Source organism: Emydura macquarii, unplaced genomic scaffold (genome assembly GCF_026122565.2).
Source record: "Emydura macquarii macquarii isolate MOO-44397 ecotype Brisbane River unplaced genomic scaffold, CSIRO-AGI_Emac_v2 contig_3517, whole genome shotgun sequence".
NCBI classification, from domain to species: domain Eukaryota; kingdom Metazoa; phylum Chordata; order Testudines; family Chelidae; genus Emydura; species Emydura macquarii.
In genome coordinates, this window is record NW_027133654.1 from 8,485,118 (window position 1) to 8,773,475 (window position 288,358).

The 288,358-nt window shown below is 41.3% G+C and overlaps 2 protein-coding genes and 1 long non-coding RNA gene across 7 annotated transcripts; 2 read left to right on the forward strand and 1 right to left on the reverse strand.

The window, feature by feature from the left end:
• Window positions 1-9,937: 9,937 nt before the first annotated feature.
• Window positions 9,938-94,488, reverse strand: FAM120B (family with sequence similarity 120 member B). 4 transcript variants are annotated; one of them, XM_067535866.1, is made up of 11 exons: window positions 94,442-94,488; window positions 88,605-89,657; window positions 85,480-85,660; window positions 77,073-77,174; window positions 69,885-70,057; window positions 60,312-60,404; window positions 29,760-29,966; window positions 26,873-26,981; window positions 25,376-25,516; window positions 20,643-20,700; window positions 9,938-11,763 (listed from the first exon to the last, which is right to left on the reverse strand). In XM_067535866.1, the coding sequence occupies exons 2-11, from the start codon at window positions 89,619-89,621 to the stop codon at window positions 11,748-11,750; spliced, it is 2,097 nt and encodes a 698-aa protein (XP_067391967.1). In that variant the 5' UTR covers window positions 89,622-89,657; window positions 94,442-94,488; the 3' UTR covers window positions 9,938-11,747. The 4 variants fall into 4 exon arrangements, with proteins under 4 accessions (XP_067391967.1, XP_067391969.1, XP_067391968.1 ...); XM_067535868.1 differs by lacking the exon at window positions 94,442-94,488 and adding an exon at window positions 91,986-92,552 and having other exon boundaries at window positions 89,562-89,657; XM_067535867.1 differs by lacking the exon at window positions 94,442-94,488 and adding an exon at window positions 91,986-92,552 and having other exon boundaries at window positions 9,938-11,747.
• A 9,281-nt stretch (window positions 94,489-103,769) lies between these two features.
• Window positions 103,770-113,449, forward strand: DLL1 (delta like canonical Notch ligand 1). Of its 2 annotated transcripts, XM_067535779.1 has the most exons (11): window positions 103,770-104,493; window positions 104,913-105,218; window positions 106,017-106,077; window positions 106,359-106,616; window positions 109,123-109,183; window positions 109,670-109,800; window positions 109,940-110,109; window positions 110,241-110,457; window positions 111,278-112,070; window positions 112,195-112,309; window positions 112,749-113,449. In XM_067535779.1, exons 1-11 carry the CDS (start codon window positions 104,434-104,436, stop codon window positions 112,752-112,754), a joined length of 2,178 nt encoding a protein of 725 aa, XP_067391880.1. In that variant the 5' UTR covers window positions 103,770-104,433; the 3' UTR covers window positions 112,755-113,449. The 2 variants fall into 2 exon arrangements, with proteins under 2 accessions (XP_067391880.1, XP_067391879.1); XM_067535778.1 differs by lacking the exon at window positions 112,749-113,449 and having other exon boundaries at window positions 112,195-112,470.
• A 55,627-nt stretch (window positions 113,450-169,076) lies between these two features.
• On the forward strand, window positions 169,077-171,650 carry LOC137145242 (uncharacterized). Its single transcript, XR_010917611.1, has 2 exons — window positions 169,077-169,213; window positions 171,389-171,650. It is a non-coding gene; the product is annotated as an uncharacterized lncRNA (long non-coding RNA).
• The last annotated feature ends 116,708 nt before the right edge of the window (window positions 171,651-288,358 follow it).

The window sequence follows — 288,358 nt, forward strand, 5'->3', positions numbered from 1 at the left end:
CACTGGCCAACTGGCAAACCGTGACAAACACCAAACCTAAATAGTCAGTTTAGGTTCTAACTTTACTATCCAATATACTCAAGCCTGTACAAGGGAACACACTATCTCCCCATTTGCAGCATGCTGAGATAAATGAAGCATAAAACAGAAGTTGAGATTACTACAGTTGAGGTCCTGTCCACACTATAATTGCAATCACGTTATAATACCTAGTTATAACACTGTTGTTGTGCCCTAACCATGTTATAACATAGACCTGCTCTTGCAGTCAGTTCTTTGCAGGCAGATCCCTGCACTCATGTGTAGCTCATTGCAGAATCAGAGCCAGTGTTTGGTTTTGCCTGTGTAAACTAGACAAAGATATATTTATTACTCATTAATTTATTTTGATGTATACACATTTCATAAAAAGGAACCACCTGTCCTTTACTCTGGGTATTTCTTCACTCATTAAAAAACACAGTTACAAAAACAAACTACACCAGGAACAGCACTTTGCTCAATTATTTACATACAGCAAAATCCAGAAGCTGAATGCATATTAAAGATCTTTATGACCTCTCACCAGAGTACTCCAAATCCCACACAGCCAGGGGAAACAAACAGGCCTTGCAATATGCCCTGAAAGTCACTAAGGCAGCACTATTTCACACCAGCATGGAGCAAGTTCCATAGCTCACAGAGAATGCCCTGCCAGCTGCCCCTCTCTCTCTTACACAACTGGGGCTCCAGCCCACCTCCCCCTGCTGATCACAGTTGTGGCAGTTTGGTCCAGGAAGAGAGGTGGACTTCCAGATAAATAGGTTCCAGAGTATTTAGGGCTTTATAGGTCAAAACCAATACCTTATGTTCTAGCTGGGGCCTGGTCTATACTACAAAGTTAGGTCAACGTAAGCTGCCTTGCACTGACCTAGTTGTGCATGTGTCTACATTTAAATTTGTCTCCCACTGATATAAGCTCTCCATTACACTGACATAGTAACACCACTTTCCAGTGAAGCGTTGAGCCATGGTTGATGTACGGAGGTCAACATGGTGCGAATGTAGACACTGCATTATCTATGTTGACCTCTATGAAGTGCCACCTCATAGAGATGATGGAAGAGAAGATTTGAGGGTTGGCGATGCAGGTGGAAACTCTAGTTGAGTTTAGAAGGGGGTTTGAGCAGATGATGGAGCAAAGGAATGAGCTGAAGGGAAAAACCCAGACCTGCAAATGGAAGCGGGACCAACAAACTCTGAGGGGAGAATGATGGGTGAGGAAAGTGGCCAGTGGAAATGTGACTGCGAGAACCCGGCAGAGGAAAAGACAGGTTAGTGAAGGAGAAACAGAATTGAGAAACAGGTTTGCGGAGTTGGAAAATGAAGAAGGGGCACAGCAGGTGGTTACTGAAGGTGAGAGGGCAAGGAAGAAGAGAAGAGCAGCTAGTCCTATAAAAAGAGTGGATGAGCCAATGGAGATACCACCAAATAAGAGTCCCAGGAGAATACAGGGACGGTTGCAGAGGATTGCAAAGGAAAATAGTAGACGAGACGACTTGCAGCCAGAAAGAACAGGGGATAGGCTGGAGAATCACACCGTCACCAGGAAAAGGCAGGTCTACGTGATTGGGAACTCCATCCTGAGAAGAACAGACAAGCCTGGAACCAGAGTTCATCTGGAGAACAGAAGGGTGTGCTGTCTGCCGGGTGCTAAGATACGGGATGTGGACCTGAGAGTGAAGAGGATCCTAACGGGAGCAGGAAAGAATCCACTGACTGTCCTTTATGTGGGTACAAATGATATAGCTAGATTCTCGCTGGAACGTATCAAAGGAGACTATGCCAGGCTGGGGAAGACTCTTAAGGAAGTCAAGGCCCAGGTGATCTTCAGTGGGATTCTGCTTGTCCCTAGAGGAGGACAACAAGATTCTGATAATCAACAGATGGCTCAGGCAGTGGTGCTATAAGGAGGGCTTTGGGATGTATGGTCACTGAGAGGCATTCATGAACAGAGGACTGTTCTCTTGGGATGGACTTCACCTGAGGAGGGAGGGAAATTAACTTCTAGGATGGAGACTAGCACAACTAATTGAGAGCTTTAAACTAGGGAGTTGGGAGAGATGGTTGGGAGATGCCCAAGTAATCTCCATGCCTGATTTTAGCATTGAGAGGGAGGAAAATGAAGTAAGAAAGGACACAGCAGTGGGGAGCAGAACAGACATTAAGAGGAAGGGTAGTGTAGATATCAGTCTAATAGGTGATATTGGCAATAGAATGACTGTGCCAAACCAGGTAAGGAATGTGAGCAAAGCCAAACAGCAAAAATTAAGATGTTTGTATACCAGTGCGAGGAGCCTGGGTAACAAAAAGGAGGAACTAGAGTTACTCGTAAGAGGAAGTGAAACCAGATATTATAGGAATAACAGAAACATGGTGGAATAGTAGTCACGACTGGTGTACAAGTATTGAAGCATGTGTGCTGTTTAGGAAAGACAGATATAAAGGGAAAGGTGGTGGAGAATCATTGTATATCAATGATGGAGAAGTAATGGAATTGATAAGACAGAGTCTGTGTGGGTAAAAATCGCATTGGGGAAGAAAACTACTAGAGTTTCCCCTGGGATTAGTGCTTTGGATGTGCTACAGACCACCGGGATCTGATCTGGACATGGATAGAGACCTCTTTAAGGCTTTTAATGAAGTAAATACTACTGGGAACCGTGTGATTATGGGACACTTTAACTTCCCAGATATAGACTGGAGGACAAGTGCTAGTAGAAATAATAGAGCCCAGATTTTCCTGGATGTGCTAGCTGATGGATTCCTTCACGAAATAGTTAGTGAACCAACAAGAGGGGATGCCATTTTAGATTTGGTATTGGTGAGTAGTGAGGACCTCATAAAAGAACTGGTTGTAGGGGACAACCTTGGTTTGAGAGACCATGAGCTAATTCAGTTCAAGTAAATGGAAGGATAAACAAAAACAGATCTGTGACTAGGGTCATTGACTTCAAAAGGGATAACTTAAAAAAATTAAGGGAATTAGTTGGGGAAGTGGACTGGACTGAAAAACACATGGATCTAAAAGTGAAGGAGACTTGGACTTACTTAAAGTCAAAGTTGCAGGAACTATCTGAAACCTACATCCCAAGGAATGGGAAAAAAATCATAGGCAAGAGTTGTAGACCAAGCTGGATGAGTAAGCATCTCAGACAGGTGATTAAGAAAAAGCAAAAACCTACAAGGAGTGGAAGATGGGAGGAATCAGCAAGGAAATCTACCTCTTGGAGGTCAGAACATGTAGCGATAAAGTGAGAAAGGCCAAAAGCCAAGTAGAGTTGGATCTTGCAAAAGGAATTAAAACCAACCATAAAAGGTTCTATAGCCATATAAATAGAAAGAAAACCAAGAAAGAAGAAGTGGGACTGCTAAGCAGTGAAGATGGGGTGGAGGTTAAGGATAATCTAGGCATGGCCGAATATCTAAACAAATATTTTGCATCTGTTTTAATGAGGCTAATGATGATCTTGGGGATAATGGTAGGGTGGCTAATGGGAATGAGGATATGGAGGTAGAAATTACCACATCTGAGATAGAAGCCAAACTTGAACAGATTAATGGGACTAAATCAGGGGGAGCTGGATAATCTCCATCCATATTCAAGGAACTAGCACATGAAATTGCAAGCCCATTAGCAAGAATTTTTAATGAATCTGTAAACTCAGGGACTGTACCATATGACTGGAGAATTATATACCAATGCGAGGAGCCTGGGCAACAGAGTGGAGAAGGGCTACTAAAATGATCCATGGAATGGAAAACCTGCCTTATGAGAGGAGACTCAAAGAGCTTGACTTGTTTCGCTTAACCAAAAGAAGGTTGAGGGGAGATATGATTGCTCTCTATAAATATATCAGTGGGATAAATACCAGGGAGGGAGAAGAATTATTTAAGTTCAGTGCCAATGTGGACATAAGAACTAATGGATATAAACTGGCCATCAGGAAGTTTAGACTTGAAATTAGATGCAGGTTTCTAACCATCAGAGGAGTGAAGTTCTGGAACAGCCTTCCAAGGGGAGCAGTGGGGGCAAAAAACCTAACTGGCTTCAAAACTGATCTTGATAAATTTCTGGAGGGGATGGTATGATGGGACAGCCTAGTCTGGCAGTTGACAGATCTTTGACTACGGGTGGCAGATATGCCAATGGCCTGTGATGGGATGTTAGATGGGGTGGGTTCTGAGGTCTTACAGAGAATTCTTTTTTGGGTGTCTGGCTGGTGAGTCTTGCCCATATGCTCAGGGTTTAACTGATTGCCATATTTGGGGTCGGGAAGGAATTTTCCCCCAGGGGAGATTGGCAAAGGCTCTGGGAGGTTTTCGCCCTCCTCTGTAGCATGGGGCACGGCTCACTTGCTGGTGGATTCTCTTTACCTTAAAGTCTTTAAACCAGGATTTGAGGACTTTAATAACTCAGTCATAGGTTAGAGGTTTATTACAGGAGTGGGTGGGTGAGGTTCCGTGGCCTGCATTTTACAGGAGGTCAGACTAGATGATCATATTGGTCCCTTCTGACCTTATGAGTCCTCCAGCAGCTGTTCCACAATGCCCGACACTGACCGCTCTGGTCACAATTGTGAACACTAGTGCCCAGGGATCATAGAGACAGGAAGCCCATCCCCACTTTAAAACGCTGTGAATTTTTGAAATGCCTTTTCCTGATTGTCCATGTTGGGGAGCACACCTAGCAGCTCTCCACTGTTACGTGCAACTCCCCAGCTCCCATGCTGGCTACATGTTCTAGACACACTCCAGCCTGGACAGGAGATATTGGATCTCCTGGGCCTGTGAGAAGAGGCTGTGCAAACACAGCTATGGACTGGCATTAGAAGCATAGACATCTATGCACAGATTGCACAGCGGATGCAGGAGAAGAGGTATGACAGAGCTCAGTAGCAGTGCCATGTAAAAGCAAAGGCGGCCAGGGAGGCCAACAGTCAATCCGTATTGAGCTGCAGACCTGCCACAGCTACAAAGAGTTGCATGCCATCCTTGGCAGAGATCCACCACCCCACAGACCACCATCGATACTACCGAAGATCCTGAGTCACAGGCCCCTTGTGTGAACAGCAACGAGGAAGAGGAGGAGGATGGGGGACATGCAACTGCAGACTGCAGCTATGCCATGCGCCAGGGCCTGTTTGAGACTCCGTCTCAATCCAATACCAGTCTGCACATACCAGAGGATCCTGTGTCCTGTGCTTGCAAGGTTCATGGTAACAGTGCACTCTTCAGCTTTAGATTGCAACTCATTTGTGTGTATATGTCTGCTTGCTTTAACCTATAAATAACTCATTTCTTTTTCCTAGTTAATAAACCTTCAGAAAGTTTATTACAGGATTGGCTACAGGCATTGTCTTTGGTGTAAGAACTAAGGTACCAATTGATCTGGAGTAAGTAACTGGTCTCTTGGGGCTCGAAGCAACCTGAATATTTTGTGATTTTTGGTGTAAGTGACCATTTATTACGTAGGCCTGATCTATACTAGCACTTATGCCGGTAAAACTTTTGTCGCTCAGGCGTGTGAAAAAAACCCCACGAGCGACATAAATTTTGCCAGCATAAGCACCAGTATGGACAGCGCTATGTCAGCGGGAGACGCTCTCCAGTCAACATAGCTACTGCTGCTTGCTTAGGTGGTTTCACTGTTGGTGGGAGAGCTCTCTCCCGTTGACATAACGCGGCTACATGAGCGCTGTTACAGTGGCACAGCTGTACCGATACAGCTGTCCCGCTGTAAGTTTTAAGTGTAGACTAGACCTAAGACCAGTTTGCCTGGATGGCAAGATAGACTGAATAGCCTAAGAGGACTGCCTGTGACTCCATGATAAGACTGTTACAGTAATCTAGGAGTTCACATTTGTTACTAGTTTGGTGAAATCTCATTACAGAACATACCACAAGTTTGGGGTATATGCCCTGTTTTCGACAGTCTGTCCCAAGGTAGGCTCTCACTGTCGTAAACCACTCCAGACAGCATGAGAACTGGTGCAGTCTTGGCAGGATTCACGTGCCTCAAGTTAGTTGGGTTTTTATAGTTCATAATCCCAGCATTGCTAAAAGTAGAGATTGAGAGTTTTTAAGGGTTAAAGATTAGTCACAATGAGTGAATCGCAATCATATGAGTGTCTTAGGACAAAAGACCCAGAGCATTTGTACTTGCTCAGGGAATTATGCTTTAAAAGGCAAACCCAAATCAGGAACTGAGAGCTTTGCTCATAAACTTTGACCAAGCATCCAAGGGCCCTGCAGCCCCAGACACTGCAAGGGAACTGGCCAGATTGCAACACCTGGAAGCCCAGAAAAAAAATGTGAACATGAAATCATGGTGGAGTTGCGGATCCAGGAACTGAGGCTGAGGAGAGAGCCTACCAAGGATACATGGAACATATGGCAGCAGTCAAAGCCAGCACTGAAATAGAGGAGAAAGTCCACCAAAGATGCATGGAACAACTAATGTCTGAGGAGAGAACTCATGCATTGTGGCTCAAAGTACTGGAGCAGCAAAAGCAGCAGTTTTAACAAGTGAGTAGACCCCCCCTCCACAGCACCAGGGAGTGGGAGGAAGCCTGCTCCATTTATCAAGAGATTGATTATATTTAAGAGTTCCTGTCCACCTTTGAGACTGTGTGGGATCCACAAAGGTCCAGAGGATAAAAGGATGTCAATCCTTCTTACCAGATTAACTGGGAAGGAAATACAAGTTTTTAATGATATGGAGGAGGGTGAGGCTAGGGTGTATAAGAAATGTAAAGGAAATGTACTGAAAAGGTCTAAGATTATCCCTTAGTCCCATTGACTGAAGTATAGAAATCTAAAGATGTTTGACAATATCACTAATGTTGAATATGTGCATAAGATGTATAATTTTATGAGTAAATGGATAATAAGGGCAGGGGCTGAAGGTAACTATGAAAAACTATTTGATCTGACGGTGCAAGAACAATTGCTGTGAAAGGTCACTGATGAGATAGAAGTGGCCATCTGTGACAAAAAACCTTCCATGGTTTTGGAGGCAGCAGAAATTGCTGATAAATGTACTGAGACAGCATGACAGTAGTATCTATCTCTTCTATAGTATTTTCATCCATCAGTATTAAAGTACTTTACAAAGGTGGCCAGGTTCATTATCTCCATTTTACTGATGGGAAAACAGGCACCAGGAAGAAAGTGACTTACCCAAGGTCATCCTACAAAGCAGTGGCAGAGCCAGGAATTGAATCCATGTCTCCTGAGTCACAGTCTGGTGTCCTATCCCCTAGGCAACATTGCATTAAAGGTGATGAACCTACCTAGTGAAACAAACCAGTGCTTTTTATTGTGCAACTGATATAACCCTGATGCAGCAGTCCATCCACATGCTATCAATTGCAGGATTGGGTTCCAAGTGCCTACTCCCCTTATATATAATGAACCCAATTCACACTGTGTTAGACCATTTTTATGCTGGTGTAACTCCTCTAAACCGGCATAAAGTGGAGAAAAGCTGTGGTGAATCAGGCCCAATCTCATTTGCTACACAGAGTACGATGCCTGAGAGATCACACAATCTTCATTGTGATGACAAAAAATTCTTAAACTGCTTGAAATCAAGATGAAAAAATTTATAAAAATGGCCCCTTCTCAATAACATGTAATTTAATCAACATAAATAAATTGGGTGCCTTCTCCTGGTGCTTTAGTGTGTTCAAATGCCACCTAGTTTAGGATGGGCCACCAACAAACTAAAGCTTTTCAAATGTTTGTATTATGAGTGAAGGTAAATTCAGTTATTTTCCTGCTTAGCAGCAGCAATGTTAATAAGTTGAGCGACTTCAAGTTAAAATGGATTTGGTGCTGAACTGTGGGACTGGGAATCAGATCTGGGTCTATTCTTAGCTCTTCTCCAGTATGACCATAGGCAAGGTGCTTAACATCTCCCACTGGCAGTTTCACATTTAATAAAATGGAAATAATACACGCCTATCAGACAGTGGTGGTCTGAGAGCTAACAGTGTTTTACAGCATACAGATTCCTACTCTGAAGGTGCAATACACATGCAAAGTAATGTAATAAAATAGAAATCACCTAGGTGAAGTGAGCGATGGCCATTGAATTCATGCCGACCTGTGTGTCTGTCACTATCAATGATAAGATCTCTCAGTGAAAGGCTCATTGGCTGACTCAATCACTCATGATCAGTGGTATATTCTTCTCTTATTTACCACTAAAAGGACAGTAGTCATATAAGCAAACAATATCAGTGAATGATGTGTTTATTTCTTAAAAAGCAGCTGCATATTTCACTCCTTGAAATAGCAATTTAACAGTTTGTGGAATACTTTTTTCATTTTCTCCTTCTCCAGAATTAGGCCTCATCAATTCCAATTCCAAATTGCTCTGTCAGGGATGGTCTCAATAATACTTGGTCCTGCCTCAGTGCAGGGGGTCCCTATTGAGGTCCCTTCCAGTGCTATGCTTCTATGTCCCTTTCACCTGTGGTATAATCCTTTCTTCCTCCCATGGCTCATGGTATGCCAGGTGAGGCGGCAATGTCAGATTAGGAAATCTGTTGTCCAGGCATTGAGGAGGGGCAGAGTCAAATCTGCATCTTCATAAAGGCTATTTTTTTCTTGGGTGATTTCATTTTCTTATCCACAGGCCTCATGTAGCTATGACTAGCCTTGGCTACGAGGGCAGAACCAAAGCACGCTGACACAAGCTAAACCTCCTTGGACAGGAGCACAGCATCTGCATGGAACTCCTGGTCCAAACAAATTTTTCTATTTCTCAGAACCAGATGCTACAAAACCAATCCACCCACCCAACCAAAGGCTCAACTCACCATAAAGAGAAAAGGGAGGCTGAAGGGGAGCATCCTTCTCTTGCTCCAGCCAGCCGTGGCTCTGAGGCAGAGAGTTCATAGGGAGCAATGGGGGCAGGAAGTGAGGTGGTTTCTGCAGTTGGGGGAGATTCCCAGAGATGGGTCTGACCCAGCCCTGGGAGCAGCCCGTGCAGAGGAAGAGGAAGTGTCCCTCCCCAGCCCAGCCAGGACTACCAGCTGGGGCGCCTCCAGCAATGCCTCACCCCAGCTCTGGGGCCAGAGCTCAAGGACGAAAGGGGCCTTGGGCTGACTGGGGGAACACAATGGAACTGTGGTAACCAAACTTTTGGTGTCCGGTCAATACTTCTGGTCCCCTTAAAATCAGACTTTCCAGGTGAAAATCAGACACCTGGCAACCATCCAAACCCATGATTTCTAAGGGGGAAATGATCTTTTGCTTAGAAGTCTGGATAATTAGCAGCTTCTGACTATGGTTGAGCATAAGGAGAAAAATGTCAAGAGAGAATGCATTTAAATCTCACTGGCAAATCTTAAAGTGCCCAATCCTTGCACTGCAAAAAATCCCACTAAATTCCTATTTAATTTTAGTTTACTACCCACTTCATTTATTGAGGCCATTAGAAGTCTTGGAAGATCCCGATGTAAGAATAGTTGCAAAATGCTGGAGCACAATTAGATTTTTTTTAAAAGCACCATTGCACATAATGAGGTTCCTGAAACTCTTGAAATAAAAATTCAAATCTGCATTTCTACATTCTCCCAAAACGTTTGAATAAATAGCAGGTAGTACATTGAAAAGTAAAGTGAATAGCTGGTAGGAAAATGTGGCAGGACTGCCCCACCCTAATCATATGATCCTTAGAAAACAAATCACACAAAACCCGTTATATTTAAACAAAGTGAAATCAGCACCAGGGTTTGTTTTTTCTCAATAGAATTAGAAATACTGGGCTATTGTTGATTATTTATTTAGCTGTGTTGTAGCTTTGAATTTATGTCACAGTACATTTATTGTATTTTAGACAATAAAAATACACGAGAAAATCATAATACCACATTTTGTACAAATGACAGCACGGTTTATGTTTACAGAACTCAGAAATAAGATGGGAAAAACTCAACGGATAGTTGGCTCAAAAGCAGACATCTGCCCAAGACCTAAGGAGTGACTCCAACAGAGCTAACTATCACTAGAATGAACTAAAACTAGCAACTATTAATCTGTGATCACTGTACCATGAGGATAAATCAAACTTCAACAGTGGATATTCTCTGAGATACAAGAAGAATGGTATTATTTTCTTCATGCTAAATATTTGTGTACACAGTTTTCATCTATAATATATACCCCACTATTCTATAAACACTACTTCACATGTAATGGAGAAATCCATGTGACAATTGTAGGCCTGTGAGAAATTAATTTATGGTACATGACTGGTTGCCTCACCTGTGATCTGTTCATTAGATCTGTAGGGACCATTTTGAGCATTTTAAACACATGGTGAAATCCTGTCTATATGAAGTCAATGGGAGTTTTGCCATTTACTTCAGTCAAGACAGGATTTCAACCACTGTGCTTCATACAGCTGACAAAAGAATCAATGAGAGAGAAATATTTGTTTAGTTTCCCCTCACCCCTCATTTGGAATGTCAAAATTACAGCGGCCCAAAGCCCAGGATGAGCAATGTTTTATCCTCGATGAATGAAAGGTTTAAGATCTGATACATAATACTTCAAAGGGACAGAAATGGGACCATTATACAACTGAAAAGGGCATTACTAGTTTCCCAGAGTGGGTGGAGAGGACACAGCTCTCACTTTTTCTCGGGAAGATCTAAAAATAACAAGACTTTAAAACTGTGATAAGTTTTGTGTCTAAAAAAGCTATATTTAGAGGTTTCTAAAATGTAACTATTAGATATAATTTTCCTTTTTCTTTAAACCTTGCATAGATGGTCTCATATAACTAAGCCACCTGGCTTTACAGGCAGAGATACAAAAAAAGTGTTTAAAATATTTAAAACTATCTGAAAGACTTCTAAAATACTTTTTCTGAAAAAGATGTGGCATACATAGAATTTGTGTATATGGGGCATAAAGGTTTGTTGGCACTTGGTTGGGATGACTTCTTATGGTATGTCTACACTGAAATTAGACACCTGTGGCTGGCCTGTGCTAGGTGACTTGGGCTCACAGGGCTTTTTAACTGAGGTGTAGATGTTCGGGTTCAGACTGGAGCCAGGGCTTTAGGACCCCTTGAGGTGGGAGGGTCCCAGAGCCTGGGCTGAAGCCTGAGCCCACACATCTACACTGCAGTTAAACAGCCCCTTAGCCCAAACCCCACAAGCCTTAGTTAACTGGCACAGGCCAGTCACAGGTGTCTAATTGCAGTGTACACAAACCCTTAAGCTTACTCATGGCTTCACCACTTTAGATTTCCTCTATCTCCCTCACCACATAAAGGTAGCCTCCATTTCTATACACATTTCCTTTACTAACAAACTTCATAACTGTCTGCCTTAGGCTTTTGTAAAGTACTCATCACTGTGGTATCTGGGAATCAAATCATTCAAAATTTTCCTCAGAACACAGAACATACTCTTAAAAACATTAAATTAGCAATGAAAGGATCAGAGATGCAAAATTAAATGGGATTGGAAATACCAAGTGAAGTCAGGGTAATGTACTGGTAATCAAACCCTTCTCACCACCAATTTTAAAATATATATTCAATTTGACCTCTTTTTCTTGATGGTACAATAGAAATACTGAAATTATTTTTATTATATTCAATTTATAGTACTTTATAAAAACATATCTTGTCTTCTTATCACTTTTCATTCAGTTCCAGTCAAGGACAAAGTCATCTGGGCCATCTAAAATACAAACAGCCTGTGATGGGCGAAGCAATACATACAAGCATCAACATGTAAACAATTTCAAATAATAAAACTGCTCCTGTGGCCATACAAAATGAATAAAAGCATGTTTAAAATTCCAGAGTATTTAGGATAAATTTTTCAAAAATACTTAAGAGTTTAAGGCCTGGTCTATACAAGAAAATTAAGTCAATTTAACTACATTGCTCAGGCATATGAAAAATCCACCCCACTGAGCGGCGTTGTTAAGCCAACCTAAATCCCAGTGTAGACAGTGCTAGGTTTACGGAAGAATTCTTTCATTGACCTAGCTACCACCTCTCGGAGAGGTGAATTACCTCTGTTAATGGGAGAACCTCTCCGGTTGGTGTAGGTAGTGTCTACATTGAAGCGCTACAGTGGCACAGCTGTACCACTGTAGCCTTTTAAGTGTAGACAAGCCCTTAGTCTCTTTTTCAAGTAGGTTTTGGGACCAGATTTTCAAAGGTATTTAGGTGCTTAAAAAAGCAGATAGTGGAATTTTAAAATCCCACTAGGTACCTAACTGCATTTTTAGATACCTAAAGACCTTTGACAATCTGGCCCTTAGATACTTTAGAGTCTCACTGACTTTCACTGAGACTTGGGCTCTTAGGGCCAGATTTTGAAAGTATTTAGGTGCCTAAAGATGCAAATAGGACCCTAATGGGACTTTCAGAAGTACCTAGGTGTCTAATTCCCACTGAAATAAAATATGATCCTATATCCCTTTTAAAAATTGAACTTACATGCTTTTGAAAATTTTACCCCCTCCCCTCTAACCTAATTTTCTGATGAATACTTCTGCCTCTCCTACCCGAGGGTTTCCTTGAAATACCATCTGCAGTATTTACAGACAGGAGTGATGAATGTAAGAGTCCTTATGGCAATTTTTTTTACTGACATCTATGGTAGAATCATCAGTTTAATCAGGAGTTTAATATTTTCACTCATCCTTCAATGACATTATATAAAGAGATTTTCATAAAAGAAGATGACCAGGCCACATGAAATCAGAAAAGCATCTCATGGCTGATTAGCATTTACCTTGATTCCCTCAATCTGTTTTAAATAAACTATGGTATGTTTGGGGAAAGGAAAAGAGACACGTATGTCTCTTCAATACAAAGAAGCATTATATGACTAATGTACGTACAAGTCATGTTAGGTAATCAGTTTTATGAGCTTATTGCCAGGTTTTTATTGACAGACTATGGGACTTAGAATATAAATATTATTATTATTAACAACAACAACAACAATAATAAACAGCAACAAAGGATTCAGGATGTTTTATAACTTCTCAAAGATTTTTCAAACATCCATATAGGAAAATGTTGCTCTCAATGATATAGCATTTGCTGGATATTATAATTTTTTTTTTTGCTTTAAAACAGACCAGTTGAAAGTCTCTGGGTCAAGATAAAAGGGGGAAAAACATTGGTGAGGTCTATGGTAGATCCCTACCATGACAATCAAACCAGGAGGAGGTAGACGAGGCATTTTTAGAACAAATAACAAAATCATCCAAAATACAAGACCTGGTAGCAATGGGGGATTTTAACTAAACAGACAGTTCTGTTGGAAAACTAATACAGCAAAACACAATTTTCTTGGAATGTGCTGAGGACTTCATGTTTCAGAAAAGAGAGGAAGTAACTGGAGGACAGCCATTTTAGACTTGATCCTGACTAACAGAGAGGAATTGGTTGAGAATCTGATGTTTGAAGGCCATTTAGGTGCAAGTGATCATGAAATTTTATGATTTTATGATTCTAAAGAAAGGAAGGAGTGAAAGCAGCAGAATAAGGCAATGAACTTCAAAAAAGCAGTCTAACAAATTCAGAGAACTGGTAGATAAGGTCCCCTGGGAAGAAAATCTAAGGGGAAAAGTTGTTCAGGCAGCTTCTCAAAGAGACATTATTAAAGGCACAACAGCAAACTATCCTGAAGCAAAGGAAAGATGGGAAAAATAGTAAGAGGCAAATATACCTCTAACAGGAGCTCTTTAATGACCTGAAAATGAAAAAGAAATCCTATAAAAATGGGAGAAATGGACAAATTACTAAAGATGATTACAAAAGAACAGTGCAAGCATGTACGGACAAAATCAGAAAGGCTAAGGTACAAAATGAGTTGCACCTGGCAAGGGACATAAAAGGCAATATAAAGAGGTTCTATAAATACGTTAGGAGCAACAAAAAGACAAAGGAAAGCAAAGTACCACAATTTAGTGGAAGGAGAGCTGATAACAGACAAATTCAAGGAGGTTGAAGTGTTTAATACCTATTTGTCTTCAGTATTTACTGAAAGATTAATTGAGATCAAACACCTAATGCAATTAACAAAAACAAGGGGGAAAGAACACAAGCCAGAACAGAGAAAGAACAGGTTAAAGAAAATACATTGGCATAGCTATGCCGTCATAATCCTGTAGTAAAAAGACAGCCTACAGCGACAGAAAGGATTTTTCTGTCCCTGTAGGTACACCAACCTCCCCAAGTGATGGTAGCTAGGTCTATGGAAGCACTCTTCCATTTACCTTGCTGCATCTTCAGTGGGGATTAGGTCAGCATAGCTGCAATGCTCAGGGTGATTTTTCACATATCCCAAGTGCTTTAGGTATGTCGACCCAATTTTAAGTGCAGACCAGGCCTAAGCCTAACTTCCATATGTGGGACGATACTGGGACAAATTATCAATCAATCAATTTGTAGCACCTAGAGGATAATTGGGTAAAAAGCTATAGCCAACATGATTTGTCAAGAGGAAATCATGCCAAACCAACTTAATCTCCTTCTTTAACAGAGTTACTGGCCTAATGGAGGGTGGAGGAACAGGAGATGTGATTTATCTTGAATTTAGTAAGGCTTTTGACACAGTGCTACATGATGTTCTCATAAGCAAACTACGGAAATGTGATCTAGATGAAATTACTGTACGAGTGCACAACTGGTTGAAAAACTCAAAGAGTACTATCAATGGTTCGCTGTCAAACTGGGAGGAGTTATCCACTGTATCTTTCCTGGGTTTGATACTATTCAATACTTTCTTTGAAAATAACTTGGATAATGCAGTGGAGATTGTGCTTTTAAAATCTGTGGATGACTCCAAGCTGGGTGGGCTACTAGCATTTGGATGACAGGACTAGAATTTAAATCAACTGTGATAAATTGGAGAATTGGTCTGAAATCCACAAGAAGAAATTCAGTAAAACAAGAGCAAAGTACTAACACTTAGGAAGGAACAACATCAAATGCACAAATACAAAATGGGGAATAACTGGATAGGTGGTAGCACTGCTGAACAAGATCTGGGGGTCACAGTGGAACACAAATTGAACAGGAGACAACAATGTGATGTGGTGTGAAAAAGGTTAGTGTAATTCGGGGATGCACTAACAGGAGTGTCATATGTAAGACACTGGACGAAACTCTGCTCTCCTTGGCACAAATGAGGCCTTAGCTGGAGTTCTGTGTCCAATTTTAGGTGCCACACTCAAACATGAGGGAGTCCAGAGGAGAGCAACACAATGATAAAAGGTTTAGAAAACCTGGCCTATGAGGAAAGGTTAAAAAAACTGTGAATGTTTAATCGTGAGAAAAGACGACAGAGTGAAGACCTGATAAAAGTTTTCAAATATGTTAAGGGCTGTTATAAAGCATAGTTTCTCAACCAGTGCTACGTGTACCTCTGGGGGTACGCGAGACACAGGCAGGGGTACCTGGGGAAAAACAGAGTGAAGGGGAGGCAGGCGGCAGCTGCCAACTTCTGGGGAAGCGGGAGGCAGCCCCCCCCCGCTTCCGACCCAGTCACAGCTCCCAGCTGGGAGGCGGGCGGTAGCCGCTAGCTTCTGGGGGAGGCAGGCAGCAGCCTCCTGCTTCCTGCCAAATCCCAGCTCCCAGCACAGCGGCAGCCTCCTGTGTCTCATGAGCTGGGCTCGCAGCTGGGTGGTAGCTACCCAGGCCCCGGCTCCGAGCGAGGGACAGCCTCCAGCACCCCGGCTTGAAGACAGGCAGCAGCCGCCTGTCCACATCCCTGGGTCCCAGCCGGCATGGAAGCCTTCTCTGCCCCAGGTCAGTCTAGGTATACTTGATCCTGCCTCAGTGTCAGGGGATGGACTAGATGACCTTTTGAGGTTCCTTCCACACCTATATTTCCATGATTCTATGACTATATCATATATATTCTATGACTATATGCTGCATAAGGGAGAAATTGTATTCCCTTAGGGATTAGATGAATAAAGGTATGATGATATTAAGAGTATCAACAGACTCATTAGCTTTATTTAGTTTAGCAAAAAGATTGAGGTGACTTGATCACAGTTTATAAGTAAATATATGGAGAGAAGATTACTCATAGTAGAGGTCTCTTTATTCTAGCAGGAAAAGGTTTAACAAATTGTAGCAGAACCTAGACAAATTCAGACTGGAAAAAAAAGCACACATTTTTAACCATGAGGATAATTAACCAGTGGAACAATTTATCCGTAGCTTGGTGGATTCTTCATCTCTTGAAGTCTTCAAATCAAGATTGGATTTTTTTTAATGCCCTAGTTAGCTAGAAATGTATGGTTTTGATGCAGTATGAAATGTTTTAGTCTATGTTACGCAGGGAGGTTAGACTAAATGATCATAAAGGTCCTTTCTGGTCTTAAAAATCTATGTCGTCTTATTCCAGTTAACTATCTTGTCATCCAATCCTTACCCAGGCAAAACTTCTATTAGCTTCAGTGCCAGAGTAAGTACTATAGAATCCAGTTCCTGCTTTGTGAGCATAGGTTAACTAAACATTAACTTTTATCATCAACTGCAAAATAGATCCTGAATATACCAACTATCTGGCAATACTATACTTAAAAGAAACACACATCAGAGATACAGTGGCTTTGCTCGTAAAATCAATGTTGATGATGATGGTAAGAAAATACTGGCATCAAAGGAGATCAGAACAAGATACTTAAAAAGCTAATAAAAATTAAAGAGAAAATAATCTTGGTCCAGAGCTTTCCTTTGCCTGAGAGGTGGAAAATTGATCAACAAGATTTGTGATATGTCATATCAAGTAATATTCAAGTAACTGCAACAGCCTCTTTATTAAGGAAAAGGGATATTACTATATATATTAATGTACTGAAAAGGTTCTAATACAAAAATAAAGACATGGTGGCTCCAAACTATATACATGGAAAAGAGTGATTTTCAGTTTCATAAACATTCTCTTGAGCCAATTCAATCCAAATATCAAGCAGTTGAAGTTAACATGGATTAAGGCAATTTTCAGTTAGGTTGTTGAGATACTGACCAGCAATGAGAACCACTTTTTAATTCTTCACCCACTTTCTATGTGACCCCAGTGTTGTTGACACTTAAGGCATTTTTGCTTCTGAATACAATTTGTATGCTTCATTTTTAAATGAAGAATTTTTATGGTTACTGCCTAATGTTTTTGCTTGAAGGCAGCAATTAGGTAAAGTACCTCTGATTGTTTTATCCTGAATGGGTATGCAAGTGGAAAATGTAAGAAAATATGTTTATGTGTACTCTGAAACAAACATTTTCTTCCATAAATAACAAAAAAAGCTTCAGGACAGCGCATGTAATATCAGTTAACCAGTATACAACTTTATGGTGTTGGTAACACTGTGTGCTCCATCATTATATATTTATTTAGTAATGACTGTAACTGCTCTGTCCCAAATTAATTCATTTGGTTGTTAAAAGAAATATTTATATAACACTGATGCCCATGGGTGGGCCTCTGGATCTTAATGCATTAGCCTCACTGCATGAGCTAAAAGACCCAACTCTCTTAACCAAAGCTGGCCCTAGGTATTTTGTCATCTAGGATGGAAAATATTTTTGGTGTTTTCTCCCTGCCCCAAAAGGCACAAGCAAAAATCAAAACAAAAACAAACAAATTTTCAAGCAATAAAACAAAACAATAGGGATTTGGTGCTGTCTAATGCAGTGGTTCTCAACCCGTAGCCCAAAAAGCACACAGCTGCGGCCCATGTGACATCCTCAGAGTAGTGATCAATGGCTCCTTGTCTAGCTGGCAACCGGTCACAAGCGGAGTGCCCCAGGGGTCGGTCCTGGGGCCGGTTTTGTTCAACATCTTCATTAATGATCTGGAGGATGGGGTAGGGATTGCACCCTCAGCAAGTTTGCAGATGACACTAAGCTGGGAGGAGTGGTAGATACCCTGGAAGGTAGGGATAGGATACAGAAGGACCTAAACAAACTGGAGGATTGGGCCAAAAGAAATCTAATGAGGTTCAACAAAGAAAAGTGCAGAGTCCTCCACTTAGGAAGGAAGAATCCCATGCACAGCTATAGACTGGGGACCAACGAGCTGGGCAGCAGTTCTGCAGAAAAGGACCTGGGGGTAACAGTGGATAAAAAGCTGGATATGAGTCAGCAGTGTGCCCTGGTTGTCAAGAAGGCTAATAGCAGATTGGGCTGCATTAAGAGGGGCATTGCCAGCAGGTCGCGGGAAGTGATTATTCCCCTCTATTCGGCACTGGTGAGGCCGCATTTAGAATATTGTGTCCAGTTTTGGGCCCCCCACTACAAAAAGGATGTGGACAAGTTGGAGAGAGTACAGCAGAGGGCAACAAAAATGATTAGGGGGCTGGAGCACAGGACTTATGAGGAGAGGCTGAGGGAACTGGGCTTGTTTAGTCTGCAAAAGAGAAGAATGAGGGGGGATTTGATAGCGGCCTTTAACTACCTGAAAGGGGGTTCCAGGGAGGATGGGGCTAGGCTGTTCTCGGTGGTGGCAGATGACAGAACAAGGAGCAACGGTCTCAAGTTGCAGGGCGGGAGGTCTAGGTTGGACATTAGGAAAAAGTTTTTCACTAGGAGGGTGGTGAAGCACTGGAATGGGTTACCTAGGGAGGTGGTGGAATCTCCATCTTTAGAGGTTTTTAAGCTGAGGCTTGACAAAGCCCTGGCTGGGATGATATAGCTGAGGTTAGTCCTGCTTTGAGCAGGGGGTTGGACTAGATGACCTCCTGAGGTCCCTTCCAACTCTAATGTTCTACGATTCGATACAGTTAGTATATATATTTTGTGTGGATGCAGCCCACATAACACATGGAGAGCAGCACATGTGGTCCACAATGGTAAACAGGTTGAGAACCACTGGTCCAATGTGATGATTTGGCACGCTGAGTGTAGTTGTGCTTGGCCACCACCAAAGGAGAACAGGGTGCCACACTGAGTGTGCATGATTTACATTTCCTAAATCACAATGAAATAAATCAGTATTTGCAGAGACGAAGTTTCTACCCTTCTTGGGTATGGCTGGGAAATGATCGGCAGATACTGCACCTTGTCACGATGTGGGATTCCCGAAGGCTGCAGAGGCAGCACTGGTGGTGGTTGCTTACCGAGAAGAATCATGGGCAGGAAGTGCAGAATTTGAAGCCCGAACTCCTGGACATGGTCTCTTACCCAAATGAGGTCTGAGGGGGTTGGGGGATTTAGGAGAGACTAAATCTAAACACTAAGAGATCTATAAAATACTAAACTGTAAATTGTAAAAACTATTAAAACTACTTACAAAGCTAAATCGAATTCTAATTTGTAGGCTGAAGCTATGGACACTGGAAGTTCTGACCAGGACCATGTGGTTGTGAGGAGGAACTGGAAAGACAGTTGGTCCACCCTCACCCTTTATACCCTCAGACGGAGGCAAGAGGGGAACCAGGTGCATGCCCAGATCAAGACAGTTCTTTCAAATTCTTCAGCTCTGGGCGCATAGTGCACGCGTGAATCCCCACAGTAGAATACAATAGGTACCATCACTCAAAGAAGAATTCTAACTGTAAAGATAATGAGGGCCTGGCTAAAGTTTTGGTTATCTAGACAGAAAGAAAGGGATGACCTCAAATACTTAGGAGGAAAACATAAGATTTAGAAACAGCCTGGATGTGCAGAGTTGTTCCCCTCCAAAACTGCAATGAAGTGTGGTTGGCACTTATAAATCAGCACTGCGTTCCAGCAGGGAAGTACCTGTGTTTCATTGGTAGGTGAAGTTTAAAAAAGTGATGTTATGTTCCAACTTTTTCAGCAGGCTACAGTAAGAAGAGTATGGCATAACCAACAATAGCCTCCTAATTTATGCATCGACACAGCATACGTACTGTATACTGTTTTGATGGGAGAACCAAGTTCTCATCTGCAATGTAAAACTAGATTGAGAAGATCTAGTTACATTATATAAGTGCTCTAACACAGATAAAGCTTGGTTTAGAATTTCCTGTATTAATGGGAATATGTGTTTTAACCATATTTGAACAGCGCCAAGCAGTAACCAGATCCCCCAACTCTGGTTTTAGAGTAGTTAGTGAAACCATTCTCCAAATAAAGTTAGCTCAGTCTTAGGCTTAGTACACACTTATCGGGAAATTCGGCAGCAGTCGACTAGAGTTATATAAACTACACAGAGTAGCTTGTGTAACTCCCGTCGACTTCCTAACTTTCCTTTAGCACGCTGTCGACACAGCGCTGCGCCAACGGGAAACGCATTCCCGTCGACACAGCGCTGCGCCTTTGGATTAAGTGGTTTAATTTAATTGACTTCCGGATCGATTTAGCGGGTCTTCACTGCCGCTCAATCGATCCAGATAGATCAATCTGATGATGGTGAATTTGCTGCCATCAGCGTGTACATACCCTTAGTGTGGAAAGGACATGATGGGCTTAGCACCCACAGCTTTGGGTGAAATCACTGGAAGCTGCAAGTGTTCAGCTTGTCTAGTCCTGGCTTTTGTAGGTAAAGATGCAATCTCTGGGAGGAATATGATCCTCCCATTCAAACTCATTATAGACCTTCTCCTGCAGTCTCTGTAGTTCTATTATTTACCGGGGAGCAAGCTTGAACCTTCTCCTCTGGTCTCGATGTCCCGATCTGTATCCTCTACCTGGAGTGCGAGAGGGGAAATAAAATATTTTTTAACATTTTAAAATATTCTTAACATTCAAGCAGGAAAATAACTTACTGATGACAGTATTTAAGAAACAACCCACTGAGGTGTATTTTGAAAAAAGAACATTTTTCTCTCTTACTAGCACAACCCTTCACCTTCTTATTCTACATCCATTTCAAAATAATTCAGTTGGTATTCAATTAAGGCCAACATTTTTTAAATTTAGGTGGTTGAAGTTAATAGTGGAGTTGCTCTTCCGAAAGACACTATGCCAGCTATCTGCATAACATCAGCATTTTTAATGCTAGAGTCCACCCAATTGAAATTGTAGATGGACATACAGTATAGTTGGCAGACCAGGTTGTAGCAGTTAGGGAAAGGACAATGTGATTCTTAGGACTTATCTACACTGTTTTTGTATTGCTTTACACTACGTCTTAATTTCATCCTAAATTTAAGTGATACTAACATAAGCACCTTTATATCAATACAATTGCATCCACTCTGCTGTACTGTACTGCTTTAAATATGTAGGTAAATATAGGTTTCTATATAGGCAAGGCGGCATGACAACTGTGTGTAGACCAGCCCTTACACTTCAGTAGTGAAGAACAATCAGATCTGGTCTTCACTACAGTTCAAACTGTGTTAGCCAGAACCATGTTTAAACATTGTTCTTGTGAGCAAGACACTATCATGGCAGTAGCCTTGACTAGTGTTGACAAGATCTAACTATTTCATAAAACATTTTACAAAATCATGCTAAAAACTAAAGCCCTGCAGTACAGCTGTTTTATGGTCTGGAATGTGATTTATTGAATTTGTATAGGCTAAAGGTGAATGTCTTGACTACCAGGCTATAGAATCATTTTCACTCCTCTTCCCTTGCCCAATGACTATCCACTGTTGTTCATAGTGGCAATTCAATCATTCATCTAAGTTGTGGCAGACCCGAGTTCAAGTCCCTGATCCAAAGACTATTTAATTATTTATAAAAAGCAGAGCAGCTTCAAGAGGAGAGACTGAGAAAGATTCATGCCAGACTATCCCACAGACCAGTGGCTAGAACACTCTTTTACAATGGGGAAAGACGCAGGTTCAAATTCCTTCTCCACATCAGGCAGAGGGGGAAACTGTACCTGGTCTCCCATATCCAAGTGAGTGCTGGTTAATAACCATTGGACTAAAGCTTATGAGGGAGGTGGGACTTCCTCATTTTGTGAATCTTTTGTCAAAACGTCTGATAGTCAAAGCAAAATTTTTCAATATTACCAAAATGTTTTGATATATTTGGTTAGGTCAAAGCTATTTGATGAACTTGACACAAATTTGCGAAGAATTCTTTAGGTTGACCTGAAACTGTGTTTTTCAATGAATAAACTATTGAGCTGAAAAATGTTGCCCAGCTCTACTCTCTACTCCCTTTTCCACATCTTTAGCTCACATCTTTCTATTTCTTCAGACAAGCTTTCCAATTCCAATGCAAGAGTCATCATACATAATAAAATTGTATAGTCAGGACCAGACACAAATAGCATGGAAAACTGTTCTGGATGCATAAAAGGTCAGATCGTCTATAACCTTTGTATGAATAAAAGGAAGCTATTGAAGATTTTATATGCTGTTATAAAAGAGTTGGGTAATGGAAAGATAAGGTTTTTTTTTTCTTTTAGTTGTATTTTGCACAGAGATAGAACTAAAATTGTTTGAGTAGTGGTTTGCATACCGATCAATGAGAATTCTTCTGTTAGTGTGAGTACTGGGGTTAGTAACAGAATTGTTTATGTATCCTTTGCTTGTGATATCTATAGTTCTCAATGTTTTGTTTATTTTTAGTGATGTGTGGAAAGGCATGGTGTGTCCTGTTTTGAATCACGTTTGCAATCTTAACAATTAATAAATTTTTGTCTGAAATACACCATGTGGTTCTGTCTACAGTAAGCTAGAAACTGTGTTACCCAAACTGGTTTTATACATAGTTTAAAACTGGTTTAGACTAAGTTGAACGGGGTCAAACTATCTTTAAAGCAAATTTAGCAACAGCTTCAGTTTTAAACTCTGTGTGTTTTTTAAACAGTAAACTCAACAACAACAAAACAATACAGGTAGCACAATTCCCAGCCCAGAGCAGATGAAGCTAATAGAGGGTATTGTGAGATTAAAGACCATACGGCACTCTGATGCTATGTTTAATGACTTTATCGACTCACGGTAGGCAGAAATAGGTCTTCAGGAGGGTTTGAATGAAGATAAGATAATAGTGTATTAGTTAAAAACAGGTGTTGCATGCCCAAGAGCTGTATGGAAAAAGCTACTCTCTCCATCTCTAATTTCTAATGTGATCATGTAATTAAAGACTGTATCATAATGCATACACACAAGGGATCTGAATTAAGGCTGACCAGACTCCGCATGCGACATCCCCACAGAGCAACCAAGCTTGCTTCCTTCAGCCTATGGGTACAAGGGCAAAGCTGGACTTTCTCTGTAATGGCTGCCCTACGTCAGGGGAAAGGGGTGCACTAGAACTGAGAACAGGGAGCCTGTATCTCCAGTGCTAACAGTGACTCCCCTGTTGGCACAAAGACAGCATGGAGAGGGAACGCAGATGATTATTCAAACACGGAGAGGACAAATGCTGGACAGGAGGGAGGGACAGGACTAGACTGGGACAAGAAGTCTGGTGAGCCTGGGACTCGGGGGCGGGAAAGGATGAGAACTGTGACTGGCTTGGCTGGGACTGGGATCCAGGGTAGGAGGAAAGGCTAGGAATGGCAGGGGAAGGGAGACTGCTCTGGGTGTGGAGAGGAGGAAAGACTGGAAGTTAGGGGAAGATTTGGACTCAGATAGTGAGTTGTTAGGCAAAGAGTTGGGGAAAAGAAGCCTGAGGACTGGGACTGGATAGGTAAGGGGAATGGGACTGGGACAAGAAGCCGGGATGGGGAAGAGACAAGAGCATTTGCCCCTCCAGAGCCTGAAATGGAACCCAACATTGTTGAATCTTACCATTCCTCTACAGTCAGCAAGTATCTGTGAAACCCACTGGCAAAATGTATGTCTCATTCCCCTAGTGCTGTTCCACACAGAGGATGACAACCTGCTATTGCTATCAGATATGTCATTAGCTCAAGTAGTAGAGCTGTGAATGGTGAAATTAAAGGTTCCAACTCTGCTGATGACCCAGGAGGGTGTCAATATGACGTCACATGATAGAAGTTTTGTCGTTTTTAGGGGGTTTTTTTAAACTAGGAAATTACAAACACACACTATGTTAAAAGAACATCATCAAGTTGCAAAGTCAAGCACTCAAAAGTTAGGAAATATGGAACTTTAATTCTGCCTCCCCGCCACTTCTGCAGATGCATTTTGAGTGTTTAATTACATGATCTCATACTGTTTTTTCACAGGCCCCCTCACTGATTTCTCTTGTAAACCTATTTTACAGATACATAGGAAATATGACCACATTGGAGAATTTGTTATAATAGTCCCCTCAGAGTGTTATAACATGGTTTGTTTTCACCTCTGTAGAAAAGGCCAAACTGGGTTATAACAACGCTGCTTGCCTTTAGATTTTAACATTGAGCATGTGCTCAAGTACTGTTCTCAATCGTGGCATGATTTAGGATCTGAAACTACAGGCATTAGCTAGACACATGTTTTTACATGATCCTATGCTGTTATTGTAGAATACATTTTGCAATAAGATCCCTGTGTAGCTGGACCCTGAATTACATGCTTCCTGGAATAGAATCATCATGACAGATGGTCAGTTTTGATTCTGTTTATAGCCAAGTTACTCAGCAAGGTCGTATGTTTTAGCCACATCCATACAGGCCATGCCAAACCATTTATTTGTGGGTTTATCTACCCTGTGCCCACAGAAAAGCAATTGAATTTATTTTTTAATTTTTTTAACCAATCACTTCACCAAACTTCTTCAGAAAGCAAAATTAAAAATGTACAAGAAACTCAGGGTTACACTACTATACTGCAGCCCCAAGAAAATATTTAGTCTGTTTTGGATGATTCTCCTTCTTCCTATGTTTGGTTCCTCCAAACTCCACACAGATGGCTTCTGGCTCTAACAACATTTTCCCTCCGTGTAATGTCACCACAACCTGTTTCCCACCAGGGGCACTGATCTTTGCTTCTTTTAAATGTCTCTTCTGTTAAATCAACGGGTGTTGTTGGTGAGTGATTTACGGTCAACTCTTACTAAGAAAGAGCACAGCTTTCTTTAGATCTTAACATTAAGCATGTGCTCAAGTGCTTTTCTCGATTGTGGCATTGGTTAGGACCCAAAACTAAAGGCATTAGCTAGACACTTCTATGCTACTGTGATGGGTTACTGAAAATAACGAAAACTTTCTAAAACAATTCAACTGAGACCAAACATGAGAAGTTTCAGCCCAAAGAAGAATTTTTCAAAAAGTTACAAGAAAATGAAAACACCAGGTCATAATGGAACTCTATGTAACTTGTAGGTTTAGCTTCTTCTAATACTAACACACAAATCTCATTGATACAATGGAGTTTTGCCATTGATTACTATGGGTGTATGATCATGCCCATAATGTACAAATTACATGGTGTATGTTTAGGGAAAAAACATTCATATACCTTTGGCAGTGCCCATTCCAGTTCTTTTATATACTGATTTTTTTACCTGATGGTTGGGCCTCAGATCCATAAAAGTAAGGCTGAGGGGCTCGCCACTGGAATCCCCTGTTCTGACTATGACATGGCGGAACAAAAGAAGTTCTGTTTTCTTGCTGGAAGCTACGTCCTCTTCCTCCTCCTCGTAATTCTAAGGAACAATATTTACTGTTTTATACTGATTTATATACACAATTTTATGAACAAAAGATACATCATATTCAGCATTTTTGGTGATAACATTATATAAGAGACATAACACAATATTAATGTGCAAAAACTAATTAGCACGCTTCCTCTCATAGTTAGCAAAATTAACTATGGTTCTGTGCATGTACTCATAGCTCAATTTCTATCCACATTCATCCTGGTTACAAGGCTGTGCAAGACTGTTTACAAACCATGCTGAAACTTTATTATGGTGGTATTCAACAGCACAGTTTGGGTTAGCACAGCTATTTAAAAAAATTCCTTGTCCATATTGGATCCTTAAATCATATTGGAAACATTTAAAAATGATTCCTCAAGCCATGGTAGATGCTAACATGGTTTGATGATACATTGATGAGAGGTTTTTGTAGGGACTCCTTAATGCAGTTTCATGCATCCTTTGTCTTGTATCTCCAGGATGAGGTCTTAGAAAAGCATGTACCCACAAATGCCAAACAATGTGGCAATGGAACAAAGAGATATACTGATAAAAAAACCCAAAGCAGTCAATATAGAGGCCATGACATAAATCTTAAGACTCCATCCACTTAAAGGTTATCAAGAAGCTTCCATCCACTTACATAAACAAAACAAAGGGTGGGGATGGAAAGTAAGGATTCTTCTTCCATTTGTGTGTAAATACGATGAAAAGCTTGAGACTGGATTAAATCTTTCCTCTTGTTGTGTGAACAACAAATAAAACCAAGAGAACCAAGCCCATTTCTATTATCTGCACTTCATCAACAGATAGGCACAAAAACTAAGTAATTGTTCGGTAACAGTATTTTAAAATACATCAATTGCCATTGAAACTGATGCCAACTCGTAAACTTTAATCTGAGAATAATTACAGAGCATTTTTGAAGCATCAGCATTCACAGACTGAATTGTGAAAAAATACAAATGTGTGCTAAAAACTCTTCAATGTTGCTACCCTGAAGAACACTTCCTGAAAGCAGAATGGGAAATCCTGAGTCATCTAATTGTTACAGAACAAAAATAGGTTTGGTCACTAAGTACAAGAATAGAGATTATTCTGACAGTAATCATTATTATATTTATTGTATACATATATTTTATTAGCTGTGTAACTGGATGGAAATATTATTTCACTTACGTCTGGGAAATCATGAAATTTTCTTAAATAAGGATGCTTTAACTGAAATTCTTCCTTCATTTAGTGTCAGTAAGTTCTCCCAGGATTCACTTAATTGATAAATTGCCTGAGAAAATTGTTGAAAAGTAATAGATATCATCAATATAGTGGCTTTACTGGTAAAATTAACATGATGCCAACCTGCGATATATCCTTTCCCTCGTTGTCTACTTTGAATTGTTCTGTTCCTCCCCATGCAAGCCTTGCAAATGAGTGATTTCAGATTCTGGAACTGTGTGCGCAAAGATCCCTGCAGACAATAGGCTGAAATCAATGATTGTGGTAGATTCTTTTTTTCTTTTCAAGAATAACACCACTATAACATCTAAACAGCAATCAAAAGAATTTGGCTTGTCCTTCCTCGTAGTATCTTTTGGTTTGTCTTTTTCAAGAACCAAAGCTAAAAATATTCCACAATGAAAGAGGATTCTTGGGGGGCAGGAAAGGTGTGTTTGTTTTCCCCTTTTCTTAGTAAAGTTTACTTTTCTTGCTCCACTCATTTCTGTAAATCACTTTGCATCCCTTTCTATTACACTGTCTTGCCTCTGCAGACAGACCTAACAGAGGCCTAATTTAAATTTAATTTATAAAAAATCCGTAAGCTTTGTTTTTCATCTGTAACAGAAGCCCAAGTCTTAGCCTTCCATTGCTATCCATAATGGCTGTAGACACCACATAGGGCTTGTCTACACAAAATTGCAACAAAATAACTCAATTGGTTTTAATTTCCACCTTTTGCTATTCTGGTGTAAGTCTCTGTGTGGACTGACCCTTAGAATGTTCAGAAAGTTGTTAAACAGTGCTATGACTGGATCAGATCAAGTATCTCTAGTATAGTGTACTCAAAGCTGCTTCTTGTACTTAATTACATCTTTATGATCAAAACAACTCTGACATTGCATCTTCTAACTCACTGAAGTTACATGGTTCCACTCCAAAGCACCAGTGAAGAAGTGATACCTAGGAGTTAGAGGTAGAGAGCAACAGTGAAAGGAACAACTTTTGCATCTTTTCAATATCAAAACATCATCTCTAGACTAACTTTTCTGACTACAATGCTGTAGCTCTCAGTAGTTCAGATTTATGATGCTCATGGGAAGATTACTAAGACATAAGTACTGAAAGATCTTGGCTCTCAGCACTACATCAAGCTGTGCCAGAAAACAAGTACCAATTGTATCTATAAAGCTAACTTTATAATAGCAACAACAACCAATCCCATAAGTTTGTTCTGTTGCCAATTTCCACAGCTAAACTGGCATCTCTAGGGAATGGTTTCAAAAACAGATCCTTGCCTTTCAAACTGAAAAGTTAGAAAACTATTTTATTAGTCTGGGAGCTCTCTCTGCCATATATGTAGCATAAAATCCTAACTAAAAAAAGAAATAGATATTCAAACTACTCTAAAAATTCCAGAGTCTAGACTGACTTTTTCCACAACAGAACTGTTCACTTGGGGAATGTTTAGACTAGGATAAAAAGTTGTTTTTTTAAAACCCTCTGTAGACATGTTAGTTGGTCAAGATGAATCTTCAGCTCTCTTCTAGGGTTCACCTCAAACAGCTAACGTGTTGAAATACAACTGCTGGGGGGTTAAAATGTTAGTTAAAACATAATAGTTAACGTGTTTTAAAAAATCTAACCTTCTATCCTGCTCTAGATATTCTTTGCAAGAGTCATCATCAACTTGGTATCTACTCAGTTTCTCAAAAGAAAAACGTTAGTTAACAAGTTGTTTCAGATCCTCCACCTGTCTGACTTTCTGCCAACTTTTTGTGGTTTTACATTTACATTTCCCTATTTAATTAATTTATTTATTTACTTATTTTTGTAATTCCCCATTGCTGTGGGAAAGGTCCACACAAACAACAGAAGAAACTATTGGAATAATCCAAAATAAATCCATTGAAATAAAAAGATAGATTCTTATTGACTTCAATGACATTTAGATAAGGCTGGGCAGATCCAACCCTGCAACTGACTCAGCTTGGGCAAATCCCTATGCCTGCACTGGACCATGCTTAAAACAGGTGGGGTCCACCCAGGGAATCAGTTCCACCACTGGGGCCTAATCAGCTACAAAGGAAAAACAGTGAAACTGACTACACACAAATGCTGTCAAATGTACTAAGTAAGCAAACTGAAAAACAGTAAAACAATTTCTCTCTATAATATCTTACAGTTATTGTCATTTTACAAGATACTTGTAATAACATTAGGTAAAACATTTCAAAGAGAAGTGTGATTTTTAAGTGCATGTTGGATAAAATTTTCAAAAGCACCTAAATGCTTTAGGAGTTGAAGTCCCATACTCAAAAGTGACAGGCACTTAGGAGTCAAAGTTAACTAACTTTCAGTATTGAGATTTATCCTCACAAGTGCGTAAATCACTTCTGAAAATGGGATTTGGGCTCTTAAATAACTTTGTAAATCTGACCCTAAATAATTTAAGTGCCTAAAGATGCAGATCAGCAAATACTAGGCTTTTCAAAAGCACCTACTGTCTAACTCCCATGGATTCCAATAAGAGTTAGGTGCCTCAATGCTTTTGGAAATCCTACTAGGTGCCTGTCGGCAATCTTTAGGCACCAATACACCTTTGAAAATCTGGCCCTGAGGCACTTTTTAAAATTTTATCCACTAAGTTCCTTTAAGGAACCTTTATGAATTCCTCTGAAATGTTTATGATAGAAGTTCTCAGAAACATTTTAGTATCAGAAACTGCAACACGTTTTGTAATTCTCGTTATTTTAAACAGATGACCAATTTTGTATGTTATTATTGTTTTTGAAGCAGCAAAAAACTGTAATAAAAGTAAAATTGTAACCTCTCCAAATAGCCTCAACATTAATTTTACTTTTAATGGGGGCCATAGGTAGGAGAGGTGGGCTGAGGAGGGTTGAGGAGGGGAAAAGGATGAAATGAGACCAATGAAACCTCCATTTTAAAATAAAAAAATGTTTGTAGTTGATGGGTACGATTTTTCAAGTAAGAATGTATGACTTTCAAAAGGGATGTAGGTACTTACGTTGTCCTCCAAAAGCTCCTCCAAAGAACACCCTCTGTGTGACTGCTGATATTTCTCTTGAAAAAGTTTTCCATCAAACACCTTCCAGGGCATCAAATCATCCATACTCAATGGAAAGCCACAAGCACTATTGGCCATAATCAAAGTTGTAAGCCCACGAATGAAGAGAGAACCAAGCTGTGCAGCTCTGGGATCAACCTGGGTAAGCTGTTCAAATTAAAAACACAGACACCAGGGGATCTAAGTGAACTGCTGAGTGATGATTCCACCATAACACAAACAATTCCCAGCACAGGCTACTTCTGCACCAAACAATAAGAATGATTCTTGATGCTGGCTCTACGGGAACTCTGACATTGCTGTCACCTACCCCCACAGGGGCTAACGAGCTTTGTAACATTCTTCATGTTTATTTGCATATTGAGGTTTTTACTGATTGAAGTAAAAGAATTTGTGAAATTTGTTTACAAGAAATTAGCAGCTCAATACCACACTCAAGTTTTAAAAAATTGATACACTTAAAACAAAAATTGTTTCAATGAAAGACCAAAGAAATGAGTGAAGTTAATTATAATCTCTATAATACTCCTTCAACATTAGCGGTTCCTCCCAGGAATTCTTTTAGGGTAATTTAAAACATTAACTGAAATGATGGATCGATTTATAAACTTTCCATAATTCGGTCAAATGGAAATGTTATCACACTTGATGGAGACCGTACAAGCTATAAGATTTGAAGGAACAGGGTTAATTGTGTTCAAACTGTAGAAATATTTTAAACACTATAAGACTTCCTCTGCCAGCAGTCCAAAGGTCAAATAATTTCTCTTCAATGTGGATTTCTTCAGAAGAAATACTGGAATGGTAGAGACATCATCTAAGAAATACAAAATAGACCTAAAACTTTGCAGCCAGGATAAACTTGTGGTGAGCGATTTAACCTCCTGCCGTGCCAGAGTACAAAAGTCATACAAGCTCCGGAGCCTGCAAGGGGAGAATTCCCCCAATATAGGCATTGCATAGGCAAGTTTGAGGCTGTCTTCTGAGCAATGCCACTCCCACAGACCCTGGTACAGGAGTCTGACAGGGGCAGGAGGGCTTCATTCTTGGCAATGCCACCACTGATAGAACAGCCCATGGTGGTTGCCATAACTTAAAGCAAATTGTCCGGGCTGCATAAGTTACACCAGGGTCTGCACTGGTTCCCAGAGCAGCCAAGAATAGGGAGGGCAGAAAGGTGGCTTAAAGCCACGTTTGTCTGCTCTCCCTTCCACAGGGCCAAGAGCTCTCTGTTTACGGTGCAACACAAAATCTCACCCATTATCACTAGCAATAAGAACATCTTACATCTTGAAGAATCCCAAAGAGATTCAGAAACTATGTACACACAGTTCCTCTGAAAGGAACACACCTACAGAGTGAAGAGTGGTAGCTAACAGCATAGACACTGCACCGCATTAGATTTTGGCCCAGAGACAGCAAAGCAAAACCAAAAAGGCATGGTGAACTCTTTACTGGTCACTTGGAGCAAACCAGACCTCAGTTTTTAAGGTCTCATCCAAAGGATCAACACACAGTAAAGTATAAGGAACATCATGTATCTAGTTCCCTAGGGTGAAGAATTTCTAATTCATCTATATTATTATTCACTAAACTGAAGGATGTTGTGTAATTCAATTAGATGAAATAGGAGTTTATCCCACTCTAATACCATACTCAAGAGGGAGAAAAAAAACCAAACCCGGATCATTTAGAACTTAAGTTGTCTCAGTGATATGTCAACGAGACAAATGTAGTATTTTTGAATTATATATAATTGTGTCATCTTCAAAATGAAACCTGCTCAGTTTGTGATTATGAAATAAGACTTACTAAAAGGGAATACAAACAAAGGGAAAACATTGACAGGGATCTTCAGAACTCCCTCTGGGTTCAACATAATTCCAGCTGGGGGAACCTCTCAAAATCCCACTATCCTTCAACAAGCTTTAAATACAATTATTTTGAATTACAGTATGTTAAGTGTGAGCATAAATCAAGTTCCTAGGACCCTAGTTATAAACAGAATGGGAATATTGAACCAAATGAGCAGAATCCCAAAGGCTGACATTGTACATTATGCTCCAACCAACTTCAATAGCATTACCAACATTTATAATTACACATGCCTTTCACTATTGTTGTTTATTAATTATAGATTAATGCAAACAAGAAAGATACAGTATATTTCAGACTGAGAATTCTGAAATGCTACCTTTCTCTAGCGGACTTCTGAGTACTTATGTTCAGGAATTTAGTTGTAGAAAACAAAAACTTTCACAAAGCACAATGAAAATAGCCTTCAATAAACTAAATAGATTAAAGAAGAAAACTTCCTGTTTAGACCCAAACAGGACAGTTTTAACTTGCTGAACTCAAAACAGTAGTAAATGCTGTCTTATGTTAGGGACAATTTGGCATCTTCTTACTCAACAGATCTGCTCCTGTGTGGATTCTGGTTCATATCTGCTTAATTTACTTATCAAAATATGTTGTTACTAATTTTTACTCCTATTAGTATTGAAGAGCTAAAACAGCTATTAGGGAATACTATTAGTACAGTGTGTGAGCTGGATTCCATTTTGGCTCATGTCTCATCGACAGAATAGATATTTAAGGCCTTGATCCTGCAAAGTGTTATGCATGTGTTGACTTTAGGCATGTGAGCAGTTCCATTGTCTTCAATGTGACTACCCATGTGAGTAAAAGTTAAGCATGTGCACAAATGTTTACAGGATTGGGGCATAAATTTAAATTGGATATTCTTTATGACTGTTGATACACAAGTCAGAAAGAGCACAGAATGACTGAGGTTCCAGGCTGAGTTTTCAGCACTCACTGTTAGAATAAAAATCTTCACCTCACAATTCTATGTATATGTATGTTCATTTTCCAGAGTATAACCACACTTTTGTAAACAAAGGTTTGAGGATATGTCCCCACCATCACTGGTATACAAATTTTGCCATGATACCAAAAGCATTATTGATCAACTACAATTTTCCCATTGTTCTCACTCTAAACCAGCAGTTTACAGTCTTAGTAATAAGAAAGTATCGTATATTAAAGTAAAGGAGATCTTTATTGTATGAGGATTTTATGTCTGAGATTTTTTTAAAAATAAAGTTTCTGAACTAAAATGGGGTACCTGCAGCAGATTTATTGTTTTTCTAGTGTGGTTCATTCAAATTCATTGCTCTCAAAGAACTAATCTTTTCCTTCCCTTAATCCAACTCCTTTTTTGTCTGTTTTATAGACATGGAGAAGAGAATAAAATGAGACATTCACTAATGTGAAGACTATGAGCAAATGTACATAACAATGTATTGCACCAGCAGCAGTGAATCATTATTTATTATTAATTATTATTATTTGTGTTACCATAGTGCCTAAGAGTCTCATGGACCAGGACCCTATTGTACTGAACAAAAAGACAGTCCCTGCCCCTCAAAGCTTACAAGCTAAATCCAGTGATTAGGGTAGAGAGACTCAGACTTTAAGGCCAGAAGGGACCATCATGTTCATATAGTTTGACTTCCTGCATATTGCAGGCCACAGTACATCACCCACCCACTCCTGTAGTAGACCTAACACCTCTGGCTGAGTTACTGAAGTCCTCACATCTTGATTTTAAGACTGTGTTATATAGAATCCACCATTTACTCAAGTTCAAACCAGCAAGTGATCCATGCCTTATGCTGCAGAGGAAGGCGAAAACCCCCCAGGATCTCTGCCAATCTGACATGGGGAAAAATTCCTTTTTGACCCCAAATATGGCCATCAGTTAGACCCTGAGCATGTTGGCAAGACTGGGAAAGAATTCTCTGTAGTAACTCAGAGTCCAGTCATGTCATCCCCTCCATAAACTTATCAAGCTCAATCTTGAAGCCAGTTAGATTTTTTGCTCTGACTGCTCCCTGTAGAAGACTGTTCCAGAACTTCACCACTCTAATGGTTAGAAACCTTCATCTAATTTCAAGCCTAAACTTGTTTATGGACAGTTTATAGTCATTTGTTCTTGTGTCCACATTGGCACTAAACTTAAATAACTCCTCTCCCTTCCTTGTATTTATCCCTCTGATGTATTTATAGAGTGCAATCATATTTCCCCCTCAGCCTTCTTTTGGTTAGGCTAAACAACTCAAACTCTTTGAATCTCCTCTCATAAGGTAGGTTTTTCTTTCCTTGGATCATCCTAGTAGCCCTTCTCTGCACCTGTTCCAGTTTTAATTAACCTTTCCTAAACATGGGAGACCAGAACTGTACACAGTATTCCAGATAAGGTCTCACAGTGGCTTGTATAATGGTATTAAAACTTCTGTATCCCTACTGGAAATACCTCACCTGATGCATCCTAGGATTACATTATCCTTTTACATGGCCCCATCACATTGGCAGCTCACAGACATCCTGTGATTGACCATTACACCCAGGTCTTTCTCCTCCTCTGTCACTTCCAATTGATACGTTCCCCGTTTTAACAAAAATTGTTGTTGTTAGTCCCTAAATATATGACTTTGCACTATTAAATTTCATCCCATTTCTATAACTCCAGTTTTCAAGACTGCTCAAATCTTCTTGTATGATATTCCGGTCCTTCTCCATAGTAGCAATACCTCTCAACATTATGCCATCCACAAATTTTATTAGCACATTCCCACTGGCTGTGCCAAGATCAGTAATGAAAATGTTAAACAACACTGGTCACAAGACTGATCCTTGAGGAACTCCACTAATAATCTCCCTCCAGCCTGACAGTTCACCTCTCAGCATGACTCATTGTAGTCTCCCCTTTAACCAGTTCCTTACTACCCTTTGAGCCACATATTAATCCCCATCTTCTCCAATTTAACTAATAATTTCCCATCTAGAACTGTATCAAATGCTTTACTGAAATCTAGGTAGATTAGACCTACTGCATTTCCTTTTTCTAGAAAATCAGTTATCTTCTCAAAGAAAGATCAGGTGGCACTACCTACCTTTTGCAAAACCATGTTGTATTTTATCCTAATTATTGTTTACCTCTATGTCCTTAACTACTCTCTCTTTCAAAACTTGCTTTAAGACCTTGAATACAGCTGAGGTCAAACTAAAGGGCCTGTAGTTTCCTGGTTCATTCCTCCCCTCCCCCGTTCCTAAATATAGGCACTATTTGCAATTCTCCAGTTCATAGGATACAATCCCTGAGTTTATGGATTCATTACAAATTCTTGCTATTGGGCTTGCAATTTCATGTGCCAGTTCCTTTAAGATTCTTAGATGAAGATTATCCAGGCCTGCTGATTTGGTCCCATTAAGCTGTTTGAGTTTGGCTTCCACCTTGGATGTGGTCATTTCTACTTCCATATCCTTCTCCTCATTAGCCATCCTGCCAATGCTTCCAAGCACCTCATTACCCTTCTTAACAAGTAAGGCAAAGCACTCGCTGAGACGCTGAGACATACCTAGATTATCTTTAATCTTCATCCATCCTCAATGCTTCGCAGTCCCACTTGTTCTTTCCTTGTTTTCTTTTTATTTATATGGCTGAAGAACCTTTTACTATTAAGTTTTAATTTCCTTTGCAAGATCCAACTCTGCTTGGCTTTTGGCAGTTCTCACTTTTCCCCTATACCTTCTGACCTCAAAGAGGTAGCAGTCCTTGGTGATCCATCCCTCTTCCATTCCTTGTAGGCTTTCAGCTTTCTCTTAATAACCAGTTTGAGATGACTGTTCATTCAGTATAGTCAGCAATCTTTCAGTACAATTTTTCCCTCTTCTTTGAGATGCAGGCTTCAGACTGTTCTGCAACTTTGACTCAAAGTAATTTACAAGCTTCCTTCACATTCAGATCCTTGAGTTCTTCAGTTCAGTCAACTTCCCTAATAAATTCCCTTAATTTCTTAAAGTGTGCCCTTTTGAAATCAAGGATCTTAGCTGCAGACCTATTTTTGTTTATCCTTTGATTTAATTTAAACTGAATTAGCTCATGATCACTAAAAGCCAAGGGTGTCCTCTACAACCAGTTATTACATGAAGTCCTTGCTGCTTACCAATCTTCTTGGTTTGGTGACTATTTGGCAAAAAAAAAGAAGTGCCTGCTATCACCTCCAGAAATATCTGGGCTCTATCATTATTAGTTGTCTTCCAATCTATATCTGGGAAACTAAAGTCTCCCACAATCACACAATTCCCAATAGTAATTACTTCATTAAAATATTAAAGAAGTCTCTATCCATATGCAAATTGGATCCTGGGGGTCTGTAGCAGGTCCCAAGCACTATCCTAGTGAAACCAGTATTACCTTTCTTCCCTGAAGTGATTTTGACCAAAACAGATGTCCTTTTATCCATTCCATCACTTCTAATTTCTTTGCCATCTACCTTGTCACAAATATCCAGTGCTACTCTACCACCTTTACCTTTATTTCTGCCTTTCCTGAACAGCACATACCTTTCAATACCTATATTTCAGTTATGGGTACTATTCCATTATGTTTCTGTTATCCCTATAATACCTGGTTTCACTTCCTGCACCAGTAGCACTAGTTCCTCCATTTTGTTCCTCAGGTGCCTTACTTTGGTATACAGACATCTTAGTTGGTTCTATTCAACTTCGCTCAGATTCCTCGCCCACTTAGGTACTGTCATTTTACTGCCAGTATCATCTACTTGACTGTCTCATTGGTATTGGCATTACCTTTCCTCTTGATATCCATTTTCCTACATTCTGTTTCTTTTTCCATTGCTGTATCCTCTCTTATTTGATTTTCCTCCCACACAATATTAGAATCAGTCATAGAGATTACATGAGCATCTCCCAATCATCTCCCCTGAATTCCTAGTTTAAAGCCCTTTCAATCAGTTGTGCCAACCGTCATCACAGAAGTCTATTTTCCTCCCTACTCCGGTGGGTCCAGCCCATGACAACAGTGCTCTGTTCATGAATGCCTCCCAGTGGTCGAACATTCCAAAACCCTACTTATAGCACCACTGCCTGACCCATCTGTTGATCATCATAATCTTGTCTCACCTTCATTCTCCTCCTCGAGGGACAGGCAGAATCCCACTGAAGATCACCTGGGCCTCCATTTCTTTAAGTGTCTTCCCCAGCCTGGCATAGTCTTCCTTAAGGCATCCCAGCAAGAATCTAGCAGTATCATTTGTTCCCACGTGAAGGACAATAAGTGGATTCTTTCCTGCTCCCATTAGTATCCTCTTCAGTCTCAGGTCCACATCCCGGATCTCAGTTCCCAGCAGACAGCACACCCTTCTGTTCATTGGATCAGCCCTGGTGACAGGCTTGGCTACTTTTCTTAATAAGGAGTCTCCAATCATGTAGTCCTGCCTCTTCCTAGTGTTGGTGTGATTCTTTGGCTTTCCTCTTCTGCTCTTTCTGGCTTCAAGTCTTCTTGTCTTCTGTTCTCATTTGCAATCTTCTGAGAGTCATCCTGTATTGTCTTGGGGCTCTGAACTCTGGCTGTCTACACTGTCTCTTTCCCTTTTCTTGTATGACTAGCCACTCTTCTCTTCTCCCTTGCTCTACCATCTTCTGTTACTGCCTGTCTCTCCCCTTCATTCTCCAACTCAATGAACCTGTTCCTTAACTCTATTTTTCCTTCACTAGCTAGTGTTTTCCTCTGCCTTGTTCTCATAGCAACATGCTTCCACTGGCCACTTTCTTCATTAAGCAGTCTACTCTCACAGTTCTCTGGTCCAGAATGATTCTGCAAGTCTTGAGGTTTCCCTTCAGCCTCTTCTCTCCTCCTGCCCATCATCTGCTCAAATCCCCTTCAAAACTCAACTGTAGTTTGTAGCTGCATCTCCAAACCATCGATCTTCTCTTCCATAAGATCTATCAGGTAACACTTCAGACAAATGAAACACCTGACAGGCATCCTCTCCAGAATAACATACATCCTGCAGCTTCCACTTCCAGTCATCTTCATGGTCTCTTCCATGCCTCGGGTCACTACCACTGCTGCCTCTGCAGTTGTCATAGCCTTCCCATCTAAGCGCTTGTTCACTGGAACAGGGGCTTGCTCTCTTCTCCTCCAACAGATCTCCACTCAAACTCCCCTGTTTTCAGCTCTGTTTGTTGGCTTCTGTGCCATTGCTCCTGATATTTGGCTCTCCAGACGTCCAAATTCTATTTCCAGTTCTGCAACTGTGACATTTGGCAAGTCACACAGTGCTTCAGTTAACCCATGCCCAAATGTATACAACTAATACCCATCCTTCTCAGAAGGATGTTGTGAGAATCAGCATCTGTAAAATGCTTTGAGACCCCTGAATTAATGGTGCTGCAATATTACCTACTTGATAAAACTAGAGATTGATTTTTCAATATTTAAAAGATTAATAACTAATAACTAAGATTTTGGATTTCATAGTCAAAGTTGAAAGCAGACTCAGAGATTACATCAGGAAAAACCCTCCAGTTTTAAATTTATTTTTCAATATTATAAATCTTGCATGTCACTGTATGTAGAGGACAACAACTAAAGGAACTTTGTGTCAGCAGTTTGGGAATGAAGAACCATCATCACTACTGATAGCAGTGTTGACAGTCTCAGCAGAGGCACCAAGAATTGCACAGTTATCAAGTTTGCAGATGACACAAAAATCAGAGGAGTGATAAAATTTGCATATGACAAAATTGGAGGAGTTGAAAACTATGTGGAGGACCGATCACTGATACAAAGCAATCTGAATTGCTTCATAAGATGTGCTCAAGCAAACACCACATGTTTTAATATGGATACATTTATGTACCTAGGAACAAAGAATGTAGGCCATAATCACACAGTGGAGGACTCTATCCTGGGAAGTATTGACTGAAAAAAATGTGGGGGTCATGGTTAAAGATGTAAATAATGTTTTTAAAAGTATCCATTTAAACTATTGAAATTATATTGATTAATCATTTAACCGATATAATTTTAATAGTTAATAGTTGGGCATAACTAATAGTTGAACGGCAGCAGCTGCTGGAATCTGGAGAGAGGTCCCTATTCCCCACATTTACAAACATGCTCTAGGAATTATTTTGGGGAAGTTCTATGGCCTACATTATAAAGGACATCAGACTAGATCATCACAATGGTCCCTTCTGGACTTGGACTCTATGAATGACAGAACTACCTTGCAACCCTAGCTAAACTCCTCCTCACCATGGCTCAGACACACTCTTGGAAAAGTTAAAGGAAGTTCATGCTGCTGTTGATGCTGGTGGACCTATTTTGAAGATAGAGGACTTCACTCTCAAAGGATGTCAATCCAGCACCTTTCTTGGATGTTAAAAATAATTGTTTGGGGGTTTTTTTTTTTTTAATTACAAATAGAAATCAATATTGACAGATTGAGGACTACAGTTAGCACAGTGAGTTCCTAGTTTTAGCACGCAGGAAATGCAGTCACTCAAGAGTAGTCTTCTCCCCATGTCTGGAAACTGACAAAGAAAATGAAAGCACAGTTGAGCCTGCAACTATGCATCAATACAAATGGCAAACCACAGACTGCCTTTGCCATGGGAATGCTCACAATTGCTTGGTGTCAGCAATGCAAATATGTCACAATGAAGATAAGTGGAAAATTCCAAAAGAAAAGACAGGCTTGCCTTCGAGGGCATTACAACCCTACTTCTTACTGGAAATAGCATTTGTCCTTTTCATTATTTTTATGAACACAGGATTCCCATGCATGATGTGAGGTAGAGTGATGTGAGAAAGAGGACTAGGGTTCTGCTGCTGCACCTACCACAAACTGATTACATTTGTATGAAGAAGAGGGGGAATATATGAGAACTGCTCCTGCACCAGCTGCTTGTGCTGTGCTCCTGCTGCTGCTCTTACCAACAGCAGCTTCCCACCCCACAACATTTTTGGAAAAGATTATTTTTCCCATTTGCCAACATTAATTGAAGATTTAAAAGTGAACTTAGAGTTCATTCACTTTTATTATCACTGTCATTGAGGTTGTTGACACTGTTCTTAGAGGGCTCTCAACTATATAATCTAATTTCTTTTAAAAAGATACAATACGAATTATGTACCCAGAATCAGTAAGATGGAACACTCACTAGGACAAGTTAAGAAATCTGATCTCTGTAACCATCTCAGGTCTTTTTCTGCTCTACAGACACAGGCCTTGATCCTGCAAACTGTTGGTGTGGGAATAATCTGTGTCCATGTGAAGCATCACTGACTTCAGAATAGGGATCTGCATGGGAGCTCACATTGAGCAGTTTGTGGGATGAGAGCCATAAATTGTAGATCTTTCTGAAGTTATTCTAAAGATGTTTTGGCTGTTGGGGGAGGGGGGAGTGGAGAAGAGAAAAGGGGGAGTCTTGAATTTGGACTATAGACTTCCAATTCAAACTGTATCAGCCTACTGAATTCCTGAACTGCTAGTGTCACAGGGGTAACTACTGATAATGAGAATGTTTGGGGGAGGGGACAAAAATCTGTTCATCAATGTGGAACACATTACTTTTCGAGTTTTAGCTCAGAAAAAATAGTCACACCTGCATGTATAATCACACAACTGGAGGCTGGAAAGAGGTCTGGCTGAAAACCTGACCAACAATCCCCATCTGTCTGAAACCAAGAAGATATAACAGGAATATTTAATGATGATTTTACACTTATTTACCTGAGTTAATTAACTGTTTAACAGAACTTCATTGCAGACATATTAATATTATGCAATTATGTATGTGGATTGGTTAGTTTAATGGGGTTTTAACATTTTATTCTTTTAAGGTTTATACTGTATCCATCACGGGGGTATAAAAATAAATTAGGGTTTATTTTCTACATCGAACCAAGCAGAGGTCTAGAATTTAATCTTCTGCATTTATCTTTTTTTATCTTGCGTTTTCTGCCTCTTGGCTTGATAGAACATAGGCCACATGAGTATGGCTAAATACACTACTTTAAAAATTTAAGATACACTTAAATAAACAAGAGATTACAAAATTACTTGAATAGTCTGCAGGTTTTATTCACATTTTTAAAGACATGAAAGCTTTGCCCCAAAAGCAGCAAGTTTCTGTCTATATAGAAAAGAAAATTCAACAAACAGACATCATGCAAACAGATTCCAGGACAGGTTGATACTTGTTAATTTCTGATTATATTCATCAATGCTAGAGCAGTAATTAAAACAAATGAAATCTGATCCAAGTAAACTTAATGGCTGAAACTCAAATCAAATGATGGTGGTCAGAATCTGAAGCTATCTGAACACTTCCCTAAACCTCGACAAGGATTCTATTAGAGCAGTGGTCTTCAACCTGTGTTCTGCAGACTCCTGGGGGTCCACAGACTAGGTCTAAGTTTTCCAAAGGAGTCCGAATCGCCATTCAAAATTTTTTAGGGGTCCACAAATGAAAAAAGGTTGAATACCACTGTACAAGAGTTTCCATTCTAACTATTTTGCCACTTAGGAAAGATCACCTCATACCCTACGTCTCCAGCCCATCTCTAACATGTCATTTTACATTTGACTGTACTCAAAATATGTATGGGCAACAAATACCATGAAGTAGATCATATCTTAAGAACTTGCCATTAAGGAAAAAAAAGCAAAGCTTAGCTTTGCTCTTCATGGAAATTGTTGGGAGGGGTAAACACAAATTGTGTTCAAAGTACAGATACACAAACTCTACCAATACCAAAGAAAGAGACAACCCTTACTACTGATAAATTCTCAACACTGGAAAACACAACAGAGAACAAATTGTACAAGAGTCAATATGAAGTTAATCTTCCTCTGACAGATGCTTTATTTGCACTTGGAATTCATTCTAATTTCCATCAGCGCAAATCCTTAGTGTAGACTGGCAAAGCTGAAATAACTGTCACCTGTGTTGGGGCAACTTACCTAGTTTTCAAGCAGAGATAAACTACAATGGTGCATATGGCAGTTTGCCTTGTCTACACTACGGGTTTGCTGTTTCACTGGTGTCTGGCCACCCATGGCTGTAATTCCATGTATACAGGTATGAGAGAGTCAAGTAGCCATCCTCAACATGAAAAAATTCTACTGCAAACTGCAAATCACCTGGTAATGGAGATAAAGATGGCACAAGGGAACTTCAGATCTGAGTATCCAAAGCCTTATCTACACAGGGTTGTCTATTTTATTTATTTATTTTGGTTAAGATATCTTACTGCTCTTTCCACTGGCTCAGCTCCACAGTAGAAGCACTTGATGCAGACATGACTCTGATGGCCACCAGAACTGGTGTAAACCTGGTCTGAGCAGCATCTGGGTGACCAGGTCTTCCGCTGATGAAAACTGATGCAACTCCATTGAAGTCAATGGAACCATGCCAATTTATACACCATCTGAGGATCTGGCCCATGACACTTAAAACAACAATGGCTGCCTGGAGCCTTGTCTATACCAGGGGGACAGCTGATAAAAGCTGAACTGGGAGTAGCAATGGTGGGAAATTTTAGTGTAGACTGCCTAGTAAAGGTGGTAACTTTAGTTGGCATCAATCAGCTTTATGCAATAAATTGTTGAAAGGGTTATATGTCACCTGCTTTCTTAACCTGTCAGAGTGAAAAAAGCCAGTATTTTGAAAACACGCTTTTGATGTTTTCTGATAAAAGACTACAGCTTAAGCTAAGCTCTTCCTGCTTAGGCAAGGTGGGTGCAAAGGCAGTGTGACTGAAAAGAGAAGGTGGTCCTTGTGCAGGCATCTGCTGGGACAGAAAACTAGAAAAACCAGTTCTTAAATGTTCCTAATGCTTCCCAGTAAATATTTAACAGTAAACAGCCCAACTGTTTGGTGTTTATATGCTAAGGAAGGTTTATTTACTGGGTTTTACTGGCAGGCTGGTGTAAATGGATACTTCTGTTGAACAAAACTGCTATTTACATTAAGCCAGAAAACACTGAAGTGAATGTAAACGGAGCTTCAAATATTGCTTTAGCTTTGAGTGTTCTATAAAAAATGAAAATCAAAACAAAGCAAAAAACACACTACAAACATGGTACTGTTTAATAAACAATAACCAGTTAAAATTACTTTGAGTTCATAAAAGGTTGGCTTTCAGTTTCTGATTTCATGCTCAAAAATACATCTTCCTTAGAGAGCTCCCTCTCAGATATACAATAAGTACTTATTATAAATAGGATTTATTGCAACTGAAAAAGCCAGATGTTTGTTAGTACAGAGTTCAGCTCTTGAAACTCAAAGTAACTATATAATTATGTAATGGACAGTACCAGGATTTGAAGAAAATAAGTATGGGTTCTTTTCCTTTTCCATTTGTATCATAATTGTAAAATCAAATCTTGCTCATCTCTGATCCAGAATTCGTATTGGGTTAGTGACAGTACAAAACACATCCTTATAAAATTTGCATACACTTTGACAGATAACTTAAATAGGCAAACCATCTGTTTCACTGTCAAACCCCCAGCAGCCATACCCAGCCCATAAAAAAAGAGCAGGTTCACTCTGTATTTAATGATTTTTACTCTCGCTTTCTCTCTCAAAGGGCACTCTTCTCTTATCTTCTAACACACCCACTACACACACACACCTTATTGCATCTGCTTGCTAACAAAAACTGCAGTTAATGTTTCACTGTGGCTTTCATTATAACCTCCCTTGCTCATGTTCTTATATGTTATGACTTTTTTCCTGTTTCCATGCTTGGTCTCAGCCCAAAGTTTGGTTGTTTTTTGTTTTAACTACAAAAAAATTAACTTGTCCCTTTCTGAATGACAAAAACATGGGAGAAAAAAAAACACACCCCTTTTCCCAATATAAAAACATCGGGTGTCTCCTTTTTTTTTCCAGCTCCAATAACTTCCTACTATATACTTCAAAGACTAACATTCTCCCCTCAAAGTAAAGTATTCTCTTTGCTATATCTTCCCAACATGGGTATCCTTAATTCAAACCATAACTTTCCATCATAAGGCCTTGGATACCCTGCAGTCATCTTTTATATGGAAAATTATGTTTCCTTCAGCATTTCCCTTGTATTCAAGTCTGTATCTCATCATCTTTAAAACTAGAGGCTGCATTTGCCAGTATGTATCTTGACCCTTCCTCCCCTGCTGAAATTCTTTTCATGCCTTATTTTAACATTTCTGTGTTGGTTAATCAGAGGCCTTGTCTACACTACATTTTACCAGCAGAAGTTCTACTGGCATAGCTATTTGGATGTTCACATTTGGCTGTTTTTAATGGTACAGTATGTCCTTACAGCATCAAGTTGTATTGGCAAAAGGCGTGGCCCTGTGGGTATGCATCCCAGTGCCACTATCTGGTGCACTAAGTTGTCAGAAATTTTTGCAGTACATTGTTGGGCTGCTGCCATGGATTGTGGTATACCATCACTGCTCTCAAGGAATTGTGGGAGTTTGTGATTTGCTGATAAAAACTTTCCAGTGTAGATCAGGTGATAATATGCAACCAAGATTAGAACCTAGCAAGCTATGCTTTCTCTCATGACTAGCCTTATGATTTACTTATGTGTCTCAACAAACCACAATTCTTTTAAAGATCTACCTTCTAAGCTTCCAGCTCCTCATGACTTCAGTGGGAGCTGGATCAAACACAAACTGGGCATCCAGGAAGCTATGCAGCTCCAGGAAATTGAACCATATTGTTTTGGCAACTGGTGCTAATGTCATGTATGTTTTGAATGGCTGATGTATAAGCTCTCACCATGAAACTGTCTTTGCATCCAAGCAGTGTTTAAGGGGATTACATGAGGAAAAGCACTGGGGTGTTAAAGTTTGTTGTACTGTAAAGCTACATACAAGTAGCTACACACGAGGAGGGCTGACACCAGGCTCACCTTTCTAGGCTATGTGGTCCAAAGTGAGCAGCTCTGGGCTAGCTCTGGGATTTCACAGAAGACATGCCCATAAGCTGAGGGAGGAAAAGGATACTGCGTTCAGGCTGTTAGATTTCAAGACAGCTGCTCTTTGGAACAGGGCAGTGGTGTCTTAGATGAGGTATCTGCAAAAGGGAGTTGCCTGTGTGCAGATTTTGACCACCTCTGTTCAAGGAATTTAGACTTTTATTTACAAAATGTACACATTACAACAGAACACACCAGACTCCATGCCACCAATTTCTCCTCCAACAGCAAACCTACTTGCAAGGCTCCAAAATCTCCTACTTCTTGGCAAAGAAGCGACATCACCTCTATGCTCTGAACTCCTGTCTCTGAATTCAATTTATAACTGCATCTTAGTTTTTTTATTTCGCCACAGTCTTGCTTCCGCCTACATTGCTGACCTCATATACCACTCTCTCTTCTACTACCCCACTTCTTCAACCTTGGTCTCTACTACATCTCCTCCTCCAGTGTCTCCTCCTCACATGTTTTCTATAGCTGGAAGTTGTTGCCTCACTTTGTGTTGCTCTATGAGGCACTCTCTGCTACCTCATGAATCTCTCCCCCTATGCAAATCTAGAAGTAGATACTTACTGCTTCCATTCATTCTTTTCTTCCTGGAACTAGCATGTACTAATGTTTACTTATAATACTGACATTTTAAAATGTCTTTTCTTTTTCTATCTCTGTACTTATTGACCTTTTGTGCATGTATATATTGCTGTACCCTACTCAATAAAGAGTTCACTCTCTAGTTTACCCTTAGTGTAAAATGTTTCATATTCACCTTCTATAAATAAATTATATTGAATATATGATACATATGCTATACAAACAGATATTGAATGGAAAAGTGGCAAATTTAGGAATGAATATTGGTCTGGGTGTTTAGGTATATATTTCAATTAAACATTTAAAACAATCATGTTGGAGAACCCTCTTCTGTTTGGGGCAAGGAACTGGAGGAAAAAACTCCGCATACCAGTTGAATCAAGTAAGGAAGACCACATCAGCTATCAGAGGAGTGACCATAAACAGAAAATGCAAGAAAATTAATGCTGTGATTTAAATATGACTTTCTTTTTATGTTCTTCAGTGTCACTAGTATGTTAGTACGAGTTGAACAAGTGCAAATAGGAAAAAGGTTAACACAGACTTCTTGCTCATTCACAGTTTTAAAGGCTTACTTTAACATGGACTGGGATGGCTCTTCAAAGGAAAACCATACTGGAATGGATGGAACTTTGAGGTTTCAGAACATCAGCCAGTATTTGGATCCATAGGAACTTTGCTGATGAAATAAGGCTATGTCCACACTACTAATACTAGTCTTAGTACACCGCAGCACTGTAGTGTAGACACTTGCTATATCAACCAAAGGAGTTTTCTATCACTGTAGTAAATCTACCCCCTCAAGAGGCAGTAGCCAGGTTGATGGAAGAATTTTGTCATTTAAAAACAAAAGGTACCTAAATCCTTCTTAGCTCTCTTAAGAAACTGTGCCAAAACAAACTTCCTGCAAGACAGCTATAGGTTCAGCTGCTTATGTTACCGAGATAGTCTGCCATTGTGGCTAGGCCCAGTATAGTTTCATATTGTATTGTATTGTAAGGCCAGATGTCTTTATTACCATGATTCCAAATGCACACAACTCAGAGAGAGCCATGAAAAACCAGTCTCTAAAACCACCTAAAATAGTTTTCTGTATCAAAATACATCCCAGCTTTAAAGTCCATTATCTCAGCCCTTGCAGGACCAGAATCAAGTGCTGAGTTGCACTCAGTTTTCAGTAGTTGTCTTCACAGAGCATCATGTTGCTTACTGTAAGTAAGTATAACTGGTGATATAAATATAGTTTCAGCCTGAATTGAGTTTCCTGGCATTTATTAAATATAAGACCATTTTTTTCAAAACTCTATGTCTAATCTGCATTTCCAAAATTTGCACAAGCGCCTGTTGTATATACAAAATCACATATATGCATATATGTTTTGGGTTTACTCATAAATAGGTAAGTTTTAGCTATATAGTGGTTACATGTGAAAATCTGACAGGCAGAATCAAGGTGCCCATGTTTGAAAATTTGTTCCTTAATATTATTTTAACATGGCTTTTTGTGTGACTTTTTTTTGTTTTTATTTTAATATTAGATTTAAAAAAAACTGATGGAAGAATTAATCCATTCTTAGGAGAATCAAGCTCTTGGCACCACAATCATGAAGCTCTAGTTTTGTTTATCCCATATTACTGGACTACTACTGAAGACAACAGGAGTACTCACATGAGGAAAGCTGAGTACATGCTTCTGTTCTTTAGTGAATTGGGGACAGAGTGCTCAGCACCTTCCAGGATTGAGCCCATGGTTCCCAACTGTGTGATGTACCATGTTTCAACTCTGTTTGCGAGCAGGTCTGTAAAATGACCATCAACCTGTAACTAGAATCTAACAGAAATTCTGTTGTGCACACAAATCCATCCCACCAAATCTGTGTGACCAGATTAGCCCCTCCTACCTTCCAGCTGTCTCGTGTGAGAGAACATCCCAAGCGCATTGCATCACGTGAAAAGTGCTCACAATTCTATGCCACTGATCCCAGCCTCAAAGGGAGGATGGAGAAGCTGTCCAGATCTTCACTAAATGCACTGGCACAAAAATGGTTATGTAGCATGTGACAAGTCAATACTGATTATACACAGATGTCCTGGGGAAATTGATACATATTTGTACAAACGCTAAAAAGAATGGGTATTCATACATTAGGTCCCCTTGCTATAATTTAAAACTGGATCATTATGTGGAGGTGCTGAATTGCGTTCACTATAATGATGTTAGGTAACAGCTTAATTGAGCTTGACCTTTTTAAAAACTGTAATATAGATGTGGCTATGGATTGTGGGACAAAATGATGCCAAATAAGGGCACTAGCCTAAGACTTGGGAGATCTAGGTTTGAATCCCTTCTCTGCCAGAGTTTTCTCGTGTGACCCGTAGTCTCTCTGTGCCTCATAACACCATTTCAGTACTTCACAGGAGTGTTGTGAGGATAAACACATTAAAAATTGTCAGGGATTCAGATCCTATAGCAATGAAGGCCATCTAAGTAATTAAGATAGACAGACAATTTCAGTTTTTACTCTCATGCACCCCTACCTGTTTTACTCTGCTTGCAAAACTAAAGTGCCATAGTACAGGCAAACATCAAATAAAATGATCACACAAAAAAAGGGGGAAAATTGCAATGTAAAAAAAAATCCCTTTTAATTATATCAATTTGATATTAATACTTTGCATGTATATGGGATTTTTCAAGTCTAAAATAATGTTATTAATTAAGCCCACCAACTACATAAGGGTTACCAATAAATATTATAACCATTTCAAATGGGCAAATGGGAAAAGAGAAGTTAAATGACTTCCCCAAAGTCACAAATCAAGTCAGAGACAGGAACAGAACACAAAAGTTTTGTCTTCCAGCTCTGTATTCTTACCTACTAAACAATACTCCCAACTAGCAACATATTTCAAATAGAAAAGGTGAGCAAAGATGTTCGTGGTTATCCTGGCTGTCTTTGACATCTTTAAGGTAACAATTGACCTGGAATACCATGAAACACATTCCAGAACATCCTAGAAAGCACTGCAACTGTATGCCTGAAGGTTTATTTTATCTTTGTCTTCCATCCACCTACAAATGACTTGTTAAAATGTATGCAAAAAAATTTGGTTCTCCAAGCTTCACCTAACCATCTGTTTTTGCAATGAAATCCTGGGCAGATGTGAAACTAGCATTCCTGTTCATGGAAAACAATGGACATGCTGACAGATGCAGGGTGCCAAAAGCAGATGACAGGCAGGTGCGTGTGCCACTGCTTACTTAATACAGGCTCCCTTCTCCTTCAGAGGCCCCACCCTCTGGGCAACAGCTGCCACTTAAAGGACACAGGTCGCCTCTTAAACATGATGGAGTGCAGCCACGCCTGAGCCAAGCAAACACTATCTCCAACCTTCATATATTTCTCCTCCCTTTTAACAATCACCTTTCAAGAGAACAAAAAGAAAGGAGAACTCTTTCTTATTATGGGCAAATGTAGACTATGATCAATATAAAACTGTCTGGATCATGTCAGTCCATACCAAAAATTACTCTTTCCCTTCCCTGTTAAGAGCCACCCCAGATTCTTTCATAGTTGTATGCAATGGTGTTGTAGCCATGTTGGTCCAGGATATTAGACATACAAGATGGGTAAAATAATATTTTTTATTGGACCAACTTTTGTTGGTGAAAGAGACAAGTTTTTGAGCTGACATAGAGCTCTTCTCCTAAGACCTGAAGAAGATCTCTATGTAAACTTGTAAGCAGTCTCTCTCATTAACAGAAGTTGGTCCAATAAAAGATATTACTTCGCCCACCTTGTTACTTTTATAGTTGTCAGTTTCAGTTAATCAACCTTTTGGGAGAAGTTTATTTTCCTCTCTCTGGTGTTTTGCCAGCAAGAATCAGGAAAGCTTTTCCTATATTTAACCTTCCATACTGTTACAGAGTGTGGCTTGCATCCACATGAAAGTAGCAATAATTATTCTATATAACGTTTCCGTAACTGTCCTTTATCCTGAAAGAACCTAAAAAGCATTTCTCAAATTATACACAGAGTGGAAATACTTCACAACTGAAATGCGGCTAATGTTAGCCAGGTGAACAACCAGTAAACAAGCAGCTACACAGTAGTAGAAGAAGAAAATATTTTGACCCACGATTGCAGAGAAAACTCATTCCCCTATGAAAAATACAAAAATATCTTTAACCTTCACAAAGAGAAGAAAAATTCTCAATTTTAAGGACTTGTTCCAAAAAATTCCCACAACAGTACACTGCACAGACCTAAATGCATCTACCTCAGAATGATGAAGGGCTGAGTCGACCTTGCTGAGATTTGTACCTGTGCTTTCAAGAGTATAAATATTTCCATGCTCACATCAGGACCTATGACAAACTGGATCCTGTCCACCAAGAAATTATATTTTTATATCCATAAATAAATGATATAAGAATGTGTGGGGATGACATACTCTGATTACACTAACAATTAAATCAGAAGATGCAAAGACATCTAACAGAAGGCAACAAGGTGGAGAGAGAGTGGTAATCTATTTTAAAGATTAATGTATCAGATTAGGATAAGGAATAATTCACATGTTAATGGGCCATTGTCAGCCCAGGAAGGTGCTGTATAGGGAAGGCAGGTGATTACCTATACAATAGGATGAAAGGAGATTTTGAAATACTGGGGGGCAAAAAGATAAAATCAGAAAAATGGCTACAGTTCTATAAGGGGGTTCATTACATATAGTAAACAATGGGTAATTTCAGCTCCTAAACTATGGCACCTGTGCAAACATCATTTTATCTATGTGAGTACAACACAGCCATGGTTAATAATGACAAAGGGGCACCATACCTGAACACTTAAAAGTCCCCCAGAGAATGTAAACAAACAAGCCTGCAGTACAAGGGAGACACATGGAAAGTGGGCATGCTGGCTTGATAGGCTGAAATACAGCTTGTCAGAGAAAGAGAAATGGTCAGAATATATATTAGATCTATCAGGATACCTAAAGAGAAGCCTTTTATTCTCTGGTTTTCTGTAGTATAACTCAAAAGGTTTCTATCTATTTGGCAGGGCCAAGTGCTCTCAGAACTAAATGTGTTTGAGGTAATTTATTCTTGATAAATAATTTATCCTTGGTTTAATTTGACTCCATTTTTTATTCTTACTTTTGATCTGTTAGGACATGGACTATTTGGAGGAATAATTCATTTTGGGTCATCTCAAGAAAAGGTAAAAGACAGCTAAGCTTCTGAGGACATGGAGGGCTTGAAACTCTCTCACCCCATAAGGTGTTATCACCACTTTTGCTCCAGGTAGCCCAAAGCATTGAGAAAGACTAAAGACCACAGATGAAAGAACAGGCTGAGGTGCAAGGATGACAAGACCACTAAATCCTTCCTACTCCCTCATAATCACAGTCTTGTCCACAGATTTTAGAAGACTTTTGGCAGAACCAAAGCTAGCTAGAGTATAAAACATATGCTTAAGTCCCATCGCAGTGAATGCTTAAGTGCTTTACTGAAGCAGCTCCTAAACGAGCAATAAAAGCTTCTCCAGGAAATCTTACTTTTTTATCTCGATTTTATATTTTTTCTTATTTTGTTCAGGCTTCAGGCAAAATTTTATTAGTAACAAGAAAAGTCACATAGGCACAATCAACAAACAAAGCTTTGTTTATTTTCCATGAGTGGGGGGTGAATTTTTGAGCAGTAATTAATTTTATTTTGAATAATGTAGCTAGTTCACAGAGGCTGCTTGGAATCTGTCAGAAAAACATTACGTCTAAGAGTGTTGACAGTGAAGTTTTGATTTGCCAAATGGGTCAAAGGACTCTGCAGTTATGGTATGTTCAGAATTAGCTATTTTCCCCATTCTTTTCTTGTTGAATGTAGGGGGAAAAAATCTAGTGCAGCTCAAAAGGACAAAGTATTCTGTATTTTTCCTTGCCTGATATTTGAAGTCAATCACCTAACTCAGGTCACTTTTCCTATCTACAAACACACACTACAAGCTATTTTAAGACATTTTTATGTGGATATTGGTAGGATCAACAAGGCATATCCTTGAAATATATTCACAGAAAGAACGCTCTGTATTATGTTTATTTCATGGTATTACCAACCTATCACAAGGACACACATTCATTTAACTGCATCCATGCTCTGTATGGCATGGATTTCTGGGAACACCCAGATAAATTGCAACTTTTGTTGCAATTACATTTTCTCACATGGTAAGAAAATATTCACTTTCAAAAGGTGATAAAGCAATATTTGCTTAAGAGTTTTTATGTAAATACCTGTGGAGTTGATCTGAAAGCAGCTTTTATAATTCTGTTGTTTTTATTTTTAAAAACCTTTTAGCATAAAATTCTAAAATAATTGTACCAAATTGAATTATTTCATGTCAGTATGTAATTGTTTTCAACAAGAGCACTTATGAAAAAAGTACTTTCAAATAAGTACATTTCGGTGTTTGATTTTCTTCTACCTTCTAAATAGCCAAACTGATCCTTTTAACATTGGTCAAAAAGGTATATTGTTCCAAAGCAGATAATTTGATGGGACTTTTTTTTTTTTTTTTAAACAGTTATAAAGCTCTGAAAAACAGAGTTAATGCTGGAAATGGTGCCACTGTGTATTTCAACATATGCCATCTGCTCCTGTTATAAACCTTAAATTCATCCCAATTGTCGTATACTTCTGCATGAAGTCAGAGGCATTGTACTAAACCAAACCTGCTCTAAAAGCCAGAAAAAAACAGAACAGAGAGTGCTGAGAGTCTGTCAAATCTGATTCACACTTGCTCGCATACAGGTCACTTTAAAACACATGCTGCATATCGCACAGGACCCAAATGTCAGCCCAGGTATATTTACTTTGAACGCAGTATGGAATTTCCTTTACTGATTTTTAACCCCAACTTTAAGAAACGTGATTCATAGCTTTTGTCTCCAGTGTGAATCTTTCCCATCCTTTACCTTAAACTAGAGAAATCTTATAAGAACTGTCTTTCAGCTTGAAGGGACAGTATTAAAGGGTGCCTCTTTTTACATCTTATTACAGCCACCACTGTTTGGATAGCATTCTACATACATTGTGTGAAAGATAAATTATGGCTGCACATACTGCAAAACAACTGTAAATGGCATGGCATTAGAAAGGACACTGAAAACATACATGACTGCTGGTGCCTCTATTTCTCTGCAATGACTGCAAATTTGGAATGTTGGGTCTCTGGGCTCTTTGTCAAAACCACACACCAGTTTGAAAAAGAAAGAAGAGAAATAGGCAACCTAGGGTCCAAAATCTTAATTCTGACCTTATGTACAGCTCCATGGGAGCTTGTGCAAAAATTGTTATATACCATATAAGGGGAAAGGGAAAAGTTGGAACAATCCTATGGAGAAAGAATGTATTAAAAAGTCCTGCATACGAAGTGCACTTTTTAGTATTCTGAAACCACCAATCATGAAAAATAAGAAAATCAGCACTTATAAATACTCCATTAGTTCTAAGAAAATAACAATTTAATGTGTGTTTTAGTTCCATGTTCACAGCCTGGCTTCTCTCAACTTCAAACAAACTATATTTTGACTGGATTTAACTTATTTTATTCAAACCATGGATGTGTTACATAAACTTAGAGAGTTCCAGATCTAATTAAATATTAAATATAGATGACCTACTAACACAGTAAGCAAATTCGGGTTGGGAGTTGAGAACATCTCTCTACCATATCAGAAAGACGTAGCCTGCTTACTTACTCCTGTGCTTAACAAAGGATTTTCTTCTACTAAAAATAATGGACTGAGACTGTTGCATGGCCTTCAGAATTGGGCCAAATGATTATTTCAGTCCAGCGAATACAGACTGCTCATAAACTAATCCCCAAGTAAATGATTTTAATAAATTAAATATATATGATTAGTCACAAGATTTTATCTTTAAAATATTGGTATTATAGATATAAATCTTTGACATACTAAATGATTCTATAGCATTCTCATAAAATTTCCTATGAGCTGAAGGAAGGAAGTTTGGCTTCACTTCTTTGAAGGCTCTTCATTGTGTTCTTGAGTACATATTTAACTTTTGCTTTTCAATTGAAGTTATTTCACTATGATAAACCATTTGAGTTCTGCTCCTGTGGTGTACCCTGTTACCAAAACTTTAAATTTAAATTACTTCCATGTTTGACAGTGTGGGATATTCATTGCTTTTGCAGCCACCACCTGATTTTAATTTATAAGATATTTTAAATTAACATATTTATTAGTACAAGAGCTACATTAAAATGTATTGAAACTATTAAATTAATATACTAGAAAAGCAATTGCAATTACTCTCAGAGTAAAGTGCTTTAACATGAAGGACGCTTGAACTACAATTCCCAGAATGCTTATGTTATTGACAATTATGAAAACTCTAAAAGTAACTATAAATTATTCTATCTACCTAGGTTCTAACTTGGCCCCCATCATCACAGTATTTGAGCAACTCACAAACATTAATGAGTTTATCTTCACACCTTTGTGGCCTCATTTTACAGACAAAGAATTGAGGCACAGGAAGTGATATTCCCAAGCGCATACAGGAAATTTGTGGCAGCCAGGAACCGAATCCACATCTTCTGAGTCCCAATTCAGTGCCTTAATCACAAGACCACATTTCCTCTCTGACATGTCAATCCATAGATTATAATTTTATGTCATAAGTACCACTTTTATCAATTACGGTGTACAGTGGCATTACTGCTCTCCTTAATATACTTTATACAATTTAGTACCTATGGTTGCGATCCACCTGAATGAAAAAGAATATTATCTCATGAGCATTTTAAGTGGAAGATTTACAGAAGCAAGGCTAAGTAGTCCTGGCATCTAAAGACCAAGACCATATTCATCCATTAAAATGCAACACACCATACATAACATGAGGGATTTTTCTGGCAAAGGTTTGTGATTGAGTTATGTATGAGGGAGGATGGTATTAAAGGAAAAAGGATGGCAGGATTATCAAGGAAGGAACAGAGAGAGTGACTGAAAAATGGCAGTAGAGTGAATGCTGGTGGAAAGCACCAATGTATGTGCCTGGAAAGAAAATGATGCAATGGAGTGAGAGCAGGAGAAAGACGGAATGCAGGTGAGAGAGGAATGAGATGGAATGAGGAGAAAGTGTGAATGAGAAGAATGAGAAAGAGGTGAAGGAGTTAGAGTGGATGAAAGAATAAGTGAGGTGAAAGGGGAGTAGTGAGTGAAGAGGAAGAATGAATGCAGAAAACAGGAACGGATGAAGAATCACAAATGGGAGTGAGGGACTGAAAGAAGAGAATCAGTATTAAGTATTTATTACTTACCTATTTAGCTTCTCCTTTATTTAGCAAAGTGTGTGGTGATTGTGGGTGGGTCCATTACTTGACATGTGCAAGTCCAGTATCAGCTATGCCCTCTGGCATGGAAGTGGTGGCTCTGGTAGCAACCAGCATGGAACTTGTAGGGAGGAACATAGGTTGCAGGACAAAAGAGCTTGTTCTGAAAGAGGCACCAGGAAGTCAGTCTGTATGCACATGGCTAGAATGCTAACTCCAGTTGCAGCATCTCTCTGAGTGGTTCTCTTAATAAAGATCCAATATGGTGGCAGCGGTCAATCTAGTGCAGGGGTGGGCAAAATATGGCGCACAGGCCGAATCCAGCCCATCTAACATTTCTGTCTGGCCTGCCATGCAGGGGTGTAGCTACGGGTGGGCATGGGTGGGAAAGCAGACCCACCCAATTCATTGTTTCTGCTGCTGACGCTCTGCTTAAGCTACTCTGGAGCATCAGGCAGCTTTCAGCCGGTTGCCACCTGAACTTCTGGCTTCCGGTCATGTGACCAGAAGCGGCCCAGGCCCGCAACGACTTACCAAAATTCATAGAGTGGCCCCTCTGCGAAAATTATTGCCCGCCCCTGGTCTAATGAGACCCACAACAAGGAAGAGAGTGATTAACAGGCAAACAAAACAGCACATAGAAACAGAGCAAACAGGCAGCACGGACAGACTCAGACCACTGTGAATGCTGGATTTCCAAACAAAAAACCTTGCATAAGCATGGAAGCAGTGGAGGCAAGAATTGAGTCTGTATACAAAGCTGCCCATGGTGTAGAAAGATGAGAAAATGAGGATAAAGCTTTTTTACTATCCCACAGGGGAAGAAAGGGCGAGAAATGAGCAATAAACTGCTGCCATGCATAATGCCTAAAACACTGGAACAGTTGATAAAGGTGTTTGATAAATAAAGTGACCCCAGATAGAAAGAGACTGTAAAGAGATACTGAGGGTGTTTTTTATACTCGAAACCCAGAAGCAGGAGAGGAAATAGACACTTATATACAGAGCTGAGAACTCTGGCATCCATGTGTAACTTCGGAGACATTAAAGATTCCTTAAAGACAGGGGGACAGACACATGATTCCAGCTTACAGGAGAGACTGTTGAGAGAAACCGATCTACCCGAGAGAAATGCTTCCAAACAGCAAGGGCAGATGAACTCTCCAGGGAAAGGATCAAAACAATAACAGCCACTAGTGCAGAAGAAGTATACAGGATCAAGCTAAAGAAACAGAGATAGCAGAACAGACACAGACCAAATGAGTGTGCAGTCATCATGTTCCAGTGTATATACTGTGGAAAGCCACAAGTAAGGTAAAACGAAAAATGCCTAACCTATGAACAATGGTGCAAGGGATGTAGGAAACAGAACCATTTTATGTTCCAGTGCTGCAGCCATCCCAAGATGAAAAAGCAGCAGTACATGCAGTAATTAAGAACATGCAGAAGAAGGCTGTCAGGCATTCAAATGCTATGTTTGCAGCCGTGCTATTAGATAAATGACTAGCTCTATTCCTGCTGAATGGTGGAGGCAGCTGCAATGTAATGCTAACGATACTGATAAACTGCAATAGCAGACTGGAGAAACAGGACCAAAAGCTGATGATGTATCATAAAACCATTCTGAAGCTAGTAGGTAACTACAGATTGTCAATAAGAAGCCTACAAAACGAGATGTCATCGCTTGAAGCTCATATTAATTAAACACACAGGAGTACTGCCCACTGCAACAAAGCAATGCAAACCATGGATCTGATCACAGTACACTACCAGAATATCCTCAATATGAGAGAGAAAAGAGAACAGTCACCGTGGGCTTTGTCCAGTATTTAACAGAATATAAGGACATCTTTAAAGAAGATGGACACCTAGAGGGCACACTGAAGGTAGAAACAGACCCCCACGTGCAGTCCATCAGACGACTGAAACTCAGATTACAATTAGCCGTGGTGGAGCCACTGAAGAGAAAACTAACCAGCCTGAAAAGAAGATGGTTTTTCTCAAGCTCAAAGCTATCGGCTCCCCACACCGCCCCTTAGGTCGGTGGAAGTGTTCCTGGTGAGGATGCACTCCACCAACCCAAGGAGGGCAGTGTGGAGTGGTGGCTGTAAATCGACTTACTTTTTAAGTGTAAACAAGACCTTGAGAGCAGTAGACAAGTAACTTGAGAGCAGTTTACAAAAGTACATACATGTACTCCTAAGCACAGCTGTAAACACAAAAAACCCCAACACTACATGTTCATGTTCTATTTGCTTTATGTTTTATTGAATGACTGCAATAATCTTAGTCTTCAGAGCACATCAAAATTCCAATGTTAAGTACTATACTATATGTAACAGGATTTCTACATGGGAGTAAATGCTTTATTTTTGCTATGGGCCACAATGCCTTCAGCTCAATGTATGCTTTCTTTCTTATGTTATGCAGATTTAATGTTTCCTCCACAATACAATTCCTCGATGAATTCAGCAGAAATGAATTTTTAAAAGTTTAGATTTGAGCTGTTAGGACAAGACAGGTAATGACAGGATACAGGGCAAACAGAGCATTTTTAGAATTCCAACTCAAATGCACCAGTGAACAATGAGCCATGACACAAGGCACACTATATACAAGTGGCTCGTTTACTTTGTTATCAAGAGAAGTTTTCAAAAGTGAGCCATGGCCTGTTCAAAGTAACAAAGCATTCCACAGGTGTGTGAACAGATTGTCAGGATCTGGAATAAGGCTCCACCCACTTCCACACCTCCTCCCCTTGCATTTTATCTGTATTCAAACCTCTTAAATAGACAGACCCAAGACACACCCTGTTTACCTCTAAATAAAACTCAAACTCCAGAGTGATTAGTAAATAACTAAGACACATACTCTGTCTGTGCCACAGGGCATGTTACAACATCAAGTCCCTTTAAAATGCGTTGTAATTAGCTTTAAAGAAAGTTTGTACATTATCACATATGAAAGAGACCTGAAAAAGAGCTCTGCTTAGCTTGAAAGCATGTCTTTCACAAACAGACGGGTGGTCCAATAAAAGATATTATCTTATTCACCTTGTATCTCACATATGAAAGAGGCATAATTCATGTTACTCCATGACAATATATCAAAGGTTAACTTCTGGTAAATTGGGTTTTTTTGTTTTTTTTTTTAAATAAATGTTTGATTCAAAAATATGAGAAAGGGAAAAAAGTTACCTATTCGCTTTGACAAAGAATGTCATAGGGAATCCAAGTTACAGGTTTCGTGATTGTTATTGATTTGATTCTTAACAGCTCACCTATCACTAGAGTCACTAAAACTCAGTTACTTAGTATGTTCTTTTGCCATAAATATACAATAAGTATTAGTAATGCTTTGCACTTTTATACGCCTTTTACCCAAGGATTTCAAAGCACTTCACAAACATTTACGAATTAAACCTAACACCGGTGTGAGTTAAAGACATATTGTGACAATCATCTTGCAAATGGGGAAGCTGAGGCATGGAGAGATTAAATGACTTGTGCAAAATTATTATTTACTATTTGTATGACCATAGGGCCTGCGACTCCCAGTCATGGACCCCATTGTGCAAGGCGCAGTACAAACACAGAACAAAAGGATGGTCCCTGCACCAAAAAGCTCACAATTTAAGTACAGTATGAGAGAACAGATGGATAGACAGAGGAGTACAAGGAAACAATGAGATAATATTGGTCAGCAAAATAAGCTGTGGTCTTAATACACGAGCAGTCTAATTGCTGTCAAATTTTTGTAGGCATCACCGCAAAGAGGAGTTTAAAGGAGGGATGTGAAGGAGAACAATGAAGTGGTTTTGCAAAGCATGAGGGCACCGGGGCAGCATGGGAGACAGCACAAAGGTCTATATTTGAAAATTTAACAAGAGGGAGATGGAGGCTAGCATCACAACTGGAAGCAGGAGTTGACCTTTTAATATTAAATGAGAGATGCCAGAGTGGGGACAGACTATGAAGGGCTTTGAAAGTGAAGACAAGCATCTTATGTTGATATGATACAAAAATGGAACAGGTAATCACTGGCAAAGGTGGGAAAGGAACCTGAGAATTCATATACATATACTTACCACCCTGTTCTTTGCAATGTATACTGTATTTAACTGTGTTTTTCCTATGTGATCACCCTACCACAGGATATCAAACCAGTATTTCAACACACAGTTCTAGACTATAATCCATACTTCATCTATATTTGCCTAGCATAACAGAGTTCCGATCCTGACTGTCACCTCTGTAAAAAATATTAGGCAATCTTAACTACAGGAATTGCTATCACCCTGCCAATAACAACAACATACCACAACTTGACATCTAATTTGTTAACCATTCCATACACACACACTCCACATCTCAGGCTTATTCCATAAAATATCCATCATTGCAGAATATATTTTCAGTGTTACTTATTTCATACTTTCATACTCTCTTCCAAATTTTAATTAAGTCAAACAAGTACTGTAAACTACTTTTGTTGCTCTTTCTGATTATAGTAAAGGCTTTGTCCACAAATCACAAAACAAAACTTATGTCTAAAGGATTCCACAACACCTTGGACACTGTCCTTTTGGTCCTAGATACTGCAGTACTGGATCCCAAATGAGGGTCTTCACAACACTAGAAAATGTAAAACATGTAATTCTTTACAAGTAGGCTAGCACTTTAGTACGAATGGTGTAACAAAGCTTTATTTTGTACTGTGTCTTTCATACAATTTGTATTCTCAAATGTGTTGTAGTCCTCTGAAAAACAGACTCTTGTTAGGCAGGAGTATGCATTCAAATATTTCCTTTAGATATTTTAAAAAAAATTCTTTAACATGACATATGGGATGAAACAAGTTTGCCTCACATGCTCTGAAATAGCCAAGACGTTTCCATCCAGAATTTAAGGTATACAAAGCAAACTTACCTATTTCTGATTGGAACATATGGGAAGAGTGATTTTATTTTTCATCTCAAGTATCTCATAAAAGCTCAGCCGATTTTTTTTCAAAATTCCATACAAAGGCCCCCAACCCTGCAACTGACTGCATGTGTTCACCCCTGCTCCTGAACTAGTCAACAGGAGAATAAGGGCCAAATTCATCTTTATACTGAGACCAAGCATGCAAAATTTCTCCTAAAAGGAACTTTTTTGAGAAAGCAAAGAGGAACTGGAAAAGTAGGACTATTATGGAAACAATTCAATCTTAACTGCAGCACTGGCTATGATGATACTTGGATGAATGGTACTCGATAAGTACCAACAATCTCAAACTGTTTTACCCATGTTATTTAATTGCAGTACCCTTGCAACATCCATGTGAAACAGATATGTATAGCACTATGTTTTAGATGAGTAAACTAAAAGAGGTTCAGTCACTTCCCTAAGGTCACATGGCAAATCAGTGGCAAAGCCAAGAACAAAATCTAGATCTTCAGATGCCCACTCCTGGTTTCTAGTCACTAGAAAACACCCCCTTTTACATTTAACACTGTATGTCATTAACGACCAAAAGTGAACCAGATAAATTATAGAAAATAAAATGCTTGTAAATGTTGCACTGACACTCAATTCCCAATCTTTGAATAATTGTAATACAGAGAAGAATGCTCAAAAAGAAAGCCACACTTTGTTTACCCTAGTTATCAGTGTTATGTTAACTGATCAGTCTCGTCTGTACCTGCAGACCTGCTAGCTGAGCAGCTGACTTCCCCTGAAGGCACAGAGTGTGAGCCACAAAAGCATTCAAGTCCTCCAAAGAGAGACTGTCCACCTGAAACAGATAAAAAAAAAATCTGAGCTGTGAGCTACAGAAGAAAAACCTTTCTGCAAATTGATCTTTATCACTGTATAAACACAGACGTAGGGGCAGTGGTGAAGGAGTGACATTCCAGCAACTAAGGATTTAGATAAAGAAAGAGAATACAGTACTTACTTTCACAACTCCATATGTGTGGCTTTGTATTGTTTCCACTTTCACCAACTCTACTCAAAAGATAACATTCACATTCTCCCTCTTCTTTTAGGGCAGGGGTGGGCAAACTACATGGCCTTCCAGCGGAAACATTGCGGAACAAGCTGTGCGGCGCCCTCAGAGCCTCGCATCTCCCCCCCGGCCCCTCTCCCACCACGTGGGCTCAGTGGCACCCTGGCTGGAGCGTGGCAGCTGCTCCCCCCTCCCAGCCACACCCCTTCCCCCCTCCCCTCTCTCACCACGTGGGCCGAGCTGCGCCCTGACTAGAGTCACTCCCAGCCCCAAGCAGTGCCGCATGGTGGCCACTCCCCCTGCACAGCCCTGTCCCTTCCCCCCCACCCCTCTGTATGGCCCGCCATACAATTTCTATACACAGATGTGGCCCTCAGGCCAAAAAGTTTGCCCACCCGTTTTAGGGCCTTTATAACTAGTACCAACAGGACAACTACCAGTAACTACAATACCAAGAGCATTCCAATAATGATGCTACTTCGGAGATATAACATATCTTGACAGTACAAAATCACTCTACAACTAGGATCCCAAAATGAAGACTAATTGAATTAGCCACAGTTGATGGCTATTATGATTTATGTTCAGTACAAATGCTCCACTAACCATCAACAGAAGATATGCAAAATTAGCTACATTATTAAAAATGGGTGTGTCAGTAAAAATGACAAGATGTTTTAGGAAAAAAAAGGCTTTCTTCACAAGTAAATTTCCAGATTATATTAATTCTCCGTTGGTTGGAGTGTGTGTGGGGAAGAGGGGGGAAGGCTGGATTTTTTTTGATAGGAGGAATTTGAAAACTGGGGGGAAAAAATCACCCTCTTATGAAGAGCATCCCAAACAACACTAGGGGAGGAAAACTCATCTAGTTGTTTTCTTCAGATACTTCTATTGGGGAAGAAGAGGTGGGGTCTGCTTCTGTGGAAGAAGCAAGGGTTCCATTTCTTCGCTTTCTGGGATATGACAGAGGCAAAGGGTCTTCTATGTGGAAGCCCTAAGGCTCTGCACCAGCAACTGGCCCCTATACCCGTTGAGTTCTTTCTGCAGCACAGGTCCAACCAAGTTATGATCTCCTACTTCTCCCCCAAAAAGATTGTCCACTTAACCTGTTCATATATGTCAATGCTGAGTACTTGCTAATATTGCTGATGTTGTAATAAGGTTTTGAGTTATACTGTGAAAGAGATCATTGTGATATGTACAGCGTGTTTCCGTATCAGTTGGAAACAGGAAAATGTTTTATGTGAAGATACGGAATTTGCATTGTCAGTGCAAACATAATGTGTAGGGCTCAACTACAATTAAGAGGTATTCCATAATTTGGCATTCCCTTGCTTTTAAGGTTTTTCTTTGGGGGGGGAGGGAGATGTTACATTTATCCAACCATGGTCCCTTTTAAACTAAGTTTGTTTATGGAATTAATACTGTTTTATTAAATTTCAGAGAGAAGTAGAGGAGGGGAATGAGGGCAGGTAGGTCAATGGGGAAAAAAACGGGAACAGGAGAAACCCAGAGAGAAACCATCAACTGTAACTTCATTTATTCTTCCTAAATAATAAAAAAAAGTTTAATCCACCCACCCTAGATAAAAATGACACCACCATAAATCTGGAAGACTTTGCATTATGGACTTCTGCTGAACCATTTGAAAAACCTCTCTCTTTGGAAGGTCTGTTAAACCTTCCACAAAGCAGGGTTGGGTAACAGATATCAGAACAGTGTAACATTGCAAAGTACTCCTGCCATTCATTAACTCCACACAAGTGTAAATTGATTGGCTGCTAAAATCTGATAATATTCTTACCAACTCCAAATTTCACCCTCCCCTATTTTATTTTCAAGGCAGGTGTTATCTTTATGTAAATGGCAACCAGGGAAAATTACTAAACTTGAAAACCCTAGTATGCATAGCCAACAAAAGTGTGATTTGTAACTACAGAACATTTATTAATTCTCCCAGAATTTTGTTCTAAAAGAGGGAGCCCCCAACAAATGTCTATATTTTGCTTTTTGGAGTGTGTATTTCTTATTGTGCTACACACAATCAGCCAGATAACTTAAAAGCTAATTAAAATGTCAAAATACTCATTTCTGAGAAATGCTTTATTTAGCATTTCCTCCTGATTTGATCAAGCATTTGTCACACATCCAGTATCAGAGCTCTTATAATTTCTTAAATAGCCTCAAAAGATAAATCTGGCTTCACCTTCCCCAAGACCATTCATGACTTGATCTTTGATCTCATCTGTCCTATTCAGATTTTTAAGAATAGATTTACTACTTGGCCTTTATTTTTAACATTTTATTCTTAATTCAGACATATTTAATTGGTGCACTTTATTTCTAAATTGGTATGGTTGATTTAGAGAGATAGAGAGAGACAAGCTTTCGAGTTTACACAACAGTCTTTTTCAGTGTTGGGAAAGGTAAGCGCAACAGCAAAATACAAGGTGGAACAGATTGTTTAGCATACATGTTGCAAAAGATCATTCAAGGTGAAGTGGGCGGTTAACACCTCTGCAGTCCTAGGACAAAGGAGGGTTAGTGGATTACAGATTGTTGTAATGAGCCTTAAATCCAATGTCTTTACTGAGTCTGTGATTTTTAGTGTCTAGCAAAATTATGAATTTAAGCTCCCAGAGTACTTGTCTTTTGAAGATGTTTTGCAGGTTTTCTTTGAGGATGAGATCTGAGAAGTCAGATATGGAGTGAATGTTTTGAGAAAAGTAAAAACAACGAGAGTCCTACACGTGATTTGGTGTTTTTATCTTTTATCATTTTTCTCTGTGACTTCATTTGACAGCATAATAATTGTCTCAATTCACTAACACAGTTGTTATTGGGGCATGAAGTGCACTGGATTAGGTATACCATATGTTGTGACAGGCATGGGTAGGACCCATGGATCTTGAAAGGTGTCTCATGGGAGGTACTGATCATCATAGCAGTGGAAATACAACAACTGCCTGCAGGTTTTATCTCTGGCAAGGTCTGGTGCCACTTTTGGTGTGTCCTATTCTGTTTTGTGGTGAACTTGTTTCTGATGATGAACTTGGCAAAGTTGGGGGGTTGTTTGAAGGTCAGAAAATGGGCTTTGGGAAAGATTTCTTTCAAGATATGATCCCCATAGAACATGAGTTGTAATTGTTTGAATAATACCCTGTATGGATTCCATTGTGGGATGATAGGTACAACTAGAGGTGTGCAGTTGCAGGGTTTTTTTCACCCCCATATTCAAACAGGTTCTCTCAGGTTATTTGGATGCACTGTTATTCTGTTGATTTATGTAGTGAATCTTCAGTCTTTGAGAAATTTTTTTATGCTCCTTCTCAAAACATCCTTCTTAAAGTTTTCATTAAATACATGAAAAATAAATATTGAGAAAGCCAGATGTTGATTCTTACAAAAGTTAAAGTAAGTTACAAGCATGAACAAAGGCACAAGTGACAGCAATTTCCTTCTTTTGCCTTTCTTGCTGTAGACATTGGGGAGATACAGTTGGGAAACTGGCATAATTTTTTGTCTCTTTGAAATTAACTTTCAAATATAACCAAAAAACAACTTCTAACCAGTACATGCCTTAAAACACATAGATCAGGGTGTTTTGCTGCACCCTCATGGGTGCAGATCCATCTGATCCCCAGTGGGAGCAGAAAGTGATAGTTAAGGGTGAAACATTCACTGGATGGAGAGATACTGGGACTGCTAAAACTGTAAAACTCCACATCGTGAAACTCCTTCAAATGCTCACAGAGAGCTAAATATGGGCAAAGGCTGGAAGCTGGAAGACAGGAAGATGATCAGGAACAGTCAGCATGGATTTACCAAGGGCAAGTCAGGTCTGACCCACCTGATTATCTTCTATGATGAGTTGACTGGCTCTGTGGATGTGGGGAAAGTGGTGGACGTGATATACCTTGATTTTAGCAAAGCTTTTGATAAGTCTCCCACAGTATTCTTATCAGCAAGTTAAAGAAGTATGGGTTGGATGAATGGACTATAAGGTGGATAGAAAGCTGGCTAGATCATCGGGCTCAATGGGAAGTGATCAACAGCTCAATGTCTAGTTGGCAGCCAGTAACAAGCGGAGTGTCCCAGGGGTCAGTCCTGGGGCTGGTTTTGTTCAACATCTTTATTAATGATCTTGAGGATGGGGTGGATTGCACCCTCAGCAAGTTTGCAGATGACACTAAGCTTGAGGGAGTAGTAGATACGCTGGAGGGCAGGGACAGGATACAGAGTGACCTAGACAAATTAGAGGATTGAGCCAAAAGAAATCTGATGAGGTTCAACAAGGACAAGTGCAGAGTCCTGCACTTAGGACGGAAGAATCCCATGCACTGCTACAGACTGGGGACCGACGGGCTAAGCAGCAGTTCTGCAGAAAAGGACCTGGGGGTTACAGTGGACAAGGAGCTGGATATGAATCAGCAGTGTGCCCTGGTTGCCAAGAAGGCTAATAGCATATTGGGCTGCATTAGTAGGAGCATTACCAGCAGATCAAGGGAAGTGATTATTCCCCACTCTTCGGCATTGGTGAGGCCTCTTTTGGAGTACTGTGTCCAGTTTTGGGCCCCACACTACACAAAGGATGTAGACAAATTGGAAATAGTCCAGCAGAGGGTAACAAAAATGATTAGGGGGCTGAAGCACGTGACTTATGAGGAGAGGCTGAGAGAACTAGGCTTGTTTAGCCTGCAGAAGAGAAGAATGAGGGGGGATTTGATAGCAGCCTTTAACTACCTGAAAGGGAGTTTCAGGGAGGATGGAACTAGGCTGTTTTCAATGGTAGTAGATGGCAGAACTAGGAGCAATGGTCTCAAGTTGCAGTGGGGGAGGTCTAGGTTGGAAATTAGGAAAAACTTTTTCACTAGGAGGGTGGTGAAGCACTGCAATGGGTTACCTAGGGAGGTGGTGGAATCTCCATCTTTAGAGGTTTTTAAGCTGCGGCTTGACAAAGCCCTGGCTGGGATGATTTAGCTGGGGTTGGTCCTAGTTTGAGCAGGGGGTTGGACTAGATGACCTCCCGAGGTCTCTTCCAACCCTAATCTTCTATGATTCTATGAAAAGTTCCCAGTGTAAAAGCCTTCACTCTACCTACAGCTCAGATTTCTATAGAAACCAGAAGCGTCTTTAGCAGACGTGTCTTTAACAGAAGTCTTTAGCAGTCTTTAACGCGTCTTTAGCAGAAGTGTCTTTAGCAGACATTCCATTTCTTTGTTTCTAGGGAATGATATTTTGGATATAAAAGCAGAAAGGATAAATCAGACCCACTCAGTTAGCTCGAAACAGGCAAGGCACTGTGTTAGCCAAAATGCAAATGGAATAACTGACAGGGAGAAGGGGGTTTGTATCCCCCCTGCCAGTATCAGGGAGGAAACACTGTGAAGATTAAGGCCTGGTCTACACTAGACTGTTTTGTTGACCAAAGCGCACGCACGCATGTGCACATACCTGCCAAAAAAAATGCCATGTTTTTTCAACAAAATAAAACCATCTTGATGAGAGGTGTAGGGCTTATGTCAGCTTATTTAAGGTGACCAGTGTCAGTGTAGACACAGTGTCTTCCTTACATTGGGTGTGGGGCTGTCATTCTTGTTAATTTTACCACTCTGCTGGAGTGTTGACATTGACAAGAAAGCCCCCCTGAGAGCTGAGCAGCAGGACCCCGCTCCCAGCTGCGAGCAGCCCGGGTGGCTGGACCCCACTCCTGGCTGGGAGCAGGCCAGAAGCTTGGGCACTTCTCCACCAGCTCCCTGGCAGCCTTGTCAATTTCACACTGAGCCGTGAAATTGACATGGCTGCCTAGTTCCCACAGAGAGCAGGGAACAGAGAAGCCCAGGTGGCTTCCCCCAGCTCCCAGCAAGGAACAGACAGGGGAGAAGCCCTGTTCTGCTTTTCCGCCTGTTCCCTGCTGGAGCCGGGGCAGCCTTGTCAATTTCACGGCTGACTTATGTTAGATAGTCTTATTTTTCTGGTGTAGACAAGGCCTAAGATACCTCCCCAGCCTATGCAACCAAATACCTGGGGCTGAAGGAAGGGAGGGAGGGTGAGACAACCTCTTGCTTCAGGGTAGCAAGGAGTCCTAGCACCCTGAAGGGAAACTCTCTAGTCATAATGTCCAGGCCAGGGAAATATGCTCTCTCCTCACTCTTATCAGCAAACCAGAGGTAGCACACAGCATGGGCAGTGTCTCCAGCCAAAAGTGAGAACATTGAGGCAGCTGCAGTGCATGGTCAAATCTATGGCAACCACTCAGCAGTGGGAAATGCGCAAGTAAAGTGCGCTTGGGAGATGATGGAAGTAACTACAGCAAGGAAATAATAGATTTAAAAGTGGTATTCACAAGCAGGTTAATATGATACTGATAAAATAACATCTGCACAACCACTGCACAGCACGTTACACAATAGTCACTTGTTACTTCTATTTACAGATGGTTTATGAAAATGTAAAGGACTCTGAGCCCAGTGGGGGGGAAGGAAGGGGAAGGGGAAGAACTGCTGTTCACCTTGACTCAGTTTGAGGGGATCAAAAGGCCAACCCAGCTGGATGGAGCATTAATACTCTTTCCCCTCTCTTCAGAGAAGCTGAGGTCAGGCCCAAGAGGTCCCCAGGTCCTGACCTCCAAGGAGGTGGGGAAGGGAATGGAATTTGGCTACAGGGAAAATTTGAAAAATCTCCCTTGTCTGTGACCCCTCTGCTGTTAAAAGCAGTGCATAGTTGAGAGCTGTTTCACAGGGAGCCAGGCCTGCTTTATTTCTCCCTTTTGTCCAAAGAGTTGCTTCCTGGAATACTCCAAAGGGGGGTTGGGAACATCCACCCACCACCAGGGCAACTGGCACCTTGAGGGACAAATGGACACCAAACACACTTCCTAGAAGCCAGAGGGGAGGTGGCAGTGGGAGGACCAGGTCTCAAGTTCACACCCAAAGGTTTTGGGATGACAGACGTAAGAAGGTGCGTGTGAGAGTTCCACCTACAGAACTGCCCCATACGCTCCAAAGAAAAAAAATATATGGCATGGTTGTCAAATGACTCGGTACAGATTTATGAACTTGTTAGCAGAATGTTTATTATATGAATTGTTGAAATGTGAAATGAGGCAAGGTAATTGCAGAAACGCCATCCAGGGAATAAGTCATGCGTTCCCCTAGGATGGTAGTCAAACAGCCCAGTTACACTTTCCTCATGGGAGAGATGTGACAGATACTGCAAACCCAGAGGGACTATATTATATTCAGTTTATGTATCACTGGGAGTTAGGGATTGTATGCAACTACAGGGGGAGGGTTACCACAATATCTCCAGAAACCAAAAACAGTGGGAGGTGATTAAGACAAATCACTCAGGTTGTAAGATCTCCAGAGAAGATCTGCTTGGGGAGGTTCACATATACCGGTTCAAACTGAGCTGTCCAGAAACCATCAGGCAAAAAAAAAAAAAAAAAAAAGACTTTTCGATAAAAAGCTGGATTAATACTGACTCAGGGCGTCTTTCTGATCCAGCAAACAGACAGCACATCCTGTCCAGGAATCCCAACCCTTAGGGAAGGACTGGATAGACTTTGGTCTTGTAGGGCCTCATAAGACTGACAGATGACATCTGGCAAACTTTTAGCTTTTGCATAGGAACCTTTTTTTTTTTTTTTTTTTAAGTGTTTTCTCTGCAATGCTTTAATCCCTAAGAATAAATATGCTTGCTTCATGAAGGCTGTTTGATAAACTGTATATATTGTTATAGCCCTGGACAGAGGTTAACCACAAGTGCCAGACCCCAGTTAGACCTGCTGGGGAAACCACACTGAGGTACAGAGGGACTATAAGCCTAAAACTTCCATCTGGAGGGAGAAAGACACAGATCTCTGACCAAAAGAGGTGAGCAGCTGGGAGCTGGAAACCTAAAGAAGGTGCCCTCAAGGAAAATCAGGAAGTGGTGGGAGGATCAAAGGTGCAGTTAACTCTGAAATTGTGACACGAGTTGCTGTTTTTTAATTTGTATTTGCTGACCAAGCAGGAGGGGAGCCCAAGTTTCTTCACAGATTATTTTGCTAGTCTTTCCCTTAGTCCTACCCAATCCCCCCAAAGAGATATTAGTGTCCAAGGTATCCAGGATAGAGTGATTCATAGTTAACACAGTCAAAATTATGTCAGCTCCAATTCAGCAAAGCACTTAAGCATTTGCTCATGTACTTTCTCATTAATAACCTGTGCTGTAAAATACATGCAATCACTGAAAGGGGAAAAAGTGGTTTCGGAGCACATTTGTACAATTCCCATATGTTCTTTCTAAGTGCAGAAATCTTAGTTTGGGTGAATTCATGTGGCTGAGGAGAGTAACAGAAAATTAAGACCACCCCACTTTCACATACAAATAAAAACCTATTATTGAGAAAACAAAAGTCGGAGAGAACAAATTATATTTTAATCAAAAAAGAGTTCAGTGTAAAAGGAAATACAAAAAGCTGATCATATTAAATTACGGTAATATCATCTTGTTGCACTAATAAAGCAAGATATATTTGTGAGTTTACTATTCTAAAATATGACTAAAACTGTAAAGAATGTGTTAAAAATCTCTTAGAAATGGAAACAATGAATTAATATCATATTCAGTCCTAAAATGCTTTTGATTTTCATTGTTTTAGGTAGCCCATAGGCAGCAAATATTTTAGAGTAATAGAAGAATTACATGACTTCTTATTAAAGTCAGATAAGAATTTGTATTTGCAAGTGAGTATTTGAATGTGAGAACTGCTATGGCCACTCATCATGGCTTTGAACCGGGAGAACTGACAAAAGGTGGTGAGAAGAAGTCATGGGAGCTGATGAGAAGGCCGAGAGTGGCCATAGGAACAGACAGCCTCCGTTAGCAGAGATTTTCTTTTTTCATTTTCTTTTTAAAAAAATCATGACATGCAAGAAACAAAAAACAGCCACAATTACAAGGAGAGCCAGGTACAAGGGGAAAATCCTAAGATTACATTTTAAGTTAGTTATTTTTTGTTAAGATGCCCAAAGGTCTTTGCCAGGGGCATTCAAAAATTAAGATGTATTATTTAGGAAATATAGTATTTTCTCATGCAGGATGACGTAAGTAAACTGGAGTAATTTAAAATACTGTAATACAGTACTATTAATTTCATCAGCTATGCTTGGGCTAAAGATCAAGAGAGAAACTGGCATTGATTTTTAGTAAAGAGCAGCTGAAAAGTCAATTTCAAGTGTGAGCTGCAAGAACTGGTTACAAAGTAACCATTCACTTTACCTGCAGAATGAGGTAAATCAGCAGGCAGCAGACAGCCGCAATAGGTGCATCCAGCAACTGGAGTTCCTTCACCATGTCCTGAAGGTGAAAGCACGCCAGAAATATGCTATATCGTAGTGTTTCAACCTCGGATCCTTTAGTGAGCCACAGGGTTCTCAAACTAGGTGTTCCATCTACAAAAGAAATCCATTATTTTATCTTTGCAGTAGCAAGGTAAGACATGCTTTGCCTATTAAATTAATCTCTAAAAGGAAACACTTGTTCTGCTCTTTAAATCTACAAGGACCAAATTGTGAAAATTAACTGAATTTACATTTGTAACAAACTTTGGTTTTGAAAAAAATAAATAAAGGGCTGCAACCTAAACAAGTTCCACTGAAGACAGTCATACCTATACCTGGGCAAAGTGTGGGTAACTCTGAGCCAAAGGGGATTCATCCCTTGGGACAGCAGGCTTTGTTTGCACTACTGCTCTTCTCCAAGGAGTTCCAGTGTGCAAGGAGAGGTCAGCTTTACCTTGAAACAAGGGTTTGATAGGAATCAGCACATCCCCCAGGTGGTTAATCAGTGCATCCTCAGGAACCCTGATCATGCTCCTCTCTGGGCCAGCACCTACTTTTAGGAATGGCAGAACGCTGATTACAGGAATTTCTGCCACTCCCCTTGAGCACTCCATTACTGTCAGCCCTCTACATAAGGTCAAGTGGCATAGTCCAGAGTTAAATCAAATCCTTAAGGTTTATTTATTCCCTAAAGTATAATATGATGTCACTACTCATAACTACTAACAACACATACATGCATTATGAGACCAATTATGTCATCATTTTATATCAATCTAGGCATATTTAGTGGCTGCTTCAGTATGGTAACTAGGGCTCAAATCCACAAAAGTACTTAGGCTCCTAATTCCCATTGCTTTCAATGGAAGTTAGGAGCCTAACTAAACACCTCTGAGAATCTGGGCCTAAGTGCCTGATGTTTACATCACTTTGACACCTCCCAATCTGTGACCAACTTGGAAAATGCACAATTTGTTTTCCACTTATATTATATTTAAACCACTGTCAAAATAAATAATATTATGAGTGAAATGCCAGGAGGTGAAATATCTAGTCAGCTGTGCCGAAGAACCCCAATTAAAGATACATACCTACTGTAAAGCAATGTTGCTTTTGTTGTTGAATAAACAGAAAGGTGCTAGTTTTAAGACTGGACCGACAAAGCTACATTTGGTAACACATCTTCCTTTATGATGAGCAGCAACTGCACTCCACAATTAGAGCCACTTGGCCACAATAAATGATTAAAGTGTCAAAGTACTGAGATCTAGATGGTTGACGTGTTTATTTAGCAAAGAACGCCATTAACCAAATGGTACTGTGCCTAGAGAGAGACTAAAAAGCAAATCCTTAAATATTTTTCTCCCTCACCTCCAGAATGTTTACTTTAGATTCTTAAGACTATGGTTCCTTCCCAACAACAGATGTCAATCATATAAACAAGAATGGTTCATGCAACCCTGACAAAGTTCTTTGCACTTTACGATACCAAATAAATGGTGATTTTTCAGTCTGCAATGAGTTTGTAGGAAAAATATGTATATTCTTCAGTAAAACACTGATATTATAATATTAATTAGCAAGACTGATTTGCACTAAAATACAGACTAAAAATACCACACACTGAAGTGACAGTGTCTCTTTATACAGTATTGATGAGACCTAGAAAATTGAGTCCAATTCTGGGAATCACTGCATCAGAAAAAAGTTGACAAACTGGAAAGAGTTCAGAAAAGCAACCAGAGAGTGACTTTCAAGGAAAAAAATAAAAATGAAATTATTATGCAGCTCTCCTCTGGATATGCAGAGACACTAAACTCCAAGAGCCAGTTAATAGAAAGTAATCTCTCTCCTTTATTTCTAATTTCAAAGATTTTATAAGTGAATTTTATTTCAAGAGTGTAGATAATAATTGTACTATCCTCAAAAACAGCAATGCTTAACAACTGCAGTGATAATGGAAATCATGTTATGTGAGACAGAAATGAAGATCCAAAGACTGGCTCTTCCACAATACACCCTTTTGAGAAGTACAATGTACATGCATGCAAGTATGCTGAAAAATCTCAGCAAAAAAATGAATATATCTCCTCTGTAAAAATTACTGATTCCACCACCAATTAAATCCATTTGTGCCGTGAGAAGAGGGACTTGGGTGTTACAAGTTATTTGCACCTGTAAAGAAAACATAACTCTAACAGAACCTGCCAACCAACAATAACATTTCCAGACAAGGATCTCCAAGCATTTTACAAGTAATTAAATTCTAGGAGTTAGCTATTATATATCTCATTTGACAGACAGGTAAATTGAAATGCAACAAAGTTGAATGACTTGCCTAAGGTCTCACCCAGAGTCTGTAGCAAAGCCAAGATTAGTACATAGAAGTCCTGATTGCCAGTTCTTTGTTCTAACCACTAGACTACACTGCCTCTCTGCTAGATTTAACAATAACTAATACATTCATGAGGAAAGAGAGTGGTTTATTTGGATATGGAAGAAAAATAAATTCTTTTTCTAATAGTGCTGGATATTCTTATTTAAGGCTTGTGTACACAATGCCACAGTTTGTACTTTTCTAACCATAAAGAGACATTTTAGTCAACATGTGAAAAGATCATTAATCAAATTAATTTTTCCTTTTAATTCATATGCTAGAATACATGTTATATTTAAATGTGATTATGCATGAAATATTCATAAAAAACAAGAAAACCTCACATGCATAGTAAGTCTTTATTTTGGTTGGCTGAGCTTCAGTAATTGATTTATGATACGCAAGTAATGCATTCAGATACAAACTGGTGGAATGCATTAACACCTCAGTGTCATTAAACTCTAGGTTTATATGAAGGTACTGTATAAATTTATATCAACCTAGAGTCGCGTCACCACATGGTATATGCACTGCATGTGTAATATATAAGCAGCACAGTTTAAAATAAAAAATACAGCTTCTCAACCTGAAGCAATAAATAATTAGAGTTGAAGTGTGGCTTTATAGTAAAGAATGAGCCTATATAATAAAACAAAAATTTTAGCTATTTTACCCATATAAGAAAAACAAATATAAAAAGGGTTTTAGAAGACTCTGCTTGTCAGGAATGCTTAACATTAACCTGTCAATCATCTTGGCCACTTTTAAAGGTTTACTGCTGTAAGGCAGAATACTTGTTTAACCTAACTATTTAAAATAAATCTTTGAATTATTCTCTTCTGAAACTAAATATATGCCTGTAGTAAACAATGATTGGAACAATGAAAGTACATCCAGACTCCTCCCATATGAAGTGAGTTATATTTAAATTCACCTAGGGTATCTTAGATACTTTTGGTAACAAAATGAAAAGCAGAATCAGAACAGGTTTGACAGCTGAGGCTGCCAAGTATCTTTTTAATCACTAGTAAACTACAGACCCTGAACACATCAAACAGATCAGCTATCTTCAGGAGATAAGGATGTTTTCAAACTCATTAAATGGTACATTCCTAATACACTTCACCTGTCTGCTATCAAATCTAATCTCCTTTAGAAATCTTTTATCAGCTTCTTGTTTTCTAGATTACTTCTGGAAGCTAGAACATATAGGTTAAATATACATGCATTTTCCTAAAACAGATTTGAATATCCCCAACAATAACATGGGGGGTGGACAAGATGGCCTAATAGGTCTTTTTAATTTTTATGTCCATCTTTGCTCAACCACTAAATTAAAGAAAACAAAAGTCATCTAAGATGTAAATTTAATCTTGGTCTGTTAAGATGTGTGAGGGAGAGTGAGGGAAAATTCATGACCTAGTCATTCAAATGGAAGGGCAAACTCCAAAATTTCAGATGGGACTCTTTCAGAGGACTGGGTATACCAAGGATGTGTTTGTATATACATGCACACACACTACATCTTAAATTATTGTTCTTGCATCCTTAACACCAGTTATAAAACAACCTAATATTCCATCTTCTATCAGCTGTAAAATTTTCAGATTTAAGGCATTCTGGTTATTTTATGTCCTGTAACAAAAAATATATTTTAGTAGTGGTTTTTTCGTTTTGTTTTGTTTTTAAAGATTTCTGATATCTATAATGATCCAGAATAAAGTTTTAAACAAATTAAGAAACCTGAAAGGATATAGGTGAAAATTTAGCCCCATTGAAGTCAATAGAAAACTCGCAATGATTTCAATAGGGCCAGGATTTCATCCATAATCTCTTAGTATTCTTCTTTGAGAGACAGAGAAAGAGGTGAAATGTTTATATAATATAAACTTTTCCAAAAAGATACATATTTTTATCAGAATTTGCAGCAGAAAACCAAAACACAAACAAAACCCATCACACATATTACGAATGCCTGTGGTTCAAATAATAGCTTCTATCAAGATTTCCTCTTTTTTGTTCGTCTGACTTTGATTGACAGATTTGAATTCTAAATTTATCTCCAAATAAGATTTCCATTTGAAAACTGTGATGTGCTGCTGACATCCTTATTTGGTGAATTAGAGTCATGCAGTGGAAAATAAAAGCTGCATGAGAGAATTTAAGTCATACAAATATGGACTGCAAAAAATACAGAAAAACATTTGATCTCTGAAGGAATGAAAACAGAGCACTAAAAATAAACAGCAGAAGTTCTCCTCCCTTTCTGTAACAGTTTGTTCTGTAAGTAGATCAGCTTTTTATTACTGAGTTAGTAGTTATTAGGGCTGAAGGGCACTTTTATTTTAAACTCCCATTCTTAGGTTGCACATACTTGTAAAACTATATTTTGGACTTAAAATTCTTCATGTTTATTCTCAACATGAAGATGAATTTTTCTGGCAAGTTTGGAGAATGGTGGAGCCAGAGGATCTGCCATTTTATGTAGGTCATTCCCCCGCAAAAGGGGAGGCCTCTCTACCATTTGGAAGGGAAGACTTCACCATAGTACTCAGACTGAGTGTTCTGGACAGATGTGAGGATAAAACTTTACTCCCCATTTTATTTTATTTTTTTTAACAACACATGAAGGTGAGGTGCTCTGTAAATGCATACTCCTATATACCTGAAGCATTGTACATTGAAATAAAGTGAAAGCTGTAAGACAGACTAACTGGGTTTTACACCATGGTTTCATATTATTCTGGGTATCTCCAGACATCTCACATCCCAGCCAGCTGCCCTTCTCCTGAATTCTCCTATCATCTTTATCTGAATGTAAAATCATTACATCACTGAATTCCTACAGCAGGAAGGACAATCTCTTGGACAGAACACTGGATTTGGATGCAGGAGACCTGAGTTCACGTACTAGCTCAGCTACAAACTCCCTTTGTGATCCTGAGCAAGTCATACAATATTGTTTGCCTCAATTCCCCATCTGTAAAATAGGGATAATTTACTACTTCACAGGTGTGTTGTAAGAATAAAATCCATTCATGATTTTGAGGAGCCCAGATACTGTGAAGGAGGTCATATAATTAGCACATGCTTTTCAAATTCTGCATGCTTAGGAGTACACTGACAGGCAAAATGTGAATTTGGGACTAGGGGTGCTGGAACAAGTAGAAAGGCCACCAGATTTCATGGGCATCTTTTGATATCGTCTTAAAAGGACTTGCGTGGTCAGAGAAGAAGGAAGGTCTTACCAGTTATTTCCTTTACTGAACTATGTGATAGTCAAGTAAACTCAAAGGCACATTTCTATATCCTATTTATTTTTAAAAGAACCAAAATAGAAAAATAAACACAGCCAATTATATAAATGCAATAGGAAAAGTAACTGCAGTAATCAGGGCCAAACAGTTTATGGGAGCACAGGATAGCTATTATAAATATTATGTGCTTTAAAATAGTGACACAAATAGATAAAAAATGGCAGGTTAGTCAATAACTAATAATCCACCTTTAACTCATGATGGCTGTGCATCTTTCCTTCCAATATAATGTGAATTAAGAATTAAGGACCAAATGTATCTCTGAGGTAAGCAGGCATAACGCCCACTAAAGTCAATGGAAATTGCACCTGCTCATTCCAGGTCTGAAATTGGACCAAAGGGCCAACTTACTGGCATTTGGTCTTTTTTGCCACAGCTTTACATGATTGGAGCCTATGTTGTAACAGTAATGAGCACTGCAGGGGTCCCTTTGTGCATAGCTCATTGCCAAAGGATCAGGAGTTGGGACCAAAGTTTTGTATTTTATTAGGTGGCTCCATGCTAATGGAGATGCCACATTTTGAGTAACAGATAAAACTGAGCTCCTGAAATACTTGTTATTTAAAAATGCCGGTAGCACTTTTTGTAAGGGTAAAAATGTTACACTCAAAATATTTTGGACAAATTTCAGCTAAGTAAATGATTTTGGCCTATCTGAATTCTCTCAGAGTGCAACTGGATATGGTATTTTTCACTTCCTGTCCTAAACTATTACAGTGCAGCAGTGTGTTATTAAAAAGATGCCACATTCAATCCCAGGAGTGACTGCAATTGCAGTGGTAGACAGGAGATTCATATATAGTGTGCCCAATCGTGTAGTTAATACTGTGTAAAACCTTAGAATGAAAACTGTTTTATAAATGTAAAACAGTCCTCTTAATATTAGAATCACAGAGAAGTAGCTGAAATGCTGGTGGTGCATGTGTCCTTTTTCTTAAAGCAAAATAAAGACAGAAGAAACAAAGCAGTGCAAACATTGAAAGCAGACAGTGCATGGGCCACAAATAATAAAAGAGAATTTACAGGCACTATATAGGAAGTCCAATTACATTTTTTTTGAAAATGGGACTATTTTTAGATTCACATATGGTTTGCTATAACAGCCACTTTTGGCTTCCTTGTCCTCAAATACAATATACCTTTCTTTAAAGAATTGTTCACATCTGCTTCAAACATCAATTTCTCAAGTACTGTGAGAGATTTTAATTTAATACAGTATTAATATGAAGTTCTGAGATTAAAACCATTAAACGCATTGTGCAATTCCAAGCGGTTATGGAGATACAGAGCTAATATTTTAACAATTGGTCTCTCACAGTCCTCTTTGACTGCACAACCAAATATCTGATGAAATATTTTCTAAACATATTTGTAACCAAATATCATCATTAATCAGTTCAGAGTTAAATATAAAGATGAGATTTTATTCTACCTGGGATGTCAAGCTGTATAGGTTGTACCAGGTCTGGTTGCTGCATTTGATTCCCAAAGTACACAAACCACTCCTTTACTATAGGATAGGCTCCAGAGGTGTCTAAAGAACAGAAAAATTGATCAATAAGCCAAGAAAAAGTACTGATGTTCCCTTAAGGGTTGGGAAGAGCTTGCTAAAGCATTAATAAGCACCACATCTCAGCTGGTTGCTCAGATCCTTTAAAAAAAAAAAAAAAAAAAAAACGAAATAGTTTAGAGCATCTTTTCACAAGTGATCTGAACAAATGGATATAGGTTTCATTATACATTATGACACGAGTTCAGAGTCATACAACTGAAAATTCAGGGCAAGATTCTGAGCTATGCCTGTGGCACAGCACAGAACTCCCAGACAAGGAAGAGGGGCTAAATTGGCTTAAACCAATTTTGGGCCCTTCTCATCCTGGACCCTTTGGTATAACTTAGTCAGCCTTGGGAACCTGTCTATGTTATGTCAGCCTCCCAAGGCTGCCTGATAGACCACAGCGCTGCCCAGAATCTCCACAGTGTTGCATACTCAAGCCCTGCCTGCTCCTAGCCCTGACCCTGGCACACATCCCATGTCAGGACTTGCAAGAGTCAGTCATTAGACAGCAGCCTATACAGCTATCTTCTCTAGTGCCTGCACCAGGGGAATCCTCCTATGGCTAGAACCAGGACTTTTAGGGCCCCTTTACACCACTCCAGTCCTCTCACCTGGTGTAAAGGGACCAATATGGGGGCTGAGGATCTCATTGCAAAGTACATTTTAAAAAAAACGCTTGATGTAAAGATTGAAGTAGCTAGTAATTTAGACTGGGATTTTCAAAAAGGGCCTAAGGACATTAGGTCCCCGTTTCCCATTGAGTTTCATACCCAGCTCCCCGTGAAATCTGATGTACCTAATTCTCACAGGCTTCTTTGAAAATCCCAATTTAAAGGCAAACAGTTCGTGAGGAGAGGATGGAAATGGTCATTTGTCTTTTTTGAATTATGTTGTATAAAGAAGGCCTGAACATTCTCCTGATCCCCCCCCCCCCCCCCCAATAAAATGAAGGTTTTTTTCTTGCTTATTTTTTTACTATAGGAGTACTGGACATGTCCATGCTTTCCTGATGTTGCTGGAGTTCCCAGAAACCTTGTTGCCCAGCACATATTCCTACATATTTAACTAGATTTATTATCTGTTATCTGGCAGACTTGCCTTTTTTTCTGATATGGAAATAGTTATAACTCTTTTTTCCCTAAATGTAATTAAATGTTACAGTTGCTATTTTCATTCTCTAACTATCTGAAGCTTTTTCAAAAACAACAATGAAGTATTTTGAAATGTATCCTAATTCTATTTGGAGTATTCAGCACATCATCTTCATGTTGTAATTTGATTTATAGAAACTTTTGCAGATCACCTCAATCACTGTGCAAAAATACTATAATTACTATTTTTCCCCTAATACATGGTGCTCTCCCTTTTGGTCCAGATTTTGCTTGCATCACAACCGTCTCTCACAGCTCAGTGAAGCGTGCCCTGAATTTTCACTTCTGTGTTCCAATATGCAATGTGAAGAAAACAGATTTGTCAATAGACAGGCAGATGCCAGAGGATAAAAAAAAAAATCCTATACTGAAAACATATCTTGGAATTATATAGCAATTGAATTGCTGAACTGTCTAACATCTCATTTTGGAATAATAATGTTTTGGAGTGACAATCTTCTTCCATTAACTGGAATGGCCAACTTAGTATCCCAGTGTCACTTTTGGAAAAGAGTTCTGAAGTTTGTATTGCCCCCCCCCCTTTTTTTTTTTTTTTTTTTTTTTTTTTTTTTTTTAAAAGACTTATGAGCAAGTCAGGATACGCTAATGAAAATTCAGATGCAGGGTTATAAAAATGTTATAATTGAGATTATAAAGTTTCATTGGGTTCTAAGTTTGGGTGAAATAAACTATTTTTACACTGAGTATTTTTCTGATACTCACGCTGCTCATATATTAACATACCAAAAAGGAGAGAGTAGTCATAGTAAACCTTTCTTATTATATTTTATATATATTTACAGAACTTACCACGACAATATCTTGGTGCCGACAATCCATCAATTACATAAATACACGACTATTCAGGTGAGGTAGTCAAACAAACAAGGACTGTTAAAAGCATGATTCTGCACAAGTGACAGCACATAAATGCAACAAGAACAGGGCAGGGATGTGAACTCCAAATTCAGTCTCTCCCCCATAATGGAAACAAGGGTCCATCCTGGCTACAGCTCAGGTGGCATAATAAAACCTTCTGCACGAATTGCACTGAAATTCCTTAAGTGCCACAAGTTGTAAAGCTTTTTGCCCACCAACAAGATATTTGTATTTACCTTTATTCACACCCACTGGCAAAAGACTGATGACAATCTTTTTAAACAGCATGGCTCCCAGTGTGCCAGGAAGTGAGCAATTCAAAGGAATATATTTTAAAGTTGTTACCATTCAAAGATCAAAATGTAACATATGAGTGACATTAGAAGAAAAAAAAAACCCAGCTGATTTCTCTTACTTTGGTCAAATAAAACATCCACTGAAATTGTGCAACAGCACTTCTCTTTTGGATATGGTTCCAAAATACACCAAGAATTAATAGATATTTTCATGGAAAAACTCCATGTGAGTATTGGGTGACCTCATATTCATCTCAAATCTTACACCATAATCTTAAATGACAGCACCTTCAATCCTGAGGGATACCATTAAATTCTTAACTCCCTTAGAAATTTTTGATAACCCCAGGCTAAATTTTCAAGGTGCTTCTGTACTAAATGTACAGAAATCTCCACTGAAATCCACCCACATCTGGGGTGAAAAATGGGAGCTATTTTTAAAAAAACAGATTTTTTGAATGACTGTTGCCTACTAGTATAAACAAAATTTCAAATTGGATATGATCCCTGTGCGCAACATGAATAACTTTAGACTTTTGGAAATTATGTTATGTTATACATACTCCTCCACATCTGTAAATGCTTCAGACCTACCGAGTGCATGTTGGTGACAACTAGCACAGAATCCTGAGCACAGGATGTCCTTTGGAAGTGTCAAAGTGAGGGTCAGTTTGGCAGGCTAAGCTCAGAACAGGGAGTAATTTTATGATCTCTAGGAGTCAGCTAAGTGTTCATGCTCCACCTTTTAATCACAATACAGGTGCAGACAATTCCATGTAATGAGTGAATTCTAAAACATAACCACCAGTTTTGTTTAGAATTGTTACAAAAAATAACCCCCTTGATAATCCACACAGGTTAACAGAAGCATTATCCACTAACAACTTTTTCTTTCTAAAATAATTTTTGCACTAGTATTATTAAAAGAAAGACATTAAAAGCTCAGAGCAGTTTAGGTACTATGTCTGTTAAATTGTATTTAAGGAACTAATGTAGTCAAACTAAATATTTTTATTTAAAAACTTTAGCCAATACCTGCTGTCATATGCCAGAGCACAATCAACTCCCTACTTTTTAATAGGTCTCAAAATAAGGCCCTTATCTTTGCAAACACTTCAGGACTTGTGTGATTTTCCTCATAAGCAGTCACATTAGTAAAGATGCACACATGCTTAAGTGTTAACAGGATCAGAGCCTAAGGGGAAAACATCATGGTTTGAGGTGGGAATTAAAGCATCTAAAGGTATCTATGTCCCCATTCCCACTGAATTCCCAATTCTCTTTGGCACCTTTGGAAAAAACAGCCTAAATTCTCAATCCTGAAGAGCTTTTTTGGGGGGGAGTGAGGCAGCAGTTTGTGTGACCTTTTCATCTATTCTGAGCCGTTTTTCCAAAAATACCTAGAGACTATTGAAAATGAGAGATATTAGGAAAACATACTATTACAGGACAGATCATCTGATGACATTGTTTGAGGGAGAAATTGGTAAGAGATGAACACCAACAATCCTTCCTTAAAGCTCTAAGAATCATTTCTGGAAAAACAATGCAGCATTTTAATTATGAATTGTCACACCACATTTGATCAGGGGTCCATCTTGTCTAGTATGCCATCTCCAACAACAGCTAGAACCAGATGGTAATTGTAAGATGCAAGAAAACCCTTAAGAAACATGGATAACCTGCCCAAAGTAGTTGGCAGTAGGAATATGTTTAAAAGTGTAAGATACATACCCATTTAAAATGTTTATTTTGGTTTAACAGGACATTATTTACTGCAATTTCCCCCTCATATTTGTAACCATAAGTAAAAATAATATATGATGGGATGAAACCACAGATAGCATCACTTTCTTAAAAGAACAATTCTTTAGCTCCAAAATTTATCTTCCTAAAACTGTTCTCCAGATTCTAAAAACATGCTTTTGAATTTCAATTCTTACTTTTTTGTTTAAGGGCTACAATCTTGGCTTGACACACACACAAAAATCTGTATGATCACACTCTGCCATTTTGCAGCTGCAACTGTTAACTAAAAGACACTAGTTTAGGGGTGCATTCCTGCAGACATCACTTAAGTCCTGCTGCTCAGAGGAATAAACAAAAGCGGACCAGGCTGTAATGGTCCCTAAAAACTGAGACACAGTGGGCTGAAAAATGACTTGCACATTATTTTTTCTGAAACCTACGTTGTTCTCTCCACATGGCTTTTTAAACTCTGATTCACTTTTTCCTATTTTTTCCCTTTTACTGTGAGACTTCAATCTTTAGTAGCCAAAGGAAATCAGGTGCCCCATTACATGATTTCTCAATGTGTAATTAAAACATTAGTTTAACTGATGTCGAACTTTCATGGTTAACCATACAAAGTAAACAACATGAGAAAACATACTATAAAACATAATAAAAGTGCAACAACAGTTTTTCATTTTCAGTCCATTCTCTATAAACCTTTGGAAGCATGAAGGAAAAGACACATAAAAATGCAAGTTATGAAACAGAAGACTAAGTACATGAATTTTCCACTCAGATCTGTGCAAGTAGACCCTTGCACTCATGCACAGTCTCACTGACTTCAAGGGGACACCACATATCAAGGGGACTCTTCTATATCAGATCCAGATATAAAATTGGGGACTAAATCAGTGGGGAAAGAAATGGTTATTTTCTCACTCACAACCTGATAAAACATACAATTCTCAAAAGTGCCTCTATTTATTTTTATTTATAGTTAGCTCAATAACAATAATTGCCTAAAACTTCCTTTTATTTGCAAACTCCAAAAAAATCAGATTAAAATTATTATATAACTATTTTTTTTCAAAAGTATCATAAGTGATAGTTACTTTAACCTCTGAAGAAGCCTTGTATTAAGGCTTAAACAGTCATGAAAGGAAAAGAATGTTCCCATATTTCTTAACCTATTAAAACATTCTAAACATAAATGGTTTTGCTCAACCTTTGATCATTAATAACTTTCACATGTATTCTTTTAACAACAAACGAAAACACACAGTTTTTAAACAAACTTAAAAGGTACTAAAATTTAACAGAATTACAGTCTAATTGTCATAATTTCTGATTGACTCCTTACTAATTACATGTAGATTGCCAACAGTATTTATCCTAAATGTGATGCAGATGTGAGCCTCTGAAACTCAGAATTAAAGGTTTTAGACGTCAAATATATAGTTTAAAATTTCCTTAAAATTAAGTGTAGTTGTTGTAATGTCGATCCCAGGACATTAGAGAGACAAGGTGGGTGAGGTAACATCTTTTATTGGACCAACTTCTGTTGCTGAAAGAGACAAGCATTCAAGCCACACAGAGCTTTTCTTTAGGTCTCAGAAAGGTACTCATAAGAACATAACATAAGAATGGCCATTATGGGTCAGACCAGTGCTCCATCATCTAGCCCAGTATCCTGTCTTCCGACAGTGGCCAATGCCAGGTGCTTCTGAGAAACTGAACAGAATAGGCAATCATCAAGTGACCCATCCCGTTGTCCACTCCCCGCTTCTGGCAATCTGAGGTTAGGGACACTCACAGCATGGGACTGCATCCCTGTTCATCTTGGTTAATAGTCACTGATGGACCTATCCTCCATGAACTTATCTAGTTCTTTTTTAAACCAATTATAGTTTTGGCCTTTACAACATTCCCTGGCAATGAGTTCCACTGATTGACTGTGTTTTGTGAAGAATACTTTCTTTATTTTTTCTTTTAAACTTGCTGCCTATTAATTTTAATTTATCAATTGGCTCCCCAATATGCCAACCTCTTCATGGGCCACCTTGAAGAAGAATTTCTGGACAAATGCACCACAAAACCAATGATATACCTCAGACACATGAATGATATTTTCATCCTCTGGACAGACAGCTTAAACTCCTTTACAGTTTTCCACCACAACTTCAACCGACACAACTTGTCCATTAAACTCTTTCTGAAACACTTCCACACTAACATCAACTTCTTGGACACCACATCAACTTCAACACTGGAACCCTACTGAGAACTATATCAAACCCATCCATCACCACATCTATCTTCATAGATCCAGTAACCCGCACAAACACATCAAGACATCTAAAACAACGAGGGTCCTGTAGCACCTTAAACACTAACACATTTCTGTGGGCATAAGCTTTCAGGGGCTGCAACCCACTTTGTCAGAGGCCTACCCCTCTGGAACTTTTCATCAAGACATCTGTTATCTACAGCCAGGCACTCAGATACCACATAATATGCTCCAAGGTGAAAGTCCAGGATATACACCTTAGCACACTCAAAACTGCTTTAACAAAACAAGGACCCTCCACAGAGAAGTAGATTGCATCATGGAATGGGCCACCCAAATACGCCAAGAGAACCTCCTTCAGTACAGAAATAAAACACCCTTTGACCACAATGCCCTAGTTGTTACATACCACCCCACACTGGAACCCATACAGAGTATCATTAATAAGGTTAAGATTCTGTCATGGATATTTTTAGTAAAAGTCAAGGAGAGGTCAAGGGCAATAAACAAAAATTCACACAAATCATAACCTCTTCCTGATTTTTACTAAAAATAACTATTATAAACAAAATGGGGCTGATGGGGGGGGGGTGGAGGAGGATGATGACAGCAGCCAGGCAGGGTCCCTCTCCAACCCCAGCTGCCTGCAGAGGCAGGGAGCTGGGGGCCAGTGCTGGGAGCTATGGACCTACGGGCCCTCAGGACTTGGAGCTTCAGGGCCCACCCCCCTCACCAGCCAGGGCGGTAGCTTGGAGTTCTAGGGCCCACCCCCATCACCGTCCAGGAGCTGCAGGGGCCACAGGCAGCGGCAGGGAGCTTCAGGGGCCCCCCACTGCTCACTGCGGTTCGGAGCTCTGGGTCACCCTTTCTCCTCACCCATGGGTGTAGGGTGGCTCCCCGCTGGCTGACAGCTCTTCCCCTCCCCGACCCCCAACTGAAGCAGAAAATGTCACAGAGATTGCAGGAAGTCATGAATTCTGTGACCTCTGTAACATAATCCTATCCTTAATCATTAAATAACTACAACCAATACTCAATGGGGTCCCCATCAGGAAAGCAATCTTTCCTGAACCCCCACTTCTGGCCTTCAAACAACCCCCCAAATTCTCCAAGCTCATCATCAGAAGCAAGCTCCCCACAGATTAAGATACACCCACCCAAAGTGGCACCAGACCCTGCCAAATTAAAGAGACAAAACCTTCAGACAAATCTACACTGCTGCAATGATCAACAACGCCCACAACACATCTTTAAAGATCCATGGATCCTATACATGCTTATCACATGTGGTATACCTCATCCAGTGCACTAAATGCACCAATAACAACCATCACTATGCTCTCGCATGAACTCACACAGGAAAATGATAAAAGACAAAAACACTATCACCCATGGGTTAAGACTTCTCACAAAGTGATCACTCTATATCTGACCTAACAGTTCTCATCCTCAAAGGAAATCTGCACAATACTTTCAAAAGATGCCTGGGAGCTTAAATTCATCACTCTGCTAGACACTAAAAATCATGGACTGAACAGAGACACTGAATTTATAGCTTATTACAACAATCTGTAACTCACTAACCCCCCTCTTTTGTCCTATTACTGGCATAGATGTTAATGGGCCACTCTACCTTAAATGGTCCCTTACAAAATGTGCTTACTACTTATGCTAAACAATCTATTCCACCTTGCATTTTGCTGTAAGTCTGGGACAGGAGCACCTTTCTCAGACCTGAAGAGCAGCTCTGTGCGGCTGGAAAGCTTGTCACTGTCACTAACAGAAGTTGGTTCAGTAAAAGATATTATCTCACCCACCTTGTCTCTGAATAATTAAATGTGATCCAATTAAATTAAATTAAATGTGATCCAATCAGTATGCCCTAAGACTTCTTGTCTTTGACACTGCACAGTGAATACAGGGACAGCCCTTACCTTTTCCAGACTCCAGAAGAACAGAATAAATATGTTGTCTAACAGGACGGTAGACAAGTGCTTGTCCAGGAAGTTCTGTATCAAGTTCATCTTCCAATGTATTGCTGCATTCAACCTCTCCTGTACTGAGGACATTGTATACCATATAATTTTCAGCTCTGACGTGTTGTTCTTTAGCTAGCTGTTCAAATGTGGAAGAAGCCATTATTTTCTACTTTAAAATTAAGATAGCAAAAATTAGCAAAATTAACTCATTTTTAAAAGAAATATTTCTTCCAGTCTCGGTGAAATGATGTCCAGGAAGGTAATAACTGATATTTCAAAATATCAGAATCCTAGATTTTGCTTTAAGGACTAGGGAGATAATATAATCTCACTGACCTGTCATTTTTTGTGGAGATGAAGAGCCTACAGGAATCCTGTCATTCTCTTCCTATTCTCCCCCACCCTCCATTCCCAGTGGCAGTTAGTGGCAATGTCTTTGCTACCAGTAACTCCCATCAGAGAAAATCAGTGCTTCTCTTTCCATCAGCTGAAGCCTTGTCTTCCAGTGGCGGACAGGGCATGCCCTCGGGCGTCAGCCTGGGGAGGGGTGCTGGCCAGGCCCCCCTCTGAGGAACCGCCCCGCCCCCCGTCACAGGAAGTCAGAGCATCCTCCCGGCTTCTTTGCCCCTGCACTGGGCACAAGGAGGAAGATGCGGGGACCAGAGCCTGTCACGCCCTCCCAACGCCCTGCTGAGCAGCCCCTGCCGCCTCCACAGCGGGGAGAGAGCGGGAAACGAGCCCACAAACACACACCCCCACAGGGCGCTGCCACTACTGCTGCCACCAACGGGGGAGGGAGTGGGGGACAGTGGGACATGGGCCCGCAGACACCCCTCCACGGGACGCTGCCGATGAGGAGCAGGTGCCAATGTAAATATGGTCCCCAGGCACTGGAGGACCATGGTACGCCACTCTTGTCTTCACTGCTAAAAAAGCGTGTATTTTTAAATTTGGGGTAACTAATATGCATGAACTATCCCAAGGTAAAAACACAGTGAAGACAAAGCACTTTAGTTTTACTGCACCATAAACAGGGTGAGGTCAACCCCAGTAAGAGGTAAAGTGCTGACCTCACTTTTTTAACAGAGAAGACAAGGCCTAAAGACGGTCACTGGAAAACAACATACCCAATCCCAGGGCCAAGCTCATTATTTCTGCAACATTATTTCTGCAATCTTTAAAAGCCTAGAAGCTCAGGGGCCCACATTTGGAAGCAAGCTTTGCTGATGCTATACCAGAGGACAAGCATAGCTTGTTTCACAGAAATAATTTCAGGCTTTCATGATTTTTCCCTGATACGTACACTCAGAAAACAGCTATGTAAATTTCACAGATGCCATAGTGAAATCTATTAGTAGCAAAAATTCACATTTATATAGCATCATTCATCCCAAAGGATCCATGTACCACCGCTGAAATGCAGCTATCTAAAGGGCACACACCGGCAACCAATCAGGGCACACTGCACAACAGTGGGGAGCAGGGGAGGGAAATTTTTAGATAAGCACAAAAGGACATCAACATTTTTACCGTCCAAACAAAATAAACTGGGCTTCCATTTACAAAATCAATTCTATATTAAATTAACTAATGATGGACTAACCACTATTCAACTGAAAGAAAGCATACATTCAGAAAAATTTTCAGATAAACATGGGATAAATGAAGGATTTACATCTTAGGTTTTCTACAGCACTCATTGCTCTAGGAGTTATCTATAGCACCCATTGGTTTAGTACTGATTGCTACTCCAGAAAAGGTGTTTATACCTATTTTACCAAATTTACACCCTCAATGAAGTAATAAGTTTTATTCCAACAGCTCAGTTTTAGTTGCCACAAATTTAGATTAGGACTTGGCTCAAAATATGCCACATTAAAAATATACTTCATTTCATTTCAGGCATATAGCTTTCATATGTGTGGAGTTGTTTTCATTTCAGATAATGTATAATTAGTTACAGCAGAGTTGTGTAATCCTTCCAAAATGTGAGCTGTTGTATTTGCTTTGTCAATGTTTAAGCATGAAAAATAAACTATACATCTACAAATTAGATTGTAAGTTCTTTAGGGCAGAGACTTCTTTACTTAGGGTTTATAAAGAAATAAGCACAACAGGGCCACAATCTTGCGTGGAGCTTCCACATGTTATCATTTATTAATTTTATTACACTAATACCTCATCATTTTAGGAAACTGCATCCTCTCAGATTAAAGATCAAACCAAGGTAATGACCACAATGACATCCTGCGGTCCCTTCCAGCCTCACATTTCTATGATTGCATGGTACATTCCATAAGAGAAGAAGTGTTAACACTGATGTCCTGGCCATATTCCAACCTACATAATTACATTTTATCTACCTAAATTTCCCTCAGACTTTCACTCAGAAACAATATCATTCTTCATTTTGGTCTTGCCACTGTAACAGGAGTCATTACAATCAATGTCATGTGGATGTGTACTTTTAAACAATTGTTATATTTTACCTCAGTGATGGCTGCATTTTAGAGGTGGAGTAAGTGAACATTGTTCTGATTTAAGTTTGTAAGTGCTCTGAAATATTTTAGGATGGAAATCAATGTAAATATAAAATATACTTTCCAATTACACTCAGTACAGAGTTTATTTTAAAAAAATAATCAAGATAACTAAGAGAGGTAGACAGAGTAATCCTACATTCAAAGCCTCTGGGCACCTAACAAAATATGGCTCAAATTAGGTCCCACAGACAATTTCTATAAGGGCATTTCTTGAAGTCTCAAAGTTTTCTTGTAATAAACTGTCATGGATTTAATACTGTCATATAAACTAGACATCTCACAACATATATTAGAGAATTAACAAATCTCTGTGTTTCTGGTTATCAAAACAAAGACTTGGTTCATTCAAGAAAAGTAACTATTCTTAGCTTGATCTGAAGTACCATTGCCTATAAAACTCCCAACCATTTCAGGATCGGCCTTAAAAGAGTATTTTGCTCAGAAAAAAAAAGGCATTTAACAGAGTCCATTCATTATTAATTGTCAGTAAACATTTACAACAATAAGGTGATGGCAAGGCTTTAAGAGACGAGATACCTGAAAGATCTCCTGATCCGGACACATGGATGTTTCTTGCTTGACCAGGTGTGTTTGAGAATTTGATATATTGGGAGGAAGCCATGGAGACTGTTGGCCAAGCAAGAGATAGGACTCCACTCCCCTGTAAAGTAATTTGTCTGATGCCAAAGATAGCAATTTTTCCAAGTCTTTCAGGCTATCATATGAGCATGGAACTCTTGATATGTAGCTAGCTACAGCTAGAATTATGTTAGCCCTTTTGTCATAGCTCTGTCTCTTTGGAGAATATGAAGCTATACATTTATGCCAGAAACCCTCCAAAGTGTCTTCTGGAACTATATCATTCCCAAGAAGGCAAGCAAAAAGGGGGAGGTCTGTTATGTTGAGGCCCAGCACATTGCAGAGGTTCTCTCTAGAGTACATAACAGTGACCAGCCTGTCCAAGCAGAGATTATTAATGGAAAAGTAGGGAGAGGTGTTATAGATGAGGTAGTCAGTATCTTGTCCAAGAATTCCCATGCAATTATTTCGCAGCCCGTAAGAGGCCACTTCATAATCTGCCTCTTGCAATGAACATATTGTTTCTTGACCAAGTGACTTTAAGGCAAAGCGGGTAAAAGTAGCCAACCCTGAAGGAATAAAGAACATTCCTCTTCCTGGCTGTCGTCTATTGGACCTGAGGAACTGAAAGATTCTGGCTATTTCTTTGTTGTTCTTCAATCTTCGTTTGACCCATTCTTCTCTTTTTTTCTGCTCTACCACACCATCAAAGTAGAATACCAGCTTGATACCAGCTGCCATAAAAGGTTTAATAAAATCTTCTAAATTAGTAAGGTACTCTTGCCACTGGCCACCACAGACCCAGGATTCTGGTCTGTACCAGTGTCGAACACAACCCATGGCATCTACCACAATTACAGGAGGGGAGTCAGGATGATTCATATGATGTTTTTCTGCCATTTCCTTCAGATTTACCATTGTACATGCATCAGGACAAGCATTTGCCACAAACGACTGCAAACCTTTAATGCCCATAGTTGATTTCTTTGTAAGCCGAATTCTCTCAGCAATCTGAAAAAGGAAAAATAAAAACTAGTTTCCTAAACCACAATATTAAGAGAGAAGCTATGTTCAATGGTTAGAGAAGTGAACGGGGAGTCCAAAGAATGGGGTTCTGTTTCTATTTTTGCTACTGATTCCCTGTGTTATCTTGGGCCTTAACTCTGTAAACCTGTATTTCCATCTCTAAACTGCAGATAAAAATTACCCACCTTCGTAATGCACTTTGCCTTCCATCTTTAGTTCTGACTAGATCAGTGCAAAATATTATAATCTATGCTAAAAAGTATTACTTAAAAAAACCAAGATGAATAAAGCTCAAACAAACAGATTTATTTTTAATACAAAACCACAAAGTATACTTTAAAAATTCAGTTTGTTTATAGGAACTCAAACAAACACTGTAAAAATGGTGTAACTTTTCCTCTGCCTAGGTGGTTTACAACATAAGAGACTACTAGCTTGACCTTCAGAGGCCCTAAGCACTCTCAACTCTAATTGAAGCTGATCAGGGGAAACAGGTGCTCAACAACTATGAAAATCAGCTCACAACCTTGATCCTGCAATTGGATCCACGCAGGCAGACCTCCATGCCTACTTGAAGCATCAGTATAGTCAATGATCCATCCTCAAATCCAACTGCATGACTGAGATCCATATTTCTGCACGCCGTTTCTAGTTGCTTCAGTTGTATTTTCATTTTAAAATCTTATGCATTTTTTTATAATGTAGTTTAAAGACTCAAAAGCTAAATTTCGGAACATATTTAAATAATTATGCCCCTATTTATATGCAGTGAGTTTATGATAAATCCTTTTAACAGTCAAACTAACACTTTAAGGTGGTAACTATAATGCAAGTTCATTTTGAATCAACTAATCTAAATGAAAAAATGATACATACTTACTACAATCTTAATAAATATAAGGAAGGGATGAAATCAGATTTTTCTGTTTTAAAAACTGCCAATCAATAATAGAAATATGGATTCCCCCATAGTTTTCTTTATTCAAAAATATGCAAAGGAAGCCAGTTTATATATTGTGAAAATAAGTATGGGGGAAGGGTTAAAATTAGAACCTTCACCCACCTCCATTTTAGTTTACAAAAATCCCTGCTCATATTAGAGGATTTACATAACTTTCATGATAGATGGCTTTTTCTACTAATACAAAGACGTTTTATTTCAAAGGATTGTCTACCAAAATCTGTTGGTGACAATACTGATTTTTTTATGCAGCAAGACAAGCTTGTTTTTCTTTTTTGTCCCCTCCTTTCTCACACAAACAGTGAAGAAATTCACTACATGTTTTAATTAAGCAGGTACAAGTATTCCTGTCTTTCACACTGCTGATTTCTCACATTTTCAATTACAAACTACCGCAGGAATGTTTTTAAAAAAGGAATTGAATAAGAAAAGTATCATGAATTTCTATGAGCCTTTCTTCCTCCTCAGAGTTTTAACACCTTTCACATGCAGTTTTCAAACACCTCTTCGGTGTGAAGTGAGATGAAATGTTTAAAGCAATCTAGAACTACACTGTGGATACTGCTTTTTGTAAAAACAGAAACATTTATCCCCATCACTACTGCACAGGTGTATGAAGTACAGTGTTGCTTACCCAAACACTATTTTTAGTGCCATGTGGGTGTCCTTCAAATTCAAGCTGTTTGTGTCATCATAATACAGACATTTTCACCAACAGTTGCACCTGTGATCCTGAGAGGAGTTGCACATCCCTCTAGTTTGAGTACTGGTGTATGCAACTGCATCATAAAGAGTTCCTTAAAAGGAAGTTATCACATTTCCATGGAAACCCAGAAATGCTTGGACTAGTGAACTGAGGGAACCTCTCCATCCAGGTACTGTTGTGTGCAATCACACCAAGTGATGTGGTGAGGTCTTTACTCATATTGTATACTGCCACTGGGCTTTTGAAAGGAACCCACATTGTTTCTGCAAAAATGCACTGGGTCCAAGCAACAGTTTTAGCTGTGATGGTCCAGGAAAAGGAGACACTCTGTCTTCCCTCCAGATGCTGAAGGATGAAACTGCACTAAATAATTCAGAAGCAACACTATCTAAAGGTGATGCAAATGCTCCGCAGCCTTCATGGCTACGTCAACATCTGAAACTTTTTCTCACCTAATAACTAAGGCAATCTACACTATGGAAATTTTCAGAAAACTTCCCACTATTGCCAGTACTAGTTCAATAACATCAATAACAGCAATGCTGTGGAACATAGCATAAGCAGACTGCTGTCTGCCATCAGCATTTTCAACAGTCATGTAACCATACTCAAAACAGATGTAATCAGCCCAATGCTAAAAACTTACTTTTTGTGCATTAATTTTAGTGCTGGTGAAAGATAAACGGTACTGGAGGTTTAAGTCTTCTTTTTAACCACAGAACAGCTACAGTCTGAGCAATAGCAGCAGTGCAAGCTTCCTGCATTGCTCCACCTCTCCAATGTGCCTTAACCATGACCTGACAGACCACTTCTAGGAGATAAGAAGACAGTTCAGTTTCCAAGCCCATTCAGTCCTCAAACTCCCTGCTGAGCCTGACAAGGGTGCCTCTGCAATTGGGGGGCTATGGGTTGTCTATGTCACAAAATTTGACCATGTTTGAACATAGCTATGAACAATAAAATAAGATTACATGCTTATGACCATGACTTAGTAATCAGTGTAGACCAAGACAGATCATGTTCAGTTTCATGTCAACTAACAAGATACTGAACATGTTTTGTCCTCGGCTACGCTAAACACTAAATTATACTTAAAGTCTAACTCAATCATTTACAGTCATGTTTAAACATAACATTTTGTAATGCAGACAAAAACAGTACCAAATATGATGTTTTTTCTGCTGATTGTGGGATTGTGCATTGGGCTGAGACAATAAATGATTTTATGTAGTTAAGACAGCACTCACTTTTAAATAATTTTCATCATTAGTGACCTAAGCTAACCTGAATTTGCTTTAAGAGATTAATGATTCTATATTCTATTGTCAACCATGTGAGCCAACCAGTCCCCCTAAAAAACAGTTAGATCCTGAATCTGCCAGTTATTCAGGCTCAATAGAAGATTACTACACAAGCAGGCCCATTAGATTTCAAGACTACTTAACCTGAATAAATGTAGCAGAACTGAGACATAAGTGCTTTGTTCTAAAATTCTGGGTATATTTCTAACAACCTTTCCATCTTTAACAACAAAAAATACAAACAAATATTATTGGTTTACATCAAACACAAAATAAGACTAAACATTTATTTTTAACATTATTTCCTCAGGTAACTAACAAATTAGCTGCTAACAAAAATAGTTGTTTTCAGCATATTATAGTGTCCTCATTACCAAAGTATCCAGCGTATGTACCTGCATGGAAGCTCTCATTTTCTACAAGCAGCTATACAGTGAGAACTATTTTTTGCTCCAAGAATTGTATATAGATACAGACATGTGTGGCCCACCCTTATTTTGGCATAGTGGCAAATCAGTAGTGAGATACAACCTACATGTATATCAGCAGCAAACAATCACTCTATCATTATGCAAATTTTATTAGACTCATAGCTAAAGCAAAGAGCTGTCAGTAGCTGAGAAAAGCCTGCCATTCACACCTAGACACTAAGCTGCTAGGTGGCAAAAATATTTAAAATAAATATTTCCATCTCCCAACAGACTCTTCCATCCAAGACACACACAATGAGGGCTTATCTACACTATGGGCACTACAGTGGCAAAGCTACCACACCATAGCTATGCCTCTATAGCGTCAGACTTAAGACGCTTCTTACAGTGACGGAAGAGGATTTTCCATTGCTGTAGGTAATCCCCATCCCTGAGCAGCAGCAGCTAGGTCGAGGGAAGCAGTCTATGGGGTAGGTTGGCATAGCTACAGCACTCAGGCATGAATTTTTCACACTCTGGAGTGACACATTAGTGTCAATCTAAATTGTAAGTGCAGACCAGGGCTGAGGGAAGAGGCAGCCAGATTCTCTACTGTCCTGCACCTTGTGTGGTCATTTACACTGGTGAAAAATAGGTGTAAACCACAAGCACGGCAGACTGGTAATCACTTTCATGCATCTTGCACACATTTTGTGCTTTGTTAATGACTACGCAGGCCCAGCAAAACAGAGGCTCAGGCCCTGGCTGTTCCCTGAACTCTGCAGGATCGGCAGTGCTCACACTGGCTGGCACCGGTTTCCTGGTTTTCCATACCAGCCTAGCCGAGCTGGTGCGAGTCTGCAGGCAGACCGTCCTGTTCCAGGTCAAGCCGAGCCAGGAGGAACCCCTGAAATGAGAAGCGTGTCTGTCTCGCACGCCGACCTGCTTCTCTTGAGCTCAACACAGCTGTGGCGAAGCCCGCCCGGCACGGGGCGGACCAGGCCTGTTCCGGGGGGGCCGGCCCCGGGGCACCGCTGCCGGGAGAGACACACACACGGTGGCGAGCGTTTCTCTGCCCCGCTCTCGGGGCTGCTCCCCGCGGCGGGGGAAGGGGGGGCGGCGGCAGCGAGGAGCGGCTGGGACTCAGGCCGTACGTATGGGCGGGGGGCAAGGGGGGGCCCTGGGCCTGGCTCTGGGAAACCGCCAGGGCGGCTGCCCGCCCGCCCGCCCGCGCGAGAGTGGGGGGGGGGGGCGGAGGGGGGCGGGGCGAACTGTCCCCCTCGGCTGCGCAGAGGGAGGAGCCCCGCCCGCTGTGCCCGGGCCGGCTGGGAGGGGGGGCAACACCTGCGCCGGGAGTCAGGCGGCGGCGGCGGCAGCAGCCAGGACCCTACCTAGCAACGCCGACACACCCGACGCGTGCGCGGCCCGCGCACCACCCCCAGCTTCCGCTTCCGTCTGGCGGGGCGGGGCGGGGCTGCGCTGCGCATGCGCCAACGACCCTGCTGCCTCTCCTTGCGCTTGTCGAACCCTCGCCGCTGCCGCCGATTGACAGAGGCAAGGGCAGCCGGGGAGCACGTGACTCTCCCACCAGGTGCCCCCGCCCCAGCCAGAGACGCACGGAAAAAAGCCAGGGGCGGGCCAAGCGGGCGCGCGGGGGACAGGGGCGCGCGCCCACCTTACGCGCGTGCGGGGGAATACCCAGGCCCCCGCTGTAAAGTCCAAGGCGCCCCCTCCCCGTGGTATACGTGACCTACCCCACGGATTGCTCTGTCCTGGGACGCCTGTATTTTAATGCACACATAGCGGCATTGTACGCGTGTTGTGCGGCGCTGTTCAGACATGCCAGAGCACCCTGCCCTGGTGAGTTGACGCTGCATCGCAGTGTCTCTGTTATTCCATAGACACATGGTGCTCCTATACAATAATATATCTCTTCGCCCTAATCTATTACATCGCGCTACAGCCCCAGTGGTATCCTGCCTCCCGTTGCCTACAGTGGCTTTTGCTATTACCCCAGATCGGTATGTTCCCTTCTCGTGGTAACCCTGTAAACACAGATGTCTTTTATTGCTTCTCTGTTGGCCCGCTGTTATCTCCTGTTGTAGCCCCCGAAATATGCCTTACTGTTATTCCCAAATTATAAACCCCTAGTCTGCACACCTCTTTTTCTTTTGAAAGGCAGCGCTGTGTGTTAAAACAGTTCTTATGGGTGATCCTCTTTGCTTGCTGTACCACTCACATGGGTGGGGGCAGAGGGAAGGGGCAACCTTATAAAAGATGTATTTGTTTTCTTAGCCTTTTTAGGATTTTAGAATTTGCTGATGTGAAAAGGACTTGCTTAAATGCCCTCCTCCCCCTTTTTTTAATACTTTAGTTTTTTTATTGGGGTCTCTTTCTCTATGTCCATTTATTGGACTTGGGCTTTAAAAGAAGCGTTTCCTAGCAGCAGAATGCAGAAGGCCCATTCATATTACAATGGGCAGAGAGGAAAGAAAGAGCCTGGTTTGTTTAAACTGCTTCTGTCTTCATTCACAGCCTGATGTCCATGTGTATTGTGCTGGCTACAATGGGACTAAAGGACTCATTGTGGTCGAAAACAAATCAAAATAGAATAAGAGATGATAAGATAAAAGAGTCATGCAACAAAATTGTTCAAAAAATCTAAGTCTTACATCTTAGATTTATGTTACCTTTTGGCTGCTTGGCCTATTGACCGATGTTTATAATAACCACTAGAGTTAATAAACAAAGCAATACATGGGAACTTTATATGCCATTTTTAAAGGCACTGAGTAGAAACGGTGAAGGTGTTGGTTGTTTTATTTAACAATTATTGTTTTGTGCGTGCATACATTTTACATATACACTCCATATATCATTTGTTTCTATCAAGTTATTTTCTTAGCAGTGGACCACACATAATATTATCATTACAAAAATGCCAGGGCCCTCTTTGTGTGTGCAAACAGCATAGTAACAGCAATGCTCTCCTCTCTCAACCCTCAAGATGCTCACATAACCTACTCCAACCCCATAGGCAACAGGTGGAAGCTTAAATAACTTCACATATTTTCAGGAGGGAAGAAGGGACTTTGGGGAACCAATTTCAGGATTAGATCAGATGTTATTGCCAGTGAAAAATTAAACAGAGCAGTGCTCTAGGGAGTACAGATTAATATATTTAGTGACTCTGCATACACAAAGGCTTACCATTGTGGCCACGTCTGAATGCCTGTGAATAGGATGGAACATATGCGGCCTGTCACCGCAGGTGCCCACATCTGTTCTTCTCCAGGCAGATGCTCACAGAAAAGGGGAGAGCATTTCCAAAAGCTCGGATCCGCCCCGTCCAAACCCATCCTCTTTTCACAATCACCTTCTGCAAACTAGTTGCTTTATTTTTGGGGGGGGTGTGTGTGTGTGTGACTATGAGACATGCAGAGATAGCCACAAAGAAAATAAAAGAAGCTTTCAAAGCACAAGTGTAAAGAAAACAAACCAACAAAAAAACCCCAAGACATAAACAACCAAAAAACATTATTACATCCAGGTTTTGAAACTGCCGTGTAAAACCAGCTGTATTACTAGGCCATAAAACAAGAAAAGACTATTCTCAAGCTATAGTATAGCATAGTATAAACTGTGCTATAATTACAGTAATAAAGAAATAATGATGTATGAAGCTATTATTTGGAGTTTAAAATGTTATGACTTATGACAGTGATTAATTAACCTTGGAACAAAGAACGGATCTCTTTCCCTATGGGAGCAAGTGAGCACTGATGACATTGTTACTAAAATTTGGGCTACAGTAATGGGAATATTTAGATTCACTCTCTGAAAATTCATAATCAGTGAATAAATTCTATTTTTCTAGCACATATTGAAAGTAACAAGTAGCCACAATCTCTCTGACTTTTTCAGTGCCAAGTAGACAGATTAGACTGAAGTAACTATGGGCAGGATCCTTGATCACGTAAACTAACTAACTAACTAAATACATAAATAAATAGTTTTTCCTGACTCACTGGCCTGGATCCAGTCACTGTGATAGAAAAAGAGAATGGGTTTATCTAACTAAAATGTCTAGAATCACATTCATGTACCTACTGAAGTTGATGCCATTGACTTCAGTAGGTGCAGTAACAGGTCCATATTCATTACCCCTTTAGGATTTAACGCATTCCATGATTTCAGATCTATATTGGCAAATAAGTCATTGATAGGAATCCTAACTTTGCTCCTTTTTTCACTCAGAACTCCCTTTCGGGTGAATGAGAGTTTTGCATTAATAAGGAGAACAAGATTTGTTCTAGTATAGAGGCTATTTCTAACAGAATTTGTCAAGTAATGATTGTGCTCATGAAGTCAAATGTGGAGCTAAAACGAAAAGTGAAAATATAAATTAAATTATTTTAACGGTTTGAGTTCACCCAAAAATAGTGTGAAGGCAATGACATTTTTAATTACCAAGTGTTTCTAGTACACTGCTTGATCCATGATTGGAGATTTTGGTGCATACAGCCTGAAATTGGTATAATCAGAATAAAATGAGCCTGAGAAAGGCTTTATCTGAGACCTACACCTTAGTTCTTCCAAGAGGAAGCTACTTTCATGAAGTTTTGTTTTATTTAAAGTAAGCTTTGGAAAGTAGATTTTTAGAGTCAATGAAAAACAAGTGGAGAGGGGGAGGAGAACATTTAACCCTTTCCTCTTTCTTGTATTCTCCCAAAAGAAGAAATATTGGAGAACTATCCAAAGGATCAAACCTTAGAGTCTTTACTTTGTCAAAACTCCCTATGATTTCCTGAGTAAGGACTACAAGGCTTGGGCTAATATTGATAAGTATTGTAAGGTCACATACAATCAAACTTATCAAACTTGCTGTTGAATCCTTTTACATCATTTGAATTTCTAACCATTGACCTAGTCACTTAAAACAAGAAATCAGAAGAACAGGCGCTAAGCAAAACCAAAACCAACCAACCAACCAAACAACTCTAATTGAATTGCCAAAAAGAGCCTCTGTCAATATTTGTCTTTCCCAGCAAAATTATCTCTCATCTGATATTGAGTTATCATTAAAAACTAGAATTGTTACTAAAGTTGCATAAAAGACATGGTCACAAAGGAAAATGTAAGAGATATATTCTGTAAGAGCAGGTGTGTTTTATATAGTTATGTTTGGGTGCCTCTTGGGTACATTTTATTTTTAATTTAGAAAGGCAGTCTGAGCTCTAAAACAATTATGAGATTCTGGAGTTTAGCATCAGAAGATATTGAATGTACAGCTATGTTGTGTGTGTGTGAGAAAGAGAGAGAGAGAGCTGTTCGGAACAGGTCATACTAGCTTCTCTTTTTTTGGGATCGATGGCAATCTGTTGGGGGGGGGGGGAGGGCTGAAAGGGGGAGATGGGCCAGTATATTGTCGTGCTTTTTTGTGTGTGTTTGGTTTTGTTCCTTCTATGGCCCGGAGGTATGTGTAATCCTGAGCACACCACATTTGCTGAATTTGCCCTAAGGAACCGGCAGATGTTCCCCTGGCAGACATCGGCACGCGACTGACCTCAACCCCTTGCAAGAATATTCAACCAATAATCCTTGCCATTTTGAAATAGCAAGCAACCGCGCAGGCACAAAAAGGATAGTCACCAACTTTCCTCATCAGAGTTTCCCACAACCAAAGCAGAGTCGGACACAAGCCAACAAACAAACAGCCAGAGCAAAGGAAAAAGGTTTCCCCTCATGTTCTGTCAGTAAAACATATACAGGGGCCACTTTCGGATTTGCACAGGAAAGGGTTGAAGAGCAGCTGGCTGCAGTAATCTGATCTGGAGACAAAGGAATGCCCCGTCGGTTCTAGGATCACAGGTAAACACACAACCTTTGTTATGAAAATGAGGGGCTAGGATAGGGCTAGAGCAGATGATTTGCGATTTGAAAAAGAGGGATGGGGGAGGAGGGGGAGAAGCCACCGAGCTGCTTATCTATCATCTGGCCTCTCTGTGTGCCAGCTGAGCCACGCGACTGCCCTTTCTTATTCTAATCAGCACATGCCTTTGCAACTTTCTACAAACCTTCATGCTAAACTTCTTAATCCCCTTCACACATAAAAACATGCGAATATCCCGCAGAAAATATAGAGCAATCGTATTACCCCCAGACTTGTTTTATTGCAACACATTCCCTGCTTCCCCTCCATCCCCAATCACCACCCACCCTATTTTTGATACAAGACAGGGTAACAGAGAAAGTTTACATTGCATGGCACGCGGGGGGGGGAGGGAGCAATCTTTTCCCACACCAGTGTTTGGTCTGCCACTTGCTGGTGAGGAGGTGGCTGAGTTTAAATTTTTCAGATCGGAAAGGTGTAGTAGGATCGATACATACACATTAGATCCTGATTACGTTATCAGAAAAGACACCGTCGAACTACGTTGAGACCAATCGTTTACGTGGGATTGTTTCCAACCCCGTCCATTTACACCTCCCCCCGTTGTCATAAAGTGTGAATACGATGTTATGTTCTACTGCCTCTGCTTCCCCCTACCTAACCAAACTGCACGTTCAGATGCATTCTAAATGTACTTTTATGTGAAATATTCCGGTGTATTAGCATGTCAGCTGATACGTTGTGTGCACTCATCTACCCACACCTACATGTATTAAAATATTATACACTCAGCTTCACATAACTACACACATACACGTTCGTGTGCATATGTCAGCATGCACCATATGGCGATGCTTTATACAGCCATAGAAAAATACAAGCCTATAGCTGGTGAATTAGCAAGCAGTACCCTGCAGAAACTGATGCGTGTTACTCAGCCTAATTAATAGACCCTCTGTCTCTGCGGTGACTACGCCTGTAATCTGGCATGTTTATAAATAAAAGATTTGACTGACTGGAAGTTTTCAGCTTTGTTGTTCTGTGGCTGGGCTGTAATTCTTGCTAGGGAAGAGGGAGCCTGTCATTTACAGGATGATATAAATGAGAATATACAGTATTCAGTCAGCTTGAGAGAATACAAACTCATCGCTGCAGAATTGTTTATCGGTAAGGCTCAACCTTTTAGTCCTACATGTTTAAACCGTGTACGTTTATTCTGTCCTCTCCCTTACTGAACTCGTTTTCTAATACGTCATTAGACAAAGCAAGGTGCCTACATTTGATGCTCTTGAATTACCAGAATCCAATTCACTTGGAAATTTTTCTTTCCACCTCCATGGCTAATGTCTAGGATGTCTTCTGCTCCTTAATGAACCTGATTTTGTACAGTAAATTTGCTGAGGTATCAAAAAGTATTTAAAAGGGGGCTTCAGCATTTTCTTAATGAGGAAAGTGAGGATTTATTACCTCTTTTCAACCTCAGGACTTTGGCTGCTGTGGCCATGCCACCGATAGTCTGTTTAACATACTTCAGCGTAAGCTGCCTCTGCAACTGGGGGCTCTGGGTTGGATATGTAAGTGTGAGAGGAGTATAGAGACATGCAGTTGGGAGTGAAAAAACGCCATTTGGTTAGGAGCAGATGGCTGGCTAGGGGGTTGATCGCGTCTAAAGGCGTGTCATCCCCCTTCAGCTCGAATCCCTAAGGGCTCCCCTTGTCTTTAAAATCAATGAAAATTAAAGTGCAGAGAAAGGATGAATAGTTAGACCTCGAGTCCCTCCTTTGTTCGTCCCAGCTACTGGTGGGCAGGAGTTAAACTACAACAGCCTCCTATAGAAACACTTAAGTTAAACAGTCTCCCCGTTAGCCCAGCATCTGAAAGAGAGAGGGAGAGGGGGAAAAAAAGCAAAAAAGGAGCTTTCTGCTTGATTTCCCCAATACAGAATCGCGTGGCATAAATTAAGTTGGAAAAGAAAAAGTGCATTGGGCAGGATTCTGATGGATTTTACGACGCCTTTCAGTTACGCTTTGCAGCAGTAATCGAGAAATCTGTGCCGTGTCAATTTAACAAATACTTGATACTGAAAGGGGGTTGTTAAAGATTTGGGGCAAGTTGGTTTTTTTTTTTTTTGTAGGTTTAAGCCCTTGCGCGTGTAACTTTTTATTTCCAGTTTTTTAAACACGGATGCAAATGAATGAACTTTCTCTCTCTACCAGATTAAAATATTTGTGATGATATATCACTTTTAACCTCAGTCCACAGACGAGCCCAACTTTAAACATGTTTTTCCCTCCCACGTGCCCAGAAAACCTAAATGAACCAGATTTGCTTTCCTAGAGGAAAAAAAGGCTGCAGCAAAGTTTCAGAAGCAGTGGCAAGCCATTAAAAAAGATGTTGACGCTAGGTGGCAAGAGTAATTTAAAAGTTAAATCTAGCTTTGCTCTTTAGTATCCTGTTAACGTATCCACATGTTCCTTACTTAAAGAAGGTGGGATTGTAGGTGGATTTTTATTCTTTAGGTATGAACATGCTAAATGGGCCCAATCCTGCCGTTTTTACTCAGGCAAAATTCCCACTGATGTTAATAGGAGACTGCAGGATCTGATCCTATGTTTAAAACTGATTATCCCAGAAGTAGCTGTAGCTTAAAAGCAAACATTCCTGTGCACATAAGCTTTTGTTTATCGTCTTGTGTGTGTGTGTGTGTGATATCTGGGTATAAATTATACTTTTGACCAAAGTTATGTTTAAGCAAAGGAAATTTAAAAGGTGAAAGACTGCAATATTTTAATACTTGGTAAATTTTGGTGCCAGCAGAAGAGAAAAGGGTATGCTGTATTGGGAAGTGTAGTTTCAGTCGTGTAATAGCCAGGATGGACTAGGCTGAATGCATTCATTAGTGATTTTCTTTTAATTGGTATTAACCAGTGATTTTACTTTAAGAAGTGTTTGAGAATTTTTTCCAGTGCATTGTAAGATAATTTGTGATCAAGACATCTGCTTCAATGAAAGTCACATTTTGCCATGCAAATGCACGTTTCAACCCAATAAAGTAGCCATAATAAGGCTTTTAGTACGGCATACCTACAGTGAGGTTATTGTAGCCAAATCCTCTCCTTTGCACACAAGCCTAATCTGTGCTGAAATGCTCTGTTACAATTAAAATGACATTTACACAGACAGTTACACCTTGCATCCTAATGAATCCGCCCGCGCCTATATAGGTGCTTGAAAAGGGCCCAAAACAATTGAAAAACGCATCTCCAAGTTATATATCAAAGTTGTCTGCAAACTTTTATCTTCCACTTTCAACCCCAATTAAGAAATTTCGCAGTGAGAAGTCTTTCCCCCACCAGTAAAACCCTTTGCCATGTTTTAAAACTCAAACCTTCTAGTGTCTGATGGACGTGTAAAAAATAGTAAGTTGGCGGTTGGTGTAAAGTTTTTTTTTTTAATGTAGGGGGGGATGGTGCTGGAAGGGATTTCTTTAAAAAATGTGCGGACATTGTTGTAGAGGCAGTAGCGTGCGCCGAGGGGAGCTCTTTCTCTCCCGTGCATTGTGCAGGGAGCAGGTGCTGTCTACATTACCATACAGCTGAGAGCACAAAGAGCCAACTGATTCAGCCCTCACACAATAACAAACTGCCTTAATGACAGCCACGCGAACGACACACACCAAACTCACTTTTTACTAAGCTGAAGGAGGAGGGGGGGAAAAAAGGAAAAAGGTTGATGAGGAGGAAGATGATGATAATAATATAGGGATATGGGACTCAAATGGGCAGTGCTAACTGCTTCCTTCAGCAGTTCACGACCGGTCTTCAGAGAGGAGAAAATAATAATAATAATAAAACCCCCAAATGTTTGCCCCCCCCCCGAAACTTGACACATGGCTCTTCCCAGTTTGCCTTCGCTACGAAAATATCTGTAGTGTATCCAGAATAATCAGTCAGTGAGCATCCTGTACTTTCCACCTTGCAAACTTTGAAACACCAGATTCTCTCCCCCGGTAGGATTATTTTAGCACCTTTAACATACTCCCGAATGTAGTCTGGTTTTAGGAAACCGAAAGGGACACCAAATCCCTTCTCTGCTCCCACAAACACATTCGTGTGCGTTTTTCCCCCTTTAATTATCCAGATTATACCATGGGAAAGATGGTGCGAATTTAAAGGTATCAGATTTCTCCGGTGTGTCAAGCCGATTCCCCCCCATCCCAATCCTTTAAACTAAAGGATATCCCTGGCAATGTACATCACCAACAACTTACTTTTTAGGGCACAGTGGTGCTTTACACATTTCAAGAGGTAATTATAGATCTCACTACTTGGAACTGTTTTCTCTCTCGAGTGTGTTGCTCTCTCTCTTTCTGTGCATGTTGCGAGAGGGTGTTACCATCTCCCCAGAGCAGACGGGGGATTCTTGCGGTTACCAAATTTGCAGGAATGTAAATGAGTGCGCTTGGTGAGAGCAGGAGGGGAGAGGGGTAAAGGAGGAGGTGGAGGATTGCACATTTTACAGCTCACTGACCATTTGGCGATCCATTGAGAGGAGGGTTTGGAAAAGTGGCTCCTTTGTGACAGCTCTAGCCAGATTGGGGGGCTGTTCATTTGCATCTCATTAGCCATGCAGGCGGCCGGCGGGATATAAGGGAGGCAGGCGCTTGATGAGCAGCAGATCCTTAGTGCTTCACGCTCGGGGAGAGCCACAGCAAAGATCACACACGCAAGGAGAGACCCAGGAGCACACACGGGTGCGCTCAGTTGCTTCCGTTAAGACATTCTCTGATTTTTTTTTTTATTTTAATTTTTTGGCTTGGATTCCTTTAAAAAAAAGAAAGAAAGATCACAACAAATAACCAGACCGATCTTTGCATCTTGCAAGAAGGGGATAAGAGTCCAACGTGACCTGCAAATTGCTGCTGCTGTTTGACACCTACCAGCCCCTGATCTGCGAGGGGCGAGCTCCACACACTCAGATACACACAACCTCCCCCTCCCGCTCGTTTGAAGGCACCGGGAATTATCGCTTCCTCCTCCTAGCCTACAAGGATTTCCAGATCGCTGAGTTTTAATCTTCCACGGGAAGCCTTTTCTCTGCCTCTGTTGGGAATTAAGTGGCTTTTTTTTTTTTTCTTCTTCCTTTTTGGCTGGTGGGGGAAGACGCTTTAGGCGAAAGGAGAAAAATCGTGGATTGGAAGAGAAAGGGAGGAAAAACTTGTTTAGAATATCAGTCTTAAAAACAATCCCCCCCCACCTTTTTGCCACCCAGAAGAGCTGTCAGTCACCCCAAGGGTTTACCTAAAAGCATCCAGAGAAGAAGAAGAAAAAAGAGAGACTCTTGAAAGAGGTAAACTTTAACATTCACTCCACTGGGACAAGAGGCTTCTGCCCAAGTTTCTCGAGAGACACTTTTCTTTTTTTTGCCCAAGAAAGAAAGAAAAAAAAAAAAAAAAGGAGAGAGAAGAAAAGAAAAACCCTCCCCTCCAAAATGGGAGGTCAGTCCATGCTGACTCTTGTTGTCCTGTCTGTGCTGCTTTGCCATTGCCAGGTAAGTATCTGGGGTCGGTATTCAGAGAGTGGTGGGTGGGGGATCGGGGCCTCTGTTGCAAAGGGGGTGGGGGGTGGCAGGGATGCTGCGCAGAATGGCAAACTGTTGAGCAGGGGCGCTGGCCCCGCTTTGGGAGTGGGTGGTGCTGAGAGCCATTGAACCCAACGAAACCGCTTCGAGCCGGGGGGGGGGTGGTCCCCTCCCCCCCAGCACCCCACGTTCCAGCTGGGGAGCCTCCTCTTTGGCGGAGTCTTGTCCCCCCAACCCCCGGCTTTGGTGCCTGGGGAAGCTCCGCTGGCAAAGCCGATGGTGGGGGTTCTTCATGCGGCTGGGGGGGGGGGGGACGGGACTGCGTGGGGGTCTCCGGGCTTGGCGAGCGCTGTTTGAATGGCTCCTTGTCCCCCCCCCCTCCCGCGCAGATTCGGTGTTCCGGGGTGTTCGAGCTGAAGCTGCAGGAGTTCGTCAATAAGAAGGGGCTGCTGGGGAACCGCAACTGCTGCCGCGGGGGGAGCGGCGGCCCCGGCTCCGGGCTGCAGCTGTGCGAGTGCAAGACCTTCTTCCGCGTGTGCCTCAAGCACTACCAGGCCAGCGTGTCCCCCGAGCCGCCCTGCACCTACGGCAGCGCCGTCACCCCGGTGCTGGGCGCCAACTCCTTCAGCGTGCCGGACAGCGCCGAGCCCGCCTTCAGCAACCCCATCCGCTTCCCCTTCGGCTTCACCTGGCCCGTAAGTTCCATTCCACCGCTCGGCCCCGGCGGGGGCCGCGGAGCGCGGGGGGGCGGCCCAGCGGCCGGGGCTGGTGGACAAAGGACGGGCTGGGCTGGGCGGCTCAGCAGCGCAGGGGGGTCGGAGGCGCTGGGGACACTCGGGGGCGGGGTGCAGGGAGCGGGTTTTTGCGGGGGGAAGGAGGATCGGTGGCAGGATGCACTGAATGGCTGCAGATTTTTTTGGGGGGTCGGGGGGTGGGGGGAGTCGCGTTACAGCGAGCTCGCGCCGGGCCATCAAACCGGTGATCCAGCCAGATGAATGGAGGGCAACGGGAGGGACAGGGTTCCCCCATCTCCTGCCAACAGGCTAGTATGGCTGTCAGTGTGGGGATGGAAAACCCTGATCCCCTTCCCTTTCCGTGCCTGGAGTTGGCTGTATAATTGTGAGCCCTGCGGGAAATTCCCAAAGGGCCTCTCCGCCATCCCCACTGTCCTCCCAATGTGTGTAACTGGAGAAATTAAGTGTGAAGATTAATGACAACTGCCCTCACATCCTACCCACTGTCTCCCGCCCTCCCTTTCTTTTTACACCGTATCCTGTACTAACAGGCTGAAAAAACAGGCCAGGAAACGACTCTTCAAAAAGCTCTTCCATTTCCTTGAGAAAAGTGAAAACAGGCTAGAGTCAGGGATTAGAGGGTTGCACTGACTGGGCACATATATTCCGGTTGCTGCTGCTGCCTGTGATTACATTTTTGCTGACTTTAGATTTGATTTTCATTTTGTGTGCATTTTTTTTTTTATTTTCATTTTCCAGGGCACTTTCTCTCTCATCATTGAAGCTCTGCATACAGATTCTCCTGATGATCTCAACACAGGTAAATACCCTGGTGCAAATCCTTTCCCAGGATTAAATCCAAACCTGCTACTTCTCAGGATCACTTTCCTTTCTTTCTCAGTTCCTGTAGCCACTCCTTGCCCTTTCTCACTCTACTGTTCTTCATAAGAGTGTTGTAAGAAAGAGAGCACATGGCTTTATCATTTCTGCACTTACAATTCTCTCCTCCTGTGAACTCCTCCAGGTAATCTATTGCATTTATTCCCACTGCATCCTCATGACTCACAGTTAATTGCATTTCTTCCTTCCCTCCCCTTGCAGAGAACCCAGAGCGCCTTATCAGTCGCCTGGCCACACAGAGGCATTTGACAGTAGGGGAGGAGTGGTCCCAGGACCTGCACAGCAGTGACCGCACTGACCTCAAGTACTCCTACCGCTTTGTGTGTGATGAGCACTACTATGGAGAGGGCTGCTCTGTCTTCTGCCGCCCCAGGGATGATGCCTTTGGCCACTTCACTTGCGGAGAGCGTGGGGAGAAGGTCTGCAACCCAGGCTGGAAGGGCCAGTACTGCACTGAACGTGAGTGTCCACAAAGAAAGACTATTGAATCTCTCCTGGCTACAGTCATATCCATTCTGAGGCCCAATGAAGTCAATGGGAGACATTCCATTGATTTCACTGTGCATTGGTTCAGGCATAAAATGAGAATAAAGACTAAGGTAGAAGGAATATATGATGGTATGGTGCTGGATAAAAGGTTTTTTTTGCATGAACTCATGGGATGACCTCATTACTCAGAAGTACCAAAACCAAAAGTGAGTTATCTGGAATGACCTGATCTTACACCAATAACATCTCGATGCCATATGACACCATCACATATTTTGTTTATACCAAAAATTGTATAGAAAAATTATTCTAGAAATGTTTTAGGAAGCTTAAAAGAAAACTTATTGGGGCTATTTGTGGTATCCCTCTACCACTAAGCCAGGGTATCTTCACACCATGAGTCAAGAGCTACAGGCCTTAGAAAGAGGAATTATAACTAATAGAACCTCTAAAACAGCTCTTCCATTAATCATAATGTCAAGATCAGAAGGTCTGATATCTTGCAATCTTGTAACCTAACAGGGCTGGAAACCAGTACTGTATCCCCTTGGAAAGGGGGAGTCCAAGATCCTCTCTAGTGCTATAAAGAACATATTTCTAATCCTGTCAGATCATGAGATACTGGATCATAAACTTGACACTGGTTGAGGGCTGAACACTGCCCTCCCTGGACCCCTGATCAGTGTAATTTCAGAGGAGAAAAAAACACATTTATGGGAAACAAGGAAACATTTTGGAGGCAGGTTATGTTTTTGTTTTTATTAAATGAAGGATTGTAAGCTTTAAATGAGGGCTGAGCTTGAAAAGCCTGCTGGGAGGGTTGGAATGTTAGAAGTAGCCTTGGCAGAGATGGAGCAGTGGGCAGATTGCAGCTGAGGTGGTCAAAGAAACCAGATAAATGTAGTGCACACCTTCCCTCTACTATGTAGTGCACACCTTCCCTCTACTACTATGGTATATCGTGATATTTTAAGTTGTGTGTATGTCTTTAATATATTGGCAGATAACTCACTATCTGAATGCCCTCCTCCAAACCTCACAAACCAGAATGGATAATAGGAAGAAAACAATTAGGCTGCCTTGCACACTACAAAACTGTTTGACTTGTAAAAAATGAGCTAAATTTTGTGAATTCAGATGGACTGATATTAAACAGGCCCAGTTTATTCTTATTGTTAGGGACTGGTACAGTGATTACAGCCATACATGGCACAATTTTGCATAATAAGCTGGGGCTTGAATTTCCCCTGTTAATGCTTTAAAGGTAGTAGTGCCCCAGGATTAAAGGTTTCTTTTGCAGAACTGTCAGAGGGTGGGGAGAGAAAACATTTATTTGATGAGCTGTTTCAGGATGTCAGCACCTTTAGATATTTGCATCTTGCTGCTTCTTCAGTAACCAAGCAGAATATTGCTCCTCTTTTGTGAATCACTGTGTGCGCCTGCAGTGTAGTCTATTTTGTGTCTTTCGAAAAATCAGCTAAAATATATAAAACAACATTTATTAGGCAGTAGGGGGTCTGTGCTTGTGCAAAAAGAATGTTTTCTGGTTAGCAAGTGACGTTCCAGGCTCCAGATTACTTCCCTTATACGCTTTTTCATCTCCTTTCATTCCAGTTTTGAGACAATCTGATTATCAGAACTGCTTTTCTTTCTTTCTTTCTTTCTTTCTTTCTTTCTTTCTTTCTTTCTTTCTTTCTTTCTTTCTTTCTTTGTCATTGTCTCTGGCTAGCTTTGTTGAATTAAAACTTTGCAGTGCCTGCTTAATGAGTTCCATAACCAGGCAAAGTAATGAGCAGAAGTCTCTTCCCCCCACACTCCCTCCTTCTGGCCCGCTTTACTCTGTGCCCACCCGCCCCCTTTTTTGCAGGGGGGAGGAAGAACTTTAGACTTATTTATTTGAATAAGAAAAAAAGTTTTTGCAGAGAAATCACGCGCGTGCCATAGATTAGATCTGGGCGGGGATAGGCTGCTGGGGAAGCATGTCTTAGCCCCGATTGGCTGCAAGGGGTTGGGGGTATTGTTGCAGTGGGGCAGCTGCTGGGAGAGAATAGACAATAGAGCAGCTGTCCTGCACTGGCACTCTGCACACCAGCTGTCCACTCTTATCTACACACACACTTTCTGGGGATATTAAGAGGTAGAGCTGTGTGCATAGAATTGGAAAAAAGGACTTCTGACCCTCACTGGGAAGGAAAGGGGGTGAGGGGCTGTAGGGAAGGGAGCAATTGTGAGCCCTCTTTTGTCTGTGTGCAACTGTATTAAGAAGAATGCTCATCCCTAGTGATAAGTAAAGTACCCAATTACTAGGCAAGATCAATACTCCACCAGACTTCAGAGATTAACTCAGCTGCTATTAACTGACTGAATTAGTGAAAGAGGGTTTGTCCTAACCCAGAAGACACATCAAAACTGTATTTTCAGAAGGGATGTATTTGACCCTGGAGCTTATGTATCTATATATTTTATTTGTCTGCAGCAATTTGTTTGCCAGGATGTGATGAACAACATGGGTTTTGTGACAAACCTGGAGAATGCAAGTAAGTTTTCAGAGTTTTTCCTTTTTTTTTTTCCTTTTTGGTCCATATGTCAAAATGATGCTCTAGTGTTAGATAAGTCATTTGTCATTTGAGGGTTAGTTTAAGTGTTTTTCTTCAGAGGAGATGGTAACCTGAGAAATCTAGATAATACCAGATCAAAGTATTAAGATAGAAGTCAAACATCAGTGTCATTAATATTAACTTAATGAGTTTACAGTAGTATATGCAAGATTAGCTGTTTGTTATGACACTAAACAAAATAAGTACCTAGAACAATGGCTCTGTCTAAGGCAATGAAGGAGGTAGCTGGGACTGATGAAAGCTGATGCTATGGGTAGACTCAGTGACTTTCCCACATGAAGGATCACTGAAGGCTTTTTAGGAAACTTGATTCCTGGTTTTTGGCTTCAGTGTGTTTGCAGAGTTTCAGATAGGATTTCTAACTGTTGGAGGTACAAATCTGACAATCTTTTGTTTGTTTTTTAGATGTAGAGTTGGGTGGCAGGGGCGATATTGTGATGAGTGCATCCGATACCCAGGCTGCCTTCATGGTACCTGTCAACAACCTTGGCAATGCAACTGTCAGGAAGGCTGGGGTGGCCTTTTCTGTAACCAAGGTAAGTTCTTGACCATTGCCTATGGTTGTCTTTTAGAAAATAACACCATTTTTTAGAGTATCCCTCATTCAAGCCATGTAATAATTGCAAACTACAACATATCTTTATGGATCTGTCTCTCCTTTTAAATCTTTTTCAGATCTTAATTACTGTACCCATCATAAACCATGCAAGAATGGTGCCACTTGCACCAATACCGGCCAGGGAAGCTACACTTGTTCTTGCCGTCCTGGGTACACTGGTTCCAACTGTGAGATTGAAATCAACGAATGTGATGCCAATCCCTGCAAGAATGGTGGAAGCTGCACCGTAAGTTAAAAGAGTTAATGATATTTTTTAAAAAAATCTGATTATAAACTCAAGTCAGTTTTACAGTCATTTTGATTTTTAAATTATTTAAATTGAATAAAATAAAAAAATATATATTTTCTTTTCTACAGGATCTTGAAAACAGCTATTCTTGTACCTGCCCACCTGGCTTCTATGGTAAACACTGTGAGCTGAGTGCTATGACTTGTGCTGATGGCCCGTGCTTCAATGGAGGGCGATGCACAGACAACCCTGATGGTGGATATAGCTGTCGTTGCCCAGTGGGTTACTCTGGGTTTAACTGTGAAAAGAAAATTGATTACTGCAGTTCTAGTCCTTGTGCTAACGGTAAGGCAAACTATCTACCTTTTTCTCTTAAAGGGAGGCTGTCAGTTGAGGCTCCCAATTTAGGTTTGTGGAAAAATAAAATTACAAATCATAGGCCAGGTCAATCCATGGTTTTTAAGCAGAACTCCCCACCCAATCGTGTCATTGGTTTTTATCTAGCTCTCCTGCATTGACTAAACTAAGCAGTTCTGCTTAAAAGTTGATGGCATGATATGACTCCACACTATAGTGCTGTTTTTCAGTGTGACCTTGGGTCTGTCATGTGGCCTGTCTTCTGCCTCATATTGAAAATGGGGATAGCAGTGCTTTAAAAATGCTTGTAAAATTGCTTTGAGATCTATGGATGAAATGTGTGATATAAATGTTAAATATTTTTGCTACTTAGCAGTAGCAAAGCTGTTTTAATGAAAATAAAGTGTTTTTAAAACATTCCTCCACATCGGTTGCAACCCAAACTCTGCAATATTGTGCATTGTGCATGAGAGCCAAGGTGTCATATTGATTCAGTCTAGTTTCCCTGATGAAGCTGAATAAAACACAAAAAAGTAAACAGAATAAGTGGTAAAAAGTAAATACGATTTAGAAAATTATAGCAGTTTTAATAATAAAAGTTTTGCTACTGATAACAGAGGTAAAATTTTAAAGACTGGGCTTAGATTTTCAGAAATGGGGTCCTAATTCCATATTTGTCTCTAGACACCCAGTTTTTGAAAGTCTTGGCCTTGATTTTCATCATTTTAAGTATGCTGTGAAGCTGAAGAGTTGTGCTTGATCGTATAAAAACATTTATCTATTATTTGTCATATTTAATATATTGCAGGAGCCCAGTGTGTTGATCTTGGAAATTCCTACATATGCCAATGCCAGGCTGGTTTTACTGGACGACACTGTGATGATAATTTGGATGACTGTGCCTCTTTTCCATGTTTAAATGGTGGAACCTGCCAAGATGGAATTAATGACTATTCTTGCACCTGCCCTCCAGGATACAATGGAAAGAACTGTAGTGCTCCAGTCAGCAAATGTGAACACAACCCTTGTCACAATGGGGCTACTTGCCATGAAAGAAACAACCGTTACGTGTGTGAGTGTGCTCGGGGATATGGTGGACTTAACTGCCAGTTTTTGCTCCCTGAACCGCCTCCGGAACCTGTAATTGTTGACTTCACTGAGAAGTACACTGAAGGTCAGAATGCACAGTTTCCTTGGATTGCAGTATGTGCTGGGATTATTCTGGTCCTGATGCTATTGCTGGGGTGCGCTGCTATTGTTGTCTGTGTCAGACTCAAAATGCAAAAGAGGCACCATCAGCCTGATGCATGCAGGAGTGAAACAGAGACCATGAACAACCTGGCCAACTGCCAACGTGAAAAGGACATTTCAATAAGTGTCATTGGTGCCACTCAGATTAAAAACACAAATAAGAAAGTAGACTTTCACAGTGATAACGCTGATAAAAATGGCTACAAAGTTAGATACCCATCAGTGGATTACAATTTGGTGCATGAACTCAAGATTGAGGACTCTGTTAAAGAGGAACACAGCAAATGTGAAGCCAAGTGTGAAACATACGATTCAGAGGCAGAGGAGAAAAGTGCAGTACCACTAAAGAGGTACAGTTCAGATAATAACTCTGGGGGAACAGTTTTACTGTAAAGGGTATATATGTTTCCTAGTTGGTGATAGCAGCAACCATCTGATTTTTTTGTTTTTTTTTGTTGGTTTTGTCTTCAATAGTGATATTTCTGAAAGAAAACGACCAGAATCAGTATATTCCACTTCAAAGGACACAAAGTACCAGTCGGTGTATGTCATATCAGAAGAGAAAGATGAGTGCATCATAGCAACTGAGGTTAGTACAGTGCCTAGTGGTTATAAAAGAAAATAATAATAATTGAGCCAGATCCTGAACTCATGTGGGTCCGCAGAGTTCCGTTGCCTTTAATAGAGCTATATCAATTTACGCTTAGGGAATCTGGCCATATGGGTTTATTTTTTTGTGGAGGTTGTAAAACTGATAGCTTTTTTTTTTTTTTTTTTTTTTAAGATAAAGCACAATCCTGCAAATGATTTGCTTCAGTGGGATTTCTATACACAGAAAGCTTGTAGGATTGGGACACAGTTGTAGTATCATTTTAATTTATGAGTTATTCCTTATTTGTGTAGTCTTTTCTGCCCTAGCAGAGGGATGGACTCCTATGTCTTTGCCTATCTCTTAATCACTGAAATCCTCTATATGTTTTACTAAACTCTTCTTCTCTCTGTTCTTGGCTTTTCTCAACTCTCTACAGGTGTAAAATGGAAGTGATATGGCAAAATTGTTGTTCAAAACAATTTCAAAGGAGATATGCCCCAATGAATGCTGCTGAAAGAGGAAAGGGAGATAGATTCCTTCACTGACTGCTGCTGAGAAACTAAATTCAGGCTGAGCTGGTTCTCTACTGAAGTTAGCAAAGTGACTGCAAAAAAAACAAAATGGACACTAGGCAAGGATCTGTGTTCAAGAATAACTGTTGCACTGCCTTTATGAATTTTATCATTGCACTATGGTCAGTTGCTTTTCTATATATATTTAAATGAACGGACTTAATTACTACATAAGAAGCATGCACTGCGTGAGGTGTATATTTTGGATTCTTATGAGCCAGTCTTTTCTTGAATTAGCGACACAAACACTGCCTTTAATGTCTTTTTTGATACTAAAATGTGTTTTTATTAGGTGAAAAAAAGTGTGTTATTTTTTTGAATCTGTAAAAATATTTTCATGATAATTGTAAATCTTGAGTATTTTGTGATGTTCATTTTTTTTTATAATTTAAATTTTTTGGTAAATATGTATAAAGGCACTTCGGGTCTATGTGACTATATTTTTTTGTATATAAATGTATTTATGGAATATTGTGCAAATGTTATTTGAGGTTTTTTTACTGTTTTGTTAATGAAGAAATTCATTTTTAAAATATTTTTCCAAAATAAATATTATTAATGATAACCAAAAAGATATATTTACTTTACAAACACGATATGATCCAATCTTGCCATCAATGGCCAACCAAAGATCTGACATACTTCAGGGGCAGAGTAGGGGGAGCAGGAATAGAACCCAGAGTTATAAGAAAGGATGGAAAAGAACTTCTCTGATGTAAGCTCCTCCATACACTTTTCATTATCCCTTTACTTTCTGAATCAGTGACCGTTTGGGTTGAAACTACATATGCTTGGTCTTACCCCAAAAATGAACTTGTGTGGAAAGTCTGAGTAATATCTGTTCAGTCATTCTGGAGTGTATATGAACACATACAGTGTAATTCTCTTAGAAGAATCAATTTAGGCTTCAACACATGGAACCTTTAAGGATTCACGTTGTCATTTCTTACATCCTCAAATTCTCCTGGGAGTCAATGGGAATTTTGGGTGCACCAGGCATTCTGGAATTTGCAGCTTTGCCCTAATCCTTCATGTGTAGCCATAAAAAGGGAGTTTTCCAAATTAAACCTGAATAAAAGCAAAATTTCTATCTTAAAAGAAGAAGAAGAAGGAGTTCTACTAGGAATATGGGGCTAAATCCACGGGTATAAGTGGTTGCAACTCCAGTGACTTTAATGCCTATCTATCTATCTAATCTATCTATCTATCTATCTTATCATCGGATTAGTGTCTCTAAATATTTGAACTACACTTATCGCCATGGTATCTGAGCATAGTGGAGTAAAACCCCAATTGCACCAGTGGTGAATTTGGCCTTTAATGCTGAGGCAGCTTCACTGAGTTACAGTTTTCACTACCTGGCATGCCTGCAAGTTGCAATGCGCTTCTGAAAAATCTAAGAAATCATTTCCAATCTGATCTCTTATAACTGAATGTGGCTGATCATTATGGGCCTGATCCAAAGTCAATGAGATACTCCCACTGTCTTGATCGGATCAGGTCCTATCCACAAAGAAGAACATGTCAGGACACATGTAGGCAAAGAATCATTGCAAGTGGTGATCTGCAACATGAAATTATGAAGCTTCCCCACCCCACTCCCCAGATCTATCATTAAATGAGATACTTTAAGACTTACTTTAAGTGGATTGATTCCACCATATAATCTGTTTCAGTTTTTCATGAGACGAGTAATACGCCACAACAGAGACGCAGTCTGCAAATGTCAGTGGGAGGAAAATGGCTTCTACATAAGCAGTAACGTACATACAACTCTGCTAATGACAGAATTCACCTGTTATTAATTTGACCCACCATTGACTGAATGTATGGAGACAGGCTGGCTAGAGGTAGTGTAGTCTCGTGGCTCAGACACTGCACTGGTAAGCAGAAGACTGTTTTAGTCACAGCTCTGCTACTGTTCTGCAGTAAGACCGTGGGCCAGTCACTTCACTTCTCCGTGCTTCTGTTTCCTTTTCCTCCCTAAGCTCTTTGGGGCAGGGATTGTCTCTCACTATTGGTTTGTACAGCACTGAACTAAGGCTCCAAACTCAGTTGTAATAATGAATGAATGCTCACAAAAAGAAAAGTGTCATCATTTCTTACCCTCCTTGCTAGTGGAATGATAAACCATAAGTCCTTAATGCTAAACAGGAGGCTGATGAGAATTATTTTAATGGATCTTTAGGTGCCCTATTGATAGAACCTAAAGCTGCTTTTCCAGAAAGCAGGAGAAACCTCCTCTCCACTAGGGGCTCAAAGTGCTCACTTCTGCCTACAAGGTGAGAAGCACAGACTCATGGGTGCTATGTAGCTAGAACAGCTGGGAATTCAGGGCCTGATCCAATGCCCATTGAAATTGGTAGGAAGACTCTGGTTGACTTTAACATGGCATTGGATCAGCATATCTCCCAATCTGTCTCCCTCTGCACGGTGCCTATGGACCATAACAACATAAAGCTGCTCCCACCAGGTGAAAAATCCTAAAGGAGTGGTGGGTGGAAGCAAGTTTAATTGCCCTCTCTCAGGATTAATCTCCCCTTGGGGAATAGTTAGAGAAGGAAGGTATATTTTATTTTATGCACCAGCTCGAGTGACTTTAGATGCAATTTTTTTATGAGACGTGGTGACATTCAGGGGCCTCACCCCCTCTTCATATTTAACAGGTTCAGTGCTAAGAAGTACTGTTAACAAGTGAAGGGCACTGACACAATATGAAGTAATTGGCAGAGAAGTATTTGCCACCTTGTTAGTCGAAGGGATTTTGTAAACAGTGAGCATCAACAGCAATAGAAAACAGGTTAAGTTTTGGCCATGGACAGTGTGTTCTAGTTTTAATTGCAAAAAATAGTTTTCAAAGTTGTTGTGAAGTGATGTTGTGTTTATGTTGAACACAGGGAGGGAACCAGTCTGGGCATCAGGAAATTTATATCTATTCCTGGCTCTACCACAGACTTCACGTGTAACCTTGGGAGAGGAAGGATGGTTGTGTGGTTAAGGCACCGTAGTGAGATTCACAAGAGAGCTGTGTCCTATTTCCAGCTCTACCTTCAGATTTCCTGAGTGACCTTCGACCTGTGTCACTTAAGCTCACTCTGCTTCAGTAAAATGGGGGATAATACTTTTCTGCCTCATAATAGAGTTATGAGGATAGTTGTATTAATTTTTGTGAGGTGCCCTGATACTATGGTGTGGGGGAACATAAAATAACTCTGTACTTCAATTTGCCCATCTGCAAGATGATAACCTACCTTTGTCAAACACTCTGCTTCTTGGATGGAATAACATTCCATAACAAAATGGAAGCATATACATACAATATACTGTCAAATAAGTGTACAGACAATGGGATTGCAGCAGACTCCCCTCAAAGAATACTGTTATTCTATTTTGAATGTATCCTGCAGGCAGAGATACAGACTAAACTTGGTTTGGGACAAAAGGTGAAAGAAACAGTGAAAAATTCAGAAAGTACAGAAACACGAATTCTAAACTGAAAGACAATAGGAATCCCATTGATTGTTTGTGTGCATTAGCAAATCTTGTATTGTCAGTGCCTTAACTAGCACAACTTAAACACAACTTAGTACTCAATGTAGACAAGGCATATATAGTACTTATCATTGTGCCAGCTGGGTGAAGCTATGGTTAACACAAGTTATTGTCTACATGAAGGTGTGGTTTATGTAGTTTTTGTACTGGCATAATTGTTGGTTGGGGTGTGAGTTTTTACTGATAGAGTTATACTGGTACAAACCCTACTGTGGATGCAGTTATACTGGTACAAAGGTGCCTTATACTGGTATAACTATTATATATGTGTGTTTTTAATAAATTGCCTTTTTGGGAGAAGCTGACTACTTTCATTGTGTGTGAGCATTTCAGGTTCCAAGTTCAACCTGAAATGCCTATGCAAAAATGAGGGCCTCCTCACTGGCTGCTTGGAAGGGGACTTCCTTTACCTTCTCCTAGCCTCTTGCACTCTCTTTAGAAGGGGCAGTCTCAGATCTTTATGCATAGCCTGTAGGGAATGATGATCATATTGGCTGAGGGCAGGTTGGGTTCAGACATATTGAAAGTAATGTGAGATGGTGGCCATTTTGAATAAGAGAAATTTAATGAGTTTTGAAGCCGAGAATAGGAAGGTCGTCATGAAACATTAACCTTCCTTGCCTCACACCAATCTTTTGAGACTCATGATAAAATCACAAGAGCTGGCAATACTGAATTGCCTCCACTTTACCCATAGGTCATGCTTAGTGAGCACCAGTAATATGAACTTTCTAGCCAGTTTCCTCAAATCCGATTGGCATGGGCCATCCTCCAGCATAGGTTGCCATTTGAGCCAAACAGTGTGGACAATAATTCTTCCCTAGGAGCAGAGTTGTTCTTGGTTTTGATTCTCCCCCACCTTGCACCTTGTGCAATCATTTACACCTATAATTGGTTGAAACATTTCCAGTTTCAAAATTTTTTGATGAAAAAAAGGGATGCATTTTTTCACAAAAATTACATGAAAAATGTGTTTCTTGTTTTGACCAGCTCTATCTCTACAGAGTGGGTGTAACAGACCAGTAATGTTTTACATACACTTTTCACTGTTATAAATGATTACACAAGGGAATAGAGAACCAGACCCCTTGAATGATAGGCTCATTATTAACAATCCTTCCAGGGCTTCTCCAGCAACCATGAAAGTCAAAGGGCTTGATTCTCATTTACACTAAGGCTCTTGCCAGAGCTGCGTAGAGGGGCTTTAGTCTAACTCAGAATCAGGCCCTAAAGGTATTTATCACAAGATAACCTGGCTCTTACTTCAACATTTTCCTTTTCAAAATTCCTTTAAGAGATTTCTCATATATACAATAAATCTATTTACCAAGGCCACCTGGCTGACAAATACTATCCCCTCAGACTTTTTGTTACAGTCCGTTTTTACCTTCATTTATTTTAAATCAAAGTGATTGTGGAATTCTTCATTGTCCTTTAATTATGATGATTTGGCACAGCTGCTGAGCTGATCCTGTGCTTCTTTGAAAAATGCAGATAGCCGATGTTGTCAGTGAAAACTAGCTGGTCTGTTCAGAGCAGCAGGTAATAGAGAAACACTTCATACAATGCTTGTGTTAGCTGGATCTTAGTTTGCCATCCCTCTACAAATCTAAGGAAAGAAAAAGCAATGGAACCTGAATGATACCAAATGTATCACGTTGTGTAAGGGTTCTTCTAATTCATTTCAGGAAGTGTTATCTCAGCTAGCAGTTGTGAGCATACAGAACTGGCAGATTTATCTGGGTTATCTAATTACCAGACTATAAAGTTTTGCTGACATTTCCTTTTGATAAATGCACTACATTGCTTTCTTTAACTGTTTATATTACAGGCACAATGTCCTCTTAAATTTGGCCTGACGTAAATACAAGTTGCATAAAAACAAGTTTTTGTAAAACCTAAGACCAGTGGAAATGTTTCTACAAGTTTAAAAAGAGATCACTGAAAACAGTAGTTTTAAAATAAACAAACATGACCTTGCAATGTTTGAAACCCACTCCAGATCTGAAAGTGAAACTGACTATAAACAAAACTGAAATAGAGTTGATTGTTTTTTTTTATCCAAGCTCAGAGATATATAAAAAGGAAACAAAGAGCATAGTGACAAGCATACTGAATGTTTAAAATTCTCTCACTTTTAATAATCTAGGGTTTCATTAGTAATATATGTAAATGTATTTGTTTGCAACATATCATTTTTAAGTTGACAGCATCCCTTTAATCAAATGGAAATTAATCCAAATGACAGACGCAAAATTTGTTGAGTTGAGCAGATTCATGTGTTTCTGAAATTTAGGCTTACATATAAAAATAACATATATACAGTGAAACCAGAACAAAGACCTTTTCCAATAGGCAACCACTTTAAAAGATTCCCAAGGTTTCCAGATTATTTTGTTTAACCTTGAGTTACATAGGTGGTTACCATGAGCTGAACAGTGCAGGGGTCAGAGGAAGGCAAAATGACAACAAGCACATTTAAAACACCTCTAGAAATGACCTGTAGCTTTTCTAGATATGAACATGTCACAGTTTTTAAGTCCTATATCTCTTGATCTTCCGGGACTAGAAGAAAATGCTTTGTGCCCCATTGAAAGCCATGAGTTTCTCTTTCTTAAGGGTATAAAGCTCACATTTCTGACTCATCCTGGTGATAAGCTATCAGACCTTAAACCTGGTGTTGGTCCAGGACTGAATGTTAGCTCCCTATACCTCTGACCAGCATCATAATAATAATAATTATTATTTTGGGGGGTGGAATTCCTCATTGTGCATTTTTGTGACAAGCTGAATATAAAAGATGGTGAATATCAGAAGCTACTCATAGGTTTGGAAAATTAGAATATCTTTCAGGAAGGACAGGCTGGGGAGTGATCAATTAATGTTGCTGAGGCAATCAATGGTACATTTAGCTCATGGCCATGCAATTTATCATGTGGACATAACCACCCCCGCATACTTATCAGCATGTGATATCTATCTAGCTAAGGTATTTTTATGGCCACCATTACCCTACTACCTGAGCACCTCAACATGTTTAATGTATTTATCCTCACAAAATATCTGTGAAGTAGCAAAATGCTATTATCTGCATTTTACAGATAGGGAACTGAGGCACGGAGAGACTGATGGCCAGATTTTTAAAGGTTCTTTGGTGCTTAAAGATGCAGAGAGGTGCCTAGTGAGATTTCCAGAAGAACCTTAGGTGCTAGGCACTTTTGAAAATCCCACTAGGCAACTCTCTGCATCTTTAGGCACCTAAATACTTTTAAAAATCTGGCCCTTAGTCTCTCGGTGCCTCAAAGTCCTAACTGTGAAATGGAAACAATAGCACTTTGCTACCTCATGAAGGAGAGGCACCTGAAAACCACCCAACACCACGTCTTGGGTAGCATACAGAGGGTCCCTTTGCAATATGGTAACACTTTGTTAAATAGAGAGATCGCAGGAGTATATTAATATAGAATGTTCCCCTAAACAAAAGCTCCCTGTTGTAATAATCTGTTTAAACTTCCTAAATAAATAAATAGATTAAAAAAATCTGGCCCTAAATGAATTGCTTATGATCCCACACAGCATCTGTGGCAGAGCCAGTAATTATACACGGGTTTCCCAAGTCCCAGGCTAGCTCTCTAACCACTGAACCACCCTTCTTCTCTTACGCTGACAAATGGCAAGGCCTTTGATACTGTTATCATGTATTTTCTATATACAATTAGTGTGTATGTCTTTAAGACTTAGTAGCAAGAACACATTCAGAAATGGGTACAGTATACATAGTTAAGAAGAGGTATGGTATCTATTTGTTTTAAAGGTGTCTTTAGATTAAGAGAAAGATAATCCAGGGATGAGAGGGAAGGAATCTTATTTGCAAAATACCATCAAGTGGCAGTCTGTAAATGCACCTTGTAGATCATGTTTAGCCACCAAATACCATTGATGTACCAAAGAACTGAGTGCATTCATATAGGAAAGATACCCATTTCTTTGAGAAATGTTATAGGAAGTGTTATTGACGGGAATAAATGACAGGTGCTGGGAGCAGCTGTTACTGATTCATGACTCTTCTTTTTTTAAATAGGTTTTCTGTTGGGGGAATCAAAAGTTTTCAGTAGTGTTCCATTGTCAGATATTCAAGGAATGTGTTTTGCTATTTTTTTTTAATGATGAAAACAGTTATTATTTCTAAGTCAAAACAGCCACGTAGAATTAACATTTGAGGTTCAGGGCAGCAAAACTTTAGCAAAATCCAAATGTTCTGAACTCAGATCTCATGAATGTGACCATGTTTCTTTGGATTTTAAATAAACATTATTCCATCTCACCCCCTTTGCAGGTTCTGTCATGAGACGTTGGTTGTGATATAACGAGTGTCCCAACTTAAAGGTGTGGGTGCATAAATGACAAGACTAAATATCACAGTAAAATGCTGGCAATGCAGTGAACCAGTGCTGTTTCTCAATGGTTTATTAATTTTAAGTCATTGAAGACAGCTTAGTGAAAATATCTACTCAATGTCCAGAGGATGGCAAAGAAGCAAACAAAATGGTGCTGTGTATGAAGAACAGAATAGAAAATAACACTAAAAATAGGGTAATAATTCTAATTAGTTTTTGTATAGCACTTTTCATCTATATATAAAGCTCAAACTACTTTCCAAAAGTGGGCAAGTATCACCATCTCCATTTTGTATCAATGGGGAAACTGAGATGCTGAGGCTGAATCCTAGCACCATTGAAGTCAGTGGCAAAACTCTGATTGACTTCAATGGGGCCAGAAATTCATTGAGGGGGTATGTCTACATTGCAGTCGAAGGTGTGGTCAAGCTTTAGTTTTGGTAGCATGGCTAAATATTGCAGTGAAGATATAGGGGAACAAGCTTTAGCATGGGCTGTACAAACCCATCCGGGACCCTGAGTAGGTATTTATGTGGCTAGTTTGCGTCACTGTCTTCACTGTAATTTTTAGCTGTGCTGGCTGGATTAAAGCTAGCACCGGTATGCGTAGCCAAGATGCAGTCACACTTCTGATTGTAATCTAGCCGTACCCAGACAGGTTAAATAACTTGCTCAAAGTCACGCAGAGCTGAGGTCTCCCAACTTTTAGTCCAGAGCTTTATCCACTATACTATTCTGCCTCTCTAAATTTATGGTATACCATGGTGAGTTCTGCTCTCTGCATTTCAAAAAATATATAATTGAAACTGTAGAGGTCCAGAGGTGGGCAATGGAAATGAACACAGGTAAGGAAAGACTTCTGTATGAACAGAAATTGAAAAGACTGGAACCGCTTACTACTGAGAGGTCATAAATAAGAGGGAACATGGTAATGGTATATTAAATAATGAATAGTACAAAGAATAGGGTGCTCCTATTCTCTATCTCATAATACAAAAAATAAGGGGACATTAAATAAAATTGAAGGGCAATACTTTTAAAGTGGAAATAGTTCTTTACACAATGCATTATTAACCTGGGCATTTTATTGCATCAGATCCAGAGGGGTAGCCATGTTAGTCTGTGTACAGCAAAAACAACGAGAGTCCTGTAGCACTTTAAAGACTAACAAATTTAATTTCTGCAGGCATAAGCTGTCATGGGCTGCAACCCATCTGACAAAGTGGCATCTGACGAAATGGGTTGCAGCCCATGACAGCTTATGCCTGCAGAAAATAAATTTGTTAGTCTTTAAAGTGCTACAGGACTCTCATTGTTTTTACTGCATCAGAGTATCACTGATATAATTCCAGGATTTTAGCAGGATTTATAAAAGGATTAGATGTTTATATTGATGGCTACAATTACATTAGTGAGGATAAAAAATATAAAGGAATAGAAATCTTCCTATGTCTGAGCACAAACCAACCCCTCACTACCTAGATCATGTTATATATGTTAAGTTATATACCAGGGGTAGATTACTATATAGTAGTTCATAATGGAGTTCCTTGCACTTTCCTCTGAAGCATCTCATAGTGGCCATTGTCAAAGATAGTATATTGTACTAGATGAATCATTGATCTCTAGTTGAATCTCTAGCTGAATCTTAATTTTTCATTAATATGATAACAATAGTAGTAATAATAACCAAAGAGATCTCCCAAAACTCTGGCTATAGAAAGACAGCGTACTCGCCATTGAAATGCAGCTGTCTCTGGGGAAGAACACAGCTGTCATTCTGCACCACTAGTTACACAAAAGTTTTGAAGAAAGAAGTGGAAAACAACCTATATAATTGTAAGTACAGTGGGAATATAGGTAGATAGAATTTAATTACTCAAGCTGAAATTTGTGACAAGAACCATAAGATCTTTAATAACCACAAGTAGCCGGGGATTCTGTTATACATAATGCGTAAGACAGTACATCCAGCAGCTCAGTTCCAACATTGACTCAGTGGGAACAGTGCCATATATTCAATCACCAGTGTCACTTGCTACAGCCTGCAACACCTGGGCTTTCCTTGGAGGGCTTCTATCCAAGTACAGAGTAGGCTTGACCTATGAGATTTAAGGAGATTACAGTACAAGGGAGTATAAACACATGGGTAAGCACCATAGCAACTGAAGATTGTGACTCATGCCAATGCATTCTATCCTCACCACCCCTTCTGCAACATCCCTTACCTGTAACCGTGTCCAGGATTTTTCTTTTCAGGTGACGTGACCAAAATCAAAAGTATTTGTATGACTGAGGATTTGTTTGCTCTATTTGTGAGTCAGTCACCAATGGAGCTAAGAAAGTGTTCTTGGCTAAGAGATTTCCTGGGGGCATTAGATGTCAAACTGACCCCTGGCTGGTTTTGCAATTAATTACTTCTGTTCACTATGGCAATTATGGCACATTTGTTAATTATCTTAAAGAAGTATTTCTTCTGTCAGCAGAAATCCATTCCACAGTTTTCAGCATCCCTTTCTGACAAGGAGGATTTCAAATCCCTTTATCTGGAGGCAAACAGAAAGAGTGTGCTTGTGGTGAATAATTTGAGCTGATATTCTTGCCAGCTGTTAAGGGACACATGCAGAAAAAAAAGCCAGTGACATCTGGTCAGCACTGATATTTAATAACAGAAGTATTTGTTTCGGGATGGGGAGGCAGTGGGGGTAACACGAAACACCATCTACAAGTATTTCCCTCTTTTGAAAAGTGAAAGTGAGAACTTTGACCAAGGCGACTGTAACAAAAATGACAACTTACATAATGGGAAATGGTGACATTACATTAGCCCCTATTAAACAATGGATAAGCAGTTGCTTTCACACACTAAGCCGCCAACTTTAACTTTTTTCTTTCATGCCACACAATGGATTTTTTTGCTGAGTTGGAAAATATCAAGAGACAGGCAGAAAGCCCTCCTCTTGTTCCTTCATCCTGCGCAGCAGTGTTTTACTGCCCATAAAAATTTTTCCCCTTCTGCTCTGTTTTGCCCTCCTCACTTCCTTTCCTCCTTCTTCCTTTTTTTGGGTAAATCATGTTGAGTAAATGTAACAAATTCACAACATTAATTCTTTCATTAAATTGTAAAATCATTAGTTCCATTCTGGTGATGGTATAAGGAAAGTTTTTTTTAACAGTCTTTTAAACGCGTTGCTTTAAGAGACAACTTTTTGGGGTTTATAATGGAAGATAAGTTGACTTTAGTTCAAGAGTAAGGTCAACTCTCTCTCTTCTGGGTCTTTCCACGGAAGTACATGCAGCTCGATTCAGTAGATAATAGAAGTCCCAGAATGGAAACATATTACAAAAAAAGTTGTTTCCTGGGGTCAGCAAAGGACAGGAAAAGAGCCGACAATTATTTAAATAAACAGTATTCAGAGGAAAAAAAAAATCCCTGTGCAAACCAAGTTGCAAAATCAGTGAGTTCTGACTGTAGCAGGAGAGAAATGGTTTAAAACAACTCAATGTTCGATCACCTGGAATGTGGAATCTTTAAGAAACAAATCAAATAGTGTCACCTATTTACAGCCAAAAAAATATTTGCACTTTTTCCCTTTTAGTTCTCATCGCATAATAATACTTAGGTCTTATACAATGCCTTTCATCCCAATAGCAATAATGACCTCAGGGAGGGCATTTCCTGGAGATTAAGGATGGGCTGGGGGGTTAATGACCTCGTGCTACATCTCACTAATAGCTCCTCCTGATTTGCCTTTAATCCCAAGAAAATAAGCCTTGATGCCTCAACCATTACTGCTTATTAATATTAACAATTATGAAGTGGTGGAATAGTTGCAAGTTTTCATTGCATGGGAATCTTGGACTACATTAGGCAGGAAAAAATTAGAAACACAAATAGTTTTTTCTAGCTGTGTGAGGAAATTCTGACGGCAAATGGGAGGAGGAATTAAGGTGATTATTAAAAAATCATTATTTACTGTACATTTTTGCAGAAATCAAGAATTCTGACATTGTCACTAGAAAGCTCTGCCTTCTGCTTTTTTGGGAAAAATGAAAGGTAGCTTTTTCAGATGGATGATGTGCTGGTTTGTCTGTAAGAAACGCCTTCCTCACCACTCAGCCTGATGAGACACTGCCTGACTTTGAGCTACCATGTTTGTGATGCAAGCACAACCATTTCATATGCAGGTTGTGCAGCAAATGTGCACACCTGGGGACTCAATAACAGCACTCTGTGTAGCTGCGGTGCAGTTGAAGACGCTACACACCTACTGAAATGGCTGCTCAGCTCATGATCATCAGTCAGGAGGACTTTTCAGACTCTCCACACTGCTGGTCCTGAGGCTATTAAATTAGGTGTGATGCCTATCTAAGCCCTTTTGCCATTTTATTTCTTTTTTGGCTTCTACATCTCTGTTTATCTCCCTGCTTTATATTTTGAACCTTTTCCCATCTTTATCATACCTTTTGTGCACTTGCTTATAATAATGCATTGCTTTATTAATTCCTTTTTTTTTTGGATGTTTTTAACTGTACCTAATTGCCTTACTCCCGGTTCAGTGCTGATCCATGGGGCCATAGACCCTCTCTCTCTCTGGGCCCATTTATCTAGGCTACTAAATTTTGGGGGAAACCTGATATTTCTATATAGAGAAACATCTTTTAGACTTTCTTTGAAAAGGGTGATCACCTAACTCATTGTCAGAGGAAGTATTTGTTTATCTACTTGGAAAGCTTAAGTGGCTTGTATCTAGACCTTAACTAGTACCAGGTGTTAAATAAGTGCTTTGTGCAGACAAGATTACATTTTAGCTCAGTATCTGAAGGGACAATAAATATTCAGAATATATTCAAATCTCTAAATCTGGAGGGGAGTTGCTGTGTTCTCATTGGCTAAAAAGGCCAGTAAACAGATATACACTGTTGCAAGTAATGTTCCAGCCTACACCTGAGTTTAAGTAATCAGGTGAGAGGACAGAACCATACAGAAGAGCAGGATGAAAACTGCTAGTGAGAAATGTTATGGCTCATAAACTGGTTAGGCTTTTGTTTGTCTCTCTCACTTTGTGAAATCTTCCTTCTATGTTTAATCAGATGTAAGCATTTTTTAAGGAGATCCAAATGGGTAATTGCAGTTCTTCAATACACAACACTGCTAGGAAAGTGAATGTAAAATGCATTTCCTCTGTCTCCTTTTATGTGTGGCTCTCTTAAAAGCTCCAAACAAAGCTATCTAAGCCAGTATTTAGGGCTAATATTCCTGTTCTTCTGTAGGTGAATGTGCTGCTTCAAATGATTCCTTCTTGGTCAGAACGATACTTAGGTTCAGTATCATATCTAACACCAATATGAAACACAGGTTAGTTAATGATCTAATAGACAGAAAGACACAATCAGGAAAAGCCACTGAAATTAAAATGCCACAAATTTAAAAGTGATAAAAAGAAATACTTTTTACACCAATGTAGAATTGATCTGTGGAACTCACGGCCACAAGATGTTATGGAACAAAAATCTTAGGATTCAGGAAAAGATTAGAAATTGTATCAGTAATAGCAATAGCATTTATGTGAATAAGATCATCCACGATTACAGTAAATAGGATACAGATTTATAAGATATATCAACTCTCATCCTTTAGAATACAAGCCAAAAACTGATTGCCAAGATCAGGCAGAAACCTCCGCCAGAGGAGGATAAATGTTCATTATTATTATTGTAGTTGTTGTAGTGCCTAGGAGCCTTAGTCAAGGACCAAGCCCATGTCGTGTTTGGCTCTGCATGAACAGAGAACAAAAAGGAAGTCCCTGACCCCAAGAGCTTACAATATTATGGAGATTTTACACCATCTTCTGAAGCATTGGTATTGGCCCCTGTCAGTGATGGCATACTGGATTAGATGGACCACACACAGAAGTGCCCAGTCTTAGGAACAGAAGAATTTCCATACTGAATCAGACTGATGGTCCATCCAGATGATTTAGAGGAAGGCCTGAAGCCCTCCTAAAGGACAATTATGCAACGACATGCCTATGGAGGATTTTCCCCCCCAACCACAGGTAATTATTGTGACTCTGTGAACTGTACGGAATTTGAGTGAGCCACAATACATTTTTGTTACTTTTAAGTTACAGCTTTTTTCCAATTATGATTTACATGAGACCACCTCGTTCATTAAAACAAAATGAAAGCCAGATTCAAACCCAGGCCTTCAGAGGTAAACAGTGCATGAATTCACTGCCTCTCGACTTAAAGTCTTCAAAGACTTAACTTAAAAACCTTTTCCACTCTGCAACTCAGCATGAGTGTGGCTGCAGGGAGGTTTTGTGTGGTGGCCTGTCAGCTTACATCTCAAACAATGACATTCAACTAATTGTAAGTGTGCATTGCTCCAGTTGTATGTTACACATTGCTACTCAGGCAATGCACACTTCACAATGGCTGCCTGATTCCACTCACGTATTACAAAATACAATCTTTATTTTTGGTTACTTGCAATTTTTGAGAAATGACAGATCAGGGCAAGGAGGCTTAGCTCTATTCCTGATGCATCTAGCAGGACTTTGGTACGAAAAGGTTTAGTTCACCCTCACCTACTGCATATGTGCCAGGAATTGCAGAAATCATCTGACTACCTCCTTTAATAAAGAGAACTGGTCTGAAAGCACAGTATGAAAGATATTTTGCCTTCTGACTTTGATTTTACCTCTTGTAGATAACTATGCCATCAAGCCATGTTATGTGAATCTGATTATCAGAATCAGCAAGAAAAAAAAGGAATAGGAACAAAAAAGAGGAATAACTCATATTTAAAGGCCCTATCTGACCCAAAATAGCCTCTGTTAGTGCTAATCCTCAGAAGCTTGTTGGGCTTTGAAAGGTCAATAGTCATGGAAGCTTAATTTATTCATTATGCAAAACTGTTTGACTTACAGTTTTCATGCTTGTATTTGAGCTGCAGATTGTTGTTCATAGCAAGTATTCAGCTGATTATTCAGAATTCATAAGCTGAGCTTTATGACTGTTCAAAGTCACATGATTTTCCTTCTGTTCCCTGATTGGATGAGCCAAGCTTCATCAATTACTTCTGCTTCCATGCAAAATGAATTGTGTTTTGTCACTAAATTAAATTAGTTTCTTTATTAAACTAATATTGGCTATGAGCTCAAATGTTAGTCCATGCAAATATTTGAATGAACAAAATATCGTTGTATGAATGTTTGCAAGTAGGCTGAATCAAAAACCATATTTTAATTCAGTGAACTGTTCATGAACATGTTTATAAGCTTTTCAAAGAGCATTGAAGCAGAGCACCAGAACTCTAGAGTTGCAGTACAAGTGCACCACAGGTTGTAATGCTTGCCACCTGAAAGCTGTTTGGTGGCCTATGTGACAAGAGACCATATCCCAATCCATCTTCAGAAGCAGCATCTCTGTTATCTATCTAAACAGGGAGACTAATGCCTTGATGGCTATACAGGCTGAACTGCCCTCTTTTGGAGGCAATCACTGGAGTACAGGGTTAGCCTCTACTTAGATCACCAACAAAGAGGCAAATTGTGAAGGTAAAGAGATAGAACACCTCAGTTGTCAGGGCTGTAGTTCGGTCTTGCTTAAAATTTCAGAGAAAACCTATCCATGAATTTATCAGTTCTTCATTTCATATCGATCCCTTTGAACTTCAAGACTCACCCTTCTTAAGACTTACCTCTGCCATAATACCTACAAAACAATAACATTGGGCGATAGCAAGGCAGGTGGTGATCTGAGATGTCTGTTATAATTCAAAAGCATGCTCATTAGATCATCCTCCCTCCCCTGCTTCTCCTCTCCCTGCATTTGTCATCCACCTGTTGTGTCTTGTCACAACTGCAGATTGAAAGCTCTTTGCAGCAGAGACTAACTCACCACTGCTTGCATTCTGTGGTTTTCTTTTCTCCCCTTTTGGGATTCACAGTATGGCCAGCCCCACAAAATCAAAAAATCATGAATCAGACCTCAAAAAAATCATGATTGGCTTAAAAAATCACAAGATTTTTAAAAATAATAAAATGTGAGCTCTTTTTATTTGCCTTCTGACTTCTGAAACTTTAGGGTTCATGTTTTGAACCTTTCATCTGCAACCATGAGGGCTAGAAACGTACTCTTTTTTTTTAATGGAAGCTGAGAGTCCTACATAATCACATGACTCCAAGAACTGAGACTTTGTGAAAATCATTAAATATTGCAAATCTCACAATAAAACTGCGACACTTGACTACACTAGATTATCACAAAGTTGTGTGACCAGAAACCCAATATCCATGTGCTTAAGCAGAGAATTGAACTGGAGAATGACCTCCTACCTGGAAGTCACTCAGTTTATTAAGTTACTCCTATAACATATCCTGGTCCACTCTTGGAACTGGCTGACCAAGAACACTGTATGTTTAACGTATCTCCAGAGAGACTGTTTTTACTGTGCATTTGTGCAGTGCTTTGTATAGTGTGGCCCTGATCCTTGATGGGAATGTGTAGGGCTACTGTTATATAAATAATATCAATGAAAATAATAATTGGTTAATCACTAGCACATCTTTCAGACTGGTATTCATCCACAGAGTCTGCGGTCAACAGCTAACTAGATGGATATTGAATAATCTTCTAGTAGTAACCAATTTGTTTTCAAGAATTCCCACACAGAAATGTTTCTGCTCCATTGCTGGCCCTCCTCTTGGATTCAGCCAACATGTGTCACCCAGTACATCAACAATGCTTCAATAAGGTGGAAATAATATTGGAAGAGAGCAACAATTTAAATAAACAGTTCTGCCTGCTCACAAAGAATTCATTGTCCAAAGGCTTTTAAGCTCCCTGAAAACAGACCCTGCAACTTATTCTCCCCTGATCATGCAACACTTTTTTTTCCAAGCCACTGCATTTGAAGTCGCTGATCACGCTGTATATTGTGGATTGTGTGATCACTTAAGTGGTTTGTACAATATGTATTAAGTTTCCACTCTCAAAAGCTCAGTGTAATCGTGATCCTATTACTATAACCAGCTAGGTTTTGGAGGCAGCAGTGTTTGGGATTCAAAAGCAGAAGCAGCCTCAGGATTAATTGGGGTCCTAATTCTGGGGCCTCATTCTGACCCCAAACCAAAGTCCACTGAAGTCAATAAAAAGACTCCCCTTGATTCCAAATAGGCTTTGGATCAGGTCTTCTCTTTGGGAGGAAAGTCTTACCCAAACTGCTGCTATTCACTCCATAATTCTGAATTCTGCCTTGCCAATCCATGGTGGTAGTATCCAAACTATACTTGCAGGAGAATTTGTTGGAGGGAGGCCCAGTTGCCTCTGGTAAATTAAAAATGAAAATCTATCTATCTATATATATGAGAGAGTGCGTATTGGAAGAGCACACAATAGAAGTACTGTTAAGAATACTTTGCACTTATATATTACCTTTCATCAAAGGTTCTGAAATCAATTTACCAATATTGATTAATTAAGCATCACAACACCCCACGAAGTAGGAAAGGGTCATTATACCTATTTTACAGATGGGGAAACTGTAATTAAGTTACGCAAAACTTCACAGACAGTCATCCATTGGCAGCACTGGGAATGGAATCCAGGAGTCTCAGTTCCTACTTCTCTGCTCTAACTACTAGACCACACTTCCCTATTGGTAAATGTTTACACTTTGCATCTGGAGTAGATTTTTTGTGTAGCTACCTATTTATTTTAGGTATTGATGTGATAAAAGCAAGAGTAGTCCTCACAACTATCTATAGAAATTATCATAGAATAGAAATTCTACTTCACTGAATTAAACATTATCCATTTTCAGCCTACTTGATTAAGGAGGGACGGGACAGAAATATGCTATATCTTCTGTCCCTTCATAGTAGTCATGTAATAGTCTCATGAGTTTTGCTGCTACATTAAATTATCTACATTATTGTAGATTTGTATGTATTGTAGATAGATACATTTGTATAAATTAAGGGACTGATCCAAAACCCATTGAAGTCAAGGAGAGCATTGCTAGGCCCTTCTAATGTTATTTCAAAGCGTATTGAACTTTTCTAATCAGGTGATTATCACCTTTGTGTAGAGGGCCAACACAAGCTCAGTGTACCACTTCAGTGCCAATGAAGCCCTGTTTTGAGGACTCAAGTGGCACATGGGCCTTGTGCTGGCTTTCTGCAAGAGGTGAATACCCCCCTTCCCAAAGTAATATATGATGCTATAGCAAATTGAAGATGAGCAGGATAAAAACATCTTCAACTCTCCTAAATTTGCCTTGACTAGCTCACACATCACACTTGACCAGCTCACACATCAAGAAGCCTCATTTGTACTCAGCCAGTCTCTACTAGCACTGCCAGATGGACTATGAAAGTTTGGTGGGAAAGTGATTTGGGAAATTGATGAATTCTCACGTCTTTCTTTCCATAGGGTCTCATGAAACTTACGGCTGGGCCTGCAGTTCTTCCAAATTTCTAGCAGCTGCCATACCCTAGCCCCATTCCAGTGCAAAGGAAGGCCCAAGTTTTGGCCCACTGCCACCTCACAGACCTCTGCTTTAGTGCAAAGGGACACCAAATTTCTGACTGCCAACAATCTCTGGCATGAAAGGCTCTCCAATCTTCTGGCTACCTGCAGCTGAACTGATGCTCTGAAGTGAAGGACTCCACACATTTCAGACTTTCACCACCACCACCATCTATCTCTATGACCAAGGATCTGTATATCTTTTTGATCAAAGCCACAATTAGCTTCAGTGCATTCTTGATATTAGGAAAAAGTAATTTCTCCAAGAGAGCTATTTACCTTGTCTATACACCCCTGCAGTAATTGAAATCACTACAAGTGCATGGTAGAAAAAAGTAATATTTAAGTTCACAACACCAAGGAACTGATTTTGCTGTCATTTACACCTGTTTAACTCAGGAGTAACTCCAGTTGAGTTACATGATGAAAACTTAGTGTGACTGGGGAATCAGGTTCCAAATACCTACATGTGTGCTCAAACTGTAAACGCTTAAGTAACATGCTCTGTAGGCTAGATTCTCAGGTGGGGCAAACCAGCATAACTCTATGAGCTATAACAACTTAAGAACAAAAGAACTGCCATACTGGGTTAGACTAATGATCCATCTAGCCTAGTATCCTGTCTCCAACAGTGGCCAATACCAGAGCTTCAGGGGGAGTGTACAGAACAGGGCAATTTTGGAGAGATCCATCCATGTCTTCCCCTACTGGCTTCTGGCAGTCAAAGGTTTAGGATTACCCCAAGCATCGGGTTATATCCCTGACCACCTTGGCTAATAGCCATTAATGGACCTATCCTCCATGAATTTACCTAGTGCTTTTGGCCTTCATAACATCCCATGGCAATGAGTTCACAAGTTAAATGTGCATTGTGTGAGAAAGTACTTCCTCTTGTTTGTATTAAACTGCTGTCTATTAATTTCATGAGATAATCCCTAGTTAGAGAAGGATAGATAGAAGGGTAGATAAACTTCTTTATTCACTTTTTCCATGCCATTCATGATTTCATAGACCTTTATTTATATTCCCTCCTTAATCATCTCTTTTCTAAGCTGAATAACCCTAATTTTTTAGTCTTCTCATATGGAAGCCATTCTATACCTTTGATCATCTTTGTTGCCCTTCTCTGAACCTTTTCCAGTTCCATTGTATCCTTTCTGAGATGGAGAAACCAGAACTGGACACAGTATTCAAGATGTGGGAGCACCACTGATTTATATAGTAGCATTATGATATTTTCTGCCTTATTTTCCATCCTTTTCTTAATAGTTCCTAACATTCTGTTAGCCTTTTTGAATACTGCTGTGCATTGAGGTAAGTTTTCAAAGAACAATCCATGGTAACTCCAAGATGTCTTCCTTAAGTGGTAACTGCTAATTTAGAACCCATCATTATATATGTGTAGCTGGGTTTGGTTTTTCCAGTGCGCATTATTTTGCATTTATCAATGTTGAATTTAATCTGCCTTTTTGTTGCCCAGTTACTCAGTTACTGATCATCAGTTGGCAAGAGCAAATGGAACAAATGCCCAGTTTTGCCAAAAAAGTCAGGACATCTGGGACAGGGCTTAAAAAGGGGACAGTCCCGGCCAAAATGGGATGTATGGTCACCCTAATCCTTGATCTATTGTGTTATCCTGTTAAATCACTTCACTTCTCTGTGCTTCTATTTCCCCTCTTACTATTTGTCTGTCTTGCCTGTTTAGATTGTAAGCAATTTGGGGCTGTGAATGCCTTTTACTGTGTCTTTGTACGGCACCTACCACGCAGGGCTCCTGAGCTTGGCTGGGCTGCTAGGCGCTACCATAAGACAAACAAATAAATAAATAAATTATAAAAGGAATGGGTGGGCAAGGCCTCAAATGGGGTGGGTGGTGGTAGTGGTAGGGGGTTGCAGACCTGCCTCCCCCCAAACTGAGCTGGGTCATTGTGGGGTGCACTTTAAGCATGGTCTTACCAAAGCAGCTGCTCCCAGATTATTATAGACCGCACCTTTTTTCCAGACCACCTTATACACTGTGGGTGGGACCAAAGGATCTGCTGTTTCACAGAACCTCTTGTCTTTTCCTCGCCTCTGCCCCTCAGCCCCAATGAGAAGGGAGGTGCTAAAGCTGTAGCCCATAACACCCCATCTCCCAAACATTAGATTTACTTGGGTTGGGCAGTGGAAAGAGGCTTTTTCACCTAAGTGTAGGAGCTCTCTGACCCTCTCAGTGTCAGGAAATCCACTTGCTGCATGGGTTTCTCAGTTTTGGGAATTCTTGATAGGATGTTACTCAGGTGCATTTCCAAGTGCATCCCAGAAACGGAATGATTAATATTTCCCAGCTTGTGAGATGTCACTCTATAGTTTACCCATCTGGATCCTATAGCTCTCATCCAAAAGATGCTCTTTCCCTGTAGTTTTCAGCTGTAGGAGTCAGGCTGTGCCTGGGTTCTTGCGTCTTTGGCTGAGGCACCTAGTACTGGCTACCGTCAGAGACAGGATACTGGGCTAGATGAACCTTTGGCCTGATCCGGCATGGCAATATCCATGTTTCTATGGGTCTGTCTGTTGATGGGGACAGGGTGCCTTCCTCTTAACAAATAATGGAGAGTCTCTAATAGGGAAGGTATCAGCTGCTCCTGGAAACTTTGATAAAATTCAATTAAAGCTGTCCTCCCCAGGGCATCAGCCTTTATTAACCTCTCCAAATACATCTTTTATTTCTTCCTCTGTTATATAAACATCTGGGACTCCACTTTCTTTCTCAGGCAATAGCCATTTTTTCCCATGATCCTGTTTCACTAAAAATGAAACTGACTGAAAATATTATTAAATGCTTTTTTATTTTTTGAGCTTGGATCGGAGTCATTCCACTGACTGTAATGGAAGTTGGATTTGGTCCTCTTTGTTCATATTTTGTAGGCAGAATTATAATCGTAGGTTCTGATCCCCCAAGTTACTTTATGCAGTCAGTTCTCTGTGCTTACATTGAGCTTCACTGACCAACGGGAGTCCAAACAGGAATAAGGGTTCACCCTTACCAAGCCAATGGCAGGATTGAGGTCTTAGGTTATTATTTTTTCCGCAAGACATTTGCCAGCATTTTGCTCATGAGAGGTACTAGATTGACCTCTTTGGACATCTGAAGTTCTGTTTATACACAGAGCAGATACAGTATGGGCAATGATAGTGCAAGATTCCCCATAGTGTCTGTACATGTATCCCTCAACACGTAACTGGAGGTACCAGTTCAAGAGGATGAGAGGGTAGTTTGGTAATGGCCGCTTATAGTTATAGTTTTGATGATGAGGACAGTTGTCCACTGGGAAGTGGACTGATATGACCAGTTCATTTCACACAGACTAGCAAATAGCCATCAGATGAAAATTATTTTTGTTTACAATCCAGCGGGGCTAGTTTGGAACCAGACAGCCAGAGATGAAAGGCTTAGAGGGAAGGGGTTCTATTTTGTGTATGGTCACACATCACCTCTGTCTCCACGGCACTCATTTCCTTGTCCAAAACTCTTGTTCTCTCCCCCCCTCCTCCCCCCTCCCTCAAAAAAAACCAAACAAAAAACCCCCCAAAAACTTATCAGTCCATTCCCATGCTCTTTTAATTGCAATGCACCATATGGAGATCAGTTGAGTTTTTGTTATGGCCCCAGAAATCTATTAGTCACTCTCTCCTTTGTGTTACAAAAGATTTATTTTTCAAGGGCATGTATTGTCTTCAGCATTTCTGAAGCCTGATGGATTTTGGAGGGGACTTTGTGAAGCAAAGCAGAGCCTGCTTTTAAATGAATCCCAAAAACATATGAGCATGGACAATATCAGGAACGTCTCATTGGGTTTTGAACACGCAATGAACAGAAAGAAAAGTTTTAAGCATTGTAATAGAGATATATTTGTAGCACTTTCCTATTTCTTCTTTTGGGGCTGCTATATTCTTCAGATTTTGAAATATTAAGATTTCTATGTGCATTTGGGCAGCTCTTCCATTTCTCCTCCCACATCACATCTTGTCTCCTTTTTTCCCCAGCCTCTCTCTATGAGAATTAAATTAAACCTCTAGCTCTTCCTTAGAAAAATTGATTACATTGGCAAAGTACTTAGTTTCATGAACATCTACATTTTAGTGATAACATACTGTACCAGATCATCTTCATTTGGGCCCTTCTTCATTAAAGCCTCCCTATTCCTGGCTGCATTTACATTTGTGGTTAAGTCCCATGGAAGTCAGTGGGACTTAACCACACAGTTAAAACTAAGCAAGTATTTAAGTGCTATATTGAATCAGGACGTTGGTGCACACCAATTTCCCATGATGACTTTAGTTCTATTAGTTCTTCTTTAGTAACAGGACATTTTCCCCTTCTCCCTTACAAACAAAACTAAAATTAAACTAACTAAACTGAGGAGTAACCTCTTGGGTCCTTTCACAGGTTTAGAACTATGCAGGACTCTGTGATGTCTCTCACTTGCAAGACCCCTAAATTCTCCCCAATTTTTAAAAGGTATTAAAGAATATCTAAATAAAAGAGAACATTTTCCCCTGCTCTTAAATGAATAGTGCAGATATGGTGCTCCACACTTAAATCAATGTAATTGTTAAGTATTCAGAATAATGCATGTTCCAAGAGACTGTATTCTCCTTCAGACACAATTTTTGAAATTCATTATCTGTGATAAACTGTTCATTATGATTAAACCTGTAGTTCATTATGATTAAACCTGTAATCCCTCCCCTAAAACAGAGATTATTATCATTATTACTACAGTTAGAATGGTAATACACTTAGGTATCATCATCATCCTGTCCGCTATCATTACCATATGAATTGCTGGTAATAACTGATTTCTTTGGGATAATTGCTTCTTTGTAATGTCCGCCACAGTTAAACTGCCAAAGCATGGGCTATGGTGGAAGATCAGAAGCAGCCAGTGGGAGGAACCAATCTGCAAGCTGATCTATACACAGTGCATCTTAACAATATGATTCTTTCATTTAATCCTTCAAAGACTGCAGACACAAGGCCTGAGCCTATAGCTCTTACCACTGAAGAGCTGGAACAGGCTAATGCGGGCCCCTTGCTAACAGAATCAGCCTTTGGGCCCTATGAGGGAGAAGCTCAGCTTTCATTTTGAGGAAGTAGGCTTTTAGACCCTTTCCTTGCGATGAGTGCTTCAAAAATACGAATCAGCATAAATTAGGGTTGAAAAGGACAAGCAGCTGAACTCTGCTTCCACACACTTTCTGTAGAATAAATCAGGTACGCTCGGGATGTGTCCCAAAGAACTGTCTTACTAACCCTCCCCCAGATCCTTAGGCAGGCTCTGTGCATAAGGATGGTAAACAATAATTGGTTACTCTGGCAAACAAATATTCCACAGGCCTGCTCCAAAATGCTAATGCTGTTGGTGGTATTACGGCTGCCCACCTCCTTGTGTATCTAGATAGAACCAGTCATTATCTAGCCCTATCTAAACAATCGTTACAACAGTGCTGTGAGGTAGGGAAGATTAGTTGGGCATGGGTGCCTGATGCCATGAAGGAAGTCCTTGTTAGAACTGGTATTGGAAATTAGGAGTTCCTGTCTCCCACTCTGTTCTGGGATGGCTAGCTCATGCCCTTTTCTCTCATAGGTTAGATTTTTTTAGTATGGTTATGGTCAGGGTTTCCAGGAGGTGATCTTACACATAGATTTACAAGTTCTTTTTCTTAGCATTTGAGCACTTTTTAATTTTTGAAGAAATACTGCAGTGTTATTTTTGAGTTGCATATCTTACTGGGGAGAGCCACTGCAAGCATCAAGAGAATTTGTTCTCTGCTTTAATCTGCCTAACTAGAGTAAACTCTCAAGACAGAATTACTCCCTGGGTAGTGGTGTTTTTGCTGAGACTCCTGAAAGAGGGTTTGCCTGCGTGCTGTCTGACTACCTCTGTTCAGGGACTGGTGTATGTAGTGTAAATGAAACAAATTACACAACAAAAATATCCAGACTCTATGTTATTGATTTCTCTTGCAACAGGAAAATGACTTGGAAGGACCCAAAAATCTACCAATGCTCACCAGAGCGGTGATAGCAGAGGCAGAGCATGACAATAAGGACAGTGTCTTAGTAGTTAAATCTTGGAGAAAGGCTTATTGTTAGATGTGGTGCAATTCTTCTCAGAAACTGCTCATATAATCAGCAAAATCAATTTATGGCTGCATTAAGTCTTTCTGACTAAGTCATTTCCTAGGCATAACTGCTGCCTAAGAATATACCTACGTACGCAAAACAAAGACACTACATGGTGTCAAAACATTATATGAACCAAAAAAAAAAAGTTTTATTAATCTTTGGGTACTGAAACAATGGAGTCTCACTCAGCCAGCTTGAATATTTCTAATGAAAGTGATTTCATAATCTTCTTTAATAACCTGTTCTGTTGCTTCACTGTTCCGATGCCTAATGACCCTGATTCACCACTACACTATTCCAGTTTTATGCTGATGTAACTCCATTCAATTCAGTAGAGTTACACCAACATAACATCGGAATAACACAGCAGTGAACTGCAGTGGATTAGGTCCATAGAGCTTTTCTTAATAATTTGTCTAACTAGTCTCTGATATTCCCTGATGCATTATAAACTCACTTTTTGTTCTATCCTCATTGGCTTATGAGAATAGTTGGCTTTTGCCCTTTGTACCACACACTTTTAGTATCATAGCTATTGGATTAATTGTTGACATTAGCGACTATCAGACAAAATGGTGGCTTTCTTTAAAAACTCATTGGTTCATCTGTTTGGACAGTATTTTCACTAAATCTTTTGGCACAAAGTCTCTGTAGAGCTTTACCCATATTGGCTTCTGCAGCACCTAATCCTGATCTTGGCACTGTTCCCACAGATCTTAGACTCAGAGATTTGGCAACATCTTCCAACATCCTCTTTCCCCATGACTAAACTGGAGGAAGACGTAATGCCATCTTACATGTGTCAGGTAAGGAAAGCGGCCTATGCTGACAACATCTGACAGAGTCTACTGATGTTTGGAGAACTCATGTGTCTGCACATGAGAGTGGCAACTGAGCCAGAGATCAATCTACAGTGTAACAGCACTCCCACCGTTCATTATTTTGTAGGTGTAGTGGAAGAGTGGCTCCTAATAGTTTTTGGGCAACTAATTTAGAAGATTGAGGCCATGTCTACACTACAGCTGCCACAACACCACAGCTCCGGTGCTGCAGCTGTGCCACTGTAATGTAAATGCACCCTGCACGGAGAGGTTTTTCCATCACAGTAGTTAATCCATCTTTCCGAGAGGTGGTAGCTAGGTCAACGGAAGAATTCTTCACTGATTTAGCCGCGTCTACGCTGGCGGTAAAGTTGACTTAAAAACGGAGCTCAGTGCACAAATATTTTCACAGCCATGAGCTATGTAGCTAAGTCAATCCATTTTTTAAGTGTAGACCAGCCCTAAGATCCAGGCTGTCCTAGCCACCATTATTGACACCCATTCAATTGTGTGTGCTCCAAAACTCATTGTAATCTAAGCTTCTCCAAACCCATTCTGAGAATTGCAAGACTGGGGCAGGTTGAAGTGGCCTGGCCCCTGTGGTGTATTGTACTGTGACCCAGCAAAAAGGATCATCATGAAGGTTGGGAAAAATTAGGATACCAGTTACAAATGGTTGGTATAGGTATCAGTTACTGGGAACAAATATAGCAGAGGGTTACATCAGCAGTACATTTATAGAAGGATAATGCCTCTGCAGACATGTACCTTAGCGATGTGTTATTTGGTGAAGGTTAGATTGTCTCATTCTTTATTCGGTTGCAGAGGGAGTAAGGGGAAGTAAGACTCTTCTGACTCCTCTACATGGCCCTGCTCAGACTGTGACGCCAGCAGAGTGCGGAGAAGAGGCACTTACCCAATACTCCCGGCTGCAAGCCGGTGGGCAGGAAGGGGCAGAAAGGAGTGGGGAGTGGGAGGAGCCCTGGCTCTCCATCCTTTATTCCTCAGCCAGAGTAGCTGATGGGTGCATTTTTATTCCAGAATAGTGTCCGCACATGGATTTATAGCAGTATAACTATAGTGGAATATTTATTCCAGTATGGCTATGGTGGGAAACTTCCCCATGTCAACAAGGCCTTATTCCTCTCCCAGATCAACCTGGTTGCAGAGCGTGACTCTGAGTCACAATTCATTATTTGGACTGCTCCAGGGACAGAACAACTATGCACTGCCCATTACTTAGGACAGATTATAACACTACAATCTATCCCAAAGGGAATGAACGTACAAGGAGTGAGCATAGAGGGTGAATGTTAGGGCTTAGAGAAGTGAAGTAGTGCAATAATGAAAATATTGATCCTGAAATCAAGACAAGCTGAATTTAATTCCTCTTGTACCGAAGTTTTCTTCCCTATGCTTCCTCTTGTGCCAAAGTTTTCTTCCCTATGCTTTTCTATACCATGGTTGGTTACAAGGAGTTTTCAAGCTCTGGATAATAATTGTTGTAGCCCACTTTATTAATCTGCTTCTACCCTATTTTGAATGGTCAATAGGTAATAAAATGGTGAGTAGGTCCTATGCAGAGAGGAATTTCCCCTACTGACAGAAATATTTTGCTGGTGTGCAGCTCCTGAAAAGCCATTTAGAAAATTCCTGATTTTAAAGTATATGGGTGAAATCGTGAAATCTTCATTTGGCTTTTATTTAGGTCTAGGTAAAATTCCCATTGATGCAATCAGAGTTTTCCCTAGATGAGGAGTAAGAATGATAGGATCAGAACCTAGGGCCAGATTTTAAAAGATATTCAGACACCTAGCTCCTACTGGACACCTAGACACCTTTAAAAATCTGACCCCCAGTGTATATAGCAGACTTCTCAAGATTCACAGATCTCCCACAGTCACTGATTTTTTAGCTGTTTCTTAGGAATTTCTTGGATTCCCCAACTGGAGTTTCCTTTCATGGATTTCCCTGCTGAGTCTGCACAAAGCAAGCAGGAGAAACCAGTGCCTTAGACCAATGGTTCCCGGACTTTCCAGACTTCCTTCAGGAAGTTTCACCTCACTTAAAAACTACTTGCTTACAAAACCAGATATAAAAATATACAAAAGCGTCACAGCATGCTATTACTGAAGAATTGCTTACTTTCTCATGTTGTCTGTATGAACTTTTAGTTTGCACTGACTTCACTAGTGCTTTTTCTGTAGCCTGTTGTAAAACTAGGCATGTATCTAGATGAGTTGAGGTACCCCCTGGAAGACCTCTGTATACCCCTAGGGGTACGAGTACCCTAGGTTGGGATCTGTTTGTTGCCTTAGACAGAATTTGCCTTCCCTTCTGTGTTGCCGTTTCCCCATGGTAGCGATGCACAGCATGGCCTATGGAAGTTAACTATGTTGCCTTCCTGGAAAGGGGGAACAGTGCACAGCACAAGACTGCAAGTATGGAAGGCATTGAAAGGGAGTGGGGAGGAGGCAGGTAAATTTGAAAGTCACTTCGTGGGTTGAGGTCAGAGAGAGAAAACCTTGGTGGAACAGGACAGGAAAATCTGGGAACTAATTTGAGGAAATCTGGAGAGAGCTATACCTTGGGAGAAAGGGAATCTGGGGTTTAGGAGAGAGAAGTAGAAGAAAAGCGATGAGTGGAAGGGAAGAATAGAGAAGGGGGTGGGACTAACTATGGGGGAGAACAGAAAGGGAGGAGAGAGATGTGGGGTGAGGGACAAATGGGGACACTGCACTTTGGAGAAAATGTAGCCGAACTCCCCTTTTTAAAATCTGGGTCAGCGAAGCATAGTAGACCTGATTCAGAGAGGCACACTCTATCACACGGGTCCACATAACACCTTTGTACCTTGGAATTGGAATGTTTTTGCCTAATCCATGCACCATCCACAACCACAACCATGTATGGATTGTCTCCCGGGTTAACTTGTGCACCCATCTGTTTAGTGTATCCACCTTTTGTTTATAGCCTTATATGTAGGTTGCAAGCTCTTTGGGGCAGGGGACTATCTTTTTTATAGCTGTTTGTACAGCGCCTAGCACAATGTTGGCTGGGGCTCCTTGATGATAGGGACAATGCAAATAATAAATAGTAGTTAAAAGAACAAAAAGCCTTTACATTTGTAACTTAATCCAGTTTTAAGCATAGGTTGAGTGGCAGCATTTTCTGTAAGCTTTTTCCTTGTTGTGATTAAAGAAAGTACGTGCTTGCAAGAACAGGTTTAGCAGAATAGAACAGAGAGGAGCAAAGAGGCATAAGGCAAAAGAAACAATAGCAAATAAAGAAATAAAATGGAAGTGCTGAAATAAAAAGAAGAATAAAATGCAGGGGTAGGAGAGTGGAGAAAACTGAATAGAAACTGGTAAAAGGAAATACTTTTTCACATAGCATATAATTAGTCTGTGAAACTCACAACCACATGATATAATAGAGGCCAAGATCTTTGCCAGATACAAATAAGATATTGAAATTTATAGAATCATACTGTTGCTCTTTCCGACTTGAGTGGCTAGTCAGTGCTTAATTTGTAATGAAAGAAGTGCCGGGGCTCAAGCAATTAGTCACTGGGACTCAAGCAATTTTTTACCTTCATAACTGACGTGGCAAGAGGTGCCAGGGCTATGAACTACTTAAAAGTGCCAGGGCTCATCTTCTGAAACATCTGGTGGAAGCCTTTTGGGCTAGATGGGCTTTGGGTTTGATCCAGTCTAGCAAGTCCTATGTTCCTATATACAAATATACAAGGAAAAAAAAGAGGGGAAACACAGAAGAAAAACCAGGAGACATGGGAAGTTAATCACTTTGGTAGGCACTCTGATAACAACAGTTATAAGAACCTCACCCTCATAGTTAGGTTGACAAATAAGGTTCATTTTATGTACAAAACGTGTCACACATTTTAGGCATTTTTTCTGCATTGTGTCACACAATGGCTGTTTAGGATGTTGAGAGGTATGCTATTTAATAACTATTTATTTAGCCAACTCAGGTATTTTAACTAATAAATGCAATTTTCTTTTAAGAAGAGGCTTATCGAGATGCTTAACTTGCTATATGTCTATTTCAGTCTGTGTATGCAGGGTCATAAGGCTAAACATTGATTTATTTTTGCTATCAACAGGAGAATCTGTGCTGGGACTCATATGTGATGGCAATGAGATTTATGGAGCTGCATATGGTAGTTTGATGGTATTTTCAGGATCATCCAAAGCCAAAACAATGTCACTGTGATACAGAGGTAATACCTACAGCTATGATTCTTTATATTGGGTTTGGTAGCTGAGGTTCTGTAGCCCATATTGGAAATATGGATGTGGGTGTGGAAAGGCAGTTTGGTGATACAGTAATTGGATGGAAAAGAATTATATCAGTAGGTATTATCATAGGATTAAGATTGTGCAACCAGATCATGACCTTCCTGACATTCAAAGCTCTTTTTTTGGGTGTGCATATGGTTAAATTGAAGCATGTGCTTAAAGTCCATTGACATCAATCAATCAATGTTATATTGACAACCACATAGTTGAATAATATAATATGGCTGATTAGACTTGCAGTACATTATAGGCATTTTAATGGTACAGTATGCTTTGTATTAGAGGGCTAAATGAGTGCAGCACTTTTATGAGTATTCTTACTCAATTGGACCACTGATGTCATTGAGCCTATATTATTGGATCTGCTCCTGCTCCACTGAAACAAATTTACTTAGCTATCAATAAGAGCAGGCTGAGGACGTGCATGGTTACAGGCTACTTATGTAAGAAAGGGTTTGCAGGATTGAGCCCCTTATGTTTCCACTTATTTCTGTCAGAGCAATTCTGGTGTGGAGGGTAAGCGATAACGAAAATGTGTGAATGCTAGACATGTAAATTAATAAACTTGGCACCCACATCATGGTTTTGAAAAAAACAAAATACTACTCAACGTTATGGTGTCTTAGGTTACAAAAAAAAATCCAATTTCCGTAGCTATCCATAAAAGATTTCTCTCCTTCTTTTTCTTTTTGATTGAATAAAAAAAGATGGAGGAAATTAAATAAAAAAGAAACATTTAAACAACATTAGGAGTTTTGACACAAACTAACAAAAGGCACAAAATTCAAAGCCCAGGCTGATACTTTGGGACCAATCTGGCTCTCGCTGAAGCCGGTGAGTCCTGTTGACATACTTGGGAGCAGGATGAACTCCTTCGTCCTTAACTCTGAAGAGCCCTGAATGCATATGTCGGTCTTTACACATTGTGCTAGATAGGGCCCGAAAACAATGCTGAGTTTCTGACACATTTTCAATTCAGCTAAGTTATTAAAGCTAACCACGGCAGGTTTCCTTTAACCCGTTTACTGTTGTGCATCTGCAGGTTGAATAAATGAGTTAAAGGTAAGACATTGGCCACTAATCTGAATTTCCTGTCTTTTGTTGTCTGTCCGCATTACAACACCCAGAACAAGGTGGTAGATGAGACTGATATATATTTGTATGTGTTAATGATTTTAGTGTACACGAGGGCTAGTCACTTTTGTGTGCAGTTTTGTTTTTACACGTTCTGTTGTTCTTCTGCTGCCGAAAACACTTGCGCCTGGAGAAAAAAAGAATTAAAAGGGGAGAAAAAAATAGATCAGCCTCAATCAATTGGGCCTGTTCAGCAAAGAAGGAATAGATTTTACTCTAATCTGTAACATTAGCATAACAAGAGAAATGCTAGAGCAGTTGTTAATAACAGCAAAGAGGTTGTTTAAGTCAAGCATGTGTTTCAGCTCCACGGGCTGATTAATCTTGTCACCAATTTTTTTTTGTTCAGAAAACTTTTCATTGGAGGCAGAGGGGGAAAAAAAAAAAGGAGCAGAATAGCAGTTTCCCCGCCTTCAAACCTGTCTCTGTGTCTACCCTTACTTCTGCCTGGATTAGTCGACATAAAGCTGTTTTCTGCAGCCGAGGCCTTCAATGGCAAGTTAAATTTAGACAGATTGTGAGGAGTGGAGAACATGGGCCTGAGAAAAGGGATCTGGCTCCAGCCCTGACCCACTCTTTGTTCTCACATAGTGGTCACCTGCCATAGAGCACAATGCACGAGCCCCACCCCCTCCTTTCCTGATTCAACCTGACCTTTGAAAACCTTTCTGATTGGCTGAGACCATGTTTGAGTTGTTGCCGGGGCAGCCCTGGGAAAAACAACCACCTAGCAAAATTCCCTCTCCTCCCCCCCCCACCCGCCCCTCTACCCCTGAAAGGGGATGGTGGGGGAAGTATGTGGGGGGAGGGATAGAAAATGAGCACAATTAAAAATGCAAAGGAATGACAAAGGAGGGTCACTGCCGTGGTAAGGATCTGAAGCCAGGTTTGATGAAGACAGCATGCTGCATCCTTAGCAGGAAACAGAATAATAATAATAAAAAGTTCTCAGAGGGTAAAGTAAGCTGCCACAGAAAAAAAAAAAAAAAAAAAAAACTAAATAAAACCCGAAAAGTCTGTTTTTGTTCCACAAAAGTGCTTGGCTTATTAACAATGCCAGACACCCAGCATTGTCTTGTGAAAATTCCCCAGTTAGGGGAAAAAAGTAATGGCACACGATCAGGTTAAAGTTTCCTGTTAGCGAGAGAGAAAGAGAAAGAGAGTTTACTTAGAACTGGTCAATTTCTGCAGCAAAAAAAGAAGATAATGATGTTGAGTTAGTCTAGTGAGGTTTCACTGTCCTTCATACAAACTCTCTCCCCTGGCCTGACCCTGGTTAAAACGTAACATTTTGCCTTTAGCCATCCTGGTCAGCCTTCTCTTGTGTGGGTGGCTGAGCTAGCTTTCTGATGGAAATAAATGCCACTCACGCCTCAATGTAGTTTTATGTTAATTTCACTTTTGTACATTGGGACCCTTAACAATTTTGCTAAAAGCTCTTTGTACATCCTTTTCTTTTCAGTGCAAAGCCTGATCTAAAACAGCCCCTGGCCACATTTGTAATTGAACGCTACATGCACATGTTTGTAGGATTTTTGTCTGGCTAGCGCATGGAACTGCTGAAAACAATGTCAGAGTGAGAGGAAAACACAGCAGACCTCAGTCCAAATAGCACTGAAACAAAGGTGTAACCTGTCAACAGAATCTTGTCTATATATGTTTCTACTGCCAAATGAAACGTAAAAAAATTACATTGCAGTTTGCTGTGCAATATACTCTTATAGCCCCTGATCTAGCAACACATTTATTCATTGCTTAGCATTGGGCACATGAATAGTTTAATTGATTTCAGTGAGGCTACTCATATGCTGAAAGTTAATTATGTGCATTACCTGCCTACTATGTGCTCCATGAGCTGTTCCATTGACTTCAGTGAGACTACACGTGGTGATGCATGCTACTCAAAATGAGAAGGCTAGCAGAATCTGGTCCATAATGCTTAGAATATTAGTCTGAGATGGACTGAGGAAAAACTGTCTAGTAGAGGCTGTCACCATTCAAAGGACAAAATTCAAACCTTGTGTGAGCCTACATCTCTTTGTTGAAGTCAGTATGGTTGTGCCTCCTTCCACCAAGTCTGATTTTGGCCCATCAATTCTATTCTCAATGAGAGTTCAATAACTGAACAAACTGTTTTGTAGGCGTGTTCATTTATTTGGCCGTTGCTTGCTGCATACAAAATGGATAGAAAAAGCTCAGCTTCCTCTATGAAAAAAAGCTGTCAGTATTAAAATAGGAATACCATTCCCTACTACAGTGGAAACAGATTCTGTGCCCTCTGTGTTGTATCAGTGAGCAGGGGTCTCAGAAAAAACAGACAGCAATTGGATCTGCAACCAAACTCCTGAGAAATTTGCAGTTTCAACCCAACAGCTTAGTCATTTGGACAGCCTGACCCACCTCAAGAGGTCTGTCAGGTTCAATTTGTCCCCTGGGTGGGTTGATCTTAGCATCTAGCATCTTTTTGTCTGTGGATCCACTTTTCATTGGTGGAGCTTTGGATGTTTTGCAAAAGTGGGTTACGTTATCACGTTTCCACAACTCTACCCATGGGATTAGAACATTGTCTGTTCACACTCATGCCAAGGTGGTCAGTTTCTTGGAATGTGTGGATCCTGCTAGATCAACATGAGTCTTAGGGATCTACAGGAGGCTGGGGGGCTCCTGCACAAAGGCTTGACTCCTTGGACTCTGCGCTGCCTCCTAAATTTCCCGTCCCACCATGCCTTCAAGTGAGCCATACTGCTATGGTTTCCTTCTGATGTGCCACTGTCCGTGGAAACTCCTCAGGGATGGTTTCGGAGAACAGAAAGGGAGCCCACCTAAGATTTAGCAATTTAGCATTACTTGCCTGAACCAATAGCAGCTCAATAGAAGAATTTTTATCTAATATCATGAGAGGAACTTGTAAAGTAGAGAAAGTCACCCAATAATTATTATGGACTGTAGTGTCAACCCTTGCTCATTCTGAGTGGTATCTTATTGTACAAGTAACTGAAATCTCTGGGAGTATTTGTGAAGGAAGATATAAGTCTATAAGTGGCTCACAATTTGGGCCTATGTAATTACTAATAAAAAAAAAGGAGAGGGGCATAAGATAGAGTTGGAGAGGTGAAACCTTATTCTTATGTACTTCCTATTTTAGGAATAAATATTTTTAAAGGAAATAATATAGCTCTTTAAAGGAGAGACTATAACAACTGAACTAGAAGGAGTGGGAAGAACATAACCATGTGAAAGATGTGATGTCAATTTTAATAGTACTGATTCTATGTATTGAGATTTATGTGAACAGAATTGATTAAAATTCAACTTCGAAGGAATCTGGTCATCTTTTAAGTAGGTTTTGGTCAGTAGGTGCATAGGGGTAATAACTTTACAGAATTGTAAACATGGTTTTACTAGTAACATCTGTTGTGCCTTCTTCCTTCCTGCCCCACAGTGGGCTACTCTGAGCTGACACCAAGGATATTGTCGTGAGTTAAAAGTAGCTCTCTGGAGACTGGGCCTTTCTGCGCTTACAGTCTCTAAGTCTAAAAGTTCCCAGGAGAAGCGCTTGACACACTAACTGTTTGACAGAAGGACAAGGCAAGATGACAGCTTGGGACGCCAATGTCCATCAGAAGCCTCAGTCTGTATTCCACTAGCAGAGGGTATTTAAAGATCAGACACATAAATAATAGCATTCACACACATTTGGTTACAATGCTTAATAGCCGTATCAGGAATCAGGAGAAAAACAATGCGTCCTTTATAGGACTTTTTTTTAAAGGAATTAAAACTGCTAGTTAGAGCATTATTTATTTATTTATTTAAAACATGGACTTTACTAATGCCAAACCGTCATTATTTTAAAAACAAAGCTAATCTGTTTCAAATTTTCCATCAATCATCAGCCCCTAAAAATTTTCCTTCCAAAATGGTCTGTCCCATTTCTTTTTTATTTTAATGGCTTGATGCATAGGAAAAGGGTTAACTGCATAACTCAATCACACAATATCTTAGATTACAGATAGCCAGCAAGAAAGGTTTTGCAGTGTGGTAATAACTACCACTGCATCGTGGGAACAGGCTGTGGCAGACAATGATGGAATTGACAATGGTGCATACAAAGGCCACCTTTGGGAGAAACCATATCTCACAGCATGCTGGGAAAAGTGAGAAATAGTAGCAGATGCTGTCAGGACTATAAGCAACAGATGCCTCCTGGCCAGTGTTCAGCCAGTACAACCAGATCACACCATTCATAAGAAGGGGACATTTTTCTCCCTCTCTTTGTAGGAGGGAGGTAGCAAATACAAATATTGCAGAGGAATTAAAAACAGCAGATGGTGGCGGCAGGATTTGATGAGATCAGGGTCAGGTATGGGTATACATTTGGTAGTGGCATTAATCATCCTTTCCCTTTGGGAATTGAAAGTTCAGGCCACTAACACAGCTTTAAATCGACCACCTTCAGGTTATGTTTTACTTACACAGTCACCCCCAATATCCCCCGCTCCTGCCCCCTCTGCACTTCAAACAACACGGCCGCACAGATCTCCTGTGTGATGCTGTCAGATTTAAGAGACTTTAAAAGAACATATGTTGAATATTTTGTTAATTCAATTTGTGTTTAAATAATTAATAAGCCAGTCAATCCTGAACAGGAAATCTAAAAAGTCTCATGTGAAAACGACTGCATACTCTGTCAAACAATTGTGCCAAGTCGTTTGTTTTTACTTACTAGACAAATGTTCTCTGTTTATTATTTGCTTGAACATATTTTGTCACCTTTCATCTTCCATCTATTGCTTAGAACATTTATCTTATAGTTTCCATCTTTATGCCATCCTAAGGGCCCAGAAGAAAATACTGATGTAAATAACATAGCTCCCCTGAATTTAAAAAAAAACTAGAATGAGCTCTCTTATGTACATTACACAGTGAATTTGATCCAATTCAGTAAAACCATTAAGGAATGTAAATGAACAATACATTTTAGGGAGTGACATAGACTACTCCTTTTCAGATGTGTATTTTGTGTATGTTTGGGTCCTTCATTTTGTCTTGAGTGGGTCCAAATCTTTGGCTCCAGTGAGACAAAGATCCTTTGTGGGAGGACTCTTCAACAGTCTCTCTCTCATTTTTCAAAAATGAAAAATACATTCACATTGTCATCTCTAAAATGCCAGAGTATTTTGTAAAAGGGATCATCTTCAAAGTGTAATAATACTGATCCTAGAGAGGCAGCATTGTCTGGTGGGTAGGACAATGGAATGGGAATTGAGAGGCAAGGCTTCTAGTCTTGGTTGTGACACGGATTTGCTGGCCTTGGGAAAGTTATTTACCATCTCTGTGCCTTAGTTTCCTCATCTGTAAAATAGAGATATTGTTTCCACACCTGCCTCACATGGGTGATGTGTGGCTTAAACAGCCAGGGCAAAACTGTTCTCTACTTGTTTGGACAGTGCTTTGAATCTCTCAACTAGTTGTGCAGTAAGGAGTGAAGCTGACAGGTTCCAAAGCTTGAAGGGATGGTCGTCATGAGCAGTGCCCCCACATGGGGGCTGGGGGGAAAGGGTACACTTTACCGGGGTCCGGAGGCTGCAACCCCCATTACCATGAGGAAAAAAATTTTCATGGCTCATGAGATTATATGTATGGCATAAGGGATTGCGGTATGTGTGTGGCAGGGGGCCTGTGTTAGAAGTTTGTGCTGAGCCTGAAAAAATTATGCTTGGGCCCTGGTCATGAGGTAGGCTTTGATAAGGTACTGGGACTCTCAGGGCTCTGAAAGGGACACAGAGGACTTCCCCACTCCTCAAGGGGAAAAAATATTCTGTCCGAGTGTCTTGGAGGCCATATCCCCCCCTACTCCATAAGCAGAGCTAGCCATATCCCTATTAAACACATGCCTTTGCACGAGCAACTTCTTGCATCCCTTGTTCTTCTCATAAATAATTTGTCTAGTGGCTGCTCTGCTGACCAACTCGTGCCCCCTTAGGCAATTCTCATGTGTCCTCATAAATGATGTAAGAGTGGCTTGGTATCTAAATTATCATTAGCTAACACAAAATGATATATAATGCAGCTTCTTATTTTGTGTCCTGGTGAAGCTCCAGAGAAAACATTTGTTAGGTTGCTTGCACCTCTTTGCAGAAGATGCCACTGTTGCTCATCTGCTATCCAGAAGACAGCCCTCTACATGGGCAAACAGCTACTCCTGCTTCTCGCCCTCTAGTCATGGACTCAGACCAGTACCTTGTACTCAGTCTTTCATCAGACTCTGCCCTGGTCCTAGACTTGTATGGAGCCTCATTCCTCATGTAATCAGCAGTAATGTGAAGCCCAACACTACCCCAGAGCTCTGATTGGTTAGGGGAGGGGCAAAGAGGAGTAGTAGTCCTTTCTATCCCCACAAAACCCTGGTCGGAAATACCACACACTAGTCCAATTATTATCTTTAAAACCAGGTTCTATAACCATAGCAGTAGACATGATCTCAGATACTAGTTTGTTGACTTTAGGGCATTTGCTGTATGGCTGATAGAGTTTTAAACCAACCTTAGGAGCTTTTTATTGTGGTTCTTATTCTAAAATTGGTCCTTGTCATCACATACTAAAGATTTGGGGTTTATTGTACCCATATGTCAGGGATAAACTAGAGATTAGAAATGCAGTAATTAATTTGTTAATCTGCTTGTTGGAGAAATGTACCTCTATAGGCAGAAAAGAAGCAGATATTTTGGGAGTGGGCGAAGAGAAATGTATTGTCAGTCCTTTTTTGAGTATGTTTTTCTTTTTCCAGACTGTTATCTCCTGCACTGTCAGAGTCACAGTTTTCAGGGTCTAGGGCCTGCCTGATCCAGCTCACTTTATTCCTACTGACTTCAGTGGAAGCAAGATTGAACTGCTCTTCTCCAATTTATTCTTGTATATAATTATCTAACAGATATGGGGGTAATGCATGTGCTTCAGAAGGAGTATACACCAGCTTGATGCTCTTAACTATTTACCCTGTTCATACTACATTAAAGGAGTGATACTCTAAATTAAAAGGCAAAACAACTAAAGTAAATTAAAGGACATGCTTCTTTACACAACATAGATTATTAGCATTTAAGGGCAGAAGGGACCATTCTATCATCTACCTCAGTATAATACAGGACATTAAATTGCACCCAGTTACTCCTGTGTTGAGCCCAGTAATTTGTGTTTGACTAGAGCTTATCTTCCAGAGAGGCATCCAGTCTTGATCTGAAGACATAAAGAGATGGAAAATTTAGCACTTCCCTGGGTAATTTGTTCCAATGGTTAATCACCCTCACTGTTAAAAATGTGTGTCTTGTTTCTAATTTGAATTTGTCAATCTGTAACTTCCAGCTATTGATTCTTACTTGGCCTTTCTATGACAGATTACAGAGCCCTTTAGTACCCATTATTTTCTCCCCATGGAAATACTTATACACTTCAGTCAAGTCATTTTCAAATTTATTTCTTGGGCATTTAATCACTATTTGCATTAGATATGGGCCAAAATTTGCAAATGTGGTTGTCTAAAGTTAGGCACTTAAAAAGCTCTGGCTTGATTATCAGAGGTACTGAGAAATTGCAGCTCACATTGAAGTCACTGTGACCTGCAGGTGCACAGCACTTCCACACATCAGGCCATTGATTTAAATTCTTAAATATGGATTGGGGCACCTGTATTAGGCACTCCTCTGAAAATGAAACATCAACCATAGTTTTCATTTCCAGGTTGGAAAAAAAGGGAATTGTTTGAGAACATTTATTTTTAATTAATAGCTTTTGGTATGTGAGTCAACGTATTTCAGTTATATTGTGCTGCCCATTTTATAAAGTTTTGGAGCAGTGATCTGAAAGTATAAAATAAAAAATGGGCCAGGCTTTTGAAGCTTAATCGAGCCCATGTATTTGTTTTCCTGCTAGATCTGGGATAAATCTTTTCACCCAATAGGAAGTTCTTTTGTTTTAACTTTCTGTGTCAAGGAGCCAATTAATTCAAATTTCCCCCAGGTTGCACAGGTCCAGTTGTCATTAGTCTTTTCTTCTGAAAGGACTCGTTTCCATCATTCCATGTCATCCATGAATGGGAAATTAATCAGCACCATTAGAGAGAAAACTCCCACTTGAACTGCAGGATCCTTTTCTTTCCTATCGGCTGATTGTGATTTCATACCTTTTATGTAAAGCAGACTTCCAGAGCTGTTACCTATTTAAGGAATTTTTCAATTAACATTTTTTTTCCTCAAGAGTGACCAGGGCCTTTCGATCCCACCACAAAAGGTTGGCTTACTTTTCATATAACACTGTGCTCAGCTCAGTTCCTTCATCCTGAAGGCCTTTTATTTGGCAGTGATAATTTAGTTCAAACCCTCACTAATCAATAGTTGATCAATGCACAGCAGGAGAGAATTTCTGTTTAAAATCCATTACACTTCAAGGGACTAAAATTTTCTCATTTGAACAAAAAGTATTCCAGCTTTACTTAAAACCCGTCTAATTGGCACTTGGTTAAAAAGCAAAAACAAACCTAAAAAGGGAGAAAGCTTCATACTAACTTTAAGCAGAAACTTAGGCTAAAAGCTGATCTAGCTAGGTAATGAGAACCTTCAGTTCCCATTGAACTCAGACTGTCAGGAAACACTCATCACATGACAAAATCGGGCCCCTAATGTCAAAGTGTATTTTACATATAATGTCTTATTTATATTTAAATATTTAATCTTGGATTGATTTTGTTTGTGATACAAAACATATGATTATATAATACTAAATACATTAATAATATCTTTCCTCCTTCACAAGAGGAAACAAAATTGAACACAAAATGATGTGTCTGCCTCTACTGTCCATCTAGCCTCTTTTTCTTCTGAACAACGGAAATCAGAATCAGGGTATACCTATCGAATCTAGAGAATGATAGCATCGGTATGGATTGCAACGTAAACGTTTACTGCAAAAAGTATCCAAAATTGTCCTAAAAGTTGTGATCCTGGTGTAGCACCACTGAAATCAAAGGAAGTTTTGTCATTGATTTCAGTGGGAGCAGGACTGGACCCATGATTTCTATTTGGGCCCAAATGCTACAGTGCTTATTCATGCAAAAGTCCCATGGACTTCACTGTCCTCTAGAGTAACATCTTCGGGGCAGGCCAGTAGCTTCCAACGTACAGAAGGTGATTTTTGAAGCCCATATATCTGTGTTCCTGCTAGATCTGGGATAAATCTTTCCACCCCAAAGGAAGTTCTTTTAACTTTCTATGTCAAGCAGCCTATGCAGAAGTCATTTGCAAACCTCCCCTTTCTACAAGAAGCAGGTTCATGCCCTTATTTAATCCCCCACTTTCTCCTCTCTGTTCTACTTCTTCTGCTCCCTCCTCAATGCCTTTTTCCTTTACTCTAAACTTCAAGAATTGTAGTTTTATCTACCCAGCTAATCTAAGAACACAAACTGCTGTATGAAGAAAGTAACTATATGTCGGAGACAGCTGCATGACTGAGTTCTTACATTTTACGAGCAGCATTTTGCCCTGGGTGCCCTCAGATGCACTGGAAAGAGTGCAGTGGTGACTGTATTGTGGCTGGAGCTCTTGGGAAGAATTCTGGCTGGGTAATAAGAATTTCTCCTGGAGTGTGCACACCAGAGCAGTAGTCTGCCACTCACGGAGAGGGTGCAGTGTGCTCACTGCTCCAGGCCTGGCCAGCTCTGGGGTGGAATAGGAAGATGGGGAGACAGGGTCATAACCCTGCCCTCTCCATCCCCTTTTTGAAGAGCTAGCACACATGGGGGCACCAGGAGGGAACACAAACTGGATTCCCTTACATGATCCTGATTGGCTCTCGCACAGCATTGAAAAGGAAACACTTTGCCTTCTTTTCTCTTGCCCATCTAAGTAGGGGCTGGCCTGAGTTTGTTCCTATGTTATTTTTATGGTTTATTTTGGTCTTGACTCTGCCACCTCTATTCTCATTGGGTAAAATCCCCCCCTGAACAGAGGGCCCAGCACACAAGGTCCTTGCACCACTTGATTCCTACTAACACTCTATTTTGAGAATTCAAGTGGTCTTGCACTGGGCCTTGCACTGGCCTCCTGCACAGGGTATTCTTATTTTGTTTTGTCCCAAGAACTGTAATGTCTCAGACATCAGTATATGAAACTGCTTCCTAGGTCTCTGTGATCTAACGTGGTGAGAACATACAAAAAGGCATGCCGACACCTAATTAATAACTAATAACCTGCCTCTTTAGCAAATTATTTCCTGATACATGGTTGTTTGAGATAGCAGGGAAATAAGGTGTCATCATATATGAGCTGTCAAATTCTTGCTTGAAGATGAAGCTAAAAAAGACATTTTCTGTCCCAATCAAAACCCTAAGGGCAGGTCAAATTGTTTCACACTAAAAGTTTATTAAAAAATGGCCTTCTTTTCAAATAAAAACTTTTTGCTAAAAATTATCATCACTATTTAAATTTTCTATTGTTTTGCCAAATGTTCTCTAATATTTTTTACCCACGTAGTTTTTTAAATTTTTTTGTTTACCAAAAACATGTTTCTTACTGAAAACTCTTTTTGTGGGTAAACACAAGCTTTCTATAAAAAACCATTTCAATACACATTTCTATTCAATTTATGGCAAAAAATTCAGAGAAAAAGGTCATGGAAAATAGTGCAAAAATATGGAAAATGGGTCCAATATCAAATTCTACAAAACAAAAACAACTTTTGGAATTTAAACATTTTTAGTGAAATTATTTTCCTGGTTTGGCGCCAGCTTTGCTTGAAAGATGTAACAAAGAGATTATTAATTTTAGAAATCAGAAATTGAAAAGACATTTTAGGTAATCTTGTTTCCCCCCAGGAGAGAATGCAGGATTGTACCCTCTTCCTACAGTATTTTCTCACATGCTTTGCCTAACTAGTATTATAGAAATTTTTTCATAATAGAAATCATCTAGATTTAATAAAAATCCTTACAAATGTTACCAATCTCACTTCAGATGATTAAAGCTTGAAAATTTCTAATTTCCTTTGCACCATTAAAAAAATTGTTATTTCAGCACAGTGGAACCAGATTGATCAATTGCTTTTGTCTCTCTCATTTCTCTTATCTATCTAGGATTTTATGGCACTCATCTCTGTGCCATCTGAATGCCTATGAGTGTTTCTCTCTCTTGTTCTTATGCACTAGCACAATGCTATTGTGCTGAGGTTCCCAACACTGCAAGGGAACTGTTTAAATATAAACCTCTTTCTACTGAAATTAATAAGATCATAAGCACATTAATATAGATTTTGTAATAATTTGGGATTCTTTCTCAGTTTTACTACTTGACTTGGTCTTTTCAAAGAATGTGCACTGATTCTTGGAAGCAAAGTGTTACACAATCTCATTTAATTGTAAGGAAGTGGAAAAAAATGTGATACAACACACATCTGCACTCCATGTACTTCAGAGGGTTAATCACCATGACAGCCCTCCTCCCCCACACAGTTTGGGTTTTGTCAGACCTTCTTGCAATACCATCTCCCTAGGTTCAGTAGCTCTTGGCTATCTCTGAGAGATGACCCATCCTGCTGCTTGCCCTAGACTTTGTAATGCTTCTGCATTCTCTTGCATAATCTAGTAGGTGCTATATGCGGACAACATCACTGTTACGGGAAGCTGTGACAGCCCTGCTTTCCTAGAAATAGCTAAAACTGTTTCTAAAAAAACATTAAGAACAACATTAAGGACACAATCCTACAGACCCTTGCTCAGGGGAGACACTCTTATTATGCGAGCAACCCCATTGACTTCAATGAGATTGCTAGAGTGAATAAGGACTACTTGTGTGACAAATGTAGGATGCAACCCTAGATTCTGATCTTGGTTACAATGGAATATATCCAGAGTAGTAGTTGGATGTAATTAATTATGGACATTAGGCATTTTTGCTGTCCTAAATTTAATTGGGTACTTTGGATATAAACAGAATTCCCCCAACCCCTGATAAAGCGTACTATAATTGGTTTCTCTGGCACTATTGCTTAAAGGTTCCTGTATATATTCTGGTCTTTTGGCCTTCTGTACACATATTGCCTGTTTTAATGATTATCCTGGTGTTCTGCATAGAGGACCTACCCCAACAGATGGATGCTGAGTTTTCCCAGTAGTCTGCCATTTGATATTATAAAGTGTGTGGTCACACAGATCAGTTTATGGAAAGAGTTTTGGAATCCACACGGTTCAAAGCCAGAGATGGTTGCAACCTAAGGAGTTCTGACAAGATTCTCCATCCAAATCTGAAATTCCCTAAACTTCACTGGTATTCAGACTTGGACTTCTAGTTTGGCCTGGTACAGAGATAGGCCTGGGCTGTTAAGTTTGAGGTTAACATCCAGTGTTTCATTTCAGAACCATCTCTTTCTAAAACAATACTCAAATATAATCAGACACATATTAGGTAAAACCAGGAAGTCTGAGAAATATATGTAGAAATACTATTCTCATTAGTCTTCCAGATCAGTTTGCAGATCAGAAAGGTTAATTCGAGTCCAGATAAGCTATATGTAAATATTTGAACTATACCTCAACTGAAATGAGACTCCGAACCTTTTGAGGTTCTCTTATCATTAATAGTAATTTAGATAATGCTCCAAATTGTGGCTGCCCGATGTGCACAGCTGTACAACAAAACTACCAACATACTCACTCTGCTGGGGAGTCAGTTTTCTGACTTGATTCCGATTTTTCCTAAACCCATGGCAAGGCTGCTCCTCAAGGCATGTTGGTATCCTGTGGTGGCTGAAATAATTTGCACCAGCAGGAAATGGGGCTGTTCAGGGAAACCATTGTAGTCAGAATATGGGAAAACAATAATGTTGTTTTTGCAATGTATTAACTAGTGCCAGTTCTTGAGCAATTTACATAGGGAGTGAGATCACAAAAGCTGTGATTTTGTTAAAACTCTTCTCTTTCTCTCTTCCATGCATTTTCCTTCCTTGTTAGATTAGATTTATGAACAGAATAATAGATAGATAGTTTCTGTTTTTTTTACTGAAAAATTGAGATTCTTCTGTCTTCTTTCCAATTTTCAAATATATCAGTGAACTTTTACAATTGCTGATATTTCTGGAAAACCCATAACTAAACAGAATTGTGATGATATCTTTGTGCCTCCTATGAGTTTTCTATGGATTAAAAAAAAATCCCAGGGGTTATGATAAACATCCTTTGTGAACAATGAAAAAGGAATGGTGTTTAATTAGCAAGAACCAGATTGTGGCACTCTTACTCACACTAAGTAGTACCTTACTTTATATGTAAACCTATTGACTTCAGGGGACTCATGGTGTAAGGTACTATTCAGCATGAATAGTGGCTTCACAGTCTAGCACAATCATCCGAAAAACTAAAGTAATTTCCCTATTAATGAATTCAGCCTCTTGTTTTTGATTCTCATCCTTAATTTTTATCTTTTATTCCCACTGAAGCCTTTATTGTCTCTCCTTTTTCTTCCTGTTCCATCTCAATTCAGCCTCTTTATTTCTTTGTCACGTGCTGTGTCTCTTGTTTTCCTTTTTCTTTGCCCATTTCCTCTCCCTTATTTATTTAAACCATTCCCTTGCTCAGCTGCTCTCATTTTCTTTCTGTCTCTAGCCCCCTGTTTGAGTGTTGTGCTCTCTGTTGGTTTTTTTTTCTGCGTGGGTGTGAGCACATTCTCCTTCCTTATCAGTTCTCTGTCCTTTTCTCTAACATCTGAGTGGATGCTGGAATGATCTTTAGCCAGAATCTCCCCAGGGGTCTCTGTCCTAGGCTCCAGAGCTCCTGAAATGAGATGGAAAAAGAGAGACACCCTGGCAGCAGCTTGTCCCTAATGGCCAGATGGCCAGCACTCCCATTAATACAATATCAAGCATTGCTGCAGTTCTGCCTTGGAAACTGCTTGCCTATGCTGGCATCTTCTCACACTCCTCTGACAACCATGCCAGTTCCAGCACCCTCTTGGGAAAAGAAATGGAAATGACCGTATAAACACTTTGAATTCAAGTCAGTGTGAAATGAGAGAGTCATCTAAGATGTTCATGCATGAATATTGATGTTATCCACTCATCTTCCACCTAGCTTGTTATACATTATTCTTTCCTGTACATGTTGTTATATTTAATTCAGCTCCATTACAGCCTATGGCTGATGTTTTCAAATGTATCCTAGCTTTCATATGTACATCCTCTCACACTGTGCTTCATGGGTGGGAGGACAAAAAACATTGTGCACATCAGAGTTAGAAGAAGTCATCTATCTGCAGAAGAACATTCACTTGTGAATGTTTGGGTACGGTTAGATGGGGGGACAGGCAGGCATATTTTGACGTTTTAATACCATGCGGTTTTCCTTTGTGTCATGCTGTTCACACAAAAGTACGACAAAATGCTTTACAGCTGACAGTGGAATAATAGAAGGCAGAGAAGGAAAAGAGCAATTGGGCCTGTCCAGACCCTCCTTCATCACCAGCAATGCAGGATTCATGTATCTCAGTTACAAGACCTGGTTCTACAGTTCTTACTTGCATGTCAAGTACCAAGCACTACTCAGTGTAAGGCATAGTCTACACTAAAAAGTTAAGTTGTCAGTGAAAAATGAAAAACCATCACCCCTGACAGACGTAGCTATGCCACCTTATCTCCTAGTGTAGATGCAGCTGAGTCTATGGAAGAATGCTTCTGTTGACATAGCAACCATTGCTCAGAGAGGTGGCATTCCTACAGTGAAGGAAAAAATCCCTTTTGTTAGTGTAGGCTGCGTCTCTCTCTAAACTATGGGGTTATGCCGGCATACCTACGACAACAAACCTATGCTGGTATAATCTCTGTAGTGCAAATATATCCTCCTGATTGCAGAAATGGGTCCGTATATAGGAACTTTCATGACATAGCAAATGTTACAACTATATATTCCATTAACTTAAACTCCACCTACTACAAATTAGAGTTACAATAGTGTAACCCTTACATGTTAAAGCCACAATAGTTCTCCCAAATTTGCCCATGGAGGGGCCCTCCATGCGTAACCGTACCAGCCCTTGTGGAGAAGGAGAGGAATCACTAATCTAACTAGCACCGTCCTTTCCTTTCCAGAATTCCAGAGGGTCCAAGATTCACTCCTGGGGAATGGGTGTGTAGGGCTGGGAAGAGAGAGACACCTAGCATGGGATGCTCGGCACCTCATGGGACTGGGCTCAGTATTAGACGATGTATAAACAAAGGAGTGGGGAGAGATGAGATGTGAGGCATTTTCTTCATTCTTTCCAAAGGGTCAGATTGTGGAGCCCTTACTCGCATTGGTGAGCACTTACTCATAGGAGTAGATGTATTGGGACTACTCAGGTGAGTAACTTCTCACCAGTGTGAGTAAGGGCTCCACAAACTGGTGCTATATTTGTGTGTGCATATGTTTGTTGGCTCTTTAATCCTTGCCTGTTGATTTCCTTTGTAGCTCTACAACTTTTCCCTATTTTCCTTAATTTCCTTAATCTTTTTTCTGTTTTCTCTCTTTTTTATCCCAACCCTTGTCTTTTTAAGGTCTTACCCTGCTTCCACTGAAGTAAATCACAAAACTCCCATTGACTTCAACGACAGAGCAAGAAGTCCCTTTATTTATTATTATTTATTAATTATTATTATTATTGTGACCCGTTCCTGTTTTCTTTGGAGCATCTATTTGTAGCTGAAAGCAATATAGGTGGCTTACAGGATCTCCAGTTTTTGACTGAACAAATGGAAAGGGTTTTGGCGGGAAACTTTAACTGGGAAATTACTTCTCGTGCTAAAAAGAGCAGTAGAATTTAGTTATGCATTTACATCTAGGAAGTGAACAACTGCTGAAGTTAAAAAAGACAGGGGTTGAAACAAATACTAACTGGCAGATCTGCCTCACCTCAGTTAGAACTATACAACCCTTCCAAGATGCCTGAGCAGTTCTTGCAGGTCTAACCTGATATTGCTACCTTTAGGCTTAGGGGGAAAAAAAACCTTTGAGAGGAAAGAACAGGTGGCCAAAGCCCTTTATGCACATAGGGTTGGTAAATATTTGTAGGCAAACAGCCTTGGCATCAGCTCACAAGTCTGAGAAGGGCTTCATTAAACACAGTTTCTGCCTCAGATCATTAATTAATTTTAATTATGTGTCCACTGGTCAGCTTCGATTGTAGGAGAGGCTGTAAGATGAGTGGAATGTTGTGAGATGATGCAGGCAATCTGATTGGCTAATATGCAGGGCATTAATTCTTTTAAAATACCATGCACATATCAGCTGAAATGGTGTCATCCACACACCAACTCCATATGTCTGTTATTTCTTTTCATTTTATAAAAGCAGTAATGAATTTTGCACAGGGCATTTCCTAGGGGGGTTAAATAATGTCTGGCTGGGGTTAATGGCACTTGGCTGTGCTTTATGTCACCAGCTCCACCTAGCTTGTCATTAATCCAGGGCCTCAGGGGAAGTCCTGTACTTCAATTGCTGTTAGATTAATAAGGTTAGAGCTATTCTATTCCATTCAATATTTAATTTCTGTATTTGAGTGTTTAAAATTGTGTGTGAGATGGGGAAAGATGTCATACACTTACATATAAAATGTCCCTTTTCTATAGGTAAACAATATCAAGGACCCTAGTTTGATGAAATAGATAGTAATTACTTTTGAGACTACAAAGATTAAAGGACTCAATGGATACAAAAAGGTTAAGGTCTGTGTTAGCAATGGAAATTAAACTCTGGGACTCCATTTAGTTTTAGTGTATTTAAGTGAATTCCACTTAAATATCATTCATTATTAACTGAAACATAGGTAAAGTGGCCAAGTAATTGGATCAGAAGAATAGATAAAATAGTTTGGATAAAACGTCCTCAATTAATTGGATATCGGTTTTCATCCAAGCAAATTAAATAAATAATAATAATAATGATAATATAATAAAAAGCATGAGAGAAAATTTCAGTAATTTGAATAACTTAAATACAATACCACTAAGCTGCTCATTTTTTTTAAGGCTTAGGGAGCAATAAAACCTCAAGTTTCATCATTTCTGTTTATGGTTTGCTAAGTTTGAATACCTTCTGTTCATGTATGTTTCTAGGTAATAAGACAGTTTTGGTCTCTAATCTATAATGCTGATACCTGTCCACTTGCAAAATGTCTGATGCATAACCAAAAACCTTTTGTAAGTCCTTTTTTCCTCTTAAATTGTTTTTCTCCTTATATTGCCCCCATTTTCAACCACCGCCTCATGCCCCATTGTGAGCAGCAACATATGCTATATCTTTCCTATTTCTGTGGGACCTTCCTTTTCCTTTCTGGAGACTAACATTTTCATTTCCACAGTTTTCCTTTGGTTTTCATTGTCTTAGGGAGCAGAACTCCTGGGAGATCCTTTTTAAACTCAGGCCTGCCACATAACATGGTAAAGTTGCCCTACATTCCTTAAAGAACAAACAATATGGAGGAAACTTACTGGCTCACAAAAACTTGAAGGTTAAGTACATGAAATTTTGCACATAATTAACATTCAGGTTCAAAATACCTACTCCCCTTTGAGTTAACAGGTGTCCCATGCTGATACACACTTTAGCTAATTGTCTGCCAAGCATTTTGACACATTTTTCATTCAAACCTAAAATAATTGTGATAACGAGCATTCACACTCATAATGAGGGTAAATACGTCATAGAAGCAATGCAATATACTCTTTATTTTCCATAACACTCTTCTTGCAAGCATCCCAGACTGCTTTACCATTATTACAAATCAAAACTAGCAAGTTTCTAAATGAAATTTGAACATTGTTTAACAGAATAAGCAACTTTTAATTCTGCATTAGAGAGACTCACACACTGGACTGCTCTTTCTTGCAATGGGCAGCAAGCTCCCCACCCAGTGGAGTCAAGTGACCACGGACTTGATCCAAAGCCAGTTGAAGTCAAAGAAAAGACTTACATTGACTTCAGCCACCTAGGATCAGGTCCTATGCTGCCTTTTTGCCTGACTTGACAAAATGTGTGGACATGACTGTAAGTTCAACATTCTATTTCAAAGAGCAACTAGGAACATCTGAAGAAAGCAAGTTCTCTGCTGGCTGCATTCCGAACCATGGGCAGCTATTAAAGACCTGCTCAGGAAGTCTAGGAAAATAAATCAATCCTAGTTGTCATGTGACTCCACTCTTTTGGCATTGCGTGACATTAACAAATCTTGCAACCAAGCAACAGTTTAAAAGAGCAAAAGCATGGAACAATAGGAGCCTCAGATTACAGAGCTAAATCAATCAATGACTCCAAATTCCAGGTAGCATTTTAATATCTATTAAAAAACCCTATCAAAATCATGGGTTCAGTGACAGAATCAAGATAACCTTGACTAGATCAAGTGAAAGAGGAAAGGAAATATGGATTTTATGGAGTCAAACTATATATATTAAGGTTCCATTTATAAATGGTTTATAAATAGTTAAGAAATGTTGTGAGTAAGCTACACATATGAATAGTAGGAGTTATACATGATTAAAAGCACATCAGTAGTAGGTGTAATTGATTTTTATAAGCCATGGTTATAAGCAACTTGTTGACTCGGACTCTATACTTACATATAACAATTGATTTATTAATAGGAACCTTAATATACAGTGTGTCCTGTTATGTGTGTACATCCTAGCACCTATGTAGAATGCCTGAAATGCTAAGTTACATGATGCCCTATATACAGTGTTGTGTAAACTAAATAATTGTTGCAAGGTTAGATCAATGTTTCCTTATTAAATTAGGTTTAAATGAATGCAGTGCTGATGTAAGATATTGGATTGCCAGCTTCAGAGATAGAAGTTCTCTCTTTATTTGCCAAGGATCCGATTCAAAGCCCATTGAAGTCAATGGAAAGATTCCTATTGACTTAAATGGGCTTTGGATCAACCCCCCAAAAGCTTCAGCTCTCAGGCACTGTAGTCCCTGAAATACTGGTCCTGCTCAGGGATCTTGGAGAGCATTACATACCTGCATCTTCAGGTACAGAATGAGGACCTGCAATTTACCACCTCTGGTATCAACTGAGGAGGCAGTAATGTAGAGAGAACTCAGCTGTATTTGCTACTGTGTTGTCTTACTGCTGTGAGCATAACTGGAAGCAGGAAATGTGCAGTGAATGAAACAGTGGACAGAGGACCAGAAGACCAGTGTTCTGCTATTGAGTTGCTGTGTGACCTTTTCTCCCTGTATAAAATGTACATTATTTTGTAAAGTGCTTTGAGATCTATATACAAAATCCTATAAGGGCTCGATCCAAATCAGTGGGTGCAAGCTCAGACCCTGTAACAGCTCTGCATTACCATTATTTTGGCTGATTCAAGGAGCAGCAGTGATGGAGTATTTAGGCACCCACCGCCCTCCTGCTAACCCGAGTGAAAGATGCAATGTAGGCCCTTTGAGGAGGGAAGGAGAGGCGGAAAATGTGCAAGCAGAGCCTGGAGAATCCTCCAACTGTGGTAAACAGATAAGGCTGGTTATCATCCTGTAGGTTGAAACAGAGGGCTCATTCTGTCTGTGTAGCAGTGACAAATGAAGCAGAATTATTTGTGAGCAGAGTCCAGGGGAAAGCTTTTACTGTAATTATGCCTGTGACCTGCAAGTAACATAGTATCATTTTTGAAAATTTAATGAGTGCACCTGCAATGATGATGCCATCCTAGCGATTAAATAAATGCTCTTGTGAGGAATATCCTCTTGTGCAAAACCTGACAGTGATACAAACGCTGTGTAATTCCATGTGGAAAAATTCAGGGCGGGAAGAGGGCAAGTTGTGTCAGCACAGAGATCAGTGGTTCTCAACCTGCGGGCCACTTGTGCCCAATCAGCACACAGTTGTGGCCCATGTGACACCCTCAGGGCCACACAGGTAGTGTATATGTATTGTGTAGATGCAGCTCACATAACACAGAGAGAGCTACATAGGCGTCCCACAATGGTAAATAGATTGAGAACCACTGATATAGAACATTATATGTGATCATAATATATCCTGCGAAGTTTGGGGTGGAGGTGGGAAGTGAAACATATTTATAGACCTGTGAAAAGGCTGATGGGGGGGAACCAAGGTCGGGGGGGGGGACAACTGCCCCCCTTCCCCCATAACAAATGAAGCCCCTGCTTATATGGCCCCCAGTACCACAGTATTGTAGCACCACATGTACATTTCTGAATTCAGTTTTACAGCATGCCTGTGAGCTTGAGACAAGAGATAGCACAATGCAGTGTTTTGGGCACTAGCTTGGGCCTCAAGAGACCAGCGTTCAATTTTCTGCTCTGCCACAGGGTTCCTGTGTGGGCAAGTCATTCAATCTGCCCATGTCTCACTTCCCTATCTATCAAATGGGGATAATATAGCACTTCCCTACTTATTCTGGGTGTTGTGAAAACAAATCCCTTAAAGACTGTGCGGTGCTCAGGGGCTAGAGTGATGGGTGGCCTGGACAGAAATGTCATTATCCCCATTTTACAGAATTGGAAGATGAGGCACAGAGAGATTAAATGTCAGATAGAAGCCTGTGACTTAGACAGATATTAAAACAAGTCTCCTGAGTCCCCGTCCAGTGCCTTAGCCCTTCTCTCACTATGTGAAAAATTCTGGTGGAATTTCAGTAACTAAATGGGGGACAGGGCCCGAAGGCACGAGGAGCGGAGGTTGGGTGACAAGTTGTCTCCCCATTTGGTCCACTTCTAGAAAGATTGATGGGGCTGGCACAGGAATTATGATTGTATGTAGAGTCCCCAGAAGATTGCTTCCCTGTGCAGGAACATAAAGCAAATGGGAAAGTATTACTACTAATGTTAATGGGAGCAGAGTCTGTGGCTTTGAAGTCTGTATCCATCCCTCATTCTAGAAAAATCTCTATAATGCCAATTAAATAAATGTGGCTGAAGAGACAAACAGTGGGCCCAATTCTCTCCATTGCCCTGCGCCTTATGGAGTCATTTATGTCACTGTGAAGTGAGTGCCAATTGAGTCTGAAATGCTACCAGATCAGAATGCAGCGGGCAATGAAGAATCAGGCCCAATGTTTCAGTCTGGAAACAGGACAGGATGGGACAGTATTTCTTTAATTGCTACTAAACAATTAGGTTAAAAATATTAGTAAAAGAACATAGGAGTAGCCAGACGGTCAGACCTGCAGTCCATCTAATCCAGTAGCCTGTCTCTGACAGTGGCCAGTATCATATGCTTCAGAGGAAGGTGTTAGATGCCTCATAATGGACAGTTGTGGAGTAACTGTCCATAGAGGAAGCTTCTTAAATCATATCAGTCAGTGGATGTCTTATGCCTAATGCATGAGGGTTTATATCCCATGTGTATATCTACCTATATAACTATATATCTATATCTACATAAATTGTTCTAGCTAATGTAACTGGATGTTCCCATTATCTATAGACAGGACAGTAGATTTTTCATGTGATGCTTTGTCTGTGTAAGTGCTGAGCTGGGTAACATTGATCTTTAGTCCGCCATTCAGGATATTGCTTTTTCGTAGATGTGCACAAGTTTTGAATCTTGCAAGGGGAAATGTAATTTAATTGCTCCCCCCTCCCATTTATATAATTAATGGAACTCAAAAAGCCCTAAAAAGGCTGAATGGCATAGGAAGCCTGATTGTAACTTAACAAATACAGAATGTTGAGGGAGAGCTTTTAAAAAAATAGGAAATGTTGACCAAAAGGATCCGTTAGAAAAGTGATACATTTGATTATTATGGCCGTAACAATGAGCTTTAGTTACAGGGTTGGTAAACTGAGCATCTCACTGGGGACAGGGCTGCGGATTAGACTTCAACTTGGAAATGATATACATGCAAGTAAGCTGAACTTGATCTCCGGCTGACTCTGTACTGTTGTAAGTGGGGGGAAGGGAGAGAAAGCGCGATTGAGAGAAGGATGTGCTGAGCATGAAATGCTTGTGCCTGTATCCGATCCATCTGGGGAGCCAGAAAAATTATACGTTGGGGGCCAAGTTGTCTCCTTAACCTTAAAAATCTGCACAGGGGTATCATTTATGGGTATGTCTACACTGTTGGGGCTGCACAGATCTATGCACCAGGATCGATGGAGCGGGCAGTGGAGATCTGCACAACTGATCTTGGAAGTGCTCTCCGGTCAACACAATAAATTCAACCCTCCGAAAAGAGTAAGGCTGTGTCAACTGGGAGGGCGTTTCCTGTCGACCCAGCACAGTGGAAGTGCCGCGGTAAGGGAACGTCAGTAAGTCGACGGGAGATACACAAGCTACAGTACGTAGTAGTAGTGTAGACCAGGTAGTGTAGACCTGGTAGTGCAGACCAGGCCTATATCAGTATTTTCAGGGATGTCGTGTTCACTTTTTCGTTGTTCCCAATGTGCACACCCACTGGTGCGTAGCTCACCCATATAGGAGCATATGGATGATATCAGAAACATTCTAAAAGGTTGTGCAAACATGGCAGAATCAGTGGCTACAGGTGGAAATAGTACAGAACTCAGTAAGGAGGCCTATTGAGGAAGGCACCACAGCACCCTGTGCTAATCCAGAAAGGAAAAGATGTATAACAAGGTATCATGAACATACAAATATCACCAGGGGGTGACTGGCACATCTCAGGAGAATAACAAATCATCAGCAAGGAAGAACGATGGGCAGAGATATTCTGCAACTACTCTCCCCTACACACATCCCCTATAAGTGCATGCACATACATACATATGCATGTATGTGCAAACTCGCACACGCACATGCGCACCCCCGCCCTGTAATGCACCTCGTCTTTGATAAAGGTCTGGTCACAGTGCACTGTTGTGCACTTTTAAGTTAAAACTGCCTGGAGATGCTTTAGCATTTGCTCACCCAGCAGCACTCATGCTTTATGGAGGAAAGTACCCAAAAGAGGTTAGTTTCCCCCTGGCCCACACTTCCTGGGTGTGGATGTCCATGCCTCCTTCTTAACAGTGGCCTGTGTGCTGTGAGCAGCTGAGACACACCTCTGGCCTTGGGGCGCATAGGAGAAGCATCCCATCGCCCCTTTCTTTTTAATGTATGACATTATTATTAACAGTAGTGCCCACTTTCCAAACTCTGAAGCAGAATGGTCTCAGTTCTGAGGAGCATCCTATCTAAGGATTTTCTTAGGTGAATTGTGCAGTTTACATAGATCTGGCCACTCTCTTGCTACCCATAACATTGGACAATAGGGTGGGGGATGTACAGTACTAGTGTCTAAGCCTGCCACCCCCACCCTCAGAAAGAGAGAGAAAGAGAAGGGAATAGTGTATTTAATCTCTAGTTCTCTCACATAAATGTTCCTTGAAATAAGTGGATTTGTTCGCTTCCACAGAAATTTTGCCTCTGTTTAGTGTGGTAAGTATGTAATCCCGATCTACCCCATTGGTACCAGGTAGCAAAAGGCTCACAGTAGTACAATATTCTTGTTTTTTGGAAGCAACCAAATTTTACACAATCTGTTCAACTCATCTCCAGAGGTAAAAGAAAGAAACAGTTGCCAGTTATGCGGGGCTGAGTGATCAGTGGTATCAATGCAGTCCCTTCATTTGCCTCCTGGCTCTGGCTTCCTGATCAGTATGGCCGTTAGTGGAGACAATGCCAGCAGAGCAGATGCAGAACTACAAACCAGTGAAGGATGAAAAGGAAAGAGAAAAGTCTGTTTATTGCAGCCCGCTCTAAAGGGGAAAAAAATGACCCAACCTCCATCCAATTAAATTTTCTAATTAAACTAAAGGACACACACATTCTCTCTCTCTCTCTTTCACACACACACACACACACACACACACACAAATACACACACGCTACCTGCTTTGAGCACATGAGTTCTGAAATTGAACTCGTCCTCCTGGTTTCTAATGCTATACAATACTTTGAAGGCATTTGGTCAGGTTCCAGAGGTTTTTTTTAATGCAATTGTCATTCCAGAGATGAAACTTTAAAAAAAGGAGTAATCAATAGCAAAAATTTTAAAAAAATACAAAAGAGGGAAAAAACAGAAAATGAAATAGTGGGCAATAACATTTTATATATGGAGGCATAAGGTTAAAAAAACATAGAAGACTAAGTATTACATGTTCTATACTGTTGGCAGAGTCATAGATTCCAAGGCCAGAAGGGACCAGTGTAATCATCTAGTCTGATCTCCGGTATAGCACTGGCCATAGAACATCCCCCAAATAATTACTGTTTGAGCTAGAGCATATCATTTAGAAAAACATTCAATCTTGATTTAAAAGTTGTCAGTAATGAAGACTCTACCACAGCCCATGGCCATTGTTGCACTGGTTAATTACCTTCACTGCTAAAATTTATGCAGCTTCAAAACTCTCCTATCAGCTGCCTGTATGTGTTAAGTTAAGGGGTATTTATCCATTTCTATTTTCCCATAGTCATTAGAAATTTACATGGTGGGCTGGAAAACATCCTGATCTGACCAGATGAGAATTCCTCGGACACGGGGGAACTCTCAGCTAGAGCAGAGCCAGTATAGCTGGGCTCTGTGGCACCCCCACTAGGCCCCGGTATATGGAGCATATCAGGGTAGGAAGAGGCATGGGTGGAGCATGCTGTGCTCAGCTGTTGTATGATTCCTTAGGGACCATAGTTTGCTGGTGTAAATCAGAGAAGTCCCTAGGCTACTGTAACCAGCGATAGGGCTGAGAGTGGAATAGACCCTGAGAGTCAAGGAGCTACAACCCCTCCCTGAGTGCCCCCCTCCAAAGCAAAAAAGACTGGTAAGAGTGAGCCCAACCGGCACATCCAGGGGACTATGAAATCAGTAAAAGGCCTCTTGGGTTTTCTGAGGTCTTTTTAAATCCATGGCCAAAACACAATGTGTAATGTATATGGTGTTTCCCATGAAAAGAATAATAACTTGCCAGCACTGGCAGTAACCCAACACACCCAAGGTAAGCACCAAAATATGCACCCACTGGTGATTTATTGCTATAGTAACATTGCATACCGAATCAGAACAGCTGAATTTTCAGGAGGAATTTCTATAGTGTGATGGAGTGTTCATCCCATACCTGCCTTGAAAGGAGTAATGAAGCTGACAAGGGAGCCAATTAACTTGATAGCCACACCTGAGGGGAATTAGGCTACATAAGCAATTAAAGCAACCTCTGATTGGGAGTAGAGCCCAGATAAGAAGGAGTAGGTGGGGCTATGATAAGGCCAGGAAGTTGGCAGCAGAAAGGGGCTGCAGCGTGAAGGCCTGCAGTCACTTTCTAGCTACTGAGAGGGAAAGGAGGAAACCAGAGGGAAAATAAAGGCTCTGTTCCTGAGGAAAGGGCATACCAGAGGGTGGAGAAAGAGCCTGGTAGAGGTGAGATAGGAGCAAGGTTTGGGCCTGTGCAGACTAGAGATGTAAAAATTAGTTTAATCAAAAAAACCCACCAAACAAAAAAGAGTTCTAAAAATAGAATATTTAAATGGTTAAAGATGGGTAGCCGCAGCTGGGCAGCTTTTGCTGGTGGGGAAGCATGGAGCTCAGTGTGGGGGGTAGTCGCAGCTGAGCTCGCCCCTCCCCTGGTGCTGGGCTCTGCCATCCAGCCCAGCTGCGGCCACCCCAGCACTGGGCTCCGCACCTTCCGCCACTCATGGGGAGCCAGCCCAGCTGCACCTACCTCCCTGGGCTGGGCTCTGCGCTTCCGTGACAGTGAGACCGGCCCAGCTGCCGCTCCTCTCTGCCCCTCCAGTTTAAACGGTAATCAGCTGTTTAAAATGTTTAAACAGCTGATTACCAGTTAAATAGTTAACCTTTTACATCCCTAGTGCAGACTTTGGCTGCTGGTTATAGAGTACCTGGACTGGATCCTGGAGTAGTGGGCAGGTCCATGTTCCTTCACCCGCCACTGAGAGAAGCGGCACAGACCAGGCAGTAGAACAGAAGTTTGCCTAGGACGGTCATCCATTGTGACTTTGGGACCCTGGAAAGGGAGGACTATACTGATCTCATGAGCAGAGAGCAACCTGAGTCTCAGAGAGACCATGGGGTGAGGAAAGGGGTGTTGGACCTGACTGGAGTTAATCCCCAGACGTGGCCAGAAGGTGGTACCCTGGTGGTGAATGGATCCGGTGACACATAGGCAGAATGTAATAATAATCCACATTGAAATATGGCTAACAACCCTATTGTGATTTTTAGCCATGGGACTTTTAATAACATAAGTGATAAGAACTAGGGCCAGGCAAAGAGTTCATGAGGAAACCTGAAATCATGGACCTGGAGTATGATTATGGGCATTTGTTTATCCACCCCCAGGTCTCTCATGTTGGGTACCACAGAGTTCCACTCTGTCCCTTCTCTTGTTTGATAGGAGGGGTGGTCAGGAGATATAGGTGATAGTATATATTTCCATTGCAACTGATCCAACTAGTGCAGTGGAACAGATGACCTAATGTCTTCAAGAGACTTGGGCCTGGATGAAGGCTGTCTGGCTCAGGCTCACTCCAGACAAGAGAGAGATGATGCCAGTAGATTTCAGAATACAATCAGAGGAATAGGATAGAATGATATAACTCCCACCAATTATGGTGTGTGTGCAGCCATCATTTATGAATGAGGTTTGAAAGGTGTTATCAGGCACCAGGGTATTACTGAATTCCCAGGTAGCAACTGTGTGGAAGAGCACTTTTTTTTCCATTCGTGCTCACTTAGGAGACTGTGCCCTTTTGTGTCAGATGTGGACTTTGCTGTGTTTATCCAGGTCTCTGTCATCCCCAGGTTAAATCCCTGCAATGGCCTCTACTTGGGAATATACCTTGAGAGCATTCAGAAACCTAAGTTAGTCCACAGAGTGTTTCCCATGAAGTTCCCATGACTCTGAAATTTGCTTTTCTCACCTTGGTCTGCCAGGTTATGTCTACACAACAACCAACAACAACAACAAAACCTTTGTGGCAGCAAGTCTCAGAGCCCGGGTCAACTGAGTTGGGCTTGCAGGGCTTGAGCTGCAGGGTTAAAAATAGCAGTGTAAACATGTGGGCTCCAAGACCTTCCCACCTTGCCGTGTTTCAGAGCCTTTTAAAAAAGTTTTTAAAACTTTTTGTCTCCAAGTGATGTTCAGCCACCCCAAGATTGGTGCAGTTGGTACACATTCCATGTGGGGTAATAGAAAGCCTCTTCTAGTTTTTTTTATTCTTTACATTCTTTCCACCACAATAAATATTTCATTTAGTTAGTGTTTAAAATAACTCCCTACTGACTCAGACTGACAGTGGGGCCCTTGAATGGTCCTATTCACCGTTCTTCTGCATAGACACACCTGTCTTTTCTACAAAGAGGAAACAGAATTCCAATTCAATTAAGCCAACCCTTTGCTTGCATATATTGTGGAGGGGTTTCCAGTAGCTGGCCTGGGAGTTCAGGAGCCTTATATCTAAGAAAGTAGTGGGTATCTCATTGCCTAGATACTACGTTGGTTAGTTCTGTATGAACATAATAGATAGGATTTGCAAAAAGTGCTTAGTATACCCTATTTCCCATTGTTCTCAACAGGAGCTGATGAGTATTGAACACTTCTGAAAATCTGACCAACTTGTGCACAGTCTGTACTGTATAAAACCCAAACTATCAACATACTTGCTATTCTTTTGCCATTCCAACCATTCAAGAGGGTAAGCTACAATAGACGATACTTTGGAACTCAATGAAAAAAGGACTTCTTTTATGAATAATTTCTACTGTAATTTTTGAGAGTCTGGTGTTACCATACACAGTATAATCATTGGAGAGCTGTTGTTCAGCATAGCCGAGCAGCTGTTAAAACCAGATACATTATGGTATTGATATTGGTCTTCAGAGATGTGTTGTGGAGTGAGTGTATGTGTTATATCATACTTAGACTGCTGGGAGCTACAGGGTATATTGTAGAGGAACACCAATTAGTCTCCATTTTCTTCCACTAAGGCTCGAAAGATGCAAACTTAATCCATCATAGCTTGATGTCCAGTTCAACCCCACAGCTTGTCATAATAAATTATGAGAAACGACGAGGGAATTAGGAAGTTGACAATCAGACCTTAACGGAGATCTTAAGAGAAGACAAAGCCCAGCCAGCTTGAATGATGACATTTGCCAAATTCCAGCTCCACTCAAAGGGCAATTATTTTCATGTCTCTTCCCTTTGGCATTATGTCTGTATTGATTTTTTTCCTTCTAATTATTTATTTCTCTGAATTATCTGTTTCAAAACTTTAAATAACAGGCATGATTCTCGTTTGTAATGTAGTCATGTACAGAGCTCCATTCCTTACTTATCCCAGCACTGTGCAAGGAGAACTGAGTCTAAAATCAGGCGGCAGGGTAACAAAGGCAAAACAAATTTAACGATCAAAGAGAGAAGTCTTCAGTTTGATTTAAAATAACATGCACAGAGCTGGCCACATGAATATCCATCTGGAGAGGTACCATTCCACCCGAAAGGGGTTGCACAGGCAAAGGCATGTGAAAACACAAAAAGAAAGGCATGAAGCAGCAACAAATTATTAATTCAATATCATCTGATCACAGTAAATGAGATTTTAAAAGATTAAGTCATATAAATAAGAAGCAGGTGTAACACTAAGAACCATAAGGAACAATAATCAAAGATTGTATCTGAGAAGATACTATGAAACATTTCATTTCAGAAAAGTTTCACTTTGCCTGGTGAAAAGAGGCGATGGCTCAATGAGGTCTGAAGCAGCAAAGTACTGAACTTCAATGGGAGCTGAGGGTGCTCAGCACCTGTCAGGATCAGGCCATATGTGACCTTTCCCTGACTTTAGAACAACCACCCAGCCTTAGCTTTTGTTGCTGTCATGGGTGAAGTTAGCGCCTGCCACGCTGCCTCAGACCACTGATCCATGTAATCCAGTAACTCTGGTATCTGCTTTCTGTAAATGACCAGTACCTATGCTTTAGAGGAAGGTGAATACCCCTTAATGTTCACTGCTATACATGAGAATCAGGAAAGAAGAAAATCTTTTTACCTCTACATTTTTCTTTGAAAGCTTTGGTCACTGAAGGTGTCTTTACTTCCATCTTCGCCAGTGTCAAAGATATATACTGCATGGGATGATTTTTGCTACTGGGCTCTGCTCATCTAAGTCCACTCAGAGTTGGACGGGAACAGAAGCAAGTCAAGGTAGAAACAAGTGCCATGCATTAGAAATTATTTCTCCCCCATTTCCTTGAGACCAATACCCTACCTCAGGAAAACATGGGTACACCTCTGAAGAGCAGTATCCCAATAGGGGATTCTGGGGAGAAAATGAAACTCCTACATGGACCTAATGTCACACATTAAAGCATCATCACTAGTCAAATTCTGAACAAAAACAGCTTCTGAGGCCATGACAACCCTCTGCTAAATGGCAGCCAGGGCTTCTGACAAGAATCTAAGAACCACTAGCAAAGATAACAGCCCTGCATCCCCAGTGGGAAGACTGGCTGAACACTGGTCATGCTGGTAGAACCCTTCTCCAGAACTGGTCACCACTCTCCCCTCAGAACCGCTGTGATCTCCAACCCAAGTACAGCCTAGTAAATACTGCAACAATTGTCCAGTCACAGGAGAGGAACACCAAATATAGAATGGTAATCTGCCCAGGCCAGAGCTACAACTGAAGGAATGGGACTTATGCTATAAAAGTACATGGGGAAATCTAATATTCATGGACCCTAGAAATCTTCCCTATACCCTACCAAACAAATGTCCAGCACTTAATGTATTGAAAAACAAACCTAAAACCATACTCAGGCATCTTACTAAATAAATGGCCTGATTTTCAGAGGTGTTGAGCCCATAAAGCTCCCATTGACTTCACTTGGGGCTGAGGTCCCACAGTAGCTCTGAAAAATCTGACTATTCTTTGGGTGACTAAATATGGCTTTTGGTGCCTAACTTTAGGCTTCCCTGTTTAGAAATTCTTGCCCAGATTTCTGACCTTTACACTCTCATATAATCTATGAATATTATTAGAGTAATGACACTAACCCACTTAGTTTTGTATTTTAACTGTCTCTAAAATATTACTTTTCTGTCCTTTCAGTTAGTGCCCTCATTTTTCAGCTAATCATTTGTGCTTAATGATAAAAAGATCCAGAAACCCAGTAATCAGCTGAGGGGATGGGTTATTACTCTAAAGAGAAGTTTGGTATATCTCTGGTGCCAGAGATTCAAACCCTGGCAAAACTGACTGAGCCATCCACCCATTATTTTGAGACAGAGAACTTTATAGGTTTTTCAGAAGAGGCCCTACAGGTGTTGTCTGCATTGCATGGATGTCAAAGATCCCATGGCACTTTTTATAAAAATAGATGTTTGTTCCTGGTGAGATTTCCCTTTCCCTGAACTTGTGTGGTGTGGTGTGTGCAATTTGGCAGCTGCATTTTCAGATGTGCTGTGTGTAATTTTCAAGCACTCTGGGATGAATGGTGCTATATAATGTAAAAATGATTTATTATATGCAAGCACAACAGCACAATAGTACTCTGGTCTCTTTTTCTAATGGGATCTAACTCCAAGAACTTACAACATTCCCATGACTATGGAATCAGAAAGGTAACTACTCCGTTCTGTGCCTTTCTGTGTATTGCTGGTGGCCTCCCTCCTCCTCATTGGTTGGTTCATTTCATTTTAAAAAACTTGTTGATGTAACCTTTCCACAATGTGCAAATCCCTGGAGAAAGAACTGTATGACCCCAAAGAAGCCATACTTCCAAACCCAGGCCCATGGGGTTGCCAAGAAAGAGCTTTACCTTCTGTAAGCTGCAAGACTAGGCAAGGAAACTGCAGCTGATATCCCTTAACCAGGAGCTACACCCACTGACTCAGCCGGACCAACTGACTAGCAGCAGACTGTTGATTGGACACTTTTTAGCACAAAGCTTCCCATTCTTGTCACACTCCTATCTGAGTAACTAGTTACTAGACCTGTTGCTGCCCAGGCCTTTGAGACCAAGTTCCTGCCTCCTCACCTGGTGCCCACTCCTCATTCCTGTTCCATTATCTTGTTCCTGCTCCTTTGCCCTAACTCTGGCTTTACCATTGGCACAGCTCTGACTCTGGCTTTGACCCCTGTCATGGCTTCTGGTTTGGATTAAACTGTTGGTGTGGCTTCTGACTCTGACTGTGGCTTGATCACTGATGCAACTCTGACTCCAGCACTGATTTAACCCTTGGTGAGGCTTCTGACTTTGACTCCAGCTGTGACCCTTGGCTCGACTCCTTGCCACGACCCTGATGCTACTCTGGGCTCTGAGCATTAGGCAAAACTACCCACCTGATGGGCCCTGACAGCCACTCACTGGTGCATGTAGATGCAATCAGTGAGGTGCTCATTTCAGCTGGGCCCCCTGTATTTAGCCAAGTGTAATGCTATGCTTAGGGGCACAAGGATATTCAGGCATGATAACACTTCACCTCTATGATTGTTTAACTTTGGGGTGCCCCTAGAACTGAAACTGGCTTTTCTGAAACAGGACTTTGGGAGACTCGGACACATAGAGAAGGTTTATTTGATGTGTTCAGTCAACTTTAAGCAGATGTCCATATAGTCTTTCTGAAACATATTTTTAATGAATCACAACTTCTCAGACTGTTCCCCAGCTACTCACCAGAGGTAAGACGGCTGCTGACCATTGCCTACTGCCATGTGATCCTTATGTTGCACTGGGGAGGGCACTAATATTTCCCCCTTAGTAATACTACTTTGCATATGTATTCCACTTCTTGTGTGAGGATCTCGAACAACTTTGCAAACATTAAGGAATTAATCCTCACAAGACCTAACATTGAGGTAGATAAACATTATTAACTCCATTTTACAGATTAGGAATCTGAGTCCCAGAGGAGTTAACATGTGATTTGCCAACACCCAAACCCTAAATCTGTGGCAGAACCAGAAATAGAATACAGATCTCCTAATTCTGAAGCCTGAGTGTTAACTATGAAACCACCCTTCCTGTCCTCTCAATACACCATTTCTTTCAAAAGCTGTGCAGACTTTCAGCCAATAACCAAAATAATTAGTATTGCTGACAGCATCCTACTTGCAATAGACTATATGCAGTCAGTGGGCACAGTTCCTGTTGATTAAGGGCAGGACATGGCTCCATGGCTTGGTCAAAAGCAAGACAATGAAGCATTAGCACAATTCCTTGCTAGATCCTGGATGGAAGGTGCTAGTGAAGACCTCCTGTGTATGGATTCTGGTATCAACTACCTGAAAACTCCCATCCCAGAACACATGCAATTTCACTGCTTCTCATGAGACTACAGTGATCATAGACTCTGAAGATTGTAATAGAAATACGATTGGAAAATATCTGTGTCTGTATGGCTGCCATTTTCAGTTTAGTTTTCTAATGACAAAGCTTTTGATGAAAAATAAGGGAGAATAAATGAACAAGATGGGTGTCAAACATTTCAGTGGCTGAGTCACAAATGCTTCTGCTGCAAAATAATTTAAGCCATGTAGGAAGGTGCTGTGGCCTTCCTCCGAGCCGGGGCCTGAAGAAGAGCCACAATCCTGGGGCCGGACAGTAAAAGGGCTGGCAGCACAGTCTGCCTGGCAACCGGGAGGCTGGCTAGTGATAGGCCCTGCTGGCTGACTGATCCGGCAACAGAGGAGCGAAACCTCAGCCAGAGCTGAGAGTATAAAAAGCAGGCCCCACAGCTCAGAGGGAGACAAACTGCCGCCGAAGGCAGACATGCCGTCCCACCGGCTGCAGCAAAGGTCTGAACCGGGCTGGGCCACTGCTCCAAGCGAGCGCCTCCAGGAGCGAGGACCGCGGGAACGGCCCAAGCGACCAACCCCTAAGGGTTGGATAGGGCCCCCGAACTCCCCTAGACTGGCCTAGGCCTACAGGCCCCAAGGACTGGGCTAGGCCCCTGGGCCCCAGTGACTGGACCAAGTCCCTTGAGGGCTGGGAGATCCCCCCCGAGGCCGGATCTGACCTGGAAGAGCTGCCTGATGCTGAGCCCCCAGAGACAGGACAGGACCTGGAGGAGCTGCTGGAGGCCGAGTCATCTCCTGAGCCCTGTGACCTGGAGGAACTGCCCTTCGCAGAGGAACTCCCCACCTTGCCACCTGTGGACGAGGAGGGACTGGCGGGTCTATGCCGGGCCGTGTACCCCAGTGATCCCGAGGACCCGGTGGACACAGGTACCTGGGGATATGGGGAGGAAGTGGCCCAGGGACAGCCATAGCTGTGGCTGAGACAGGGGCAAGCCCCATCGGCGTGTTGCGGCGGGAGCCCTGCTGATTCAGTGGCAACGCCTTTGCCACTGCTAGGGCCCTGGGCTGGGATGCAGTGGAGTCAGGTGGGCCTGTGTTCCCCTCCCCGCCCCCTTGTCCTCGCCACCCAAGGATTGATTACCATCCCCTGGTCTCCTGACTAGAGGACACGGCTTGCTCGCCCCCCGCCAAGGGCCGGGGCGATAGACTGCTTGCTTGATTGCCCTGCCGAGGGCTGGGGCGATAGACTGTTGGCCTGCCTGCCCTGCCTGCCCTGCCTCAGACTCATTGCAGATGCTAACGATCCCCTTGAAGGAAGGTGCAGTGGCCTTCCTCTGAGCCGGGACCCAAAGAAGGGCCACAATCGCGGGGTCAACTGGATCCCGTGTTACAGGCCAGAAATTCTTAGTCTCTGCCTTCCCCTCTCTTTAGGGAGCATAAAGACACTGGCTATGTCACAATTAATGCTGAATGCACACCTTCAATTTACAAAAAAAAAAAAAAAAAAAAAGCTGTCAGCACAAAGACTGCTGTCAGTGAAGCATAGTTTGTAAATATCAGTGCCTGCCTGTAATTGCCAATCACTGGTGTGGCATGTTGCCCTGCCCATTGTGGAGTATATGCACTATGTTTTGATTTGGCATAACTCCCAGAGCAGTCTGGTCTTTGTTTTCCTTTTGCATTAACATGGAGAAGATTTTCCAGTAGGCTGGGAGCATTAGTAGATAAGGCACTGGCCTTTCCCATTGGGGAATGTGCTTTGAGTTCAACTTGAGGTCCCAAGCAAAGTTACCTTAAAGATTTCAGTCCAAATAAGCGCCTGACTTTTTTAAAGAGTATGCATAGAATCTTTGAAGATTAGGGTTGGAAGGGACCTCAGGAGGTCATCTAGTCTAAGCCCCTGCTCAAAGCAGGACCAACCCCAGCTGAATCATCCCAGCCAGGATGATTATCAAGCCGGGCCTTAAAAACCACTAAGGTTGGAGATTCCACCACCTCCCTAGGTAACCCATTCCAGTGCTTCACCCCCTCCTACTGAAAAAGTTTTTCCTAATATCCAGTCTGGGTCTCCCTCACTGTAACTTGAGACCATTGTTCCTTGTTCTGTCATCTGCCACCACAGCCTAGTTCCATCCTCTTTGGAACCCTTCCTTCAGGTAGTTGAAGGTTGCTATCAAATCCCCCCTCACTCTTCTCTTCTGCAGACTAAATAAACCTATTTTCCTCAGCCTCTCCTCATAAATCATGTGCCTCAGCTGCCTAATCATTTTTGTTGCCATCCACTAGACTGTCTCCAATTTGTCCACAGCCTTCCTGTAGTGGGGACCCCAAAACTGGACACAGTACTCCAGAGGTGGTCTCACCAGCGCCAAATGTAGGGGAATAATCACTTTCCTCGATCTGCTGGCAATGCTCCTACTAATGCAGCTCAATATGCCGTTAGCCTTCTTGGCAACAAAGGCACACTGTTGACTCATAGCCAGCATCTTGTCCACTGTAACCCCCAGGTCCTTTTCTGCAGAACTGCTGCTTAGCCAATCGGTCCCCACTCTGTAGCAGTGCATGGGATTCTTCCATCCTAAGTGTAGGACTCTGTACTTGTCCTTGTTGAACCTCATCAGATTTCTTTTGGCCCAGTCCTCCAATATGTCTAAGTCACTCTGTATCCTGTCCTTACTCTCCAGTGTATCTACCACTCCCTGCAGCTTAGTGTCATATGTGAACTTGCTGAGGGTGCAATCCACCCCATCCTCCAGATCATTAATGAAGATATTGAACAAAACCAGTCCCAGGACCAACCCCTGGGGCACTCTGCTTGATACCGGCTGCCAACTAGACATCAAGTTGTTGATCATTACCCATAGAGCCCGATGATCTAGCCAGCTTTCTATCCATCTTATAGTCCATTCATCCAACCCATACTTCTTTAACTTGCTGGCAAGAATACTGTGGGAGACCATATCAAAAGCTTTGCTAAAGTCAAGGTATATCACATCCACAGCTTTCCCCACATCCACAGAGCCAGTCATCTCATCATAGAAAGCAATCAGGTTAGTCAGGCATGACTTGCCTTTGGTGAATCCATGCTGACTGTTCCTGATCACCTTCCTCTTCTCCAAGTGCTTCAAAATGGATTCCTTAAGGATCTGCTCCAGGATTTTTCCAGGGACTGAGATGAGGCTGATTAGTCTGTAGTTCCCCGGATCCTCCTCCTTCCCTTTTTTAAAGTCAGGTACTCTATTTGCCTTTTTCTAATTATCTGGGACCTCCCTGATCGCCATGAGTTTTCAAAGATAATGGCCAATGGCTCTGCAATCACATCAGCCAACTCCTTCAGAGGCACTGCATCCGGCCCCATGAACTTGTGCATGTCCAGCTTTTCCATTATTTATAAAATTCTCCCCTTCCTTGTCATGCAAGTTCAACATACTTCTTAGAACCTGCACAAAGCTACCAAGGACATGATGTTAAATTTGCTGTCTTGTGTGTACAGAAAAGGCCTTCTGTTTCCAATCCTGCACAATAGCTATACCTCACTAGCTCAACTACTATCCTAAAATGATGGGGCTGATTCTCTTCCCACTGAAGTCAATATGAATTTGCTATTCATTTCTATGGGAGCAGGATAGGGCACCATGTACTTAAATGTTTTTCATAGTTTCACCAAGAACAACATACAGCGTGAATCCCAGGAGAGTTTGTACTATACATTGGAACACTAGGACACAATGCTTTAATGTTCTCATGCCCTTCATGTGGCCAGGTTATGTATCATTAGAGACTCAAATTGATGACGTGACTTCTGGCTCTGGATTGAATTGGCTGCAGGGGTTGCCTTCAGTGACAAAAACTGCTGAACTCTACCTGAGGAAAACTAGATTTGATGTAATCCTGGCCCCACTGACATTCTGCATGCTATTGATCAGGAGTAACCATTAGATAGGCATCAATTATGAGAGTGCCTGAGGCAGATACAAGTGTGTTTCTCCCAGCCCCTATCACCTTCACCATGAGATGCACTGTGACATGGCAGGGATTATTCAAGATAGAAATGGCTATGAATATCTATGGAGAATTATACCATGCTATTACAGTGTTGCACTTCACAGCTATGACATGAGATTAATTGCACTGTTTCTTTCTCTCTCACACACTCACACATAATCCTTTTCTAGCTTTATTTCAGGTTCCCCTTCATCTTCTTCTGATCTTGAAAATAATTTTTTTTCAAACTTTTTGGCATATCAAATATATAGATTTTGGATGGGGGGGCAGGGAGTCAAATGAAACATTTCATTCGACCCAAAACATTTCATTTTGATTTCAAGCATCATTTTACATTTTAAAATAAAAATTAAATTAAATCAAAAGTTTGAAATGGGATGTTTAAAATTTTTAAAAATAAAATGTTTTGTTTTGAAAAATGTCAAAATGAAGTTTTTATTTTATTCTGGGTGGGAGGGTGGTGTTGACAAAAACAAATTTGGAAAAAAAATATTTTGGTGTCAGCGATTCTGCTTCCCCCCCCCCCCTCTCCCCCTGGAAAAAAATTTTGGTCAAAAAATGTCACCCAGCTCTAGTTTTTAATACTCACTTGTAAACATTTGCATCAGATCAACCCCCTAGTATACAAGGCTTCAGCCTGGAATAATGTTAAAAAATACATAGGCCAGATTTAGCTGCTGTAAATCATCATGTCTCTATTGACATCAGTTGATATATACCCACAGAGGATCTGCCTCATCTTTTCAAAATGATCCTTGTGGCCATTTTATATTTAATTTTCAGGAGCTTGTATCTTTTCCTAGCTTGTCACTTTGACCGTGTCACACCTCTCTGAATCCCTCTACTGTCTCCCCCTTTTCTATCACATTAAATGTAAAGTGTCATCACTTTGAAGGCCTAGCCCCACCCTATTTATCATCTCTCAGATGCTATTGTGATGTCGACTCCCACCTCTGATTGGATCCTGGTGCCAGTCTTTATCACCCACTTGTTAAAGTTTCAAACATACACCTCGTGCATGCAAGGTGTTCCACATAAACATCTGCAAATCTGTCTCATTGTCTTCCTTCAAATCCTCCCTTAAACTCTCCTTTGCTGTGATGCCTACAGCAGACTTGAGAAGGGTTAGGCTGCTGGGGTGCTGAGATCACAGCTTATCAGTCTGACCACTATGGCACTGATTTGTCTGTATCTACCTGTTGTTTCCTGGCTTATAATTGTAACTTTAGCGCCCTCGTGTCCAAGATGGAGTCTGCTCTGCAGGCAGCTCTGAGCAAGTGAAAGCGCGTGCAGGGAAAGTCCCTTCCACTCCAGGGCACCTGTTTGAAACCCCTGGAGTGAACACACACACACACCAGGATACTATAATGAATAGAAGAAGGGGAAATATGTATTTACAGAGGGATGAATGGAGAAACACAACAGAGGGAAAGATAGGGAGAGTGGTAAAACAGGGTTACATTCAACACAAGGCCCCACAGGCCCAGTGGTACCACGGTCTGAAGGGGCAGACATTGAGCAATGCGTCTGCACTCAGAGTTCAGAAGTCCTGGGCAAAGCTCCAGTCCGGCCGTGAGTCTTGGGTGCTCCTGGTCGTCTTTGCCGCCAGTGAACTTTCCTCAGCAAACCCCTCCGGTGCCCTCTTTTGCTGCTCTCTGCAAACCCACAACAGGCAACACCCTCCCCAATTAGCTAGCTACAGCCTTCCTCCTCATTCCCAGTGCAAAGTCACACACCCTGATAGTCACGGCCCCACGCAGCTCCGGGCAATAGTGATACTGGGTCCAGCTCCAGTTTGCTCTTCTTGGGGAGTCCTCCCTTGCACAGTGCCCCTCCTGGCTCCTGTCCTCAGGCGACCCAGGTTGGCCACTTTGTCCTTCCCAGGCTTTGGGTGGGTTCTTGGCTGCTTTACTCCGTGAGGACCTGTTCCAGACCCTCCCACCCCGCCCCCAGCACTGCTCTCTTTCTCTCCCCCTCCCCCAAACAGCACTTTATCCTTCTGGAACAATCAGCACTTCCCCACCAGGGCCAAGATTTAAAGAGGCCATGCTCTTTAAACCCCAAAGGGGTTATGTAATGTAAACTCTTTGGGGCAGAGACTTTGTACAGCACCTAGCACAATGGGGTCCTGGTCCAAGATTGGAGCTCCTAGGCTACAGCAATACAAATACATACATAAACAAACTAGCTCTTTATAAAAATGAACACAAGATTATGTTTAAATTGTTCTATTCTCCTCTCACTATGTTGCTACGAGCCTCATTTTCCCATCCAAGGCAGGCAGACAAATCCAACCGATTTCGGGGTCTGCAACCCTCTATTTAGTTTCCAAAAGAAGGAGCTGCCCAATCAGAATCCCTTTGGAAATCTGTATTTCTTCTTTTATGTACACTGGGAGAAGAAGTAGGTGGAGTGAGGCTATACGTCAAATGAGCCCGCAACCTCGTCAATCTTCTCTTATATAACATTAGCTCTAGAACATCTACCTCAGTCCCTTCCCGTCTGTTGCATTAAATGCTAGACCCCAGGCTCCCAGTTGGCTATACCCGTGTTCTCTGTCTACATAAACACTTAACAGATATGGAATCCCAACCTCATTATCAAAGAATGGCTTCCCTTTTTATTGTGAAAATCTGTAATTAGGCTGGTTCCATCCTTTTTCAGGTGTCAATGATCATTTTTGTTTTTCTTTCTGCTTGTTTTTTTCACAGGAAAGTCAGGAAGAAAAGCATTTTCAGCATTTTCAGCAAGACATCCTTCCTTGCTGTTTTTCGTGCACAGATTTTAATCACTGCCTGCCTGGAAAAGGGAAAGAGCTTTTCTTAGACTGCTCTACAACAGTTTTGAAGGATTTTTTCTCTCTCTCTTCCTACTCATTAAAGCACAATCATTGACTACTTCAGGGTCCCTGTGGGCAAAGCCTGTTTGTAATGTCAATTACCTCGAGTTTATGAGTTGAGAGCTGCTGCCGGTGCTCTGGAAACAGGACTCCTTCATTTAGCTGTCATTGGCATACGTTGCAGTTCATTCGGCCAAGAGGAAATGGGAATTAAGGGCCCAATCCTGCTCCAACTAAAGTCAATGGCAGAGCTCCCAGTGAAAACAATGGCAGTAGGATAAGGCCTTAAGTTGGCGGGTGACCCATTTTTTAAAGTGTAGGTTGCTCCCCCTCTCTCCATCTACCCCAGAATGAAGGATGATAATTAATGCAAAGAGTTTCTGTTTGGTGCACTTCCTTCAATTGTTCCCCAACCCTTATTTTGCTTGGTATTCAGAAAAGGCAGTTAATGGCCATTTGTTTAGCTGAACAGCAGGGCTTGTTTATAATTACTTAATGGGTTCCTGAAATACAGGAAAAAAGAAAGATGATGGCATCAGGGCTGAAGGGAGGCTCTCTGTGGTCCTGCAGGTTCTGACCTTTGTGGTTGAAGTAATGAGGATGGTTTGAAATCCTGGTGGCAAACAGCCAGTTCCTTGGCTGGTGTAAGTCAGCTGTCGCTCCAGTGACTTCCAGAGAGCTACCCTGATTTCCAGCAGCTGAGGATCTGGCCTAGATACCTGGCACCAACTTTCCCAAACCCTACTCTAGGCATGAAGGCGGTTCTCATTGCCACTAAAGACTTGGAGCCAGACTTTTCTTTAATGGAAATGGCTTTGATACAACTATACTTTACATGACATTTTTGTGTAGGAAAATTCCCAGCAGCATCCTCCACCCAGCACACTACAGTTCACTATCTTGAATGCTCTAGGGTCTGAATCATTCTATGTCCTCTCTGTGTGTGTACATATTTCCTATTGTTTCTGTGCATATTTAATGTGTGCATATATTTCGTTTATGTGCGTATACTATTTTGTTATGTTAGCAAGAGCACCTTCCAAACTGCACAACATGAAGGCCCAGAGAGTGCTATCTGTCAGCATAATGAAGCTAATGAAGGCCCATTTATGACATTTTGCACACCAGGTACCTTCCCTGTTATTGGAGTGTGTGGAACTCTGATGGAGGGAAAGAAATCAATTGCTTCCATGTTTGAACACCCAGCTTCTTTCATCTCACTCCTAAAGTGGATGATGCAATAAGATAGATTTTCTTCCTGATATGCAGGATGTTACATGCATGCACAGCTTCTATTAATGTTAATGGGGTTGTGTGTGTTTGTACGTAACTCTACCATGATGGGAATGCCTTTGAAAAACCTCCTCAATAATACCTTAACTTAAATCTGAAAGAACTGACAATCCCAAGTCGCATAATATGTTCAAGCAATGATACCTGAAAAGCACAGGGTTTTATTCATGTGATGGAAAATCCTCTCACCTCAGGAAACAGTTTCTTGTAATAGTAATAATACTTTGTGCTTCTATATCACCCTCCATCTGAGGGTCTCAAATTGCTTTATAAACTTGAAGGCACCCTACGAACACCCACTGTAAAATAAGTCATTCTTCTTTGGACAAGGAAATTCAGGCACAGAGAGAAAAGGGGATGCTTAAAGTTGGGCTCCTAGGGTGGCCTTTTCAAAAGTGTCTAAGAGAGCTGACAGTCAGGTGGCCTTTTGCTCTTAATTCCCTTAAGCATCTTTGAAAATTTCCTCCCTAAATCCATATTTGGGCAGCTAAGTAAGTGGCTTGATTTTCAGAGGCCATGAGCACTCTCAATTCCAATAAAGCAGGTTCACTCATTTCTGCTTACATAATGCACATTTCCTGTAAAATCCCTCTGGGCAGGATGATACTTTAAAATTTTTTTAACCTTCTTGGTGACATGACTATCCTGGATTTCCAGAAAGTCACTGCGATGATTTGTGGGGTGCACTGCAGTCATGATAAATGCACATTTTAAAGATCTTCATGAAATATTTATAAACACCATGACATCTGTTGTTTCTGTGGTCAATATGCAGTATCCCTTGAGGGCATTTATGGAGCACCAAAGTTTGATGTCTTTCCCTAGACTTTTGCTTTCCTCTAAATTAGAATGCTACTGAACCCCCTGTAGAGCAAACAACAGCCCATCAGCAATGAAGAACGTCCGTTGAAACTGCAGTATCTGCATTGTAAAGTTAATGAATACCTCACCATTCCTTCCTGGCATTTAATATTTTAGTTCCAGACAAAAAACTTTCTGGAAGAGTTCAGTCTGAAAGTATGTTTCAGTGAAATCCACTGGGGGGGGGGAGGGGGGGCGGGGCATATCTACAGCTACCAGTTTCAGAGGGGGTGGAGGAACAGTAGTTCTATGCATTGTGCAGGCTGAGCATTCCTTCACACAATTATCAATGTCTGAGTGCAGCCACGGCCACCAACCATAACTAAGCAGAAGTTCCTTCACCTTTGTAACTCCCAAATGTCCTTCATGAGCCACTTCTAGGACTGTCTGTCGCAATGCTGCTGGGACAATCACTGGGGCTGCTTTGCATAAGATACGTTGAGTAGCACACGTCTTCACCGTGAGCTTGGAACCAATTTTGTAGAATGTAGACAAAGGTCTCTTAGAGACTGGGTCCGTCCAATGCCCTTGTACAGCACATGTCACCGTGCACCGTTTAGCATCTTAAAGAGTGTACATCAGCAGTTCGCCCTAAGACAATTCGCATATCTTTCATTAAAAAGCAGATGGTGTAGTGTGCCATTTCTGCATCTGAGGGGCCAGCAGAATTTCTCAGAGGAGCATCAGCAAATAAATGACATCTTCCTTGGTTGGCACCAAATTAAAGTCATACTGCTGCAACTGAATAATCCATTGTTGCCGCCTGACACTCAGCAGATCAGTGGCTTTATGACAGAGGCCCAAAGGACTTGGGCTCCGGAAGTCCATCATAAATATCAATGCCACCACAGCCGAAGCAGTTCTGCAGCAAGAGTAAACTAGCAGCATCGGAGAGTTGCCTGACCTGCACATAATTCTGAAAATTCTGAATAATATATCACCAGTCAACAGCGGAAGGATGTGCAGGCAGCCTGGGGTGCAGAATAGAAGCACTCATTGCCGTAATCTTACACTCCTATGCACCCCAGAACAGCAATCCCAAAACACAAGAAAACTGAAAGCCAGAACCACAGGTAGGTGGTCAATCAAAACCTGTAATAACCATGAACCAGTTAAGTCAGCAACAGTCTGAACAAGACATAGTCCAAATGGTACGGAATGTAGCAGCAAGCCCTGAGGAGCTGCAAACACCCAACACCATGTACCCATACACACAGGAACTGGGCCATCCTCAGGGAGCAGGAACCACCAACCAAACAGAAACAGGGAGCAGGAAGCAATAAGCAGGAAGGCAACACACACACACACACACCGGTCATCACAGAAAGAAAGGTAGCCACATTTCTGAAACCTCTAAAGTGGTATCTTGTAACTCTAGATAATTATCTTCTCCTTTGAGTGATTTTCATGTTTCTCATCATTTCTATACTTACATTTTGCAGAGATGGTTTCTCTCAGGGTAAACATGCTCAAAAAAACCCCCAAACAAACCCCCATAGCCTCCCAAAACCAGGCTTTCTATGGATAGTCAGGTTGGGTTAATTTGAACCAACTCACAAACTCCAATTGCTTTACAGAGAATAAAATAACATTAGATTAACTAGTCAATATGTTCCTTTCATTCCATAAGGCTGGCTACTCTCAGCCACACAGGGGAACAGTTGAACAAAGCCCAGACTGACAAGCTGCAACCAACTGTATTGTGGCGGTGCCATTTCTGACAGGGTGCTAAGGGGTTAGAATGACATCCTCCTATTTGTGTAATCATGTTGGTGTGAGTGATGGCAAAGTTGGTGTTAGGGTGTTGTACACACACTGCTTTTATATGGAGGTATGTCATCTCCACACACAAAATTCCTCCTGCATAGAGGAGAGGGGAGAGGCAGGACAGGCTAGCTTCTAGCTGCCTCTCACCGTCCTTTGTGTGGAGCAGTTGGCATAGTGGTGTGTGACTGCAGAGACCAAAGGTCCTCCTCCATTTTGGAAGGAGGGGTCTGGACTGCAGGCCTGGGGGTAGAGCAGACATTGGCAAGCTGCAGCTAACAGCAAGCTCTAGTTTCTGTTTCATTTAATGCTTGAATAAAAATAATATCATTGTTAAATACAGTTGGGGAGGGTGAGAGAAGTGGAGAGTTGGTGCAGGGCCATGAAAATACTCATCATCCCCTTAGCAATCAGAAATTAATGGATTAAAAAGTGACTGCAACCTGGGTCTGCCAGAGCAGAGTCAGGGGCCTTATAGTGTAAATGGGAATCAGGTTCTTAAACGTAATCAGCTTCTCACGTGGAAAGTGGAGCAGTTGAAACAGCCCCATTGGGTAACAGAGCTCCATTAAGTTTTGCAGTGATTCTAGTTTTCGGTCCTGTTCTGTGTTCTCCCCATCTCTCCTCCTTACATCTTTTTTGTACTTCTTCACATTTATCTGTTGTGATCAAGATGTACTTGAACTTCAGAAATAAAAACGGAAATTTGAACAAGAAGCATGGCCAATTGACGTGTTCCTAATTATGACAGCTACCTTTGTTAAACGTGTTTTAAAAATCAAAACAATGCAGATTTCAAAGCATGGAGGGATCTCATCTCATCTTATCTCCACCGCACCTCATGCTTTTTTTATTTTTTTGAGGATGATTCGTGTGTACCAGAGTCATCCCTAGTAAACTCTGAAAATGTACGGTTAGTGTTCAAAGATTTCCTGGCTGAAATCTGAACCTCTTCCCAAACACAAATCAACATCGCTTGGGCTCACAGCACAAAAAAGTATCATGGACCAAATTGTACCCTCCAATGAAAACACCCCAAGCAAGGCTGCAAGGAGCCCAGGAAACTACTGGCATATCTCATGTTTCCTGCCAATCTTCTCAAGGGGAAGAAATTTGGAGAGGGATGGAAGAAGCAGGGTGCAATTTGTTGTGAGGGAATCCCCTGTGACATAGAGGGGTTATATCTTCAATGCAACTTTTCTGTACACTGCCACCTCAGGAGCACATATCCAACAAGAACTATATATCCTATGTGCCCTTCAAACTGGCAGATTTTCTGCAGGCATTGGGTGACTTACCAATGGCAAAGTGGCTCTTAAGAGCTTTTCAGTCAACAATAACTTAAGCATGCTTCTCAGGGAGAGTATACCTTAGAAAATGGTTTCACTGACTCCATGGTCTGTCCACTCTGAAGCCCATACCCGTGCAATTTCTCAAAGCTTTTTCTTTCTTACCATTCCTCCCTGGTTCTGCTAAAACTTGAAATCCCTGGTGGCCACCTTCTGTACCAGAGGGGCCTTTTTGATATGGTTCTCTTAAAAACAACAAGGCTGGTTCACAGCTGACCAGCTAATTCAGCTAGCTCAGAAAAGACAACAGCAGGTGCTGTTCCAAGGGTTATTACTTCAGAGGCTTATCACCTCCTGCCCAAATTGTTGCTCCGCTTGTGTGCCCTAGCTCCATGCTGTCTAAGCTGGGACCTAAGCGGTACTCTTTTTTAGAAGTGAAGCCCAAGCTTCCTCCATCAGAAGATCTTTCATGGGATCCTATGGAGAGGGAAAACAATGCTATGGATGTGAGGTTTCCTACATTCTTTTGTGCCCCCTAGTTAAATCTAGGGTGACTAGATAGCAAGTGTGAAAAATCAGGATAGGGAGTGGGGAGTAATAAGCACTTATATAAGACAAAGCCCTGAATATAAGGACTGTCCCTATAAAATCAGGACATCATCCTAGTTAGATCTGCCTGTTCAGCATCCCTTCTGTGTCTGTTAAGTGGAAAAGACAATGTGGGCCCAAGTCACTAGTAGAAGTGGTTTAGGTAAACATTTTTAGCATTCCTTTTTGTATTATTTGAAAAAACAATCCTTTAATGACATAATCCTCATAGACAGAGGTGGAGGTGTGTGTTTGGTGAAGAGACAGGAATCTCCCCACTTCTAGTGAATGGGAGAAGGCATTTCAACATTTGCTTGAATCTGTCTATCTATCTAGGTTTTTATCACTGTGGTAACTGTACGCTATGGTTGCTGAAGTGGCTTTATATGTGGTTTTAAAATGGTTCAGACTAACACAGGTCCAACACTGGTAAGCTGGCCAGGATACATGTGACATAAAAGTATTTCAGCCCTCTTCAGCAAATATAGTTTGAGACTTGATGTTCACAGGGCCTTTGAGACTTGTTGACTGGAAGCAGAAGCGCTCTCCATCATTTAGCAAGAAACGGGGCTTGTTGAAAAATACCTGATGCTCCCATGCTTAGAGTTGAAAAGGTACAAAGTAAAGTCACCTATCGGATTTATAACCAGCTCACTTTTTGCTCTCTGGACGGGAGGATACTGAGGAAGACATTAGGTTTTGGTCATGCCTCATTGATAAGAAGTCACTTCCACTTCCACAGAATAAAGAAGTCAACAATCCCTTCATGGATCTTCACATCTTTTCTTCCATCCCTGCCTTGTTAATAATGGAAGCACAGAAGTGTATCTTTGGTGTAAATTTGACCTTTGCTTTGAGAAGTCCGGGTGCACCCTTGTACTGTGGTGGACACGTGTGCACTGCTCCCCAGATGGGACAACGAGACCCTCAGTGTCCTAGTAAAATAGCCAAATAGAAGAATTTATGCAGAGAGTTTTTGAAGAGAAATGACTTTGGTCATCCAAGGTTTGGGGAAGGGAGAAGAGTCCCTCCTCCACACAATTTTCCACACCCCTTGTCTGCCCTGTTAATTTAAAGCTAACCACAGTTCATAATGCTTGGGCTCCTTTCCGGCCAAGTGTCAGTGATAGACTACTTTTCCTGTCAGTTTACAGTGAAAAGAGCTTGGATGCACATATAAACAGATCATGACAAACACAGGAGGTAGGTGGTTTCCCAAATTCTCCATTTTTTTTAACCTTATATGGTCCAACCCTTACAAAACTGGCACTTGCCATTGCAATGATATCATTGCTGTGTAAGTCACTAAGGACCATGTTGTCGCAGGCTTTATGGGGAAGTGTGGGGGTGAGGAGAGGACTCAGACAACGGGGATGTTTTCGTTATCAGTGGGAGAAGAAATCCAGAAGGCTGTGGAGCCTGCCAAAGCCCTGGCCCTGCCCCTTTCTGCACCAGTGTATGGAATGCAGTCAGCCCAGATTGCAGTTTAGGCTACACCTCAAACTCAAGAGATGTAAAAGATGCTCCCTTCCACTTCTGGAGACATTCTGCCTCCAGCCCCTGCCATTCTTGCTGTGCACTTGATATCCCACTAATGCTGCTGTAGCTATTCATGCTGTGATAGTGGCTCCAGCCTAGGACTAATGGCAAACTGTAAGTCTAATGGATATATAATTATAGGGGTTTTTGGGTAATGAAAGAATGCAGGATCAACTCCTAACAGCCAGTTGAATCAGACCCTCTTTAACTTATTGATAATTTTTCTTTAATGAATTTAGTGCATGTCAGTGATACAGGACTAGAGATCAAACCTCTGTATTCATCTACAGAACAAAAATAGCCTGGTCGAGTGATAGTGCAAACTTCCCTGTACTGCTGTGCTAGTATGTCTCAGCTCTGAGCTAGACAAACCACCTCTTGATGTGAGAGGGTAATTCGTTTTTCATACCCCTCTGGTTCCAGGCTTCTATGCTAAGGGTTTGTCTACACAGGTAAATTTTCCGGCACAATTGTACCAACACAATAGTACCACTATGGTTTTAAGAGTATAACTCCCTGTGTGGACTCTCCGATTCTGGAATAAGAATGCCTTTTTCCAGTTTAGCTCAGTATCTGTCTAGTAGGAATGGGATTGAAGCTGCCACTCCTTTTCTGTGTTCTGTTGATTTCTGATTATTTTTCTCCACTGAATTTTACAATGAGGTTTTTGTGTAGAGTCTTTAAAGAAGCTATTTGCCGTTACTGGATTCATGTGAAATAATGTATGTACTTACAATTTACAGACAGGTACATAATAGACTCAGGGGGACAGAGAATTAGTCATGCCTGGAAATGACTGTTCTTTCAGGAAGTTTCTCTGGGTTTGAACTTTTGCAAAGAGTATAAAGAGTTTATACAGTACTAACTCCTGTGCATATATAGATTGTGATCTCAGTTTTACTGGTGTAAACCCAGAGTAATCCTATTGACTTTGGCACTTAGGTACTATGATGATAGTGCTGAAAGAAAGAAAGAAAGAAAGAAAGAGAATCTGGTCCATAGTTAGTCAGGGCCTAAGTCTTTAATATTATGGAACAGAACCTCATCTCATGTAAATCAGCATAGCTCTTTGATTTCAGTGGAGATATGCTAATAAGGACCTTGCCCTGTAAGTGTGAGATATTAATTTATTATATCTCACTGTAAAGTGATGAAGTGCAGATTCCAGTTTGGGATTTTCTGCATATCCCCCTAAGACTGACATCCTACCCATTCCTTCCTGGATGATTTTCCAGCTCAGAAAGAAAGCTGAGCCTGTAACATGTCAGCCTGATCCTCGCTTAAAGGGTAGACTCCAAAGGGAGACCAAAGGTTTAAAAAGGAAAGTGTATTAACATGCCGGTGGGTTATATGATATGTAGCACAATTCCTGGGGTCTAGGGTTGATTTTCTTGGCTATGCAAGTAAGATTGACGAGTTTGCTGGGTTACATGAAGTACAAATCTTTGGTTATTATAAACTATCTTTCCTTCTTTTCTAACTTTCTGGTGTTTTTGTTTTTTTACTTGATTTTTATTGTTTAGTTTAGGGCCCTGAAAACATATCCCATGTGTAATATGCATTAGAGATTGTGAGTAGCAATCTGCTCTAAAGTGATGAGACCCGATTCTGATCTCATTTACACAAGTATAAATCAGGAGTAGCTACATAGAAGATAATGGGATTATGCTAGTTTTATACTAGTATAAATTACATTAAGATCTAGCTAATAATATGAATTAATGGATTTTTCTTATTTATATTTGTGGCTTCTGCTATTTACCTTAATATGAAAACTACATACTTTACAGAAAGAAATACTCGGGATTGTGGAGCAGGACTGAATTTCTTTTTATTTAAAGTCAATGAATGTAATGAGGAATTAAATGTGAATGCTAGATAGTGGCACTGAGAGTTTCAGTTGTGTTTTGTTTAACAACTTTGGTAATATACCAAATATTTGGTGCAAAACACACATCTGAAATCCTTATCAATATACCAGGTACACGCCAAGGGAACACTGGCATTTATGAGAATCCTGCTGCAACCTAAAGCAGCAAGGAAACTGTGGAAGAATTAATTTAAGGGTTAGTATTTTGTATGCATTTTTCAAAATCGTCAGTGCAATGCTTTAACAATTGCACTACTATTCTAGGCCCTCTTGGGCCCCTCTAGACTAGGAAAACTGGATGAATTTAGTAAATGTGCTAGTTAACATGATTTAGACACTGATTAACACTTAACGATGAAGAGAGTGGTGTTTAAAAACGTTAGCTGGTCTAATCAATCCTAACTAACTATGACGATTTTGAAGACCCCTGTCTTTGTCTATACTAGGTGCTAAGTAGTGTTTAAAAATGTTAATTAACATTTTTTTGCTATCATGTTTTCTAAACTCACTTCATTTTCCTAGTTTAGATAGGTGCTGGGGGAAGGGAAATAAATCATGTTACCCCAGTGATTCATATACATATCTTGTGAGATGAATCCATGCCATTTACCTATTGTACTCTACAGAAGTTTATACATGTAATTTCATATTAAGAATTTTTCTCCATCATAGTCGCCTCCCTGCCTCTCCCAAAAAGAAGTGACTGAAGTAAGATTCAATTTTTAGGTCACCAGATCCACTCCTTAACCAACCTACAGTAACTTCAAAACTATGGAATGTTGTTATAAAAATGAAAACATGTAAAATGAGAAGACATCTAATGCCAGCCTTTTGGTGGAGACTAGAGTTAGGCTTAAGACAGCTGGTGCCAGAGCATTTGCTTGTTAATGTTCCTAGGCTCTGGAATGCCTTGCAAGTGGATATCAGGGCAGCAGAATCAATTAGTGCTCTTAAAAGTAACATTAAGACATTTTTGTTGACATGATCATTTTGTTACATGGAGGAGCAAATTTGGTGAGCTGAAAAGTTGGATGTTAGAGATGCTGTATAATGAATGTGGGTTATAACTTAAAATGTTAGGTGAAAAAAGAAGAAAACACTGAGAATGATTCTTTGCTGTAGTGTTTTACCTATTGGGAACAGGGAGGGAAAATAAAGCAAATGATGTAAAGGAGCTGAATTATTCATAGCTGAATTATTCTTACATGAAGGGTTACCTAAATATTTACTTTGGGCTAGATTGTGACTCAGGCTACATGCCTGTGCAAGGGAGTAAGAATTCCCCATATGCGAGTACGTGGGCTACCGAGCTCTTAGGTCCAGGCATATAAAAGTAAGTGGGACTATTTCCCTGTTTTACTACTTCCCTGGAGTGGGGGATGGGCAGGGAATGGGTGGTGCCTTGGTTCCATCACCTTATTTGCTGGCCAGAGTAGCTGAGTCAGTGTAAGGCGGTGGTGTAGTAATTTACTATTGGTACAGTGCAGCAATAAATCACTACTTCTCTCTGAGCAAGAAGACAGCCAAGGAGGAATGGTGACCCAGATGTATGTCTGTGAGTCACAGTGACTCCCTAGGCCACCCTTGGATTGGCACAGTTGATGCACCACTCCTTGCTCAGGGCTGTGCTTAATGTCACAGTCTAGCCCGTTCTGATTTAAAGGCCCACATTCTGACACCCTTACTCTGGTTTATTAGCACGACACTCCTTCAGTGCTCCCACTACTTCAATGGGACTATTAATGGAGTAAGGTACTCTTCAGCATGAGTTGTGTGAATAAAGCGACAGATTGTGGCCCAAAGTGATTTTAACACTGGTGAATGGCACTGTCTTGGAGGCCTAAGTCTTCCATATAGCCACAAAACAGGTATAGTATGCAGAGGGACAATGATAATTTCTCCAGTGCTATCTCAACCTCAACCTGTGAGGAGTGACTTTAGGAGAGAGAGGGCAGCCCAGCCGCTCTTTTTGGCCTCCCTGCTGAGACTGACAAAGGTGCCAAGTGTGATATCATGTAGACACCTGTTCACTTCAGGCTGAACTGGACCACCAAACAAATGTCACATCACAGCCATTAGATGGTAACTTTTGGGTAAACACCAACCTGGGTTAACTATAAACCAGGGACCTAAAGATATAAGACTCTTTCTCCCATTTCCAGTCCCCTTAGCCAGCAAGAACCTCACACCTAGCTTTTCTGTGATACAGTAGGACTGAGAAGATTAGTGGGAATACAAACCCAATTTAAACAAAAGTATATTTTTGTTTTGATGCAGGAAGAAGTTAAACTTCAATTCTCTGCTTGCCAATGACTGGAGGATAGAACTACAATGCAATCCAGTGAAGACATAACTCACTGGAAAGATGTTCTTATAAGCAACAAAGGCGGATTAACTTTTCTTGTTTGTTGGCCCTTGTCATACATGTGTTACATAGTGATAAAATATTATATTGATAAAACAACAAGCTCAGACCAGCAAGGCAGTTGGAGATTGCAACCAAGGCTGGCCCTAGACAAAATGGCACCCCAGGTGAGGAGCGTCTTCAGCATCCTCCCCCTCCCCCACCAAAACATTACATGTTAAGCATGACAAAAGAAGTAATAGTATTTCTTTAATATTGTTTCGTAGATAGGGGTTGGATAGATATCTCTGGCATTTCTTTTATTAGTCACTGTTAACATTCTTCAAATCTTAAAACACAAGTACACTTTCACAATTACACAATAAAAAAAGTTCACACTATCACAGCTGGGCTCTCGCTTCACTTCAGTTCGTTCTTATATCTCACTGTCTGACTGGCAATGCCCCACCCCTTATATACCTATGAGGGCATGGCTAACAACATTCTAGGGGGTTCGAGGAAAATGTAGTTCTCAGAAAGTCTGGAAGGTTCCATGAGATTCTACAAAGGTCTAGAACATTCTAGGAGGTTAATGAAAAATGAATCCACATACGGAATACCTGAAACATTTTATTTCAAACATTCTATTTTCCCCTTTGTTGCTAACAGCACCCTGAGTCCAGCGCAGCACCCCAGGCAGTTGGCTGTGTCACCTGCCCCTAAATCTGGTCCTATTGCAACCACTAAACCCAGTCAGCCACTTTAACTTTGAATAGCACCTTACTCCATGAATAATCCCATTCTTTTCAATGGGGCTATTGGGAGAGTAAGGTACTACTCAATGTGAGTAAAAGTGAGAGAATCTGGCCATACCCTATTAAAGCTAATGTTACAGTTCTCATCTCTCTCCTTCCCAGCTGAGGATTAGATTCTGACTTGAGCTATATGTGCAAGGAGGGAATAAAGAGGAGGAAGTGTGAGGAGTAAGGCCCTCAGCTGAGCCTGCTCAGTACTTCTGATGCCCTAACCAGTCAGCCAAGCTGTCTCATGGACTGCCCTGCCTGATTGGCTGAGGAAACCTAGCAGTAGCAGTAACTTGCTGGCTGCTCAACGCACATGCCCATGGACCCTCTGCCTCCCTGTGCTCATCTCTCTCGCTCCTGCTCTGCTCCTCCAACACTCCAGTCCAGATTCTGCCCTGCACCCAGCCTTGTTTCCATCCTGTTCCAGCCTTGCTCCAGCCTCAGAATCAGCCTAGCTCCTGCCTTCCCTCACTCCTGGTAATCTGCCTCCGACTCTGACTCTGACTCCTGACTCTGCCTCAACCTTGGACTCCAGCCACTTAGCCTGACTCCTGCTCCAGTCACTGGTCCTGACTGCCTACACCTACACTGCAAGTACAGGTTGCTGCCCTATAGGCACAGTAGACAACAGCCTAATGGAGTCACTTCATACCTAGTTAGACAATGACCCCTTCACTGCTTGGATCTGCTAGACTCTGGAGAATGCTGATGCCCCCAGGTTCAGGTTCCAAGATAGAGTCCTCTACCATTAGGACTGTATCTACATCCTGAAGGGGTGAACAAGATTGCAGGTTCTTCAGTTAGGTCATGATGCACCTCTTGCAGGACACTTCAGCCACTTCAAGATCTGTAGCTTAATCACAAGAAGTTTCTGGTGGCCAGACTTGCTTACTTCAGTCAAGAGCTACATAAGATCCTGTGACCTGTGTGCCTAGACCAAGTGCCCCCACTCAAAACCGTTTGGCATTCTCTAGCCCATGCCCATTCCACCTCAACCATGGGCTACCATTTCCGTTGGCTTTATTGTGGAGCTGCTGCCTTCCCAGGGATATACAACGATCCTAGTCATGGTTGACTTGTTAACCAAAATGGCACACTTTGCCCCCTGCCATGCCATCACTAGTGCCTGGGAAATGGTTTGCCTCTTCCTGGAAAAGATTTTTCAGATCCATAGCTTGCCATCAGGCATCATGTCAGACCATGGTTCTCAGTTTGTTTCCTGGTGCTGGCAGGAAGTTCTAAAACTTCTGGAGATTGAGACCCTCTTTTCAACTGCCTACCATCCACACACTAATGGATAGACAGAGGGGGTCAACCAGATTCTTGAACAATATTTACACTGCTTCTTAAACTATCACCAGGACAACTGGTTGTTTCTGCTTCTATGTGCTGTGTTTGCTTACAGTAAAGCACACATGCCTTTATCCTGCAAACCCCATTTTTTGCCAACAATGGTTTTCATCCCCACTTTCTTCCGGATGTCCCCACAAATTATCCATTACCAGCTGTCACCGACTGTAGGCCAAGCGTCCTTTCTGGCCTAGTCATTGCAGCCCTTCCTCGGGCCCAGGCTCTGAGGAAGGCCACTGCATCTTCCTACAAGGGGAAGATGGTAGTGTCTGTGCCTGCGCCTTAGCCCCGGCCCTCAGGCAGGGAACGGCAGATAAGCAGTCTAGGGGGCTCCAACCCTCAGGCAGGGTGAGCTGGTACGCAGTATATAGCCTCCGGCCCTTAGGCAGGGCGAGGCAGATAAGCAGTCTAAGGGGATCCAACTCTCAGGCTAGGTGGGCCTGGTGTGCAGTGGATCCACTGTCGGTAGGGGTAGGGGAGAACACTTCCTCCTGGGGTGGCGAGGGTAGGGGGAAGGGAGATGCAAGCCCACCCATCTCCACTGCGTCCCAGCCCAGGGCCCTAGCAGTGGCAAGGATGTTTACCACTGGGTTGGTGGGGCTCCCACCGCAACACATCAACGGGGTCTTGCCCCTGACTCAGCCACTAGCTATGGCTGTCCCTGGGCCACTTGTTCCCAGGTACCTGTCTCCTCCAGGTCCTTGGGGTCAGTGGGGTACTCAGCCCACAGCAGGCTCACCAGTCCCTCCTCGTCCACTGGTGGCAAGTCAGGGAGCTCCTCTGCAGAGGGCAGCTCCTCCAGGTCACAGGGTTCCTGGGGTTCCTCGGCCAAGGGCAACTGCTCCAGGTCCCAGGGCTCTGGGGATCCGGCAGCTCCTCTAGGTCAGGGCCAGCCTCCGAGGGTATCTCCTATCCCTGGATCTCAGGGGACTGGGCCCAGTCCTTGGGGCTCTGTGGCCCGGACCAGTCACTAGGGCTCAGGGGCCCTATCCAGTCCTCAGGGCCAGGTAGGTCGGGCCATTCCCAGCGCCCCCGCTCAGGAAGGCATTCGCTCGGGGTGGCGGACCGTCAGGGTTCAAGTCTACGCGGTTGCTGGTGGGACAGCAATCTGCCTCCAGCAGCAGCCTGTCCCTCAATGAGCTGCGGGGCCTTCCTTTTATACCAACTCCCCTGGTGGAAGCTCCGCCCCTCTGTTGCCGGGGTGGCTGTTCGGCTGGACCTATCACTGTCCGGTTCCCTTGTTGCCAGGCAGACTTGGCTGCCAGACCCACCAATGTCTGGCTCCTTTGTTGCCAGGCAGACTGGGCTGCCGGCCCTATCACTGTTGTTGTGGCCCTTCCGCAGGCCCAGGCTACACCGATCTAGTTACCCATCTCCATCAGTTACACCAGGAATTCAAAGAGCACTTACAAGCAGCCAAGGAGGAAGTGTATAAAAGTCATTCTGTCAGGGACCATCAGGCTGCCTCTGACCTTGCCAGAGGAGACAAAATCTGGCTGTCCACTTGTAATCTGAAATCTACTCACCCCTCAGCTATATTGGATCACCAATAGCCGCGCTCTTTCAAGATTGAGAAATGGATCAACCCAGTGTGACACTCTATGTCTCAAAAGCAGCACCGTGGAACCCCATATTCACCACTGTCATGTAACTATGATATGTTCTATACAAAGTATGCCTGGTGAGGTATCATTTTAAAAGTCTTGATCTACTAAACATTAATATCCTTTGGACTGTATGTGCTATCATTGTATATGAAGTTATGAAGTATTGCTGTATATGTTATTAAAATGTATTGCAAGGTGAGAAAAACTCATAGCCAGCCTTTCAGGTATAATAATAGGGTGGGCAGACAGTGTTAATGGTTCACTATCACCCAACAAAGAAAGCATCCGCTATCTAAGAAACAGTTTACAATCAAGACTTTACACTGAAAGCACATAGGCAATGGAGACTGCTTGACCAATGGGCGCGGATCCCCACCATCATAGCATGGATCTTTCCAGCAAGCAGGAAAAAGTACCCATTTACTGCTAGTCTAGGCCAGAAGTAAATTATGACTTACTTGTAGCACAGGGGAAGTGGGACCTCCTCATCAATCTCCTCCAAGCCCTGGCCAAAATGGCCATCTACAAGACCAGGAAGAGGAGGTTGGCTGGGGGGGTGCTCTGTGACTGTGGTGCCTACTTCCGTTCCTCTGTCCACTCATGCATCTGGGCAGAGTTCCTCTGGGCAGCGTCCGCTGGCTCTCCTGACACCTTCCGGGAGCAGTGGGCACTGTCTGGGGTTCTCTGTTCGGTATCCCATTTGGTTCCCTTCGTTTGACCCTGTGACCCCCATGCCCGATGCTTTTTTTCATTCTTTGTCCCACAAAATCAGTTGTGTCCTGGGTCCAGTGACTCCTCCCCTCCAGGGGAAGGGGTCTTTAGCAGTGGGTGGGCTCTCACCTGCCCACTTCCCGGATCACAAATAGTAGCACAGGGGAAGCAGAGAGTGAACTGTGGTTCACAGAGCTACAGTTCCTTCCTTGGGGTGCTCCAGGGGTGATACAGCTATATGCCACCCTCTGGTGTGGGCTGTATATGATGGAACTTCCAGACTAGATCCTCACACTCTGGTTGTGTAGTACCTCACTCTATGAGTAGTTCCATTGATCTCAAATGGTGTATTCACAGAAGTCAGATACTAGTCAGTGTGAGGAACTGCGTAAGAATTCAATCCAAATTGTCTCACTTAACTCTTCCAATCCATAAGTCCTAACCAACTGCATAGAAATGGGGGCCTTGGGAGAACATTTCTTCCCTAGTGCTTCAGCCCTAGGCATAGGGCCTATCAGTCTCCAAGGACAGTCATACCCATTTCACAAGACATCCTTCCAAAGTGGGAATTAGTTTTGTCCCGGTCCATTTGTTTTGAATTGTCAAAACCTGTTTTTTATGAGACAAACCAACTGTCACGTTTTTAAATCAGAGATATAGATGTCGATTTTTCTTTCATTTCTTTCCAATTAATGCATTTTGTTTTTTCTTTCTCCCTGGCCCTCCTTTTTTGCTTCCAATGCTGGTTGACATTTACCAGAACCCAGTGTGATTTAGTGACCTTGGGCAAACTGTGCACTTTAATTTGTCAATTTGGGAAATTAATTTGTGGAAGAATGAGTTGAAGTCAGAGGTCAGGCAGTTGGAGTGCAGACCTGCTGACAGGTTGACTATCCATGGGGGGCTAATGAGAACACACCACCAAGTGAACGGAACAAAAGCAGACAGATTACACTGCTCCGTTTGTTGACTGGAATCAATAACATCAGGCAGTTGTGCCCACATTTCTACTATGGTTTCACCTCATGCTGCTAAGGCAGCCATTCAGAAATAGCCAGAATGTCCTTCTGGACAGAATATATGTAATCATTGATGTTGAGGCTGTTTTATGCTCTCAGTGGAGAGCTTTTAAAACTTCTTGGTGCAATAGTGATTGGGGAATCCTTACAAAGGTTGTTGGATGTGTGCTTTGCAGCAATTAAAGTGTTAATTTCATCACAATATATAAGCTAAAATGGAGTCCATGTGTGTGGCTGTGTTTCTACAGGATGGCAGTGTGTGGGATCGGTAAAAGATGATATATTTGTGGCAACTAATATTCCAGCCTTCCCCTGAGTTTAGTCAAAATTGGCTGGACTTAGTGCTATGTAGCGGAGCAGTCTTCGGGCAGCTAATGAGAAGCGTGTTGGCTGCTGTTTGGATCTCTCGCACTGTGAAATCTCTTCTATATTTCTGCATGTTTGTTAAGGAAATTCATGTGGGTGCTTGTGATTCAGTAGCACACAACATCAGCAGAGCTCTGATGGTGAGCAAGGCATTCTCTTTAGTCTGTTGGAGATTCCATCTGCCATCCTTGGGCATGCTGCAGTTCTCAGCTGCTGCTTCATATGGGAGATCTCTTTCTGCACTGAAGCACAGTGTAAGGTAGCTGAAGTGGATTGTGTGAATCTTGTCGAGTAATATCTTGAATTGCCAGCACTTCATCTAATCCTGTCTTCAAACCATTACAGATTTCCGCCCTTCTTAGCTTCGGGGCACTGCCATGTTATATCCATGGCAAGGCTATGCCAGCAAGTCATCTGTAAAGGAGATTTAGGCCTGGTCTATACTTAACAGTTAACATAACCCTCACCCAAGTGCTGTAGCTATTCCAAACTAGGCTCCTCCCTCCCCCCCGTGTAGACGCAGCTGGGTCAAACGCTACCATCGACCTAGCTACCACCGCTTGTGGAGGTATTCCTAGGCTGGTGGAAAAACCCCATGCCATTGCTGTAGGCAGCATCTACACCACCCCATTGCAGGTTGGAGTTACATGATTTTCTCCTTGTGAAATGACCAAGGATCTAAGAAATACCATCTCCCATCAGTAAACGCCTCAGGATTTGGCCCAGATAGCATATTTTTTCAGTGCTTCAGTATTAAACAGTGTGTTGAACTCTCAAACAGGCCCTGATTCAAAGCCCCTTGAAGGCCACAAGAATTTTTCCACTGACAGCAATGAGCTTCTACAACAAAGAGAGAGGACTTCATAATTGCAGAAAGAGACAGGTATTATGTGTCTGCACACATGTAATGCACTATACAAAACCAAACTACTGCATTACTCCTCACAAATTGTGGACCAAATTCTGCTCTCAGTTACACTGGTGCAATGCCAGTGACTCTAATTATGTTGATCTGGGTATGGGTATATCTACACTTCAATGTAAGCCTGGGCTCAGACTGAGGCTTGAGCCCAAGTCCCCCTTCAGTCTATACACAAAGCTCTAAGACTTGGGCTCAGACTGGGGGTCCTAGAACCCTGCAGGGCTGAAGAACCTGAGCCCATATCAAGCCATAAGCCAGGGTTCAAGCCATATTGATTTGCAATGTAGACACAGCCCTACTTGACTCATGTCTTGGGAGTCCACCTAAAGTATTCCACAATCCCATGGGTCAACTTCCTTTGTCCTCTCTATCCCAACAATCTCCAGTCGACTCAGCTGAAGACAGAAACCCTCCTTACCCCCCCATGGTGTACAGCATCAGCTCAGTGAGTCAATGTTAACCCTTCCTTTGTCTTCTGACCACTGAGCTGCAAACACAAAACAGAGAACCTTTTGTGTTCGCAGTGGAGACCTAATAAAACAAGTGTTTGCAAAGCATGCTGCTTCATGGTCAGAGGAGCACAGCCAAATTTTGGTGAACTCTCTGGTGCAAGGCCAATAAAACTGGATTTTAGCAAAAGTAACCGGAATGACCAGGTGTCCAGCAGATAGCTAAAAAGCTGGCAGCACTCCAAATTATCTGGACAGTTGACCAATGCGGGGAGTGGATTAAGAGGTCTGAAGAATGATCACTGGAAGACCAGGAACCAGAACCGCATCTCAGGCAACTTGCTGACCTCATGCCCATTTTACGAAGAGTTTGACCAGGTACTGAGCATTGCATGCAACTGCGGTGCATGATGGCCTGGTCAGCTGGGATGGTGCCCTGCTGTCTGCTGAATCCAGAATGAGAAAGGATGTGAGCCAGAAGGAGGCTTTAAGGGAAGAGCATGACATGACTCTGCTTCTGAAATTGGTCCCATAGCAGGCCATGGAACAGGATCAAATGCAAATTCTGGGTCCATTCTTGGAAGAGCTGTTTGATGTCCTGCCCAAGGAATACACTGCAGCCAAGCCTGCAGCACACCCAGAGGAGACAGAAGCCACCCCTGAGTGTAATAAGTTTCTGACGCCCATGTAAAGTTTCTTATTACAGTAATGGGAGGAGTTTCCACTCTAAGAACCAATGCAAAAGTTATGAGAAGCCCCAGCTACCCATGTGGATCTGCTAATGGTGGATTGTATTCCAGTGCCTTGTCGTGCCCCCTCCCCTTCCCTTTTCTCCTCCCTTCCACCACGTGGAGTTCAAGATGGTGACAAAGAATTTGCAAACAACAAAGAACATCTTTAAAGAATATTTTTACTAGAAAGGCACAGATGTTTGCTAGAGTCATTCCTGTTTTCCTTAAAGCAATAATGGCTTTCAGTTTGCCGCTCTGCAATCACTCAACCATCTGTGGAGCTGCCTGGAAATGGTGAACTCAGTGTGTGTGTTTGTGTGCTTGGGAAAATGTGTTCTACTTCCAAATCTAGTCCATTAGTCCATGCAGTCCACGGGTGACACAATCATTTGTCCCAAGTATGACTGGGGTGTCAGTTTTTGTCCAGAAATGTGCTGTGAGTGGGGAGTAGGAAGGCTCTGGAGGTCTGCGTGTTTGCATACAGCCATAACAGGGTAAGCCGTGTGGATGCTAAGGCAGCATCTTGTTAATTCCCTCATGGATTCTGACCCAATCCCAGATACTGATAGCTGCAAACTTTTCCTGAAGCAGGAACTGCAGATAGGTAGTCACATTGCGGGGAAGGGCGTATTTTCCAAGGCCACCTCGGTAGCTGACCAGCCCTCTCCACTCATAGATGTGCTGTTCAGTCACTATACATTTGAATACTTCAGCTGCATTCGCTGCAGGAGTCCCACCAGCAGCTTGGAATAATACCTCCCCTTGCCAATAGGGCACTGCAAGAACAGTTATGCCCTCCAAACCGGGAAAGGCCTGAAATGATAGAAAAAGCCTTTTATGGCAAGGACACTTGCTGCCTGACCCACAACCCAAGTAGTTTTGCAATTTTTATAAAACAAAAACAGCTTGTGATTTTAAACTTATCATTGTCTCTGCAGCACTGTCTTCTGTAGTGGGACAGGGAGTATAAAAGCTCAGCCATCTAGCTCAGTTTGGAGGGAGCTGTTGGCAGGGAAGGATGTCTCTCCATGAGTGCTGCTGTCCCAACCTGACTACTGCCCCGCTGGGGAGCTGCCCACTGCCTGGGCTCCAGATGAGCTGCCTGCCTGCGACCGGGAGGAGCTAGCTGCTGGGAATGACCCAGAGGAGCTGCCAGCTGCAGCTGACGCTGAGGGCCCCTGGGCACTACCCCTGGCCATCTATCCCAAGAAGACTGAAGGTGACACTGAGGCCCAGGTACTCCAGGGAAAAGGGGAAGGAAGGAGCCCAGGGGAACTGGACGACTGTCCGGTTGTGTTGTGTCCTGCAGCTATATCAGCGAGTTGCAGCTGGAGCCCCGCTGACCCAGTGACAGAACACTCTGCCACTGACAGGGACCTGGACTGGGAAGCAGGGGAGCCAGGTGGGCCTGCTCCCGCCTCCCCCCTTTCTGCACTACCCTTAGGGTGGTCACCTCACCCTGGCCTGTAAAGCCTCAAGGCCTATTGACTATATAGACTGCTTGAAGGGTCAGGGCAAAGGACTGCTTGCTTGCCCCACCTGGGGCAATAGACTGCTGGCTCTCCCTGCGAGGGCTAGGGACTGCTTACTCACCCGCCCTGCCTAGGGCTGAAGACTGCATTGATGCCTGTGACTTGTAGAAAGGGCCAGGACCTCTGCCCCAAATGCTGATTCCCCCTTTTAGTGTCTGCACCCATAGGAGCACAGTAGTGAGGAGGTGTGGCCTCCCTCCCAGACAGACAGGGAGGGATGGCCTGATGCCTTACACTCCCTAAATGGTTTTATACTATGTGCCCTTCATCTTGCTCAGAAATGGCTCCCATATTTCAGTGGATCCGTCAGCCTGTCTCTTGTCCCTGTAAATTAGTCTTTTAGCTACAACATTTGTAGCCATCAGTGATTCCATTCCTTAAATAGTTGCCCATCTATCTAACCTCTCAGTGTCTCACAACAGGATTTAGATAAAGTTGAGAAGTCTAGCTATTTTTTCCCCCTGAAGAACTGACAGCTCCTCTGTCTACACCCAGGGAGCAAACACTGGAATTTCTGTAATCTCTTTCATTACCACAAGATTTGCAAAATTGAACATTAATGCCAAAATAAATAAATCAGTCCTGAGCCTTTGGAAACCCCAATAATGTGTATAGGACAGTTCCTTTATTTCCACATCCATTCCAGAAATCAGCAGCTTAAGCCAGACCCATTTTTAGAAACTGACATGAGGTCAAGTAAGTCCTGTGTATTATTTTAAAACAAACCAAGCATGCATTGCTGTCTTTGGCCATTTATTCTTTAGTACAGTCGTACAATATTTCTCCCACCCCTCATCTGGGAATGGCATATTTCTGTCTCTTCTTTAGTTGAATAAACTTTGGCCCAGTTGTCACAACTTTAGTGAAATGTTGCTACACCTGGGATCCTAGACAACATCTTGAGCAGACTGCAGTTCAGTGGGACAGGGAGAACTCCCTCCTAGACATAAGACTAGTCTAATACAGTGTCACAAATATAAACATCTGTGGCAAATGTTGCCTAAAGAAGTCTGCATAATATATCTAGCAATATTTGGAAAGATGTTAGTCCCTTAGCTTCATCTCGGTCACCCATGAAATGAACGAATGCTCTTCTCATCTCAGTGAGGCCAATTAAATTATTGGAAACACCAGTTTTCTTGGGAGGAGCTAGCCTAGATAAGGGCCGTGGATGAGGCATACATTTACACTTTCCAGTGCCTCTGGGTGCATCACTCACCGATGCCCTAGAGTATTAAGAGTTCATAAAATGAGACTCACATAGCTTTTACATAACCACAAAAAGGGGAATTCTCCCTGCTATCTACTCCCTTGTATGGCCATGCAAAAAGTTAGGAGAAAGTAGAGGGCTTAACGGAGTGGACACTAGTAATGTCAATGAAGACATGTATCATCTATTTCAGGCAACCTGTTAATATAATATTAGAATATCTGTGCCATAAGGTTCTGAAATTGACTGTGACCATGCTACAATGGAGTGTAATGAAAAAAAGCCCCACCAAAATCTTGTCTCATGAAAAATAAATAGTAGCGGGATATAAAAGTAAAATTGAACAATGTAAGTGGGTGTAGTGGATCAACTGGTTCAATACTGAAGGAAGAGCCTTCCACTCAGCAAGCTGCTTGAGTTTTTAGGGTGCATCAATTATAAGAAAAACAAAAGAATGTTTGTACATAATAGCTAGAAAGCAGACAGACATTCCCAGCCTGGTGTACCAATCAGCCCTGTACTAACTGGGTGTGGAGCAAATCTTTCTCAAGGCTTTCTTCCTTTCTAGAGACTGATAATTATAGTTGACTGTATTCTCCCTCTGAGAATCCAACTGGCCATCAATCCCCTGTCCTGACTCATTACTCCACCACGTACACCTTTTGAGGCCTAAGCAGGAAATTGACTTCTTGCTGGCTGGAAAACAAGTAGGTTCTTTAGACTGTCATAGTCATGTTTGTTATGATACAGCATGGCTGAACAATTAATAAGATAAATAGTATGTGATCTTGTAATTAAAGATTTACAAACAGGCCAGATAAAGGTTGCACAGGAAACCTTAATTCTGGCATTTCCTAACATCTAAGTGCTTGGCTTTGCAACATTAATACTGTTCTCTCTATGTAGTTTTAATTGTGTGTAATTTTCTAGAGTTTTAAAAACCAAAGTGATAAACAGAAATTCTCTCATGTGGCATCATGTAGACACCCAGATGGGTCAACCTTTAGTTCCACACATAGACCTCTGCCTCTTGACCTAATGGAGTAACTCATAGCGTTAGTGGTGGACCAGCACTAGAGAGGGATGTTTGCCGGTTTGCCAGTGGGATGAGTTGCCAGTTGCTAGAGAGGGATGTTTGCCAGACACATGTTTGCCAGTGGGTTTCACAGGCTATTTGCTGACAGCAGAGGAATGGTGAGACTCAGGAATTTTGAGTTCCAATCCAGGCTCTGCAGGGGAGTGTGCGCTAGTGGGCACATACTTTTCTGACCATTCCCTTCAAGTGTGACCCCTTCTATCGTGTCCCCTCCTGTCTGTCCATGACCCAGTCCTGACTCTTCCCCACATCTGGATATCATCCAGTCCCATTCTCCTCTCCTAAACAGCCAATCTCCATTCCTCAGGCTTCTCATCCCAGTCCCAGCCTACTTGCTCAGACAGTCCTAATCTTCCCCTCTGTACGATCTGTCCCTGCCCAGCCAGTCCCAGCTACCTATTGCCCATGTCCTCAGTCTCTTTGTGCAGCCCGGCCCAGTACTCCTACTTACTGCTCCTCATTTGATCTGTATCTCCCCCACCCTCTTGTTTTCCTCCCTGGCTACCAATTCTCTAGCTCACACAGTCCCAGTCTACCCCGCATCCCAATGCCCAATCTCAGTTTCCCTCCCCTCCCTGCCAGGCTACCGTCCCAATTTCCACACCAGGTTTCTTATCCTAGTTTACTCTGTCTGCTCTCCCTGTACTATTGTACTCTCTGGATTTGAATCAGGCAGCCTTCTCATCCGCACTACCTGGGCACTAAGAACACAGGAGAGACAGACTCCCAGCTTTCAGGTCTGATGCCCAGACCCGGCATAGCCTGCAGCAGTCCAGAATGGCAATTGTACAGAAAGTCCTGCTCAGCCCCAGGATGGAACATGCTCCTGTGGGTGGAATCTTCAGGGAATTTAGCTCCAAAGCTCTAGCAAATCTCTCGTGAGTATGAGCAAACAGCAGTTTTTCAAGGACTTATAACTTGGCCAAATTTGGGCCTTTCCTGGGGACAGCAAAAGGTACATTCCTGACACAAAGGTCAACCGACTGCTAAATTCCAAATCCTGCTCCAAAGCATGGAGATGGAAAAGCTGTTCAAAGAAAAGGTTGCCAGAATTTTTAATGTGGGCAAAACCACATATTTTCCCCCAGATCCTCAGACTTGGAAGCAGCTGAACCATTTCAGTTGAAATGTTCCTCAAACATTCCTCAAAGCTTGAGGCAGACACCTGGCATGGAAAATATCAGCCTAAACTTTTCAACTTTGGGAAAGCTATAAGCAACTGAAAACAGGGTTTTATAGTGAGAACTCTCAGGAAACCTTAATAACAGACAATGCTACCAACCCTGCCTATAATATATCACTAACATATATCTACTGCATAAGTCTAGGTGCAAATCATCTGTATGTAAAGTCTTTTTCCCACTTAAGTGTTATTAATATTTAATACAACTATACATTATTTATATTATTTTATGCATTTATTAATTTGTACCTATATTGAAAAGATGTAATTGCCACAGATGGAATGAATTATTTAGGGGATAGATCAAGAAGCAATGGGAGGAAATTAAGAAAAGAGAAATTTAGACTATCAGGAAAGACTTTCTGACTGTGAAATATATTAGATTGTGGAAGAACCATTGACTGGGTGATTCTGGAGTGGACAGTGAATTAGCAAATATACCATAGAGCACAATCCTGGAGGATGGACAAAATAAGACTATACAGAACCTATATAAGAATATTAATAGACTAGAATATGTCTTTTGCCATCTTGAATTTCTTTGGTGGGATGGTCTAGCTTCTCAGTTACATTGGTGCAAATCAGGAGAGACTCCATTGCATTCTGAAGATTTACTCAGGGTTTCTACCAGTGGATAACTGAGATCAGCAGTTGGCCCTTCGGTTTTATGTGCACTTTAATTTGACATTTCTCTTCAATATAAGGTCACACAACCTTTTAAAATGGTTTAAACTCATTAACAAATATATAAATAGCCTTTGCAACCACAGCCCTTTCACTGAGCTCAATGTCCTGAGCATGTGAGTGTCTCACCTGATGGTAACCACACCAAAAGTGTGGCTGCCAGATACAGAATTAAAGATGTGTCTACATGACAGTGGGTACCCTCATCCTGGCTCATGCACATGTGATCACACGTTAGCCACGCCCTTCTCTGAGAATCCATACTGTAGAGCCACATGTGTGCCATGCCCAGTGGATATGCTGTAGTGTCCAGCCATAATATAGTTAGGACTCTGGTGGAAAGGAGAAAGAAAAGGACAAGCAAGTGACTGAAATTAGGTTGCACATTTCCAATCAATGGACCAAATTCAATCCTGGTGGAACTGCTTTGATTTGGACATTAGAGGTAGGCAGGAATGAATCTGCCCCAATGTGTTTTGAATCATGGACAGTGTTCTAGTAAAATATCTGCTTCATTAAAAGATCCAGATTGTGTCTTTTCTGCACCTCTGGTAACATACCTAAGAAGTCAAACACTACACCAAGTGCCTGCTTTCCCACTGCCTTGTGCCTTGTGGAGTCCTTTACGCCTTTGTAAAGTAAGGGAAAAATGGGTTTAGAATGCTACTGAATCAGAATGGTATTGTTTGTGTCCAGTGTGCATCAAGGGATACATGATAACACAAACTGCAAGGCATCAGAGAATATGGCCCCTGGGAGGGATGATGAAACTGTGAAAGGGGCTAGTATAAGACAGAGGATGTCTACTAGGTTGAAATTGAATGGACTCAATCTTCCATGACACTGGACCTTGTGTAATCATTTGCACCCATGCAAAGGGACTGAAAAATAAGTGTAAAATGTTGCCAGATCCTGGTGGCATTTTATACTCACTACATGCTAGTTTAAATGGCTACATAAGGGCAAGGCAGTGGAGATAAGAAGGTTTGAATACAGCTAGGTGCCTCGATGATAAGGGCGTTAACCATCAACAGAGTCATCTTAAAATCAAGCTGCTAATACTAGCTACTACCATACATGCAAAATACATCGGAAGCATGGCCTGTATGGGCAAAGGGGTGGATAATTTCCCTATAATGTAAAGAATGTTTCAAATACACAATTCTCCCCTCTCCTCCAACCTTTATTTCTTGTCACATGGGGCCTGAGTTTCATTTACACTAAAGCCACTTTACATCTCTTCAGCATTAAAGAGGCATTAAGATGGGTACAAATCAGTGAGTAAATTATTAGTTTTCTTGATTAAAGAGGCTGACCATGGTATTATTCTTCATGGAGAAAACCAGGCAGGCCCAGAAATTAAATGAAGCTATGTCTATTTGCACCAGTTGAGGGTCATGTGCCTTTGCTCAGATTCATCCCTGGTGTAACTTCATTCATTTCAGTACAGTTTACACCAAGGATGAATTTAGCCCTTTAGTCCCAGCTCTCCATGGGAGTTTTGGCAGTTTAAGGACTATAGGATCAGACCCACAGCAGGTCAGTGTGAGACCTTCTCCTTGAAACACTGATATGAAGTGTGTATTTATTATTCATAACAGTGGACTCAGTAGCTAATATGAACACCCAGAGAAACACCACTAACTAGTGATTGATCCAGCTATTTCATTTTCTTTTTACTTCTTGTGTGTATATATATATATATATATGTATTTATTTTAAGATATATGGTTACGCTGAACCAGAAAAAGCAAGGCAGGGCTGGAAAATAGCAACAGAAAGAAAACACAGTGTTCGCACTTTTCTATTGTGAAATTGCAGCTCAAGAGACTTTTTCTCATGGCTTCGAGGCTGACAGGAGGTTAACATCGGAAGTGCACTAGGACCTAGAGGAAACAGTTCCCTGCATACACCCTTTACCTTCTTCCAGCAAGAAAAATATTATCCACGGAAACAGAAATAAACAAAGACAAAAAAAAGCTGGTCTGGACTAAAGATAAACTACAAAGTAGTGCACAGGAGTCCTTTTGTCGTGGATAAGCAGAAAATGTAACACAATAAGAAATGTTATAAAATTGTGCTTTTAAGCAAGAGGCTGTGCACAGAGGATGCAAGCCATTATATTATGGGTTAGCTGCTAGCATACTAAAACCAATATATAATCATGCACCACTCATGGCCCTTAATTATTTCTGAACATTCTTACCATGACTCTTTTGTATGCTTCAATCTTTTATGTCATAATTAAGCAACCAAGCGCTCAAGGCAAGGCTGCATTCAGAAAATATCCATTACCCAGCCACACTTGGTACTGTCTATATTAAATGAAAAGGGCATTGCCTTAAGGGAATTTATTGCTGTCATAAATATAAAGAATAAACATGTTTCCTTTCATTTCACTCCAGATTTCTTTCATTCTGGCAATTTAGCATACAATCATGAGAAAGCAAGCAGGATTGTATTAAACAGTACACAGCAAATATGACCTTTCTGGCTCTGAGCTGCCCTAAACCAACTAGGGAAAGTCACCCAAGCTCACAGCTAGTGATGAGCAAACCTCAAGAGCGTTTAGATAAACCATCTGAGGCTTATTAGTTGACTCTGTTTGGTCTAGAAACCAGGTCAGAAATCATGTGAGGACAGTAGTTCCTGGTTCTGGCCAGATTGGATGTACAGTAGCATGAGAATAGCCTCTGTCGTGGGGTTTTGATACTTCCATTTCCTGTCCCTGTTGAAACCAAGAAGTACAGGAGCAGCCAAAAATAATGAAATTAAATAATAAATTAATATTTTTGGACCACAGAAAAGAATCATTTCGGGTTAGGTGAAACTTTGGGTCAGTTCTTGCTTATCAGAACTAGTTCCCCCACTTACCTTTTCCACTCAGTGCTGATCTGCAAGCAAGATAAGTGACTCAACCATACTTTAATCTGCCCTACTTCAAGAATGGAACTCCTACTGATGCCTATGGGGGGTGTGATAGTGGAAGGAAGTATATAGATTCATAGATTCCAAGGTCAGAAGGGACCATTGTGATCATCTAGTCTGACCTCCTGCATTTGCACAGGCCATAGAACTTCCCCAGAATAATTCCTGCTTGAACTAGAGCAGATCTTTTAGAAAAACATTCAATCCTGATTTAAAAATTGCCAGTGATGAAGAATCCACCATGACCCTTGGTAAGCTGTTCCAATGGTTAATTACCCTCACTGTTAAAAATGTATACCTTATTTCCAGTCTCAATTTGTCTAGCTTCAACTTCCAATCTGAGGGCCAAATCCTCAACTGGTGTAAATGAGTGTAGTTTCAATGGAGCTTTATAGATATATAGCACATGATGTCAGTGGTTCTCAGACACTGCATTTACAGAACATTTATTGGAAAGAGATTTTCTAGTTGAACAATTCATCTTCCAATCTTCCAGTCCTCCATCTTCCATGTAGTGTTCTGTGCTTATTCTCAAGGTCTTCTGGATCACTAGAAAAGGTTCTGCAAACTCCTAGTGGCCTATGGCCCACAGTCTCAAAGCCATTGTCCCTGGACAATTGTCTTTAAAACTTCATATCTGGGCAAATTCTGTGCCTGCTGAAACAGCTATGGAGGGTTGACTGGAAGCAGAGCTAATTTGGTTTCAGTGGCCAGGGGCAGCATAATACGGAGCTCTGTGCCACACTGCCTCCTTCTGCAGCAGTGCTTAAGAGGACAATGGGGTGGGAGAATGAACAAGTGTACTGATGCCACAGGATCCATCAGTGCAGGGATATTCTTATCCTCCATGCTTTGGTGGGGGCACATGAGAGGCACAGAGAGCTATGTCAGCCAGCAGGCCAAAGCAGCCTTCACACAGTATTCCTCAGCTGTCCTGCAGGATAGGGAGAGTTCCTCCCCCATCGCCCAACCCAGATATTCAGGTTGAGCACTGGCATGTGGGTTTGTCTCTTAGTTTGTTAAGGATTCAAGCCATATTTGGTTATATAATTGTGCAACAAACGTTATAAGGATTATATAGCTAATGAGTGTTTTAAAATCCTAAAAACAACTAGCAGAAGACACTGAGCTTCCTGATGGCTTGTACAGATTCTTCCATTTATCACTAGTAAATGTTACGTTTCAAAAACAAGAAGTAGGAAAGAACAAATCATTTTAAAACTGTATTTTAAAGCAGAGACCTAGCCCTGCCTCCCCCAAAATGGAAGCAAAACAATAAAGTGAAGAATCAAGTGGATGGCGTTTGAGGGGTTAATATTACCTGTGTTCATGGTAAGAGTAATTGAGTTGCAATGCAACTCTCAAGCAAGTTTGATCTTGCTAATCTGATAAGGACATTTCAATCACATGAAAGAAATGAGTAGCAGCTTGGTGTATTGTACATCAGGGATGGCAAAGCAATTCAGATACAATAAGGAATGACCCAAACCTTCTTGCAGAACTGTAGCTGAATCTTTCTGGAGTTTCAAAAAGTTTTGATAACTTCTATTTCCCTTCCTGATACACAGCAATCAATGTTCACATGCCTCTACAATCCCTGGCCAGGACCAGAAGCTGAAATAAAATGCTGCTAAATTTGTACAGCACCTAGCACAAAAGGGTCCTGGTCCATGACTTGGGTTCCTAGGTGACATAGTAATACAAATATTAATAATAATAATATAAAAGCTATTCTTGTGGTCACACTATTTCTAACCTTTTCATAACCTGGAAGTTCCAGAAATCCTGTCTTCACGAGATGGCCAGCTTGACGTCTAGATACGTTATCCTATCAGGACTTCTCACGATTTACACGTATTTGCCTTCTCATGTCATGGGGCAGGGACACTATACACAATACAACAGTAAAACCATCCAGTCAGAGGGCTGACTGTTCAGCAGGTTTGGTAATGGAGTATGAAGCCTCTCTCTAGGGTCACTTAGAACACTGGTTTATATCTGGCCTAGTTTAGGACTAACCAAAAGTCATTACCACCTGACTGTTGTTGGGTAATATATGTATAATGAATTGACCTCTCAGTTGGTTCTTATTGGACAGGATTTCTGTAGCCATCATGATAATTGCACCAATTGATCGCTTTGTAATCAGTCTCACCAGAGAGGCAAAGGACTGAGAGAAGATAGAGAATGAACTACCTTCTTACCTTCAGAAGTGGTCCTTCCAGGTCAAGGGTAGGGCAGTGAAGATGCTTACACTGCCCTGCCTATGCTATATCTGTTCTGTGGCCAAACAGAGTCCTTCAACTTTCAGAGTTATTAAAGTCGCATCATTCACAAGCAATACATTTACTTAAAAATCCCCCATCAAACCCTGCCCTAACAGCCCACAAAGAAGAAAACATTTCTACTCTTCAGTGACTTGCAACTCTTCTGGACCAGACAAACAAAGTCACCAATCCTGCTAGGGCAGGATTTTGTGTTGTGAGACACTGTGACACCATGGACGGTTTGCAGACTTCCTGTCTCTGCCAAGAGGGAAATGCAGCACTACCCTTTCTGTGAGCTCCACACAGATTTCAGGAGAGGAAAGTTGCATATGCTCCTTCCTTTTGTTTTGTTTCATCCGAGGTGTGTGTGGAGAGTGGGTGGGGGGAGCAGAAGGGGAAGACAAGACGAGCGGTTTGGATGGCACCATAAGGAAAGTCTGGCAGCACCAGGCGGTTGGGAATGTGGCTGCCAGGGGCGGTTGGAAGAATCAGAAATGCACTCTCTATATTTTTATTATTTTTCTTTGCTAATTATTTTCTAAGATTCAGGAGACACAGAGTGAGAGAGCATAAGAGCAGGAGAATGGAGTGTTTGCTGGCAGGGAAGGTCAAGGGCAAACTGTCTAGCTTAAACTTACACAAAACAGCAGCAGGCTTGTAGGACCGTCTGCAGAATGGGAGCTGACTGTGTTTTGTTCTTACAGAACAACACTGTGTATGCAGGAATGTATTTTTACCAGCCTAGTTCGAAGCTTCCTCTGAAGTAATACATTATGTATAATATACACAAAACACTACATTAAAAAACACTATTAAGGTTGCAAAATAAAGCATTCAGAAGTTAGAAAATGCTAGAATTAAGATTGCCTGCGCAACATTAATTTGGGCCCTTTATGTGATGCATTATGAGATAGACCTTAATTACATAGCCACATTTTATCCACAGGGCCCCTGTTGTCATTGATGACAGAGTGAGGATGCATATGGTATACCAGCAGGTTGCACACAAATACCACTGGCAATGCCAGGCTATATTCAGATCAAATGAAATCTTTAAGAACATGGCGGGTATTTTCTAGTCAATACGGTGAGGAATCAACTTCAGGAGAACGATAAAGACAAAGGTGACCTGTTGGAGGGGCATGTGGGATTGTGTGCCCTTTACCCCCCCCCCCCCCCCCCCCAGATTTGCTGCTTGTATTGAGCATGGTCACACAGACTGAGCATGCTCAGTAACATCTGCTGAAGCCAGTTGCCCTCACTCTGTCCCCCCAGTATTGGCAGATCTGGGTCATCTCTGGGTAAAGGCAACTAAGCTTTTGCTGGGATACCAGCATGGCACTTGATCCCAGCTGTTTCCTGTATTTATGGTATATGCAGTTATGTAACTGAAAGACATGCCATTTTGTTTTGTATGTGCTGCATGTGCCTTTAAATGCAGAGTTTCTCATAGGACTTCTTCCCTGAACCATTATTAGAGCTGGTGCAGGAACTGTGGGGAGATGGCTTGTGCCTCCAAGTTCCAGGACTGCTGGGGGCCAGTTCAGCCTCTGGTGCAGGCTAGTTGTGCCCTCAACCCCCACTACCATAGCCCCCAGGTGCCTCTGTGGCAGTAGGGAAGCACCAAAGCACAGGACTGCTCCAGTCACACCTCTGCATGCTTCTGGCTCTCCATGGAATGCCTGCTGTGCCAGAGGCTTCTGTACGGGTGGTGCAAAGGAGCCCTGTGCTGGTGCTGTTCAGGGGAGGGACAGGGAGGATGGGAACATTTGTACTTGCCTTGTGTGCTGGGGGACACAGGGTAACAATTAATCTGGTCCTTTCTACCTGCTACAGGCAACTGCCCTTCCATGTTTTAATTCACATGCAGACTGATACAGTGAGTCTCTGTGTTCTGTGTCATGTGGACATCATATTCTTTCTTTCTTTCTTTCTTTCTTCTTGCTAAGTTCTATAGCATAAGAATTAAATTTTTACTTCGCATTTATGGAAAAAACACAACCAAGAACTGTGAAAGCTAGACCACAGCTAGTAGCTTTCCAGTTTCGCAGACACATTAGTTTGGATCTAATGCTTCAAAGAATGGTTGATTATCTATAATTGATTTAACTAGCTCTCACTGAGGATGGGTTGTAGCCTGAATGGCAATTGTAACTTGGAGGCAGTCTGGTGGGATGGTACTTTGTTAAATGAGAAATACATGAGTGTGGAATGATGACAACAGGCACATGAAAATGAAGCATGAAAAAAATGGTTTGGATAAAATAAGAAAGAACCCCCCGACTCCTGCCCAGCCCAAACCTTCAGCCAAAGCACAAAATAAACTTGAACTGACCCTTTCCTGAGGTTTGAAAAAAAAATCAACCTGAAAACTTCTTTTGTTTGGTTGGTTTTTTTTGTTATTTTCATGATTGTGTTTCTTTGCCCTAAAAGTAGAAATGCTAAAATACCTAAGTAAACACAAGAAAGTGTGTTCCTGGGAGATTTCCAACCCACTTCTGCAAACTGAAGTGGTGTGCATAGTTCTTAGGTTTTGGGTGGCTTATCCAAACTGATCCAAATCTCCAAAGCTTTTGAGGTTTGTCCATGACTAATGAGAAAAGTATTATCCAACCCAACACCAAAGTAATGGCTATACCCACCAGTAATAATTCCTTCTCTGATACAAATCTAATTCCAAATTCATTCTTGGAATAATCTCTAATGACTTCAGTGGTAAACCATGGATGAATGTGGCCCCATTTTCTGTTTGTAATATGGCTTTGTTATTTGCCTCTACTGCTGCTCTTAGTTATGAATAAAAACAACTGCAGCTTCTGCTCCCCCATTTCACTGATTAACTGGGACTCCTTTCTAGGGGGCCCTGGTGGGTGGGGTGCCTTAAATGGTTAAAAGAGAGTGTTTATGTGGGAACTCTCACTGTCCCCATTTGTATCTTGAAAAACACTAATTTCATCTCTGGCCTCTTAACAGTCTTCTCCAAAGAGTGCAGTCCTATATTTTTATATTTTCCCTCATTTTTATGTATAATTTAAGATTCTCAGTATTTTCTGATGTTATTTCTAAGTATTCAAAAGCTGAACCTACTAGTGTACATCATGCCACAAGAACTAGTGATGGCCAAGGTGTCATTTGCAAATCTTTGTTTAAGTAGCCCAGTTAGTAAGCAATTTTAGCACTATGCCACATGTCTGAGAGTGATCTGGATGCAGTCAGTTTTGAAGGTCCAGGCACAGAGCCTGTTGAAAGAAAGGGTCAGTGATATTACTGTCAGATCAGGAAGCCCTGATAAGACAAGTGAAAATGAGCTCTCAGATGGTGATTTACCACAGATTTCACATTTGCTTGGGTTCCTGTTACGTACGAACTCTGCTGTTCGAAATCCAAACTGAATATTTGTAGGTAACTGGGACCCAATCTTACACCTTTTATTGTGGGAGTTAGGCACCTAAATACCTTTGAGGATCTGGATATATGTGACTAAAAATATTTCTTGTAGTCACTGGGTATAATAAAGAAAGAGAAGTAGTGATTCTAGGCAGCAGCAAAGGGAATGTTTAAGAAGTAATACCTAGATTTCTAAGAAGTACACATTTTAACCATTTCACTATTCAAACATGCGTCATTGCAATTCTTTAGATACATACTGTTTATTGTGAATAACACTCCTTCTCTCTGGTTTTTCCCCTTATTATATAGGGTGGATCAACCTTGAAGGTACAAAGCAAGCAAAGCATCAGGTGTTGAAGTCAGAAGCTACACAATCTCTGCCATGTCTATCTGCACTCTTAGAGCAGTGGCTCTCAACTTTTCCAGGCTACTGTACCCCTTTCAGGAGTCTGATTTGTCATGTGTACCCCCAAGTTATACCTTACTTAAAAAAATACCTGCTCACAAAATCAGACATAAAAATACAAAAGTGTCACAGCACATTACTACTGAAAAATGGCTTACTTTCTCATTTTAAACATACAATTATAAAATCAATTGAAATATAAATATTGTACTTACATTTCAATGTATAATAAATTGAGCAGTATAAACAAGTCATTGTCTGTATGAAATTTTAGTTTGTACTGACTTTGCTAGTGCTTTTTATGTAGCCTGTTGTAAAACTAGGCAAGTATGTAGATGAGCTGAGTTACCTCTGGAAGACCTCTGTGTACCCCCGGAAGACCTCTGTGTACCCCCAGGTACCCCTGCTTGAGAACCACTGGCTTAGAGTATGTCTACACTGCAACTAAAACCTGTGGCTGGCTTGTGCCAGCTGACAGGCTTGCCAGGCTCAGGCTAAAGGGCTGTTTAATTGCGGTGCAGATGTTCCAGCTCAAACTACATCCTGAGCTCTGGGACCTCCCACCTCGCAGGAACCTAGAGTCCAGGCTCCAGCCCAAGCCCAAACATCTACATTGCAATTAAACAGCCCCTTAGCCTGAGCCCTGCAATCCTGAGTCAGCCAGCACAGGTCAGCGCAGGTTTTTAATTGCAGTGTAGACATAGAAGGTTAGAAAGGTTGGTAGGACATGTTCAAACTGGTAATGCTGGTGACAGTACAGAGTAAAAGCCTAGCAGAAATCCAGAAGAAATCCTTACCATTTTTTTTCCCCATGAAAAATAAAATCTAAATTGGGTAATTTCTCTTAAAGAAACGTGTTGTTTATCTCACTAGCTGATGTGTTTGTGTGTGTTTTTGTCTGTGTCTGCGTGAGCCTCATGCAGCCTAAATTGTCTGATTATTCTCCATATACCAAGATCCTGTTTATGAAGGTACTGGTATTTGAGTCTTTTCATCTTGAGGAAGTAGTTTGTTGTCTGGTACTAAAATAACCACTGCAGGAATCAGGTTGTATTTTTAGGGTACAGGATGGGCCAAGGACTAGCCTTGTGCATTCCTTATGGCTTGTTAGTTTCCTATTGCTCCACAAAGCATTGCTAAGAAGTTGAGAGAAAAGGCTTTTAAAACTACTACCTAAAATAAAGGGTTAAGGGCCCCACTATTATGAATATCCTTTGTCTCCCTTATCGAGAAATGCTCTTCATAAAAAATACAGTTTTTGACTGATCCCACATTTTTTCTACTGCAATTTAACAAGTCCTAATGAAACACCCAGTAAACATCAGGGGCCAGATTGTAGCGTCCTGTTGGTGAGCATTTACTCATGGGAATAGTCCCTTTGAAGTTAACTCACCAATGTAAAAACTCTGCTAGCTGGCCCCAAATGAACTTAAAAAAGGAGTCGGTGCTGCAAATAGTGTGATACTCAAGCTAGCCAGCTGATTTTAAATGAGGCATTCAAAAAGTGCTGATGTTCAGTTCAGATAGGCACCCAAAATTTAGATCCTTAGCTGTAATATCGGAACCTTGTGAGTCTGAGACATTTGCTGGAAGCTTCTCAAAAGCAGCCCTTTTTGTGAAGTTTTCAGTAATTACTGCTGCCGGCTGGGCTACCTCATGGTGCTTCATCACTATCACTTCCAGAACTGGCTGAAACAAGGGAAGCAGAAGTGGGTAAAATGAAATATAATGGGGAAAGAGAAAGTGAACCAGAACCAGTCACCACTTTGTATGCAGAACCCTTGTTGTTTTACAAATCCTGAAATTCAAGTGGAAGTTTGCAAGTTAAGTGGCTGCCAACTGGGAAGCATGGAGACAATACTGACTACGGCCCCTTATTCAGCTATCCATCCCTATGAGCATGTGCATAAATTCCTTTGAAGTCCTTGGAACTCAAGCACTTGTTTAAAGTTAAGCACGTGCTTAAATGCGTTGCTGAATTAGGGCCTATGGGTGAGGATGAAGAGAATTGAATAAATCATAATCTAGACAGAAAGCTCTTCAGTAATCACCTCTGTTAGATGTTCGTACAATGCCTGGCACCCTGAGGTGCTGGACTCCAGGCAGTACTGAAATACAAATAATAAATAACAACACGTAGAAGAAGCCATTCTCCTGGCTGTCAGTCCTTAGACAGTAGTTTGTTCAACCCGCTTTTCTACAGAAGGGATTTGGAAGCACGTTCAACCTGTCACTCCACTGCTATGTAAACAATAGAGAGTTAAGCAAGTTCTCTTTCAAGTGAATCAGCATTTATTTCGCCAGCTGGAATGAGAAGAATTGTATTCACCGGTGCTAGCCACCTGAACGGGCAGGTCTTCACATTCAAGCGCACATAAAAAATCGACAACTTTCCTTTATTATATTTAATTAATTAATTTTAATTTAATTTTCATCCCCCTCCCCTGAATCCTTCCCATAGAGTTTGTGAATCCTAAGAAACAAACTTTTGCTGGCCTTGGACACATGTTGTACTGCAGTCCTTACTCATGTGAGTCAAGGAGCAAATCTCTAACAGCAAGAACTTTGTGCAAGGATGTATTTGACGGCATGAGATTACTATAACAAGTTGCATTTCTTTTTATAAGCTACTTTTTACAAATTGCCATAGAAGGCAACAAGGAACATAACTTTTTAATATATCTTTTAAATTAGGCTTTTAATTAAACAACATCATGACAATGTACAGGCCCTGGAGTTATGTCTACACTACAATCAGAAGTGTGACATGTAGACATACCTGAGCTAACTTTGATCTATCTAGCTTGAGAAATAATAGCAGCAAAGATGTGGCAGCACAGACTGGCGATTTGAGTACATAGCCAGGGTCATGGGCAGCATTGTCCAGCACATGCTGCCACTTGTGCTGCTCCGGCTTCAATTATTATTCAAGCTAGCTAGATCAAAGCTCGGATGAGTCTACACATGGTGCAGTCACACCGCTGGTTGCAGTATAGACATACCCTGGAGTGCAAGCAAGACACATTCATTTTAGTGGATCAGTGTGTTGTGGGCACAAAGTGCCCTTAGCAGACTGGGGTATCTGGCCCAATGAGTTTTAAACACAGTGCCTTGGAGCTCAGAGAACAGTATACTACCCTGCTCAAGGGTCCTTTATAAAAAATCATTTAGATCAGATATTCTCAAAGGTTTTGTAGTGTAAGTTTTTTTTTTAAAGAGTGGCTATCCTCTAAAAATGGATTCTGTAAAAATAGCAATATGGGGCTCCGTGCTTATTGTCTCTCAATAATTTCCATCTCAGATGTGCTTGGTTCACAAGCAAAAAAACTATTTTTTCTATCTGCCAGACTCCTGAACTCAACCTAGGCTTTTGTCTTCTCCCATATTATCCCGTGATATCGGTTCTGCAGGATACAGTATGCCCTCAGGGACACTCATGCACTTCTGTTCCCTTCCATTGCATATTCACAGGGGTAATCAATTTGAAAAGTTGAAATATTGTATTTCTTAAAGCATTTTCTGACTTAATTTCAGCAGATAAACCTGTGGCTGTGGTTAGAAAAGTGAGGACACAAAACTGGCACCGTCTTACACAACAGATCTCCCTGTGGGTGTTCTGAGTTGTATTGCTTCACTTTACTGAGTAAAGAGTTTACTACTTTTTATTCCTGTTAACACTGCGGAGTCATCACATCGTATCCTACACCACTGAAAATGTGTTCCGCTGTTTAAAAAAATACATGTACACACACTTACACTCATTTTTTAGTATCAAAATACATTGTCCTATGTATTAATGATCATAATACTTTGCTCTTGCATGGCATCTTTCATCCAAGAATCTCAAAGCTTTTTCCAAAGGAGGCTAAATATTATTATATTCATTTACATACTAAGGAAACAGAGGCACAGAGCGGAGAAGAGAGTTAACCAAAGTCGCACAAGTATTGGCAGAGCAGGAGTCAACAGCAAGAGTTCTCCCGAATTGTACACTTGTGCTCTAGCAACCGCATGACACTCCCACCCAGTAGTAACTAAGAATGGGTGAACCTGCTGGAATAAATAGGAACAGGCCCAAATCCTTGCCTCAGGCTTGAACAGAACAGAAACGTTTTTGAGAAGCAAAAGCCATCATTAAACTATTTTTTCTTTTTATAAAATTTTCTCACGCTTCTGCACTTCCTGATTTAGGGTTGGACAGGAACCAGAAAATAAATACTGAACTACCATGAGAAAGGTTATTCTTGTGGCATTTTCAACCAGACACAGTGTGGTGTACTCATGAGAAAGCCTGGCCCAGACCAGAGAGATTCCCATAAATTCTCATAGGCACCATTCAAATTGTTTGGACATTCATATCCACTCATATGTTTGACAGAGGGAGAGAAATAGAGAATTGCTCTGCACATCAGAAAACATGATTTTGGGGCACTCCAGGTTTTTGTGCAACTCTTAGTGCCTTGTCATATCTGGAGAAACGAGCTTCAAATATGTGGGGAGGGACCATTGCTGACAGCAAAGTAGTTCAGGGAGGGGAAAAAACTATAGGGGGAGACCGTGAGAGGACAGAAGGCTCTGGGAATCTGGGATATTTATTAATGTACTAGGTACCAGACCCGAACGACTTTTTCATGGCAAAATAATAAAGCTAGAGCCAATAGGTCTAACTAATCTTTCATACTCTATTTATAGTGTGGGATTTTCATAATAAGCACTCAGCACTGGCTTAAGCTCTGCTCGCACAGAAGTCAACGGGAGTTTTACCATTCACTTCAGTGGAAGACATCATACCCCATCATATTTAGAACTGGCCAAAACATGCAAAACAAATTGCAAACATTTTTGCAAACCGTATTTTTCTGGTTTTACTCAAAATATATTTTGGACTGACATTTTTCTACCTGCACTGATAATGTTGCACTGCTGGGTAGCACTGTGCCTTCTTTGGAAGATGTGAAGTGAGTTCTACGTTGTGGAGAGAGTTGCCATGGAAAAACAAGAGCATTGAGCTCCCATCGGGAGGGTTGGAGGAGTAAACATGTTTTTTAGAAGGTCTTAGAGGTCAAGGTGTGCAATGAACAGTCCTTGCTCTTTAAAATACTTCTGTCCCACAAAAAGGGAGGGTCCTTTTTACAGGAACTCATTGTTATTCAACTGAATTCACTCTTCAGAGTGGAAGGAATTTTAAAGAGTCCTAATTATTTCTTTGGTGTCCAATCAAATGAATTAGTGGAGTGAAATGTTATCCTGGCAATAGATAAAATTTCTTTGGTATTGACTCTATCTATTGTATTCATTCCAACTAGAACTTCTTTATTGTTCATAGCCACATGCCACCTAGTGACCTCACAGGGAAGTGCAGCTCATCACTTTCTAAAGAACCGCTGTTTTGACAAGCTATTGTGTACTTGAGCTGGTCGGGAATTTTCAGGAAAACTGTTCTTTTGCCCAAAAATGCCTATTTGTTGAAACTGAAACTATTTTTGAAACAGGTTTGGTTTTGAAAAATCTCCTGAGTTGAAAAATTTCTGGAAAAAAGTCTGGAAATTGTGAAAACATTTCATTTTAACAGTTTCAAACTGGAAAGGTTTGATTATTCAAGTTAAAATGACTTTTCATTTCAAAATTTTATTAAGTTTAGACTAAAAAAGATTAAAAAAAGAATAAAAAAGTCAACATTGAAAAATATGTTTCAAATTTATCAAAAAGAAACATTTAAATTTACCTTGTCCTAAAGTGATTTGTTTTTCACTTTGTTGATTCATGAACGTTTTCAAAAGTTTGACTTTTCGTTCTGATTAGGGAAGGATTTTGTTTTTCAGATCTTGAAAATTTTCCTAGGATGGGGTAACCCATTTCTATCCCAGCCATATTGAATAGTGTGGTGTGCAATGGGTCCTGGATTTCTGGTTTGGATTTTGGAAGAAAAATTTTAATTGACTTGAAGAAAAAAAACACCCAGAAAGATATCATTTGCACATGCAATAATATAGTTTAAATAGCCAACTGGGTATGGGTCTGTGCATATCTAGTAATGGGAATGCAGGGAAACATAGTGAGCAAGTATAGATGGAAGTCCAATTTGTTTTGGAATGTGCACAATGTCAATAGTTTACATTTTCGTTGCTAGCCAGTCCTTCACAACTGACATGCTCCTCCCAAAATATTTGCCCAAGACGACTCATTTCCACACTGCTAGCATCACCGTTTTGCAAACAATCATGCATGCCCCACATGCAGTCATCCGACTTGTAAGGTTACCCCTTTGTATTTCTGTTACATTTGCTCGTAAAAGAGGTCTTTTATTCATGGTGCAGGAACATGGTAGCATTACAAAAGGCTGCAACTCAGGAAGCCTGAGTTCCAGAATGGAGTTATGTCACTGGGATCCAGGCTCTTGGAAATTACAGTGAATTGAGGACATTAAAAATGCTGTGCCTCTAGCACAAGGACTTGTGCATCAGCTTGACACTACTCAGTAATATATCCACAGAACTGCCATGGAAGTTGCTAATTGCTCTTGCTTTTGGATTCAATCTTTACCTAGGGGAGGGCCGAGGAAGAGCTGTAGTTAAGCATTCCAAGCCAACTGGGCCATTGAGATTTTTCTTTTTAAACAAGAAAGTCAAATGGAGCTAAAAATTGTCCTATTTGGTTATATAATTGTAGCCTTTTACCCATCTGCTTCTAGTAGTCACCTTCATGATCAAGCTGTGACTGGAGAGGAATACTTGTATTCAATGACAAAGGAGAACTACACCCATGCCCATCATCTCAGAAAATAAAAGACTCCAAAATGAATGGTGGTTCACACTAGGCCACCAAAATTGATTTATCAGGCCCACTCAGGGCCCAGTAGGAAGCAATCATAGTCCATAGTCAGAACCACAATATTAGTGAAGTCTAGACAAGAGGAAAGTTCACGGGAGAAGAAGAAGAACAACATGAAAGTGAGATGGTTTGCATGCTACAGGAGTGAAGTTGGCAAATCATCTATTATTCAGACTGTAAGTTCTTTGGAGACAGAGATCTTGTCAATATTTAGTAATACTACTAACAATAATACTACTAATAATTAATAATAATATTTAATAATGCTTCAGGTATTGTCATTCTTTGAACAGAGGCTTCCCTTGTATATTTCTGGTCTCAGTGATAGTGTTTTTTCACCAGATTACATGGCATCATTACATATTTCTGATGTTCTCCTAGGTCAAATTATGAAACCCTTTTCTCCTGATATGCAGGACCTTACTGTGGAAATAGTTACACATGAGAAAATGGGACTATTCCTGAAGCATTGGGAAAATATGGCCCATACCTTTTGCTATTGTGTGCCAGATGGAAAGCCCTTTTTTCACACTCACTGAATAGTATCTTCTTCCAGGAGTAGCCCTTTGAGATCAATGGCACTACTCCTGGAGGGCTAGATCAGGACTCAGACCATGTGCTCATGCAAGGGAGAAAGAAGGAACAAGAACTCCCTTTGCTCTCTGCATGGATAGTGGCAGGAAATAGGCAGAGCCTTGGCTCCACCACCTTCTCACTGGCTAAGAATAGCTGAGCTTGCGAGGATGACCAGATGTCAGAATTTTATAGGGACAGTCCCAATATTTGGTGCCTTGTCTTATATAGAGGCCTATTATCCCCCACCCCATCCCAATTTTTCATGTTTGCTCTTGGGTCACCCTAGAGCTGGCACAGGGTGAGGAGTAATTATTGTTGGTATAGTCCAGTAGTAAGTTACTGCCCAGAGGGAACAAGGAAGACTCAGGGAAAGAACTGTAAATCAGGCATGTCAAAATGCCTCCTGGGGCTGCTCCTGGTTGGTACAGTTTATGTACTGCCCCTTGCTCACAACTGTGCAGTCAAAGTCAAACCCTGAGCATGATACTATTCAGCCTGAGTAAAGAATCTGGTCCTCAAAGAATATTTCCATATCTTTATTATCTTCCTTTGTATCCTTGCCTGGATCCTGCCTTTTGAAGGTAATATTCTCCCACTGTAAAGACCAGAAATTCCTGTTTAGGGTCAGATTGTCAGTTGAGTTGGCATAGATCCATTGACTTCAATGGAGATGCACTGATTTGCACCAGCTGAGGCTCTTGCCCCATTGGCCTTCAGAGGATACATTCTTATATATTCAATTAATGCTGGCAAACCTGGACTCCAAGACACGGCTGTTCTGTTTTCTATCTCCCTCCTCCGTCTCCCTCTATAAAAAAAATAATAACTTTTCTTTGCTCCCTTGTATTAAGCCTGATCTCATCAGTCACCCTCTGGGGCCAACGAAAGAGTCGGCAGAAAAGATACTTCAATTTCCTGAAAGGTCAAATAGCCATGGACCCCCCTCCTCCTTTAATGGATTGAAATAGAGGACGGAGGAAGAAGTAGGTTTTAACCTTTTTCTTAACTTCACAGATGGGGGGAGAGGAGGGTTTGAAATTATTTTTATTTTCTTTCGAGTAATAAAAAGCAGCCTTTTTAAATAAAACCCTGGGAACCTGAAAAACTGTTTAAGAAGTGGAGTGACTATCCCTGAAAATTCAAGTAAACTCTAGGACAGCTCACAGCTGCAAAGCTTTTGTGAGGTGCGACGAGGATGATTTTCAGGGGGAAGAGGGAGGAGAAGGAAGGAAAACCAGCCATCTTAGATCACAGAGATCTAGCCTTCTAGCCTGTTATTTAAAACTGTCCTTATCCCAGGGTGACACTTCCCATGACTGTTTTGTGCCAGGGCTCAAAGGGACCCTCATGCTGCTATCATTTGCTGATGGAAAACAGGAATATTTAACTGGCAATGATAACAAATGGAGGTTTCATTTTAGAGAGGGGTTGCTGAGACATTGCCATCCTTTCGGATGCTACCTTCCTTATTGACTCAGCTAACTGAAACATCCTCAACACAGAGAGGAAAACATTTGAGAAAATTCAGTTTAACTGTCTGGAGAGTAAGAAAAAAATACCCAGAGATGAAATTAAATGTATTGCTGAATACATGCAATAATCATATCTAGTTATCTGTGCACATTATAAGTATATAGAATATGTTATTACTTCCTATTTATTGAATGCCAACAGTGTTCTCAAAGAAGACTTGGTCCCTACACCCAAGAGTTTATATTCTGAAATAGAAACATACCAGGTCATTTTTTTCTTTCAGTTACATAGGCATAACACTAATGATTTCAATGGGGCTGCTGAATGCATTTGTCCCCTTTGTATCTGTGTGGGGTATCTCACACAGACACACCATATATGTGAAAGCGATAACCTTGTGATAATTGCATCTACAGTGCACCCTTGACAGCCTCAGCTCCACTCTACTTGCCATACTATTTCTGATGGGACTGCTTTTAACAGTCCAAAACTCTGTTCATCTTCAAACAGCTGCCATTATGTTTTTGTAAATCAACCTGTCAGAGGAAATGTTTCCTTCTTTCTTCCCAAGCATGGAATTTCTCCAGCCTGGGTTGTCGGAAGGGCAGTATTCAGTCCTGGAACAGGGGCAGGTTTAAGGTCTGAAACCTTTTCAACTTTTCAGTAATGCAGCCATACCAAATTCATGCCAATAAAACCCTTCTACCACACTATCATGTATTCTACACATGCTACAGATTTCACAGGAAAATTAATTTAGGGATATTTTAGAGACTTTTAAAAAAACATTTTGGGACTCTTTTTCATACCCTTCTGTCTGTAAAGCCAGGTACTTTAGGGGCTGTCTGGACTGCAATTAAAACACCAGTTGTTGGCCCATGTTAACTGACTCAGGCTCGCGGGGCTTATGCTGCAGGGCTGTAAAATTGCAGTGTTAACTTTCAGGCCCAGGCTGGAGCCTATGCTCATGGATCCTTACCGCTCCCCCTCCCCCCACAGAGACGAGCCCAAATGTCTACACTGCAGTTTTACAGCCCAGTAGCCCACCAAGCCCAAGTCAGTCGACATGGGCCACTCGTGGGTGTTTAATTGCAATATAGACATATCCACAGCTACCACAAGTCTAACTGTATTGGGCTCAGTGGAAGCCATAAAAGCTCTATAAATGACCTAAAATAGCTTTTCTGTACCTAAAATATCATGATTTTAAAGTCTGTTATCTTAGGATCATTAGACACCCTTCCATCTTAAGAAACCATCACACAATATCCTCAAATATACAGAGTACAAACCTGCTCCATTATTAGAAAGCCACCTCAGCTAGGCAACTGTTTTTCCCCCCCTTCCCTAGGTCACCAAAGAAAGGTTTTACCCCGTCTATTTGTAAATACTTGAGGAATGGATGTTTGTTCTACTGGTACCTTGTGGCCTTGATTAACATTTAAGAAGGTTGTTCATAGAGATGAAGAAAACCAGTTTGGAAAATGTTCAGGTGCCATTGTTTTGACTACAGACTTCAGGGTGGGACACATTTTTTATGCTCACCATATCCCTACATTGTGTTAGCCACAATCATGTTCTACTATATCAGTTGCTGAAAGCACTCTTGCCCAAAGCAGCAATTCAGGGGATTGATCAATAGCAGCGCATTGGCCAATATCGATTAGTTAGCAATGTGATATCACTCCCTCAAGAGTACTGTTATTTTAGAAATTATGCTTCTGGATGTTTTATAAACACTTAGTACACCTAATCTTGGTATTTCACTGGCTTCTAGTTGAATCTTATATTCGGTTGAGAGATACCTTGCACATGGATCAGTAGGTTATATAACTCAATTCTGGCTAAGTTTAATGATCCCAGTATTGCCAATCCCAAGCACTCAAATATCATGAGTCAGGTCCCAAAAATCAAGAGATTGTCTTAAAAATCATGAGATCCTTAAAAAATAACAACCTTTTCTTTGCTTTGGCTTTTGAACCTATAGGGTTCCCTCAGTTCATGTTTCCAAGCTTTTCTCCATAATCATGAGGCCTAGAAACTTTTTTTTTTAATGTATGCAGATAATTTCTACATGACTCTAGGGGCTGTGGCATAAAGAAACATTCCAAATATTTCACTATTTATGATAAAATTGCAAAATTTGGCACCACTGTGGTCCCCAAATAAGAAAAGAAACTGAATACTGTTGAAAAGGGAAAAGAAATAAACAGAAGAATGTGGTGCTAAACTTCATTTGGTTTTAGATTTGATGTATTTTTCTTTTAAACATCTTTTTAAATACTTTATTATTGGTTTCATTTTCTTCAGTAAGTTCTACTAGGGATGTCGTATTTTTACCATAATCTTTTAGTCAAGCATGAACCAGAATCTCTGTGGGTTCCCATCCCCAGCAGTCTTCAGGACTAAATAGTTCAATTCTCTCCCCTCATCTGTGGCTAAAGAAAAAGAAAAGAAAAGAAAAAAGTAGGAAATTTGGATCCTTCTAAGTCTGGCTTCAAACCCTTGCCTTGGGTGATGATGAGTGACTGTGTCATTCCAGATGACATTTTAGTTTAGAATAGTTAAACTCCAATCTCTGCAATACACTGTAATTAGCAGTATCATTTATTCTAATTTTAGGGGAATGGAATAGGGGAGGGGCTGGATTAATGATTTGGGAATATGGGTTTGCAGTGCAGATTTAAAGCTAAACCGCCAATTTTACCATACAAAGATTTTTGTGTGCGTTTAAATAGCCAGAAACCCCAGTGCACAAAAGATAAGCAACTCTCCTAATAGTTCTGTAAAGTTCACTAAAGGCAATTCAGCTCACTTATCTACCAAAATGCCTTCAGAATAGACAGCCAGATTCTGCTCTTGTTTACACAGGAATAACTTAGAGCCAAGGCCCTGATCATGAGTTGTCTGTGGGCAGCCTCCTGGACTAGTACAGAAGTCAATGGGGCTTCATACAGATGCAGGGGACTGCCTGCATGGAACTCATCACTGGATCAGATCCAGCTTTGTCCCCAGGTGTCCAACCTGTTCTAAGGTTTATTTCTATCTGAGGTGGTGGGTCAAACAGCTACTAGGAGCCAGATTCTAAACTAGCTTTAACAGTAACTCCATTTCTGTGGGTGGAAAATTGCGGGAATAAACAACTGTGCACCCACATTTATTTGAGCCTACAATTAAGGTCTTTTAGATACCTAAAACCTCCGTTAAATGCACAAACCAAGCTCCTAAACACACATAAATACAGGCATAAAATCACACCTGAAGTTGGTCCACAGTGTGCATTGAAGTAGCCCCGTTTCAAACAGTTCTACATTAATTCACACTAGGGAACTTGTAGTATGAGCCAGCTGGGTCCACATACACAGTCCAGTCAATGGATGACACACTAGGGCACATTAGAATGTACACCTCTTGAGTGTGGACTAAGACACCGTGTGGACAAGCCCTTAGGTGATGGTCTGTACCCATTTTGAGGGTGTTGGGAAGCTCAATTCACTAGCACTTGCAAAATCCTTTGAAATCTCTAGATGTGAGACACCCTATTTAGATGCAACATATATTTTAAATGGGCCATATCATATAATTGGTCTGCACGCAGAACTTCCAATGAGGATAGGGGGAACTTCTGAACCCAAAAATGATAACAGCCAGGACTGCTATAAAATAGAAGACCTTTAGGCACTGTTTAGCTCAGAGGCACAGAGTAGTGTAAACAGAAAGGGCCCTGATCCTGACTCTGTCACTCAGTGGGCAGAGCGCTGCCAGTGTTCCGCAGCCTGGGCTCCATGCCCAGGGAACAATGAACAGATCCAGAAATGGCAGGCTTGCCTGGATTGTGATGGCAGCATCTACCCAGTATATGGCAGGGAGATCACTGAGGGGTAATGATGGGGATGTCACCCTCCCCCCCCCACAGCCCCAGCATGGGGGCAGGTTTCGGGTGGTTTTGCCAGGCAGGGCAAACCCAGCAACTCTATAGAGGGGTAGCCAGTGAAAAATGGGCCACCACAGTCTGGCCTCAAATAGACAAGGCTGACAAAGGGTGGGAGGGGAAACATAGGCACAGAAAGGTGAAGTGACTGACTTTCCTGAGGTCACACAGCAGAGCCAGGAGCAGTACCAAGTCTCCTGGCTCCCCGCCCAGTGCCCTGTCCAAAAGCCCCAAAAGCTTCCATCTTTCACTATACTCCCCTCAGGCGTTAACACTAATTGCTGTATAAAACACCACGCCTGTATAACCAGTTGGCCTCAGCTGAAACAAGCTACCCTCTCTTCCCTCCCGCACCACTGGCCAGGATATCTGCTAACATTTCGCAGACGTGCTCCTTGCATTGCTTGACATTCCTTATCATACCTCCTCAAACTGGAATTTTGCTTTCTCAGCATCTTTTCCTCAGCTCATACCCACCCTGCTCTCACATACACACACAATGCACTGTAAAGAAATTCAAAACTAAAATGCAATAAACGAATTAAATTTAATTATCCAGTTAATCGTAACTTCATCCCATCTGCTATTGGTTCTCAAGCTCTCTAAAAAAATTTAAAACACATTAAAAAAAAAAAGGCAAAACAAAATACAATACAAGATCCCTCTGCCAGGGCAAACATGCAGCATGTTATGAACAAATAAGACATCTGTTTAAAGTAAACTGGGGGTGGGGAGGAGAATTTGAGACACTGCAAACAATAACAAAGAGCAAGGGAGAATAATGACAAGGAGAAATCTCAGAGAATTGCACTCCCACTCTGGGCCAGAGACAAGGCCCGTACTGCAGTGCAGGGATCTTTAATTAAAGTGGGGAACTAGTTAACTGATCTCTTGAAAGTTAAAATAAAAAGTCAACCCCAAATCTCTTCATTGTGTTTGCAATCAGAGGGGGTCGGAGTGGGGGTGGAGAGGATTAAATGTATGACTAAACATTTTTCATGACAACAAAAGGACAGCAATTAAGAGATAAATTAATACTCTGGCAACGCTTCCTGTTTTGAAGGATGCAGCAGTGGGTAACGAAGGGCTGTGTTTGGAGTGAAGCTGAAGTGTCTCTTGCAGAGCAGAGCTCCCTGCTCAGACTAAGCTTCAACAAATTGGCTCTCCGGCTCCTGCAGGAAATGGATTTTAAAAATCTTTGGCAACCTCTGTACCCCCCTTTTTTCCCCCAGGGCTGTTGTCAATTGTTTGATCTCTCTCTCCCCCCACCACCTTCCAGCTCTTCGAAGCTGAAATCTATTTTCAGTGCTCTGCAGTTGAAAGGCTTTGAAAGTTTTGTTTTCAGCAAAATATTTCCTCGGAAGCTCCTGCCCTCTTCCCTGCCCTGCTCCATGGATTTGCAGGTTACGTTTAATCCCTTAAAATGAGTCATACATATCCATTAGGAATATGCAACCATTACATGGGGCCATATCGTGTACTTGGCATCCTGGGAGCTACAGTCTCTTAAGAGGAACACTCCCCTCCTCCATTTGCTCCTGGGCACTCACAAAGAATGCATGGGCTGATGGCTCCAGCAAGCCCACCAGTTCTGCAGGTGGCACAACCCTGCCTCCTTTGGATGGTTTGCTTCCCTGAGCCCTGTCTACTGAAAGGCTCCCAGTGTTGCTGCAGCTAATGGAGCTGGAAAGTGCTAGAAAGACCGAAGATTTCTTAAAAAATGCTTATGTTATCAAGGCCAGTGAGAGGGAGGAGGTCAAACCACGCTGGGAGATGCAAGGAGGAAAGCACCAGAAATGAGAGCCAACTCTCCCCCCTTACATCTCATCCCTGGGCTAAAATAGGGCTGTGAAAAGATACTGCCGTCTCTCTGGCTTGATTCCCTTTTCTTCTGCTACTTGCTCCTCGGAGACAGTTCGGGTCAGTGCATAGGTCACTCAAGTAGAATGTCAGGAGACTTGGGGGGGGTGGTCTAAGACCCGTGCCTCAGTTTACCTCTGTCTAAAATAGGGTGAGCAACATTTTCCTTTTTAAAGAGCTCTGAAATGAAAAGGGATAAAAGCTATATTGGTGCTTTTTAAAAAAAATCTCCTTGCCCCCTACCCTAAATGGTTGGTGCCTTAAATTGCCATAAGTATGTAAGTTTGACCAGCATTCCCTGTCCCAAACAGCTTCCATTGAGTGTGATGGTATTACTGGACCTCCCTTCCCCAAAAAGGAGATGTCCCAGCTACGTTTTCATTTTGATTTCAATAAATATAAAGATTTACAATGGATGGAACATGGAAAAACTTCAGCCATTGCTTCTCTCTCTTGATTTGGCTGCTGCTGCAGCAGAGCGGGTTTGTAACGAGGGAAAAGGGCTGGACTGTCTGTGGTGCCCCTCTGATTACTCAGGAACACAAAACTATTTCCTTGGAATCTGTGCCCATTTCCTCTTTGAATAAACTGTGAACAAGGGTTTCCTTACTGCCATGGCGTCCCACCCATATCCTTCTGAGCCCTGCCTTCCAGTCTGAAACTGAGTGTTAACTCTTCAGAGACAGGCCGGGCCAGAAGTTTTCCCCTTGCTCAGCTGGGAAGCTTAGTCAGATTTGCTTTGACTGGGCCAGAACAGAAGGGGAAACCGTAACCTTGATGAAAAAACAACCTGAAACGGGCAAGAAGACAGAGCAACTCATTTTGATTTCTCTGTTTTTGAACTGCAGGGTTTGTTGCACATAGAGGGTCCTGGCTATCAGCTGGCGTGTGTGGAGAGAGAGGTTCAGCAATGTGGCTCCTTAAGCTTTACAAAATTTGATCAGCAGTGAACAGATCCTCACAGAGATCCCGATCAAGGCCTCTCCGTTGTCTGAACATGTCTGAAATGTCTGAACATTTTGCATGTGCTCTCTCTCTCTCTCCTTAGAATGTGCCCAAACCAAAACTACACCCCCAAACAGCCCTAAAATTTGGGGCATTAAAAATGCAGAGAAGGATTAGCATTTTGCACCTCGGGCTGGATTCACAAGGGGGACTTGAGGTACGTCTACACGGCAATTAGACATCTGTGGCTGGCCCCTGCTAGCTGACTCCGGCTCACGGGTCTCAGGCTAAGGGGCTGTTTAATTGCGGTGTAGACATTTGGGCTCAGGCTGCAACTTGAGCTCTGGGATCCTCCCAGCTCTCATATCTTAGAGTCCAACCCTGAAAGTCTACACCACAGTTCGACAGCCCCTTAGTCTGAGCCCCACAAGCCTGAATCAGCTGGCACGGGCCAGCCACGGGTTTTTAATTGCACTGGAGACATACTCTTACATGTTGCAGTATCTAACATTTGGATGCCCTGCTGCCTCGTGGAATTCACAATCCCACGTTAGGAGCCCAGGCTTCCTGTACAATGCATGGGTAGAGTTCGGTGCCTAGAAAGAGATTTGCAGAAGCCAACCTGCTAAACTAGCCAACAGGAAATGCTAAGGAGTGGATGTGGCCTAAGCCCTGCCCTTCAGTGGAAGTTATTCATCTCCTTCCTCTTGGGATTCACAGCCATGAACCCCTCCTGGAGTTAGGTGAATCCCCAGATCAGGCCCCACGGGTGAGATCAGCAGGGAAAGGCCTACTTTATGAATCCAGCAATGCCATAGGTGCGAGCTGAATGCAGAGCAGTTTGTTGTCAACGTCAGGACTTAGATGGGTTTGCACATGCCCATCCAACAGGAATGTAGGGGCCTGGGGACTTTACTGGTGGAAATGTAAGCACTTATGGAGCTTGGGTGCCTACAGGGTAAGGTGGCACTGAGCAGTGGCTTTGTAAATGCCAGTATTGCCTAAATATTGGCATTAGATGCCTAAAGGCGCAATTAGCTACCTCAGTATCCCTTGTGAATCTAGCCCCTTGTGTCTATTTCTAACATACCGATATGGATATATCTACTCTGGCAAGTCACTTCATCTCATTGGGCCCTGGTCTACACTGACCTGGCAATTCGGCGGCAGTCGACAGGAGTTACGCAAACTACGTAGAGTAGTTTGCGTAACTCACGTTGACTGCTGTGCTTCCCTTCTGCGCGCTGTCTACACTGCGCTGCGCTGTTCCCATCGACGCAGCGCTACGCTTCTTGAGGGGTCTACATTGACCTCTCAATCGATCCAGAAGGATTGATCTGGTGGCAGCAAATTTGCTGCTGTCAGTATAGACATGGCCTAGGACTCTCTGTGTAGTTGTCTGTGTTCTCTGTGTAGACTGTACACTCTTTGGGGCAGAGACTGTCTCTCACTCCGTGTTTATACTGTGCCTAGCACAAAGGGGCCCTTTCTCATTTGGATCCTCTAGGCCAGTGTTTCTCAATTAAATTTGGCCACGGAACCCCTTTGAACTCCATAAATAATTGCGGAACCCCCCAAATTCTTAACAGTCTTCAAATGTCAAAATAAGCAAAGGTCAGCATTTCTCAATTACATTACACTTACATTACACTTACACTCCATACTCTCCGCCAAAAACTCCGGAACATCGTCCCTTTCTCGGCGGCACGGAGAGCAGCTGCTCGCAGAACCCTAACAGTATTCCGAACACCAATTGAGAAACACTGCTCTAGGCTCTCCCACAATACACATAAGTAATAATAACAATCGAGGGGTGCATGTCTTTAAAGATGTGCATGTGTTTAGATACGTATATAATCTATTGACTCTGAGGTTTTGGCGCCTTGCCTAAGGTCCCCAGTTGAATGGATGCTATTGCTGTTCTGTTCTTTCCACTCAGGTGACAAAGGGTTGTTCTGAGCAATTGCTCATCTGCTTGAGGGATGACTTGTGCAGAATTCCCCAAGGATCGGCTTTGTCATCTGTCCTATTCAGCATGAATGAAAAGACAGCGAGGTGAGAAAGTGCTGAGAGTTGGGTGGGCTGTGGTGTCACCTTGATGTGGAAGATACCCAGCTGTATGTCTCACTTTTTTATTAGAACAAGATGATGTGGAATCTCTGCTTGCCCTCTTCCTAGGCTTTGGTTCAGATGGAGTTGCTGAAGCACAATGTAGACAAAAAGAAGGTAATGCTATTGGGAAGGGGTAATGATTTTGAGAGTATAGTACAGCTGCTCCTGCAGCCCTTAAAGAGGGGTTTCACCCACCCTATCAAAGCCGAGAAAACAGATAGGAAAAAAAAAAGAAGTCATTTCCCTAGATTTCCTGCTTTCTCACCCTTGTCAACCCCTACCTCATTAGTCCCCTGATATGGGGGATCTCTCCAACAGGAACAGGGTCTTCCCATTTTTGAACCCAGGTTGTATAAGATGATTGGTGGCAAGGCCAGCTCTAGACCAAATGGTGCCCCAGGCAAGAAACGTCTTCAGCGCCCCCCACCCCCATTCTTTTTTAATGCATATGTAGCCCGTTTCATGACTGGGATGCACGATTTTGCATGCGTGATTTATCCCTGACCCTAAATCCGGCCCTGAGTACACTTTCACAATTACACAACAAATAGGGGCATGCACAAGGGGGAGCAAGCAATCTTCAGGGAGCACAGAACTCCTCTGGCCCCAGGGCCGCAGTGGTGGGGAGAGGGAGAGTGAGCTCCTCTCAGCCTTGAGGCTGTGGGGGTGAGGGGCAGAGAGTGAGTTCCTGCTGGGGCAGAGGAAGGGGTGAGGGAGAGCAAGCTCCTCCTGGAGCTGCAGCAGGGGGTGGAAGAGCGAGCTCCTCCCAGGGTGGGGGAAAGAATAAGCTCCTCCTTGAGCCAGGGAGGGGTGGGGGCTGAAAACGTGCCCCTCCAAAAGGGGGTCAAAGTTAAATTTCTGGGCACACCCCTGACAATAGAACAAGGTACACAATATCACAGCTGGGCTCTCACTTCACTTCAGTTGGTTCTTATATCTCACTGACTGATTGTGACACCCCGCCCTTTATATACCCGCAAGGCCATGGCTGACAACAATCTAGGACAGAGGTGTCAAACTTTACGGCCCACCAACCTTTTTGGCCCAGCCCCTGGCGGCAGTGCGCGCTGCTGTGACATCTCACGGCATTGTACTCTCCGCCGGCGGCACACGCCGCCGTGAGATCTCGAGGCGTCACATGCTGCCACCAGAGGGTACAATGCCGTGAGATGTCACGGCATCACGCGCTGCCACGAGATCTGTGTACTCTGGCGGCAGCGCATGGAGCACTCTGTGTACAAGACACAGCGCTCCAAAAGGCGGGAGAGGACAGTGTGGTCTTGGGGCATCGTGCAGTACTATAATTCTTAAGCATTGATCGATTCTTTTAATCGTAAAATAGTAGTAGTTGTAGAAGTGAATTTACTGCAGTTTTTATATCGCTGATATCTAGCAAATAAAGTATAATACAGCATAAAAATGGTTGTGCATAGTATTTCGATTTATGGTATGTATGGCCCACTTGAAGTACATTTAATTCAAATCTGGCCCGCCATAGCAAATGAGTTTGACACCCTTGGTCTAGGAGGTTCGAGGACAACTTAGTTCTCAGAAAGTCTGGAAGGTTCCACAAGATTCTGCAAAGGTCCAGAACATTCTAGTAAGTTAGTGAAAAATGAATCCACATACGGAATACCTGAAACTATTTTCCCTTTTGTTGCTAACAACAAAAACAGCACCCCAAGCCTGGCACCCCCCCGAGCCCAGGACCCCAGGCAGTCACCTGGATCGCCTGCCCCTAAATTTAGCCCTTGATTGGTGGCCCTGGTCAAAAAAACAATATGAAATAAAAAATAAATGAATAAACTGGATGAAAATAAATGTAGCACATGTGGACAGGTAGCCCTGAAGGAGTTAAAAAAGGAGAGGAGCTGTTTTGCATTCACACTGTACACTTGGGATACAAGGGGGAAAAAATACCTTCACCCTTTCAGAGGACCAGAAACATTTCAAGAGCATCCTGTTTTTTGTTCTAAATATGGATAAAGGGAGAAGGGTATTTTAGGAAGCAAATGGTAATGATTAGAGTTTTAAGATTTAAGTAGTGATTTAGTCATATAAGACTGAATTCAAATGCTTTAGAAAAATAGTCTTTTCCTCTCAGTTGATGATAGGTTTCCTTCAAGTGCCATAATTGTTCATCTTTTTTATGAATGCATAACAGACAATGACATGTGATTAAGTCTCCACCCAGGGCTTCCTTTCTGAAAATCAGGAAGATGCATTTAGATCACTCTGTCCTCTATGAAAGAAGGTGATTAATTCCTGACCAAGGACTTTACATACATACACAATTCAGCAGATTTAGTTATCTATCTCTACTGTAGATGTCTTTATATAGACAGCTATATATATAATACATATTGTATGGAATATATTTATATAAATTGCAAGTTACAGTCAGGGGCTAAGTGTTATGGGGAACAAGCATAATTGCCAAAAAATTAAAGCTTAGACCTTGTAAAAGAACTGGCAAGAACTAGTTTAGTCGTTTTAGCACTAAAGAATAACTAGAGTTTTTTTAAAAGGGCAATAAAAAAAGAGATTCAAAAGGAAAAAATTCATTTAATGAATGGTGATGTCTTGAGGGTATATAAAGAGTCTAATAATTAGGGTTTCCATGAGCAGTTACTGGAAGAAATACTGTAACTTTATTTTATGTATGCATGTGGTGGCGTTATGATTGACAACCTTATCGTGAAGAATTATTATGCTGTCTGCTTGCATCTGGGACACCACTGAAAAGACAGCAAGAGAGGGAGATAGATAGAAAGAGAGAGTTCTTCCTGGTGGAGTGATTAAAATAAAATAGAAAATTCATTTCAGATTTTTTAAGCAAATTTTGTCTCATTTCACTTTGCATGTGGCTTACCATTAAATTTAGTAGTTACATAATATGCTTTTTATAGGTTCCATTCTTCTCCTTTTGATGGATACAGAGAGCCTTATCCGTACTATGGGAACTAATGGGAACTTCATATGCATTGGGGGAAGGGAAGATTATCTCACTTAATTGCTTTTCCTCTCAAAGTCACAATATCGCATATAAAACTACAAAGCTGTGAAGATCATGCCCTGTACCACGACATTGCTGCCAGCATTTTGCTGTGAATTATGTGTCTGTTTCGTTTTGCAAGAGTGGGGCACAAAAGTATCTAATCACAATTTTCCCCTGGCATTCTCCATCCTCAGGAGAACTTGGATTGCTTACTGGGGAACACCCTTAGCTGGTGTCAATTGTCATAGTTCCATTGGCTTCCCTAGAACTACGACTGTTCATGCCAGCTGAGAAGCTGCCCTGTACTGACTAACATTATATCGTTCCGGACCCCTGGGATGATTTGTTAGTTCAATTGAAACACTTCTGGTCTGACATTAAAAAACTAACATGAGAGTTATTTCAGGGCTTGCTCCTGCTCTGTTCCCTTAGTATCTGTATTTTTCACAATAGAAATAGCTTTGTGAGAAAATAATTGGTACTGTCAACAATTCTGTTTATCTTCTATAAAAATGAAGTAATGAAAGCCCAGATTCTCTTCTGTGCGGAGAGCTGCTTGGCACAGGAGAGGAAGAGTGTTGTAAAGAAGCTGGCTACGGTTCCCTTATTATCATTGTACATATGCACTGGCTCCACCCCTCACCCTGGTGTGGGGTCAGTTAAACAGCCACCTTGCAACTGCTCTAAATTATGTCACCTGGCCACAGTCCCCAAGGAGTTATCCACTAGCTGGAGCTATTGCCAAAGTGCAGCCACACCGCCTTCTCATCCCTGACATGCACCTTCTGCTGGATGGGAAAGGCTGGCATAGAAGCCAATTTGTCAGCTTTCTGTTAATGAAGCTCTCTCCCATTCTGGGTGGGTTCTAAGATGGCCAGATCTGGCTATTTTCCAGCCTGTTCATGTCACAAGGAGACCAGAACACTGAACATCCTAAAATTACAAAGTACAGGGACAGGTCAGCCTTAGCAATGGTACCTGGACAAAGGAGTCAGCACAGCAAGGGAGCAGTTTAAGTACCAGGGACATATGATTAATTTCCATCAGATTATGAGAAAACAAGATTTGAGCCTGGATCAAAAGTCTGTGAATCAACATTTCCAACTGTTGGACTGGAGGCTCTGGTTCAGGCCAATATTTATGTATAACAAAAATGTCTTGCCCTTTTCCAGGCCTCTTAGTTTTCTAAACTGCCATTGAAAAGTTTTCCTCAGGCAGCCTGAACTCAAAGTACAAAAGATCCTTCTTCAGATTTACTCCCCACACAGAGCAAAGGGGGACTATCACATTTTTTCCTCTTCAGCTCATCTTCTGTCTCTTAGGTCCTCACTGCTCTGGGCTTATCTTCCATCTTGAAGGAGAAAGGGCTTATTTGTATTCCTCTATGGAGATGCTGGGGAACCACTGGCTTTTGTCAGTAGCTTGTGGGCAGTCAGATGATCAAACAGGCTCCATTTCCCTGAAATCCTGGCAGCTTTTGCGATGTAAGTAGAGCCATCCATGCCTACCAGATTCAGTGTGGGGTCTATAATTCAGCCTCTCCCTAACCCATTACAATGCACTATCATATATGCTCATTCAACACTGTCTAATTCTCCTCTCTCTGGTTTTCCTTTTTGCTAGCAGTGAGGGGCGAATTTGAGAATGTACAACTGCAGCAGGACAGAAGCACCTTCCTCATTGCAGATGACAGTGGGGCTGGTCGAATTGTTCACTGCAAATATCTAGTGTCATTTTTGTTTATTTTTCATGTTTGTGACTCGTTCACTCAGCAATCCTGACTTCTCCTCATGTATTCGTTATTTGCAAGTCCTCACCTAAGTAGTTTATGTGAAAACATTTCAGTTTATGTCAATAGTTACAAACTGATCTCTTAGCTGCGTCAGGATTAGCAATTCATTTTTTGTGGTGTGTGATTGGTCAACATAGCATCGTTTCTGCTCCCTGAAACTTTGTAAATAGGAAAACAACAAAAAACAATGACAATGTATGCAAGGCATGGAAAAATGGGAGTCAGCCACAAATGGCCTGAGGACAGAACAGAAACAAATTGATAGAGTAGGTTATAAGCTTCATGAGTCATTGCCAGGAAATGCTTAGTAAAGCACAGGTACTTGTATTCTAAACAAGGGATGGGCAAACTGGTTAGGGGAAAAAGAGAACCTTCTTTCTCCCTAACCCTTTGCTCATTTCCAAAACTGAATTTCAAAGGAAACTTTTTAAAGTTCTGAAATTTTTGAGGTAAGTTGTGTTTTTAATTCATTTTGAGCCAGAAGTGAAACTTAGCGGGGTCTAATTCTCCCCTCCTATGCGTGAGTATAACTCAAGAGTAACTCAGCTGAAGTCACTGGAATCACATTAGTGGAAACAAGTGAAAAATCAGGCCTATTGCATCCTAATATACCCAGAGCAAGGATGTTGGCCTTGACAGACACCAGAAGGGCTAGGGAGCCTGTTCTCATGAGATTTACATTTTTATTTCTTTGAGAAAGCTGGATAATTCCAAGAAGCTTCAGGCAGCATGTCCAAACTGTTGGATGCTTATCTGTGCAAGACATGGGCCTCCACCAAAACCCTAAAAGGGAACCATGTGTGTTCAGTCAATCAACTGAAGTGCCGGCGCAAGTCTGCTTCTAAGAGCATATACAGTAATGCATGCCAACATTTGACAGCTATTCATGGAGACATTTGGAGGAAGCATCAGGGCCACACGTTTTATCTCCCTTGAAGTACATATGCAGAGGAGAGCTTTTTGGAGGGACAGATTGGAACACATGTAAATATTTTGTTTTTAAAAATTGAGGACTGTCCTTTCCAAATGGAGACAGCTGGTGTGTGCATGAGAGCTGTGTACTGACGGCAAGTGTTTTCTATGAGCATGCTCAGTTGAATTATATCAACCCCTCTCGTCATTCCAGGGGCATCATTTCTACTGCAAATGTGTCCCTGTCCCCTCGGGGATTGACAAAGAAAGATTCTTCGAACTAATCACAGTTTCATCTTGTGATAACTATAATTAGCCACTGGGTGCTGCTGGGTCATCTGCACATCAGCATAAAAAAACAAAAGGGTTTGTAACAGAGCGATAACTGGTGGTGTGTCAGGGTTGCTTTGTTAAGCAGATGTGGCTCCTTTGCATGAATTACATAGTTTTCAAATATTTGACTGGCTTAATTAATTATATACTGAAATTAAATGTGTACAATGAAATGAAATTCCTATTGCTGAATATCATCTATCTATCTATCTATCTATCTATCTATCTATCACAAATGTTTATATTTCTCTGTCTGTATCTGTCTATCTATACATTTTAATTCCCATACAGAATAAACCTGAACGGCACATACATCAGAGAGGAAAGCTAGCTGCTTAGCTTGAAAGTTTATGCAGTGCTTTTTGGAGAGATCCGGGAGAGGGAAAAAGTAAGAAAATGATTTCCTTTGGGGCTCCTGTCCTATCTTCCTTTACTGTTCCTGTCCTCTTAATTTGATCACGTTTCTATTGCTTGGAAAAGTAAATAATGATTTTAAATGGGTTTTAATGTTTCCGGCAGCTTTTTTTTTTCTTTGTCTGAGGAATGGGAAGGGAGGTTGAAAGATGGAGCAGGAGTGTGGAGGGAAGGGCTAAACCTTTATATGATTTATTATGAGGAAGATGTTTTCCTGAGGAAGGACAAGGCATAGAAGCTGAAGGACATTCAGTGAGATGTTGAAGGACAAATATGTGAACATATGTGGGCAATTTGCACAGTGCTCCTCAGATTTCTCCAATGTAACAATACTTCCTAGCACTCTGCAAACATTAACTAATGAAGCCTCACAGGCAGCAATCTTCAGCTGGTGTAAATTAGCATAGCCCCATTGGACGTCAGTGGACCTATGCCAGTTTATGCTAGCTGAGGATCTGGCCATTGGGATGTAAGTATTTTAATTCTGTGTTTACAGATGAAGAAACTGAGCAGTTAAGTGACTTGCTGAAAGGCAATGGCAAGAGAATACCAGTTTCCTGTCTTTCAGATACAGGCACAATTCACTAAGCCACATTATCTTTCATAATACAAAAAGACTGAGATAATTAGGGCAAAGTTTTCTCCATTGTATTTTCACTGACATCAGTGAGCTTACAAGAGGGACAAGACCATCTTATAAATGTAATGCTCTTACTGGTTTTGTAGTTTAATACATCAGCAAATATTTTGACTCTGTTGCTATTCCTTGTGTTTTCTGCTACGCAACACATTTTGTGTATTGAAATAACAATACATCAAAATGTCACAAGTATTATTCTTTATTATTTTACCATGTCCAAAATGATGCTCCATTCTTTCCATTGCAAATAAATAACACGGTGTCCTGCCCTCATCATCCATTTTCTGTTAATTGTTCCATTCTAGATCTGGCAGGTACATTCACTCTCTGAGCAGAAGTACTGATTAGGGTAAAAGGTGTGATTCCCTGGGCTGTATCTACCCTTCGCCACACTGTATACCATCGGAGCTAGGAACCCCTCGCGAAGGGAAGCCCTTTGAGGTCCATTAAAGGGCCTGGTTCTGCCTGCACACTGCAGGGGAAGGCTAAAAGAAGCACCCCCGCACACATGTTGCATAGCCTGCCTAAAAGCCTGACCGAATTAGGGTCCCACCACAAACTGCTCCCTCCCTATTCCATCAGTTGTGCATGATAGCCCAAAGGGGGAAGGGAAGAACTGGGCTCATATACCTGCTGCTTTCTTCACCTTGGAGCAGGACCAGTGTGGCCAGAGGAGTAAGCTGTAACCAATACAGGAGTGTAACAGCAAGCATACTCCTGCATGCTGGCGTGTTCTGAAAGGCTCCCCAGTGCCCTCGCCCACGGTGGTATGATTCTGCATTGCCCCTTAACTGGGGTTGTGCCTTAAATTATAAACTAGCCCTGTGATCAGTTGGAATTGTGCTTAAACTAGAACACATTAATTGCTTGCTCCCAGCATTGTCCCAAGCCCTTGATTCAGCAGAGCACTTAAGCACGTGCTTAACTTCAAGCATGTGCCATTCAATTTGACTTAAGCACATGCCTAAAGCTAAACCTGTGCTTAAGAGTTTACTGAACTCGTGCCCCCAAGGAGCATTTTCAGAGGCTGAGTAGCCCACTAGACCTTTGGGCTGCATCTATAATTAGTACATGAACCTTATAAACTTTTATCCCAGCTGGCGGAATTGAGGGTATTTTTATTATGCATATCCGTGTCTAATCCTTGCTGGAATCCTACTCAACTCTTTGCCTCAATAATTATCTTGTGGGTTAGCTCAGTTTGCACAAATCTATAAAAATCCTAGAGCTGACGCTGGAGTCAAATATGACCAAAAAACCACCCCCCCCTTCCAAATAAAATGGAAAGTGGATGTGAGGGATTACCAAGATCATATTCTCAATCCAATGAACCTCTCCAATCATATAGATTAACTTGGTGAATCATGCTGCCAAGCTGCTCCGGTTCTCAGCAGGGGTTATAAATCCAAGGCATCTCTGACAAAAAGGCACAGCTTCTGGGCATGTGGTTTGGAGAATTATAAGGAACACCGAACAAAACGAGGTGTTGATTTTTAAAAAAATCCTCTGCTTCACAAGAGATTTCTGCGTCGCCCTTGAAATCTCATTAGAGAGAGAACACGGGACACAGAAACTCAGCTGCAGGATGACTGTAAATGTTGATTTTCAGAATGTATCCTGTGTTTACCAGACAGGGACCGAGGGACTCAGCTCTCTGTGTAGAATGTTTATACATCAGTTAGGGCAAAATTCATGCGGGGCTGTCATTGACTTCAATGGGAGCTCTGCAAATGTAACAGGAGAATTTAGTTTAAAAGAACCAACTGGAGTGATATACTGCACGTGGAGGGGCTGTGTGGAATTGATTGGGAAGTGAACCATCTCCCTTTGCAACAGTCTGAGCTTCTTTTAGGGGCTAAAGCCACTTGTTATGTCAGGGATGTTTTCTGTAGCTGCACCTAGATCCAGCATAAGCAATGGTGCAGTGCCAAAGAGGCAAGTGCCTACACGCATATGGAAGTGGGGCAGGAGTGTAGATATATGTAAGTGTAACTCCGGTGATGAAAGCTGGCAAGCTATTGACTCTTCTGCTTTCAAGAGTTCATTCCTGCTTAAATGCCAGGGAACTGCTGTTCTCCCTACTGTGTGAAAAGCATAAACTATGCGGCTTAGCAGTTTCCCAAGGCATGCTAGACTAAACTCCCCTTTAATGCTACAGTACATTTCAAAGGGAATCTTTATTACAGCAGGTTCTACCAGCTGGAAGCCTTTGCTTGGCACCACTGCTCATCTGGGAAAGCTCCAGGTGTTTGTTCCGTATAATGACTGTGTACGACAACACCACAACAGGGCCCGATCCTGCAAGGTGCTGAGCACTCTCCACTCCCACTGAAGGCTGAGGGAGCTGATGGTGCTTGCCCCTCACAGGCAGCTTGATGTGCAGCAATTGTTGTGCAATTGCAGCAGGCATTGCGGCATGGGGGCCAGGGATGGGCAAAGAGGATTGAATCTGCATTGAAAACGCACACCGACCTCACTCTAAAGTCCCAGCCTTCTTTCAGTCGACGGGCTTTCCCCTCCTCCCATTGTATGTATGTCAGTGGCTACTGGTTTCAGCGAGTGCTGGAAGCAGAAATGCTGTGGTATTTCAGACCCAGACTAAAACGGTGTGCAGGAGAAGCCAACTCCTTTGCACTTTGCTAACTTGCTCATCCTCAGCCCCTCCCCCCACACAAAAGGAAAGTCCATCCGTCTCCGCAGAGGTTTAATCTCACTGTGCTAGGGTGAGGTCTCAGTGTTGCTGAGATTTCATGATTTCTACCAACGTCAACATTATGCAACATTTCCTATGAGACTACAAAGGATTATCATGAATCATTAGAACTAAGATAATGCGTGAAGCACATTTTGGGATTATTATTATTCTTGCTGTTTCAGTTGGGTTTCTTTGTTTCAAAGTTAATTTGCGAACATCAGTGCCCTTGCAATGGGCCGCCCTCTCAGTAGAGTGAATTAGTGAGGTTCTGCTGTACTGGACACCTCCTGAAGAAGCCTGTTTTCAGGAGATTTCTAAACTAGTTCCAGTATTGCCAGCCCTGAGCATTCAAAAACTACACATTAGCCCCCTGCCACAAATAATGAGGTTTTTTTTTAAGTAATATATTGGGGGATCTTTTTATTTGCTGTCTGGTTTCTACATCTTTAGGCAGCACTTGGGTCACATTTTCACACTTTCCTCTGCAATCCTGAGGGCTAGAAACATATTTTTCTTTTCAATGAAAGCTGAGATACTCATCTAATCACATGACTTCAGGAGCTGGGGCTTTATGAAGAACACCAAATATCAATAGACTCATGATAAAATCATAAGAGCTGGCAACACTATGCAGAGCAGGGGTGTACCCAAATCCAGCCACTAGATCTAAAGTGAAGATCCTGAAGTGTGGGAAAGCTCTGATCTTTTGATGAGGACCATCACAAAACAATCTATTTACTCCCTCCTCCAGGGAATACCCTGGGCCTCTGTAGGCAACACAGAATTCCTTCTGCTCTCTCCTTTCCCTCATGAGTTCCCAGCAAGGGAGGCACTCTGGGTTCAGCATGTGTGCGTTGGGGGGGGGGGGGGGGGACGGGAGTGGCCTTAGGCACCCCTGCAGCAGGGGTGCAAGTAAGGGCTGCCTTACCCTGAGCCAGAAGCCATGATAGCAATCCCTGAATAGGGTTAACCCTGTCCCTGCGCTGGCATTTGTGCCAGCTCTTATGTCAAGCTCAAAGTCTCAAATGGTTAAACTGTGTATTAACCCACTGCGCCACTGAGCCCTGCTTTTCAGTTGTTAGAAATACATGTCACCATTTGCAAGATGACATCCTGCTAAAGTCTGACACAATATACATCATGGCCTCATGCTGAGGTACCAGGTCTTATGCTCATGTTTATTAAGGGCCTGATCCTGAGCTCACACTGATGCAAATCAGAAGTAACTCTGTTAAAGTAAATGGAGTTAATCCTGGGTAAAACCACTGGGAGAGCAAAGTGGGGTCCTAAGAATATTAATACAGAGGCACACTTCCATTCCCAGTATGGCAGGAAAATAAATTCCTCACACAAGTTCATGTTTAGTCCATACAGGATTTAATTATATTATATCCATAGGAAATGATACAATACTCTAGCCCACCTGACCCTCCATAGAGATAGGTTGTGTTAGCCCAAAGAATCAAAATATTGGAGCACTTCCTGTGGCCATAATATGATAAAAACATACATATTTTGTACAAGAAATGCAGTAAGAAATGTATTTGGTTGATTGTTGCGGAGGGACAAGAAAGCAGTTGTGTAATGGTATATTTCACTCACGAGCTGGCTTATGTACAGGGTCACCATGGTTTGCAGAAGTAGCACCCTGCAATTACAACTAATGCAATGTGCAGTTTGAAGCTGCACATCTGGAATAAAGACTGGTTACAATTTAAAGATCTGCTTCTGAACATCTCAGTATATTACAAGGCACTACACTCAAGATCAATGTATTCTGGTCTCTGAGGTTAAAAAAAAATCCACTTGTAAAATAAAATAAATCCCAGAACCCAGATAAAATACGGATTTATACAATCTCGGACCCCATCCTGTAGTTCTTCCATGCATGTAATTCCCATTGAAGTCAGTGTAGACAAAAAGTCTGCAGGATCCAATCTTTAAAATGGTGTAAATGTGCCTTTGCATGAAGCTATGCAGTGGATTCTATCAGTTTTCCTATAGGACAAGGGTTGTGTTCATCTATTGAATGGCAACTAGGGTTTTTATGGCACACACTCCTGCTAGTGGTGGGAAAGACTGGGTGTACTTTGGCACCAAATAATTATTTATACAACCATAGTAAAGCAAGGAAAATTAAACATAATAATAATAAGGTCTATGGTCTGGTAAAGTAGGCACTTTAAAGGCAGGTTTTAAAACATAAGAGGAGAAACAAAATAAAACTGTTAGTAAAAAGCTAAACAAAATAACTGCATCTTGCATCATGTCCTGTTGGCTACTTGTCGTGGGCTCTTAAGGGGTGTGAGTTCCAAAGGTGAGGCCCTCCGATGAGAAAGTCCTCTGCCTGGGCATGGAAGGCCAAATTCCATTCTAATTTACACCCGTATAAATTCAGGGTAATGTTATATACTCCAGATTAACACCAACATAACTGGGAGCAGAATCTGGCACAGAGGGTCAGATCTCACCAGCTGTAGACAAGAGTCAATGAATTCAGTGGCGCTATGGTCAGTCACACCAGCTGAGTCTCTGGCACTGAGCCTTTAAACTTACATTTTGACAGCAAATGCTTACACTGGTGCAATTTACCCTGAGCAACTTAGAACCACGTAAGTTACACCGGTAAGAGCCCTGTTTTGAGCTGGTGCAGTATGTCTGCATGAGGTTTTTGCAGCTGTGTTATTACGCTGATGTTGAGACACCAATGCAAATTTCCCTCATTGAGACCAGATCTAGGGCAGGGTACAGTTTTGCTGAAAATGGGTTTTACACCCACAAACAATAGCACTTTAATCCATTCCTCCACATGCCTCCTTGTAGCAACAAACACAACTCCCATCTTATATGAAACAAGCCAGAGACAGCTCATCTTCCTCTTGATCCCTGTTTTTTTCCCCACGTTAGGGGCCTCATTCCCCTTCTACATAAGGAGGTAATTCAAGTAACGCCACTGAAAGAGTAACTCCGTTCAAATATAAAACTCGTGCGAGAGGAGAATCATACTCTAGAGAATATAGGGCCTGGTGTTACTCCTGTGGTATGCCCGTTTTATGCTAGTGCACTAGCATTAGGCCAGATCCTCAACCAGTGTTAATCCATGTAGCTTCACTGAAGTGCTCCACCTATAGCCAATTTCTGGTTTAAAGCAACCTGGTTCTCAGTGAAAATGTTTGGGGAAGACAGGGAACATAATGCCTTTGGCCTTAAAGTAATGAAAGGGGAAACACACACACAGCTAGAGAACTAATCAAAGCTCAGAACAGTGCAGAGCTGCAGTCTTGCGTGTGTATCTATGTATCTCTGTGTAGATAGATAGACAGAAAGATGCTACATCATCATTTCAGATGTTGCGAGATGAAAGACAATAAAATCTGGTCTATGTGAAAACAAGCTCCTGTTGTCTATTGTAAATGGAACCTAGCCTGTAGGTCCATATTGCCATAAACATATGGAAGAAGCCCTGTTCAGCTGCTTCTTTGCTCTCTACAGAAGGCTGTACCAGCGCTGCTAGGAAGAGCTGGGAGGTCGACACTTTACAGTTGTGGTTAAGAATTCCAGGGTGGGAGGGGAGCCATAAGAGTTGTGTAGAGCAGGCTTGCTAAGAGGAGTGGGGGAAGTCCTATTCAATGGAAGCAAAGAGAAGCTTGAGATTTGTTAATTAAAGCACTTGCAGATGGTTCATGTTATAGGACATATGTGTGTGCTTCGCCACATGACTAAAAGCCTAGCCAATTAACGGCCCAGGATGGTGACTCCAACCTTGGCGATGAGGGAAATGCCAAAGAGATTTATAACGGAACACGATGAGAAGAAGGCATGATAAAGATGAGGCAAATCATGGGTGGATGTCACATTTTTCATGTGCCAGGCAGTTGCCGAGTGACTCTTTGTATTAAGGTCTTACAACGAGGCAGTGTGGGTGGGCTGGAAGATAAGGCCTGGGATTGGGAGTCAGGTCACCCTTCAGTCCTCTGTACCTCAGTTTCCACATCTGTAAAAAGAGGGAAATTGTGTTTGCCTGCCTTGGTGAAATGCTTTGCACACAGCGGAAGAAAAGGGCTAATTAATGAGCCTCATGGCTTCATCTGAAAACACCACATTTTGTGGACAGGCTACTGCTGAGAAGTGGAATTGCACCTTCTGCTATTTCCACGGTGGAGCTGCTTACAGCAGAGAGCAAGGGTCTAGCAACTCCTCTCTTCACCTTTGGATGGCTTGTGGACTGAGGTGCTCCTTCTCAGATGCAGATCTTGGTTCAGTCAGCTCTGTCTTTGTTCCCTCTAGGTCAACTGAGATTTGGATGCTATCTGAAAGCTATGCAAAACCTGTAGACTAAAGCTGCCTGCTTTCTGGGCAAGGTGGGCCAGAGACAGTAAATTACATCAGTGCTCTGTACTCTGTGTAGGCTGCCAGACAGCTACAAGGCACTGATGAAGATGCTGTTTTCCTTCTAAAAGCTCTGAATGGGCTCGCTACCTTACAGACCATCTCTCTTTCTCTCAGACCCACTGCAGGAGCTACATTTGTCCAGACTATATAAGCTAACTGCCCAAAGGCAGGACTCAATGGAGACAAGGGCAGGGAATTCTCAGTTGCAGGCCCTCACCCCTGGAATTCCTCCCACCAGAAATATGTCTGGGCACCAGGCTGGTCCTCACAAAGTATGATAAACTGCATTTCTTTGTTTATCACTGACTTTTGGCTCTAGGACCAGTCAGCCTAATTGCAATATTTTTCTCTTCACTGTCTGTAAAATTGTGGGCACATCCAGCGTTATGAGGCTTTCCCTCTCTTACATTGGAATAGTGTCTGACAGGAACAGTCCCACTGAAGGGAATGGACCTACTTGTGGAGTAAGCTACTAAGTCTGATTAAGGGATTCACACTATGGCCCTAAGCTTGGGGAAATCTTGTTTTAGGGCATTTGTAACTTAAACTATATGAAGCGCACTTCTGTATTTATTTCCTTTCTGGATCACTGTGGACAACACCACCATCCTGCCTGTCACTCAGGCCCATAACCTGGGCATCATCTTCAGCTCCGACCTCTCGCAACACCCTCACATTCAGGCGTTGTCTTTATCTTGCATGTTCTTTCTGCATAACACCTTCCTATCCATCCACATAGCTGAATCTCTGGTCCAGGCTCCCATCATCCTACTTCTCAATTAGCCTATTCTCTGATTTTGACGAATGCAATCTTGCCACGCTCACATCCATTCGGCGCACTGCTGCTAAGATTATTTCCCTAGCCTGTCACTTTGACCAGGTCACCCCTCTCTTTTCATCCCTCCATTGGCTCCCCCTTCTCTATCACATCAAACATAAGCTGCTTGTGTTCACTTTCAACTTTCATAACCTATCCCAACTCTACCTACCATCTTTCATTCACTGCCGAGATGTCATCGTCCACCTCCAATCAGCCCATGATGCCAGCCTGCATTGCCCACGTGTTAAATTTTCAAGCAAACACTTTTATGTTTTCCTCCATGTTGCCTTGCACACTGGGGAGGAGCTACTTGTAAACTTCCGCAAAGCCACTTCATTGTTCTCCTTCATATCCCTCCTTAAAACTCGCCTTTGCCGTGATACCTACAAACAACTTCACAACAATTAGGCTGTTGGTGTGTTGAGACTACTACTTATCAGGCTGACCAAGATAGCCTCTTTGTTTCTTTTGCTCCTCCATCTGTCTGTAGCAATCTGTTGTCTCTTGTCTTATACTTAGATTGTAAGCTCTTTGGGGCAGGGACCATCTTTTTGTTCTGTGTTTGTACAGCACCTGACTCTAGGAGGTCCTGGTCCTTGAGTAAGGCTCCCAGGCATTATGGTAATATCAATTAATAATCAACAATAATAACTACTGATACGTGCTGCAAAAATGTCTATAATAAAACAGATAATAAAAATAGTGGGTCAGACTCCTAACAGATATAAATTGGTGTAATTCAATTGATGCCAGTGGAGCTGCACCAGTTTATACCAGCTGAGGGGCTGGTCTAATAACTCAGAACCTTATTGTGATTCAGAGATCAGTATGGAATTGGGAGATCCTTGCAAAGAGGACCTCTCCACACATAGATCTCCGAGAGACAATCCATCCCAATAACAATGACATTTTACTCCCACATCCGCAGCATTTTAGATGCCATTGTGCTTTAGAAGTTGTGGAATACATAGCCTAGTGTGTCTCTTTCACAATGGTCTGGTTTTGCTTTGGGAATTCAGGGAGGGGCACTCATTTAGTCATGATACAAACACAACCCAGCAATGAGTTTCTTAAAGTAGAATTTTTAGTGCAAAAACATATTTTAAGAAAGTTAGAATGATACAACCTACAATTTATCCTGTCATTGATCTTTGAATAGACCACACAAATATGCTGTATACTTGATATATTCATAATACAGTAAAATCATGAGATTTTATCATGAGGCTCTGAGATTAGCTTGGATTAAAAAAAAGAATCATAGTAACTATTGTTTATTTTATCTTAATTTAAAAATAAAATAATTAAATAATAAAAATCCACACAAATCCTGCAGTTTAATAAATTAACAGTAAACCTAAATTATGGGTTAAGATTAGCTGCAATATAAACCTACAAGTGCATAGAAGAAAGTGCATATTAACTGAGACTGAAATTGACTTTCAGGTACTTGTATGGCCCTCATTACTATAGTATCTGAGCATTTCACAATCTTGTAAGATGTCTTACATTCTGCGACGTTACATATGGGGAACTGAGGCACAGCTGGCCAGATTTTCAAAGGCATGTAGAGGCCTGGAGATACAGATAGTTACCTACTAGGATTTTCAAAAGCACACAAGCAGGTTACACATTTCACTCCCAGTGATTTCAAGGCACCTATCTGCGTCTTTAGGCACTTATATACCTTCGAGAAATTGGCCCAGAGAAATTAGCTGGCTTGCCTAAGGTCACCCAGGAAGTCTGTGGCAAAACGAGAAACTGAACACAGCTCTCCTATGTCCCAGGGTAGCAGCCTAATCATTGGACTATATCTAACCCACACACAACTCACCCAATGTACAAATGATTAGTGCTGGTTGAAGTTTTAACATATTATTTTAATAAAACTTTTGAAGATGGTCTTGTTCCTCTGATTGATAAAATGGTCTTAACTCTCTGAAGTTTTCTGCCGAAGTTTTTTAATTGATTTTTTTTCTTTTTAGAAAATGAAAATGTTCAATTTAAAAAATCAAAACATTTCATTTAAAATAAAAATCCAGTTATGACAAAATATTACTAGGTGACAAAGATAAACCAATCAAAACTGGCAATGGAAAAAAAAACTCTCTGAAAAGTGACAAACAAAAAAAGAAAAACAACAAGTGAAAAATAAAACCCAAAGCTTGATATATGGCAAATGAGAGAAACATCTTAATCAAAAACTGGACATTATCCAGGAAATCAAAATGTTGTGCATTTTCAAAAATTGCCAAACATTATTTGCAAAAGCTAAGAGTATTTAGAAGAAAAGTAAAGAGACTTGAGCAAAGTATTACCAAAATTATGAAGGACACTGTGAAAACTGACCAGTCCTTACTTTTTTATCCTCTCTTAAAAGCACTGGAACAAGTTACCTAGGGAGGTTGTGGAATCTCCATTACTGGAGATTTTTAAGGGCAGGTTAGACAAACCTCTGTCAGGGATGATCTAGATTTACTTGGTCCTGCCTCAGTGTGGGAGGATGCACTAGATGATCTCTCATGGTCCCTTCCAGCCCTACATTTCTATAATTCTATAATACAAGAATAATGTGATGTAATGAATTCAAGGGACAGTATTTTTCCTTTAAGGAACATCAATCAAAGGAGATTATTACAGCGTTGAAAGACACTGTGTAAAATGTTAAAAAATACTGTTACTTAGGAGCCTAAATCCCATTGATTTTTAATGAGACTTAGGCTCCTAAGTACCTAAATCATTTTTGAAAATAAGACTGGGGCTCCTAAACTACTTAAGCACTTTTGAGACTAATAGGAATAATAGCAGTAACAGTAATAATAACCAATGATTTGTTACAATGCCTTTTCATTCAGTGTCAATGAGCCCTGGGTTGGAGCAGTGGAGCTAGAGGAATGGCTAAAGAAATTAACTGATTGTAAACTACTGATGAAGCATTACTAATCGGACATTAACCACAATCAAACCTCCTTACTTATGTTTGCATCTTCAGTTTCCTTTACTTTTTTATTATAAACATTTTCAGATCAAGATCATAAAGGGTATCACTCAAAAGAACAACAACAAAAATCCCCATCAAATCATGTCAGGGGGAAATTACATGGCTTTGTGAGTTCATGTTGACAAAAATTCCCAGTCAAGCAGCATTTCATGCTATCACAAGATACTTCTGTAATTCACTTCTTATCATCGTAGCAACACTGAAAAGGGCTTAAATATATATTCTATTCCTTATTAAATTTAAACATATCCTGATGAGCACGGTGCAGGAAGTTCTGTGAGGGACATAGTGAGATGGTCGCATTACAGCTCTGTAAGACAAAAATAAGAAGAGAATCTATCACAGCTCAGATGAATCAACAGGCACTGTAGGGTAGACGGTTTCACAGAACTTAGTCAGATGTTAGCCTTGATTGCGCAATGTAGTTTGCTAGTGAGTAACCCTCTGCCTAGCTAGAATCAGTGGTGCTTCATACAAGCACAGGAATACATATCTGAGTGCATCACATTGGCATGATTCAGAGCTCTAGGCTATTGATACCATGGACTGCAATTATACTTTAATAAGTAAGTAAGGGCTTTTTATTTATAAACTTACAGTGTGGCCCCCCTCCCACTTCAGACCCCCTAAGGCACCGTTGTGCTACTGGTTTTAGGAAACTGAGACACCGAGAGATTAAAGGGCCAGATTTTCAAAGGGATTCAGCACCCAATATCTCCCATTTAGTCAGTTACATGAAACAGCCAGGCTTTCCGGGTGCTCAGCTACCTATCCACACCCACTGACAATATTATTACAGTGGGAGCAATGGGAGCATTTTTGAATACTTGGTCCTTTCACTTAGGTGCTTACATGGGAGAGGTTGGGTGCTGAACTCTTGAATATCTAGCTCCATGTAATTACCCGAAGGTCACACTCTTTGTTGCCGTTTCTCACAGTGTTGTCTCCAGCTTCATGAGATCTGACGTTTTAATGAAAGCCCTGGAGAAAAGAGATTCTGTGAGCGTCTCAGCTTTCGTTTGGAAACAAAATTTCCAGCCCTTAGGGTTGTGGAGTAAAGCTTGAAAAGGTGGCCCACGTGCACCCTATAGGTTTCAAATAAAAAAACACTGCTATTTTAAAAAATCCCATGGTTTTTCAAGTCAATCTCATGAGTTTTTGGGGACCGATTTCATGATGTTTGAATGTTGGGCATGGCAGTATGGCCATAGGCCTCCTGGGACAGAGCTGCGTACTGAATGCAGATCTCATGAGTTCCAGGCCAGGACTTTGACCAAAAGGGGTCTCATTCATCATTGCCCTGCTCCTTGGGTATTCAATTACAACACAACAAAGTGGGTAGAAAACACCATCACTGGTAGCAATTGACAGGTGCTTTGCAGTGGTATAAATGACTACACAAGGCACAAGCCCTTGGTAAATTGGACCCATGATCTCTCAGTGTAGACTAATACTTTGGATGATGTAGAAAAATCAGTGACTTGTGATCACATGCCCTGTCTCCAATTCCAGAATATTTGTTTATTTCACATCATTGGGCTTAACAGTGATGTGGGGATGAGAGCGCATGTTCAGTTAGTGTATGACTGACACCTGTCCTACAGCTGATTTCTCCTGCTGGCCAAAATGGGCGCTGGCTAGATGACATAACTGGTTTTCAAATGCCAGCTCCATTACCAAAGGTTTGGCAGTATATTTTTCAAGCTTCTCAGCACTTAAATGGGGAAACCACCCCGGCATGCTGCCAAATGCGAGATGGGGGGATTTATCTTTCTGTGTTTTTCCCATTTGCAGCAAAGAGATTAAAAGCCATTCTGTGGCCAAGAAATCCTAACAGAACAGCATGCAGTTAGACAACTAACTCAGGTTCTATTAGTGAAGAATTAAGAGAAGGAATATTTTACCCCACTGAGGCAGTGTTAGCTGGAATTTACTATCACTTCCTGTGCACTGGAATACAGTTTATTCCTCTGGTGCGAGGATGGTGTTTGTTTGAAGGGTGGTGCATTGCCACGCAGTTTCTGACTCCCTTTGCTGCTGCCTTGCAGGTTTGGTTTAGGCAAGCAGATGTCAGCTACATAATGACTCAAAAACATTAGCTTCCAGAGGAAAAAATAAATGATACAGCACTTGAGGGCTTCTTTTGTTTTACATCAGGCCTTTTATTAACACAACACTAGATCTCTCTAGCTAGCTGTACCTGCTGTGTTAGCTATATGAGTGATCAGATTGTTTGCCTACATTAGAAGAGTACAGATCCATTGCATGGAGAGTTAACAGCTCAGCCAGTGGATGTATAGATTTTAAATTACTAGTGACAGCCCTGACAATTGGCAGGCCTTGAACAAAATACAGACGTGGAAAAGGAGTAACCTTGGGCACTGACTCACCACAATCCTGTCAGGTAACGTTTCCCTTTCACAGCGGTACAGTGTGGGTGAAATCCTGTCCCCATTGAAGTCAACGGCCAAACTCCCATTGACTTCACTGAGGCCAGGATTTCATTCTGTGTATCTCTGATAGCCTTTGAAAAATTTTCCAGGCTGCTTAGGACTCCCCACCCTCTGTTTGCTCTTCCATAGCCCACTGCCTTTCAACATTATTACAGACACTGTGGAGACAGCACACTCAGATTTTCTGGGGGAAGAGCTGGGAGTGTCTCACTTTGTTCAACAGCGACTCCCTTTGGCAGATTCTGGCTGTAGCACTAGTGGCTTCTGAAGGGAATGTGACACAGTCCTCATCAGGAAATGTTAGTGGCTGGGCTTTGGGAGCACTCAGATTGGGAAGCTATAAAGCAGGGGGGGAAAAGAGGATCTAAAGGCCAATGACATGGACATGTAGTACCCCTGCAGAAAAAAAATAGAAAACAGTCCAATATTTTAGCAGCTCCTGCCCTGCATAGCACTACGTTAGGGTTCCATGATAAGCCCTTAGTGCTAAGTATCTGTACCTCAAGTTTTCCTTAGTTACCTCTGTCTGATACTGGATTATAGCACCCCGGATACCATTCAATTATTTTGGGTCCCATTCTGCACTTTACTCTGGCAAATTTCAAACTAAAATTAATAGAAGTTCTGCTAGAATAAGGCTACAGGAGTGGGCCCATTATCCTCCCTCCCCCACACTCCCACCTCCTTAAAAATAATCAAACCAGTTAACTTGCTTCTAAGAGAGAGGCATCACAATGTAGATCTTTATAAGATTTAGATTTTTTTTAATTGTAAATTCAATGGTACTTGGGATTTGACTTAATTTTACAAGTCAAGTGTTTCATCTCAGTCCAGTTCCCAGTGGACAGGTGTCTGCCTCACAAAAACTCCACCATAGCTGGCAGTAGCTGACAAACTTGTTGGCAGAGAGGCCAAGATCTGAACCAGCTTGGAGAGTGAAATATCCTCTGACCCATAGCTGTTGTGTCAGGAGTAGGGAAGCTTGTCTGCCACTGTCTTTGGGAATATATATGTATGTATAGAGAGAGGACTTCAGTCTCCAGAGCTGCCCGGCTGATACTTTCCATCAGCACCAAATTGACTAGGAACATTCTGTTACGTTTAAATCTTTCAGGTCTTTAATCTCTTTTATGATCTGAAACTTCTTGAAATGTAGAATTTAATTTTTTTTAGAACAGATTTTGAAATTTACTACAGTAGTTTTTCCCAGCATTTTTTTTTGTTACCGAGCATTTTTTCTACCAGTTCCCAGAACAGCTACAGAGGTGACCTACAAAAAATACACACCTCAGGAAAAGCCTTTTGTAGTTAAAGCAAGAAATTAAAAACAGTGGCTAAGTAAAGAACGCAGATACATCAGTCCCTAATCCCATTCAGAACTACTTTGTATCTACAGTGCTTTTGAATTTCTGATCTTGTTCTCATTAGAGCTGTGCAAAATGACTGTTTTTTCACTTCATGAGTCTCACATGTGACATAGTTGCAGCTATTCATATGTAGCCTGTTACATTGGGCACACAATCATAGCAGCAATAATTAATATTAATTACTTTTCTTCCCAAACGCTCAACATTTCTAACAGCAAACTTAAGTTTCTTTTGCATCAGAAGCAATGAAACTTTGTTTTTTTTTTTTTTCTAGGGCAAAATCATAAATATGGGTGAATTGGTCCAAACCAGAAACAGGACATTTCCAGGGCAAAGCAATGGTTTTCTACCTGTAAATTCTGCCTATCACTTGTTCAAACGACTTGAGGTGAAAATGAAAAATATGTCACTTCTTTTGTAAACTCAGGAGAATGTGATTATCAGCCAACAAAGATTTGTTCATGTGACTCTAAACCGTGATGATTTTCTTATACATATATATTACAGAACTGTGTTAAATATGTAGGGTATATTTATTGTTCCAAAAAATTAGCAGTCACTGATGCATACAAATCCAATGGCTTATTAGATAATAAACATAGTCCATTACAAAGATACTTTGAAAAATGCTATTACAAATATTACTATGTTTTATTTAAGGGGGTGATTTTAATGGGACAAAAGGCAATTAGGCACCTGTATCACTGAGCGTTCGGTCCTGAACTTCTATTTGTGCCTTTAAAAAAATCTCTCCCTTAGTTCTCCAAATACTACAGCTGATGTATCATTAAAAAGCCACCCACATTCAAACCAGATGAAATTCAAAACCAGCATTAAATATCTGATGCCAAAATCATCCCTGGTCTAACTCTTTTGCTATCAATGGAATTGCACCATAGATAATTTGGCTTTTTAATTTTATTAGAAAAGGCTGTAAACTTGGGAGGGAAAACAGGTTTGTAAATAATATTCCTTAAAGGTTTAATTTGCTGCCTAGAGATGTAAACTTTTGTACCCCTTTCATGTCTATAAAAGTTAATCTCTCTCTGTCTCTCTCTTTTCATATGTATGAAGAAGACGAGATTTATAGATCACTGATCTATAAACTGGACCCTGGCGTATGGGGAAACTAAACTAATGCAGGCCAAAGGCAGCTGCTACTGTTACTGGCAGAACTGTGCTGCTGTGAATGTCAGCGGCTGGGAAGAGGCTGTAAACACGGAGAAGGAAGAACCCACTGAGCTGAAAGAACAAACTCTCCGGACCTGTCTGACACAAGGGTCAGGGGGTCACTGGAAGCGGGTGGAGGCAGTGTAGCAGATTGGGAGCTCACGATGCCCCCCTCCAACATCATTTAGACAAACAAGCAGATGGCAGGTGTCAGCAGTGACAAAGAACCATCTGTGCAGCGGGGACCATCCCCTCCATTCTCTCACAGGCCACTTCATTAAACCCTCACTTCAGAGTGACTGTGCCGTAGCCTTTAGCCAACAGGGCCCCCCCCAATAGGACCTTAAAAAAAAAAAAAAAAGAGGCTGCCTGCATTCTGCTCTCAGCTACACACAGACAACTTATTTTTGTGCCTTATTCCTTCCAAAGGGGAAACACAACAAATGAAAAACCAAGCCAAAGAAAACTATTTGCACAGAACGGAATCTGTGAGCATAAAACAGCTGAGGAGGCTTTTTAAAATGCACTTCATCCCTGCTGGCTGTATAGTTTGATAGGCAAAAGAGAAGCCAGTCAGAAAACAATGAAGGAATCTGCAGCCTGGGTTTTTGTTTTTAACTTTGGAAGAGATACAGATGCAGAAGCATAAGGGAGCAAATCCTGAGATCCTTTCTCAATTAAGCAAAACTGCAGAAGGCCTGAGTAAAAACTCAGGATAGACCTTAGGATTTGGCTCTTAGAATTTATGCTTCTCAGGGGACTGAAAGAGCCTCTTTTTTCTCTTCCAAAGTGCCTAAATCCCTTTAGAAAATGGGACTTTAGACTTTTAAGGCACTGAAGTGTTTTTGAAAGTTTTACCTAATGTGAAAAGCTCAGCGCCTCTGGAACTGGCCCTGTGTGAACATAGCTTAACTAGAAAGATAAACAAATGTTCAGAGCTGCTTACTGTTAGGCCACTTAGATGGCAAGATCCAGTGAGGTGAATGTCTGATCAGATCCTGTTTTGAAAACCCTATTGCAGCTGCTGAGTTCTCCAACTGCTGAAATTCACCTGCAATATCTGAGCAAAGGCGATGTCCTTTCTTATCAAGGAGGGAGCTACTCTTTATTTTTTTTTAACTATACTGAAATCTGGGGATCTGGGAACTTTCCAGGCCAACCACACCTCTCAGACCAGTCATGCTACGTTAGCCTCCCCTGCAGATCCCTGTAGGGAATGGCACCGGAGCATTTAGCTACAGATTTGATTGTCTTGGGAAATCTCATGGGAGTTCTCAAGCTATTTTTTCTTTTACTCTCACCCAGTTCATATAGAAAAACAGAAAGAACCATGCCAGAGTAAGTGGAAAACACCAAGAGAAACCCCCTGTCTCATAGGATTTCCTGGCACTAGACAGAAACAAACCCAATCAACTCGTCAGATATTGGGCTTGTCTAACTACGGATTTCCCACATGATTCAGATAAAATGAAAACCAACCAAACCCCTCCTCTCAAAGCTTGGATTAGCCTTGAGCAGAACTTTTGATGAGGTTTGAAAAAGTTCACTGACTTTTTTCAATGAGTCTCTGCACTTTCTGGTTTCAGCCAGGGACCCAGAAGTGGAGGCAGTGAAATACTATGTCAAAGGTTATACTTGCATTATTACTGACCCTTGTCAGTGCCAGGAAGAACGCTCATTTGACAAGATTCCTAGACCAAAGAGCTAGAAATTTAGATTTCTTGATGAAAGAGATTTAGATGAGTTAGAACTGATAGGCTTGGGATAAGAGTAACCTTTCTTGTGCAGCTGTCTGTCAGTCTGCTGGTATAGGGGTCTTGATGCCATGACTCCATCTCTGCTCCATCCCCAAATGGGGGAGCAGGGACACCTGAGCTCACCTACAGTTCTGTCTGGCCTTTCTGGGCGGTGCTAGGGATGAGGCAAAGCAAAAGGCTCCCACTACACACTCACACAAAGGCCAGCAGAATCTGTCCATTAATTAGTTTACAGACCCTGGGATTGTCCCAAATCTACTCGATATCTCTAAGTGATAGGTTTTGCTTTTGGGTCACTGATTTAGTTAAAAGCTATGTGACATCACATGTGGGAAGTCACTTCCCTATTAACTACCCATTGGAAGAGGCCCCCGTGTATCATTTAATTTAGCAAAAGACTATAATCAATTACACTCAAGGACTTTGTTCCTCATATACTAGGATCAGGTGGGAGAAGCAAATAGCTTGGCAGGGGAAAGGAGGGATCTGGGCTAACATTTTCCACATTGTTATTAGTATTGACGGTACAACTCAGCTGAATTCACCTGCCTCAGCATGGCGTGGAGTCAGAACCTTTGCCAAGCCCATCGGGAAGTAGGGGTTTATTGTGAATGCTTTGCCGATCTGGAGAGCCTGGGCCATGCTTCAAGTGATTCCATTGCAAAAGGTCCACACACCTCCCATATCCAGTTTGAAACATTCTTTGCAAAATATTTTTCCTGACTAAAAGATCCTGTTTCCGTTGACAATAAAACTTGTTTAAATTCCTTATGCTTGCTAGTTAACAAAACAATTTCGTAGCAAATTCCCACCCATGTACAAAATAGGCTCAACATGCATTTAATGGGTTCACAGCTGAGCCTGCTGACTGGTGAAGGTGTATAATTTGTGGTCGAGAATGCCAGGGTTGATATCTGCCACTGAAAAGTGTGAGCCCACGTGTGCGTATGTGGTGTGCATGTGAATAAAATATAGTTTAATCTCTTAGTTAATATGCTCACATGGGAAACTTCAAGATATTTTTAGCACCAAAAGGAGAACACCAGGAGAAATAGCTTCTGTATACTTAGCACAGCACTTGGCTGCTAGCTGCCTCTCCCCTGGAATTTGTTGAGGCAGTGGAATGCAGATGCACACTAAACTCTGACATTAGATCATAGTACATAGGGCAGGATTTGTGGTGCTTTTTGTCTCAGGTACCTCGCTAGTGCAGAAGAGGGTGAATTAATAAAACACTACCTTGTCCCGCCTCCAAAAAATCATGTTCTCTGAGGCTTACTCCCTCTGTATATAAGACCTGGTCATGGACTCATGCTACATACAGCCCTCCCATTATTAAAACCAGTGGGATTTCTGCAAAGGACTGTGGGATTGTAACCAGGAAGGCTGGTCCTCACAAGACCAGCTGTTGTTCAAGTAGCACAATCTCCTTCTGAAAGCTGCTCTTCCAGTAGTTTTTCACCTTATTGTATGCTCTTATTACACAAATTTCACATTTAGCAAGTTCCACCATCAAAGGGAGTTATCGTGACCTGTAGCCAAAGGCCTACACTGGGTGCTGTCAATAGGTGTACCCTTCTCACCCCTGGCAGGAGCTCTGGAAGAGCCATCTGATAGTCAAGAGGATCAGTGCTACATGAGGCACATCACCTTGGAGGAGCTCCCAGTCAGTATAGCTACTACACCGCCCTTAAAGAGGGTTTCACCTGGCTCGTTGATGCAGAAGGGGTCAAAGCCACGGCTCTATACCTTCTGTGCCCTCTTTGAACAGGCGACCACCAAGAGACATAATTTGCCCTCCCAAAATTCACAGCAACACTTCAAATTAAGTTTCTCAAATATGCATGAAATGCAGATTCAGTAAAACAGTTATTTTGAGGCAGATTGAGTCAGACTGAGACTGAAATCAATGGAGCTGTGTAGATTAACCCGGGCAGATGATCTGGCCCCCAGAATCTCAATGAAATGTTCTGGGTCTGACTTTGCTCTCACTTAGACAAATGAAAATCAAGAATAATTTCACAGAAGTCAGTGGAGTGACCCTAGCAAAAAAACTGATGTCAGATCAGAATATGGCCCAGTTTTTGCAGCTTCATTTGAAATGTTTTCCTGTTCTTCTCTCTCTCCAGACAGTGTTATGCAGTGTAAACAGTGTTTAGCAGCTGCCTTGATACCTTTCTGACCGCACTTCACAATGTCTGTGTTTTTGTGAAAGGGGCAACTCAGACAATGCACAAGAGATGCGCTGCCCTTGAATCCAAGTCTGGGGTGTTTTTTGTAGCTCCAGCTCAAGCAAATGTGGCAACATTTGACAGCTTTGACCTACTCAGCCATAATTAGAAGCAAGGAGAAAGGGGACAAATGCAGTTACCTCTCGCCACAAGTCTCTCTGCCAGGGGATGAACTTTGATACTCTGTCTTGGCTGTAACAAATGCCCCTAAGTGTATCTCAGTGCAAATGTGTTTCCTTTTCATTTTCAAATAGGGATGAATCCAGTATGTTGGATTAGAAATTTCCCATCACTGACAAAGGTGGAGGAAAAAAAGCCATCTAAAGTTCAAGAGAAGGGCAGAAGGAAGAATGAAAACAAGATGAATTAACAAGAGCTACATTCTGCTTTCTTCACTTGTAGGGTTTTGCAATAATCTGTACTTTAAAAATAATTTTATTCAGTGGAGTTTTTTCCTGGTAAATCCTGCATGAAGGAATCAGGGGGAGGGGTGGGGAGTGTCTCATGTTCAATCCCAGTTGTTCCACAAATAACAGTAGGCGCAGAAATGCAGGCACAGTTATTAAAAAAAACACAGATCAAGATCCCTCTATAAAAAAAAAATCGGACTTAAAGGGTTTCTTTAAGTGACTTAGGTAGTTGTAACGTGTGTTTAAAAGGAATTTATTCTACAATAATCACCTAAAATAATGATGGGGAAATGTTCATGGGTGGAAAAAAACTGCTGAGACCAGTAAATTCAATAAATACACTTTGTAGATATGTGAAATACAATTGTACCTTGCTTAACAATAACACAGCACCAAAGGGAGGGACTGTATGTTCCCAAAGGCCCAGGCCGTAGTCCTGACACTGGTGCAATAAAATGACCAGAGGTACATGATCACACCCTTTGCAACTAAGTCTCTGCAAGTCCTCTGGCCAGAGCTCTGCTACAGAGACGATTTTAAAAGTCAGACAAGGATCTGGTTGCACTTTTTGTGGTTGGGACCATGCCACATCTGTGTGCATGTAATCAGGGAAAATCAATTTTAAATCTGACTCCTGCCTACAATGTTCTATCTGTCTATTTTGTCTCACAGCGATGTCCCAGGCATAGGCTGCCAGCCTAGCTCCTCTTAACTCCACAGACTGCTCCTATCTTCTTACCTGAGAGAATGGAAGACCTGCTGATTTGGTCACACATCTCCCCATTTATTACTAATACATTCATTCAGTCAGGGAACCATTCTGTGTGACTGTAGCAGCCAATCGTGCAAGCTGTTATAACAAACAACAGTGAATTCATGCAATGAATATAGTTCCCAGCCATATAAGGGGCTGAAATTTGTTTGCCTGAAACAGTCACTAAATAACTTTAAATAACTGACACTGTCGTAAAATGCAGAGTGGGTTCAGGAATAATTGAAGAGACATAAAAGCAGAAAGCGTCGAATACACTGTTCACTAAAAATAGTTTGCTCAACTCTAGATGTCATCATGTCTCTTCTATAGTACAATTGAGGGTGCATGGAGGGGTTAGCTAATACTATGCAATATCTTGCTATGAGCACACAGAGCTGCACTGTGTAAGTTGCCTCTGGAGTGCAACTAGCAAATTGCTGAGCAAGTCCAAATTTGCTCCCCAGGCTTTATGCAATGTGCTGCTCCTGCCACTTTGTCATCAAGTCAGCCGCACCCTTCTTTGTATTACTGAAAAATATGTTAAAGCAACCCACAGGGTCACACCTGTCAATGGAAGGACTCATTATTTGCTAGAGGTGGGGTTCTGAGGCATATGTCCTTAATGGCAAGCTCTCACTGAAGAGCTTAGGAAATAATAAAACAAACCAAAAAGGTATTAGTGAGGCAAATACCATTCAATATAGTTCAGTGCCGATGCCAAACTCCAGTGCCACAAGACTCAATGTGTGCTAGAAACTAAAGAATCCTATTCACAGCTCCTTATAGAAGGAAACACCAGCCCAAATGAGGCCTTTACATTTTCCTATGTTCCACTGTTGGAAGAACTAACACCTTTATCTGAGGCAAACTGTTCGGGTCACAGTGCCAGGAAATCTACACTGGGTATTCTTGAAATACCTGTTTTCCTGGGTCCATATTTCTTCGATTTCTAAGTGTCTTAAAAATAAAAGGTGCCTTGCTGACACTATTTAAATCCTTTTGGCAAAAAAGTATCAAGTGTCTCTAATGAAAACTGTAGTGAGAGGCAGGTCTGAGAATGCTGTCGCAAAGGGGTTTGGAGACGAGATGTCAAATACAGAGGGTCTGATTGTCTAGAAATCAGAGTGGCTTCAGGTAAGTTATTGGAGCTGCACTGGCGTAAGAGCTGTGAAAATGACAGAATCAACCCCCGAGTGCTTTTTTCCTCACAGAAAGCTGCTTTCTCCCTGCTGGAAAATAGAGGGATGTGCTGAATCACAGACAGTGAGGTATGGTGTGGGCAAGAGTGGTCAAAGTTCAAATTCAGCTTATTGCAGCATCTTTTTAGGGTTTTTTTTTTTTAAAACACTGACTTTAATGCTTGTAAAAAGTGCCAGCCTGACAGCTCAAGAGACAGAAGTCCTCTGTTTATCCCAGGCGAGTGCAGGTTAGGAAGCTCAGGAATTCTCACACAGCTCCCTGCCAGAATGCCTCAGACTTGACTCAGACAGACCACCGTGAGTGGCGAGAGACTAGTGCAGCCTTTGCAGTCACTCAGTGCTTGGCATATCCATTGAGATGGCTACTTGATGCCGAAATGGTGCTAATGGCTTTGTGATGAGTGGAGACTTCTCTGCGAAAGGCACTGGAAGAACATTTCGCACCAGCCACCAAAGGCATACTAGAAGATAACCACTCATTCAGAATCTACCTGGGTCACCTGTCAACTAGAGACCTGCCAGCGGCAGGCTCTCTGCCCCATTACAAGCCTCCTGAACCATTCAATCTCCCAACAACATTTATTTTCACTTGGAAACTTTCCCACGTGATCTGCAGTGCCCAATGCCACCTCCGGGGACCGTGGCCATTTGTGGAGGTTGCACAGGCAGCAGAGAACAAAAATGAAATAGGCATTTTCTAAAGATGGGCAAAAACTGGCCAAGATTGTCCTCCTCGTATTTATTATTGTGGGGCTGAGACGTAGACTGTAAACTCCTTGGGTCAGAGGCTGTCTTTTTGTTCTGTTTGTGCAGGGCCCAGCACAGGGGTCCTGGTCTATGACTAGGGCTCCTAGGCGCTATAGGATAAAGTAACAATAATAGTCATTTTCAATCCTGCCTAAGAGGGTTGGACACACAGAATTAATGGGAACTGGGTGCCCAAATCCTTTAGGTAGCTCTGGTGTGTTGCGGCGGGAGCCCCGCCGACTCAATGGCAACGTCTGTGCCACTGCTAGGGCCCTGGGCTGGGACACAGTGGAGACGGGTGGGCCTGCGTCCCCCTCCCCCCACCATCCTCGCCACACAGGGAGTGATTACCGTCCCCTGCTTTCCTGACTAGAGGACATGGCTTGCTTGCTCGCCCACCCTGCCTGAGGGCCGGGGTGATAGACTGATTGCTCGCCCGCCCTGCCTGAGGGCCGGGGTGATAGACTGATTGCTCGCCCGCCCTGCCTGAGGGCCGGGGTGATAGACTGCTTGCTCACCCGCCCTGCCTGTGGGCCCGGACTACAACATATCCAGACGCTAACGTTCCCCTTTTTGGAAGGTGCAGTGGCCTTCCTCCGAGCCTGGGCCTGAGGAAGGACCACAACGACAGGGCCCAACCAGCCCCGTGTTACAATAGCATTAAGATGTTTTTATCACGTCACCCATCTCTGAAAGAGGAAAAGACAGAAGCTGATATAGATCCATATATTAACAATACCCAAAAGGAGAAGCTTTGTACTATAAGCTCTTCCAGATCTGGGTCTGCCATGTCTTTATATTCTCCTGTGTGGTCATGTCATGATGCTGTGTTGTCATAGCATAACACCACAACACTTTTATCTTCCTGTTCTGATAGTGACTCCTCACTTTGTGCTCAATATTATTCCATAGTGCAGCAATAAAATTGGAAAGGTTAAGCTTCCATCACATTCACACACACTCAGGAGCTCCTTGCTCTATGATTAATAACACTGGAATCAACTGGAATAATTAGGGAGTAAGATACTACTCAGTGTGAGTAAACATGGCAGAATCTAGCCCATAGTGAAGACACATTAGTATGGACCTTAGTGATTCTGCTACCCTTACTCATATTCAGTAGTACCTTACTCTGCAAGTGCTCTCACTGCAAGGAATGTGATTTCTCTCAGGGTGTGGTACAGCTCAGTAGAAGGGTGATAGAATCATGCCATACTTCCAGTAGCTTCATTATGATATGATGACGACACAATACCTAAAATAAGTTTAGGATTCTTTAACCCATGGAAATCAGGACCATCCCTGGGAGAATCCTGAGGGGTTTTGGTGGCAGGCTTACCCAGAACTGCCAATTTGCATTATTTGGTTTCCCAGTACATATGGCTGTGGAAGGAGGAGGGGTCACTTTTTTTTTAACTTCTGTTCTATTTCTTGTTTTATAGCTCTGCTTTTGTGTTCAGTCTCTATTGGCCCTGGGTTCCCCAGCAGTCCCTACCCCCCTGTGGGAGAGAGGGGTATGTTTTCTTTAAACTTTCTATCTCCTCTGTGACAGTTTCCATTAGTGGTTTGGTTCCCCTTTGCCCCCTGCAGGAGGGCCTTTCTTTTACTCTGTCTTGAATCATGTTGTCAGCTGATAATAGGATCAAAAGGAGGGACTTCCAGATTCTGCCCTACCTGGGTGTTTTGAGCTCACCCTTATAAAAAAAAGCTGTTGTTTTGGATTGTGCTGCTGCTGGCATTTCCCCAGTTCTCTTTCTTTTCCATGCTGCACTTGCATGGAACTTTAACCACTGGACCATCATTTAGCTGAAGCCCTTTCCAGCCATAACAGTTTTTGATTCTAAGGGTTTGCGTCTCCTCTGCTCATGTTGAACAGTATCTTACTCCATGAGTAGCCCCATTGAGGTGAGTGGGACAGAGTAAGGTACCTTTCAACACGAGTGAGGGTGGCAGAATTTGGCCTAAGACCATAAGACCTAAGACACCTTTAATTTTCATTTCCAGCATGTATTTGGGTTAACTCTTTTGTTTCATGTAGAGCCTCCTGAGCTGACATAATGTGGCATCCTTCTGGTTGTGTTCCCATGTAATGGACGTTAGTGCACATCATGAATTCCCACACACCTTCTCTTCCACAAACAAGAAAATAAACTTCTTTTTGCTTCACAAGTTATGGCCCTGTAAATTACTAAGTGTAATGGAATTTCACACATTTCCCCAAAAGCCAGGATTAGCAGAATTTGGTGAAAACGTTCAACTTCCTTGCATTCTTGCTAAAACTAGAGTTTGCATCCACCTCCAGTCAAACTGCATAATGAAGCAAAACGAAATCAGGAAGCTTTATGTGGTGTGACACATTTCATATTATCTAATCCTTTCTTCAGTTGCAACACCATGGGTTTTGCAAACATGTAAGTCATAATCTTGGATCTGTTCAATAACTACTGAAATTCCCACGGGGTGTTTTTTCCCACTTCTACTTTAATATCATATGGCTAGATGGAAAGGCTTTATGATTAGAAGTAATATTACAGTAGCACCTAGAGGGCCCAACCAAGACCAGGACCTCAGTACAAACACATAGTAGGAGAGAGTCCATTCCCAAAATAGCTTACAGTCTAGTTAAGAATGACAGACAAAGGACGTATTATTATTATTATTATTATTATTCCTGCCATTCTTTTTAATTTTTATGCATTTTTGCATTTCTTGGGCTCAGACTCTTCTCACTGTATTTCTCGTCTGACAAGAAGCAGGAGGTACCAGAAATCAATCTCTTGATCAATCAGCAAATTTCAGAGATTCCAAGGCCAGAAGGGACCATTATGATTGTCTAGTCTGACTTCCTATATATAACACAGGCCATAAGATTTCCCTGAATTAATTTCTGTTTGAACCTAGAGCATATCTTTTAGAAAAACATAGAATATGGTTTAAAGATTTCCAGTGATGGAGAATTCGCCACAACTCGTTAAGATGTTCAAATGGTTAATTACCCTCACTATTAAAAGTTTGTGCCTTATTTTGAGTTTGAATTTGTCTAGCTTCACCTTCCAGCCATTGGATCTTGTCATACCGTTGTCTGCTGATTGAAGACCCCCTCTATTTTCAATTCCTGACATATGTAATTATAGACTGTGTTCAAGTCATAACATAACCTTCTCTTTCATAAACTAAATAGATTGAGCTCCTTGAGTCTTTCGCTGTAAGGCATATTTTCCAAACTTTTAATCATTCTCATTGCTCTTCTTTCAACCCTCTCCTATTTTTCATCCTTCTTGGTTTGTGGACACCAGAACTGGACAAAGTATTCCAGTGCTATACACAGGAGTAAAATAACCATCTTCCTCCTCAAGATTTCACTGCTTATTCATCCAAGGATCACATTAGCCATTTTGGCCAGAGTAGCGTACTGAGAGCTCATGTTCAGTTGCTTACCCATTATGATCCCTAAGTCATTTGCAGAGTCACTGCTTCCCCGCATCTTCTATGTATGGCCTGCATCCTTTGTCTCTAGATTTGGACACATTAAAACAAATATTGTTGCTTACTCCCAGTTTACCAAAAGACCCAGACCAATCTGCATCAGTGACCTGTCTTTCTCATTATTTTTCACTCCCGCAATCTTCAAATCATCTGAAAACTTTATCAGTAATGACTTTTTTCCTTCTGACTTATTGATAAAAATGTTAAATAGCATAGGGCCAAGAACCAATCTCCATGGGATTCCCCTAGAAACATACCCCTCAGTGATGATTCCCCATTGACATTTACATCAGTTAGACAGTTTTGAATCCATTTAATGTATGGCATATTGATTTTGTATTGTTTTAGTTTCTTAATCCAAATATCATATATCAAGTCACATGCCTTACAGAAGGCTAAGTATAATACATTAACACTATTACTTTTATCAAACTTTTATCAACCACGCTTTAATCACATAAAAATATCAAATTAATTTGGTAAAATGTATTTTCTACAAACCCATGTTGTTTATATTGCCCATGTTAATAATATCATCCTTCTTTAATTCTTTATTAATTGAGTCTTGTATTAGCCATTCCATTATTTTGCCCAGGATTGATGTCAGGTTAACAGGCCTATAATTACCTGGGTCATGCCATTTACCCCTTTTAAATGTTGGCACAGCATTAGCTTCCTTCCAGACCTCTGGAACTTCCACAGTGTTCCAAGACTTATTGGAAAAAAAAAAAAAAAAAACTTTTAGCAATCCAAAAAGTTCCTCAGCCAAATCTTTTCAAACTCCCACAAGTTGTCTGGTGCTGCTGATTTTAAAATGTCCAACTTTAGTAGACACTGTTCAACATCCTCCTGAAGTACTGTTGGAATGGAAAGTATTTTATCATCATCAAATGATATTAATATATCACCTGCCTTTTTCCCAACTATAGAACAGAAAAATATTTATTGAACATTTCTGCCCTTTCTGCATTATTATTGACAGATCTACCATTTCCATCTAGTAGTGGACCAATTGATTGCTTTTGTTCCTAATATATTTTAAAAATTAATTTTTATTGTCCTTAACTCTGCTGGCCATTGAATTATCTTTGTATTCTCTTGCTTCCCTTATCAGTCTTCTGCAATTCCATGCTTGTAATTTATATTAACCACTATCAAGTTGCCCTTTTCCATTTGTTATTGTAAGCGGATCAGCCACCACCTGAGCACTCCTCTGAGCCTGAGTTTGCTCTGCAGGTGCCCTGCCTCAATTTCCCCTTTTTTCAGGGCTCTTTCACACAAACTACCAACACAAGCTGTTACCAGATTTGCCCTTCACCTTGGGGTATGCTCATTTATTAGGGTTACCTTCCTGGACAGGGGTGTGTGATTCTATGGATGTACTGCTTGTGTGTTCATATGGCTACAAGCCACCTCCCAATGGAGCTATCCTGTAGGACCTAAGATTTTCAGAGCTGGGTTCCTCCAGCACCAGATTCAAATAACCCCCCCACAGATATACACACACATATTTCAGATTAACTGAGTGTGTCTGAGCAGACCGGGCTATCAGCACTGTCAGCTGCCCCCTTATGTGTCCCTGAACTCAGCAGGCTGGGTGACACCACACTTTCAGTGGCCATCCTTATATGCCCCTTTGCCACGCACCAGAATAGAGCACACTTCTTGAGCAGGCTGGGTCCAAACAGCACTTTTCGTCTACTCCCCTCTATCGGCCCCTGGATTTAATCAGGCTGGGTCAAAGAGCACTTGAGCTGCACCCTTATTTGCCCCTGGACCCCATAGGCTAGGCAGAGTAGCACTTCCTGGCTATCCCCTTCATATGCCCCTTTACACCACAATTGTTCTAGCAGCAACCCCCTTGATGAGCAAACCCCATAGGATTTTTGGGCACTCCAGAGATCTTTGGCTTAGGTAAGAGAAACGTTGCTACAGAGCAAGATAGGGGCCAAGAACACCAAGGAGTAAATGCAGTTTGGAGAGAAAGAGAAAGTGGCAACCAGCTTGATTATAACAGTTATTTTATTGCTAGGTATATAAAACTTATGATACTAATAGTAATACCATACAAGGAGAGAAAAGCAATCAAATGCTTACAATACTACACAATTACAGTTGGGGTATTGGAGAAAGCTATCCCAGGTTTGATTACAAAAGTAGAAAGTTATACCTGGACTAAGAGGGAGAGAGACAGGGTGTGTTGGAGGAAGAAGGGGGGTTGATCTCACAACTCCATGCAGCTCAGAGGTTCCCAGGAAGAGACTTAGGGTCTGGAGTGCTTTGAGTCTGGCAGAGCCCCCAGCATGATCAGTCAGGAAGAGAAGACAGGTTACAGTGGAACTGATGCAGAGTTTGGATCCAAGCATCAGAACAGAAGTTTGAGCTTTGATAGGGGACTTGTAGATGCCAGGTTTGTTTATGGATAAACAATGTCTGGACAAAAGGAGCTGATCCTTCCTGGAAGGGCGCTTTTCCTTGAGAGAGAGAACTCACATTGTAACCAGGTTTCAGTGTTTTGCATACCAATAACTAGAATGGTCTGATAACTGCAGAGCTGGATGTGTGCAGGTGTTAGTTCATTTACATCAAGAGCAGAGATATCCCAACATGCAGTGCTTCCCTGCTTCAGCAATCCCAGAGTTCAGTGCGTTCCCTGCTGTACCAATCCCAGAGTTCAGTGCGTGTTCCATCTTCGTTGTAGATGAGGCTTCTGTTCTCCATTCATGTGCTAATTGAGATGCTTATGAGGCATGGGGAGTTGTCTCACCCTTGATGAGAGGGTTTCAGTTGTCTCCTGCCTTTTCATATTGAGAGTGCCTTTTGTTTCTGGTTCAAGCAGCCTGCAGGGTGATATTGGGGGAGAGGGGGGTATTCAGGTGAGCCAGACCTGGTTCCCCAAGAACACAGAGCTGCCAGGTAACAAAGCTCTTCCCTGGTTCAGCAGCATCCCTCCTTGGGACTGGATTAATTAAAATAACAAAATTATTCCTAAAATAAAGCTCATAAATGTCCATCAAGTGTGAACTCCCTGTCTTTTCTACTGGGTGTCCTCCGGGCCTTCCCTGCCTGGAGCCCTTTTCCCTGAAGACTCAGGATTCCCTGCTGGAGCCTACTCACTCCCAGCATCCATTCCCTGCCTTGGTAGGCCTGTGCTGAAGTCTTTTACTCCCGCTTCACTCTGGCTGCCTCTCTCTCTCATTCTCTGCAGCTTCCTGCTTCTCTTTATAGGGGAATCAGCTCCTCCATACCCAGTTCATTCTACTAATGAAACCCCCACGAGCCCTATCTCAAGTGTGGCATGTATGGCTAATTGGAGGGGGCTGGCTGACTCCCTGCCTTTGGCCCTTAAAGGGACAGGTCATCCTGTTACAGTTATATATGTTTTTTTAAAAATATTATAGTTGCTTTCCCTTCCCCTCTAAACCAGATTGGATTATGAACCAGTGTACCCTTCTCTCTTATTGTGGGAGTGTTAGTTAGGGAAGTTAGTAAAATATTCTTAAACCGTTCCCAATTGTCATTCAAATTTTTCAGTTCAAATTCCTTCATCCAGAGGATGTGGATAATCATTGTTTTCAGCTTGGTGAAGCTGGCCCTCTTAAAGCACTAAGGTGTGTGTGTGTGTGTGTGTGTGTGTGTAAACTGGTTTGGACTTCATTCTGTTTGTACATGAGTCATAATCACTTGCACCTAAGCAACCACTAATTTTTAGTTCTGTTCTGTGATCAATTCCTCTTATCTGTCAAGACAAGGTCTAATAAAGAATTCCCACATGTTGGATACAACATTTTTGAGTTAAGAAACTGTCATATATAATATTTAAAAATTCTGAGTATGTTTTAGTACTGACAGCATGAGATCTCCGGCATATGTCATTTAGCGAGAAGTTCCCTATGAACTTGTAACTTTTTTCCCTACCCATTATAAATAGATATTCAAGGAGCCAGTCATCCTGTTATCAAGTGTGATGTGGTGTTCTGTAGCAGACATCCACTAGTATCCCATCACAGGCTTTATCTATAAGGACATTGATCCATAAGCATTCAAGATCATTTGTTTCTGAGCTGTCAGTATTTTGGAAAAATGTAAAACCATATTTGACATACAGTGCCACTTCTCCTCCCTTTTTGTGGATTGAATCCTTCATAAATAGATAACCACAAATGTTAACATTCCATTCATGTGAATCTTCCCAATAAATTCCTGCTTTATTAACTAGGTCCAATCTATGACCATAAACAATTCAACTCCTCTTGTTTAATACCCAGGCTTCTAGCACTGCTATATAAACAATTTCTAAGGTTTTTATATCACCAAGTTGTTGTACAATTTCCATCCTAATTTTGCATTCTAAGAGATATTCATATACCATCCATCCAAATGGAACCTCCATATCTTCTGAGATTTATCCATGACCCTTATTATGAATGGCAACTTCACAACACGAAGAAGAGGGAAACCAGACTAAACAGTGACAGCTACTTCCCGAGGAAGTGCAAGAAACACCGCATCATCCCCAGAGGACTTCACATCTGTAACCCTCTGACCACTACATAGAACTCATACTATGCTGAACAGCTCTGCAGAAGGACCTCCAAAAAACTGATGAACTATCTCCCACCCCTTACATACTCCAGAAGGAACCACCTCAAGTGAGATCTTCACATGCTCCCACACACTGGAAGAAAAAAGAAACCTATCTAGAGATCATGCAGGAACTGAAACAGCTATAAAAAATACCCATTAGCCATCCAACACACACAAAAAAAAAATGTTAACCAACTACAGCAATTCCACAATCAACAGAATACTACCTCCAGGAGAAACCAAGACTCCATCAACCACCACATGGACCCTACAAGACACCCCAATGTCATTAACCTATCAAAATTACCCTAATCAGAACGGAAGTATCTGTATCTTCAAGAGACTGAACTTCTGCACCCTCCCATAGAACCTGATACCATACTAACACGTGGAGAACTAGATGAATTCTTCCACCAGCTCCGCCTCAAGGAATTCTTTCACAACAAAGATGACAGACACCACACGCAGTCATCACATCCTCACCAACAATAATAAGAAAAATGAATAATCTGACTGGACACCTCCTGGTGGATGAAATTACACACTGGATCATTACATAGTCAATTTTTTTCCTGAAGCAATCTATGAAATCCTTAATAAACAATTGCATCCACCACAATCTCTCTACCACTAAGAGGAAAGAGATACAGACCTTGAAATCCAATCACCAGATAGTGACCAAACCTACAGACAAAGGGGGTACTATTGTAGTCCTTAATCATGATGACTACATCAACTAGGCCAACAAATGACTTTCTGACACCCCCTGCTATAAAGAACTTAGAGAAGACCCCTCACCACAATTCACCCAGGAATTTAAAGATACTATCACATCCTTCCCCCAAAACGTTACAACCTCATCTCCTATGAACCCACCCCAGGGTCCTTCCGCATGCTTCTCCAGATATACAAACAAGGGAATGCAGGCAGACCCATTATATCTGGCCACAGCATTTTTATTGAAGGAATATCAGGATTCATAGAAACCATCCTTAAACCACTCACCACGCAAAGGGCCAACTTCCTCCAAGACACTACTGGCTTCCTACAGAAACTCCACAACATTAACAATCTCCCCCAGAACACCATCCTTGCCAGCATGGAAGTCATTTCTCTATATACCAGCATCCCTCACCATGACAGTATCTCTGTTTGCCTCAACTACATACAAGATAATGCACAACATTTGGAAATCCATGCAAAACACAGCCCGAAACTCAACCATTTCATCGTCACTCACAACACCTTCACACTGAATAACAAAGACTTTGTTCAAACCATGGGAACAGCCATAGATACAACATGTCTCCCCAGTATGCCAACCTCTTCATGAGCCATCTTGAATTTCTGGACAGAAGACCTAAACTCACTCATAGATTTCTGTCACAACTTCAGCAATCACCACCCTTCCATTAAATTTTCTCTAGAACACTCCCACATCAGCATCAACTTCCTGGACACCATGATTAGTTTAAAAAATAGAACCCTACAAACAACTATATAGAAGAAACCCACTAATCACCACGCTTACCTCACCAGATCCAGCATCTACCCCAGACGTACCAAAAAATCTGTTATCTACAGCCAAACACTCAGAGTTTGTTCTCAACAGAAAGTCTGGAATACACACCTAAAAACACTTAAAACTGCCTTCACTAAATAGAGACACCCCACTAGAGAAGTAGATCACATCATGGAAAGGGCCACCCAAATACCCTGGGAGAACCTGCTTGAATACTGAAAAAAAACCAAAACACATGAACTACACATCTCTGGTTGTCACTTACCACCTCACACTGGAACCCATACAGGGTCTCATCAGACAATTACAATCTATATTTGATGGGAACCACATCCTTAATGAAATTTTTCCCAAACTTCCTCTTCTAGCCTTCAAACAACCCCGCAGTCTTACCATGCTTGTCATCATATGCAAACTCCTCAAAGACTAGATGCAAGCTCATCATTAGAAGCAAGCTCCCCACAGACCAGGACATGCCAACTCAAAGTGGCACCAGACCCTGCCAGAACAACAGTTGCAAAATCTGCAGACAGATCTCCACTGCTACAATGATCAACGCTCCCCACAACAGACCTTTCAAGATTCATGGGTCCTACACATGCTTATCACAACATGTGGTGTACCTCATCCCATGCATCGACTACCCCAAAAACAACTGTGTAAGTGAAACCAGACAATCAGTGTGCTCCCAAATGAACTCATATAGAAAAACGATTAAAAAAAACCCACTATCACCAGTGGGCAAACACGTTTCACAAAGCAATCATTCCATATCTGATCTTTCAGTACTTGTCCTCAAAGGAAACCTGCACAACACCTTCAAAAGCCGATCCTGGGAACTTAAATTCATAACTCTGCTAGATACCAAAACCAGGGACTCAACAGGGACACTAGTGTTATGGTTCATTGCAACAATTTGTAACACACGACACTGCCTGCTACACTTAATTACCCAGTTCAAACATAACATTCTAATCCCTAACTGCCCACTTCATTTCAAGTGACCACTTCCAACATGGGTTTTACCCCTTCTGCTTAACAATCTGTTCCAACTTGTATTTAGCTCAGACTCTCTGCTTCCTTCCCCAGACCTGAAGAAGAGCTCTGTGCAGCGTGAAAGCTAGTACCTTCCACCAACAAAAACTGGTCCAATGAAAGATACTACTTCATCTACCTTGTCTCTCCCTTACTATGGATGACAAAGCAGGATATGCAATCCCACTGATCTTCTCAGCTTACTTTAGGATCAATATATTTGGATCGCCAAGCTGAAATGAGTAAAGGAACATCTACAGATTCCCAGTTTATGAATTGAAGGTAATATGTGTTCATCAGTACATAAGATTTTTGTTCAACCTAACTTTATAGTAGCATAGTTCCTCAGATAAGATCAAGCTGTTTTCCTTCTGCTTAAGACAGTGCCATTAAAAACATCCCTATAACAGAAATAATGTCTAATGGATGCTGGAATGATTAGGGCTGAATGGTGCAGTAAAGACACTGAAAGAATGCTACAGATACTCCTAGCTGAAATTAGCCCCAGAGGACCAAGGTCAACAGAAAACTTGTTCTGGCTTGAGACTACTTTACCTGCTGTGACTGTTCATTATTAACATATGTATGAATTAAATACATTGTTTTTCCCTTGCAAGACATTGTATGAAGGCAAAGCTTTTAGCCACTGTGACACTCCATCAAATCCAGTGGAAAATAGTTGAGTGCTCTGGTCTATTTCTCTCTGGTCCCTGTTTGCTCCTTTCAGTGTAGAAAATGTATAGTTCTCCAGGGAGGCCTCCTGCACTTGCTGCAGTTTCAACACAGAAGATGATGGTGGCACTATCAGACCTCCTCCCTTTCCCCTTTTTTGTTTTGTTTAATTCAAGCAAGTAAAAGGAAACTCTTCCTCCTAAATCAATGGCTGTCTTGTGAAGAGCTGAAACAGAAGGAATATCACTCAAAGGCCCCTGAGCCTCTGTGAGCCTGCAGTCTGGCTGTCAGCATCCTGGCAGATTTATGAGGATGGCCATGACCGGTTTGAAAGGGCAGTGAGGGGAGAAGAAGAGATCCCAGCCCATTAGTAATTCCCTGCAGGAAAGTGACAGAGCTGATGACATGCATGGAGCACACATTGTAGGAGATGGGCTGGGGGAGACATTCCCATGCAAGAATGATTTCAGGTCACTTCTGGCAGCAAGATTGGTTTCCACTAATGATCCCATTTCCAGCCCTCTCATTCTTTAGGGTTTGAACTGAGCAGCTCTGTTTTGTCACAGTATGGGCCAGATCCTGCTGTCCTGGCTCAGGCAAAAATCTTATTAAGGTCAATGAGAGTTTTGTCTTTGCAAGGATTGCAGGGTCAGCGGTAAATAAAGATGAAGACAAAAAAGAGAACAGAGCTGCAAGAGGAGCACAGCATCTGCAGCAAGGAGATTTGGACCCCAAATTAGTATTTTCTAACTTGCTCTGGAATTATATTGGAAAGCCATTTCTAAATGCCACCTTCATAAAAACAGGTATTCTGGACTCTGGAAAGCCTTCCTCAACAGCGACAGGTGAACTGGTATAGATAAAACAAAACATCAGTCTGAAACTTCACCCCAAAGTCAAACCCAAATCCAATTTTTTGGGGGTCTGAAAAGTTTGTCTTACTTTTTCCTAATAATTAGTTGCTATTTTTGTCCATGTTTACACTTGCTGGGACTGTTGAGATTTCCTAACAAAGACTGTTTTGCAATATTTCTACCTGGAACTAAAATAGGTAAAAGTGAGCATGTGTATGTCACAAAAGTGCAAGTGCAATACACACACCCATAAGTTACTCACATGAGTAATCCATTTGACATCAAGGAGGGGAGGTGTTCAGGAGGAGGGAGAAATATGAAGCAGTAAAACCAGATGTAAATTTGGACAGAGTTGTGCAGGATGTTGCAAGTGAAGAAAAGGAGCTTGAATTAATTATTGTAGAAATGTAATTATTGTAGAAAAACCTGTTCACATGAGATACTCAAACAAAGTTTGCAGACTTGAGATACTGAGACAAGCTCAAGAACTGCTAAGTAATTATCTGAACTGACCCTCTGAACCTTTTGAGGTTCTGCCGCCACTAATCCATGCCATCTATTATTTAATGCACTTTCCCCATCATTATATATAACTGGTATCACAAATACAAAAGCTTTATTTCAGCTTCATAAACTGCATTGCCCATCTGATATTATAGAGGAGGGGAGAGGATGTAGGGTTCCCATCATTCCCTAACAACCATGGCACTGAAAGTGCTTGTAACATAAATAAAAAGGTGGATTGGGCCTTTCTGAGCCAACTTGACGACAAGCGCCACAAATGTGGCCCAAGAAGCAATGAGAGGTGGAGAGAATGATAATGGGATTTTCCTTTCTCTACATCTGAAAGGGTTTTTTTATAACCATTATGGTCCTGATTCCCCTTTCACACCAATAGATCGGGAGTAACTCTAGTAAAGCCAATGGAGTTACATTTATGTAAACTGGTGTGGATGAGTAGTAAATCAGACTTTATGTATGCCAGAATATCCACACCCCAGGGAATGCAAGCCCTCACACATCTTGATTCCTCTGGGCTCCTCAGGTATCCCTTTTTGACCTTTGCATGAATACATTTCAGACTGTTCAGATCTCTGATGATGTACCCTCAGGCTTCACTGTCTTGTGTTACAAGGTTAGAACATCTAAAGAATCAACTTTGTGATTGTCACTAGAAATAATAGATCTGATTCTGCTTCTGGTTACACCAGCACAGATCGACAGTAGGTCCATTGATTTTTAGTGGAATTACTCTGGATTTATACTTAGGGTTTGTAATTTAGGGCAGAAGTTTTGAGACCTTGCAATTATTACTAGTTAGAAATACATAGGGTGTATCTGGCTGGGCTGAATTCTGCCATCAGTTATACTTTTGACTCCTGTGCAAGTTGCAGCAGTCTAAAGTTATACTTGTAGGAGCTGAGATGCAGGATAAGATTCTAGACCCACATATATTTAAAGTAGAGTTCTTTTACTATTCATCCTTTGTATTACAATGGCATCTAGAGGTCCCATCTGAGCTTGAGGCTGCATTGTCCTGTGTGCTGTACAAACTCACAGTAAGAAACAGTCCCTGTTTATCTGTCAGTGGCATTCCCAAGGAGCTAAGACAGTAGGATCTAAGCACCAGGGTGTCTAGTTAACAGTGCGTGTCATACATTTTAAATGTGATCAAAGTGTAAAATGTTCATTATTTCAAAAATGCATAATATGATGTAATACACTTGCACTTGAGGTATCAAACGGCAGCCGGAGCATCAGATGAGTCTGGGGAGTCTTAAAATACAGCTTTGGGCCAGATCCTCAACTGATGTCTATCAGCACAGATGCCAACTGAGGAGCTGACCCTTTCATGTTATAACTGCAGGATGAGCACAAGGCTGATCAAATGCAGCTAGTCAACTATCAATTTCTAATCATTTAAAAATATTTTAATGTTTGAGTGCTTATATAGATATAACTTTAGAACAAGGTAATTTTCTCAGCAAGGTAGGTGTGGACCTGGGGCTCCCGGCAAGCTTCTTGTGCTGGCTTTGATAACTCAAAATTGCCCTGTCAGTCCTACCGCCTTTGTACCTTCTAAGTGGAGAGCTAAAAGAAGGAACGAAGGACAGGGAAAAAGCAAGCAGTTCACAAGACAGAGTTCTCCTTGTGCGATCGAGACACAACTGCCAAATCCATGAGACCTGAGAAGCACTGCATGCTTTTTCTAAGCTTGCAGCCCGTTCTGTTGGCTGACGCAGCCGGAATGCTTTTCAGGAATGCCAGCATACTTCTATGTTATCACTTTTTATGCAAACTTTTCCTGGGGAGCCTGCTTCTCATCGCTAAGCATCACATCAGGGAATGGCAAAGCGAGAGGAACTGTCAAGATATATCAGCAGCTGTCATGTTGCACTGGAAGGTCCATGCCTGTTTTAAGAGAACACTTTTCAACTGAAGAAGGCTGTTATATTCTAGTGCTTAAATCATGCATATTTATTTGGATGGGTGTGACAAAAGGGACCGGATTTCTCAAGAAAATTCACATTGGGATACAGAGTCTTTTTGCCTCCTGGCCATCAGTGCAAATCTAGCCATAGTTGGCGGTGATTGAAAGTAAATATCAGCTGGTTACCCAAATGAACAGAATTGGTGATCTCATTCCAGTTCCTAGTGGACAAAAGCCATCACCAAAACTGGCACCCTTATTGACAAGAGGACTAAAAGCTAAGTGGCCAGTGAGAATGGATGGACTCCTATTGAAAGTACAGAGAGAAGAGTTGAATCACCTTGCCTTGTTGCTGTCCTATGGATAAAGAATTTCAGTCCCCAGCTTTGCGATCTGGCACCTCTCACAATCAATGGGCACTGGAAAATTAAAAAGACAGGAAACCAGTGAATGTGGGTACATGAATGACCATCTTTCCATGGCCTCATGACCCTAGCACTGTCTCCGCCCAGTGGTAAGAATATTCCAAGCAATTGCCACAGCCTCTGAATGATACTATCTGGAGGGAGAATTCCAGCAACGTCTTCCTTGTCGTCTAGCACGAGGAATCTTCAAAAGGATGTCATGTGGTCCTCTCTCCTACCACTCCAGGAAGCAGAATTTTCACCTGGAGGCCTCAGAGTCCTTTTATTCTACTCACTGTCAAGAATGGGGAAGAGAATTTTTCCCTAAAAGACATACCATACCACATTACTGAGAAACAAAGCTTAAAAATTTTTTTCAATGTACTCTAGTTTGCTTAGTGAGATGCAAGATAGTAGGAATCCATGATAATCCTGCATTCCTGAGCAGGGAATATACTTTTTTCATGTATCTCGTTAGTGTTTTTTATTTTTGCCATTCCAGTCTGACATTTTAAGTCAATTCACTTGTTTAAAAATCCAGCTCAGCTCAGATAGAATGCCCCTGTGTAACCGCTTGTCCCATCACCACCCTCACAAAAGCCTAAAGTCTTGATCCTTCTCCTACATCTCCGAATAGACCTGAGCTCAGATGTTTTTCCCTTTCTCTATCAAGCAATGCCAGTAGGAAAACAGGGTGAAAAGCTTCTAAAGTCAGATGTCCCAAGAATCAAAATGTACACTTCTCAAGGCCTAGTTATAATCCCTGATTGCTTCAGCCATATGTCTGGCTGACCAAAAGGTTTAAGCAGTAACCGATCTGATAGCATGCATGTACCATTGATTTGTTAATCTGAAGGGGTTTTTTTGGTTTCTTTTTTAAATCCTATTAACAATGGAGTTTGCAAAAGGAATGCAGATTAACCAGGTCTAATTGTATATCATTTGCATGAGGAATGAATTAAAAAGCAGCTTTGCAACACATTGACTCGGGCTGTTATCGAGCTATTGAGGTCCTATGGCTCTGGGAGGTGAGATATTTAATTAGTGGGGGTGGGGCACGTGGCTGGGGAGAGTGATTGGGGGAAAGACAAGTTTTGCTAAATGAATCAGAGAAATCACAACTTGATTAAAAAAAGGAAATATCTTTCTATTCATGAAAATGTGCAACCAAATAATTAGAACGTTGCTGAGTTAAAAACCGGTGTCTTAAATAACGTGAAAGAATCATTTAGGAGAATTGAAAGCCTTGTGCTCTCTCCACCTACCAGGGCAAACTGGGGGTGCTTAAATCAGAAATGTTATATATTAGGTTGCTTAATGTTAACATAGAGAGTTTGCATCTTCATTCCATACAGGTAGGGCCTGATCCAAAGGCCGTTGAAATCAATAGAAGGACTCCTACTGACTTCAGTAGGTTTTGGGTTAGGCCTGTAGATGGCTACATGGACAATTTTAAGTAATTTGCATACAAGAGTTCTGCAGCTCTTTGAAGAAGGCTTCTTCTAGTGCTTATAGAACTGAGTGAGAGTCAGGAGATTTTGGGCTTGATTCCCCATTGCCCTGCACATCGTGTAGTCATTTACGCCAGCAAAAAAAGAGATCTAAGTGCACATCTGAATGGTAGCATCTTACACCCACTTTGTACTGGTGTAAATGACTGCATGAGGGACAGGGTAATGGAGAGTCAGGCCCCCCATGTTCCTCATTAGCACTGCCATACTGGCTGTGTAACAAAGGGCGAGTCACTTAACCTCTCTGGTGACTCCATTTTCCAAAACAATGATTGTGACAAGCTAAACAGGCCAGGAAAGGCTTCTCCATAGCTCTGAGGTTGTGAACATCCTGCCTCTTTATGGATGAAACACAACAGGGTTTCTTCCCTTAGGTAAAACTCAAAATGAAGGTCTCAAGGGTGGCTTGTTTTGAGGTTTGCATGGCTCATCCTAGCCCCTTTCTTAGAGATCCTGATTCTCACTGCCAGATTCGACCATGACTCTTGCCAGTATAGTCCTCGTATGGTACGATGGGGGAATTAATTTCCCACCAATTTGGCCAGTCCAGTTCCCTGGCAAATCCTTGTATTCAGGATAGGCAGCAATAGTCTTTCTTCTAGCCAGATGGAGAGGTTTCACCCATGCTCAATCAACTTCTGGCAGGGGCTACATTGTCTCATACAGAGATAAGTACTTACGCAAGTCATACAGGTGTTGTTAGGTACATGTACTATAGAAGTGCAAAGTATTTTTATATTCTGTACTTGATATAGAAAAAAAAATCAATAAACAGAAAATTAAAATTACAACTCCACCACTGCTACTGGCAATACTTGTAGCGTAGAAAGTCTTTACTTTTGTCAAATTCAGAAAACAGTATCAAACATTTGTTTTAGAACGTTTAAAATTCATCTTGGGCATGGGAGAATGTAATTTAGAATCTGGACATTAGCATTTAACAGATCTTATACTAAACTAACATTGGTCAACAAATGCTGACAATTTTTAATGAAATTTTTTGAATTTTCAAAACTTGTCAACCATTTATAAGCTTGTTGAAAAAACAGCAACATTTTTGTTAAGAATTTTTGTTGAAATTTTTCTCCCAGCTCTCGAGGGGTGTGGCTGTGCGCTATTAAACAGCTGCTGTGTTCAACTCCAAATATGGCGGAATTTCAGCACTGCGTGATGTAATCTTGGTATATCCATTATCTGCCTTGCAAGGGAGTTGGAAGGCTTAGTTAATAATGCTTGTAATATAAACATATGTTGAAATACTATGCGCCAAATTCTCTACTTGTGTAAATTAGCTCAGCTCCATTGACTCTAAAGGAGTGTTGACAATTTACACTAGTGGAGAATTTGTCCCCAGGTTGGTTTGCATATCTGAGGTACATGGTGCCTCGTCTCAATACATTTTTTGCAGGTAATGTATTTTAATAACAATTTTTGGAGCTGCTCTGGACTGGAGCACACCAAAGCCCTAGGGTGCCAGTAGCAGGCAAAGTGTACGTGACTCGCAGGCCAGCACTGTAGGTGCTTCAGCAGCTAGGCATTGTATGCACTGGCCCTGGTGGGTCCCAATACCCACTCAGACACATGGCTAAGTGAAAGAACATTTTACTAGGGCTGGCAGAAGAAGGAAACGTTGCAAATACCCTAGGCACAGAGGCTTAAACAGTTAAGTTGAAGTGAGCAACACTAGTTTTGGTTGGGGTCCCTGGGACAGTCCAATCAAGGGTTAGAGTTCTTCAGGCCTAGTGCCTATGGTGCCTTCTCCACTCCAGTCTCTATTTGAGCAAACAGACATTTGCAGTTTTCCAGGCCATGCTCAATTAGTGTCTCTCACTGTGGTCCCTCTGCACTGGCTCCTTGCCCAGCTGCTGCTGCTCCCCCATATGCTCCATGTAGAGCTGCATCCAGCTGTAACGGCCAACAGGCACCGCCTGTTCCACACATTGCCTTACATACAGTTGCAGGGGTAGGGGTGGGGTTCCTCTCTGCTTCCAACTTATCTGCAGGTCCTGGCTTGCCAGGTGGCTGCTGCCTCCCAAGTGGAGCCCAGCCACTTCCTGATTTTAGGACCTTTCCCATCACCTGGCCAGAGAAAAGGACAATGCGGTGAGGAGGGGCGTGATGGGAGTTGTTTAGCAGTTCATCACAATAATAATAAAAGACAACTGAGGCAGAATCTAAGAATTTTTAATGTAACAAGGTCTGAGTTATAAATAAAGTAACAGAACTAAAGACACCTCTAATCCCAGAAGGAATATATATATTTATGGGTCAGATTCTGTCTCCATTACATATGCAATGTGAGCTGTGTGCATGCATATTGGGGCAGAATTTGGTCTTGTGAGCCAGTTTTCAAACTCAGGTGCCTACCTCTGCCTTTGGTAGATCAGATTTTTTAAAAAGGTACGTAGACTAATCTGAAATGCATTTAGGTGCCTATGCACTTGTAGACCTGCCATCCACTTGGGTATTTATTTTAAAAAAGTATTTCAGTGCCTACCATATGCATGAGTCTGAGCCTTCAAATACGGAATACTGAAATTTAAGCAGATATTTGAAAACTGGACTATACATGACTAAAAATTGCAGGTAATCTTATATTGATATGTATAGACTGCAGATCTTTAATATACAGCTGTGATGTAAAGGATCGGAGTCAGACCATTTGAGATCACACCAAAGGAGTGGACCTGGATTTAGCTCTACACCATCTGGGAACAATAAGAGGTGGATGGTCAGTTTCTGCTCAGTTATGCTGTGCACAATTGGCACCGGTAACTTCAGCACAAATTCTGTTTGGACTCAATACCATAGTAATTATAAATGCTTTAACACCAGATCCAGTCCACCATGCATCCACCAAACCAGGAAAAACAACATACAAAGCAATAGGAAGGTGACTTCAAACTGAAAGCTTCCTGGGGAGATCCTATATAGATCTAAAAATATTGTACACAGGCCACATTACAGTGTTATGTTGAGTAACTACCCCACTAATCCTGAGAAACCATCCCTCTTTCTCTGCCTCCAGAAATGAGATTGTGAGCTCAGATTGGCGTTCATGTGACTGGGAGTGGATGTATAAAAGAGGCTGTGTGTGTGTTGTTGATTTGTGGTGTGGCCTTTACTGCTGACAAGAGATGGATTTGAAACCACTTAACCTACAGTATTTCATGTAGATCTACAACTTGGAATCAAGATGGGAGGGAACATCAGAGGTGAAAGGACAGTATTTTTCCTTTCTACACAAGCCCGCCCACTCTTAAATCTTCTCATTTCTCCTTCAACAGGCAGTACTAGCTTGTTCTAAATTCTACAACGACTGTGTCTTGTATGTAGAGTAACAGCATATGGTAAATAGTTCCAAAGTGCCAAAGTGATTTAGGAGCCTAAATCACACTGATTTTCACAGACACAAGCTCCTAAATCACTTTTGAAAATGGGACATCAGTTCCTAAGTCACTTTCATGCTTTTGAAAATTTTAATCTGTAACCTAACCAGAACACTATTCACATGAGAACGGTGCAGGAGTGTGACTCCACCACTTAAAGGCACTGGATTGTAAAAATAAATACAATCAAAGAAAATAAATTCTGTAGACAAGTCGTCTGGGAAAACACTGCCTTCAGTGGTGGTTTTATGTATCTTTAAAAGGGAATTGGTGAGATGAAATTTATCCCAACAGAGTAGATCTTGATTGTGCCACATCTCCTCTGGATACATAATCAGTGTATTTCTTTAGTTTTATGCACCTGCTACATGGCCATCAAGAATCTTGGGCAGGGGATTACTCATTGCTCCTTGTAGCTTCAAGTAAAGAACTTCCTGGTCTGTGTGTCATATCTATATAGTGCCAATCAACAAAGTGGTATTGCAGCAGGGAAGAGGTAATTGGTTTACCACAGTTCATTGAGACTGCAGTAGTGTGGGCTAGTTAGGCTGCCTGACCCTTGTGAATATTTGGACCTGATCAACAAATGCTGATCCTCTGTATATCTATGCTTTTGGTCAGACCTTGAATATTGTCTGAATGTTGCATTTTGTGGCACAGTTTATTTGCATGTATGTATGAGAGAGAGAAATCATGGAAAAGGCTGTTAAAAGAAAATAAATTGCAGTGGATATTACAGGGTCCTTACTGCATAATGTGTAAAATGATCCTTATAATAATATTTAAAATTATTTACCCATTACTTACATGATGATGGAGTTTATAATATAACTGATACATTCAGCTGTTGTTGTCCATAAATGCTTATTGATTAAAATAATTCATCTAAGATTAACAATGGAGGTGCTGGCCCCTGCCTGCTGATTAATAACCATCTCAGAGGAGCTGACGGCCCAAGGTGCAACCAAGGACCATTAACCTCAGATTGTCATTAATCCCAAGAAAATGTCCTGTACCAAGGTCATTATAGCTGTTATAAATTGCAAATGAAAAATAAGATGGGTCTATGAATTTGTTTGTTTGTTATAGTTGATGCAGATTCACTCAATGTACACAGGACATGACTAGAGAATCCTGCATATAACCAATTAGACGGAGATTAAATCATCTCTCAACATTCCATTTAGTTTACACTCTAAATGAAATGAATGCTTAAGGCACTTTAAATAAAGTGCTTCTATAATACCCAAACAAAACAGACAAGTGTTAATATTGCATCGAGTAAATTTGACTTTCAATGTTGCATTTGAGAAGTTTCTCATTATTTCTTATGGAAAACATAACTGTTAAAAGTGATTTTGTTCATTTCTTTTTAGACTCTTATGTCTCAGTTTAGATGTTGCCCTGTTTGCTTAGCATCATAAGGTACATGTAGCCAGGAAGGATAAAATAGACACAGACAGCTAGCAAAATATACACCAGCATAACAGGGAAAACTAAATTTAAGAAATAACGGATATGGTTTTTTTACAAGACAGGATATAAGCAAACAAACAGAAAAAAGATTCAAAAGCAGCTACAAATATACAAATACAAAGAGGATGTAACAGATTCCACAGCATACTTACAAGATTATCCCAAGGGAACGATTTGCAACATATATGGATGTGTATATATGTTAAAGTCTGGAGTGCATCTAGTGTATGGTATTTTATAAAGATGTTGTTAGCAATTCCCTTGTTAAAACTGCATTCATTATTTAGTCAAAATAGGGTTTAAATTTCTTTCTTAGGCATGAAAACAAATGATGATTATAACCAAAATACACCATTTATTCTTACAATAAAAATTTAATTTCTGTAGTTAGGAGTCCAAAGAGCTTAAAATTTACTCCTTTTTGAAATTCAGGACAGGAGTCTAATGTATTAAATGTACTCATTCATGTTCAACTCATTATACTATCGAGATGGACTCCTTGTTCTTTTACAGTGTTCACACAACATGATAATGCTCCAGAATGTTTGCCGACAGAGTGAAATAGACACTTTTCACAGGTATCTTTTTGTCTTGTCTGCTTATCTGCTCCCACCTGACTCAGGGGCTGGCAGCTGGAGTGGGTGCCTCCTCTCCAGAAGTGGGGCCCATGAGCCCCTGACTTTCCTGTGTGTTTTTCTAGATCATGAGCTACATGCTGGAAGTCACAACATGCAGGATCAGGTGACCATCCAGCACCTCAACATGTACCAACAGAAGGTGTGTAGATGGAGCCAAGGACTGTCCAGCACCACAGGGTTCAACGACAGGTATAGACCAAAGAATTCTCCACACAGACAGACTGGCCCCTCTACCTTTTCTTAGCCCAAAGGTCAGCTGGGCATTGCTTTTCTCCATCAGCTGCTCCCACACAACTGCTAGAAAGATTCCCTATATTTGGTAAACAATATCTGCAGGAGCCCTGGGTACTGAGATAGCCTCTCTCCAAGTCTCAGCGGCGTGCTGCTATGCCACACCAGCCCTGACAATCTCTCCTGCAAGGGGCCCTGCAGTTTCAAAGCTGACATTGCTACTGAAAATCTCTAACTACTTCCTTGCACGCCCCACCTTTTCTTTAGCTGACAAGAGGAAATGAATAGTTTTGATTTCATAGTTTGGTTTTCAGATTCTTTAAGATCTATGCCAGGCCGAGTCCACATCTGGACCAGCACCTGGGATCTCTGTCATGCAGCATCTCTAACTTGCTCTTTAGCTCTGGCTCATAGAAATCTGTGTGTCTATGTAGATGTAGCTTTTGCATGGCTGCTTGCGACTGACTTCCATGGACCTATCTTTGCCCTTGAGCTGCAGGATGGCACCTAGTTTCTTACCTATGCATCTGTTACCCTGCTACCCTTTTGTCCCTATCGTCACATAAGGTTACTTACTCGCTCAGCTATGCTTAGTTAATATAGGACATGTGATTTGGTACTAAGATCTTTTTGTTGTTGTTGAGACCTTTGTAAAACCCAGGTATAATAGTGTGTATTGGGGTCAACATTTCACTCTTAGGGGTGTGTCTACACAGCAAAGAAAAACCTGCGGCTGGCCCATGCCAACTTACTTGGGCTCATGGGGCTCAGGCTGTGGGGCTGTTTCATTGCTGTGTAGACTTTTGGGCTCGAGCTGGAGTCCATGATCTGGGAACCTCCCATCTCTCAGGGTCCTAGAGACAGGGCTCCAACCTGAGCCCAGAAGTCTACACAACCGTGAAACAGCCCTGCAGCCTGAGGCCCATGAGACTGAGTCGGCTGGCATGGGCCAGCCACGGGTGTCTAGTTGCTGCAGTAACACCTCTGACGGTAGGGAAGACAGACCCTTAAAAGTGAACTGTAAAGCACAATCATTTTGCAAATATTTTGTCTCCATTACTGTATGTTTTTTTGTATGTATAAAGACAATCTCAATATTTTAAACAAGTAAGGAATAATACACCTTTTTTGGCTTATTTTTTTACATT

Bases quoted from the DNA above. Each gene is read 5' to 3' on its own strand.
- DLL1 (XM_067535778.1), top strand. From the start codon at position 104,434: ATGGGAGGTCAGTCCATGCTGACTCTTGTTGTCCTGTCTGTGCTGCTT. The intron at 106,617-109,122 runs GTGAGTGTCCAC...ATTTGTCTGCAG, and splicing joins GGGCCAGTACTGCACTGAAC to CAATTTGTTTGCCAGGATGT. The intron at 110,458-111,277 runs GTAAGGCAAACT...AATATATTGCAG, and splicing joins TTCTAGTCCTTGTGCTAACG to GAGCCCAGTGTGTTGATCTT.
- FAM120B (XM_067535866.1), bottom strand. From the start codon at position 89,621: ATGGGCATTAAAGGTTTGCAGTCGTTTGTGGCAAATGCTTGTCCTGAT. The intron at 85,661-88,604 runs GTATCTCGTCTC...ACATTTGAACAG, and splicing joins CGGATCAGGAGATCTTTCAG to CTAGCTAAAGAACAACACGT. The intron at 20,701-25,375 runs GTAAAAAAATCA...CTCGCACTCCAG, and splicing joins ATCTGAGGCCCAACCATCAG to GTAGAGGATACAGATCGGGA.